This window comes from Achroia grisella, unplaced genomic scaffold (genome assembly GCF_030625045.1).
Source record: "Achroia grisella isolate CSIRO2021 unplaced genomic scaffold, CSIRO_AGI_Agris_v1 utg1062, whole genome shotgun sequence".
Classification (NCBI taxonomy): Eukaryota; Metazoa; Arthropoda; class Insecta; order Lepidoptera; family Pyralidae; genus Achroia; species Achroia grisella.
The window spans coordinates 3,296,114-3,584,471 of record NW_026712566.1 but is presented as its reverse complement, the minus strand read 5'-3'; the positions used below and the strand labels follow the sequence as shown (position 1 = coordinate 3,584,471).

At 33.5% G+C, this 288,358-nt stretch overlaps 2 protein-coding genes and 1 non-coding gene across 3 annotated transcripts; 1 reads left to right on the top strand and 2 right to left on the bottom strand.

Moving 5' to 3' along the window:
- Window positions 1–1,572: 1,572 nt before the first annotated feature.
- Window positions 1,573–1,644, bottom strand: Trnam-cau (transfer RNA methionine (anticodon CAU)). The gene has a single exon. It is a non-coding gene; the product is annotated as a tRNA-Met (tRNA).
- A 103,151-nt stretch (window positions 1,645–104,795) lies between these two features.
- On the top strand, window positions 104,796–108,553 carry LOC131855284 (proteasome subunit alpha type-3-like). The gene is made up of 5 exons (XM_059206539.1): window positions 104,796–104,964; window positions 105,171–105,377; window positions 106,401–106,649; window positions 107,530–107,642; window positions 108,349–108,553. The coding sequence occupies exons 1-5, from the start codon at window positions 104,944–104,946 to the stop codon at window positions 108,524–108,526; spliced, it is 768 nt and encodes a 255-aa protein (XP_059062522.1). The 5' UTR covers window positions 104,796–104,943; the 3' UTR covers window positions 108,527–108,553.
- Window positions 108,554–110,376: 1,823 nt separating this feature from the next.
- LOC131853481 (apoptosis-stimulating of p53 protein 2) lies at window positions 110,377–232,863 on the bottom strand. The gene is made up of 14 exons (XM_059204414.1): window positions 232,141–232,863; window positions 180,973–181,119; window positions 168,527–168,653; window positions 150,552–150,724; window positions 129,087–129,280; window positions 127,349–127,505; window positions 126,144–126,962; window positions 125,646–126,011; window positions 124,737–125,384; window positions 124,055–124,137; window positions 113,699–113,814; window positions 112,609–112,710; window positions 111,245–111,444; window positions 110,377–110,707 (listed from the first exon to the last, which is right to left on the bottom strand). The coding sequence occupies exons 1-14, from the start codon at window positions 232,861–232,863 to the stop codon at window positions 110,675–110,677; spliced, it is 3,888 nt and encodes a 1,295-aa protein (XP_059060397.1). The 3' UTR covers window positions 110,377–110,674.
- Between the last annotated feature and the right edge of the window lie 55,495 nt (window positions 232,864–288,358).

The following is a 288,358-nucleotide window of genomic DNA, read 5'->3' as shown; positions in this document are numbered from 1 at the left end:
GCTCTTTTAAATAAATATTGATATACTTATATTTAATTAACAACAAGGATTAGGCATGCGACAATCAACATAGAAAACGCTGCTTAATCTCTGTTCAATCAGTTAACATTGTCACCGCTATGAATTTTAAGTTAGATATTTTCTACAAAAACATTATTATCAGTAATATTATAAATACAAAAGTGGGTATCTTTGTCTGTATGTTGATTTTACACGACTAAATGGCTAAACTAATCTATGAAATTATGTGATCCTAATGAAATTTGAAAATAAGATATAGTTAAGGATGTAATTGATGTTAGGTAATTGAAAGATTATATATTATATAAAAAGTATATTTTAAATTATTTAATTAATTAAACCGAAATAGATATATAAATGTATCTATCTTTTCAGGATGTAAATATATATAGATTATCTTTTGTCTCAAAACATAAACAGGAAGAATAAAAGGATGTACATGTACATATGTATATAAATTAATAATAATAATATCTCAGCACAATTTACACAGCGCCATCTATTCCGAAGCTAAACAAAGATTGAGTTATGGGTAATAGACAACTGATATAAATACATGGATGCATTTTTTTTAATAAATACATATTATACATAGAAAACACCCAGACCGATACAAACAATCATACTCATGAATACAAATGTTCGTACCGTGCGAGGAATCGAACCCGCGACCATCGGATAGTAAAGCGGTGTGTTAAACCACTAGACCACCGAGGCTGTCAAATTAGGTGATATCATCTTTCATTTCATTTATCTTTCATCCCACACTCGTATTTAACTATTATAATTTATTTTTCTCCTACCTTTTGATCTATTTATAAACCATAGAATCTATTATCACATGTAATATTGTTATCTGTGATTATCACGCATTTCTATGAAAAAATTTAAAACTATGTTAATAATGCATTCTCCAATATCTTCTGAAATAGTTCACAATTTGGTACTGTAATTGCTAGTGAAATGCGTTATAATTTTACAATAATAGTATACTACCTTACTAAACTAAACAAAACTAACACTAAACATGTATATAATAATACTAATAATAATAGATATATATATAATAATAATAATAGAATAATAATATTACAACTCTTTGTTGTGCATAAAAAAATCTTTACAAAAAAAACACATACATACACAAATACATAAACGTGCAACAAAAGGCGGCCTTATCGCTTATAACAATCTCTTACAGACAGATTATTGTAATAAATGTTGTAACTGGCTAATCAGATATGTATTTTATATTCTAAATTTGTATTTGAATTTATAGTTCTTTTATATTACATTGCTTGTTTTTGAATTTTAATAACTTATTTATCATAAACATTCATTCTTTCTGTTTCTTCTCGATATCATTCCGAACTGATGGTAGATTTGACATATCATAAGAGTCTGTAATAGACCTACATGAATAAAGATATTTTGAATTTGAATTTGAATTTGAATTACATTCTTGTTTTTGATACTTCAATTCATTCTTTCTGTTTCTAATATGTTAGTCTATTATTAATATATTTTCAACAATAAAACAATAAAAAAATATAGCAGAGCGTGGTTTCGATCCACGGACCTCTGGGTTATGGGCCCAGCACGCTTCCACTGCGCCACTCTGCTCTGTTGCGAGCTTGCCAAAATTACAAAGCCAAGGGATGGAGTTTATAGACAAACATCACTATGAAGGATTTACGGGTTACCGTTATTATGTATTTATTTAAGACTAGCTGTACCCGCGACTTCGTCCGCATGAAATTTAAGTTTAGTGTTCTAAAATAAAAGTAGCCTAAGTTATTCCTTATTACATCAGCTACCCGCCAATAAAAGTCCCGTCAAAATCGATGCAGCCATTTCAGAGATTAGCCGGAACAAAAAGACAGACAGACAAAAATTGTGAAAATGTTATTTTGGTGTATGTACCGTATATGTATTCATATGGATGTAGTAAAAACGGTTATTTCAATATTACAAACAGACACTCCAATTTTATTTATATGTATAGATTGCATATTCATTACCTCTTTCCATATAGAACATACTGTTATGAAAATTTGCTACAATAACTAATTAAACTCGATAAAATTTTACCTAAACTATAAGAAATATATTATCAACGCGTTCTCTGAAATGGCTGGACCGATTTTGACGGGACTTTTCTTGGCAGGTAGCTGATGTAATAAGGAGTAACTTAGCCTACTTTTATTTTAGAAATATAAAGTTAAATTCCACGCGGACGAAGTCCCGGGGACAGCTAATTATTCAAATAAAATGTGGTAAGATATATATTTATTTAATAGGGCAGATGGTTATAGATTATTTAAAGCTTAGAATTAAGTGGTTAAACTAAAATTTGAATCAGAAAGTGTATTATGTTACTACATTAATACAGTGAGTATATGTAGTTTGCTGAGATGATTATCGAGTGAGTTTTAATAGTACCAACAAAGAAAGACGTGTGATGGTAGATGAATATATGTGACCATAAGTGACCATTACCCACTGCTCAAAAATAAAGAAATCGTCATAAGAATTAACGTTACATTTCTATATCATCAAGCACATTATACATATTATTACAGAATATAGTTATAATGAACTGTCATATCCACAGGCATGTAATACAGTATTATAGGGACGAAATAAATTTGAGCTGAAACTAAGGACAAAATCTCTCACGAAAAAGCAACCATTCTTGCTAAGTGCCAGAGCTATTGTAAGTAGTTTTGCGTGACTTGTTTGAATAGGTCGTCTTAGGTATTTTTACAAACGTGTGCGTAATATCTCTTTAAAAGATAATGCCAGTAATATGTTTGATTCATCTGAAAATTAGTCGTCTTTGTGATGTTTATGATAATGGTACTATTTTTATGCTACGTTTACATTCAGATAGATTCCCCTGCTATTATTGGTTTTTTCTCGAGCTGCCAGTTTGAATTTGGACGGGGGATCGATCGGAGAAGAATTTTCTTTCATGTCAACTGAATACAAAAAATGTATTGTAAATAGTACAGTAGCCAGTATAGAAATAGAAATAGAAATATAAATAATCTTTATTCAAATAAACTCATTACAAGCACTTTTGAATAGTCATATTTTGATTCTACCACTCATTCGGAATGCAGATTCATCACAAGAAGAACGAGCAAGAAACTTGTGTGTTGCTCTTTTTAATAGATGTTTTTTTTATATAAATAATTACAGTATAACAAGTAAGAGGCATGCGATAATCAACATAGAAATCGCTACACACTCATTATTAATGTAATCAGATAATATTGTCAGTGCTATGGATTTAAAGTTTTTCTATAAAAACATTATTATCGTTGAGGAATTCTTCAATTTTATAGTAAGCTTTTTTGCAAAGGAACTGTTTTATTTGACATTTAAATCTTTTTTCTGGCAGATTTATAACAGACTCTGGTATTTTATTGTAAAACCTTACGCAATTTCCATAAAACGAATTATTAACTTTAGCCAAACGACATTTAGGTAAAATCAGTTTGTTATTGTTACGTAAGCTTTTATTAGTGCAATCACTAACTCTTTTGAAACTGTCTATATGTTTCCTGGCATACATGTTATTTTCATAAATGTATTGAGAAGCAACGGTGAGGATATTTGATTCCTTAAAACACTCTCGCAATGACTCCCTGGAACCCATACCATAAATGGAGCGACAGTATATATAGTTCATCCCTGTCCGCAGTCATCTCGTTATTTACCATACCATCTTACACAGTCCATCCATCTCTTTTTCGGCCCTTACAACCATCCACATGCATTGTGCTAACATGTAACGAAATAAATAAAATCTTTGTATACATACAAATAGGCCATCATGAATAATTGTAAAACAACAGTATTGTTTAGTTTAATCAAAACCCCAAATAGCCCGATTTTCTCCACTAACCTCGTCTGAATAAACTTTGAAGTGAATTCAATTAATGGCGGGATCACAACAATAACAGTTTTCGGTAATTATGTTTGTATAATAAACTCGGTGGCGTGCTGCCTGGCTTAATTAGAGAATATAAATGTACAACTAATTTGGAGTCGAGGTTATTTTAGGTACAAATATAAGGTCTCTGGATAGTAATGTACAGGTAAAGACCTGTACATTACTATCCAGAGACCTTCGAGAGTTAGAGAGAGAGAGAGAGTTATTGATAGAAGAAATATAATTGTACGGATAATCTTTTCTTATATATAAATAAAATTGGAGTGTCTGAGTGACCGATTTTGACGGGACTCTTATTGGCAGCTCTAATAAGGAGTAATTTAGACTATTTTTATTTTAGAAAAATAAAGTTAAATTCCACGCGGACGGAGTCGCGTTTACAGCTAGTTAAAGGATATAAATATACGGACAATCTTTTTTTTATTTATAGATAAAAAAAGATTGTCCGTACATTTATATATAAAAGTAGCCTAAAGTTACTCCTTATTACATCAGCTACCTGCCAAAAAAAGTCCCGTCAAAATCGGTCCTGCCATTTCAGAGATTAGCCGAAACAAACAGACAGACAGACAAAACTAAAAAAATATATATTTTGGTGTATGTACCGTATTTATATTCATATGCATGTAGTAAAAAACGGTTATTTCAATATAACAAATAGGAGCAAAAATTTTATTTATATGTATAGATATAAAAAATTGTGAGTACCAATATTAATACTGCTTACCAATGTAACAAGTGACGTATGAACAATTTGTGCGCTCTAACATAAGTATGTCGGTATAGCCCTCAAAACTACAGGCTCTTGCTTTGTTCAAGCAAAGACGACGTAAAACGATAAAAAACATGTACCCTTGACGGGAACGCCAGACGGGACTCCAGACAATAGGGTATACTTAATACCCGTATCATATACATGTCACATTTCATTACATAATAGTTCTTATTCGTATTGATATAAAGACGGTATTACAATGTTCAGAGTATGTGATCTTATAATTAGCGGATGTTAAGTTAGAAGCTGTATGTTATACAGGATGTTTAAATTAAGGATGTATAGTACATATGAACCTATGTAATACTGATTCATATACTTAGTAATATTCTCTGGCCTAGATGGTCTAGTAGTTAAGCACACGGCAATACTTCCGATGGCCGCGGGTTCGTTCCTAGCATATTATAAATATTTGTATACATGAGTATAATAGTTTGTGTTTGTAATCTGGATGTTTTCTATATATAATATAAAAAAACTGTATATCTTATCTTATATATAGAATTCTCGTGTCACAATGTTAGTTACCATACTCCTCTGTAACGGATTGATTTTTATGAAATTTTATATGCATAGTCAGTAGGTCTGAGAATCGGTTACTATCTATTTTTCATTCCCCTAAGTGATAAGGGTTGTCCACCCCTAACATTATTTTTTTATTTATTGGGCACAATATTTTATTTATATTTTTTGTTATGTCATTAAAAAATACATACAACCCAAAATTTTCACTCTTCTATCACCAACCTCTATTTCTTTTATAGCGTTATTAATGTATATGGCACAACAACGTTTTTGTATATACTAGCTTTTGCCCGCGGCTTCGCTCGTGTTAATTTATCCTCTTAGGGGTGGAATTTATCAAAATTCTTTCTTAGGGGATGCCTACGTCATAGTAGCTTTATGCATACAAAGTCTCAGCCCGATCGGTTTAAAATTGACAAAGTTTCATACAAACTTTCATCCCCAATTTTATTCCCTTGGGGGTAGAATTAATCAAGATCCTTTTTTAGCAGATGCCTACGTCATAATAAGCAGATACATAACATCTATGTACCTGCATGCCAAATTTCAGCTCGATCCGTCCAGTGGTTTGGGCTGTGCGTTGATAGATCACTATGTCAGTCAGTCACCTTTGAGTTATTAGGATTAAATATATGCAAACAATAAGATTAAATCAGTCGTAGTGATAAGAGCAGACCAGTACAAGTACCATTCGTTCACGGGTATGACGGATGAGCCGGCCATCACTGCGCTCAACCATATTTTAGGGAGCACAATGACCCGGGCTAAATAATAAACTCTCAGTGCATCCAATAGCTATATAAATTAGGTATCTTAAACTTGTTCGTAATTCGGAGACCATGATTCCCAGGTGGGTAACTCCAGAATGTACTGGAAAAGCACTATCTCTCTTATGAATAAATAAAATGTCATTGGCCCCCAGGTCTGTACTACGTACATTCTTGCTACTATTCTACACTTGTATACTTATACATAAGGAGAGGTCTGTATATGAAGTACAAAATAGGGCATAAGATATATATGTAAGTGTTAATTAATAATAACATTGACCACGACGCCTCTGTCTACCCTGTCTGGTATTATAGTCTAATTCAAATTCAAATTCATGAATCATTTATTCATGTAGGACGTTTTAGCCTCTTGGATGCATGTAAAGGGAGGGGACGCCCTAAGAAAAGATGGATGGATTGTGTGAAAGATGATATGAATAAAAGAAGAGTATGTTTAGATATGACGACCGATAGAGAGCAGTGGAAGAGAATGATATACTGCGCCGACCACAAATAATCGGATAAAGGCAAGCAATGATGATGAATGCCAAGTGTTTACATTATAATTTATTTTTTTTCCCTACCGTCCAGTTCGGTATATAGGTCCAATTGAGAAGAACTGGCAAGAAACTCAATTTAATTACTTTTTTTTTTTTAATTTATTTACAATATATAGGTATTTGTATAGGTGTCTATGTCTAACATTAAATGAAATTCCCGTACATGAACAACTATTGCCATACACGCTCGTCATTCAAGTAATCGTTTTTATTGATTTGATATTCCTTTAGTAGCTAGATCAGTGTTGCCAAAATTAACAACGCGCTATCTAGTCCCAAGCTAAGCTAAACTTGTGTTTTAGATACTACACAACTGAAAATACTTAAATACATATTTTTGTAAATACATATCTAGTAACTACCTAGACCAATACAAAAAAATACTGTCTTATGAATACAAATATCTGTACTGTGCGAGGAATCGAACCCGCGACCATCAGAGAGTTAGACATTGTGTTAAACCCCTAGATCACCGAGTCCGTCAAATATATAAGCTCCCTAAGTATATATAAACTCAAGTACACCACTTATAAACTAAAACAGTCTCTAAATACATAGTACTTATGTTCTAAGTCCTAAGAGGGTAGGGTGCGCAACCAACCAATGGGGTGTTTAAGTGACATTTCATAACATGGCAACTATTTCTGTTGCATTTGCATGAGAGCGTCGTTGCTTTTTATGTCGACTTAGATAGATAAATTATTTATTCATCAAATACAGACACATAGCATATCACTATCTACATCGACTTAGATAGATAGATAGATGAATTCTTTTTTCATTAATTACAGACACATAGCATACCCACTATCTACATCGTGTTAGATAGATAGATAAATTATTTATTCATCAATTACAGACACATAGCATACCCACTATCTATATCGTCTTAGATAGATAGATAAATTATTTATTCACCAATTACAGATCTATCTATATCGACTTAGATAGATAGATACATTTTTTATTCATCAATTACAGATATGTATCTGTAATTGATGAATAAAGAATTTATTTATTTATTTATTTATTTATTCTTTTGCACACAAAAATGTATACATGGCGGACTTAATGCCTTATGGCATTCTCTACCAGTCAACCGTCGCGTTGATCAGAGATAATAAGGCGGTGCACTTTAATAATTAATTGAAAGAAAAAAAGAAAAACAAAAATTATAACAAATAGATACAGAAAAATAGTACATATATATACAGATGCAAATATATAAAAATACTAATATACCAATATAAAATATATAAGTTTATGGATTACATATAAATAAAATATAAATTTAAACTACATATAATAAATATTCATATAATCTCATGGAGTTTATATAATATCATATCTTGAATACTATTAAAGAAATTTGGAATAATGTTCACGCAAGGACCTCTTCAAGGTAAATTTGGTTTGACATCTTCTAAGGCCAACAGGAAGTGCATTCCAAAGGTTAATGGCAGAAATAGTGAAAGATTGAGATGAGAAATTAGAGCGATGAGAAGGAGTATAAAGCAGGAGATTAGATGAAGAGCGAAGATCACGAGAATGTGATGAACTTAGAAATTGAAATTTTTCTTTGAGGTACTGAGGAGCTAGTGGATCGTATAGAACATAAAAGAGTTGACAGAGAGTTCTAACACTCCTGCGCTGGCGAATAGGAAACCATTTCAGCTCAGCGCGGAAGTGTGAGTGTGAGATATGGTCATATTTACGTAGACCGAATATGAAACGTATGCAATTATTGAGTAAACGATCCATTTTATTTAAGAGGTCTTGGTTAAGATTTGAATAACACACATCTCCATAATCAATTATATAATACCAAAGACTGCACTAAAAGACGTTTAGTACCAACCGGAAGAAAGTTTTTAAACCTGTATAAGGACCGTAAGGCAGCTATGACTTTTCTACTGACCTCATTCACCTGTCGATTCCAATTAAGGTTGTTGTCCATGTAAAGGCCAAGATTTTTAACATGGCTGGTATATGGTATAACTGTGGTGTCAAATACTAATGTCCGTAAGTTGGTACTATCAATCCTATCTAACTGCCGCGAACTACCTAGTATAATTGCTTGACACTTAGTAGGATTGACCATTAACCCAAATCTATGCGACCACGCACAAATGACCCGGAGATCAGAGTTCAACTTATCGATGGCGTCATTAATGTCGCACACATACAACTTTGTGCATAAAGCTGCAGGTCATCAGCATACAAGTGGTAAGGGCATTGAAGAAGGATTGAAATCATGTTAATAAAAATGGAGAACAACAGGGGAGAAAGGATACAACTTGATACGCCAGCAGTGAGGTTAGACCAGAGAGATGTGCCTTGATCAGTACGTACCGCCTGCTGGCGACCACAAAGGTAAGAAAAGAACCATTTGTTAACTGCTGAGGAAACACCAAGGTGACTCAGGACGGACAGGATAATCTCATGGTCTGCAGTGGTAAAAGCATTAGAAAAATCTATTAAAAGAAGTACAGTTACATGAGAATTCTCCATACCATCCCTAATGTCATCAATAACTTTTATAAGTGCCGAAGTTGTACTGTGTCCAGGTCGAAACCCAGACTGAAAGTTACTGAGAAAATTATTTGAATAAACAAAACTTGAAAGTTGCTTGTGAACGACACCCTCTAAGACTTTCGACAGAAATGGTAAAATGGATATAGGACTACTTGAGAAGGAGACTTGGGATTCAATTTTGGGAAGAGGAAGTACAATGCTTTACGCCAAATATCGGGAAATTCAGAGGACTGTAAGGAAAAATTTAAAATATGAGTTAGAACAGGAAGGATATTGTGTAGAATAGAAGGATCATGGCTCTGCTAATTTCGTCATAACCAACTGCCTTAGATTTGATAGAAGACACTATCCTTTTTGTCTCCTCAACAGTTATTGGTGTAAAATCAAAAGGGGACAGTGATAGAATAGGCAAGGAAGACAAGTAATGTAATGTGTCAGCTTTAACAGCTGCATCAATGGTGATAGTTGATGAGAAATGATTTAAAGTATCGAGTGGAAGAGTACAGGAATGGAGACTAATGGTGGGTTTACCGCATCCCAAGGAGTTAAGAAATTTCCATATATCGGCCGAAGAAGATGCGAGGATATTGCTGTGAATGTAACGCCGTTTGGCAGCCCTTACCACTTGGTTGCAACGATTACGAGCAGCCTTAAAGAGGTGCCAGTTTTCCTCGCACCGATCCCCTCTATGCCTCCTGAAAGCTCGATCACGTCGGGCCATGGCTAAACCTCTGGAGTGATCAACTTGGGCAGGAGGCCGCTTCGCTCTCACACGACGTACCGGAGCATGGGCATCATACAGTTTCAGCAAAGCAGTGTAAAAAATAGAGATTTTATGATTCACTGTTGATGCCGAGAGCAAGTGTGACCAGTCAATCGCCGCAGCATCTTCATTAAGTTTTTCGATGTTTATCTTAGAAAAGTTGCGAAGGAGTAAGATTTGCACCTTCTTTCTCGGAGGATTGATGACTAATGAGGCATAGATGAGATCATGATGTGAGAAACCAGGCGCATTGATCTGACCGTGTTTATTAATGACAGCACCCGGGGTAGTCAGGATTATATCTAACCAGGTGTCGTCCGTATTCGTGTTGTGGTGCGTTGGGTTTAAAGGTAGTAAAATTAACAGACTCCACCAGAGATCGAAGTTTGCGTGATTCAGGAGTATCTTTAAGGAGATCAGTATTGATATCACCCATAATGACATGATGAGTGAATTCTGAGGTGACGGTTTCCAAGACAGACTCCTAGAAGTAGTTGATAGTAGGAGGACAGTAGACTACACCAAGAAGAATTTTGATGCCACTAACGTTGACCTCAAGAAAGAGGTACTCAGGAGAAGAGTAAGATGGAGGAGTGGTTTCAAATATTCAATTCCAGACAGGAAAATCGCCACGCCTCCACCGCCCTTATCGACACGGTCATTCCGAATAAGGATGTATCCAGGGATACTATAGGAACAGGAATTCAAATTGAAGGAAATTTCAGAAACGAGGATTGCGTGAACATAATCCAAAGAAAACGTATTCAGAAGCTCAGTGTGATGTGATGGGATACTTTGAGCATTTATATGGCATACATTGAAACATTTATTTTGTAGCCGTAATTCAGCATTCAGAATCGCGGAGCAACATTCTCAGAATCAGTGCAGGAGTAGTATGAAGAGTTTATGTCATGAGAAGAAACAAAAGAATCATCTTCAGACAAAGCCATGAGAATTAATATAATAAGCGTAAATATATAAAAAAATTAAATATATATATATATATATAATAATAAATAAATTATGATAAAAGAATATTATAATAACTAATGCAATGACAGTGCTTTACTACTGAATATTCTGCACAACCTGCCGGTTGACTTTCACACATACTGTTGAAAAGCAGACTAAGATAATAACAGTTAAACTATTTACATTAATGAGAACAAAATAAAATGTAAAACTTTAAAATACAATACTTAAAAGTTATAGGAAAGACATTAAAAAAATAAAAAAGAAGTGAAGAAAACTGGAAAATACAACCATTAATGAAATTTTAAATTAAAACAGTGAACAAAAATAGTTCAATTGACATAGTGACAACAAGCCTATAATTGACATTTGACGTTCACAAAGTTTCTGATTTGATATGACAGTTGACAGCACATTACAATTATGACATTCGAACAATTTATTAAATGTTTTGATTTGTGGTTAGTTTTAAAATTATTAAATTAATTAAACAAAATAGTGGGTGAATGAAAAATTAGAATAAAAATTACTTGTGGGTTAACATTTGACAAAAATAAAAAGAGTCAACCATCGTAAAATTGTGGTATTAAGGTATCACTGTTGAAAAGGAGTCATTTATAGGAACTATGAATATGAACTTGTTATGTACTACTTAAGACGAACTCCGCGCTTTGCTCTGACTGCTTTATTACTATCGGCCTGGCTCGTCGACACAGGAGTGTCCTTCGAAGCACCCCGAGTTGACGCTGCGCTGCCATATTCAGCGACCAAGTTTTCCAACTCCTTACTACTGGAAATACGCAAACGATTGCCACTAGGCATTTGCACTGTAATGATCCCATCCATCGTCCATACCTTGCGAATACCGAAATGCTTGCGTGCGGCAATAAATAAAGACTGCCTCCGTCTGGTCAGGAACTCCGCTAAGACATAGCATGACCCTTTGAGCATTGTTTTATTCTTCCATACAGCCGACTTACATGAAACATCACTAAACTTGATAAGAACAGGACGTGTTCGGTTGGCATTAACAGAGCCAAGACGATGACATTTTCGGATATCTGCGGCTTTAATGTCTGTCAGTTTTAAGTTTTTGTGTATAATGTCCAGAACTGTAGCAGTGACATTTTCTTCTGTATTCTCAGGCACACCATTCAGAAGCAATGATTTTCTACGGTGACGCATTTCAATTGCATCCACAGAATTTGTCAACTCTTCAATTTGCTATATATAATTTATATAAGAATTTATATAATATAATTTGCTGTATATAAGAATGTATACCTACTATCTATATCGACCTAAATAGATAAATAAATTATATAGTATACCTACTATCTCTATCGACTTAGATAGATAGATGAATTCTTTATTTATCAATTACAGATACATAGCATACCTACTATCTATATCGACCTAAATAGATAGCAGTCATAAGGTACAGAAAAATCTTACCTTACGTAACTTAGTTCCCAAAATTGATTGATTGAATCTAGACATAAAAAACTATATCAAATTTTATGTCAACTAGTGAAAAAGCCGTACAAATTTCAGTTCAATTAATGTGGCTATAACCTTAGTGATTTAAGAATTTTAAATCTTTCATAGAAATCACTCTGTCGATGTATGAAAACTTAATTAAAAATTAATTTAATTATAACAAAACCGCGACTGTGAGTCGCGGTTTGGCCGCCGGTGACTCAACAGGCTTCCGAACTGTACCTGAACTCTATTCAATGCCTGATGATGCCTCGTTCAGAGACGAAACACGTGTCGCAATATGGGTGTAGACTCAATAACGGTCGAAATTTGATCGCCATTAGAGAAGGTAAGGTAGTCATTAACGGTAGTCAAGTTTCCACACCGAATATTTGTGGTCTTACAGATGCTAACTGTAGCGGAATTAAACAAAATAATAAACAAAATAAAACTTGACAGGCAAATCCTAAACTACTTGAGTAATACAAAATACAACTTGACAGACAAATCCTAAACTACTTGAGTAATACAAAATACAACTTGACAGGCAAATCCTAAACTACTTGAGTAATACAAAATACAACTTGACAGGCAAATCCTAAACTACTTGAGTAATACAAAATAAAACTTGACAGGCAAATCCTAAACTACTTGAGTAATACAAAATACAACTTGACAGACAAATCCTAAACTACTTGAGTAATACAAAATACAACTTGACAGGTAGCTCCTAAACTACTTGAGTAATACAAAATACAACTTGACAGGCAAATCCTAAACTATAATACTTGAGTAATACAAAATAAAACTTGACACGCAACTACTAAACTACTTGAGTAATACAAAATACAACTTGACAGGCAAATCCTAAACTACTTGAGTAATACAAAATACAACTTGACAGGCAAATCCTAAACTACTTGAGTAATACAAAATACAACTTGACAGACAAATCCTAAACTACTTGAGTAATACAAAATACAACTTGACAGGTAGCTCCTAAACTACTTGAGTAATACAAAATACAGCTTGACAGGCAAATCTAAAACTACTTGAGTAATACAAAATACAACTTGACAGGCAAGTCATCTCGCCTATACGACGACCTCGGTGGTCTAGCGGTCAAGCACACCGCTTTACGACCGATGATCGCGGGTTCGATTCCTCGCACGGCACAAACATTTGTATTCATGAGTATGATTGCTTGTATCAGTCTGGGTGTTTTCTATGTATAATATGTATGTATTTACAAAAAAAAATATCTATGTATATGTATCAGTTATCTAGTACCCATAACACAAGCTCCAGCTAGCTTAACTTCGGTCTAGATGGCTCTGTGTGAATTGTCCTGAGATTATTATGATTAATATTATTATTATCCTCGATAAATGTAGACTACTCTTCTTACTACAAAACTCGGTGAAAGCATGACCAATATAAATCGCTCGTAAGACCTCCAATTCAGGTCTTATACTTCAATTTTGTCGGATCAACCGAAACGTTCTACGGTAAGCGGTCGGACTAAGTGAATTCTTTCAATTTCATTTAGCAAGAGATTTAATATAAATGAAAGTTCTTGCTTAGTTCAGATTTTACGGGGATAACTTTCTGCACGAGTATGTATGGAATTTATAATTGAATCTAATTCACTTCTCACGAAATATTGTAAAAATTAACTGAAAATCAGCGCTGGATGCCATGTTGCCAGCATTATGCACAGTTGTGATCCACATTGACATTTTGTAATGTGTGTAAACTGTTGTTGGTTTTTTTTATACTAAGATGGTGGCAAATAAGCATACGGCCCAACTGATAGTAAATGGTTAACGTAGCTTATGGATGCCTAAGACACCAGCGGTGTCATGTGCGTTGCAGGCCATTAAGAAACCAAATAAAGCTGCTTGTTGGTTGAAATAGGAGAGATATTTGACCTCAGTGGTCTAGTGGTTTAGCACACTGCAATTTCTGATGGTCGCGGGTTCGATCCCTCGCTTGGTACAAATGTCATATTTAGAGTATGACTGTTCATATCGGCATGGGTAAACGCAACTACTTATACTAGAAAGTAGATTTAAATTAAAACTCAGTATATGCAAACGTACTATATCTGACGATACTAACATCTGCTGTAGATAGATTTTGGGAATTTACATCAGTTTTGAAATTACGATCTTAGCAGTTATGAAGTTCCATTCAACCGTTTAATTGTGCAAAGGTAATAGAAAGACAAAACGGTGAATTTATAATATTAATACAAATTTGCAATTAACTCTAGTTGCAGATAATAAAGAAGAAGATATAAATACAGACATAGCTACTAAACGTAAATGTAGATAGCAACAATCGTGAATTTAATAAAATCCACAGACAAATAAAACAAAGTAGCACGGGGAGACACATCTATGCATTTATAATATAAATGTACAATTAAAACCTAGTTTCTAATAATAAAGAAAAAGATTATAAATATACAGATATAGCTACTAAACGAAAAGTAGAAAGTAGCAGTCGTGAATTTAATAAAATCCACAGACAAATAAAACAAAGTAGCACGGGGAGACAGACTATGCATTTATAATATAAATGTACAATTAAAACCTAGTTTCTAATAATAAAGAAAAAGATTATAAATATACAGCCATAGCTACTAAACATAAATGTAACGCAACAATCGTGAATTTAATAAAATCCACAGACAAATAAAACAAAGTAGCACGGGGAGACAGATTTGTGCACTTATAATATAAATGTGCAGTTAAACCCTAGTTTCTGATAATATAGAAAAAGATTATAAATATACAGACATAGCTACTAACGTAAATGTAGAAAGCAACAATCGTGAATTTAATAAAATCCACAGACAAATAAAACAAAGTAGTACGGGGAGACAGATCTATGCAATTATAATATAAATGTACAATTAAACCGTAGTATCTGATAATAAAGAAAAAGATTATAAATATACAGCCATAGCTACTAAACATAAATGTAACGCAACAATCGTGAATTTAATAAAATCCACAGACAAATAAAACAAAGTAGCACGGCGAGACAGATCTGTGTAATTATAATATAAATGTACAATTAAACCGTAGTATCTGATAATAAAGAAAAAGATTACAAATATACAGACATAGCTACTAAACGTAAATGTAGAAAGCAACAATCGTGAATTTAATAAAATCCACAGACAAATAAAACAAAGTAGCACGGGGAGACAGATCTGTGCACTTATAATATAAATGTACAATTAAACCGTAGTATCTGATAATAAAGAAAAAGATTACAAATATACAGACATAGCTACTAGTAAATGTAGAAAGCAACAATCGTGAATTTAATAAAATCCACAGACTAATAAAACAAAGTAGCACGGGGAGACAGATCTGTGCACTTATAATATAAATGTGCAGTTAAAGCCTAGTTTCTGATAATATAGAAAAAGATTATAAATATACAGACATAGCTACTAAACGTAAATGTAGAAAGCAACAATCGTGAATTTAATAAAATCCACAGACAAATAAAACAAAGTAGCACGGCGAGACAGATCTGTGTAATTATAATATAAATGTACAATTAAACCGTAGTATCTGATAATAAAGAAAAAGATTATAAATATACAGACATAGCTACTAAACATAAATGTAACGCAACAATCGTGAATTTAATAAAATCCACAGACAAATAAAACAAAGTAGTACGGGGAGACAGAGCTATGCAATTATAATATAAATGTACAATTAAACCGTAGTTTCTGATAATATAGAAAAAGATTATAAATATACAGATATAGCTACTAAACGAAAAGTAGAAAGTAGCAGTCGTGAATTTAATAAAATCCACAGACAAATAAAACAAAGTAGTACGGGGAGACAGATCTATGCAATTATAATATAAATGTACAATTAAACCGTAGTATCTGATAATAAAGAAAAAGATTATAAAAATACAGACATAGCTACTAAACGTAAATGTAGATAGCAACAATCGTGAATTTAATAAAATCCACAGACAAATAAAACAAAGTAGCACGGGGAGACAGATTTGTGCACTTATAATATAAATGTGCAGTTAAACCCTAGTTTCTGATAATATAGAAAAAGATTATAAATATACAGATATAGCTACTAAACGAAAAGTAGAAAGTAGCAGTCGTGAATTTAATAAAATCCACAGACAAATAAAACAAAGTAGCACGGGGCGAAATGCGAAAATATCCAATATTTACAATTTTGCTTTACAAAGGCAGCTTAACGAATACTAGTTTTCATTGCCGATATTGCTCTTGTTCAGTGAAATGAATGGATTATTCGTATTGTGCCCGTTTAAATGCAATAGCGAGGTACTAGTTCATCACATTTTCAGATGAAATTAATTTCAAGAGTGCACGTTAACAGCCAGCAACGTTGGATCCGCATGATCGAGTTTGGCAGCGTGTTGCATGCGCTTATTTGTTATATATTGCTTTTAATTTTTAATTCTTATTTATTTTTGTTGTTTTTACTTAATAATATTTTATCATAATAATAATCTCAATTCACATAGCGCCATCTAGACCCAAGTTAAGCTAGCTAAAGTTTGTGTTATGGGTACTATAACTTATACAAATAACAGATATATATTTTTCGTAAATACATACATATTATACATAGTAAACACCCAAACCGACACAAGAAATTATACTCATGAATGCATATGTTTGTGCCGTGCGGGGAATCGAACCCGCGACCATCGGAAGTAAAGCGGTGTGTTAAATCGATAGACCACCGAGGTCGTCAAATATTTATGTTTGAACATTTAGAGGACAGTTTTAAATTAACAGTTCAAAAATTTGGTATATTGTAAACAACATTAAGATTAGACTTCATTTAAACTCGAGGCTTCATTCGTTTTTCATTTGTTTTTCAATTTATATATTCACTAGCTGACCCGTGCATCTTCATTCACGTTCCAACTTCAACCACATTAATTCCCCTGCATCACATTTACTTGACATTTATTTCGCCCAATTTATATATCTTTTACAATTATAGCCATATATATGTTATTCTAATGTATAAGCTATATTACTGTAAAGCATCATCACAATCTGTTCAGTAGTTTTTGCGTGAAAGTATAACAAACATCCACCCATACTCACAAACATTGGCGTTTATAATATTATTTTTTAATTCTTATTTTTGTTGTTTTTACATATTTTATGTTTCATTAGATTTCTAGTAGAGGACAGTTTTAAATTAACAGTTCAAAAATTTGGTATATTGTAATCGACAGTTAATTTGCCGTTTCATTCCTATATTAATAATATTCTGAACAATTCACACAACGACATCTAGTCCCAAGCTAAGCAGAGCTTGTGTTATAACAACTGTTAAAAATAAATAATTAGATATATATTTTTTGTAACTACATACATAATCATTACATAGTATAAAACAAAGTTACGGTCGCTGTCTGTCAGTCCCTATGTATGCTTAAATCTTTAAAAACACGCAACGGATTTTGAAGCGCTTTTTTTAATAGATAGTGTGATTCAAGAGGAAGGTTTATATATATAATATACACCCGTGCGAAGCCGGGGTGAGTAGCTAGTATACATAGAAAACACCCAGATCGGTACAAACTTTCATACTGTTGAATATAAATGTTTGTACCGTGCGAGGGCTCAAACCCGCGATCGTTGGAAGTAAAACAGTATTAACCGCTTGACCACCTAGACCGTCTTTACAGGTATATAGAAGAAAACTACCATGCCGTTTAACCTCCATTTGAAGTCGGTAGCAAAAAACCCATAAAATTTACCTGAATCTACACTAAAAACCTTAACACGTAATACCAGCTGAATAAAACATATAAAGGTGTCGGTAAATCGACCTATTATTTATAACGGAACGAATTTTATAGCTAATACCACTTTTATATTAGCATTTAACCTTTTAAGCCTGACATAAATTCCACGTAATGCCATTGAGCCTTTTGTTTCTGCTGCAGTACTTTGTATGGGAATGGTACTTTCTTTTTATATCGGTCATATAAAGTTCATAGCAACTGTACGATATGCTTGTTCAGATATTTATTCACTAGCTTAGTCAGTGACGCAATGAGCGCCAAATCTAATCAAATCTCTACTGTACGACGTGGTTGTTCAGGTATTTAGTCACTAGCTCAGTCTGTGACTTCATCATAAGCATCAAATCTGAACTGTACAACTTAGCTGTTCAGATGTTTATTCACTAGCTCAGACCGTGATTTTATGAGCGCCAAATCTAATCAAATCTCTACTGTACGACGTGGTTGTTCAGGTATTTAGTCACTAGCTCAGTCTGTGACTTCATCATAAGCATCAAATCTGAACTCTGCAACTTAGCTGTTCAGATGTTTATTCACTAACTCAGTCTATGACTTCATCATAAGCATTAAATCTGAACTGTACAACATGGTTGTTTAGATATTTATTCCCTAGATCAGTCTGTGATTTTTATGAGCGTCAAATCTTGACTATAAACATGGCTGTTCAGATATTTATTCACCAGCTCTGTCTGTAACTTTATGAGCATCAAATCTAATAAAATTGCGACTGTACGACATGGTTGTTCAGATATTTCTTCACTAGCTCAGTTTGTGACTTCATAAGCATCAAATCTAATCACATCAACACTATGTAAGTCCATCTCACTGAGGTTATACTTACATTTCTTATGGATGACAATGGAATGGTAGACCTGCCTGCACTAACGGTTTACGCTGGCAGGGCGCCAGTGGAGGATGATAAGATGAGCATGAGGTCAGGTCAGCTAGCCCATCCAGACAAATTCACGAAGAATTTATCCCGATGGTTTCTAGTCAACCTGACATGGTATATTGCTAGCAATAAGGTTTTCTCGAGAGACTACAGCATGGGGGTTTTCAAGAAGGGTATATTAAGGTTTCTTAAGGGTCGGCAACGCGTATGTGACACCCCTGGTGTTTCAGGCGTCCATAGGCTACGGTAGCCGTTTACCATCAGATGGGCCGTATGCTTGTTTGCCACCTAAGTGGTATAAAAAAAAATAAGATCATCAGTCCACATTAATAACAATCCGCTTTCGCCGGTTATACTTTTATTAGCAACAGCTAAAGTAGCTATGTGTATCTTGAGATGATGGCTGATAATAGCTTGGTAGGGGGAAAGGGGAAAGTACTCAGAGATGAAGGCATGATCTTAATGCCTCGTGATGTACCATTTCAGGTTGACCTCCTCGCTGTTCTTCCTGGAAACCTAACTGGAAACTGGAATTGTATGGATTATCCAATGGTATTATTACTATTTTTAGCTTCTAGGCATAAATAGTGTTGGATTACAATCCAGTTATGTACCTATTGCACGCTTCTAAACAATTTTTTGTACTAATGATAATCTTTTTTGTATACCAATAAATAAATATATGACCACGATAGTATTATATATAAAATCATCTACATTTACCTCGCTTTTATCTCAGCCGTTGCTTATATCAAATACAATTTGCCTGGGAAGATACTGCTGGATATTCAGGAGCTTTCGAAGTGGGTAATGGAAAATATTCAAAGCCTTAATGATATCTGCAACCATTTCTAGATATTGCGAACAGATTTGAGCTGGATTAAGCTACTAGCTGTAGTAAAGTTTGATGAGAAAATGGTTACATTTTCTAACTAGATGTATTCCCCGGCGTACATCGTAATAACTAGCGTTTGCTTTTTAATTTATCCCCTTAGGGGTGGAATTTATCAAAATCCTTTCTCTGGGAATGCCTACGTTATAGTAGCTTTATGCATGCAAAGTCTCAGCCCGATCGGTTTAAAATTGACAAAGTTTCATACAAACTTTCATCCCCTATTTTATCCCCTTGGGGGTAGAATTAATCAAAATTCTTTCTCAGGGAATGCCTACGTCATAGTAGTTTTATGCATGCAAAGCCTCAGCCCGATCGGTTTAAAATTGACAAAGTTTCATACAAACTTTCATCCCCTATTTTATCCCCTTGGGGTTAGAATTAATCAAAATCCTTTCTTAGCGGATGCTTACGTCATAACATCTACCTGCATGCCAAATTTCAGCCCGATCCGTCCAGTGGTTTGGGCTGTGCGTTGATAGATCACTATGTCAGTCACCTTTGAGTTATATAAGTACTTTCTTTTTTCAATATACTTGACCGATGTCACCTACACATACCTATATTGTCATAGAATAATATAGGATTCATTTCACGGTGATCATCGTCGAAGAATGCAACTAGTATAGTAATAAAACGTGCGTGCATAGCAATAGTAGTTAATAAACATAAAATATAAATGAGCTGACTTTATCTATACATATAAATAAAATTGGAGTGTCTGTTTGTAATATTAAAATAACGGTTTTTTACTACATGCATATGAATATAAATACGATACATACACCAAAATAACATTTTTTTTCAATACACAGACAGATAAACTGTCTGTCTATCTGTCTGTTTGTTCCAGCTAATCTCTGAAATGGTTGGACCGATTTTGACAGGACTTTTTTTGGCAGGTAGATGTAATAAGGAGTAACTTAAGCTACTTTTATTTTAGAAAAATAATATTTAATTCCGCACGGACGAAGTCGCGAGTACAGCTAGTAATTAATATAAGTTACAATACAAGAGTTTCTTATCAGTTCTTCTTAATTGAATCTGAATATTGAACTGGTAGGTAGTGACAAAAATATTAATTACAAAAGACTTGATGTTAATAAGCTGCTAAAATTTCCTACACAAATAAATTATTTTTTAATTTGAATATGTAGAAATACGTTAATATAGATATACGTCTATCGTGGTATGGGCATGTAATGGGTAGGAATGAAGATCATATCTTAAGGACGGTGTTACATATGAATGTGGATGGTTATAAAGACAGAGAAAGACCGAAAAAGAGATGGATGGACTGTGTGAAAGATGATATGGTAAGAAAGAGAGTAAATAACGAGATGACTGCGAACAGAGATGAATGGAAGAGAAAACATATTACTCCGACCACAAATAAATGGGATAAGAAAGAAGCAGATGACAATTGCCAACATGACACAACTACATGAATAGTCAGCTCATCATGCCATCTCCCTCTATCATAGTTACTTACATTCTTACCTTCCAACCCTTATTGTACATCCCCTCTGTGACACGTGTTACCCTCCCTTACATTTCCATAGTCTGCAGGGTTGCTGTAGTTAACGAATCATGTGCAAATCTACTCACATTGTATAATTTGCAGTTACAATCTATGCATTCTAATGTTATGAAGTTTCTGTCTATATTATGCGTGTTTTTTAATGGGTAATAATGAATTGTTGCTCCCGTACGCGCTAAGATTTATGATGACAATCTGACAAAATCACCAGAAATTTGTCTTGATGGCTTCCAGGGGTTATTAGTCCTCATTACTATTAATCTCCTTCCCAGATTTCCCCTTCTTTTTACATTATTTTGATAAAACTTTACAGTAAAATAGCTTATGCATCAGAGTAACAAATAGATTTTTTTTGTTATTGAAATTTAACATTGGTGAAACCACAGCCACAGCGTGGCTTTATATTTGGTAATTTAAATGCCACATACCACCCACCATCTAATCGGAACACAGATTATGACGTATCTGATTGCGGACAAAATAAATAAAATTATGTAATATAACAATACATGCCAATCGAAGAAATAGCAGGTACAAAATGTAACATGTGCTGAAGCAAAATAACACAAACGAGTATATTGTTGGCAGGCTTAACATTACCAATTCTGGGAGCGTTCTCGACTGATTTTTGGTAAAGGGTAAATAATATATTACAATACCCCGAGTCCTTGAACGTGGAGAGCAGTGGTGCCAGATTGGGAGTTCTTTCCACTAAATTTGGGAGATTTTTTGCTATCGAATAAATTTCGGGAGAATGAATTTTGGATTGGAGAAAGATTAAAAATTTCATTTAGGCAAAACAGTAATGAAACATATACACAATAGTCTGGACAATGTTAGAGTACTAAAAAAACATAGTATTAGTATAGATGGGTATTGCTAATACAGACTTGCCTTATTGAAGAATTTTATATTTGGGTCCATTTATAGTGTGGGTTCCGGGGAGTCTTTAGGAGAGTGCTTTATGGAATCAAATATTCTCATCGTTGCTTCTCAATACATTTATGAAAATAACATGCCAACAGCCAGGAAGAATATAGACAATTTCAAAAGAGAAAAGCTTACGTAACAATAACAAACTGATTTTACCTAAATGTCGTTTAACAATAACAAAAAAGCTTCCAGAGTTTACAAATGCTTACTATAAAATCGGAAAATTCGTTAACGACAATAATGTTTTTATAGAAAAACTTAAAATCCATAGCACTGACAATATTATCTGATTACACTAATAATGAGTGCGTAGCGATTTCTATGTTGATTATCGCATGCCTCTTACTTGTTATACTGTAATTATTTATATAAAAAAAACATCTATTAAAAAGAGCAACACACAAGTTTCTTGCTCGTTCTTCTTGTGATGAATTTGCATTCCGAATTAGTGGTAGAATCAAAATATGACTATTCAAAAGTGCTTGTAATTTAATAAGTTCTTCTAAACACGAATTTTAGTAAATATTTAAATTGTAACATATATAAATTTTACATACCGATAAATTGGAGCACTTAAATAGTTGTCAATAGTATTTTTTTATATACCTCGATGATGATGAATAATCCTACTGATATGTTGATATGTTGTTATCTGTTTTCTACAAACAATTTCACTTATCATTATTGTACCGTTTTTTATGAAAAAACGCAGACAAATAAAAATTAGCTCACTTATAGTTTGCATAGACAAGGAGTGCAGAATGCAATTTTTTTTTTTAATTAGACTTAACCTATACAGTAAATTTATATAAAAAAAACAATTTCACATATTACCATGTACTTGACACGTATACGCGTAGAAATGAATGAGACTATAATCTAAAAAATTATAGTATTATTTTGACCATTAAGCGACCGCTAGTTGGGAGACCAAAATTGGGGGTAAAACATGACGATCATCTGGCAACACTGTTGGATAGTACAATGGCTGAAGTTGTTTAGCATTTTTATCAATGCAGTCACGCCCGTCCTAATGAAGTGGGCAGTTTGTCACGTAACGAGATATCGTTAGGAATCGCGATAAAGACCAAATATATTGCTTTCCGGCATAATAATCTTAAGTAGATATATTTCTTTGTGGTTTGTGAGCCGACATTGGTTTTCTAGGCATTCTAGTGGAAATAATTCAGTGAGATTAGTTTTCTCGACGACCTCGGTGGTATAGTCATAGTAGCACGCCACTTATTTTCGATGGTCGCGGGTTCGATTCCTCGCATAATGCAAATATTTGTATTCGGAGTTTGAAAATCGGATTTTAATGAAGTTTGACTTCTTGTTAGAATCTATTTGATTCTATCCGAAAGACTATTTATATCCAATAAAAGAATCTTGAAGGGGGTGAAATCACGAACGAATATTTGTATTGGGAAACAATCCTTCTCAAGTAGGGGATGAAAAAATAATCTTAAAAGGGAGTTTTTCAAGAAAGATACATCAAGGTTATTTAAGTGTCGGCAATGTGAATGTAACATTTTGTATTTTATACATCTGTGGGGTCGGTAATAATTGTAAAGTAAATAAAATAGACCCTCAACTCAAAATGTATATTAAGAAAAGTTACACATCGATACTAAAAAATCTTATATATAAAATTCTCGTGTCACAGTTTTCGTTCCCATACTCCTCCGAAACGGCTTGATCGATTCTCATGAAATTTTGTGAGCGTATTGAGTAGGTCTGAGAATCGGCCAACATCTATTTTTCATCCCCCTAAATGTTAGGGGTAGTCAACCCCTATTTTTTTTTTTTATTTTAAGGCAAAACAACGTTTGCCGGTGTGATGTGTGAGAATATTTTGTAAGTGAAATGTGGAACGTGTCTGTCTTGTTTATAAGCGGCCAGTTGTCATGAAAAGAGGTGATGATGTGAAATGATTATCATACAAATCCAGACTATGGTTACCACCAGATTGGCCGTATGCTTGTTAGCCACCATCCTAATATAAAAGAAAATCTAAATTAATTTTAAGCAGACGAATTTCATATGTTATATATTTCATATGCTCTTTTCAGAGCAATATTTTCCCAGATTAATTTCATTATAATACATATACCAGCAGGTGCATTGTGGGAACGGTAAATTTATGGTCCACGGATATTGCATATCGATGAACGCGATCTCAGGTCACGAAAGTGGCTGCAGCCAGGTGTGACTCGCACAATATGCACTGATAACACGAGAGATAAATGTGATTGTTACAGCATATGCTGTAAATAATATAAATGACGTAGTGGCGTAACTTGAGACAGTCATGTTCGCTATAAAGTTCAAACTTGTGGCGGCGTGGTGGGCCGGGTCAATGTGTTCCCGCTAATATGGTTGAGTGCAATGATTGGTGGCTATTACACTGCATAGATACTTTTCTTTTGTAAATACATAATATACATAGAAAACATTCAGACCGATATAAACAATCATACTCATGAATACAAATACGAGGAATCGAATCCACCACTATCAAATTCAAATTCAAATTCAAAATATATTTATTCATATAGGTCTATTACAGACTCTTATGATATATCAAATGTACCGTCAGTTCGGAATGATTTCGAGATGAGAAGAACTGACAAGAAACTCAGCTATTATACATGTTTACAATAATACAGATTAATTTTTAAATTCAAACTTGGGAGAATAGAGTGACCACCAGCATATGCTATTTCAAAAGCAAATAGTCTAATCAGTGTTCGCAATCCAAGCAGACCAGTCCCAGTCCAGTCCAGTCATCGAATGTAAGACAGTGTGCTAAATTTATAGACTACCGAACCATCCATATAAGTCTTGCTGGTTCTTATGGGCGGTGGTAATCGCATACCATCAGGTGACTGTAGGACTTCATCCCTACGTCGTCGAAATTCCACATATTCGCACCAAGCGATTCGCATCGTCATTTTTAATACGCACTGCCAAGGAGTCGAACACACTTCCAGCGTTCATGTTCCCGGAGAAATACAATCTTGGATTCTTCAATTCTATGGTGAATAGATATCTTCTGGGTAAGAGCGCTACATCCTAGGTTTAATTATAACTTCCCATCAGATGAGGTAAGACTAAGCGCAAACCCATTGATAATATAAAAAAAGGTGATCCGCAAGTTCATTTGTTCCCTACGCTATAAAAAAAGCATTATAAAGCTTTATCTGCAGAATGAAATATACTCATTAAACGCTAAACATCTGATACCTGTAATGCTCCGCGAAGTAATTGAGAATTGTTAATACAGTCTCGTAAATAAAGTTGCAAGCGCGCCGGGACATTTAATGTTTTATGCAGATACCAAGTGTTAATGGGCCACGATGAACACTGGGCATAAATTTGGGGCTTTTATCCCATTTTTGTTCCATTCCAGCGGGCAAATTGCTTTGGCCGTGTATGCCCGGTGACAGCAGAAACTTATGTTCGGGATTACTGTTTCAATGAGATTTGATTTACATACATACTTTTCGGTCTATGCGCAAAAGTTTTTTGCACGAATAGCTGTTGCCGACGAGTTAGTCTGCATGGTATTTAATGCTCTTTTTTTTTAATAAAATAAAATTAGGCTAAGGTATTATAATATTTATTTTATACTACGATAGCAGCAAACAATCATACGGTCCAGCTGATGGTAAACTGTCACCGTAGCCTATGGATATCTAACATATAGTATAACATAGCTAAAGTTATATATAGCGAGTGAAAGTCCCGTCAAAATCGGTTCAGTCGTTTCAGTTTTTAACAAGAACGAGCAGATAGATACTACTAACAAATACAATATTTCGATGTAGTACTGTATACACTTTCATACTATCATGTTTTGATCATTATTCATCTATTCATAGTACTGTATGCATTCAGTGAGAAGCTGTTAATTAGAGATTACAAACAGATAATTAGATTTTACTTATTTGTGATAAATTAAATTTAAGATAATTTAATAGAGCTTTGGATGATAATACATTGCACCCACTTGCGCTAAAGTTTATCACTGGCGGGGCATCATTGGAGGATGATAGCATAAGCTCATGCTCAACCTAACTTGACCTCATGATCAGATCAAGTTAACCCGTGGTAGCTAATTCACCAGGAATTTATCGCAATGGTTTCCAGGAGGAACCGCGTCAGTCATTATAGTACATTGCCAGCAATAGAGTTATTATTACTGTTCCGTATTCCGAACCTCCTTAGTCTAAGCAGTTTGTATCACCGGCCACATATAAAAACATGTGACCACTTAAATTTCAAAAAAAAGAATAATAAAACAATTGAAAATAAGAACTGGAATTAAAAGGACGCTCCGTATTTTTATCTATATATAACAAGATAATTAAGGAATTATTTAACACAATATAATTGTTTTTGATGAAAATATACACTGTAGAGTGCGTGGCCACTAAACAGTACTACACATCGGGACGTTCCTGAGCAAAGGTGAGTAAGTTTGGTGTTACATTGCTTACTTTGGGGTGTTCGGAGTGTGGAAGACGTTCCAGGTCGAAATCGTATTTTTACTTCCTTTTCCATTCATTATTTTCTTTTCAATAAATACAGTCCACTCTCTATTTTATATATTAATTTATAAGGATTCGTAATCCAACAATTACTAACAAACCCTTTCCCCCCAAAACAAATACTAGAACACACAAACAAAAGAACAAGAAGAAGACTGCAATTTCAATTAAAGCCATGTCAATTTCGAATTAATATAAAACCACACCATTTCGCCCCACGAATTTGTCGCCCAATCTGATCCTACATAACCTCCGCATTAGTTATAACTTGTGCCAGATCATTATCAAAGCTAATAGAGTGCCATAAATCTCTGGACATGAATTATTGGACTAATACTCCACAATGGTCGCCTAACGCCCAATACGATCGCGTGATTCTGACTTGACCGAATTGCTCAAAGAAAATCGCATCCAATTATTCCGTTTTATCGTGCTTTTCTGTTAATTGAGACATTTGCACTGAAATTACTGGCTATTATGACATGAATGAAAGGCCACGGTGCGATAAGCTTGTAGTTAAAGTCTGGGAGAAAATCATAAGTTTCAATGTGTGGTTTTGTTGAGTTAATGTCTTAGATTTATTACAGTATGTAGGAATACATTAGAGAAGGTATTATACATGTTCTGCATATAAGTATTTTAAATATAATATTTATTTAGTTTAATGAATGATAATGGAATGATGCACTGAAAATAATAAACTTTTTATGTTTCAAATAAAATTAAAAGGTATTAATTGATACAAAATAGTTTACTACTCACCCCTCAGAGTGTGAGTGAGTCTACCTTTCTGCTCCTATTCTATCAATCTGTATAGCCTTTATCAATAAAATATTGGAATAAAAAATCAAGACTGACGATATTATATAAGTTTAAGACTGTCCTCTACTAATAGAGTAATTATTAATTATATAAAAATTCGACAAAAATAAATTAAATAAATACTAAAAATTAATCCGGATAGTTACTTAGATTGTGGAATGAACTACCTGCCAAGGTTTACTCACGAGACTACAGCATGGGGTTTTTCAAGAAGTGTATATTAAGGATTCTTAAGGGCCGTAACGCGCACGTAACACCCCTGGTGTTTTTACATCCATAGGCTACGTTAAGCATTTACCATCAGATGCGACGTGTGCTTGTTTGCTACCATAGCAGTGTAAAGAAAACATCCTTATCAATGCTAACAGATATGAATGCGAGCGCATACACACACATGCACCGATCGCCACAGATGATCAGCCTGTTCGTTCCCGGCTCATTCCTGATTCTCCGTAGCTGCTCCAGGTAGGGCTCCATGGATTGGTCTGGTTCAAAGTAGAGACACTAGCGTCATGCTCCAGTTTCAGGTCCGGACTCCCACCACGACAATATTGTTTGTGGTGAATTTCGATTCGATCCCCGTTTGTATTAGACGGGGGATCGATAGATATCCGTAGTGCTGTTTATATACTAGCTACTAGCCCCGGCTTAGCACGGGTGTACATGTATTATATATATAAACCTTCCTCTTGAATCACTCTATCTACGAAAACAAAACTGCTTCAAAATCCGTTTCGTAGTTTTAAAGATTTAAGCATACATAGTGACTTTGTTTTATGCTATGTAATGAAGCAACGGTTACCACTTACCATCAGCCATCAACTAGTTTCTCAAAATTAATAAAAAAGAATCATAAAAAAGCTACGATTATTTAAAATTAAAGCTAAATGTCAAGTCCAACTGAACATGTTACTTTATTAACCTTTCCACTAACTCGTATGTATTTTAGTTCGTTTTCCTTTGTTTCGTAACAGACCGAAGTGAAGGGGCGATCTTTCAACGTTTATTTTCATTTGGTACTTGCCCCTTTTGCACCCTTGTCTTCCCTTGATACATCGTTGAAGGGTAAATGAAATATACGCCACTTCGCCTTTTTTATTAAAACAAAGGTTTTCGTTAAAAGATCGTTTTTTTTCTCAAATTGTCGAGACGGGGAAGAATAGTGGTGATCTATATTGTTAATTCGAGATCTTATAAAAAATGTTATGTTTAAATATATGCATATATATGTGAAGCAAAAACTTTGTAACCCATTGTACGAAAGTAGTGCGGACCGAGCGGCGGAATATGTAATTTCGCTCACTGATACTTTGTAGAGAGCAGTCCAGAATTCAATTTTTTTTAATCATGCATAGTAATTCATTATATACACTACTATGTATATGACACATATACCCATATATACTCTTTTCTTTATTGTTAAAGTCTATACTAAAATTGAGAATAGATTAATATTGTTGGTCTTTATTAATATTACTTATTTATCAAAGGTGACTGACGTAGTGATCTATCAACGCACAGCCAAAACCACTGGACGGATCGGGCTAAAATTTGGCGTGCAGGTAAATGTTATGACGTAGGCATCCGCTAAGAAAGGATTTTGATTAATTCTACCCCCAAAGGGATAAAATAGGGTATGAAAGTTTGTATGAAACTTTGTCAATTTTAAACCGCTGAGACTTTGTATCCATAAAGCTACTATGTCGTAGGCATCCCCTAAGAAAAAATTTTGATAAATTCCCCCCTAAGATAGAGATAAATTAACGCGAGCGAAGCCGCGGGCAAAAGCTAGTTTATTTATATAACTTTAATGCACACAGTACAAAAGTAACAGTACATTTGGCGGACTTAACAACATGCGGTATTTTCTACTAGTCAACCATAGGTCTTCCATAACCATAGTATGACCTATGGTTACGGCTTCCGTAACCATAGGTCATACCTATCAAGACCTATATTTAGTAAATACACGATATAAATTTAAAACTTTATTTTTTCTAGATTCTACAGTTCCGCAAATATTTCACTATACAAGTAGATTCAAGAAACTGAAATATCGCTCATTCACGTGATATCTGTGAAACAAAAATGGTAATTTTGCCACCTTGGAGTACTCAAATATGAATAGACATGCCGAATCTTGAAAACGTGTTAATCAACTACGCCAATACGAATTACAGCTGCAAGTATATACATTTTAACAATCTCATCCGGCAAATATTGTTTTGCTGGGTATTTTTGACATTGGATTTAGTGTCAAATCATAAAAAAAAATATAAAATTTGTCAAAAAAAAACACTTATAGGTATAAAAAATACATAACAAGTTATGAAAAACAAATGTTGAGTTTAAAATAGTTTTCTTTATAACTTCCGTAAAATGGTACATCACTTCGTGCAGTGTTAAAGATCAGTCGCATATAGTCAATATGCGACTTGATTGTTGTCTTGACTCTGATTATTAAAGTAAAATATACAAGTTATTCGATATCTCATTAAAAGCCCATCTCCAACATATATATATATATATGTAGATTATGAATATTTTCCCGAAATACCAATGCGGGACATCTAAAATAACATTCAAAATTGTTCAGGAAATGCCTTCAGCCAAAATTTTAAGCACATCCCAGCATCAGCGGATACAATTTAAGTCTCCCTAGAGATCCTATTATAACGGCGAGGTGTCGAGAACTAAGCAACCGTGTCTCCTCGAATGCCTCCAAACACAGCAATAAATTAGACAAATCCGATTTGCGCATGCAAAGGGAAGGAAACTCGTTACCCGTCGGGCAATAACTGTTTATTTCTATGACTAAGATAACGTAGAATCGATACGAACATCGTTTTACTTTCTATAGTCGCAGGTTCGGTTCTCGCACGGTACAAAAATTTGTAGGCTTTTATGTATTTTTTTATATGTACAATTTTATCTTCTATATACGGACGGTAGGGAAAAAATAAAATTATTATGTAAAAATTTGACGTTCATAAGCGGCTAAAATGTCCTACATGAATAAATGATTTAAAAATTTTAAATTTTTTAAATTTTATATAAAATTAGCTATTCGCCCCGGCTTCGCCCGGGTATACATATATTATACATATAAACCTTCCTCTTGAATCACTCTATCCATTAAGAAAACCGGTTCAAAATCCGTTGAGTAGTTTTAAAGATTTAAGCAAACATAGGGACAGACAGACAGCGACAGCGACTTTATTTTATACTATGTACAATTCTCGTGTTACAATGTTAGTTCCCATACTCTTCCAAAACGGCTTGACCATTTTTTATGAAATGTTATATGTTTATACAGTAGGTCTGAGAATTGGCTACTATCTATTTTTGATACCCCTAAGTGGGTTGCCCCCTTCTAATATATTTTTTATTTTGTAATGTATCATTAAAAATACATACAACCTTCAATTTTCACACTTCTATCATGAACCCTTACTATATATATAAACTATTTTTTTGTAGCGGTTTATATTGCAAAACTACGTTTGCTGGGACAGCTAGTATTTATATAAAAATGAACTTCGCCTCTCTTCTCGCCCGCTTGTTGTGCTCAACAGGATTCATAATTTATCTACTTTGAGTTTAACTACCTACCAACTGCTTTCTGTAAAGTTATACATGTATTATACATATAAACCTTCCTCTTGAATCGCTCTATCAAACCGCTTCAAAATTCATTGCGCAGTTTTAAAGATTTAAGCATACATAAGGACGGACAGCGACAGCGACTTTGTTTTATACTATGTATATATATTTATAAAAAAAATATCTAAATCTAAGTATTTACATCAGTTGTCTAGTAGTATCCATGACGTTATATAGCGTTGTGTGAATTATCTACGGGTATTATTATTATTGTATGTTTTATTTTCACAGCTTTTGTTGGTATTTTACACTTTGTGGCGTATACCACACTTCAGGGCTGAAACCAAGTAAGTGCAGTGTGTATGTGTGTTTATGTACAATATTATTTTATATATCTCCTTTTGATGGGGTGATGAACTTGTCATTGCGAGTAAATCTCAATAATCACTGACAACTATAAAAGAATTATTATTATTATTATTTATTTATAATTTTTATATAGATTAGTATGGATTTTATATATCTCCCTTTGATGGGGTGATGAACTTGTCATTGCGGATGAAAATCACCAATCACTGACAACTATAAAAGAATTATTATTATTATTTATTTATAATGTTTATATAGATTAGTATGGATTTTATATATCTTCCTTTGATGGGGTGATAAACTTGTCATTGCGGTTGAAAATCACCAAGCAATGACAACTATAAGATAATGATTATTATTATTACTATTACTTATAATGTTTATATAGATTAGTATGGGTTTTATATATCTCTCCTTTGATGGGGTGATAAACTTGTCATTTCCCGAGTAAAACTCAATAATCACTGACAACTATAAAAGAATGATTATTATTATTATTACTATTTATGTATAATGTTTATATGAATTATAATGGATTAACTGTTTGTGTGTCGTAACAATACTCTCTCCCCAATTATCTAATACATATATGGAGTTTATCCCCAAAAAAAAAAAGCGAATAAGAAACACTCAAGTTTCCCGACTATGCGGAACACGTACGTCAGGAGTGTGCCGATTTCTCTGTCACGTACCAGGGGAGGAACTTTTATTACTTCCTAGTACCGTAATTGTTATGGAGAAACGGAATCGTATATTAAAGATAGTGATACAACGGAAAGAGTTTCCTAAATGTTTTGACAGTATCGAAACAAAGACAAATGGATAAACAATATGTTTGTGTGTCTGTTAAGAAAGTGGAGACTTGCGTAGGACAAATGAGACTGCTCATTTGCCTTACCATACAGGTAAATTACTATGATGTATCGTACATATATAATAATAATAATCTCAGGACAATTCACACAGCGCCATCTAGACCCAAGTTAAGCTGGCTAAAGCTTGTTTTATGGAGAGAGTAATGGATAACTGATATATATTATATACAGATTTTTTTAACTTTAAACTAAAAGACGCCATACATATTATACATAGAAAACAAAATCCCAGACTGATACAAACAATCATATTCATGAATACAAATATTTTTGTGATGCGAGAAATCGAACCCTCGACCATCAGAATTAACACAGCGTACTAAACCGCTAGACCATTGTCTACTACTGATCACTGGCTGTCAATTTAGTTTATAATTGGTAAAAAGTTCATCAACGTATTATAACTAAGAAAATCTTTTTTTTTGGATAATGTATTACCACTTTTGGTAACACAGCAACTATTATCTCATGGTCCTATTAGCTGTGCCCGCGGTTTTACTCGCATTAAATTTATAGCATGTATTATTCTGATAATTATAAGCTATATCACTGTAGAGTTCTAACAAAATCCGTTTAATAGTTTTTGCGTGAAAGAGTAACATTCATCCATCCATACGCACACTTTCGCGTTTATAATATTAGTAAGAAGATTTATCTTAATATTTGAGTTTAATATTCTACAATTAAAGTTTACAGACTTTGTTGGTATAACTTGGATACATGTAATATTAACTCGCAATGTAACATGCTAATCTAAACTAGTTATAACACCAGTTAAAAAGGAAAATTGCTCAATCAAAAAACTTTAGTCTCGCGTGACTACACTGAAATTACGTAATGGTTAGGTTAGAGAGAGTTAATTCGTCAATTTAAAGTATTTCTATGTAGTTTTTTTATATATTAGTTAGCTGTACACGCGACTTTGTCCGCGTGGAATTTAACTTCATTTTTCTAAACTAAAAGACGCCTAAGTTACTCCTTATTATATAAAGTGCCAAAAAAGTGCCGTTAAAATCGGTCCAGTCATTTCAGAGATTAACCGGAACAAACAGACAGACCAACAAAAATGACAAAAGATGTTATTTTGGTATATGGACCGTATATATATATTCATATGCATGTAATAAAAAGCGGTTATTTCAATATTACAAAGAGACACTCAAATTTTATTTATATGTATAGATACATAGATCAATATTATTATTAAAAAAAAATCTATTGATTCCATATATGACTGTGAATCGCCACGTATGTGCGTAGCAAATCTATCATTTCTACAAGGCTGTAATCTGCTGAAGATAACCTCAACTACCATCTAAGCATTCGAGCCGTATCATCACGTACCAAATACAAAAAATAAATATATATATATATACCTAGTGAAGCTTTTAAGTAAGACTGAAGATCTTGTCACGTTTTTTTTATATTCACTTCAATTATCAACAATAATCAACATCACAACAGGCTCGCTCGACTACACCAATTTTCGCAGAGTTTCCGAAAACGTGCCAATTTTGCGTCCCAAAGTTCATTTTGAGGACACCGGGACTAGTAATTATAAAAAGGGACAGTCCCGTTTAAAATGGGACATCTGGTCACGTTAGGCATACCGGATTCCCTCTGTTACTAACAGAATTTCCGATCACATGTCGACGTTTCTTCTGATTCTACCCTGTTTATTTTGTACTGTATTTCAGAGCGTACTGCTAAATAATGTAGAACCAAATATACCTTATGTTCGTGAACGGGTGCTGCTTGTAGAGACTGGTCTGCTCTAGTAACTATAACTGATTTAATTTGTTGCTCAAGTAACTATTTATTTATCTCAACTTTGTTATATGGCTGAAGACAATTAACTTAAAAGAGTAACAAGCAAATTTCCTGCTCATTCTTCTGGTGATGAAGAATTTCTTTTTAATTAAGCAAGAAACATGTTTCATGCTTATTTTTCTTGTAATAAGTCTGCGTTACATATGCGAATAAAAAAACTAAGACTATTCAAAAATGCTCATATTAAATTTATTTAAAGAAAGATTGTTAGAGTGGTAGAATAATAACGTAACTATTCTATACTTCTTATATTATATTTATTCTAATAAAGGTTATATCTAATTTATATACGTTTTTAAATATTGATAAAATTTTCGATAAATTGCAAATACTATTGACTCGAAAAATATACAGATTTACGGTATTCAACTTTCAAAATCCAGGATTTAATCCCACTTTTTCTTTGATCTATTATATAATATTATCTTGTCAGTTTATATTATTATTAATGTATTCTAACCTCATGAAACATTAAGATCAGTTCAGCCATATATAACACACATTGATAATATTGGTTCTTATATGGACTTGCTAACTTACCCAAAACTACTCTCATTTCTTTTTAAATAGAATCTATTTCATGTAAAATTTCATTACGATCCGTCCAGAAATCTGTCTTAAAAAGGATAGATAGACATTCAAAATATTGTACAACAATCTTCTGTGTTCCAAAACAATAATTCTGCAAACAATACGAAATTTTCCATCGCGAATTTTTTAAAACAAAGCGACATCGCTTCAACTATAATAGAGGCGTAGCTGTAAAAAAAGGTTCAGTTCTCAGACAGAACAAAACTGAAAATTTTGAGACTCGCCGTCATTAACACGCGGCTGTAATGGTTTTATTTTCAGCTGTGGAGCCCCGTGAAAAATAGGTAAAAACGTTCTCCAGACGTCTTCGGGTGGTTTAGCGAAATATCGTCAAACTCGTATGCATGAAGATTGCATATAGCAGGCAGGTTGTTGACCTGGCTCTAGCATATAGTTTTATGTTTTGTATCTACTTGTATACTGTGGGCACTGTAGTATGGTGCGGGTAACAGTTACTAATTTTAGAAATAGAAATAGAAATAATCTTTATTCAATTAAACTTATTACAAGCACTTTTGAATAGTCATATTTTGATTCTACCACTCATTCGGAATGCAGATTCATCACAAGAAGAATGAGCAAGAAACTTGTGTGTTGCTCTTTTGAATAGATGTTTTTTTATATAATAATTACAGTATAACAAGTAAGAGGCATGCGATAATTAACATAGAAATCGCTACGCACTCATTATTAGTGTAATCAGATAATATTGTCAGTGCTATGGATAAACATTATTGTCGTTAACGAATTCTTCAATTTTATAGTAAGCTTTTTTGCAAATGAAGTATTTTATATGACATTTAAATCTTTTTCAGGGAGATTTATAACAGACTCTGGTATTTTTCTTGTGATGAGACAAAGCTTAGTATTTTAAGTTTTCTATTTTTTTTCTAGAAGTTTGTTTTATGAACTGTAACCAACCCTAAGGCCTCCGCTGAAAAACAGCGCTGTAACTTAGGCTGCAGCAATATGCTGAGTGGAGTCCTTTTTATCAAATATACTTCAGTAGTATATTGGTTTTTAATTGTTTTACTATGTTTTTGTGGCTGTGTGTATGTATATATATAATATATGTGTGTGTACATATATAGATAATGCTAATTTAATCTAATGTATGCTAATGTAAACAAAATTGCTAAATAAAATTATTATCATTATTTCAATTTCTAAATTCAGCACAGAAAGTAACCATTAAATAAAACCGTTTTAAAAATTCCATCTCAAAAGAATAACGTCATAAAATACTGTCATATTGTTTAAAAAGCCATTTCAGATATCATTTAAATTTGCCACGCAGCCGAATCTAATGATGGATCTCTAAATGTTTATTTTTTTCAATTTGTTTGAGGAAATTAAAGCTATGTTTGTTTTCTGTGAGCACTTAAGTATTTATTTTGAGCCTTATTGAGCAGCCTTCGTTTTATCTTGAGCTCCATCAGCTTTATCCAAGTATTTAAAAAGATGACATATCTTTATTTATGTAATTGTTTCGTATTTGTTACTATTTATAATTTGGTTTCATATATAAATTGTTTATAAACTTCTTTGTTATATAACATAACAAAGAAATTAAAAGCAGGTCTATTAAAGACACTTATAATCTATCAAATCTATCGCCAATTCGGAATGTTCTGGAACGTTCCAGAATTTGAGTCAAGGCAAAAGAAACTTTTAAGAGAGGTAATTAATAGAATACCTTTATTTACCATAAAATTATTCATGCAAAGAATGTTAGTAATGACATTTATCGTCAATACCAGTCTTTCCACATTACTTTCTTCCACACGTGATTAGAAGAACACTAGATTTAACGAAGGAAGATGCGCAGAATCTTGTGTAATTGTTTTTACTATTTTTGTGACATTTTTTCCAGCGCGAATACTCGTATTTGAATATTCTTCTAAAATTTTAATTTTGTATTATTCAGATATTATTTTCCATAGACACGTTCAAGATTTCTAAATTATTAACAAATCTGTAATTAATTAAAAATCTGTAATTAAATGTAATCTGACCATGGAACAAAGATTTGTTCCATGGTCAGATAACCGCCTTATGGCGTGACAATTATTTAATACAAAAACGTTCGAAAGCACGCTTTTTTGAAATACTACGCGAAAAAGTGCAGTCGTAAGCCACAAGTTCTTTCTCCTTCTCTTTTTTTACCTTTACCACAGATAACATAATATTACATACCTTTACATATACACTCTTTTCTCCGTGGAAGTCGATTTGTACGTGAAAAAGTGTTACGTGTAAAGACAGCTGTACTAGCTTGAAGTCAATAGGTATTACCTATATTATACTAGCTACTCGCCCCGGCTTCGCACGGGTGTACATGTATTATATATATAAGCCTTCCCCTAGAAACCCTCTATCTATTAAAAAACTGCTTCAAAATCCGTTGCGTAGTTTTAAAATCCGGCAGACGGCGACAGCGACTTTATTTTATACTATGTAATGATCCTCCCAAATTTAAATTCATAATGTATTATTGTAAACGTGTATTATTTGAAAAGAATAAACATGTATAACATTTATTTTTTCCATCGAAAAGAATACGAGGACTGAGTTTCTTGTCAACTAATCTTCTCATCTACAGCATGGAGTTTTTTAAGAAATCATTCCGAAATGACAGTAGATTTGACATATCAGAAGAGTTTGTAATGGACCTACATGAATAAAGATATTTTGAATATGGAACTAAATTATTCAATATGGTCAGTAACATGTAAAATTAAACCGTTCCTAAAAATATACTAGAACAATGAACCTAAAACTAAAAACCTTTAAAAAATATAATATAATAACTAAAATGTATTATTAAAAGGGGTCCCTTTAGGCAACGTTCCGAAGATACTGGCAGCGTTCCCCCTTTGAATAGCTATACTAATTCTTTGTCCGAGGTAGCTGCCAGCTCTTCGGTCTTTTGTAATGTCGACTAATCTTTTTGTTATTTCCTTAAAAAGCCTTATTATTTATAATATATATGTGCGTATAACATAGTGTCGTCTATTGGTTAGTTTTAAATAATAATATACACAGGACAATTCACACAGCGCCATCTAGACCCATGTTAAATTAGGTAACTGATACGAATAAATATATATTTTTTTCGTAAATACATACATATTATACTTAGAAAATACCCAGACAGATACAAGCAATCATACTCATAAATACAAATGTTTGTGCCGTGCTAGGAATCGAACCCGCGACCATCAGAAGTAAGGCGACGTGCTTAATCACGAGGCCATTAAGGCCAGTTTTTGTATATTAAAAGTACAATTATAAACGATAAAGCGATGAATAATATGATCGACAAGTAGTCTAGGACCTTGTCCCACCGTTTCGGCCTTATTAAAATTCTTCGGAAAACTTTAGCAAAGTTTATCTTAAGATATAAGGGGCGCATCTGAGAGCAAAAATGGAGGAAGAGCCCTTTCAAAATATAATTAAACGGATTCTGTAAATTTTTCTTGTTTCACTAAAGTTTTCTAATTATGTTTCCTGGATAAGAAATAATAATGAAATGTTGTTATTTTTTTTCTTCATCTGACATTTATTGAGGAAATATCCAACTCGATTAAAACTGGAATAGCAAGTTGTATTTCTATAAAACAGGCTCATTTTTTTGTGGAATTTATTAGTCTAATATTATGTATATGAAAATAATGTGAAGGTATATTGAAGATGTTTGCGTAAACTGTATGAATGTTATATTTATGATAACGAGAAGGATTCTTCTATTTTTATTTATTTACTAATATTATTTGTCTTAAATCATACTCATACTCATGAATATGTTTGTACCGTGCGAGGAATCGAACCCGAAGTAAAGCGATGTGCTAAACCGCTAAACTAACGAGGCTGTATGCTATCTGTCAGTTATGACTAATAAGATTAAAATAAAAACGTGCTGATTTTCTTGTCAGTTCTTTTAGAAAAACTGACAAGAAACTCAGCACGTATTTTAGTCTCGAAATCATTCCGAACTGACGGTACATTTGATATATCAGAAGAGTCTGTAATAGACCTACATTTAATTTGATGGTGGTGGATTCGATTCAAATATTTGTATTCAGGATTATGATTGTTTGTATCGGTCTGGGTGTTCTCTATGTATATTATGTATGTGTTTACAAAAAAAAGTATCTTTGTAGTCTAGTAGCCACAATACAAGCTCAGCTTAACTTGGGACTAGATGGCGCTGTGTGAATTGTCCAACGATAAAATTAATTAATTATTTAATTATTATTATTCTCTGCAGATAAACCTCTATAAGGCTGTTATTTATAGCATAGGGAACAATTGAGCTTTCGGATCATCTGATGGTATGTGATTACCGCCGCCGATGAGAACCAATAATACTTATCTTGACGGTTCGTGGTCTAGCGGTTTAGTACACTGCCTTACTTCCGATGGTCGTGGGTTTGATACCTCGTACGGTACAAACATTTGTATTCATGAGGATATTTTGAATTTGACGAAATACCTTTATTCGTCAGCAATATCATCGCAAGAGGGGTAACAAGGGTATCCGCAACCACGACGTGATGTGAACAGAAGAACGGAACTACGGAAGTTCCGTTCTTCTGTTCATGCTTATAAGGCAAATGTGGCACTTCTTTAACCGACTTTAAAAAAGGAGCATGTTCAATGTTGTATTTATTCTTTTATTATGTACATATGTTACAAATATTTGACTGTCTGCTTGTTTGCAATAGTAACTGGATAGTCAATTACATAAAAAATACGTAATTTCACTAAATTTTGTTGCAATTTCACATTAATGAAGTATTAATGCGAAATGACAACAAAATTTAGTGAACGTAATTGAGTATCCAATTCATCCACAGAAACAAAACACTAGCAATTTAATTTTGTGTACAAAATCAATATCAAATACAAATGTTCTTTAATCATTATAGGTATATTACAGACTCTTATGATATCTTAAATCTCATACTCACTTATTGCCACGTACAACCACATTATGGAATCACCAACGGTACTCATCAACCAATCAGCTACGGTATTACCGAACCGATATGGAAACCAAGAAAAGTTTTATTCCTTCTTAAAGGACTTTATTCCTTCTTAAAAGGCCCGCAACGCACTTGCAATTCAGCGGCGGTAATCACTTACCATCAGGTGAGTCGCAAGCTTGTTTGTATCTCAAATCTACCGTCAGTTCGGCTGCTTTCCAGCTAAGAACTGACAGTAACTCAAATAAGAAATAAACAAAATATACAGCATCGTTTTATATTCATAAGCATACACGTTACAGATAAAATGTGTCTTGAATATTAGAAGGGCCCTCCCCTCAGGTAATCGACTGATAAATGTCTCGGATATTTTACCGACTTCATTATGTGGATGCCGAACCGTAGTGTTGTGTATTTTTCTACAGGTATTTTCATCGAATTTTTTCCCGCGACTTATTTTACATTTTTACCTTATTTTCGTAATGAGAGAGGGTTGCGAGTGAAGGGTAAGAAATTGATATTTTTTGTGCCTCTCTCAAATATTTATGAAATACCCTCTTGATGCTCGAATTTTTCTTACACAAGCATCTTGCTAACTGATCGTGAGAAAGGAAATTGTAACGATGCAGAGAAACGTAATGTAATATTATTATAAATACGTACAAATACTATGAAAACACAATTTTGTATTATTATTGTCACCAAGATGTTTAAGAAGAAATTTGGGTTAAAAATCTCCAAGAATATTATCAAACAGTGTCATCTAAACAGATCATGTTTTGTGGGTACGAGACAACTGATAGAAATACTTACTTATTTTTTTGTAAATATATTAACCATATATATAGAAAGCACCCAGATCGATACAAACAATCATACTCATGGATACAAATGTTTGTACCGTGCGAGGAGTCGAACCTGCGACCGTTGGAAGTGAGGCGATGTTCTAAACGGCTTGACCACCGAGGCCGTCGTGGTAGTGATATTGAATTGTGTTTTATGTTTTACGCGTTTTGACAGTTTATTATGTTTTGACACAAAATCATGTCACATGTAGAATTGTGAAAGTTTGTTTAAAAGAGGACAAGCCAATATATCTTCTACTTAAATGCCTTCTTATGGTTCATGCATCCATTCTAACATTTGATTGGCAATAATATATTATGAGATCAAAGTGACCATTACGACTAAACGCCAATTTCATATGTAAGGACCTAATACTTATATATACATATAAATAAAATTGGACTGTCTGTTTGTAATATTGAAATAACCGTTTTTACTACATGCATATGAATATAAATACTGTACATACCACAAAATAACATTTTTCTAAAATTCTTGTCTGTCTGTGTCTGTTTATTCGGGCTAAGCTCTGAGACGGCTGAACCGATTTTGTCGGGACTTTTTTTGGCACATAGCTGATGTAATAAGGAGTAATTTGGGCTACCGTTATTTTAGAAAAATTCTTTTATTTTGTAAAAATAAAGTTAAATTCCATGCGGTCGAAGTTGCGGGAACAGCTAGTACATTAATAAGAAGGAATTACAATTATATTATTTTTAAAAGGTCTTTGATAAACATAAGGAAATAAAAAGCCTGTAAAAAGGAAAATGTCGTTTGGAAATGCTAATTCTAAATATACAGACATATAATATCAATATGATAATCGTCCTTAAATATTGGTTGACGGCCTCGGTGGTCTAGCGGTTAGTACACGTGTTTACTACCGATTGTCGGTTCAAATCCGCGCTCGGTACAAAATTTTTTTTTTGTGGATGATAATGAAGTGATACACCCGCTTGCGGTAACGGTTTACGCTGGGAGAGCACCATTGGAGGATGATAAGATGAGTATGAGATCAGGTCAGTTACCCCATCGTAACAAATTCACCAAGAATTTATCATGATGGTTTCCAGGGGGAGCCGCGTGGAGGTCAATCTGACATGGTACATTGCTAGCATTAAAATCATCAGTCCACATTACTAACAAACCCCTCTCGCCCCTACATTTGTATTAATGAATATGATGCTTTGTCTCTTTGTCTTGTTGTTTATGTATATCATGTATATATTATATCAGCTGTCTAGTACCCATAACACAACCTCAGCTTAGCTAGGGACTAGATGACACTGTATGAATCATCTAGGGATATTATTATTTTACTTTACATCACAGAAGACCGAAGAGCTGGCAGAGCTACCTTGGACAAAGAATTAGTCTAGCTATTCAAAGAGGGATCGCTGCCAGTATCTTCGGAACGTTGCCTAAAGGGCCCCTTTTAATAGTATATTTTAGTCATCATATTATACATTTTTCTTAAGCTTTTCAATTTTAGGTTCTTAGTTGTACAATTAGGTTATGTAAATATTAGTAATAAATCCTATTACAAGATAACTTTGAACTAAACTATTTTACTTATTCATTAAAAAGAACAAGAAAACTTCCCGATTAAAATAAATCAGTTCATAATTGCCAAATAAATGTATATGTGTACTACCTAACTCGTGCTTTTAACCCTAACTTTATCTATGTCACACTTCCCCGCTTTTGCTACACTTTGTAGCTCCGCTCCTATTAGTTTTAGCGTGATGTTATAAAGCCCATACCTTTCCTCTATAAATGGGCTATCTAACAATGAAACGACTTTCAAAATCGGTTCAGTAGATCTTTATTTTTTATTTTAATTTTTATTAACCACAGACACAAAGTCCGTCCTTGCTGAAGCCAAAACCTAGCCTCTCTCTCAGATCCCTCATATACTGTGACGCTTGCTTTTCTTCTATAGATGGATTTCCTATGCATCCTATTTTTAGAAGTTCTTGTGGAGGGATGGTTTCGATGATTTTGGCATTCAGAAACGAGTCATAGGGAGAGCTCCGTTAACCTTCCGTTCACCATCTCTCGATGAGTCACGCGGCCCCACCAGTTCCTGCGGTCTGCTGTTTACCTTTGCAGCTGATTTTGCCATCGCCTCCATAAAGTCCATAAGGTGTCTTCCGTGCTCGCCGTTCTCCATAATGAGTCTCAGATTTTCTGCAGACAGCCGCACTTTGATCTTCGCTTCTAAGTCCTGCCGGGCATTCGAAGAGGAGGTGCCAGACCGATTCGGTTTTATGGTATGTATGGTATTATCAGTAGATCTAGAAATTATCAATGCAACCTCACAAACTTTATCTCATTATTTATTTTTTAAGATTACCAACACAAGATACAGTAATAAAAAGCTGTCATGATTCTATACAATTCTAATGGTCTTATACTAAGTGTTCTTATATTTATATGTGACCACAGCATGCTTTGAGTTACAAGATTATATCGCTACTATTACTACTATTATAGATGTCTATATATTTACATTATAATATTAACTAGCAGACCCGACCACGTGTTGCTATAGCGAAGGTTCTAGAATAAAATAATATTGCGACTATAAATTGAGATGAAAGCTAACCAATCTTTCAAGTTGGATCAAATCGCACACAATGTGTCAGTAGTTTAGAAGTCCATCGCGAACAAATTACATGACACTTTAATTTTTATTTATAAATATATAGGTAGAGTAAAATAATATAGTGAAATTATGAATGTCCTCTTAGAAGTCTGTTGAAAAATCGATGCAATATACTCTGTGGCACGAACAATAATAGACTATTCGGGTCCATCAAAATCCGCACATCCCTAGCCGAAGCATGCCTTGAATTTTTATAGAAAATTCCCATTTTCTTCCCCAACAAAAAGGTGCGAAATTAGGAGAAGAATTAGCCTCCCCATTGGGGCGTGCTCAGAATTCGCTATGCAGCGGGGTGCAACCACCCCTTTGAAATATAATTTATTCTATTGATTTATATTCTGCAGTGGTATTTCTTCATTTGTTTGTTATACAAGTTTTAGTTTATGGATCTTGTTTTGTGCAGTTGAGTGCTATATTGCGTACATTCTTGTGAATGTATCCTCGGATTTCTTTAGCAGAATGGACTCTGCTGTATGGCAATAGCCACAGTAATAATCACTTTTTCTCTCCCAATGCAAAAAGAAAGGTGTTATAAGTTTTCTTGTCTATATATATATATATATATATATATATATATATATATATATATATATATATATATATATATATATATATGTATATGTAATTTATATAACCAATGTTAAGCCACCATCGAGTAATTGTGCACTTCCCGAAGGTTGACTAATAGAGTATGCCTATAGAGTAATTTGTCCGTAATTTATTGCTCAATAAAGTAATAATAATAATCTATATACATAAATAAAATTCTGTGTTTGTTTGTAATATTGAAATAACCGTTTTTAACTACATGCAAATGAAAAAAAATACGGTACATACACAAAAATATTTTTTTACAATTTTTGTCTGTTTGTCTGTATCGGCTAATCTTTGAAATTGTTAGACCAATTTTAATAGGACTTTTTTTTTGGCAGGTAGCTGATGTAATAAGGAGTATCTTAGGTTACTTTTATTTTAGAATAATAAAGTTAAATTTCAGGCGGACAAAGTCGCGGGAACAACTAGTAAATTAATAAAATCTGTGTTACAATATAGATCCTGAACGAACGGACAGAACTTGATACAGCTTTTTGTATGAATACTGACATGATCGTAATTAGAGAATTAAAAAAAAACTTACGCGATATAAATAAGCAAAATGTTACCTAAATGCCATCTACACAAAGACTGTAATTCATTCTATGGTAAATGCGTAGTATAATCAACTGCCAAAATCTAACTTTAAACTTAAAATCTGTTTTAATTTTAAAATCTGATAGAGTCTGTCAGATTTTAAATTTTATATTAAACAAATGTTGTATAGCCTATTATAGAGTAGACGAATTTACAGATGAGAATAAATCTAGTAAAAAATAAGTTTGCATGTGTACCTATAACTTTATAATTTATTTCTTTATTACTTTCTTCGTTTTAAAATTAAAAATATGATTAATAGCCGATTTTTGTACATATTGTCGCATTCGTTCTTATGTAAAATACGAGTACTATAACTACGATATGGTAATTTTAAGTAGCTATGACGTGGTCGAGTATCTTGAGTAGTCATGCTTATTTATAGGGACTGGTCTGTGTTGTTACAGCAGACCTAATATAACCTTCTTTAGTTACTCAACTAGTTGACCAATTTCAAGTTAGAAATGTAAAATTACAACAAATTTTTTTAAAACAGCAACACGAAAGTTTCTTGCTTGTTCTTCTTGTGATGAGCTAACTTTCCGAATGAGCAGTAGATTAAATGTGTAAGTTTATTTGAATAAAGAATTTGATATTTTACTAGCTGTTCCCGCAACTTTGTCCGTAAAATGAAAGATTTTTTCTAAAATAAAAGTAGCCTAAGTTACTCCTTATTACATCAGCCACTTGCCAAAAAAAGTCCCGTCAAAATCGGTCCAACCATTTCAGAGATTAGCCGGAACAAACAGACCGACGACAGACAGACAAAAATTGTACAAAATGTTATTTTGGTGTACGTACCGTATTTATAATCATATGCATGTAGTAAAAAACGGTTATTTCAATATTACAACCAGACACTCCAATTTTATTTATGTGTATAGATACTAGCTAGGGTCACGAAACAGCCTAACTATTTTATATACATACATCAGGTATATACAATAATAATGTAAAACGATCTTAACTCGCGTTTTTTTTTTTTTTATTTATTTTTTTTTTTATTTTTTTTATTTTTTTATTCTTACATTTATTTAGGGACTTTTATCATAATATGATCATGCCAGTCCCATCGTATCTTATTACTAATCTTATCATACCAACATCAAGCCGATTCAGTCCAATTTTTTCAAAAACAATTGCCTTTTAACAGCGTCTCGGACACACTCCATTATTATGTGATGCAGATCTTCTATAGTATTGCAAGTTTCGCAGTTGGGGGAATTCGATTTATGCATTAAAAGGCAAATGAATTTAATGGATAATGTCCGGAACGCAGCCTTAATGCTGTGACAATTAATTTCCTATTGTACTTAATGAATATGAAACCAGGGTACATGAGGAGGCTCACATTGTAAACTTTTATACCAAATACCCTTACTTTTTGACCTTTCATCAAAATAAGTTTTCCATTTATAATGACTAATGCGCTTATATTTTCTAAAAATAAAAAACTATATTTCAAAAATATATTGTAGAGAAAAAAATTAATAACGTCACAAAAATGGGAAAGGTTTAGCTTGTTTCTTTAGCTGAGCACACAGAATGTCTAATAAGAGGGGCTTACTACGAATAACATCTGGGTCCCAGTCCGCAAACACTTGCAGTAAACACCAGGCCGTGTACAGAAAAATGTTTTGTTCCACGATTTTGCTATGTTTTTCGTATGTTAGACGGTATTTTTTTTATTTAACCATCTTGGTGGTCTAGCTGTTTAGCACACGGTTTTGCTTACAAGTTTCGCAGGTTAGATTCCTCACAATACATTTGTATTCATGAGTGTGATTGTTTGTATCGGTTTGGATGTTAAGTACATTATGTATGTATGTACAAAAATATATATTATGTATTTATACAAATTGTCTAGTATCCATAACATAAACTTTTAGGTGACGTTGTGTAAATTGTCCCCAGATACATCATTAGATAAAATAAAAAATGTATTAGTTTAATTTTAGACACAATAATAATCTTAGATTGTAATACTATATAAGCCAAAGGTAAGGAATATATTAAATATATTTATATTACTATATAAAAAACTGAGTGAAAAATTTTAAAAAATATTTCTAACATGTATGAAGTTGAACCTGCGACCATTAGACCTCCGTTAGACCTCCAAGGCCATCAAAATTGATAGGTAGTGAGTTTATATATATATTAATTAATATTATAAACGTGAAAGTTTATGAGTATGGTGAGATGTGTTGTTGCGGGTAAGTGATACTATGTTGTTGGTGGAGGCGATGTATATTACAGATGATAATAAACTGACAATATGTAAATAGAAATATTGATCTTATATACTAAATAACAATAAGAAAATGTAAGGTGGGGTGACACAGTTTAGACACAGCAGTGCTTAGTAGACAATATTGAATTTGTCTTACTAGGCATTATTAAATGCAATTATTATTTTGATGTATCTAGGTGACTGTATCCCATATGTGTCACTCTTTCACGCAAAAACTACTGAACAGTTTTTGTTTTATTTTATAGCACAGGGGATACACGAGTTTGTGGTTCACCTATAAGTGATTACCGCCGCCCATGAGCACCCGCAACACCAGGGGAATTGCAAGTGCGTTGTCGGCCTTTTAAAAAGGAATAAGCTCTTTTCTTGAAGGTTTCAATATCGTATCGGTTCGGAAATACCATTGCTGGAAGGTGATTCCACAACGTGACTGACCGTTGCAAAAAGTTTCTAGAAAACGGCACTGTGGAACCCGCCATTCACCCAGATGATCAGGATGGTATTTTAGTTTCTGGCGGGTGGTGCAGTAGTGACATTCAGCAGCTGGTATTAATCCGAACAATTCCTTAGAAAACTCTCCGAGATATATGCGGTAGAAAATGCACAGAGATACAATGTTTCTCTCAGCTGCTGTACACTAATATACATCACAAGAACAAATAGTCTTTAAATATCATCCGAGTGAAACCGTGGACACAGCTAGTGTATATGTAACAAGTAGCAAAGTAGACTTTACTTTTCTATTTTTCATCCCGTCCAGTCAGTTTTACAACGCAATCACTCACAGCCATTCCGAATATCGTCCATATATCGATCATATCGAAAATAGGGGGAAAAATCGAGAATATATTTTACATTCGGTCAGGTGTCGTGGAGTCCTGAGGGAAATCTAACTTTCCCGGAGGCGCAGACAGCTATCGATTCTATTCAAATTTATGACAGCGAGAAACCGTTTGTTATATCAACAGCGAGTTGGGAATACCTACGGGAGATGATATAATATAATTTATATATTGCTTTTTATACATCACCTAGGTACTTAGGTGAAATGTATAAAAATTCAACGAAGTCATCTAAGTACGTAACCTGACCTCTTTCAGCCGCAAAACAGCGTTTGTTATATCAACAGCGAGTTGGGAATACCTACGGGAGATATAATATAATTTATATACTGGTAAATTTTTATACATTTGACCTAGGTACATTTTATACGAATTCATCTAGGTAATCTTATTTATTTTAGTCGCAAAACAGCGCTTGTTATATCAACAGCGAGTTGGGAATACCTACGGGAGATGATATAATATAATTTATATATTGCTTTTATACATTTTACTCAGGTACACTTTATACGAACTCATCTGAGTAGTTAACCTCATTTATTTCAGCCGCAAAACAGCGCTTGTTATATCAACAGCGAGTTGGAAATACCTACGGGAGATGATATAATATAATTTATATACTGGTAATTTTTTATACATTTGACCTGGGTACATTTTATACGAATTCATCTAGGTAATCTTATTTATTTTAGTCGCAAAACAGCGCTTGTTATATCAACAGCGAGTTGGGAATACCTACAGGAGATAATATAATACAATTTATATTATATTTTGCTTTTTATACATTTCACCTACTCTTCTTAGGTAAAATGTATAACACACACTATATGTGGTCCTTAACCAAAAATGACGGCCTCGATGGTCTAGTTGTTTAGCACACCGCCTGACTTTCAACGGTCGCGGGTTCGATTCCTCGCACGGCAAAAACATTTATATTCATGAGTAGGATTGTTTATATCGGTCTGGGTGTTTTCTATACATTTGTATTAGTTATTAAGTATCCATAACACAAACTTTAACTACCTTAACTTAGGTGTAGATGGCGCTGTGTGAATTATCATGAGATTATTATTATTATAATATGTGCACTACACTATACTCTATGATTTATATTGAATTAAAAATAGTTGCTTAAGAAGTTGTAAATTATGCTTAATATGTTATAATAAAACTATTAAATCGTATTCTAAAGAAATTTGAATTCTAAAATCCGACATTGCAAAACCAATAAAATATTAGCGCTGGAGGTAATATCAAAGCAATTCAACAAAAATCTTGGATTAAAACCTTGCGGTTGAAGTGGTTTTCTTTAAAACGTGGCCATAAACTGCAGCTATAGTTAATATAAGCCTTTTACTACTATAATCTTGTTATTGAAAATGCAGATTTTAATTACAACACTCGACTCGACCATTTTTTTTTTTGAGAAATAGAAATAGAAATAATCTTTATTCAAATAAACTTAATATAAGAACTTTTGAATAGTCAAGTTTTTTTATTCTACCGCTTATTCGGAATGCAGATTCATCACAAGAAGAATAAGGAAGAAACTTGTGTGTTGCTCTTTTAAATAAATATTGATTTACTTATATTTATATGCAGAGAAACATTACATCTCTGTGCATTTTCTACCGCATATATCTCGGAGAGTGTTCTAAGGAATTGTTCGGATTAATACCAGCCGCTGAATTTCACCATCCTCTACCCGCCAGAAACTAAAACACAATGTTGATCATCTGGATGAATGGCGGTCCTTCACCGTGCGTTTTTCCAGAAACTTTTTACCACGTACAACCACATTGTGGAAGCACTTTCCAGCAATGGTACTTCCGTACCGATACGATGTTGAAAGTTTCAAGAAAAGAGCCTATTCTTTGTTAAAAAGCCGGTAACGCACTTGCAATTCCTCTGGTGTTGCGGGTGCTCATGAGCGGCTCTAATCCTTTGCCATCAGGTGAGCCGCAAGGTCACTCTATTCATTATGTATAAAAAACAGTACATTTTTATTGAAATGAATTAATTTATGTGATTTTCTGTTCATCCCAAACGATGACTAGTATATATTAGAACTTGGAAAGCGTAATCTTAAATACAATTTATTTACCCTGCCCTTATGTAGAACCTTAAATGCTGATCATGCACCACTCTCAAGAGCACTCCGTCTGCTTAATGAGTTATATATATTTTTTCCACTTGACATATTTAATTGTACTGCCACAGAGTTTCACAGAGCTGTAACAAATTTTGTGGAGTCTCAGTATTAGTATATTTCTAGATTATTGATATTATTGTAATTTGTATAGTTGCTGTTTTTATTTTTTTTTCTTTTTTTTATGACCTTGTTGTTATCACTAGTATTATTATTAATATATGTATTGCATACGTTTTATTCCTTGGTGAGTGCATTGGTATTGTACTGTAATACTCACTGAGAGCATGTAATTTTATAAATAAATAAATAAATATTTACTGGTATATTTTAGTATGAAGTCTGAAATTTTGTACCGTGTTATTATATCCTAAAATTGAGCTAAAAATACAACGTGTGGTAGCAACAGCTCTATAAATTCTCATTCTCATACGTTCGAAACCCTATCAATGGGTGTCTGGCAGTGGCAGGTCGCTGTCGACTTCTCGCGAAATTCCCGCTCTTATTTTATTGCCTCCTGTCCAAGATTAAACCCTCGCGTTGCCTTTCGGGTTTTAATTCAAAGGGGCTCAGTGAGATATCTTTGTTTTATACAGCAATATTAAAGGGAATTTTTTTTTCTACAATATTCTTTTTATGAATATTCATAAAGTTGAAATTAGAATTAAAAATGATTGCGCTCAGATTATCTTGTCGGAATAAGTAACTTTTCAATGCTGTACATTTGTTCTTTATACAAATTACGTTTTTTATTTATATAGACTATTATTTAAAAGTGTTATTATCTCCGTCTACCGCTATAAAGTATAGATATGATGTATATTTTTTTTTTCGGACTACCCTAATGCTGTTGGCCGTAGCTGGCCTTTACAGCTTCACCGGACGTTATGGGGCGAGTGCAGATGGCACTCCAAACCCGCGGAAGGAGGACTTATAGAGCGGCTGAAGGCCAACTCCTGCTCGACGGATACGACTTTAGTCTGAGGGCACCACTAGGGGTTCGAACCTCGGCTCAGGCCGCCGTAATTTCGATCCCCGTTTGAATTGGACGGGGGATCTATCGGAGGGGGATATGAGGTATGTATGTATGTGTCTATTATTAATAATGCTGCTTGTGGGAACTGCGCACTGATTAGACTATTTACTTTTGACGAAATTGATACTCCCTAATTTTAATTTAAAAATGACTTTAGATTTTACATTTTATTTATATTTTAGTAATATTAACGGTGTAATTTTACAAGTTACTTATCATATTGTATTGTCCTATGCCAATGTAACGACATCAATCACTTATTTTTTTATAATAACAATAATAATAATAATAATAATAATCTCAGGACAATTCACACAGCGCCATCTAGACCCAAGTTAAGCTAGCTAAAGCTTGTGTTATGGGCACTAGATAACTGATACATAGATACTTTTTTTTCGTAAATAAATACATATTATACATAGAAAACACCTAGACAGACACAAAAATACATACTCATGAAAACAAAATGTTTGTGCCGTACGAGGAATCGAACCCGCGACCATCAGAAGTAAAGCGGTGTGCTACACCGCTAAACCACCGAGACCGTCAAATTATTATCATTATTATATGCATAATAAATACAGACAATATAAAAAATCCATTATAAACATTTCTCCTTAGTAGGTAAATAAAGAAAAAACAGCTCGTGACATAAACCAGCTAGATTTCTTCCAAGAAGTGAGAGGGAGTTACAATTCGCTGTATAAATTTTTAATATAAGTTACCCTCGCCAGGAAAGTTCGGGATCGCTGTAATTTTTTATTTGATCTTTGCCGTTACGGAAAAATGACTTGTCTACAAGTTTTCTCTTTTACTCCTCTGAGTTTTCGACGGCGCGCACAGAAATTGGTACTTAATCCAATGCTCACTTAAAAGTGTTGAGGATTTTTACAATAAATGACCTTCTGTATTTAGGATTATTTATTAATTAGGATATTTTTATTAATTATTAATTATTTCTACTATTCTTGTATTGTATGGCAAGAATAGTAGAAATAATTAAACATACATAAAAGAATTAATTATTAAAAACTTTCCAGCCATTTCGAGTTATAAATAACGGCCTGGTTTTGATGGTCGCTGGATCGATTCCTCACACAGTAATAATACGATTATTTGTATCGATTGTTGGTCTGGGTGATTCCTATCAATATTAAGTTATTTATTTACAAAGAATTATATTTAAATATTTATATATATAGTACATAAGTTATATCTATTGTCTAGTATCTTAACATAATCTCTGCTTAGTTTGGGACTAGATAGGAATTGTCCTGGGTTATTATTATTATAATGTTATGTCTAACCTGACTTTGTATAAATATAAAAAGATGATATTTCATTTAAAGGGATCGAAGCCGAAGAAAGTAATGCACAGTTTAAACTACTAGATTACTGAGGATCTCGAATTTATTCAACACCAGTGACGAATCTTGCCTTGCATCGGATGCATTACAAATTTTTGAATTTGTCGACTTGTTCAATACTATAGCACGCATGTATTATACATATAAACCTTCCTCTTGAATCACTCTATCTATTGCTAAAAACTGCATTAATATCCGTTGTGTAATTTAAAAGATATAAGGGAACAGACAGCGGCGATTACTTTTATATATTTATTTATTCTTTATTGCACTAACTAATGTACAATTGGCGAGCTTAATGCCATATGACATTCTCTACCAGCAAACCAGTGGGTAGAAACAGAAAGCGGTTGAAGGGCAGTAATGGGTAAAGGGATACTTGACTTGATTTGTCTACTTGACGACCTCGTAGTTTTAGGGTACAATGGGACTGACATGTACTTAGATGGTACAAAAGTCCCTAAATTTAAAAAGAAATTAAAAAAATAAAAAAAAATTGACGACCTCAGTGGTCTAGCGGTCTAGCACACTGCTTTACGTCCGATGGTCGCGGGTTCGATTCCTCGCACGGCACAACCATTTGTATTTATGAGTATGATTATTTGTCTCGGTCTGGATATCTTATATGTATAATATGTATGTATTTACGAAAAAAAATCCTATTGTATCAGTTATCTAGTACCCATAACACAAGCTTTAACTAGCTTATCTTGGGTCTATATGGCGCTGTGTGAATTGTCCTGAGGTTGTTATTATACTATTTGTATTTACCTAACTTAGGTATATATGTCAATAGTAATATGCTTACATAAATAAATAATATATACGTTCTTAAATACTTGCTATAACAGGTACTAACACTTAAAATACGCAATCAAAGGAATACACAATAGTGATAAATTGTGTAATAATCCAGCTAAAACTGCTTTGTCGTGTAATAGCATTTTAGGAATGGGACCTAGAATATATTATAATCTTCCAAGAGTATTAAAATCGATTGGTATAATCCATCGATTTAACACTGCTCTTAGAAATATACTGATTGGTAAAACTTACTACACGGTTGGTTATTTCCTGACTGATACATTGATGGACAGACAGTAGATTACTGTCTATTTGTATGGTGACGTAGTACAGTGATTTTATTTAATTAAACATATATAATAATTGTACATACAAATTGAAATTTTGCACATCTCTTACGAGGTTAATGTACGCATCTCAACAACATTGTTAACAGCTTATTGTTTACCTACATTTGGCAAATAAAGTATTATTATTATTTCTCACGCTTAAAAAAATTCTCATCTCCCCTCTTAAGGAGAGGAGATGCCAACTTACCCCCGGCAGAAGCACAGTCGGCCGGGGTTCAGGGCCCCAGGGAGAGAAACCGGCCTACAATGCGGCCAGAATCTAGGAGCACCGCTATCTGCATCTTTCCCGGATGTGAGCCGCCTCGGAATCCCAACCGTCTGAGATGTTGTTCCAGACTGGTTGGAATATTATTTATTATTATTTTTAATTTAACAAAAAAATATATATGTATACTTTATACTTCGTAAAGCTGCATAGGAGTCAGTACAAAGCATTGTTATAAAATTGTTTAACAAATAATGTTACCTATAACAATTTGTGTACAGTAAAATAATTCTAAACAGCTACTAAACTATGACATTATTGTACGGGGACAGTGGGGAAACTTCACTAAATAGTTCGTACACTCAAAGGTACTACAAAGTTGAGTAATTAAACAGTACTTAATGAAATTCCCCGTAAGTTCACGTTCGTAGTACACCAGTGCGACGTCGGGTCATAATATATTTACACACTGAATATGTAGTGTATTACATTGTTAATAACAATAATAATGTCTCAGGACAATTCACACAGTGCCATCTAGTCTCAAACTGAGCAGAGCTTGTATTATGGGTACTAGCAAAGTCTATTACTCACTAAACGATTACTTGAAAGACGAGCGTGCATGCCAATAGTTGTTCATGCACGGGATTTTCATTTAATGTTAGATATAATAATAATAATAATAATAATAATAATCTTAGGACAATTTACACAGCTATCTACTCTAGCTAAAGCTTGTGTTATGGGTACTAGATAACTGATACAAATACATAGATATTTTTTTTTTTGTAAATACATACATATTATATATAGAAAACACCCAGACCGATACAAACAATCATACTCATGAATACAAATGTTTGTGCCGTGCGAGGAATTCGCGACCATCGGTCGTAAAGCGGTGTACTAGACCGCTGGACCACCGAGGTCGTCAGATATTGACATACTAAACTATATGAATATACATTGTAAATAAACTGACTTTAAAAAAAAATGTAATAAAATATTCAATTGAGGTTCTTGCCAGTTCTTCTCAATTGAATCTATATACTGAACTGGGCGGTGGGGGAAAATTAAAATGATAATGTAAAAATTTTACGTTCACTAGCGGTTAATATGATTCATAACCGATCGTCGTGGAGATTTTTGGGGGAGGCCTATGTCCAGCAGTGGACGTCTTCCGGGCTGCGATGATGAAGCGGCCAATGTGTCCTACATGAATAAATGATTTTAAGTTTTGAATTTTTTGAATTCTAGATCTTCTTTTTCTGTAAGTGCTATCTTCTATTGGAGGTATGGCGATCTTTATTTTGTCCACAGTGGTCCTGAAAAGGAACCTAGTGATCGTCCTGAATCACTGCCTGAGGTTTTTAAAATTCAAAATATCTTTATTCATGTAGGTCTAATAGGTATATGTATAATAATACATGTACACCCGTGCGAAGCCGGGGCGAGTAGCTAGTTACATAGTATAAAACAAAGTCGCTGTCCCTGTCTGTCCGTCCCTATGTATGCTTAAATCTTTAAACTAAGCAAAGGATTCTGAAGCGGTTTTTTTAATAGATAGAGTGATTCAAGAGGAAGGTTTATATATATAATACATGTACACCCGTGCGAAGCCAGGGTGGGTAGCTGGTTAGTAATATAATTGTGACGCAATCCAATTTCTTGTCTGTGACACCTTATTTTTTATTATTCCCAAATTCACAACTCACTGCGGAAAAACAATACAGTAAGCACAATGTCATTGCGTATACATTCTGCAGCTGTTTCGTAATATTGTTAGAGTTTCGTACTTGTAGAATACAAGCATATAGGAATTGAGAATAACAAGCGAAAATGAAAATGGTCACAGATGAAATTGGAGATAAAATATTTACAAGGACACGCGGCTCGTCTTTGGTAATAAGTGTTTGTGAAAGGGTAGACACCACGTTGTTACAGTCAAGGGCATTGTGTTATATAACAGTCGTATAAACCGAAAAAATAACTTGATTTTAGCATTTGCAATTAATTTTTTTTTATACCACGATAAGGGCAAACAACCTACCCATCTGATGGTAATCAGTTACAGTAGCCTAATATGATTTCGATAACCCTATATTAATAGTGTTAGTAATAGTATGATTTTTGTATGCTTTAATATTCGATCCACAGGAATAGAAATAGAAATAGAAATATGGAACTAGAGAGCAAGTGTTATGGATATTTTTATTTTAATACTACGATACTGTTATTAGAATATATAAAATGCACCGTACGCATCACTGTGGGTATTTTTTTTAATTTTATTTCTTTATAATTGTTTTTTTTTTATCCATTTCGTATATAATGTTTTAGGATTATTATTTAAGATTATAGACGAAAATATACGAATCTGGAGGGTTCGTATTGGTTTTTACCATTTGCCGTGGAGACGTTGGGCCCATGGAGCCTGAAAGCCAAATTGTTTTTAACATATATTTCAGCGCGGCGCACTGAGGTTACTAGTGACCCGAGAGCTGGTAGCTATTTTGCCCAAAGGCTAAGTATGGCCATTCAAAGAGGCAACGCTGCCAGTATCTTGGGTACGCTGCCTCGATGTGCCGCGTTGGATTACAATAATTGTTTTTTGTAATTGTTTATATAGAAAATAGATATTGAGGAATTATGTATATTTGTATGACATTTATAATAAAAACTTTAAGATTATTAATATATAATTTTACTTTTTATTATTTATATACTTTTCTCTTGATATTATTATTTTTATTTTAATTGCATAATATCTGATTTATTAAGTTAATGTATACGTATTTTTTAATTGTAATATTTGCGCGTCCGTACTGAGGGCCCAACTGAAAATCAGCGCTGGAAACTATTTCCAGCATTATGCTGAGTTGTGGTCCACATTGACTCCGTTTTTTAATGTGTAAATTATTCTTGTATTTCTTATGTTATTACTGTAAAAACGAGTTAATAAAAATTATATTCTATTCTAAATAATCTTTATTCAAATAAACTTAATATAAGCACTTTTGAATAGTTCAGTTTTTTGATTCTACCGCTCATTCGGAATGCAGACTCATAACAAGAAGAATAGCAAGAAACTTGTGTGTTGCTCTTTTAAATAAATATTGATATACTTATATTTAATTAACAATAAGGATTAGGCATGCGACAATCAATATATATCATATGTTTCAAACGTCCATATATAATATGCTGGAACGCTTGTAACATCACCTGTCATGTGCGCGTTTTCAACCCTCAAGGAGCCATTATATCTTGAAAAACACCATGCTGTAGTCTCGCGAGAAGACCTCGGCAAGTAGTTCATTCCACAATCTAAGTGTACGGGAGGAAGCTCCTTTGAAACTGCACTGTCCGAGACTACTTAGGTTCCAGCGTGTGGGGATGAATTCTCTGTACATATCATTACATAGTACAAAACAAAGTCGCTATTGCTGTCTGTCCGTCTCTATGTATGCTTAAATCTTTAAAACTACGCAACGGATTTTGAAGATGTTTTAACAGATAGAGTGATTCAAGAGGAAGGTTTATATGTATAATACATATACACGTGATAGTCATAACTATCGCACAAGATCTGCTTACTACTCAAAAACATAGAACTGCGTCTTTCAGGGCTCTTTCAGATACTCCGCTACGTCTTGCTGGAATAATATTCCGCCTCCATTACGTAAAACCACAAAATATAGTTTTAGTAAATGTCTTAAGAACATCTTATTAATAGTCAAAAATTGTCTAACTAAATTAAATTACCTATCTGCACGAAAAATGGTGGCTTGATGTAGCGGATATATATTTTAGTAACTGTAGTATTTTTCTGTTCCTTAATATTAATTTTAAAATTGTAATTGTGTACGTGGCAGGTCTCGATAAAAATTTTGCTGTCAAACAATAATGACATCTGACAGATGTCAAAGGTCAAAAAACTGACATCGAGCTGTACGTGTTGTCACTAATGGCAGGCACAGAATACCAGCGCCGTGACAGTTAGCTGTCACGGCATATGCTGAGTGTCAGCCATGTTGCCAACCATATTTAGAAATAATATAAGATAAATTATTATTGTAATTGTTCTAAGTGTGTATGTATGTATGTATATATGTATATGTAAAAATGGTTGACAATAAATGTTTTTCTTTCTTTCTTTCTTTCTTTCTTTCTTTCTATACACCCTTGCGCAGCCGGAGCGAGTAGCTAGTATATAATACAATAAAAAACATATTATATTAAAAATACATATATAATACTTACATTAAAAAAATTGTTTTTATAATAAATAGTGAAAATTCTTTTATTTCTAGAAAGATCGTCTTCTACTAATCTCTGAAACCAATGGACCGATTTACACGGAACTTTCAATAGCAAATAGTTAATATTATACTTTTATTTTATTTATACAAATAAAAAAATCCACACAATCGAAATCGCTGTTAACAGCTAGTCTCAAATTACCTAGAGTAAGGATCTTCTATCAATAATTGATACCGTGCAAAACCAGGGCGGACAGGTAGTCTATACATATAAATAAAATTGGAGTGTCTGTTTGTAATATTGAAATCACCGTTTTTTACTACACGCATATGAATATAAATACGTTTTATAATTTTTGTCTGTCTGTCTGTCTGTTTGTTCCGGCTAATCTCTGAAATGGCTAGACCGATTGTGATGGAACTTTTTTTGGCAAGTAGTTGATAATAAAGAGTAACTTAGGCTACTTTTATTTTAGTAAAATAAAGGTAAATTCCATGCGGACGAAGTCGCGTGTACAGCTAGTTTAAATTAAAAAATAAAAACAAAAGCTGATTTCATGCATTAACTCAATGAGCACAAAGTAACCAAGCTCCTTCATAATTCCCTTTGAAGTAGGTATACGGTATACAGGTGTCTGTAAACATTTTTTTAAAAGCTCACATTTCAGACGGGTTCTCCAATTTTATAACTCGGAATATTATTTTTTTATAGAAACAAAAACGTTCAATTTAAAATGAGGTTGAATACTTTTTTATGATTACACAGGTTTGAAAAAAGAACAGAAAAAAAAATGAATTGTGATTACATAATTAGGTATGAATCATACCCCACACACCCCCGTCACCCCTAGAAATGGTCTTTTGAAGATTTTTCCACAGGATAAAAAAAGATCTAGTCCCGATTAGACCTCTATGGACTTCATGATTATACAGGTTTGAAAAAAGAACAGAAAAAAAATATAAATTCTTGTTTACATAATTAGGTATGATTAGAGTCATCGGTCGTCACCTCTCTGAGAGATTCTTTTGAAGATGTTTTCACAGAATAAAAAAGGTCTAGTCTCGATTAGACATGGACTCTTATGATTATACAGGTAAAAAAGAACAAAAAATGACATTAATAATGAGAGATGTTTACCCATAAGCACCCTCAAAGAGATGGTCTTTTGAAGATGTTTTCACAGAATAAAAAAGGTCTAGTCTCGATTAGACTCTATGGACTTTTGATTATACAGGTTTGAAAAAAGAACAGAAAAAAATGAATTCTTGATTACATAATTAGATATGAGTAAATCTGCCCCGTCACCCCTCAAAGAGATGGTCTTTTGAAGATGTTTTCACAGAATAAAAAAGGTCTAGTCTCGATTAGACCTATGGACTTTATGATTATACAGGTTTGAAAAAAGAACAGAAAAAAAAATATAAATTCTTGATTACATAATTAGGTATGAGTCATGCCCCACACATCCCCGTCACCCCTCTGAGAGATGGTCTTTTGAAGATTTTTCCACAGGATAAAAAAAGATCTAGTCCCGATTAGACCTCTATGGACTTTATGATTATACAGGTTTGAAAAAGGAACAGAAATAAGTATAAATTCTTGATTACATATTTAGATATGAGTTAGAGTCCACACACCCTCGTCACCCCTCTGAGAGACGTTCTTTTCAAGATTTTTCCACAGGATAAAAAAGGTCTAGTCTCGATTAGACCTCTATGGACTTTATCATTATACAGGTTTGAAAAAAGGACAGAAAAAAATGAATTCTTGATTACATAATTAGATATGAGTCATACCCATACACCCCCGTCACCCCTCAAAGAGATGGTCTCAGAAGATGTTTTCACAGAATAAAAAAGGTCTAGTCTCGATTAGACCTCTATGGACTTTATCTTTGAAAAAAGAACAGAAAAAAATGAATTCTTGATTACATAATTAGATATGAGTCATACCCATACACCCCCGTCACCCCTCAAAGAGATGGTCTTTTGAAATGTTTTCACAGGATAAAAAAGGTCTAGTCTCGATTAGACCTCTATGGACTTTATCATTATACAGGTTTGAAAAAAGGACAGAAAAAAATGAATTTATGATTACATAATTAGGTATGAGTCATACACCGCCGTCACCCCTCTAAGAGACGGTCTTTTGAGGATTTTTCCACAGGATAAAAAAGGTCTAGTCTCGATTAGACCTCTATGGACTCGATTTCTAAATTCATTCCTTAGTAGTCAATAAGTCTGGGGTTGTCTCACGAGACTACAGCATGGAGTTTTTTAAGAAGCTCTTGTCAGTTCTTCTTATCTTGAAATCATTCCAAACTGGCGGTAGATTTGACATATCATAAGAGGCTGCAATAGAACTACATGAATAAAAATATTTTGAATTTAAATTTGAATGGTTATATTAAGGTTTTTTAAGAGTAGGCACGTAACACCCCTGCTATTTCAGACGTTCATAGGCTACGGTAACCATTTACCATCCGATGAACCGTATGCTTGTTTGCCACCATAGTAGTATAAAAAAAGTCCGCGATGGTCTCGATGGTAACAATTTAAAAAAAAACAGAAGGACAAAACACGTAAGAGCATTTGGGAGCTTCACCTTGGCCAATATTGAAACCGCAAAAGCAATATATGTAATATTAGATTATATCGAGTACATATGTATAAAAACAATGGAAGTATCATCACAAATGGTAAATCCGAACTGCGCATATCTGGCAGTCGTACACAATAAGGTAAGCGGTCTCATTCCAAGAGCTTCGGTGTACGTGATAAGCGACAGCGATTCTTATATAATGTAATCATCGGCTGTATATTTATTTATTAATAGTTTCACCTGCGACTAAGCACGCGTGGAGTTTAACTTTATTTTTCTAAAATAAAAGTAGCTTAAGTTACTCCTTATTATATGAGCTACCTGCCAAAAAAAAGTTCCGTCATAATCGGTCCAACCATTTTAGAGATTAGAACAAACAGATTTTATAAAAAATATTATTTTGGTATATGTTTATTTATATTATTTATGTATTAGCATACAAAATTTCAAGATTACGAACAGACAGATTTTATTTATATGTATAGATTTTATGGATATATATTTCTTATATTATTCTGTTAAATTTCGCTACCATTACCATGTGTGAGGTTATATAACAAAAAGTGCGGAAACTTATATAACTACGCTACTGGAAGCGTTACGACCTTTATTTAGTGATCAAACTCCAATCATTATCTGATCTACACCCTTTTTGCGACCCATGTATCTCCTTTAAACGAGGCATCTTAAGGCTACTAAAGAGAAGAATTCAAAATCATTGATTCTTGTAGAACATTTTAGCATATATATTTTTACATTATATTTTTTTCCTATAGTCCAGTTGAGGCCAAGAACATTCAGAAACTCAATTGAATTACTTTTTTTCAAAATCATTATTTGATCTACAGTTTATTTGCAATGTATAGGTATTTATATAGGTGTCTGATGGTGGTGTAGAATTAGGATATAGTTTGGAAGCCTAGTATTGAATGTTCTGCGACCAGACTGCAACTATATTTGTTTATTGTCTGATCCTGATATTTATAAGGTATTTATATAGTGTCACATGGTGATTTGAAGAATAGAGTTATATAAAGTTTGGAAGCCTAGTATTGAATGTTCTGCGACCAGACTACAACTATATTTGATTATTGTCTGATCCTGATATTTATAAGATTCTCGTGTCACAATGATTTGAAGAATAGAGTTAGGATATAGTTTGGAAGCCTATTATTGAATGTTCTGCGACCAGACTGCAACTATATTTGTTTATTGTCTGATCCTGATGTTTATAAGATTCTCGTGTCACAATGATTTGAAGAATAGAGTTAGGATATAGTTTGGAAGCCTATTATTGAATGTTCTGCGACCAGACTACAACTATATTTGTTTATTGTCTGATCCTGATGTTTATAAGATTCTCGTGTCACAATGATTTGAAGAATAGAGTTAGGATATAGTTTGGAATCCTATTATTGAATGTTCTGCGACCAGACTGCAACTATATTTGTTTATTGTCTGATCCTGATGTTTATAAGATTCTCGTGTGACTATCATTTGAAGAATAGAGTTGGTATATAGTTTGGAAGCCTAGTATTGAATGTTCTGCGACCAGACTGCAACTATATTTGTTTATTGTCTGATCCTGATATTTATAAGATTCTCGTGTCACAATGATTTGAAGAATAGAGTTAGGATATAGTTTGGAATCCTATTATTGAATGTTCTGCGACCAGACTGCAACTCGTGACAATTTCAAAAGTCGATATTTTCTGTGTATAATTTGAAAGAAGTTAAAAGAGTTTGAATCGGCAAAAAGTAACTTTAAGTATGTTTTTTTACAATTTTAAAATGTTTTAAAGGACAAATGTCCGTAGTTCATTGGCACTGTAGATATGACAAAGATTTATTTACCTGTCTAGACAACAGCAAGTGTAATCAAATATAAATCAAATCTTTACATAGTATAAAATGAAGTAGCTTCCGCCGTTAATTCAGTTAGACCGTTAGATCTTACAAACTACGCAACGGATTTTAATGCAATTTTCATCAATAGATAGAGTGATTCAAGAGGAAGGTTAATATATATAATACATGTACAGCCATACCGTAAGAAGCCGAAGCGAGGAACGAGTGAAATCAGTGTCAAATAATTCAAATTACACGCTGGCACTCATAACAAATGCCGCACAAAAATACGACCGGCTGGCAAACACTGATATTAGTTTTCTGTGTAAGCAATTTTCGTAAGTGTCCCCTGTTATTCCAGAGTAATACTGCCCTTAGTCGACCCCATGGCTGGCCGACCCGATACCAAGTGTTACTTTATTGAAACGTAATAAAACCGAGCCAGTTATATAAGTAAACGCTAAATATAGCGTATAGTTTTAATATATAACCTCAATGATGGATCTGTTAAAGCATTACTTAATATTGTTCATATCAACAGTTTCGCTTTATTTAAGAAACAATTCGAAATTTAAAATAACTATTTTTTTAAACTTTAATTAAATTCAGTCTGTCAAAATTCAAAAAGGTTTTATTTGTAAGATTATAAAGATTTATCATTTCTTTATTTTTATACTACTAATATGAAGAGGAAAGTTATCACTTTTGTGATATCAAGTGTTACTTTATAACTAGGCGCTAAATATAGCGTTTAGTTTTAATATATGATCTCAGTGATGGATCTGTTGAAGCGTTACTAAATATTATGCATATCAACAGATCCGCTTTATTTTGTAAGAATTCGAAATTTGATATAACTGTTTTGATTAAACTTTAATTCAATTCAGTCTGTCAATATTCAAAAAGGTTTTATTTGTAAGATTATAAAGATATATCAGTTTTTTATTATTAAACTATTAATATGAAGTTTCAATTTTGTGATATCAAGTGTTAAAACTTAGCGCTAAATATAGCGTTTAGTTTTAATATATGAAGTGATGGATCTGTTGAAGTTATCAATATTATTCATATCAACAGTTCCGTTTTTTTAAGAAAGAATAAATTTAAAATAACTATTTTTTTTAAACTTTAATTCAATTCAGTCTGTCAATATTCAAAAAGGTTTTATTTGTAAGATTATAAAGATATATCAGTTTTTTATTATTAAATTACCTACTATTATGAAGATAAAAGTTATTATATATAAACTCAATAAATTCTTATCTGATTTAAAAAAAAACTACTATCAATCCGCTCCAGCTTCCTAATTTAAAAAAAAATGCTCTGTTGAAGAAGAAAATCGAATAAAAATATGTTCAATTATTCTTTAGATTTCACCTATATATATATATACATTATTAGCGAGTAATACGAGCTGTATTTTATATCCAAAATAATTGCACCAGCAATTACTCAGTATTTAGAGTAATTACTATCCCTTTTTAGTAATTTAAAAACAGCGTGGAACTGCAATTTGAGAAACGTCTCAAAATGTAAAAGGAAAATTCATATTTCTCATAGAAACCTCTTGGCAAAACACCCTACATTAAGTAAATGACTCCAAAAAATATAATCCAACATAAATAATGTACAGTCCAACAGGACAAATTCTGTATATTTTTAACCGACTTCAAATTATAAAATGTTCTTAAATTTAATATTTATATACTAGCTGTACCCGCGACTTCGTCGGCGTGGAATTTAACTTTCATTTTCTAAAATAAATGTAGCCTAAGTTACTCCTTATTACATCATTACCAAGAAAAGTCCCATCGAAATAGGTCCAGCCATTTCAGGGATTAGCCGGAACAAACTGACAGACAGAGACATAGATAAACAACTGATAAAAATGACGTTCATTTTGTTGCAAGTACGCGCACGATATTTATATTCATGGTGCTTTTTGTTTGCGCGGGAAAATAAAATAACAAAATGGTGCCTCTAACTGAAGATTAGGCTGTATGGTCTCGTACCTTTGCCTATCCACTTGTGGATAAAATATACCACTACTACTAATGGTGCCTCTAATACACAAATTGCTCTGTGATTGATTCTGTCATCGACACACTTTTTGGATTGTACCGATTGACTGTAAGTTAAAATATTGTAATATTTTACTTTTGGTTAGATTGTATATTATTTTTAAGTAAGTGGATGTTTAATTTATAACAAGAACACGCCTTATTTATAAATTTAAAGATAGTATATCTTCGAACTATTATAAGATGTCTGTGGAAAATAAAACAGAAAAAAAACTATTATTATTATAATTTTTTTTTTTCAGTAGTAGAAATAATTTTCTACTGCAGAAATACTGTTTTATTATTTATTTATTTATTTATTACAGTCAATATAATAATATAATAGGAGCGTGTAGTTCGGTACAGAACTGGATTGTAATCCAACATTATGTATGCCTAAGAGCTAAATTATATAGACGCATTCAATATACGCTAGATAATTAGATGAGGTTATATAATAAAAAGAAAACTAAATAGAAAATGATATATAACTATGTAATGCAATAAATTATCATGTTAACAGAATTTTATTTATATTAAAGAAAAGAAAATTGGTACAATGTTAAATATAATTTGTCACTTTACGGTGGAAATTTAATTGTCTCTGGAACTGGTCCAGTGTTGAATGGAAAATATCTATATTTCTATACGAGACAAGAATTTTGTGTAAGCGACACATTCGAACTATTGGATTATAATAAGAAGTATTATTTGAGTAAACCTGAAGATAGAAGGTGTTATAATTACGGTTGCGTGATCTAAATCTCGTATTAAAGTTTAATAGAGAAAGAAGAGTGGACGAGTCCAACTGATGATGAATAATTTTATGTAACAAGGTTAGGTCATTATTTTGTCGTCTTATATATAAAGGGTCCAGATTAAAGTATTTCAGACGTTCACTGATTTATTGTAAACTATTGTACGTATATATATTTAATATGGTATTACACGGAGGAGGAGGACATCAATTTACCAAAGAGAAACTTTCTCACAGTGCTCCAGTTTAAGAGTGAGATGTGGCAGTAAAATTACAAATAACGAAGGCTAATAAAGAAATAAAGAAAAACAATGTACTTGCCGAGAAGTATTTGTGTATTGTTATTTATATAGGTTTTATATAGGTATCTAGGTAGCGGATACCACTTTTCCTTAGGTGGTTAATCGGCTTGTTTCTAGTTACATAAAAAAATAAATGTAGGCAGTTATATAAATAGAGGCAACGGTTTAAAAAACATTCCACGCAGCTAAGGTTACGTTTCTTTGTGGTTGTATTATATTTTATGAACTAATTTCGTTGGGACAACATTCCTTGTACCTACGTCGGTAGCCCGGGGCGGTGTAGGCATTTTTTTCACAAAACCAAGGTCTGTTTTAATGAAAACTGCCGCATTGTGCCGCTGGGGGGCGTTTCAACTGATTGTGGAAATTTTTTCGTGGTTCGTATGAATATTTTTATACGTTTCTCGTTTAGTGATGTTATACAGAGGGGACTCTCGTCATTCCCTCGTGCCTCCCTTTCGTGATTATACTAACTCTTAGGAATGATAAATTTGTTTAACATTTTTTTTTGCTCAGAATTTTTTGCCTTAGCTTTTCTCTACATGGATTAAGATATTTTATGATGTTTAATTATTCTTTTTTTTATGTCATAAGAGACAAACGGACTTGCGACTCACCCACCCATGAACACCCAATACTACGGGAATTGCAAGTTTGTTTGTACCATATCATGTTGACCTCGACGCGGTTCCCCCTAGAAACCATCATGAAAAATTCCTAGTGATATTACAATGGGCTAACTGACCTGACCTCATGTTCATCCCTTCATTCTCCACTAGCGCCACGCCAGTGTAAACCGTTAGCGTAGACGAGTGCACCATTCCCTTATCTCCATTAAAAAAAATGTAAGTGGATTATCAAATTTAATTGTTCATATGTCAAAACAGATTCTTCTTAATATAGCACTAGCCGACCCACGCAACTTTGTCTGCATCGCACTTATTTGACATTTATCTTTATATCTCGCCAAATTTATATATTTTTAACCTATATGTTTTATTCTGATCTATATATGCTATATTATAGTGAAGTTTCAACGAAACCCATTCAGTAGATTATACGTAAAAAAGTAACCATCCATCCATACTCACAAACTTTCGCGTTTATAACATTAGCAAGATAATTTCACTCGCAATATGTCTTGGCTTAAATACCAATAGGAATCATTTTTAATATTATATGCATATTTACTAAAAGAAGAAAATTAGAAATGTCTGCCGGAAATCTGTATATTGCGCCGTTGTTATGCAGGTAATACTGAAATGTAGGGAACTTGCTTATAAGGCGAACTCTTTGTGAGACAAAGGTAGCTTATTGCAAATTCCAGGTTCACCTGCTATTAAATCTTCCAGTGCTGTTATCTTGGAATCTCGGCTTCTAGTATTATAGAGAAGAATTAAATTATTTCTTTTATATCTTTCCAAGTGTTTAATATTTTCAAGACTTGTGTACTTACATATAATAGCTTGGATATATAGTGGCTCAAGAACTCACTTAGCGCGACCCAGATTAGGTTCAAACAGAAGATCTTAACTTCGACCCCATTTCAAAGTTCCACCGATTTTTTGTGACGACCAAAAAAATCTGGTAAGTTTAGGAACCAACAATCTTTGGGGTGGAAGTTCACCAGATTTCTTTTGTGTCGACCAGATTCGAACTGACAATCTTTGGGGTGGAAGTTCACCAGATTTCTTTTGTGTCGACCAGATTCGAACCGACAATCTTTGGGGTGGAAGTTCACCAGATTTCTTTTGTGTCGACCAGATTCGAACCGACAATCTTTGGGGTGGAAGTTCACCAGATTTCTTTTGTGTCGACCAGATTCGAACCGACAATCTTTGGGATCGAAATTAAGATAGCGATCCTAAGTAAGTAATATTTGTTTTATTTAGTGACGACTCAAAAAGAGTCTTTCGAATTTATTTTTAGCTCGTTATCGGGGCTGCCAAACAGAAGAAACATGACTAATGTTTCTTAAAAATATGAATCAACGACAAAAATTTTAGGAGGCCAACAAATTAATATTCCGAAACTGCCTTTAATAGTTTAACCTGAACTTCCCCCGATATATTCATTCGTAAACTAACCATAGTATATGTTTTCAACAATATATATTACATATGAACCTCTCAATAACTATTACGGCATTATCCTCTAATTGTATCGATAACCAATAACGACGTGACCCATTCCGCTCTCTCCACAATATCGTTTTTCGATGAGAACGCAAAATTCACCGTACTTGGGCAAATCTTTTAGGGTTTAGAAAAATAATTGGATTGGCCACATTGAGAAGCAATTACGTGTAGAAGCAATTTGATGCTTCTCATCAATTGGTCCAAATTTCCCAGTATTAAATTCCTTACTTTGGATATAAATTCCCTACTTTTATTCCAGACTAGCTGACCCGCGCAATTTTGTCTGCGTTTCCTTTCCTCGCCTTTTACAATATTTTTCGTTGCAGCTCCGCTCCTATTGGTCGTAGCGTAATGTTATATAGCTTAAAGCGTTCCTCGACAAACGGACTACCCAACACAAAAATATTTTTTTAATTCAAACCAGTAGTTCCTGAGTTTAAACGCGCTACGTTCAAACAAACAAACAAACTCTTCAGGTTTATAATATTTTTTTTTTGTGTACATCTATTTACCCGAAAAGGGATACAACACAGTGGTGGGAAAAAGGATTGTTAGTGTTGGAAGTATAATGTAAATGTAGTCAAAAATAAATGGATTTTTACATTGAAACACGACTCTGAAGGTAACGTCACACGTTACAAAGCTAGGTTAGTTGCTAAGGGCTTTACTCAAAAATATGGTGTGGTGTAAATGTTAGATGCCCACATTATGGGGGAGTGTTGGAAGTACAATGCTGGCCATCGTAGAATTAGTTGTTTGTACATTTTTATAGAATATGTCACTTTGAATATCTCAGGAATTTTTGTAATGTCAACATGTAAATTTATCATATTAATATATTTTAATATTTAACCCACTGCTGCTTTCTCTTATTTCCAAAAAGTAGTGTCGACTGAAGACTGCGTTGCTAACAATGTACCTTGTACGGTTGACCTCCACGCGGTTCCCACTGGAAACCATCATGATAAATTCCTGGTGACTTTGTAATGATGGGCTCACTGGACTTACCTCATGCTCATCTTATCACTCTCCACTGGTGCCCGCTAGCGTATACAATCCATTATCATATTTGAAAAAAAACACCGAGTGGTAAATATATTTTGTATGTTTGTGCTGTTTAAATATTATTCAATATATACTTAATAATATATATTTATTATACATATAACATTACTTATATATATTACTAGCTGTCCCGGCAAACGTGGTTTTGCCTTAAAATAAAAAAAAAATATAGGGGTGGTCTACCCCTAACATTTAGGGGGATGAAAAATAGATGTTGGCCGATTCTCAAACCTACTCAATACGCTCAAAACTTTTACGAGAATCGGTCAAGCCGTTTCGGAGGAGTATGGGAACGAAAACTGTGACACGAGAATTTTATATATAAGATAATAAAAATTAATCTCAGACAATTCACACAGCGTCATCTAGACCCAAGCTAAGCTGCTAAAGCTTGTGTTATACTGGTTAACTGATACAAATACATAAATATATTTTTTCGTAAATACATACATATCATACATAGAAAACACCCAGACTGATACAAACAATCGTACTCATGAATACAAATGTTTGTGCTGTGAGAGGCGAACCCATGACCATCGGAAGTAAGGCGTTATTCTAAACCGCTAGACCACCAAGGCCTATAGGTATATAGGTATAGGTATATAGGTAGAAGCAATTTTGTAAGTCTTATCGATTGAGTCAAATTTCCCCAGTATTAAATCTCTCACTACTATGTACAATATGTACATACACTTCATAAATTGAGTTTATGGGTACATTTACGATTTTCCTTATCCACATTTAAATGTTACAGGTACTTTATTCTCCAACAAAAAGGATTCTGTATATCTTGTAATGGAGGGAGGCAGCGTTACAATCGATTTGAAACGTAAGTAAGCCACTTTGTTCACGTTTGTATTTTTACAAATCAAATTGAAATAGACATAATCTTTATTCGAATAAATTTAATATAAGCACTTTTGATAAATCATATATCTATTTTCTACCACTCATTCGTAAGCAGACTCATCATAGAAAGAATGAGAAAGAAACATGCGTGTTGCTCTTTTAAATAAATGTTCAGAATTAAAACTTTAATAGTATTGTATGAATACAAACAAATTAATGTTAATTATTTTTTATTTTATTTTATTTTTAACTTAATTATATGACTGTAAAATTATGTGAATACTAGCAGTGCTGAAAAACTGAAATATCATCCTGATCATCTGGATGAATGGCGGTCTTCCACAGTACGGTTTTCTAGAAACTTTTTGCCTCGCACAACCACATTATGGAATCACCTTCCAGCAATGGTATTTCCGAACCGATACGATATTGAAACCTTCAAGAAAAGAGCTTATTCCGTTTTAAAAGGCCGACAACGTACTTGCAATTCCCCTGGTGTTGCGGGTGCTCATGGGCGGCGGTAGTCGCTTGCCATCAGGTGAGCCGCATGCTCGTTTGTCCCCTGTGTTATAAAAAAAAAAAGTGCCCGCGATTTCACCCGCATAAAATTTATAGCCTATGTGTTATTCTGATACACAAACTATATTATTATAAAGTTTAATAAAAATTCGTTATGTAGTTTTTGCCTGAAAGAGTAACATCCATCTATCCAAACTCATAAACTTCCGCGTTTATAATATTAAGTAAGATTTATTTTTTCATACATATTTTTTTGTTATTATTATTATTATTATATACTACACAACTATTTTATATTTTTATTATTTTTTAATTTATGTGTGCCCATACTCACTAAGCACAACTGAAATTCAGTGCTGGAATCACCATGCTTCCAGCATTATGTTCAGTTGTGATCCATATTGATTCTGTGTCGTAATTTGTAAATTATTGTTTGCTTTTTATGTCAAGATTGTTATATGTGTACGAGTCAATAAATTCAATTCTATATATTAAATATGAATTGTGTTGCTATAATTTTTCTAATTTAGACTTTATAAAAAGTCGACTGCATGGCTCTCACCTACATCAGTATCACCTATTTCAGTTGTCTAACAATTTGTGTAAGTTGTCATTCGTTAGTATGATGAAATTATGCAGAGAAACTGGATCTCATCTTACCCCTCTGAAAGTGAATAGTCACAAATGCCACATGATAATGTAATGTCCGTGGTACTGTTCATATAGGCGACAATGCATCAGGTGGTCTACGTCAGCTTGTTTGCCATTACCATATGAAAATAATTTTATATCATATCAATAGAGTTATTTAATATATTTTTCTATATATACATTTATTACATTTTCCTAGCAGACACGGCCACGCGTTGCTGTGGCTAAGGTTCTTGAATAAAATAATAATGCGACTATAAATTGAGTTGTAATCTATCCTATATTTCAAGTTTGATCAAATTGCACACAATGTGCAAATCAAATTTGCAATCAGTTCAGTCGTTTAGGAGTCCATCGCGGAAAAAGAACGTGACACGTAATTTTTATATACAAAGATATATTTTAGGAAATTTTACGGTGTAATTTTACATAATTAATTAGTAAGATCATATTAAGTTATCCTATGCCAATTAATAGCCTTCACCAATAATATTACTAAATAAATATTGCTCATGATTCAATTATTAAAATCCGAAGTAATATATATACGTAAGTTACATTACATTGTCATAACTATATAAGCAAAAATGTATATTTTTGCTTATATACTAACTCTTGCTAGCTCTTGCTAGCTTTAAAACATCAGTAAAATATCATTTCCTTTCCCTTTAGTAGAACTACTTTTTCCTTTTTTTTGTAATCCCTTTCTTTCCTTCAAACTTTTCATGGATATGTGTATTATTAAATTTATGTATCTGTATGTAGGTATATACATATATATGTATATTTATATATTAGTTGTGTTGTTATTTGCACCACCTACACTTTTTATATACCTTCACCGTCTACCTAAAGGTTGCCTGTAAGAGTTTGCTTAGCGATAAGGCCGCCTGTACATATGATTGTATATATATATTTATATTAATCAATATTTTTCTGTTCTGGTGCAATAAACTGTATAAATAAAAGTCAATATACCTATAAATAAAGATATATCAACAAATATAATATTATAGATAAAGCATACCTATTATTTTTCTAATCATTACTAACAATACATATAATTTGACATCTCTCATGTCAAAAACAAATTACAAGATATCAAATTATCGAGAACTTTCCATCCAAATAAATGTACTTGCTCATAGCACTTTAGATTGAGTTGTTTTCCCAACGAAATATTTATATCAATTTGTCGAACGCAACTGTTCTACAAAATAAAGATTGACAGTTAGAAACGCGCCGACATCCTCCGCTGTAGACGGGTGACACGGACAGATATTGTTTTTGTAAATATCTCGCGGACATGATGAAGTTGCTCTCGGTACCAATCAAGCTGTATCGGAGCAACGAAATTAAGAAGTACGGACGATTCCGTACATTTTAACTTTATATAGCGGCTACTAATTGTGGAGTGATACATTTTATTTCAATATATGATTATTCAATTTTCTTATTATATAATAATAATAATAATAATAATCAGGACAATTCACACAGAGCCAGACCCAAGTTAAGCTAGCTAGAGCTTGTGTTATGGGTACTAGATGGCTGTGTGAATTGGTCTGAGATTAATTATATGTAATATTAATCTCAGACCAATTCATACAGCCATCTAGACCTTATAGAAGCTTATTATGTTAAATTACGTAACGGATTTTAATGCAGTTATCAATAGATAGATTGATTCAAGATGACGGTTAATATGTATCATATATTTACTCGTAAAGCCAGGGCGAGTAGCTGCTATTTAATAAATTCGACTCCCTGACATAATGCTGTAGGTAATTTAAAATGAAAGTAAGGCAGTGTACTTTTTTATAATTACGACTTTGATCTCTTTAAATATAATAGGTATCATCTTTATCCTCATCACCATCATCAGCATCGTCATCATGATCATCATCACCATCATCACCATCACCATCATCATCATCATCATCATCATTATCATCACAAATACAACAAAGTCGGATTAGTTACAACGTTTATAATAATAAAATAACCCAGGACAAATTACATAGAGGCAGTACTAACCCAAGCGGAGCTTGTGTTTTGGGTATTAAACATCTGAGACTGCTATTTCAACCTAGGACAATTCCCAGCTGTCATATAATCCCAAGCTGAACAGAGCGTGTTATGGGTACTAGAGAACTGATAGAAATAACTTCTGTGCATATTTTTATAAATATTTACATATTAGTATATATAGAAAACAGCGAGAATACAAACAAGTCTAATCATGAATACACATGTTGTATGAATCGAACAAACATTTGTATTCATGATTAGACTTGTTTGAATCGAATGCATGTAGGAATTAAACAAAAAGAAAAATCTCTATCTGAAACGGTTTTGAGTGTAAACTGTAAAGATACAGTGAGAATAATTTGTCGACATAACTATCGAGCGAGTTTCAATAGCAGCAACAAATAACGTATGAAGGTAGACGAATATGACTGCCCATAACTTACCATCCGCTGCTCTTCATTTCACCCGTGATCATGGCGGTTGTAAGACTTCCGTAATATCGGGAACTCCATAATAATAAGTAAAATGTTGTAAAAACCCGTGTCTTCTAAACTATAGTTTTTTATAGTACATTAAAGCATATATAGCAGTCTTTATTAGAGCAACAGAACGGTATCAATTTTTCAAAAATAATATTAAGATGGTGAAATGGTAAAATAGAGTATTTTAAAAACTGTTAATTACCTTATTCCTGTGTATATATTACTAAACGTGACAGTGTGCATATCCGTTTGTTTATAACATTTTAATTTTTAAGTTACTAAATGTAATATAAAATTATTATTATTTTCACTAAAAAAACAAACGAATTCTTGGATAACAAGAGATTAGCCGACTTTCGTTAAGTGTTTCTTTTTACACTTATTTCTAAAGGTTTGTATTATTATTACTTCTAATGGTCGAAATTCGGCCATATTTAAATTAAATTATAAGTTTGAACATTATTAAATTCTACTGTCGAAGACTTGATTTGATTAACACAGCAACAGTTGATTAGCACAGAAACAATCTTCGATTCGCCGATTTTTTTTTTGTATTATTTATCCTTATAGGAAAGGCAAAGAGTATAAGCCCATACAGCCGATTCGATGATTTCACAACTAACAATATTGAAATTATTTGACATTGACGTTTTGTTATCAGTCGTGTAATGTAATGATAATTTGTGTAATTTTTATTTTATAGATTTCATGCATTGTTATGAATAAATTAAAAATATATATATTGACGAAAAGTGTGCGAAATGTTATACTCTTGCGACACTGCTATTTTTGTAAAAAATGACTTTGTATTGTAGAAAGAAAGAAGAAAGAAATAAAATAAGTTTATTTGGTACACATAATAAAATAAAATTTTTCAATTTTAAATTATTTATATAGATTATTTTCGTACCAAATAGGTCTTCGCTCAGCATATGTCGTGACGGGGTGCCACGACGCTGGTATCGTGCAGATACCTTCATACATATAAATATAATAATAATAATATATATACATACATAAATCTAGGCGCTTTATCACGTTTTAAAATATCGATAAATAAATATTAAACAATAAAATAAATAATATGCATTTTTTTATTTCTCTAGTCCATTCTTGCGCCATCTACATCTACCACTTTCTGTATCCTCACCTCTACCCAAAGGTTGTCTGTAACAGATTGCTTACGCTATAAGACCTTTTGTGCCTTATAACTTATCTCTTTATGTTCTTTGTGATAAACTTCTGCTGTAATAAAGATTAAAAAAAAATAATAAAACTCACTCCACACTCGTCGAACACTGGCCACCATGAAATTGTATTCGAGGCTTCAGAAACTTAGGCATTAGCAGTAACTTTTTCCCCGACACACGCTTGGTTTACCACTAATGGAGAACAGTCTTACCAACTCCGCGACGGGAGTAAAAAAAATACATTGCCTTTCAATGAAATTTCCTGAAGACCAGACTCGTCCGCGCCGTGGAAGTTTTAGCGGAATGATCCCGGAATTAGTCGACCACGTTCGAGTGTGAGGAAGTTAGTAATTTTTATTTTTTTTATGTATTTGGAACATTAAACAAGTTGACGGTCCAGTGCTTTTCGAACTATTTTAATACTTTTGACCGCAGTTAGCCTTTACAGCTTCACCGAGCGAGTGCAGATGGCACTTGAAATCCGTGGAACGATTTATGAAGCAGCTGAAGGCCAACTCCCGCCTAACGGATACTACTTCAGTCTGAGAATACTGCTGGAGATTCAAACCTCATCTTAGATGTCTGGAATACCACATAAGTGGTATCACAGGCGTCAGGATATTATAATAATAATAATATCTCAGAACAATTCACACAGCGCCATCTCGTCCCAAGCTAAGCAGAGCTTGTGTTATGGGTACTAGACAACTGATATAAATACATGGATACATTTTTTTTTAAATAAATACATATTATACATAGAAAGATCCAGGCCAATACAAACAATCATACTCATGAATACAAATGTGTGTACCGTGCGAGGAATCGAACCCACGACCATCGGATAGTAAAGCGGTGTGCTAAACCACTAGACCACCGAGGCTGTCGGTCGGCTGTCTATCCTTAGTGATGTTCCGAGATATAGGCAATAGTTACTGCTCCCCTCCGATCGATATCCAATTCAAACGTGGATCGAAAGTACGACGGGCTGACCCGAAGTTCGAAATCCTAGCAGTGCCCGCAGACTAAAGTCGTATCCATCAGGCGGGAGTTGGCCTTCAGCCGTAAGTGCTTGGAGTGGCCATATGGACTGGCCTACCATTCGGTGAAGCTGTAAAGGCTGCTACGGCATTGGAATAGTTCGAAACAAAATGGTTGAGTGTAGACTTGATGCTTTCTTGTGTGGACTGGAAAACTAGTATGTTTTGGTGTTATATGGATGAGGTGAGGTGCAAAATGCTAATGGCCGTATGGTGACGTAGGCACCTTACAATGAAGCGGCCGTTAAAGGATCTAGCAGGTTAATAATATACTTCACGTTTTTCTACAGTTTCTAACCTAAAATACCAAATTATCTAAGCACTAATATCCGTAAATTCATACTCAACAGTCGATTTTATGATATGGTAACTCTTTTTAGAGTAATTAAAAAGAGTTATGATCATCATCTACCCACCTGGTGAGTAATTAAAAAGAGTTTGCGGCCGTTAATGGATCTAGCAGGTAAATAATATACTTCACGTTTTTCTACAGTTTCTAACATTGTAAAAATTCTTAAAAAAATATATTATAATTAGTTTATCAATTACTCATATATGGTTTCAATTTCACGAAGATGTCTTGAATAGGTACTGAGAAAAAAAAATCGTTAAGGGGTGTCATCCCCATTATTCCCTTACTATAGAAGTTAGGGCTGTGAAATTAACTGGCTGGCATTTATTGATGGCTATTTTATTCATTCATTTATTTTGGATATGTATCCATATTATATTAGTAAACAACTTATAAACTATTTTATTTATTCATTTATTCTTTTGCACACAAAATTGTATGCATGGCGGACTTAATGCCTGATGGCATTCTCTACCAGTCAACCGACGAGTTGATAAGATATAGGTAGTATGGCGGTGCAATTTTACAAGTATTAAATAGAATAATACAGTAAAAAAATATATAGGTGCATTGCATATATATATATATATATAAACGTACAAATATACTTCTAAAATTATATAATTACATAAATAACGAAATATATAAGCTTAATAATTATCATACAAATGAAATTTAATATAATATTAAACTATAATAAATATACAATATATATGATTTCATGACATATATCTTGACACAGTGGTTTGTGTGAATATTGCTACAAGAATTTCACACTACTAAACTAAACTATGTTAGTAAATTATAAATTTATTCATTCATTCATTCAATTCATATATTTATGTCTATTTCCACATCTAGAAGCACTGGGTCCGCAGCAGTGCAGTGATGTCCAGTGTCTCTGGAGCGGACAGCCCGACATATTTGATATGGTGTTTAGGAGGCTGTTTGCGCTCCCACGAATTCTGGGATTTCACCCGCCGATCTGATTGCGCTCACACATCAGTGATGCAGTTCTATTTCGTATTATGGCTTCAAAACCATAAATCCGCGCTGCTGCAAACATCTCTGATGCGCTACAGAACTGATGGAGGGAGATTTTAGATGAAAAACAATAAATAGAAGGTAAGAACACTTCATCAGGCGCGAGTGCAGTTTTCATATGCTTATCCCGCTAGATCCTTTGTCGGCATTACCACACGAACTAACTTTTATTACTCACTAGCTGTACCCGCGAGTTCGTCCGCGTGGAATTTAACTTTGTTTTTCTAAAAAAGTATCCTAAGTTACTCCTTATTACATCAGCTACCTGCCAAGAAAAGTCCCGTCAAAATCGGTTCAGCCGTTTCAGATATTAACCAGAACAAACAGACAGATAAAAATTGTAAAAAATGTTATTCTGGTGTATGTACCGAATTTATATTCATATGCATGTTGAATAATCTTATCCACGGATCCCCAAGGGTGTACTTTGATTAGGGTAGTTAAATAAATTAAACTACGGAAACCTTTCCACAGTGGTTGTTATATTATTTATATTAATAATTATTAAAAGACTATATGTGTTCCAAAAAAATCAAAATAGCGTGATGTAGAAATAAGTATAAAACTAAACAACGCCATCTAGTGGAACACTTAGGAACTAAAACAAACGTAATCTCGTTCGATTGTACACATGTAGTAAAAAACGGTTTTTTCAATATTACAAACAGACACTCCAATTTTATTTATATGTATGGATGAATAAATACAATTACAGGTTAGAAGCCAACCACTACAGTTCCCGAGATTGTCGGTAAACACTTGACATCTGGGTCCAAGTTAAACTTCAACAATCCATCCACAAGTTGGGGGTAAGTTAATCAAAGTTGGCGCAATCAACCACCCTGTATATATACACATGTGCTTGATTTTCGTCACTAATTATTAGTTTGATCGCTTTATATTGTTAATAGTCATGTTTATCAGGTACTAACTCCTTCCTGCGGCTTTGCATGCTTTTTTGAAACATAAAAAAGTCGTCTATTTTCGTCCACGTTATATAATGTTCATGTCAAATTTCATTAAGATGCATTCTGTTGTTTAGGCGTGAAAAGATATCAAACAGTTGACAAATTTTAGCATTTATAACATTAGTGGGCGGCCTCAGTGGTCCATCGGATTACCTCACCACCTTACTATGTTTTTGACTACGGATTCGATTCCTCGCATGGTATAAATATTGGTGAGTATGAGTGTGTGGATCGGTCTGCGTGTTTTATATGTATATTACGTATGTAATTAAAAAAAAAAACTGTATTTTTCTCTACTTAGCTTCAGCCTTTATATCAGAAATACATTCCAATTGTAAACTTTACAATTTCAATTTTAATAGTAATAATAATCTTGAACAATTCACAAACTGCTATCTAGTCTCAAGCTAAGCAAAGCTATTCTGTGTATATTATATAAAGCATACACAATATACATAAAAACACGCAGACTGATGCAAACAATCATACCCATAAATAAAAAGGTTTCCGCCATAAAATCGAACTCGCGACCATCGATGAAAACCAGTGTGTTAAACCATTAAACCACCGAGATAATCAATTACCACAACATATTTCAAGTATAAATCCTTTGTTATTCCAATTCTCGACTTAGTAATAATTCAGTTCAATTATTTTGTTATGTACAGCGAATCTATTCAAGTTGGTATCTTGCAATTCGACTTATCCCGTCACAATACATAGACAATGTGTAGACAAGGAAATCCAACTAACTCACTTATCACATTGTGTACACACTTAGATTATGTGACAGGTAAACGGGTAACTAGTTTACAAGTTGAAGTAGTTTCCTTAAGAGCAGAGGCTTGTGTGTATTAGGTGGGTTATATAATAATAATATCTCAGGACGAGTCACACGGGGTCTATATATGTAGTCCCAAGTTGAATAAAGCTTATGTTATGGGTACTAGACAACTGATATAAATACCTTCTTTTGTAAATACCTACATAATATACATAGAAAACACTCAGACCGATTTAAACAGTCATAGTTAGGAATACAAACGCTTGCACCGTGCTAGGAAGCGAACCCGCGACTATCGGAACTAAAACAGTGTGTTAAACAGTTGGACCACCGAGGCCGTCAAATAATATCTCAGGACAAGTCACACAGGGTCTATATATCTAGTCCCAAGTTGAATAAATCTTGTGTTATGGGTACTCAGAGACAACTGATATAAAGACTTTCTTTTGTAATACCTACATAATATACATAGAAAACACACAGACCAATTTAAACAGTCATAGTTAGGAATACAAACGCTTGCACCGTGCTAGGAAGCGAACCCGCGACTATCGGAACTAAAACAGTGTGTTAAACAGTTGGACCACCGAGGCCGTCAAATAATATCTCAGGACAAGTCACACAGGGTCTATATATCTAGTCCCAAGTTGAATAAATCTTGTGTTATGGGTACTAGACAACTGATATAAATATCTTCTTTTGTAAATACCTACATAATTTACATAGAAAATACACAGACCAATTTAAACAGTCATAGTTAGACAGACAAAATAAATGATTATTAGTAAGTGCTTACATTAAGTTTATTTGAATAAAGTTTATTTATATTTATATTACAGACAAGTCGTTTTATATGGGACTAGCTACTCGCCCCGGCTTCGCACAGGTGTACATGTATTATACATATACATACCTTCCTCTTGTATCATTCTATCTATTAAAAAAAAACCGCTTCAAAAGCCGTTGCGTAGTTTTAAAGATATAAGCATACATAGGGACGGACAGACAGCTACAGCGAATTTTTTTTATACTATGTAATGATTAACTAAATAACTTCTCTATCAAATGTTGCACACGTCAAGGTAATTCAAATTAAACTGAAGTGACACTTGATATATCGAGCATTTAAAATCAAGCGCTGAAAATAGCTGCTGAAATTTCTAAAGCACTCATAATAATAATAATAATAATCTCAGGACAATTCACACAGCGCCATCTAGACCCAAGTTAAGCTAGCTAAAGCTTGTGTTATGGGTACTAGACAACTGATACAAGTACATATTTTTTTTGTAAATACATACATATTATACATATTTTTCTATGTATAATATGTATGTATTTACGAAAATATCCAGATCAAACAATCATACTCATGAATACAAATGTTTGTGCCGTGCGAGGAATCGAACCCGCGACCATCGGACGTAAAGCGGTGTGCTATACCGCTAGACCACCGAGGTCGTCAAAACTCATGCATCATAAATTCCATTTATTAATCCCGATTCGCTTAAAAGTACCAAGTGCTTTATAAAAGAAACTTTCGTCTCCCACCTGAAAACTCATCTCGTCTGACTTTCATGTGAAGTGAGGGTAATATGTTAAAAATTGCGAGCTCGTAACGGTATTAAGTAATTTGAAGGGTTGAACTCAACCCCAAAATATCCATCCATCACGACCCGCTCAATTGACATCGCCGTCAACGCTTAACCCTAGTTGCTTATGGTAGAGTTTACATGGCGCTTACAATATTAAAAACAAGGAAAAAAATCCTAAATCTTAATATAATATTATAAACGCGAAAGTTTGTGTATATGAATGTTTGTTATTTGCAAAAACTACTGACTGGATTTTGTTGAAACTTTACAGTAATATAGCTTAAGTATCAGAATAACACATATGTTATATTTTTATTCAAATTTGATGCAGGTGAAACCACGGGCACGGCTAGGTTTAAATATAATTAAAAAATAAGATTGATGTATGATTGGTTATCGTTTACGTAAGAATGATGACAATTATATGTTCAGTAGTTTTTGCGTGAAAGAGTAACAAACATCTGTACTTACAAACTTTCCCGTTTGTAATGGCTACTCGCCCCGGCTTTCCGGTTGTACATGTATTATATATATATATACATTCATCTTGAATCGCTCTATCTATTAAAAAAATACGCTTCAAAATCAGTTGCGTAGTTTTAAATATTTAAGCATATATACATAGCGACGGACAGATAGCAACTTTGTTTTATACTATATATACATAGCGACGGACAGATTTATTACAATTGTTTACAATCCCCCTTGTTTTATACCCCCTCCCCCATGTTTAATGATTAAGATTGTTTTTTTAGACAATGACAATGGTTATATAAAAAAAGTGTAACTACCAATGACGAAAACATCTAGATTCTCCTACCCCCATGTCATCCAAAATAAGCAAACAAAGACCCCCCGTCCCTCCTAGTACTTACAATAATACTTAACATTATATTATTACCTGGACATATATTAGTTTTCTACAAATAAATTGAAATTAAATTAAATGATATTTATTCAGTAGAAGAAAAAAATAAAACACACATTAAACAAACAAAAAAAATAACAAACAGTGCTACAATATTTCAATTGACTGTTGTTGTCTGTTGCATGTCAGAAATGACTAAATGTGCGAACAATATAATAATATTCAAAATACCACATCCAATGTACCATTTTATGCAATAAAATTCCATTTCATTTCATTTCATTTGCCTAGATTGATTTTTGTACCTGCAAAAGGTATTTTTTAGGTGTTGTTTAAATTGATTGATTTGAGATCTTGAATAGGTGATGGTATGTTATTCCAGCAGTGAGTGGCGACGTATTTAAAACTTCCCCTAACTGCAGCTGTATTTTGCTTTGGAATTTTAAGTGTATTGACATTTAATCGTATCACGTATTGGTAACAGTTTTGCCTCAGGCTTAATTTATTTTATTAATTTGCATGCCTGTATGGTAAATATTGCTGATCAATAAATTTTATGTAACATCATATTAATTATAATACTGTACCAATATTTCGCAAATAAATTATTTCATTTCATTTCATTTCATTTCATTTCATTTCATAATGAGGCTGATTGGATTTCATTATACCGAACAGCAAATTCATCCCGTATTCAAAAAATCAACCTTAATATAAAACATTTATATATAAAACATTTATATAGAGCCATGTAAGCCCGCTGTTGATGAAGATTTATGAGCTCACGTGTACCACGCACTCGCACGTCAAACATGATGACTTCTGTCAATCAGTCTTAAAATTGTCGTTTACACTAACGCCTCGTGGTTCCACGTGATTGCTCTGTAATCTCGATATACGTAAAATTCGTCGACCTCGGTGGTCTAGCGGTCCAGCACACCGCTTTACGACCGATGGTCGTGGGTTCGATTCCTCACACGGCACAATTTGTATTCATGAGTTTTTATTGGTCTTTATTGTTTGTATTGGTCTGTGTGTTTTCTATGTATAATATGTCTATGTATTTACAAAAATATCTATGTATTTGTATCAGTTATCTAGTACCCATAACACAAGCTTCAGCTAGTTTAACTTAGGTCTAGATGGTGCTGTGTGAATTGTCCTGAGATTATTATTATTATTATTAGTAAAAATCGCGGGATTTTACCACGTTTTATATTTATTTGCAGAGTTCTCGATATTTCGGCAGTGTTTCAACCACCATGATCATCAGTTTACTCGCGATCATGATGGTTGCATTTTTAAAAAAATGGTTATTTCAATATTATAAACAGACACTCCAATTTTATTTATATCTATAGATTAAGGTAAAAATTATATTTGCACGCTGTTATTGACATCGAAAGCATCAAGCGTAAGTCTCGAGTTATATTCAACATAATAAGTGTCTGATAAAAATATATTATAGATATTTTGTGTACACATGATTGAACTACGTCTATAGATTGATCAATTATGCTTCAATCGCCACTGATATATATCTCTGTGTACATACATTTATTTGCGTAGTTACAAAATAAGACGTAAATATTACCAGAAATTATTTAATTCCTCCTAATATTTATATTTATATAATACTAGCTGTGTCCGCGGCTACACCTGCATGAAATTTATAGTCTATATGCTATTCTTTATAAGCTATGTTAAAGCGGTTCCCTAGGGATATGTATCCCGAGAGATATCTTCCTTCGACAAGACTGTCGTCACAGATCACGGGCATAGTAAGGAGTTACGAGCGTACCTGGCTTTCTGCTATGGCGTCTTGGTGCAGGAATCGATGATGGACGACGATGATGATCGATGAGCCGATCACATACACAACACGCGCGGCGGAAAGTAGTGTATATACACCCTGAACATTGCACACTATCTATATACACCTTGACAATTCAATAGTTTATTAAATCGTAGTGATTCAATTATTATAAAACGTAATTATGTGCAAGCGCCGTTTCTCAGACACGAGCGGGAAACGAACAAGAAAACGCCATCTTTCTTTCCAGCGATGGCGCGGGCGTACTCGGCTCCTTTCGGCCCTAGATCGTGAGTATGTCTGTCCTTGTCTATTACACGAGATGTGCATTTAAACTAGTTGTGGCGCAAACAAGCTATATTACTGTAAAGTTTCATCAAAATCGGTTCAGTAGTTCTGCATGAAATAGTAACAAACATTCATCCATGCTTACAAACATACGCGTTTATAACATTATTAGCTGAGTCACCAGGCACACAGGTTATATTATACACCTTCTCGTTAAATTTCAGTATGTAAAAAATAGAGACTTCAAAAATAAAAAAAGAAAACCAGAACAGCTATAGCTATATGTCAAAAAAAAAAAAAAGGAAAGGAAAAGAAAGGAGAAGGAAGGGAAAAAGAAAAAAGAGAGAAAAAAGGGGAAAGGGAAGTTGGTGCATACAAAAAGTGAACTGTGAAATTAAACAATATTATTGTAAAGTTTCATCAAAATCTGTTCAGTAGTTTTTGCGTGAAAGAGTAACAAACATCCATCCATACTCACAAACTTTCGCGTTTATAACATTAGATACTAGCTGCGCCTGCGATTTCACCCGCTTTAAATTTCAATAAAAAATATAGCCTATGTGTTATTCTGATGCATAATCTATATTATTATAAAGTTACATCAAAATCTGTTCAGTAGTTTTTGCGTGAAAGAGTAACAAACTTTCGCGTATATAATATTATTAAGATTACGTTGCTAGTATTTTAGGTATTCACTTACAGATATAAAAATAAATATCCCTTCCAGCAGGCTTTAGTTATGATAAAAGAAACAGCAGAAAAAAAAACCCACCTTTCAAACGTATCCGGATTGAATCTTTATCTCAATTTAAACGGGACGAGCATCGCGTCTATGGGGATCTGCTCAATAGTAGCAAATGAGGCACGTTCAGTCTGCAGTTTTAAGGAAATTTCTTAAAAGAAGCTCTATTCAACGTCTTTGGAAACTGCAGCCGGATTTACTTTTAATGAGTTCCCAGCAACTTGGGGTTTACTTTGTAAATGAATTGTGCGCCGGCTCACTAACCTTTATTTATTAATTTAAAATTCGATTCCACACCGACGTGGAATGAATGGAATGGAATATCCTGTATATTGAACGTACTTTGTTATATTTATACTGCTTATTAATCTTGAATAGAATGTAAAATTACAAACGAAATAATTCATTACAGTAACATACACAAAAAGTGAAGAAACAATTAAATTAAACATAGTAATAATTGAAACAAAAACGCACAGAGTAGTGCATAACAAAACACAGATAAATATCATAAAACTATCTGTCACTGTACAGATGAAAAAAAATTTTTTTAATCAGATTACTGAGATCCATGTTAGTAACAATGAACTTACTTTACGAGTATGTTAGTATATATACAATGTCATTATTTAAGAGCCTTCATAACAATTTGAGTCCAATAATGATTGACTATTTAATCTTACTAAAACTGTGATTTACATTATTACTTTATTTACTGTGAACATAATATTACATACAAATATTATAATCGCGAATTGTGAGTATGGATGGTTGGATGTATGAATGTTTCTTACTATTATCATACGTAAGTGGATATGCATCCAAAAGGTCAAATAAAAGCATGTGAAATTTTTATTATTACGACACAGTTAGTTAATAAGATTTTAGTGTAAGTAATATAGCCGTCTTAATATGGTCTATGATCAAGTGGACCATAAACTTGTTTACCATTCTACTTGAAAAAAATAAGCGTTACGTCGTAAAGGATATCTTTCTTTTTTTTACTTCTTAGAGTTTGTATATACATTGTTAATGTTTCAACAACCTTTCAGTCCTTTCCCTTCGTTCCTTTACGTGTTTTTTTAATTAAAATATAATTTGGACGATAAACTAGAAATTTGTTTAAATTACTTAGAAATGTATTAAAATTACTTAGAAATTTATTAAAATTACTTAGAAACTTATTAAAATTACTTAGAAACTTGTATTAAAATTACTTAGAAATTTCATTTCATAAATTTTCTAAGCAAATATGAGTAATTTATTCAAGTCCAATTTGACAATTTGTGATGAAAGCAGATAATTTTGATAATTTAGCGAGACTGCGGAGGCAATCTGCGTAGTACCTCAGGCTGAGAAGGGTTCACAGGGAGGTGCTTGTTTATTTAATAACGTTGCGACGCGCCGATAAGCGCCACTATTGTATGCGGACAAACCGATGAATATATAGACAGTATCTATATATATTATTAATATACATATAATTATGGAGTCGATGGTTTAGTGGTTTACTCCACGGGTTCGGGTTCGATTCCTCGCACGGTGCAAACATCATGATGGTTGTTTGTATCGGTCTAGGTGTTTTCTATGTATATCACGTGTGTATTTATATAAAATCTATGTATTTATATCAGTTATCTAGTACCCATAACACAAGTTCTGCTTACCTTGGGACTAGATGGCGTTGTGAATTTTCCAGGGGTTTTTTTATTATTATATTGTGAATTTAGTATATTGTTTATTTATACATATATATCGTTACTCCCATCTACCATTGGTGTAGACAGAGACTATATCGTGGAACGTCACATGCTTAGAGTCATACAAACCTCTTCTGTATGTGGTTTTTAGAACTAAAATATTAATAGTGTACAAGTTTGTCTATAAAGAATATCTTGGAATCGTGTTACTACCACGATTGTATCTTACATAGGTACTTACCCAACTATTGTAGATATATAAAACAAGATTTAATATAAAATATTGGCTATATGACGAAACTAAATTCTATACTATCACTTTTATTCATTAATTGCGAAATGTTTGGCATACACCAACAGTTTTTAAAAGTAGACTCTTATTAGTGTTTTTCTGATAACGTAATATAAAGTAACTTACGATAGGACTATCGTAAGTTACTTTATATTACGTTACTCACTACTGACGATAATTAAACTTATAGGTGTTAGGACTATATTTAATATGAAATATAGGCTGTTTGTTTCTATTCTCTAAATTCGAAATGGCTTACACCAATAGTTTGTGTAAGTAGACTTTTCCTGAGTGTTTTTATGGTAAATAGTATCGTAAGTTTCTTTATCGTAATGTACTCACTACTAACGATAGATTAACTTACCGGTGTGAGGACTGTAATGAATATAAAATGTAGACAGATTGATGCACGCAACTACATAAATTCTACACTGTTACTCCTATTCTCTATGTAAATGCGAAATGGCATACTCCAATAGTTTGTATTAATGAACTTCTCCTGAGTACTTTTATAGTAAGCTGTAAGTTACATTATCGTACCTTACTCACTACTAACGATAATTAAACTTATAACTGAGAGGGGTGAATCTTTGCATAGTATAAAATGAAGTCGTTTCTACTGTCTGTCCTCTTAGATCTTTTAAACTACGTATCGGATTTTAATACAGTTTTTAACAATAGATATTGATTCAAGAGGAGATTTTATATGTGTAATACATGTACACCTATTCGAAACCAGAGCTATTAGCTAATAAAAAATCTAGGCTGACTCAAATGAATTCTATACTGACATTCCAATTTTTTAAACGCGAAATGCTTGGCATACACCAATAGTTTGTATAAGTAGACTCTTCCTGCGTGTTTTATGGTAAACAGCTCTTTTTTTATCATAAGTTACATTATCGTACCTTACTCGCTACTAACGATAATTAAACTTATAGGTGAGAGGGGTGTATCTGTACATAGTATAAAAAGAACTTTGATCTTTTAAACTACGCAACGGATTTTAATGTAGTTTTTAGCAATTTATAGAATGATAAGAGGAAGTTTTAAATGTATGATATAAAATGTGGACTGTCTAAATCAACTGAGCTCTACACTGTCACCCCAATTCTCCAAATGCGAACTGCTTGGCAAACACTGATATTAGTTTCAGCAAAAGTACTTTTCTTGAGTGTTTTCTGCTATATATCATTTAGGTTTATACTGGCAATGTTGCTCTGAATGGCCGAAAGCTTGCATTTGCGGATGGAGTTTATTGTAAACTAATTTTGTTAATTGAAATTCATAATTGTGACATCTCTAAAGATTAAATATGGTAAACACTTTTCAATTATAGTTATTAATGTTTTAATAATATTGCAAAGTGATGTTCTCAAAGCATTGTTATGTTTTTCATTTGGATATAACGCTATATGGTTATTAATATTGATCATTCTTTTTGTAAACGATAGAGTTTATTTTGTAATGATTGATGTCGATTCTTAGTGTAAGGTTTTAGTATGTGTATATTAAGGTTTCGATGATTCTTTTTATAGTCTATTTTGGTCTTAGTGTATTTAGTTTACGTCTGCGTGGTAGCAATACCTACACTTACTTTATTACTATTATAAGCGTCTTATTTTCTATTCCAATTACATAAAAAACTATAAATATTACAGTCTTTTAACAGTTATTTGCTCATTTTACGCGCCTCAAAAAATACTCAGCATAAAAACGAGAAAATACATAAATATAATATAAAAAAAATTCAAATAACAGAAGTAACGCAAATCCGCGACGTCTCGCCGCCCAGCCTACCGGAAAATGGGCATCTTCAAAATTAATGGATATTTTATTGCGTTACCCGCTAAATTGAGCGTGAATGTCAAAAATCCCCTAAATACATTCTAAAAGCCTTCACAGACGTGTCCGTTTATGGATGTATAAAACGATCGGGAATTGACGGTAGAAAAAGATTTTTTCTTTTATCGTATCGCGCTATAGCGTACCTACCTGCCCGTTGGGGGTAATATCGTCTTTTGAATTATCTTTCAAATGTACCGGGCCGTGAAATTCGTGGGTATTATTTGAAATTGTGTGCTGGTAACATTTTTGTATTGATTGCGATAAATGTTTCTGTAAACTGAGAACGTTGTGGCGTAGTGATGTACTCGACTTGTACCCCATATATCGTTAGTTCAAAACTAGTCGTCACCAAATAAGATTTGCATTATTCGATATTGTACTGTCAAATTTAATTACAAATATTCTAGAACATACTTTTGTCTTGTATAGACATGTGTATTTCGAAATGTTAATACGTGAAGAAAAACCTTTGTACCCCTTTTTACGACGAAGGAGTATGAAATATCACACACTTGTACTTTATATAGTGAAGGAGTGCAGAATAGTAATTTTTTTTTTAATTTTTCATATAAAATACATTACACACACTACCATGTATTGGACACACACAGTAATAGAAGTAGTCTTTGACATTATAACCGTCATGTTGATCAAACTTAATATTTAACTAGCTTTTGCCCGCGGCTTCACTCGCGTTAATTTCTCCCTTTAGGGGTGGAATTTCAAAAGCATCATCAAAATGCTTACTTAGGGAACTTGCCTACGTTATAGTAGCTAATAGTTATACATGAAGTCTCAGCCCGATCCGTCCAGTGGTTTGGGCAAAATCCTTTCTTATCGGATGCGTTGATAGATCACTATGTCAGTCACCTTTGAGTTATATATATTTAGATTAATTTTGTGCTGTTGTAATTATTTATGTACGATACGAATTTCGACCATTGGACGACCACTAGTTATATTCAAAAAAGGAATCGAGAATTTAAAAAGAGAATGAAAGTGGAGGAATTTGGACTTATCAAAAACGAGGAGCCTCATTCAGACTGTCGGAAAGAAATGAATGGGGAAGTTTGGGCTCGCAACACATATGTAGATTATGCCTAATGGCGCCTCATTGTTCACAGTCCATGTGAAGTTTCTGTGTAAAATTTCATGTAGCCCCATATATGGGGAACAATTCGAAATTTAAAAATTGTATTATTAAAATTCATTAGGTATTTTAAAAGTATTTTTTAAATTTGAATATAGAATGTTACGCGTATTGTTTAGAAACTTTCTTTTTATGAATTTATACACACTTCTTCTAGAACGTTCCGCGACGTCACCAATAAAACATCTGATGTATACAATGACATCGTGTAATGAAAACGTGCAAAAAAGGAAGCTAGGATTTAAAAAGGACATGAAAGTGGAGGAATGTAGAATTATCAAAAACGAGGAGCCTCATTCGGACTGTCGGAAAGAAATGAATGGGGAAGTTTGTGCTCGCAACACATATGTATATTAAGCCTAATGCCGTCGTTGTTCACAGTCCATGTGAAGTTTCTGTGTAAAATTTCATGTAGCCCCATAAATGGGGAAAAATTCGAAATTTAAAAATTGTATTATTAAAATTCATTAGGTATTTTAAAAGTATTTTTTAAATTTGAAAATAGAACGTCACGCGTATTGTTTAGTTTCTTTTTATGAATTTATACACACTTCTTCTAGAACGTTCCGCGACGTCACCAATAAAACATCTGATGTATACAATGACATCGTGTAATGAAAACGTGCAAAAAAGGAAGCTAGGATTTAAAAAGGAAATGAAAGTGGAGGAATGTAGAATTATCAAAAATGAGGAGCCTCATTCAGACCGTTGGAGAGAAATGAACGGGGAAGTTTGGGCTCGCGACACATAGATTATATCTAATGCCCTCATTGTCCACAATCGATGCGAAGTTCCTATATAAAATTTCATGTAGCCCCATATATGGGGAACAATTCGAAATTTAAAAATTGTATTATTAAAATTCATTAGGTATTTTAAAAGTATTTTTTAAATTTGAAAATAGAACGTCACGCGTATTGTTTAGTTTCTTTTTATGAATTTATGAACTTCTTCTAGAACGTTCCGCGACGTCACCAATAAAACATCTGATGTATAAAACGATTTTATATATTTCTTTTTATGAATTTGTTATTATATTACAAATAAAACATCAATATTACAAACAGTAATGAAAACGTGCAAAAAAGGAAGCTAGGATTTAAAAAGGAAATGAAAGTGGAGGAATGTAGAATTATCAAAAATGAGGAGCCTCATTCAGACCGTTGGAGAGAAATGAACGGGGAAGTTTGGGCTCGCGACACATAGATTATATCTAATGCCCTCATTGTCCACAATCGATGCGAAGTTCCTGTATAAAATTTCATGTAGCCCCATTAAACGGGGAACGATTCGAAATTTATACAATTTATGAGTGGTTTTATGAAAATTCAACTCCGGTTATTAAGTGGGTTAGACGAAATAATTTTATTTACACTCTGTTTGATTGTATAGACAGATGTAATAATCACTCAATTTTAAAAATGTCAAATTATGAAAATTATCTTAATACAGAGCAACAGGCCAGTTTCTTATTTATATTACTTAGCTAAAACTGTATACCGAGATAAAGAGAAACGAGACTAAGATACTAGATTAAAAAATGTGACTATTAAGAAACGTTTAAATTTAAGTTCATGTAAATAAAGATTTCAGTTATTTATTTCTATTTTTATTTCATATATTCACTTAAGGATTGCATTCAATAATTTTACAATAAACAGTTGGTGGGTAGTTAAATTAACAGCAGAACAAATATGGACCCTGTTAGGCATACAATTAGAAGAGAAGAGAGGAGGATGAGTTTATTGTTATATAATCACTAGCTGACCCCGCAAATATTGTTTCTCCATAGAAATTAAAATCGCTATTAAAAAATAGTGATTAAGGGGTGAAAATTTAGGGTTGAAAGTATTTTATAATACCACATTCTAAAAAAATTAATGGAAAACAATTTTTCCAAAAAATAAAATAAAATAAGCATATACAACCACTATCACTTAGGGGTATGTAAAACATATAGTATACGATTCTCAGACCTCCTGAATATGTATATAAAAATTCATAAAAATCGGTCAAACCGAGTATGGTAACTAACATTGTGATACGATTATTTTATATATAAGATTTTGTATAAAAACAAAAACATCCTGTCTATTCCAGAAAAGGACTCAGCGTGAAGTTACATAGAATTACTAGTATCTATTCAAATACACTTTTCCAACTAGGCACCTCAAATTTGTAGATACTCCCGGCTCTGGTTTCGTGGCTGAAATTTGTGCCTGTGAATGCATTCTCCACTTCGCTCGAATAGATATGAAACAGGTCTGTTCAAGCAAGGTTTTATTGGAGTCGCATTTTGCTCTACTTTTTTATGACATAACAAACGAGCTTATGGCTCACCTGATGGTAAGCTATCACCCTCATCCATGAGTACTCGTATAGTATATGGGAAGAACAAGCTTGAAGAAAATAAGCTTCCCTTGAAGGTAAGTCATCACCGGCGCCCGTGAGCACCCGTAACACCAAAAGAATTGCAGGCGCGTTGCCGACCTTTTAAGAAAGTATAAGCTATCTAGCTATATTAATATCATAGACTAATGGCCAATTACGAGTTCGGCCGGATACTCTTGAAAACAATATATATATATATGTATATATTGTTTTCATCTGGCAATTAGTTGACAACTATGAACAAATGCAGTAAAGATTTCGTCCAAGTTACCTTGTAATTCCCAGTAGAACAATTGCCTCTAATATTGGTCTTGATTTTAAATTAGTCATCATTCCAATAACTTATTACTTTTTAGTTGACTTATTTTGTCAGTATACTTATAGAGTTAGTTTCCCCATAATAAAACCAGTTATGTCTCTCTTCGTCATGTTGGTATAAACATATCATAGTGAAATTTCATATGAAGATATATTGTATAACGAGGATGGACATAACTATCATTTACTTAAAAAAAAAGAAAACGTAGTCGCATTTAAGAGCTAGTATTAAAAATAAAATATACTAAAGAAAATAGTAATGCGGGCCGCAGTTGATTATACATGAACATAGAGTATATTTCATAGAGAAGTTGGCCTGCACCGCACTTGCATTTTGGACTATTTGCAAGTTGCCACTTGTTAGGTGATTTATGTCACTTCGATATAGTACAGGATTTATTGTACCATAGTATTTGTATCTTGTTTTGTAGCCGATAGAGATTCGAGACAGCGTGGTATGTACACATACTGACGACTACGGTAATTTAGCAGTTTACCTCCGATGGTCGCGGATTTTTGTAAATACATAGGTACATATTATAGAATAGAATAGAAAATCATTTATTCAAATAAAATTACTTTAAGCACTTTTGAATAGTCAAAAAGTTTGTTTTAATCTACCGCTTATTCGGAAAGCTGTCTCATCACAAGAAGAATAAGCAAGAAACTTGTGTGTTGCTCTTTTAAACAATCCTTGTAAGTTCACATTTTACAAGTCGAAACGTGTGAATACAAACTACCAACCAGCACTAATTTATTAGGGTCAAATACAAAAACACAATAAGATTAAATCAGTCGTAGTGATAAGAGCAGACTAGTTCCTACAAGCAGCACTCGTTCACGAGTATGACGGATGAGCCATACACATAGGATACACCCAGATCGATGCAAACATGAATACAAATGTTTACACCGTACGAGGAATCGAAGCCGCGACCATCGGAAATAAAGCGGTGTGCTGAACCCCTAGACCACCGAGGTCGTCAAGATGGTATCCATAGTGCTGTTTATGTATATGAGCGACGGATACCACTTACAATCAGGAGAGTTCAAATTTCAAATTCAAATTCAAAAATCATTTATTCATGTAGGACATTTTAGCCGTTTATGAACGTAAAATTTTTTAAATTATATTTTTTTCTCTATCGACCAGTTCAGTATACAGATCCAACTGAGAAGAACTGGCAAGAAACTCAATTGAATATATGATTTTTTAAAGTCAGTTTATTTAAAATGTATATTTATATAGGTGTCTATGTCTAACATTAAATGAAAATCCCGTGCATGAACAACTATTGCCATGCACGCTCGTCATTCAAGTAATCGTTTATAAATAGAGTTTGGTCAGTAAATATGATTTAACAGTCGTTATAAATTTATTTAAGGGTAATTTCAGTATATCCGGTATCTTATTGTAAATTTCTATACCTATTCCCATAAAAGACCTATTGACTTTTTCTAAACAATACTTGGGGACAGCAAGTTTGTCTTTAAATCTAATATTAATATTATGAATATTGCAGTTTTTTGTAAGTAGATAAAGATTTTTGTGAACATGTAGAATATTTAACTATATAAATTGAGAAGCAAAGGTGAGAATATTTGCCTCTTTTAAGCAAAGATAAGGCCGTCAATTATTTGGCATTTCAATCAAAATCTCCTTGTTTTGAAGTCGGTTAAGTACGTAGATAAGATATAATCGTGGTGTAACACGATATCACGATATTGTTTATCGACAAACTTGTACACTATTAATATTTAGTTGTAATAATCACGTTTCCTCTCGTGATGGTATCAGCAATTTGTTGACTCCGCGGGGCGTCACCCGACGTCGTTAATACACGTCCCGACGCCATAGAAATATTGCTACGTAAATAGAATAATGGTAGTGTTATATGAAAAACACAGGCATGAACTTAGTACTGGATCGGCGCGTTTAGCTGGAATAACGATGAAAATAAATGCATTCAAACATAATTTTGATCCTATAGCATCAGTATCATAGAACTATGATAAGCCAAATCACAATCTGTTCAGTTCTGCATGTCGTTTTAGCTAAGAAGAACTAAAAATAACTTTTTCAATAACATTATTTTGCTATATAAATTATTATTGCTATAAAAAAAATAGGGGTTGATGATAGAAGGGTGAAAATTTAGGATTGTATGTATTTTTGTATGTTGTATCATAAAAAAATAGAACCTAAAAATTTTGTCTAAAAAATAAAAAATAAAATTTAGGGATGGACTACCCCTAACATTTAGGGGGATGAAAAATAGATGTTGTCCGATTCTCAGACCTACTCAATACGCTCACAAAATTTCATGAGAATCGGTCAAGCCGTTTCGGAGGAGTATGGGAACGAAAACTGTGACACGAGAATTTTATATATAAGATTATAATTTTTTGTAATCATGTACAGGTCATTCAAAAAGAATGAGAGCTAAGTTTCTTGTAAGTTCTTCTTAGCTCGAAAGCACTTCAAACTGACGCTAGATTTATCATATAAGAGTCTATAATAGACCCACATGAATAAGGATATTTTCATTTTATCTCATAATAGATATTAAAGCTGAAGTTCAGGTAAATTCAGTAACTACGAGTGTATTAAATTAATGTCACTAAAACAGTATAATTCAATAAATAAAAGAAGACAAGAAATCATTATGTCTGCAGAAGAATCTTTTTATTTTCCCGCGCAAAACGTAATGCGCCACAGATACACAATATTTCACGGCGCACAGCCGCAGTAGGATGACGAGCGCGTCATAGCTGTATGCGATGTTAATACTAAGTATAAGTGTGAACGTACAGCCAACGTTTTTGTTACACAATATTGCACCGTATACTCTCTTTGCCTGTTTGTTCGTAATATCTTTATAATTTATCCCTTATAATAGTTTTATTTCTATAATTATGGGATACGTATTTATTAGTATCAGTGGATATTTCCGCAACTTCTTTGGTCTCTTAATTATAAAATTTTAGAATCTATCTGCTGGCTATTAGCTATATAGCTGGTTCTTAATTTGAAAGTCATTTCAATCCACTTTTATAAAAATTTAAGAGATTTGTTCACACAAAAGAACGTTTGTTCTTGCTAATCTCTAAAATGGCTGTACAAATTTTGCCAGAACTTTCATTTATTAACTTGGACCTTTTTTATTATTATACCAACACAGCTAAACAAAAAAATATTTTTGATGAGAGTAATTACAGAAAGACAAACAGAAAACCAAAAAAAAAATTTGACGAAAAAATCATAGGTATATACATTTTTAATTTCAAACTGACACTTCAATTTTATTTATTTGTATAGACTATGTAACATTATAACTACCAAGAAGTAATTCAAAAGCAGTTATGACGTTTTCTAGTATCTTTACTAGTTATGCGAGTTAAGCTAGTAATAATATAAAATGTTAAAAGAAGTTCGTCCATAAAATGGCTTCATTATGCAGGGGTCTCTTCTTTTGAAAAGCCATTACTTTGAAGTTAGTCGTAGTCGATGTGGAATAGAAATATAAAACTCAAATTGTCTACAAAGTTCACTAAGTAAAACTAAGTTGGTAAGGACAGAGGTGGGTTGATGGAAACACCGACGCTCTCCGAATAGTCAATGATGTTAACGCAACTTTGTAATGTTGGGATTATATTTCCACTCAGTGTTGCCGGTTGGCCAACTTGCTTTACCCCCCAATTGCGCAGAATCCGCTAAACTTGTGTTCTGAGGGAAAATTTCCACAAAAAAGATTTTGTCTCCACAACTATTCACGAGCATTACGTAGTATAAATACACTATCGTTAGTGCACGTATGCAATAGTTTCCACTTACTATTTGTATTTTTATTTATTGTACTTTCTTTTACAAATTAAAAATGTAAATTTTCAATAATATTATAAAAGAAGAACAAGTTTCTTACTAGAATAGAATAGAATAGAAAATCAGTTATTCAAATAAACTTACATTGAAGCACTTTTGAATAGTCATCACATTTTTTTTTAATCTACCGCTCATTTGGAAAGCTGTCTCATTACAAGAATAACAAGCAAGAAACTTGTGTGTTGCTCTTTTAAATAATTTATTCTTACTTACAATTTAAGTTTAACTAGTTCTTGTTGTGATGAGACAGCTTCATGAAGTAGCAGTAGATATAAGTTGGTATGACTTCAAAAGTGCCTAATTTAGATAAAAAGAATCTTCTATTCTATTCTATCAGGTGCTAATGTTATTTTATTACAAATTATATAGTAAACATGTCACTGGAATTACATGAAATAAAAAAAAGACATTTTACACTATCATAAAATTAATCTAATTTATTTTTAACAACCCAATATTGTGTGTTGTTCCTCATCACAAAAATATCCCAAATTTGATGGGATTCATCCAAACATGGCATCACTGCTTCGACGAGATGATGGAAGTTTCATTACAGAGATAGATATGAAAGTCTTGATAATATCATATTAGAGCTCTTATTACGCGACAACTATATAAGTTCGAAGTGATTATGGTAACTTTATTGACTGATTGTACCTGTGAATAATACTAATACAGTAAAATCTTATAAATCCGACTGTTGGTGACCGACCGCCGAACTCTGTTGATGTTTTTATTAATTTATTAATTAATTATAACTTTTTAATTAATAATTTTAATTAATTAATTAATTTATATTTTTGAAGAGTTCTTTTTTATATGTCATGTTATTTGATATACTTCAATTTATTGTATCATTCTATCATTGTCTTTCGTATAGTTTGCAACTATATTCTAATATATATTATTATCATACATACTACGTGTTTTAATCATTTAGACACCCATACAGTCCACCGATCTATTACACCGACCATAGTTTTAATCATTTAGACACCCATACAGTCCACCGATCTATTACACCGACCATATTGTAATGTAAGTTAGACACTATTGTCCGTATTTAGCCACTCATCTGGGCCGTTGTTCATGTACAGCCGAGACTAATAAAGTAGCCAGCCAAGCTCCTTCCAGAAGTGTAGAAACCTCTTGGTGTCTTCACAGTCTTGGCAGAGCGACCTCACCGTTCCAAGGATTTGTATTCCGTATTGGAACCATATATAAATCAGATTAAAAAAAAGTAAATACCGTATTGGCTTGAAAATAGTAAGCCATTTAGTTGATTAAAGTACTTATATAATATTAACAAGCTGACCAGCGCGACTTCGTCTGCATCACGCTTATCATTATATATCGCCCAAATCACATAATATCTTTTTAAATTATAGCCTATATGTTATTCTGATGTAAAACCTTTCATTCACTATTCTATTTTACCCACTTAAGGGTATAATTTTTACAAAATTTGATTGTCCTATTTATTCATATTTAATCAACAGCCTCAAAAATAAATTTCAAGCTTTTAGCTTCAAAAATTATGATTCTTCCATACAATCTTTCATCCCCACTTTCAACATTCAAAAGTAGCTTATGTCCTTTCTCAGGGTCCAGACTATCTGTGTACTAAATTTCATTTAACGTTAGACGTGAAAGCGAGACAGACAGACAGAGTTACCTTCGCATTTATAATATTAGTAAGGAGTAAGGATTAAAACTAATTCTCCATGTTTACTTAAAACATAAAAGAGAACCCTCGTGTAATAACATAAAAAATGTACTACTTAAAAGAATTAAATACACTTTCAGATAAAACTTATTTAGATTATTGCTATCCAAAGACACTGCAATATTAAAAGAGGACTCATTAAAAAATTTAATCATGTCAGCTCAGTGCGCAAACAAGCTCGAACTTTGCACTAAGCGAAGGCTAAACCACCAACTTCGTCCATTTTCCATTTGACATTCAGCGTTTAATTACACCCGCGAGCTTTGAATTTGTTTCAAAATTATCACTTCCTACCCTTTGTTCGCTTCAAAAGAAACCGAGGTGGACGGGAATTAAAGTAAAATATGAAGCGACCTAGTTTTGTCCCTATCTAATATTCCACAGTCGGTACCTACTCGTGCAGTTTCTAAAGAAATGGCCCGGAGACAATAAAATGACAACTCGACATGTCCCACTTCTTTCGTTTTTGTAAAATTAATTTCATACATTTAATACTTGAGTTTGAGCATCGAATTTGCATAATAATATTTATTATCTCACTCTTTATTGCACCAAACATCTAATACAAGAATTATAAAAAATATTAATACAAAAAATTTTATATTCATAAACGGGTAAAATGTCTTTCAAGAATAAATGATTTCTGATTTGAATTCGTATACTGACGAAGAGATTTTGATATGCAAATGGTGGCCTTATCGCAAGCAATCTTTTCTAAACAACCATTGGGTAGAGAAAAAGTGGTAGGTAGATATAAAGGCAGAATAATATTACAAATGATTATTAACATCGTAGGTTATTGGAAAAAAAAAATTGGGAAAAGAATAATATTTATACATGCAGTATTTTAAAAAATCGTTGCCTTGTCTTTATCCCATTATTTGCGATACCGCAGTTTGTCATTTTCTTCCGCCAATCCCTAACGGTCGTTATATTAGAGCTTACTCTCATTTTATACATATCATCTGTCAGAGAGTACATCTATCATTTCTTCGGTCAACCTCTGCCTTTACATTCGACTACTTTCGTATTAAAACCTTTCTTTAAATCACGATCCTCTCTCCGCATGACATGCCCCTACTAAGATAATCTGTTACTTCTAAATTTCTCTAACCTAATGGTTAAAAAAAATATTCGTGACAATTAGAAGACGTAGAGAAGAAAAGAAGATTGGAGACCATAGAAGAAAGACTGTATTGTGCTAGAAAATTGGTATGAAATTCACAGACCTATTCAGTCCCAAAGAAGAAAAGAAAATTGAAGACTATGAAGTAATGCGTGGACTGTCTGAAAATTGATATTAATGAAAGCCGAGTGAACACATGACGGTTAATAGGGATGAGTAAAATAAGAAGCATTGTGCTGCTGTAAACATAGATATAAAGGTAAAAAATGTAAAGAAAATTATAATGGTAAATGTCTATATTGACCAGGATAAACTCATAAATACCTAAAATAGTTTATTTTTAATTAATCGTCAAACTTATTTAAGGTATACAACATTACTCCATTATAAAGGCATAACTCTGGGGCAGACAAAGAAAAAACCTTAATTAGGATGTTAGGTTCACGAACAGGGTTGCCAATCGTACGAGATGCCTAGTAATAGTATCCAGGTAAAATAAATAAAAATTTGGACCAAAAATTTGTAGTAGTGTAGTTAGTTGTAGTACTACTACTAAATGTTTAGTCCAAATTTTAAGAACATCAACCGTAATAATTTTGAACAAGACTTACGTACTTATTTTTGCGGCCAAAGCGTTGTTTTGGAACATGAGTAAGTTATGTGATTAGTCCGCATCTCTCCAACGTCAAAATAATATATAAGTCATCGATGTCTCTTAGGTAGACTTTATGTAAAATCATCTTCGTTACATATGAAGATCTCTTTTCTTTCTTTCTTTCACCTGTTCTTGCTATGAAGCAACCTGACTTTATAATCTGTATTACTACTGGACTGCGAGATAATAATTTTCCTCCCAATACAAATTGCTATCAAATTATAGTTAAACCTATTATTAAATACGAGGTTAGCCCATATATTATCTATATATATATATAACTCAAAGGTGACTGACATTGTGATCTATCAACGCATAGCTCAAACCACTGGACGGATCGGGCTGAAATTTTTCATGCAGGTAGATGTTATAACTTAGGCATCCGCTAAGAAAGGATTTTGATTAATTCTACCCCCAAGCGGATAAAATAGTAGATGAAAGTTTGTATGAAACTTTGTCAATTTTAAACCGATCGGGCTGAGATTTTGCATGCATAAAGCTACTATGACGTAGCCATTCCCATAGAAAGGATTTGGATAAATTGCACCCCTAAGGGGATAAATTGACGCGAGCGAAGCCGCGGGCAGAAGCTAGTTATTGAATAAAAAGCAAACTAACATATGACAAAACTTTAATACAGAAACTACACAAAACTGATGAAAGAATTCAGTAAAAACGCACAGAGTAGCGCACCATAAAACACAGATAACTATGCTAAGCTATCTGCCACTGTAGAGATACCATAGATTAAAAATGAACGACACAATTTTAAACAAACAATATCTAAATGAGATGTTTAAGTTTCCTTTACGCAGCAAGTTTTTTAGGTTCTTCCAACCCTGCCCGCAAATAATAATCCCAGCGCGGCTCATTCTGTATGCGTAACAGGCACGCCCCAAAAATTTATCTTCGCATTTTTCAGACAACGCAATTACAGTAATATTTACTTAATGTCCGGACCCTGTCCACGGAAACATGTCAGCCACTGTTTTAATTCCCCAACGTAATACAGGTACATTATTAAAGTAATAAACTCGTGTACTGCTATATATGGGATGTCGTATGGGTTACCCTGCCGGATGGGGTTATTTACATTTCAGTTATTTAGTTGGGTTAATGAGGATATAGGTAAGTAAATAAAGTCTTTACTATTTAATCTGCACTGAGATCCTTCCTCCTATATTATTACTAGCTAACTCACGCAACTTCATCTGCGTTACACCTTTTTTTTTTAAATTATAACACAGGGGACAAACGAGCATACGGCTCACCTGATGGTAAGTGATTACCGCCGCCCATGAGCACCCGCAACACCAGGAGAATTGCAAGTACGTTGTCGGCCTTTTAAAAAGGAATAAGCTCTTTTCTTGAAGGTTTCAATATCGTATCGGTTCGGAAATATCACTGCTGGAAGGTGATTCCACAATGTGGTTGTGCGAGGCAAAAAGTTTCTAGAAAACCGCACTGTGGAGGACCGCCATTCATCCAGATGATTCTTGACTTGATTTATCAGTATACTTGACTTTTATCTGTATTTCACCCAATTTATATAAAGTCTTTTTGAATTATAGCCTTTGTGTTATTCTGATAAATAAGTTATATTATTGTAAAGTTTCATCAACATCCCTTCAGTAGTGTTTGCGTGAGTGTAACAAACATCTATACTTACAAACTTTATGATATTAATAAGATTAATAGATTAACACAGAAAAAAATACATATTTTATAATGTCTACTTTTAAATGACATAGTAGTATCTGAAATAGTAACAAACATCCATCTTTACTCACAATCTTTCGCGTCTTTATTAAATAGTATAAAACAGAGTCGCGGTCGCTGTCTGTCCGTCCCTATAAATCTTTAAAACTACGCAACGGATTTTGAAACGGTTTTTTTAATAGATGCTAGATAATACATGTACACCCGGGCAAAACCGGGGCGAATAGTTAGTTTATAATATTAGTAAGATTTATTTATACTTTTTTATCGTTTATAAAAAAGTATAAATAAATCTTGCATTTGTTTATTGACAAAGTATCGGAAAACGGAGGCACAGTTTAAACAAACAACGATTTTATTTACTTTTTTATGTATTTGCAATGGCAAACAAGCCACAGTACACATGATGTTAAAGTCTACACAAACGTTTAGTAAAAACGCGTCGTGTATATAAATAAAAAAGCCCTTTATTCTAACGCTTTACAATTTAGTTTAAAACCATATTAATTTAAATCCTCAGCAATAGTTGCTACGAAGGCGTAGGTCCTTAGGCTTCTTCATACATCCCTTTCCCGCGCTTTCCTCATCCAGTCCGCTCCAACTCATTACGTAAAAATTACCGTCCATAGTCTTTTAGGATATCCTTGTTTTCGTTTATGTTCCATTGGTATCTATAACTATAACTCATTTAGTCCTATTATTTTCCATTCTGCAATATCATTCTGCATCTTTATATAACAGTTCATTATTGTAACAGTGCTTCCAAATATTAAATAAATACAATTAATATGATAGTTCAACAAAAATTAAAATGTGTTCTTATACTTATCTGAATGGCTACCAGACTTATCTCTAACAACATATTTTATTTCAATAAATTAAACATACTAATTTTTGATCAGTCATAGTTTCCTTCTGCCTTAATTTTGAATGCAAATTCAGTCAAAGAATATATATTAACGTATGAAAATACTTAAATTTTCTTAAATTATGATCGAACGTCTAAAAATTGTATGTAGTTAGGGCATTTCAGTAACATGTTTAATAATACAAATAGCATACCTTTCCAAATTGCACACACTATCTATAACTCTAGGGGACATGAAAACAACGCCTTCGCAAGATCAGATTAACATGTCAAAAAATTTATGATCGTAGGTGTTTACATTTTTGTCAAACATAAAAATTGTATACCTACTTTTATTTAATGTTAAACAGTTCACGAATAAAATATAGTACATAAAAAAATCGATATATATTATATACATAAATAAAGAATTAATTGTTCAATCGAAATTGTTTCTTCTATAATCAATTGTTTTGTCACGTCCCTAATTTTTGGGGTAATTTTAATAAATTATGATTTTTAAGATCACCGCTTGGTTTTGTTTTTAAGTCAATGGGTGATAAAATTTAATAAAAAAATGTTTATTATGAAAATCGATTCTAAATTTTACTATATCAAAAATAGATTAATAATAATATATATTATAATAATCATTAATAAATGATTTTAATTTTTTTCTTTGGAAAAAATTAATAAAAAATGTTTCTGAAGAAAATAGATTTTAAATTATTGTTTCCATTATAGATTATTGCTTCACATCCCTACGACAGACGCTCTGGAGTGAAAAAAAATATTTGTTAAATAAATCGATTATAAATTATTCGATGTTTTCCATAATGGACTATTGTTTCACATCCCTATGGCAGACGAAAACAACGTTCCTCTGCAAGTATCAGATTGAACATGTCAAAGTTTATCTCTGTGATAAACAGTAAAATCAGAGTTACATTGAGTTTATTTTTCCTCTGATTTTTTATGTTATTGGAATGAAGCATTCTAATACTTGTCCAATGTGTGAACAGACGTTAATACAGCTACAAGAGCAGCATCAAAGTATATGATGGAATGATGACTTAATTACCAAATCTATAAAGTACTTCAGAGCGGACCACTAGTATCAATTAGTTGGTCGTAATGGGTTATAACAAACCAAATGCCAGTTATATATAGGTAATATTTATTAAAACCCTTATATCAAAGTTTCATACAAACTGCCGGGTCTCGTATTCAATTCTGTACACTGAGTTTTAAATATATTTTCTTTACAATATTTACATACGTTTTTAGCTACATTTTTCATTGCAACTCCGCTCCTACTGGATGTCCCCTCCGATCGATCCTCCGTCCAATTCAAACGGGGATCAAAATTATGATAGCCTGAGTCGAGGTTCGAACCCCTAGCCGTATTCGTCAGACGGGAGTCGACCTTCAGCCGCACCAAAAGTCCTTCCGCGGGTTTGGAGTGCCATCTGTACTCGCCCCCTATCGTCTGGTGACGCTGAAAAGGCCAACTACGGCCAACAACATTAAAGTAATCCGAAAAAAAAGGAACCTAATGGTTATAGCATGATGTTGTATAGCCTATACTTACCATTCCTCGGTAAATGATCTATCCAACAAGAAAATAATTTATCAGAATCGGTTCAGTAGATCCTAAAACCACCCTCTACATATATGTAGAGGGTGGTTTTAGGATTTTTATATAAATTAGCTAAAATACAATAGAATAGAATAGTGAACTATTCTATATTCATTCATACAATTCATAAATAAACAGACTGATTTACTTTGTCGTCCCCAATAAAGTGACTACTTCAGTAGCAATAGAGAACTTATGTAAAAAACGTACTTACCCGAAAAACCGTACTTGTATCTCAACAAATACTTACATTATCATCCCACATTTGTATTCTCAGGTTGGCTAAACATAAAATGCACGCTCGGATCAATAGCGAAACTCATTTTGTTTTATTCCACCGCTCCGAGCTCCTTGAAGGGCACACTAACCCTTTCAAGTGTGTTTACATTTCACTGGAAGCAGTGAGTAGATAGTGGAAACCGGTAATTAGGGGTAAAACGCTTTGGGTGTTATGGTACTCCGACTTGTGTGCTTGACTTGAAATGAGTCCTTTTTTGACGTACCTACCTACTCAGTGGTTTAGCAAAGCAGCATATAGCATTACTTCCGATGGTCGCGGGTTCTTTCTTGCACGATATCTTACTAATATAATAAATGTTATCTGTGCTAATATTATAAATGCGACGGCTTGTGAGTAGTGGATGTTAGTCACTCTTTCACGCAAAAACTACAAAACGTATTTTGATGAATTTATACTGCTACACAACATGATAGCACATAGGGTAATTTCATGCGAGTGAAACCGCGGGCACAGCTAGTAAACATATATATTTATGAGTTTCAGCCCTATGGATGTACGATTGTTTCCAGGAAAAATCGCGTGCAAGACGACTTGACATTGCATTGCTACCAATGAGGCCCCAATACTTACAATGTGCTTTCCAAATAAAAGCAGTATTAAAAAATAATAATAACTAACATATACTCATGATAAGATAATTCTACATACCTATGGTTTTTGCTTTGCATGATAGTAATTACACACACAAATATATTGTTATTGTATTTATTGTTATTATTTATCTAATGTTGTTGTATCAGTTGCATTTGTAAAAATGCATCATAACTTCGAGTTATAAATTAAAATAATAAAAAAAAAATACTTTGTGAACGCACTCTAAACCATTTATATTTGTTTAAAATTATTAGTATGTTTTCTTTTATTTTAAGTCATTCTCTGATTGGTGCAAAAGGAGCTGTCTATTCCATTCCATGACTATATGTAAGTCTATCTGATCGATGACTCTCTATAATACAAAAATAACATTGTACTTAATTTATAGATAAATGTAAATTTATAAAACATTTCTTAAAAAGGTATGCAATAATTGTTTTGAAATGTGTTCCAGTTTGCGAACATTCATTCTTCTCAAAACCTGGCGGTATTACAGTGTAACGGAACGCACTCGACAGTCGACATGACAGTATATTTTTCTACTCTGACAACAAGAACAAACTCATTCATATTTGCTTGTCATTGCTGCCGACTAATAATTTCCTTTATTTAATTTCTTAATGAGTGAATCCATTTAACTATATTACGATATATACTTAAATAAAATATTTTATTACACGAAGGATCATGAGTTCCATCGGAACAGGTGTAAGTTTCTTCACATAGGTTATGTAGCGTCTATAATTACTCGAATATACAGTGTTTCTACAGTAATTTTTGTTATAAACTAAAATATTTATGCATTTATATGATAATATATTTATAAGTAACTAAATAACTTGTTTATATGATCAACAGAAAAACAAATAGATATTGCTTATTCATCATTCAACAAACCATTAAAAAAATTTCAGTATGACCTCTCAGCGTCACAGTTTTCGCCTGATGGCCGTGTTTTTCAAGTGGAATATGCAGCTAAAGCGGTAGAAAATTCTGGAACAGTAATTGGCCTGAGAGGGAAGGATGGTGTGGTGTTTGCAGTTGAAAAACTGGTCACATCGAAGTTGTATGAGCCTGGTGCTAATAAGAGGATCTTTCATGTTGATGAGCATGTTGGCATGGTGAGTTGTGATATATTATTGTTCATAAAATGTTTTTTAAATGGACTTGTATACACCAGACATATAAATTCTCTTTACTAACATGCACTTTCCCCTAAGAAGTGATGTTTTTTTTGGTACATCTACCAGTAAAATTGGCAAATACTGACAGAACATTAGTAGAAGTTAAATAATTAAAAATTCAGTCTGCATTTACATTTAAACAAAGATAACTACTTTCAGACGCTTCTCTCTCACACATGCATTCACCTGCACTCACACAGTAACAATAAAACATGTAGGTTTATTTGTTACTAGCTGTACTTGCTACTTGGTCTGTATGAAATTTTATTTTATTATTCTAAAGTAAAAGTAGCCTGTTACTCCTTACTACATCAGCTATCTGCCAATAAAAGTCCCGACAAAATTGGTCCAGCCATTTCAGAGATTAAAACAACAGACAGACAGATAGAAGAAAAAAATTGTAAAAAATGTTATTTTGTACTTACATTCATATGCATGTAGTAAAAAACGGTTGTTTCTATATTACAAACAGACACTCCAATTTCATTTATATGTATAGATATTTTACTATTGTATAAATGCCATTGTATTTTTATACCAGTATTATGTACCAATGTTAATGTCACTTGATTTGATTTCTACAATACAGTCATAGCCTGGATGATGCTGTGTGAATTATCAATATATTTAATAATTATAGTTATTTTTATTCTCATTATTTTAATCATAATATTTAAAGTTACATTCTTAACATGTTAAAGACAGCATGCTTACCGGTGGGTCACTCTGCAACGAAAGTAAACTTACACATTGGGACCAGGTGATCACCCATGGACACTTTAATTGAGATAAATCTAGGGTTAAATAATCTCCACATCAAATTATTGTACACTAAAAACATATTTACAAAATAGTATATGTAATTAACAATAAAAAATTCTGGTCCCTGTGATAAATAAGATTTTTCAATGGGTCTTCAACATTGTAAAGATATCCTATAACATTGTTTTATCATTTCAGGCCGTAGCAGGACTTATTTCAGATGCTCGTCAAATCGTCGAAACAGCTCGTTCAGAAGCGTCAAACTACAGATCTCAGTATGGAGTGCCAGTGCCTCTGAAATACTTAAATGAACGTGTTTCCATGTACATGCATGCATATACACTATACAGCGCTGTCCGTCCATATGGCTGTTCCATGGTCATGGGTACTTGGACGGATTATGAAGGACCACAGATGTACATGTTGGATCCTAGTGGAGTTTCTTTTGTGAGTTTAATTTTTTTAATGCTTTTATTTATACATTTAATTCAGGCTACATGGCCCATATTATAAATACCTTATAGACTAACATACAAAGAAATAATAATATAATATGTAAATAAAAATCCTTATGGTCACGGAACTGACGACGGCAATCTGCCACGGTAGCGCCGACATACCACCCCCTTCGGTCAGTAGTCCTCCATAATGATGGTGGGCAGCATGTTGGTGGGGACCTAGACCACAAATGCTTTGAATCTCGCATTGTGACTCGATTCTAGCTGCATCACCCTAAATGTTAGGTTACTTTTGATCTGGTCCATTGGTTTTTGATGGTGGCAAACAAGCATATGGCTATCTGCCAGACACGAGGAGACATAAGGGATGTCATGTGCTCATTGCTGACACGTAAGAAACCTTAATATACCCTTCCTGAAAACCCCCATGCCATAGTCTCTATAGAAAATCTCAGCAGATAGTTAATTCTACAATCTAAGTAGGAAATAGAAGGAAGCCCTTCTGAAACAGTACTGTCCTAGACCACTTAGGTGCCAATTTGTGGGGATGAATTCCCTAGGGATGGTGAGTGGTGAAAAGGTAGCTTTTATTATATGTTATTTTTATATAGAAGAAAACAGGATTTCTTGTAAAATGATGTTTATACAATTACCAGGTTTTTTAATTCGCTAACTATGCTTTATAAAACAAAACAATTAATTCATAATCATAACTGATAAAAATTTTAGGCAAATCGTAGGCAAAATTTATTTTCTGTAAATTTCTCTCTAGAAAAAGACTGACTGTAGTTCAGTGACTGTCTTCAGAGTCCCATAATCGATTTAGCGGTTTTAATGTGAAAATGTAATAAGATTTTTACGTGTTTCAGTCATATTTTGGCTGCGCCGTCGGCAAAGCCAAGCAAGCTGCCAAGACTGAAATTGAGAAACTGAAATTGGGTGATCTCACCGTTAAAGAGTTGGTGAGGGAGGCAGCCAGAATGTAAGTAAATGAGCACAGATGTTTTTATGATTGATTATGGAATGCATCATGCAAGGGTGCATCATTAGAGTACAATAGGATGAGCATGAGGTCAGTTGGCACATTATGATAAATTCACTAGGAATTTATCAAAAGCCTATTCAAATTTAAATTTAAAAAATAATTTATCATGTAGGACATTTTAGCCGCTTATGAACGTCAAATTCTTTATATTATAATTTTTTTCCCTACCATCCAGTATTGCTGTATATTGTTCAGCCAATTGAAAAGACTGGCAAGTAACTCAATAGAATTACCTATTGATGCTATGAAAGAGTAATGAGGTTGCATTACTATTCTACCGCATCTCTGGCAGCATAACATCGTACAAGAGGTTTACAAACGCAACTAATCTTGAAGTTTTTAAATTAAGACCACTATCCGGATTTTAAGAACTTGCTAACACTAAAAAATTGTCAATTTAATATTAAAAATAACCTGTAAAATTGGACCCGCAAATAGAATTTCGATAAATTAAAAATTATAGGAGCTCCCTATAATTTTTAATTCATCGAAATTCTAAGTAATATAAAAACTTAAACAGTGCCATCTATTTGAATATTTGTGCAACATCTATGCGTGCACTGATTCTAATAAATTTAGTAAAACGACAACAGATGGCGCTATTTCGTATTATTTTAAACTACTCAATTTTCTCTTTTTTCAGCATCTATTTAGTACATGATGAATTAAAAGATAAACAATTCGAGTTGGAACTGTCCTGGGTGTCGGAGGCGACTAAAGGGCGTCACGAAATGGTGCCCAAGGAACTGGCGAAAGAAGCGGAGAACGTGGCTAAACAGGCCCTGGCCGATATCGAGGATTCTGATGAGGGAGACATGTGAACTTAGTTAATACATTTTTATTATAAATTGTATTTTATTTCACCCTGAGTCATACCACTTCTTCTTGTGATAATATGTTAATTTGAAATTACAAACAGATACTGTAATTTTATTTTTTATATATAATAACATCCATGAACAATTCACACAAAACACATCTAGTCCCAAGGTAAGCAGAGCTTGTGCTGTGGGTACTAGATAACGGATATATATATATATTTTGTAAAGACATGCTTATTGTAACGTGCGAGCAATCAAACTCATCTAAAGTAAAGCGAGGGAATACCATAGAGACTGACAATATGTACAACTAGACCATTTCGGAAAAGGTGTTTTTTCTAACTTAACTACCCTTCCCAACTTCCATTTGTTTCCACCCAAACCCTCAGATTGCAACTAAATTCCCTAATTTTAGGGAGAAAATCCCATATCTGGCATCACCGTTTATTGCAAGAGAAACAACATTTGATATTATTATTGGACATGAATTTCAATTTTTGTAATTTATATTGTAAAGCTTTAAATTGGGCTAAAAAGGACTTGTATCAAGAGCCGTAAAATATATTATTAAAAAAAACAATATTACACCACACCTTAAAAACTAAGTAACAGAAATATATCTATCTTGTTTTAATAAAGTTGTCATGCTCACGCATTGTAGGCTACATGTATTTCTGTTTGCCTGGTACTTGTCATTTAAATACTTTATAAAATAATGCGTTTTTAACTTAGTTTACGCGATGTATAATCATAATCAATCTACGTCAATATACGTCAACGGAACTGCGACAATCGTGGAAATATAGCTATTTATTTTATTTTAATCTACCCACGTATTGTGTACAGACCCTTGATATTTCTGTTCTCCTGGTACTGTGCATTGGAATAACTAATTTTAATATACAGAAACCATTGAAACTCAAATATATTTTTACTTTAGACGCCTAGTATTTCTGTAGACCTGGTATTGACAATTTGAATTTTGCTGTTCTGCAATCAATATAATATCAAGCGTGGGTGGCTACGTACACTTAGCAATAAAAACTTTAATATATCCAATTTTCAGGTTTCTTAAGGGTCGGCGAAATTATCTACCTACCTACCTACCACCTACCCTACTTGAAAACCTAAAAAGTGAACAATTAATCCAGAATAAATTGGAAACTCCTCTTCCAATTTGGATTCAATTTATATTTTTACACTATTACTGATATACGACATAGCTTGGAAGATCATATCCTCAGGACGGTGTTACATATGAATGTGTATGGTTATAAGGGTAGAGGAAGACCGAAAAAGAGATGGATGGACTGTGTGAAAGATGATATGGTGAGTAAGGGAGTAAATAACGGGATGACTGCGAACAGAGATGAATGGAAGAGAAAAACATTACGCCGACCCCAAATAAATGGGATAAGGAAGAAGCAGATGATGAGTGTAATACCTATACGACATAGCTTTTTTATAATTACTCATTATTAACCTAATAATAATAATAAGGTTGCCTGGGAGAGATATGTAGCTTTTTAGCGATAAGGCCGCCCATTTTTTGTTTATTATAGTTTTATCATTTTATTGGTTTTTTTTTATTATCATTATACATAATTGTATATGTAGCTCTATTTTCTGTGAGAGGAACAATAAGAAGTTTCTCAGTCATTTATTCTTAACGACGAAAAATAGACAAATAATGTAATATTTTGTTTAGGGACACAACAAAATTGTTTCCAAAATAGTCAAAAATACTACATGTACATGGTAAATTCCCTAAATTTATAGGGGTTAAATAACATGTAAGTAGATTAAATTTTAGGACTGTATGAAAGAAAAAACAAGGTATAGTTGTTGATTTATTTAATTTCGTATTGTCACTTTATGTATAATATCTCACAATATTTGCAGATATACTAAGAACAATATACAAATTTCATGACCAATATTTTATGACTCGCATATTTATAAAATTTACAATATAATCTCATTCGTTTTGCACTTATTTTTTTATATTTACAAAATATTTAAATTTGATAAAGTTGTATACAATATTTATAATATATATATATATATTTAGGTTAGCGATATAAATACATAAAAAACTAATAAGAACATTATGTACAGATTATGATCAGGTCATATATAAGCTTCAGTTTATTCCTGCTTGTCGGTTACTCTTGGATATAACTGGAACGAATAAAAAATACAACATTATTATATAGATATACCTTAGGTAATTTTACTACCTAATATTATAAACGCGAAACTTTGTAAATGGATATTAGTTACTCTTTCACGCAGAAACTACTGGACATTTGATGAAACTATATATAGCTTATGCATCATTTTATGCAGCATGCAATTTAACACAGTACAATATATTTATAAAAAACTATAGTCCCGGCAAACGTTGTTTTGCCATATAAATTAATAACGCTATAAAAAAATAGGGGTTGATGATAGAAGGGTGAAAATTTAGGATTGTATGTATTTTTGTATGTTGTATCATAAAAAAATAGAAACTAAAATTTTGTCTAAAAAATAAAAAAAAAAATTTAGGGTTGGACTACCCCTAACATTTAGGGGGATGAAAAATAGATCATGGCTGATTCTCAGACCTACTCAATACGCTCACAAAATGTCATGAGGATCGGTCAAGCCGTTTCGGAGGAGTATGGGAACGAAAACTGTGACACGAGAATTTTATATATAAGATAAACTTACCCCTAACAGGTTCCGGGGCACGTACCCCTGTCGCGCCCCCAGCCGACACCACCACCACTCTCGTTCACTGTCATCCCCCTTCCGGACCACGTTAAGCGCAGCCCCGCTAGTGAACGAGAGCTCGTCATTCCTCGCGGCAGTATATGAGAACACAGCATATACCAGGCCGTTGTTCATTATACCTAACTTCTCTTTCACACCTGTAAAATATTTATTTATTTTAAAGTTTATGAGTAAATCTATTTTTTTTTATTTATTACTCTTTATTACACCTTATAAAACATAAATACATAGTATGTAGGTGCAAAAGCCCATATCGCTTATCAAATCAAAATATCTTTATTCATGTAGGTCTGTTACAGACTCTTCATCATCATCATCATCATCATCGCAGCCCGGAGGACGTCCACTGCTGGACATAGGCCTCCCCCAAAGATCTCCACGACGATCGGTCCTGCGCTGCTCCGGAATGATATCGAAATGAGAAGAACTGACAAGAAGCTCATCTCGTATTCTTTTTAAAGGTTGTACATGTTTAAAATAATACAGATTTTACATTTTTAAATTCAAATTTGGGAGGATAGAGTGACTACCAGCATATACTATAGCTCAAGGGATTCTCTTACTAATATTATAAACGCGAAAGTGAGTGTGAATAGATAAATGTTTGTTACTTTCACGCAAAAACCACAGAACGGACTTTAATGAAACTTTACAGTAATGTAGTTTATATATCAGAATAACACATAGAATATGATTTGAAAAGATATGCAAATTGAGAGAAATAATAAGAGCAGACGAAGTTGAAATGCAAAATATTACATTCACTAAATACTACTTTTTATGTAAATACATACATAATATACATAGAAAATGCCTATATCGATATCAACAATCATACTCATGTATACAAATGTTTGAACCGTGCGCGGAATCGAACCCGAGACCATCGGAAGTAAAGCGGTGTGCTAAACCACTGGACCACCGTCGTCATATTCTGATTATTAATTTTTATTCTTATCAGTAATATATTGTTTATCAGTTATTCTCTCTTATTTGCTTATTAAGGCGAGAAGTTTTGAGATAGCTTCTTTCATAGTCATTTCAATAGATATGTTACACCCCTCCGATCGATCCCCCGCCCAATTCAAAAGGGGACCGATGTTACGATGGCCTAAGTGGAGGTTCGCCCCTAGCGATGCCCTCAGACTAAAGTCGTATCCATCAGGCGGGAGTTGGCCTTCAGCCGAAGTCATTGCGCGGGTTTGCAGTGCCATCTGCATTCGCCCCCTATCATCTGATGCTGTAAAGGGCAGCTGCGGCCAACAGCATTAAAGTAATCAGAAAAAAGATGTGTTACTTACTGTACAGATATTCCGAACAGCCGTCGAAGCCTTCCTCGTCCTCTTCGCACTTCTCGGCCGCGGTCTCTTGGTCAGACAGCGTCGTTGCGAATATACACGCACCTGTTGAGTGAAAACATCGTTAACATTCGCGGATACTACAAACGGAAAACACACAGACTAATAAAAACAACCATACTCATGAATACAAATATTTATATCATGCAAGGAATCGAACCTGCGACTATCGGAAGTGAAGCGGTATACTATACCCGCTAGTCCATGGAGACCGTTAAATTGATTTTAATGTATGAACTTTGTGTAATTATTACCTGCTTGTTGTCAGTAGTGCAGTTCATATATAGATTACGATTATTACTTTCCATCAGGTATTTCGTCAGGTTATATTTCATCTATATATAATCTAATACGTGAAATAAAAACTTTGTACACCTTTTGGGAAAGTTGCGCGGACGCAGGAGTATGAAATTTCGCTAACATATATTAATGCTACGTTTACATTCAGCCGCTTCCCCTACCACTCGCGCTGCTGGAAATATTGCCGGGTGACAATTGAGCGAGGGGGCTGAATGTAAAAACATGCTGCCACTCGCGCTGCCAGTCCTTTGACTAGCGCATGAAAAACCGACAATCGAGGGAGCGCCGGGCAGCGCGAGTGGCAGCGCCAATGGCATGGGAAGTGTTCACACTCTCGCGCTGCTCACTTCCGTGATCACTTTCCTGCCCACTCGGGCTGAGTGTAAATTGGGCATTATACATAGAAGGAGTGCAGAATGCTATTTTTTTCTAAATTATGTTAAAAATACATTAAATCGATTAAAAAAACATTGCACACATTACCATGTATTTGACAAATACATGTATATTATACTCATTTGTTTATGGTTAAAGTCTGTGGTCAAATTCACTACCAAAGACACTGCATTAATACTTTTTTGTTAATTGTTAGTCTGTGGTCAAATTGAGAATAGATTAATATTTTTTGTCTTTAATATTATTTGTCTATAGTGGTGAATGTTAAATTAATTATGGTCGAATTTGGACCACTAGTTTCATAAAAAAGAAAAACTACGACCATCTGTGAACTAACCATTATCGACGAGGAAGCGGACCATCGGCAAGTTGTTGCAGGAGGCGGCACAGTGTAGAGGCGTCCACCCGTCTGAGTCTTGAGCGTTCACATCACAGCCCAATTCCACCAGGAATCTGCGGAACGATTTATTATCATTACATAGTATAAAACAAAGTCGCTGTCGCTGTCTGTCCCATGTATAAGTATGCTTAAATCTATAAAACTACAACGGATTTTGAAACGTCTTTTTTAATAGATCGAGCGATTCAAGAGGAAGGTTTATATATATATATATATATAATACATGTACACCCAAAGCCGGGACGAGCGATAATAATGTTATCCTGAAAAAATCACACAGCGCCATCTAGTCCCAAGTTAAGCTAGCTACCTACATAACTGATACAAATACATAGTTATTTATTTTTTAAATATCTAAGTATGTATTTGTATCGAAAATGAATACATGAAAATGAATACAATGAAATGAAAATGAAAAAATTCACACGTCGCCATCTAGGCACAAGCTGAGCAGTATTTGCTTTATGGGTACTAAACAATTGATAGAAATATTTTAATAGATGTCTTTGTAAATACATACATAATATTACAATAATATAATAACCCTGAATAGACCTTACTGCGCAATCTAGTCCTAAGTTAACCAGCACTTAAGTAATGTACAAGACAACAGATATGAATTACTTAAATACATGTTTTTTGTAAATATACGCATAATAATAATAATAATATAATATCTCAGGACAATTCACACAACGCCATCTAGTCTCAAGCTAAGGTTATGAGTATTAGCGAACTGATATAAATAAATGGAAACATTTTTTTTTTGTAAATAAATACATATTATACATAGAAAACACCCAGACCGATACAAACAATCATACTCATGAATACAAATGTTTGTACCGTGCGAGGAATCGAACCCACGACCATCGGATAGTAAAGCGGTGTGCTAAACCACTAGACCACCGAGGCTGTCAAGGTTTGATATCAATAATTATTGAATATAAAAATATAAACACCCTAACCAATACAAATAATCATACTCATGAATACAATGTTTGCACCGCGCAAGGAATCGAACCCGCCATCATCAGAAGTAAAGTGGTGTGCTATTCCACTAGAGAGCTGTAGAATAAAAAAAACATGACTATTCAAAGATTAACAATAAGGTACATTACCTTAATAATTTATTACATACATTGACATGTCGTCATAGTGACGTTTTTACATTTTTTGACACTAATAGTTTTATTAGTGATTTTTATTTGACAAAAGATACAATGTATCTTTCTAAATCTTCTAAGAATAAAATAGCCACTTTAGTGGCTTATAATATTGACTTCATGAACAGTTTACATGGTAAACTTCAATATAAAAATTGTGACATAACAAATGATTCTATTAATTTTTGTTTAAATAGTGATATAAGTAATTTGACTGCAGATTTAAACTGCTAACAAAGACAAAGGGAAAGCAATTAGAATTGGTAATTGTTCATCAGAACATACAAAGTTTTCCCGGCAGTGAATTAATTATACAATTATTTTTGGAAAAATACAATATTGACATTATCTGTTTCACTGAACATTGGCTTAAAGAAAGCAATATGATGTTCAGTTTAAATAATTATAATGTTGTCAGCTGCTTCAATAGAAAGTCAGTTAACAGAGGTGGGTCTATGATAATTGCAAGAAATAATATTAAAGTAAAGGAACGTGCTGACATTGTTAGACTTTCTATTGAGTGTTGTACAGAAATCTCATGTATAGAACTAGATAATTATATACTTATATGTGTTTATAGGCCTCCTAATAGTGATTATAATGTATTTGAAGAGGTGTTGGGGGATATATTTAAAAAAGTATTTAATAGCAGTAAAAAAATCATTGTGTGTGGTGATTTTAACGTTGATATTCTTTGTGATACACCCACATGTACAAAAATTATTAGTTTATTTCAGTCTTTTAATTTGAGTAATGTCTTTCAGGAACCCACTCGTGTAACCGCTACGACTGCTACTTGTCTTGACAATGTTTTTTGTAACTGTGAGTATATTGAAAAATTAATAATAAATAAACTTCCTTCGGATCACTGTGGTCAAGTTGTTAAGTTTAGTAATCAGACTAAAAAAAATACCAATAATAAAAGATCAAAAAGACAAATAAATGCTTACAATATTAATAAATACAAAAGCACGGTTAAATATAAATTAGACTTAGAGTTACAATCTGTCAGTCTTAATAATCCTGATATTCTTTACACCAAGTTAATTAGTCTTTTGTCAAAAGAATACCAGAATATTTTCAAGAAAAGAGAATATTGTGTTAAGTCTAAATTTACAGAATGGGCAACAGTAGGAATACTTAAAAGTAGAAACATTTTCTTTGATTTATATGATCAAAAAAAATATAGATTTGATGACAAATTTACAACTTATGTGAGAAATTACTCTAAAATTTTCAAACAAGTTTGTATTGCAGCTAAATCTAATTTTATAAATAAACAAATTAATCAGTCCTCTCACAAAATTAAGACCATCTGGGGAATTATAAACAAAGAAACTGGACGGTCTGAAAAAGCCTGCAATCAATTCTCATTAAATTATGACAATAAGTTAATAACAGCAACAAAAGATATAGTTCATATTTTTCAAGATTTTTTTGCTAATATTCCGATTGATATTACATCTTCTCTAGACTCATCTCCAATTCGAGCAAAAACATTACTGGAGGCTAATGTCAGCCCTTGCTCTTTAACATTTAAATTTTCACATGTCAGCCCTTTTCATGTCATAAAAATATTCAAACAATTAAATTTAAAAAATACGGAAGATCTCTGGGACATGTCAGTTAAAGTAGTTAGTACATTCATAGATATTGTTGCTCCTTATCTAGCTACTATTTTCAATAAATGTGTTGATAATGGCGTGTTTCCTCAATTAATGAAATTTAGCAAATTAATTCCACTCTTTAAATCTGGAGATAGATTTGAGCTAGGCAACTATAGACCAATTTCTATTTTGCCAGTTCTAAGTAAAGTATTTGAAAAGATTATGTTTAACCAAATGTTAAAATACTTCAGGGATAACGGACTGCTTCACAGTCAGCAATATGGTTTCACTGCCGGCAAGTCTACTACTGATGCAGGTGTAGCGCTTATTACACATATATTCGAATCATGGGAAAACTCACAGGATGCTCTCGGCGTTTTTTGTGACTTGTCGAAGGCGTTTGATTGCGTAGATCATGAAACACTTTTGTACAAGCTCAAATATTATGGTATTAGAGATAATGACCTAAGTCTAATGAAAAGTTATCTAGAGGATAGGGTGCAAACTGTAGATATTGATGGTGTAAAGTCTAAGGGAACTAATATAAAAATGGGCGTTCCTCAAGGTTCAATATTAGGCCCATTTCTCTTTTTAATTTATATAAATGACCTTCCCTACATGGTAGAGAAAGTTGCAGATATTGAAAGAAAGAAAGAAAGAAAAAACATTTATTGTCAACCATTTTTACATATACATATATACATACATATATACACACTTAGGACAATTACAATAATAATTTATCTTATTTCTAAATATGGTTGACAACATGACTGACACTCAGCATATGCCGTGACAGCTAACTGTCACGGCGCTGGTATTCTGTGCCTGCCATTAGTGACAACACGTACAGCTCGATGTCAGTTTTTTGACCTTTGACATCTGTCAGATGTCATTATTGTTACTGACAGCAAAATTTTTACACGTGTTCGAGACCTGCCACGTACACAATTACAATTTTAAAATTAATATTAAGGAACAGAAAAATACTACAGTTACTAAAATACTACAAGCACAACAAGAAAAAAAAAAACACAACACAGAGGGATTATTCTCCGCTACATCAAGCCACCATCCACCGCCGTGCCCATCGTGCAGATCCAAAAGGTAATTTAATTTAATTAGACAATTTTTGACTATTAATAAGATGTTCTCTAAGACATTTACTAAAACTATATTTTGTGGTTTTAGCACGTAATGGAGGCGGAATATTATTCCAGCAAGACGTAGCGGAGTATCTGAAAGAGCCCCTGAAAGACACAGTTCTATGTTTTTGAGTAGTAAGCAGATGAGAGGAGGCCCTTGTGCGATAGTTATGACTATCACGAGACCACGACAACTTTTCAGCAAGATATGGAGGTTTATTTGTTTTAATGATTCCAAATAAGAGAGTGGCAAAGTGTAACTGTCTTCTAAAATTCATCTTCAACATATTTCCTTTGTTGAGATAAGGTGTGACATGTGCACGTGGAGGAACATGATAACAAAAACGTGCACAAGCATTCTGTACACGCTGTATTAAGCGCTCTGATCTTGCAAGAAGACAAGGTCCAAATGTTGCATCTGCATAATTCAACTTTGACAATACAAGAGACTCACACAACTTTATCCTCAATTCCACCGAAAGATATTGTCTAATTTGGTACAAAAGCTTAAGTCGATAAAAACTATTCCTGGTGGCCTCAATTATATGTTTCTCAAAATTCATGTTAGAATCAAAGAGAACTCCTAGATTCCTTGCCTCCGTTACTCTTTCAATAGATTTCCCATTTATAGAAACAGGCAATGTCATACGTTCTATAATACCATTCACCTGTTTCTTTGTACCAAGAATTATATATTTTGATTTGGTTGGATTAAGCACCAGGCAGTTCTTATTTGACCACAGACTAACTCTCTCTAGATCTTCATTTAATTTTCTAATACTGTCCAGTGTATTCTTCGGGTGACAATCAATATACAATTGCAGATCATCTGCGTAAAGATGATATTTGCAATGCTGCATGCAATCAATGATATCAGCACTGTACAGAATAAAAAGAATTGGACCAAGAATTGATCCTTGAGGCACTCCTCTGTGTACTGATCTAGGTGCTGAATAATTTCTTGTTCCACAATTTGATTGAATCTCCACTATCTGCATTCGTCCAGTGAGATAACTATGGAACCAGGAGACTGCGCAAGAGTCAAATCCATAGTATGACAGTTTTGACAGCAACAATGATGAATTTATTGTTTCGAAAGCACGAGAAAAATCTAGCAATGCCAAGACTGTCCCCCTACCCTGATCCTGCTCATTTATTGTATTGTCAATAACATCAAGTAAAGCGGTAGTGGTGCTGTGTGACTTACGGAAACCTGACTGAAATTTTGGGAGTATATTTTCTTTTTCTAAATAAGTAGTAAGTTGTCGACTTATAGCCCTTTCCAATAACTTGGAAATACAAGGGAGAATATTTATTGGACGAAGATCCTTATATTCAGTTGGATTTGAAGATTTCGGTATTGGTTTTATTAGAGAACACTTCCATAAGTCTGGGAAGATGCCTGAGGTAATTGATTTATTTACTATAGTAGTTATGACACTAAGTGTATATGGTAAAGTGAGCTTGATCATGTCAAGTGAAATAAGATCAGTACCCTGAGCATTGGAATTAAGTGTCCTAATAATATTTATGATATCCTGTTCTGAAACCGTGCTAAACTGAAATACAGATTTACTAAATCGGTTGAATTCATAATATGTAAGTTCAGACAATTCAACAGAATCTCTACCCGGTAAATTCAGGAAATGGCTGTTTAAGGCATCTGGGTTGTCAAATGACTCAGGAATACAGTCCCCATGCATTTTCTTTGGGAGAACAGATGTTTTAAGGTTGGACCATAACTTTTTAGGATTATGAATGTGATTGTTAATGTATTTGTTATAATAGGCAAATTTCTCTGAAACAATGGCTGCCTTTACTACGGCTTTCATGTCTTTATAAAAAAGTTTATGCATTTCTAATTTTGTTTTTTTATACCTTTTATGGCTGTTGTCTCTGATCTTCATCATTTGTTGCAGTGTGTCTGTCAACCATGGAGGAGATGGATGCTTAATTGTCAGTGTTTTCACTGGAGCATGGAGATCAAATAATCCAAGCATAAAATTATTGAAGGCTACAACCATTTCATTTACATCTAGCTAGTCCCTCTATATACTTCCAATCTATGCTGTTGCAATCTTTATTGAATTTTTCTATTATTATATTCTTTAGAGGTCTGTATGTAGTACAGTATGGTACCGGTTTAACTCTGTTTAAAGATAGCTCCGCTGATATCAATGCATGAGCACCCAATTCTGGTATATAATTAACTGTCACATTTTTAATTGTAGGAGTATCAGAACAAATTACGTCAATCAATGTTTCACTGTGGTCTGTGAAATGTGTTGGTTCATTTACATATTGATTAAGAGATGTGCACTGAAGAAAATTTTGAAAAAGCCTTACTTTGTTGTCATTGTTTAACAAATTTATATTAAAATCTCCCAACAGAAACAAATGGTCAAATCCAGTAAATGCAGTTATGGACTCTGTCAGTGCATCCAGAAAAAGATTGATGTCTTGCCATGGTGGACGGTATGCAGTGCCAATAATGACTGTGGCCGTATTTATTTTAAAACGAATCCACAACTGCTCGACATTCCCATCACCCGGGTGGGGACAAACCCTGGCACCTATGTTATTTCGTATATAAAATCCTACCCCCCACCACGTCCTCCTCGCACTGCGTCGGGTCGCGGGGCATGGCGCAAGCGATAATCTGGTACCAACGGCGCACGGGCCTCCTCCCCCTCCCTAATCCACGTCTCATTTATTGCCACAATGTCTATAGAATATCGGCCCATGGCGGCTACAAATTCGTCCTGTCGAGTACACAAAGAACCTGCATTGAAAAGTCCCAACTTAATATGACGCGATTTGAACTCTATTTTAAGTTTTGTAGCAATCTATATATACATTGTCTGATATCCATATAATATGTTGCACAAATGCTATGACTTGTTATAAAATGCAGGTAAATATATACTAGATACATTAGACATAACAACCACATGATGTCAATCAACACAGCCGCACATCTACTCCACCAATTGACTAAAAAAATTAACATTATATAAGCCAACATTCCATAGTAATAATTCAGTACACTAAAATATATGTTTTCCCACCCATTCTTCATTATATTACTATACATATTACTACACATACAAAGAATTGTCCATTCACTATATTTCATGGTGGTTATTCCTAACTGTTCTTCTACTAACAAATATAAGAGCCAATACATATTTCTACATTCCATGTACATACACATATAAACATTAATAAAATGAATCAAATTACAAGACCAATGTACACATACTACTAGTGCAAACAATTTATAACTATAGCTTAAACCAAAAAAATAAAGAGAATTTGCTAAATAAATGTTATACTGATATATACTTATCATTATTATTTGTACACAAATACAGGGATCACAGCACCCATTGCCTAACACTATAAAAATATTCCTACATTTGATAATTCTTTGATTAAAAATAATAAATATATTAAAATGCAACCTATACTTTATTATTAGGACTAACCACTTCACTGCCAAAAACCTTAATAATGTCTGTTTCAAGTTTTATTCTATGCGCTATACCGTCCTGGCTCCTGCGTGCAAAAATCTTTCCATTTCTTGTCCATATATACCTCCAGCCCTTTTCACGACCGGCTTCTCGGGACTTGTAGAACAGATTTCTATTGTATCGAGTAAGTCTTTCATTTATATAGACTCTATGTGCCTCTCTCGATACTTCCAGGTCTAGTGTCGTAATTCCTCGCCTTACTCGAGCGCTTTGGAGCAGTCGGTCCCGCAATGAGCGTCGGCCGAACGTAACAACTAGAGGGCGCGGGCGGCCGGACGCCTGCTCGCCCCCCGCCGCGCGGCGCCCCCCCACTCGGGACACGGATACTATGTCGCGCTCCTCCAGCGGCACACCCAGCTTGGCTGCTACCACCGATGCTATGTGATACGGATTTTCTCCCTGTAACTCCGGTATGTTCACTATCTCAACATCGTTTGAGAGTAACTCCTGGTCTCGTTCATTTAACTGGGATTGTAACGAATGTACCACTTCCTCTAGCTCAGCTGTGCGGCCCACACCAGCCTCCGAAACCTTTTGCTCTACTACGTCTAGCCTTCGCTCCATGTTGTCTATTCGAGTGTTACAGGCGGCGACCGAAGCTCTGTATTCTGCCATTTCCTGACGAAGAACCTTCATTTCTTCTCGCACACATTTCAGCTCACTTCTAAAATCTTTAATTTCCAGTGCCAGCTCTATTTTAAACTCCTCCGTGGTATTCAACGCCGTGCAATCCATCGATTCATCATCCGCCACATTCTGCCTCTCACGCTTGTCCATGGTATATGTGCTGCTCATACCCTTTACAGGTGTTTCGGATGAGTTATCTCTAGGCATGTTCATTGAGCACCCAGGACAAATCCAGCCAGGTCTAAGTTTAGCTAAGTTTGGAAGCCCCAAACAAGCTGCGTGGTAAATATTTTTACATTTAGTGCATACAGCACCATCTGCCGGTGAGAGGAACTTTCCACAAGCACCACAATTTACAACCATTCTTCTGTGTCAAATAAAATAGATCGCTACTTATTGGTGTTAACGCGTGTCAACAGATGGCACTGTTATCGATCGATACTTGTTGATGTGAACGGGTGTCAAAAGATGGCGCTGATAACTATTTACTTAGTATTGTAATGCACTGAATTTTTCAAATATACCGTCACCAACGAACTTCCAGATCGCCACTATCACAACGACTACTCTGCAATTACTGTATATTATTATTAGATAACACTAAATATTAAGTACTGGATCACTGCTATTAAAATAAACAAATTTTCACAACAATTATAACTATATTTTTATTTTTAACAAATAATTTGACGTAACGATGTACTGTACACCAAGACGTCCGTGACGTCACTCCGTCAGATATAGTGTTATTTGCGGATGATACTTCGTTAGTGTTTAAAATTGGTCGCCAATGTAATCAATTAGACGATGTAAATTATGCTATCTCTGCTATACTAAATTGGTTCACATGTAATGATCTATTATTGAACTCCAACAAAACTAAGTGCATTAAATTCACGCTGCCTAATGTAAAACAAGTAAATACGCAGCTATTGCTTAATGATGAAATAGTAAATTTTGTTAATGATACAGTTTTTTTAGGAATAACAGTGGACTCGAAGTTACAATGGGGGCCCCATATTTCAAAATTAGCCAGTAGACTTAGTTCTGCTGCTTATGCAATTAGAAGGATAAGGCAATTAACAGACGTGGCGACGGCAAAACTTGTATATTTTAGTTATTTCCATAGCATTATGTCATATGGCATACTGCTATGGGGTAAAGCTGCCGATATAAATACTATATTTATTTTACAAAAGAGAGCCATACGTTCTATTTATGGCATGGGTTCTAGAGAGTCATTACGTCAATGCTTTAAACAATCAAATATCCTCACCGTTGCCTCACAGTACATTTATGAAAATATTATGTATACAAGGAAAAACTTAGATAGTTTCAAGAAACTTAAAGACTGTACAAGTAGAAACTTACGCAATAAAAATAAGCTAATGTTACCTAAATGCCGTCTACACAAAGTTAGTAATTCATTTTATGGTAATTGCGTAAGATTCTATAATAAACTGCCAGAGTCTACTCTAAATCTTACAGAGAGGCAATTCAAATCTTATATTAAACAAATGTTATGTAAAAAAGCCTATTATAAGATAGATGAATTTATAGATGATAGCAATATATAGCAAGAATAAGTTTATTTGCGGACAACGTTATAATTTTAATTTTCATACTGCTTTCTTGATATATGATAGCGTAGCGGCTTTTGTATTGATTGCCGCATGCATCCTTATGTAAAGTGCGAATACTGTAACTACCATATAGTAATTTTTGTAGCTGTGACGTGGTCGTGTGGAATGAGTAGTCATGCTCACTAAAATGTCCAGACATGTGGCGGCGTGGTGGGCCGGGTCAATGGGCTCCCTAAAATATGGTCGAGCGCAGTGATGGCTGGCTCATCCGTCATACTCGTGAACGAGTGCTGCTTGTAGGGACTGGTCTGCTCTTATCACTACGACTGATTTAATCTTATTGCAAGATTATATTTGACCCAAAAAATTAGTGCTTGTTGGTAGTTTGTATTCACACGTTTCGACTTGTAAATGTAAACTTACAAGGATTATTTAAAAGAGCAACACACAAGTTTCTTGCTCGTTCTTCTTGTGATGAGACAGCTTTCCGAACGAGTGGTAGATAAAAAACAAATTGTTATGACTATTCAAAAGTGCTTAAATTAAGTTTATTTGAATAAATGATTTTCTATTCTATTCTATTATTTCTATTCTATTTAGTAGTATTAATAATGTAACAAATAGAAACTCACTTGACAATCTCAAAGTGTCCGGCACAGATTGCATTGTGCAGAGCTGTGATGCCTTCGTCGTTGGCCGCACTCGCGTTTTGAACCTGAAACCAGAATAGCAAATAATATAATAACGCATACCTACTTCATTAATTCCTGCATAATATTATAATAAATAACCCTGGACAATTAACACAGCGCCATCTAGGCCCACAGTAAGCGGAGTTTGTGTTATAGGTACTAGAGAACTGATACAAATACTTAGATTTTTTAAAATATATATAGATAACAGCCAGACCGATACAGACAATCATATGAATATAAACGTGTGCGCCGTGCGAGGAATCGATCCCGCGACCATCGGAAGTAAAGCGGTGTGCTAACCGCTAGACCACTGAGGCCGTCTTGAGAAAAGTTCTTAGCATTCCATGGATCGACCGAGCGGGTGCCGGGTCCATCGTGTGGCAGAGAAACTCCGAACAGGTAAAATAAAATAAAATGTAAGAAATGATCGTAGTACTCACAAATCGCTAAATAGTATTATTAGTGCATCCAATTCAGTTGCAGGAGAGGATTGCTATCAATTAGTGCTATTGCTAGTAATACCAAATCGATCACCAAGCTGTTCTTCAGACATTGTTAAACATTTAAATTTTATTAATTTTGCGTCACATTATTTCAGGATATCATATAAATAAATTACCTGTGTTGCTGTTTTCTTGACCAGTTCCAATTCTCCTTCTAAACTAGCATCCAATAGCAACGCGAGCGGATCAAAACTCACTCTTCTTGTCAAAGGTGCCTTGCCTCCTTGTTTCAAGTTGCCTTTCTTTGATCGCCTCAGTACATTCTCAGAGCCCTGAGAATCCTGACCGTTCAAATCGACCGAACTGATCTGTTCGGCTATATCTGCCACACTGTATTTACTTTCCTCTTGTCTATCACTTGTATTCGATATGTTGTTATTTAGTGCCCTATCAACTTCATCTTTAGGCTTCGCTTTATCCTTTAGGCCATTCTGCATTTCATTTGGTACGGAATCCAATGTCAAATGATCCATTTCAGGAAACAGGAATGCTGGTGGCATCTCAATGCGACGGTTGATGCTGACGCTGATACCGTTCTTAGCTGAATTCATGTTCCGAAGTTTAGGTTGTTGTTCGTTTAATGGTGGTTTTCTTATCGTTAGTGGGCGTGCTTTGATAATCATATCGTTGCCACCATTCGGTTCCTTCTGATTCTGCTGTGAATCACTATCATTCGACTCTGGTACAGGTATTGTTGGCATTGGTGTGATCTCTGAGTTTTGGTTGAAGCCTGCATCGTTATTTGCTGACTGTCGCGGTGGTGTCTGTAATAAAAATTTAAGTATTTTAATTATTTACAAATAATACAATTCTCATAAATTTCTTTCACATGGTTTATTCATTTATTTGGGTCTTAATCAACATCTCATTCCATTGGGGAGATCTTCATCCCTTTTTACAATATGTACATACGAATATAAACTAATTTCCCTTATCTTATTAATTGTTGTTGTAATTTACAAGATTTCTCATTCCACTACAAATAAATCCAAAATCTATAATGTATAGTTAAATGTGACACATACCTTTATGGCAGGTTTCGGAGGTAGTGCTGGCTTCGGCGACTTATCAGTACCGCTGACGTCAGGTGTGGACAACGGTGTACTGGCGCTTTGTGGCGGAGATAATATGATGCTTTGAGATGACGTATTCTGCCCACTGAAGTTATTCCCCGTACTAGTTGACAGTCCTGACGCCGTGTTTCTAACGATCTGGGGTTGGGAAGTCACCACGTTACTAGCTACATGATTTGAAGATGGTGCAGAAATGCTTTGGGTCTGAACGGTCTGTGGCTGGACCGGTTGGATCTTAGTGGATGATGTCTGATAGATGGGTGATGGTTTCGCACTCGAGACCTGAACCGCTGTGGGTGCTACACTTGATACAGGTTTCTGGAAGGAATGAATGATTGGTGATATTTACAGATGATATGAGAGTAGCAATGACATGATATAAGCTGAAATGACCTATTGTAACTTAAATGTGAGAAAGATGCACTAGAATTTAAAGTGAAAAGAACTTACCCCAAAGCCTATAGAACTGCTAGTTGTCGTTGTATTAGATCCAAAACTCGGAGAACTTCCTTTAATAGTATTACCCTGTTGACTCTTCCCCGCGCTGTTCTTCGAGCCTTCGTTGCTCTGACTATTTTGACTTAGCCTAGAATTTTGTGGATATGCATGATTCTCTTTCCCCTCCTGGTTACACCTACTGGAGGAGTCAGATTTCTGCAACTGATATGTATGTTCCTGTGGATCTGTGGTTTCCGTTTGACTTAGAGGTGTCGCGAGACTTTTGTTCACTACTGTGAGTGGCGTTGAATGTACAGTCATATGGTTTACGTTTATATTCGCTGCATTTTTATCTTCGTTGTTCTTGCTGTTATTCTCAGGCTTTAATTTACCATTTGTACTCTGTGGAAATTTGGTGTTATATGGCAACGTTTGATATTTCGGATCCGATTTACTTGCAGCAAACTCAGGTAAGAATTCTTGTTCGTTGATCTTCAATTCTTTACCAGTTTGGTTGCTGTTCGAACTGCTTGTACTATTTGGACTATATTGTGGTTTTGGATAATCAGAATATTTATTTACATGTTCGAACATGCCCTTTTGCTCGTAAGCATTGCTGATACCCTGTTGTACGTGGTTGATGTTGTCATGCTTAGGGTATTGATATTGGTCTCCTGGCTGTACATGAGGGTAACCATTGTAGAGTGGATTCATCATCTGTTTCTGCTGCAAGTAATGGGCTTCTTGTTGCGTCATGTGGGCTTGCATATTATCACATTGTGTAAGCTGTTTTAATGGCACGTTGTTTTGTATTACATTTTGCTTCATTGCCTGAAATAATAAAAATAATACTGTTACAAACACCCGGAGTTGAGATTTATTATTAGTATATTTTGCACAAGACAAAATACTTTGTGCTATCTATCTATATAGACAGATTGCTTCCATGCTGTTTTCCGGTTTGAAGACTACTTTATGGCCGGGATTTTTCTAGACGCCTAGACAACATTATAATTCTCAAATATAGCCATTCATAAACCACGATGTATTCTTGTAATGCTGTTCATATCTACAAACTATTCAAGCGCATTGCACCAGTAAGTATCAGTTCAGTATCAGTTACTTTGTTATTCATAGTTTAAAATGTAGTACACATGTCTACGTATAACTTTTAACTAACCTATATATATATCTTAAGTAAATGAACTTTGTGTTACCTGGAAATTTGCATTGTGGCTAACACTCTGAGCATGAGGCACATGGTTATAAGGCTCGACGGCGGCAACATTCCCTCGCGGCTGTTGGTTCTTTGGTTGACTATTCGCGCTGCCCGTGTAGTTTGAAAGCTGCTGCATAGGCGTTGGGTTATTCGTTCTAGAAGATTAAAGAGATGCCATGACAATATTTTGTTTCTAAAGATAAAATTGCAATTGAATATTGAATTGAATAGCCGATGTATGGATATTTACACTTAGATTGCATTACATCTAGACAATAAACATATATTTTAAAATAAATAAAATAAGTGCTTTTGTAAATATCACTTTTTATTCTATTGAATAATTAGCAGTTGATTAGATTTCATCATTTTAATTAAGATATTCTTCTCCATCTCAATTATATTCTAGAATTGTCCCAGAGTCAGGTTGATGTCGTCTTTCCAATGTATTAAATCTTTTGGAAATACCGTTAATAAAAACATAGCTGCATTCCGGAAAGCTTGATTTTGCATTAAGTTAATTATTGCAGTAGGTATCCCCAAATATACAAGTACTATATAGTCCTCCATAGCGTCAATACTTGAAATGGAAATATGCCTAGTATCCTGTTATATATAACATGGTATGTAAAAATATAGCAAGAACTGATTGTAAAAATCTATAATCTAAAATCGAATTTAGATTATCCCTGTAAATATCGGCCTATCGTTTTGTAATAAGGTGGATAAGGTTGTCGATCAGTTGATGATGATTTATGTCCGCACCGCGTCGTAATAATCTTTCTTGACAAAGTATTGGTCCTCAGATATTTCGTTGAGGAAGGAACTTTTTGACATTCGGTATTATTTTACTTTTAGTTGGATACACAGTTGTTGAAGAGGGCTGATCACAAAATGGATGGGTTAGATGCGTCTGAATTCACTGTGGGTGGATACGAGTTGGAAAACTTGGTTTGGCCCTTCTAGAAAATAGATTAAATTCCTCAGACAGTCAGTAGATTTTAATTTTAAATGGTCTATCTTGTGGAATGCCGGATCTAAAAAATCCGTGGCTATCTATGCCAAAGTCACCTAGTTCGTAGAATTAAAACTACTCCAAAATAGTAATTACTGTTATCTTCAGCGTCAAATTCAGATTTGAAGAAATTCACCTCTTTCTAGGAAAAATACATACATATACGAGTAAGTCCGATTTGCGATGTTAAGTGAAATCCCGTTACATGTATAAAATCATTAATAATACAAATGCTACATCAGACCCGGCTGCTATACCTAAATCTGTATCTCTACTACTATACCAAATTAACGATATGTAAAAGGCAGGTGCTACATTTATTGCAGCATACTAGGTCAAACAAATTTGGCAAATTTAATTTTAAAAAAAAATCTCGTTATTTGCGACTCGTGTACCTTTACTCCCTCCTGTTCAGGTAATGCTTGCTTGATTGAATAATTTTTGTTTAGTGACATTAATTTAATAGCATTTGCTGCAATCAGCACAGTAAACTGAACCTAAGCTTTATTATGTATAACGATCATATTTCAAAAGCATGTAACATTACCAACTAACAGTACATTTAATTTATCGTATCTGTAATAGATATATATGTTTTGAATGAAGTCATTTTTGATTTGTATTTGAAACAGTAGCTACGAGAGTTACACCAATTAGCTTGTTTCACGACATAAATAAATGCAGGTCAATAGCATCCTTCACCATGCTCATCATTAATTACCTTTGCTGCTGTTGCTGCTGTGGATGGCGGTGCGCGGTTGTTAGCTGTCGATTGAGTGCTCTTTTCCTCAACAGGCGTGCTTGTAACTCGGAGACCCGCCGGTCGATGCTTCTCATCTCCTCTTGCCGCGCCCCCAGCGCCGCCCGTTGTGCCGACAGCCTGCCGTTCTGTTGCTCGTTCAGTTTGTTGCGATACTGTAAATTGAGAATTATACTAAATTAGTACAAGCACCTTTACTTTTTCTAACTAAAGTAGTCTTTTATGTAATTCGAATGGCAGATAACCTGACGCTACTTGTAATGGTAAGTGGTAACCATCACCTATTGCACTACGAAGACCACTCCAAAGGACTAAGATCCCATAGGTATTATCTTGTAATTTAATTGCGTAATCGAATTCCGACTGTAATTGAATTTATATCCATATTGCGACACGTATTCCGCCTCTGAACGAGGCATCTTCAGGCAATGAAAAGATTTCGGATATATAATAGTTTGGAAGCCTAATGTTAACTGTTCGGCGAAAACTGCGCCAGATTCGCAACTACATTTTCGCATTAATTAATTTTAAAATTTTTAAAAGCATCAATTAATTTTATTTTAATAAAGGATTTTCTATTCTATTCTACTAGAGTAGCTGTTTAATGTTTAACAAAATATTTTCGTTCAAATGTATTTACAAAAAAATTAAAGAAAATATCTCTATTAGTTGTGTAGTTCTCATAGGAAAAGTTTTGCTTAGTTTATGACCAGGCGCTGTCTAAGACTATTTATTGTTACACCTTGGAATAAACACGCCTTTGTAAAAGTAATCATAGAAATTCATTCAGTTTTATTGAAGACATCAAATATAATTTAAATTTAAACCGTAATCAATATAATATGATTTAAAATAAAAAGTACTATAAATACAATGTAATTATCTAGCTATTTAATATCATGTTGTGATCCGTTGATTAAATAAGTAATAAAAGATCAAAACGTAACTTTTCAAAGTGTTCATCTACTGGATTAAAGATTAAATCGATTGGGATGCGAACTTCCATAGTAATTCTTCCAGAAAATTGCTATCTCGTTATCTTGGAAGTAACGTGGCAAAGTTCTTTAAAAGTATTCCGTCACCACAGTATATAATTCGAACATCGATAGATCAGTGTGCCAGGAAAGTTCGACACTAAATGTCTTAAGGAAATAGGAATTATAGATAATATTATCTAAACTGTGTTTACTTCCAATCCAATATTAAGGCCAAAAGAGAACAGGCAAATATAAAACTTAAAGACATACACTGGCTAATAGGCAGACAATCAGCTTTAAGCCTGGAAAATAAGGTTCTTATGTTCAAATTCATCTTAAGACCTTTATGGACATATGGTATAGAGCTATGGGGATCGGCAAGTCATTCCAATATCGAAATAATACAGCGTTACCAAAGTAAAGTGTTAAAGACCATAACCTTGGTACATAAAAAACCGGGAGGTGTATGACTACACAGAGATCACAACGGTGCACGAAGAGATAAAACGCTCCTGTAAGGCTCACAGGCAGAGACTTCAACACCATACCAACCCTTTAGCAACAACTCTCTTGGACTCTAGGAATTACGTATGCAGGCTGAAAAGGTCACGTCTGCCTACGATTTAAAAGAACAGATGTATATAAAAGAAGGACCACATTATTGGATGTGGTAACTCAAAGCGACAGATAACGAAAGCTATAAAATCTGATAAAAGCTAATTGGCTGATCGCAGATAGATAAGAAACAAAAAAACTTCCAAGCCAACCAATCCGTGGTAGATTTAGTAACATATCCTTTGCGTGAGTACCTTAGGCTCACCCATTTCAGTACATAGTAACTTGCTGAAGGGAGAATTAGGTAACTATACAGAATGAGTCCTCTAGGAGGGGAAGAGAGTTGTTTATTAGCTGAAGGTTGACATTAAACAGTGACTATACAAAATAAGTCCTTTAGATAGATAGATAGATAGATAAATTCTTTATTCACAATTACAGACACATAACATACACGAGATACAGAAACAACACGAATTAATAAAAGAAATGTAGGTGACTTTACGTGCCGCAAAAGTGAAAAGGCAACCAACTCAGCATAAAGCTACAGATAACTCTGCAGCGCTGATATTCTGTTGGCTCCTTACTTATACTATACTTATTACTAAGGAAATGACATAAATATTAAATTTCGAGCTCTTTATCAAAATATAAAGTGTGAATAAACTGTAAATAATGTGTTGAATTATATTATTAAACTACGTATACTACATAAATACTATAACAAGGATTACACATATATTGATATGGTGATGATCTTTAAGGGAAAGGAGATTAGTAATGTGGAATAATAACCCCATTGCTAGCAATGTACCATGTCAGGTTGATATCCACGTGGTTCCCCCTGAAAACCATCGTGATAAATTCCTAACCACCCTATCCAATCCTAACCACGATGGGCTAACTGAGCTGATCTCATGCTCATATTGTCTTACTCTACACCTGTAGAACCTGGCGGGACACCTGTCCCGCCAGGGTAAACCGTCAGCGCAAGCCAGAACATCATTCCATTATCATCCATAAAAAATGCGTCCTCTAAGAAGTTATCAGTTTTTTTTCGGACTTCTCTAATGTTGTTGGCCGCAGCTGGCCTTTACAGCTTCACCGTACGATAGAGGGCGAGTGCAGATGGCTCCAAACCAGCGGAAGGAAATTAATGTGTATATACCAAGAGTTCAATGAACTAGAGTCAAAAGAAATGAATTCCAAAATTAATAAAAAGTGAATTAACAAATTAATAAATAGTATATAATGTTATTTATTAAATATACTAAACTTTTAGCTTAGTACATTCTTTTAATAATCAGACATGATTGTCTAATTCTTTATATATATATACGTAAGAGTCATGACCCATTAAGAAAGAAATTCAAAAAGGCAAATATTCTCACCGTTGCTTCTCAATTTATATATTCAAATATCCTATATGTTCATAAAAATCTTGACTTATTTTCAAAAAACAGCAATATTCATAATATTAATACTAAATTTAAAGACTAACTTGCTATCCCCAAGTATCGTTTAGAAAAAGTCAATAGGTCTTTTATGGGAATAAGTATAAAAATTTACAATAAGATGCCAAAGGATATATTGGAATTACCCTTAAATAAATTCAAAACACTCATATTCATATTTACTGAGCAAGGCCTATTACTCACTAAACGATTACTTGAATGACGAGCGTGCATGGCAATAGTTTTCATGTTCGGGATTTTCATTTAATGTTAGACATAGACACCTATATAAATACCTATGCATTGTAAATAAACTGGCTTAAAAAAAAAGTAATTCAATTGAGTTTCTTGCCAGTTCTTCTCAATTGGATCTGTATACCGAACTGGACGGTAGGGAAAAAAATATAATGTAAAAACTTGACGTTCATAAGCGGCTAAAATGTCCTACATGAATAAATGATTTTTGAATTTGAATTTGAATTTGAACTTAGATATTTAAAGATTTATTACTAATATTATAAACGCGGAAGTTTGTGAGTATGAATGTATGTTTGTTATTCTTTCATTCAAACGACTCAATGGATCTTAATGAAACTTTACAATAATATAGCTTATACATCAGAATAACACAAGCTATATTATTCACTCGTGTGAAACCGCGGCCAAAGCTAGTAGATATATAATATAGTATAATATTTAGATACTTTTGCTGATATATTAACATACATCGCTTTACTTCATAACCGTTTGATGAACCGATAACAGATCAAAGACTCCTTCCAAGCGCCATCTTCGATTTCCTGCGCCAACAGACTCGCGAGAAAATAAGTGACATGTGCGAACAAAACGGGACCATTCAGGGTTCCGTATTACTTGCATCTTGCTTGTATATTTGACGACCTCGGTGGTCTAGCGGTTTAGCACACCGCTTTACGACCGATGGTCGCGGGTTCGGTTCCTCGCACGGCACAAACATTTGTATTCATAAGTATGATTGTTTGCATCGGTCTGGGTGTTTTCTATGTATAATATGTATGCAGAATTTGTTCTTTAAAGTTTTTAAAGTTTCTGAGATTAAACTTGTAAAGTATTTTACTATTGGATAGCCCACTTATTGTAGGGATGAATATCACATTCTGATAATAATCATATATATTCGGTGGTCTACCTTTATAGCGCCTTACACCGATCATCGCAGGTTACTTAGGATTTACTATTTACTAACTGACGCACCCAAAATCTTTTTAAATTATAGCCTATATATTCTGATATGTAAGCTATATTATTGTAAAGTTTTATCAAAATCCGTTGAGTAGTTTTTGCGTGAAAGAGTAACAAACACTCATCCATACTCAGAAAATTTCGTGTTTATAATAAGTCAGATTATTACTAGTTTAATGGCATCCACTGTTGATCTAAACATATAATATATATATATTACGTTTCTATTACTAGTAGAGGATCCCCAGATTCCCGAGCATCGTTATCCACTCACATGCGTAGAATCAAACTCTTTAAATGTCGGCCAAAAGCGTTGACATGGAAAAATTCATTCGCATGGAATTGATTAAGCCCAAGAATGGATTTGTAGTAAGATAAGTCGCAATGATATGATAGACGGTGAGAATATCTGAATGGGGATTACATTGTCAGGTTCTGACCCGACGAGCCGTGCCGACGATCGTTCGATTGTCGCATTTTTAAAGATAGCAACCGATGCGTCATCGGCACAGTCCGTTCGGATTAAACCTGAGATTGCGGGCCCAGGTTTGTACCCAGTGAGATACAATCGAAATGGTTCCGCTGACCATAGCCAAGAAATGCTGATCAAAACATTCAAACACATAAATCATAGATAGTGACTGAAATCGCTGCGATGAACTTTGGTTTGTGTGAAAATATTTGTCAAATAATATAGAAATGGTAAGAAATTTCAGAAAAGACATTATGTTTGTCTCAAATTGAAATAGATACACCACAAGTGATGAATATGAAATAGAATTATTTTAAGTAATAAATTTAATATAAGCACTTATATATTTATAATAGCTGTACACTCGACTTCGTCCGCGTGGAACATAACTTTATTTTGCTAAAATAAAGGTAGCCTAAGTTACTCCTTATTACATCAGCTATGCTAGCTAGCTAGCTAGCCAAAAAATGCCCCGTCAAAATCGGTCCAGCCATTTCAGAGAAATTAAACAAACATGACATAAAAAATTGCTTTAAAATCCGTTGCGTAGTTATTTATATTCATAGTTATTTAATATTATAAACAGACACTCCAAATTTTATTTATATGTATAGATACTTTGTTTTACACTATGTAGTGAAGAAAAAAATAAGCACTTGAATTTTATCAGTTTAATTAGTTGAATAGTCATATTTTTTTTATTCTAAAAAAAGTGTAACGTAGTCATCACTACATTCAAAATTGTGTTCTTTTGAATAGATGTAATTTTATATGTAACAATAGAAGTGATATGAAAAAAATCATTTAGATTTGCTGCTATATATCTACTGAACATCTCCATCAATAGTCATAACACCAGCTGTTTTTTTTAGGACTAGACAGAAAGCTGTCTCATCACAAGAATTACACTAACAACCCCGTTTCTCCCCTTTATACTTCAACTAAGTTTACATTTACAAGTCGAACACTGTGAATACAAACTACCAACAAACCTAATTTTTTGAATCAAATATAATCATTAAATAAACCGCTTCAAAATCCGTTGTTTAGTTTTAAAGATTTAAGCAAACATAGGGACGGACAGACAGCGACAGCGACTTTGTTTTATACTATTTAATGATGATAAATTTACACAAAACAGTAATGAGTTCTACATTTAACTTTCACTAAGTAATAACGTTTGGTTATTTTGATAATAACTAAAATAACTTGATATTTTTTCAGTGTTACAAATATTATACCTAAATATGGAAGGTAACTAAAGTTTTAAAGACAGAATCAATTGATAAAATTTTTATATTAAAATAAACTCAATCACATTTGAATAGTCATATTATTTTTATTCTACCGCTCATTCGGAACGCAGACTCATCACAAGAAGAATGAGCAAGAAACTTGTATGTTCTTTTGAATAGATGTTATTTTAAATAAATAATTGCACAATAACAAGTAAAAGGCAGATAAGGAACACAGAAACCGCTACGCACTCATTCCTAGCGTCTGTTAACAGAAATTCTTCTTATCTCCCCTTGTGGGATTGTCGAAGCTATGATCTGGTCGTGACAGACTCCGCTCTGAGATTACCTTTGTTGACATTCATAGTATCAACATAATCCGGTTTTAAATAAATCCATCCAAAGATCAATCTTTACGGTAGATCTTTAAACGGACCGGCAATCATTATCTTACAAAACAGATATATATATATATATATCTATATATATATAATACTACTAGCTGACCCGAAAAACGTTATTTTGGCATATTAATAAATATTGCTATTAAGATAATTGGGGTCGATAGAAGAATAAAAATTTAGAGTTGTATATATTTTTAATGCAACATAATAAAAAAATAATAATTTGTCCAAAAAATAACATTAGAGGTCGACAACCCTTATCACTTAAAAATAGATAGTAACAGATTCTCAGACCTACTAAATAGGTATATAACATTTCATAAAAATCAGTCAAGCCGTTGTGGAGGTGTATGGTAACAAACATTGTGACAAGAGAATGTTATATATATATATACAACATTAAAAATAAAAAATAAATATATTGGATGGTCTCTTTTCTCATTTCAGAGTATTTCAAAAAGATAACACACCGAGTATACGTATAAAGTTTCATCAAAATTGGCGAGACGAGTATTGAAACTGTCTATATCACTCAGTTGTTAACAATGGACTAGTTACACCATTGCTACAACGGAGAATAAGTCTACTTATGACTTATTCTCATCCTTCAAAAACGTAACAATCAGCGCAGGCCATTCCAATATCAATATATGATACATATACCACCACAAAAAAAAATTTGAAGTGGAGTCAACCAAATTCTTCCACTTACAAAAAAAATTTTGGTGTCAACAAAATTCGAACTCGCTACCTAACTACTAGGGGGTGTAACCATACATACCGGTGGGCAAGACGATAATAAAATGAAAGCCGCTCTTTTAATCTTTTTTTTTTATACGCAGGGGACAAACGAGCATGCGGCTCACCTGATGGTAAGTGAATATCGCCGCCCATGAGCACCCGCAATACCAGGGGAATTGCAAGTACGTTGTCGGCCTTTTAAAAAGGAATAAGCTCTTTTCTTGAAGGTTCCAATATCGTATCGGTTCGGAAATATCATTGCTGGAAGGTGATTCCACAATGTGGTTGTGCAATGCAAAAACTTTCTAGAAAACCGCACTGTGGAGGACCGCCATTCATCCAGATGATCAAAGGTCTTTTCAAGTTAATTTCAAAATGTTCAGGGAAAATTAGAGAAGCGAGATTAATTCAGGAGTACGCAGGGGACCTTTAAACAGATATCGCCGTATTGGGAACACCGAGCGTTTGCAAACGAGACGTCGTTACCGCCAGATGGGAGGCAATAAGCCCTTGTATGAAACATTGCGAGTAATAGTTTTAATATTACCAGAGCCAATGTTATTGTCACCATTACAGCCGCTTCGGTTGAAGAATAGAATAAAATAGAATAGAATTAAAAAAAAAATACATTGACGCACTTTTTATAATAATAATAATAATAATATCTCAGGACAGACACAGCGCCATCTAGTCCCAAGCTAAGCGGAGCTTGACAACTGATATAAATACATGAATACATTTTTTTTCTAAATAAATACATATTATACATAGAAAACGCCCAGACCGATACAAACAATCATACTCATGAGTACAAATGTTTGTACCGTGCGAGGAATCGAACCCACGACCATCGGATAGTAAAGCGGTGCTAAACCACTAGACTACCGGGGCTGTCAACTTTTGAATAGTCATCAACAATTTGTTTTAATCTACCGCTCACTCGGAAATCTATTTCATCACAATAGAAATGAGTAAGAAACTTGCGTGATGCTCTTTTAAATATATCAATACTAATATTATAAAGCTGCAGAGTTTGTTTGTTTGGACACGCTAATCTTAGCAACTACTGATTCGAATTGATTTTTTTTTTTTGTGTTGGATAGTCCATTTGTCGAGGAAGGCTTTGATAAACATTACGCTACGACCAATAGGAACGGAGCTGTAATGAAAAATATTGCAAAAGGTGGGGAAATACAACGCAGACGAAGTTGAGCTGGTCAGCTAGTATAAAATAAAGAACATAAAGGCGGTGAAATTACATGACATGAAGGTCTCGTTGGTCTTGCGGTTTAACATACAGCTTTACTCCCAATGGTCTCGAGTTCGAGTCTTCGCACAGTGCCAACATTTGTATTCATGACTATGAAGTATGATTGTTTGTTTGGTTGTGTCGGTCTGGGTGTTTTCTATATATATTATATAAGTATTTACAAAATAAAATATCTAAATATTTACATCAGTTACCTAGTACATACCCATATCACAAGCTCTGTTTACCGTGGGACTAGATAGCGTTGTATGATTTGTACTTAGATGTTTTTATTATATCAAAGAGAGAAATCTTTACTTACAAATTACACCTACACTAAACTCTACGTCACTCCACAATTAGTTCACCATCACTAAGCACTATTTGTTGATATCACTATAGTGTACTTATGGCCTCTATAACACTAAGGGCAGTGTGTCACACCTATAACACTAAGGCAGTAAGGGCAGTGTGTCACTAATAGAGATACATCTTGAATGTAGCGACTAGTACTAAATAATTAGTGTACGAATCAGAATGTTGGCAGTCGCCAAGTAGATTTAGGTTGATGACGTATTGTTATATACAGGGTGCTGTGTTATTTTGTTATGTGGAATCAGAGCGCAAATGATTGCAAGTGGCAATAAAGTACTACAAACTTGTATACTATCGTAAGAGAAAATATATCTTATATACAGGCTGTTGTATTAACTGCATGTTATTCTGGAAGAGGTTTCAGAAACCAATTAAAAATGGTAATAATATAGGTAATATACAAAATAATAATAATAATAATCTCAGGACAATTCACACAGCGCCATCTAGACCCAAGTTAAGCTAGCTACAGCTTGTGTTATGGGTACTAGATAACTGATACATATACATAGATATTTCTTTTTGTTAATACATACATATTATACATAGAAAACACCCAGACCGATACAAACAATCATACTCATGAATACAAATGTTTGTGCCGTGCGAGGAATCGAACCCGCGACCACCGGTCGTAAAGCGGTGTGCTTGACCACCGAGGTCGTCATACTAAAAATGTTTATACTACCGTAAGGAATATTATCAAAAGATTATCTTGGTTTTATTTTCAATAATCTATTTGGTATTTATTGACTTTTATGTAAAAAAAGATGAGCAAGTGTGGGCTAATCTTTGAAAGAGATCTCTTCCAGCTAACCTAAAACTATAACAGTGGAAGTAAGTAGCGGAAGAAAATTATTTATACTTAGTTATAAACCTTTCAATGTTTAAATTTTCGTGTTGAATATTAATATTATTAACCGAGTCTTAACACGAATAATTTTTAAAACGTCGATTGAGGTTATTTGCCTTTCTTTTTTGTCCTACTCTAATGGTGTTGGCTGCAGCTGGCCTTTACAGCTTTACCAGACGATAGGGGCAAGTGCAGATGGCACTCCAAACCCGCAGAAGGACTTATGGAGCGGCTGAAGGCCAACACCCGCCTGACGGATATGACTTTATCCTGAGCGCTAGGGGTTCGTACCTAGTTACATACCATCGTAATTTCGATCCCCGTTTGAATTGGACGGGCGATCGATACAATTATTCGTGTTTAGACCCGGGTATAAATAACCTAAATTTTCTAAAATAGAAATCTATGTTATTTGTGATCAACCCCTATTCCAATAGTTTTATTGCAATATTACTAATAATATACTGTATTGTATTCCAACGATATAATCCTAGTAACTTCGTCTGACGGGGGCTTAGAAAATTAGGTTAGATCGGGCAGGTAATCAATTACTTAGACAGATTAGCAGAGTCTAGTCTATGTGAACTAGATTTTAATAACCTGTATGGTGCATTTGAGATGTAAGAATAGAAGTTACGTCTATAAATTATGTCACACATTAAAGAGGAGAGGTCAACAAAATCCCTACGAGCCAATATTTTCTTCCATGCTAACTTAAATTCATAAAATAACTTAACTGTTATTCACGCTCCCGAACTAAGTTGTACATATGAAAATACTTAACCTAATCCGATTAAACTTAGCTTCCTTTAAATTCACACATCGTACGCAAACGCTGGTTTCATATCAAATTGTACCAGACGCTTAGAAATTTGTAAGAGGTTAACCTCAGAACAGTATGAAAAGTTCATGCTATACATTACGTTCTATCTCTGCTAAACTCCCACTGAGACAATTAGAGTTTTCCTTTACGTTTGAACTGTTTGAAGTGACGTACATTGCGGGGCGTGCATGAGTTGTTACGTTTTATAACCATTGTGATGAATACTTGCAAAAGTTAAATTCATATCAGTTGAAGTTCACAAACGACAGGAATATGTGATGAGATATTATGATTGACGTGCCTCGTTACCAAGTATTTTGTAAAAATGCTCTTAGCATTTTTAATGCTTTCCTTCAGCGATTTTGTTAATTATCCTCAACTAGTTTCTGCGTAACTTCGTCTGCAACACACTTGATATTTATCATTATAATTCACCCATACATAATACCTTATTAAATTATAGTCTTTTAATTATCACATTACAGCTGATATAAATCTGTATAAGTAACTTTGAGTAACCCTATTAGAGGTAAGAAGAATTCATACTTCTTGGCTCCACTGAAAATCAGCGCTGTAGTGATACACTGCAGCACCAGCTGAGTGGAGGCCCTTTATCTCATAGCGAAATTTTAGTTTTTAAGTTTCCATTTTTTTACTCTGTATTATGATGCTGAATAAATGATGATGATTATTATTATATTAATCATTATCTGCTTCTTCCTTATCCCATTTATTTGTGGTCGGCGTAATATGTTTTTCTCTTTCATTCATCCCTGTTCGCAGTCATCTCGTTATTTACTCCCTTTCTCACTATATCATCTTTCACACAGTCCATCCATCTTTTTTTCGGTCTTCCTCTGCCTTTATAACCATCCACATTCATATAACACCTTCCTTAGGATATGATCTTCAAGACTTCATATTAATGGTAATGATTAATATTATAGTGACAATGCTCTGCTTGTGGTTTCACCCGTGTGAAATTTATAGCGAGTTATTCTGATGTATAAGCTATATTACTGTAAAGTTTCATAAAAATCCGTTCAGTAGTTATTGAGTTAAAGAGTAACAAACATCCATCCATCTCCATAAAGGTATATAAGACGAAAGTTTGCGAGTATGATGCGTAGATAACCATACACACAAACTTCGACGTGTATAATATTAGTAAGATATTCATTATTATAATATAACTAATTGACTCTGCAAACATTGTTATGTCATATAAATTAAAGTACTAATATCGCATAAAATAGGGGTTGACGGGTAAAAAAGTGAAAATTTATGGTTGTATATATATATTTTATGATTCCAAATCATAACTGGGCGTTAGGGAAAAACTTTGACGTTCATAAGCGGCTAAAATGTCCAACATGAATAAATGATTATTGAACTTGAATTTGATTAAATATAAAAGAAATCTTTGTTTAAAAATAAATTGTGTAAATGAATTGAATTTGAATTTGATTAAATATAAAACAAACCTCTTGTTTAAAAATAAATTGTGTAAATGAAAAATCTTGATCTTGTTTTATCTAGGTGTATTGTTCAAAATCACACACTAATTATTTTTTACAGATTACATAAATTACTTTTTTCTTTTTTTCTTAATTCTCGTCCTGGCACATAACAATGACGAAAAAGGTTGAATATATATATGTATATTAATTAAACACTCTAATACTCAGAAGTAGGATATGTATTGAGATTTTTTTTTATTACTGCTTAATTAAATAGTTCTTATAACAAAGTTTGTTTAGAACATAAAAATAGAGCGCACAATCGAGTTCAATAACAGCTATGTTGCAATCTATTTGGATCGCAAACGGGCACGTATCTATGTGTATCTATAATGTATAATGTATACTTATATGAAAAACATATAAGCATACATATTATACTGTTTTAAATTTGATGCGGTCATTATTTATACGTATAGCTGTATCTGCGAGTTGTCCGCGTGGACTTAACTTTTGTTTTTGTTGTAACTGGCTAATCAGATATGTATTTTATATTCTAAATTTGTATTTGAATTTATAGTTCTTTTATATTACATTCTTGTTTTTGATACTTCAATTAATTCTTTCTGTTGTCAATATGTGAGGTCTCTATTATTAATATATTTTCTCCGTTTACCTAGTCTTCTTTCTTATTACTACAACAATTTTTCTAAAATAAAACTAGCCTAAGTCACTCCTTATTACATCAGATACCTGCCAAAAAAAGTCCCGTCAATATCGGTCCAGCCATTTCAGATTAGCCGGAACAAACAGACAGAGAAAAATTGTAAAAAATGTTATTTTGGTGTATGTACCGTATTTATATTCATATGCATGTAGTAAAAACGGTTATTTCAATATTACAAACAGACACTCCAATTTTATTTATATGTATATATGTATAATATGTACTTATAGTATGTGGCCATTAGTAGCCTGAATTAAATAAATAAATAAATAAAATGACGACGACTTTATATATATATATACCTACTTACAAAATAGGGGTTCAAAACATATCACTTTATTTGCCATTTTGCAGTCGTAAAACGGCGAGTAATGGTGATTTGTAATTATAGAGGTTAATTGTTGCTTCGTGAGGGTTCTTTAAGGGTTATTTATTTATGGTTAAATTAAAGTCAACCAATCATAACGAATAATATGTTTTTCTAACGAGGAAATATAAGAATACACACTATTGTTTTGCTTACAACAAACATGTCATTGTAAAAAAAACATATTTTATGGGAAAGATAAAACTTTAAATTTGTAGAATCAAATATTTTTCTTTAACAATTGAAGTTTTAATGTGTAGTTGCTACAGATTTTTATCTTATCTCTCTCAAGCCAATTGTATCCCAATTGCAGAATATTGATTTAGTAATAAAAATATAGAACTTCTTTATTTTAAGTTGGTTATAACCAACGCTCTCCAATAGAGTTATTATACATATATTAATATATTATATTATTTAAAAATTAATACAAAAAACTTTTTTAATTTTAGTCAGGTACAACCTGTCTCTCCATTAAAGAATATTTTGTAAAAAAAATACACACAGATACTCCTTTATTTCAAGTTGGTTAAAAATATGTTTACAAAAAGGTCTAAATGTAGGGTAATCTAATTCAGTAATAGCTGAAGAATTTTATTATTTGTTAATTTTGTAAAAAAAAAGCGACTGACAATATCATCTTTATTTGTAATAGGTTAAAAATATCTTTTACAAGAATTTGTAAATGTGGGGTCATCTCATTCAGTAATAGCTGACGAATTTTTACATTTGTTAATTTTGTAAAAAAAAGCGACTCATAATATCATCTTTATTTGTAATACATTAAAAATATCTTTACAAGAAGGTCTAAATGTAAAGTCATGTAATTCAGAAATAGTTGAAGAATTTTGTTATTTGTTAATTTTGTAAAAAAACAACTCACAATATCATCTATATATGCAATAGGTTAAACATATGTTTACAAAAAGTCATGTAGTTCAGTAATAGCTGAAGAATTTTATTATTTGTTAATTTTGTAAAAAAAAAGCGACTGACAATATCATCTTTATTTGTAATAGGTTAAAAATATGTTTACAAGGTCTGAAGGTAGGGTCATCTAATTCAGTAATAGCTAGCGAATTTTATTATTTGTAGGAATCACGACACGACCACCGTTTGCTATCGGACAGTGATAAGGGATGAATCCCTGACAGGGGACTGCCAGTCCGCTTGGAATAGTGTGCCAAGTTTGTAATACTGGAATTCTTAGGTTGTCCATCTTGTGCATTATTCACTAAGCAATTAACACGACGTTTTATAAGAGATGGCATCGCTCTTATAAGAATTGAACTATAATACAATAGAATAGAATAGATTAGAATAGAATATAAAAGCATTTATTCAAATAAACTTACATTGAAGCACTTTTGAATAGTCATAACATTTTTTTTTTTTTAATCTAGCGCTCATTCGGAATGCTGTCTCATCACAAGAAGAACAAGCAAGAAACTTGTGTGTTGCTCTTTTAAATAATTTATTCTTACTTACAATTTAAGTTTAAGTGTGTGAATACAAACCAACAATTAGCACTAATTCAATGAAATAATAAAATAGATCTATGTAATTGTTCTAAAAATGTAGAGCTTCCAACATTAAAATGAAACTTTTGTTTATTTATTTATTCTTTTGCGCAAAAATGTATTTGGGGGACTTAATGCCTGATGGTATTCTCTACCAGTAACCATCGAGTTGATTAGAGATAATAATGAATAAAATATACTAAATATATATTTAATAATTAATATTATAATTTTGTTGTATGTTGTCTATAGTTACAACAATTATTTAAGGTTTCTGTCAATTATGTCAGTTTTCGGAATGAGAGAAATTCTATTATACACAAAAAATTTAGATGTATTAGAAATACATCTCCTATATTATATCTGTGTATTACATTCATCATCATCATCATCATCGCAGCCCGGAAGACGTCCACTGCTGGACATAGGCCTCCCCCAAAGATCTCCTCGATGATCGGTCCTGCGCTGCTCGTATCCAATGCCTTCCAGCGATCTTGACCAGATCGTCGGTCCATCTTGCTGGAGGCCTTCCTACGCTGCGCTTCCGGCTCGTGGTCGCCTTTAGGACTTTACTGCCCCAACGGCCATCTGTCTTACGAGCTATGTGCCCTGCCCATTGCCACTTCAGAGTCGCAATTCTTCGGGCTATGTCGGTCACTATGGTTTTTCTGCGGATCTCCTCATTTCTGATTCGATCACGCAGAGTAACTCCGAGCATAGCCCTATTGCCCTCTGAGTGACTCTAGCTTGTTGATGGGGCCCATAGTTAGCGACCACGTCTCTGTTCCGTAAGTCATCACTGGCAACACACATTGGTCGTAAACCTTCGTCTTGAGACACTGCGGAAATTTGGACGAAAAGATATATCGGAACTTCCCGAACGCTGCCCATTCGAGTTGGATTCGACGATTGACCTCTTTCTCGAAATTGGTGTATTACATTAAACAATAATTAAATAAGTACACATATATACATATATATATATATACACATCTTATAGCTTGTGTTATGAGTACTATATAACTGATAGAAATACATAGATTTTTTTTTTATTTACATTGTTTTAAGCATCAATATTTTACAAAACCATTAAAGACTCTTAAGGTCATTTTTATCGTAACTAGCTGCGCCCAGGGTCCATAGTGCTCTTCATTACATAGTATAAAACAAAGTCGTTCTCGCTATCTGTCCCTATGTATGCTTAAATCTTTAAAACTACGCAACGGATTTTGAAGTGTTTTTTCAATAAATAGAGTGATTAAAGAGGAATTGCGCCTTTGGTCCATAGTGCTCTTCATTACATAGTATAAAACAAAGTCGTTCTCGCTATCTGTCCCTATGTATGCTTAAATCTTTAAAACTACGCAACGGATTTTGAAGTGTTTTTTCAATAAATAGAGTGATTAAAGAGGAATTGCGCCTTTGGTCCATAGTGCTCTTCATAATATAGTATAAAACAAAGTCGCTGTCGCTGTCCGTCCCTATGTATGCTTAAATCTTTAAAACTACGCAACGGATATATAATATATATATATATAGAGTGATTAAAGAGGAATTGCGCCTTTGGTCCATAGTGCTTCATAATATAGTATAAAACAAAGTCGTTCTCGCTATCTGTCCCTATGTATGCTTAAATCTTTAAAACTACGCAACGGATTTTGAAGTGTTTTTTCAATAAATAGAGTGATTAAAGAGGAATTGCGCCTTTGGTCCATAGTGCTTTCATTACATAGTATAAAACAAAGTCGTTCTCGCTATCTGTCCCTATGTATGCTTAAATCTTTAAAACTACGCAACGGATTTTGAAGTGTTTTTTCAATAAATAGAGTGATTAAAGAGGAATTGCGCCTTTGGTCCATAGTGCTTCATAATATAGTATAAAACAAAGTCGTTCTCGCTATCTGTCCCTATGTATGCTTAAATCTTTAAAACTACGCAACGGATTTTGAAGCGAATTTTTTTAATAGATAGAGTGATTCAAGAGCAACGTTTATATATATAATACATGTACACCCGTGCGAAACCATGGCAAGTATAATAATATTACATCAACCATAATTATAATATTACGGAATGCAAAATAAATAGATAATGATTTCTAACAGTCAGTATGCGAACAGAAATAGTTCTAATCGACATATAGTATGTACAAATGAATAACGTTAAGAGCATGCCTTTGTGGGCAATAGAGGCTCCGACTTGACCATCGAGCTTTGAAAGTCACTCGCACTTTCGACGTCCGAAATACAAGAGGCCGATTGTTCGTTATTTATAGAGTACTTAACTACGGCTCTACTAGAGCCACCTTTCCCGAGAAAACCCTGTGAGGAAGCTGAAGAATTGACGTGGTAATCCTGTTCAGGGTGTAATTAAGCTGAGAGTTCTGAGAGGTATTATTTGGTATTGTTTTTAGTATTAATGTTATATTTAATAATAATAATAATCTTAGGATTCAAATACAATTCACACTGCATCATCTAGACTGAAGTTAGGCTAGTTAACGCATGTGTTATGAGTACTAGATAACTGGTACAAATACATAGAAAAATTTTTTTTGGTAAATACATACATATTATACATATAAAACACCCAGACTGAGTATACTCAACAATAAAAATGCTTGTATCGTGCGTGGAATCGAACCCACGACTATCGGAATTAAGGAGGTGTCCTAAACCTTAGCTTAGCTTGGGACTGACAGATGGCGCTGTGTAAATTATCTAGGAATATTTTTATTGCTGCTGTCTCATTTTCTCAGATTTTGCTGTTTTTTTACGCTTTTACGCGTTATTATTACAGTAAACAAAATTTAAATTTAAATAATCATCAAAATTAATTAGGATTTTAATGATTCGTTTTAGTTGTCTGTTAATGAATTTAGCGATAAGGCCGCGTTTTCTAAAATAGGCATCTTTACAAAGTGTACGTTATATATACTTTTTTACGGCGCTATAAAATGTTTTATTATTATGATTCTTTTTGCTCATATCATTTTCGTTCACGATTGAAGTCGTTTTTTGTGAAATAAAATCTTGAATATATTCACTACTAGCATTTAACCGTGACTTTGTCTGCGTATTTATGACTGAACGAGCCTATGTTTTTAATTTTGTATGTTACATAACCTAATTGAGGATTAATAATGAGATGCCTCAAATAAACAATTAAGTTGTCTGAAATAATAGGACAGAATATTCTTCCCCAGAAAAGGAAAAAGAACTGTACTATACATATAATAAAATTGGAACAGAACTGATGTCTATACACAGCAGATATAAAACAAAACTCTTATACGGTGGTCATTGTTAGAGCAAGAGAAACCAGAAACCCCTAAAATATGGTCAGTTCAAGAGCGCAGTGCAATGGCTGGCTCATCCGTCATACTCGTGAACGAGTGCTGCTTGTAGGGACTGGGCTGCTCTTACCACTACGACTGATTTAATCATATTGTATATTTATATTTGACCCAAAAAAAATTGTGCTGGTTGGTAGTTTGTATTCACACGTTTCGACTTGTAAATGTAAACTTACAAGGATTATTTAAAAGAGCAACACACAAATTTCTTGCTCGTTCTTCTTGTGATGAGACAGCTTTCCGAACGAGTGGTAGATAAAAAACAAATTGTTATGACTATTCAAAAGTGTTTAAAAGTGTTTAAGTTTATTTGAATAAATGATTTTCTATTCTATTCTATTCAGATCTAATTTCAGAACATTTTATTTCATAATTGTTTGTATCAATAAAAGTAAATATAACGAGCGAAATGTGAACATGTCAAGTGTTGTAATATGTTTTCTACAACATCGACAATTAAGAATGCCTCTGACAACTCCATCCGGGATAAAAGTCGTTAAGATATGCCTTCATGTTTTGATTCTAAATAAAATATATACAAATCTTGACTGGAAGAAATCCCTCATTTGGGAGTCTCAAGTCCGCCATTGAACATTATTTCTTAAGACCATTGTATACTGTTACTTTAAATGTATTTACTGTACAATAAAATTTTACTATCAAGACAATAAATTTTCACCAATGTATTGTAGAAATTTAACTTAAAATATATTTTATTTTTTTTTACCAATAAATATCGTATTTTGTCGCAGCGAAAAAGGTATCTTATTCTATGCGAACCAATAGCGCTCAATGGAATGAAATGGATATAAAAGAAAAGTAGGGATTTGTTATTAATATTATTGTACCAAACCGCTTACTTAATATAAAATTTGCAACTGCATTAACAAACAAAATACAAATTTTGAAAAACCAACTTTCATTATAAAACCTCAAGGTACATTTTACAATTTCATAATTTTTATTTATCACAGTTTATTATTGAGCGTCTGAAATGTCAATTATATTCCTTCAAATTCTTCTACTTGGTTCCACTGTAGACGGTTTTTTTAAAAGAAAAATCAAGCCAACGAAAAGGGTACGGTCTCACTGAACGGAAAAAGCGCGAACTTCAAAGGAAAACGCAATAAAAACGGACCACTCAACAAAGGCAATTTACTTCAAAGAATCCCCACAGTTAAATACTTGACGTAACTTAGTCATATTACTTACCAAGTTGAGTGCGAAAATAAAATATACCAATTAGTTAAACCCGAAAATGATATTCTTTTTAATATTAGTCACTTTTCTTTACATTGTTACCGTTGTTTCATAACTCAAAATATCTTTATTTATGTAGGTCTATTACAGACTCTTATGATATGTCAAATCTACCGTCCGTTCGGAATTATTACAAGATGAAAAAAAAGCTAATTGGTTAGAGACCATCTGATAGAAACAGATGGACAAGACAATCTTACATATAGAAATTTTAGTAATACATTATAACAAAACAGTTTAACTTGTATGGCTGAATTTGTATTAATTGCAAAGATTATATTATGACAATATGCATAGAAAACTCCCAGATCGGTACCGGTGTTTGTACCGTGCGAGGAGTCGAACCCTCAACCATCGGATGTAAGGTGGTGTGCCTAAACCGTGAGACCGATGTTATTATAAGAGATAAAATAAACTTGGTTATTTTAGTACCGAAATATTTTCTGATATGGGCATTATTCATTCATTTATAGTTTAAGAGCTGTGCTCTTGTCGGTCGAGCTCCCGCCACCTTCCACGAACTTCTATCAGTCTTTTTAGCTGTTGATACGACATGACTCCAACTTTTTCTTTGACTTGCTTGATATAGCTGTGTCTTTGTCTTCCCCTTCCTCTTTTTCCATCAAATTTTATTTCGATAATATTATTAATAATCAAGTGCCCAAAATTTTTCTCCGCCTATTCTCAATAACATGAGCATTATACGGTTTCAATATTTTTCCCAATGTTTTATTGACTTAACATTCAGCAATATTACGATATGGGCCTTCTTAAATATACTATACTAGCTTTTGCCCGCGGCTTCGCTCGCGTTAATTTATCCCCTTAGGGGTGGAATTTATCAAAATCCTTTCTTAGGAGATGCCTACGTTATAGTAGCTTTATGCATGCAAAGTCTTCGCCCGATCAGTTTAAAACTGACACAGTTTCATACAAACTTTCATCCCCTATTTTATCCCCTTGGGGATAGAATTAATCAAAATCCTTTCTTAGCAGATGCCTACGTCATAACATCTAACTGCATGCCAAATTTCAGCCCGATCCGTCTAGTGGTTTGGGCTGTGCGTTGATAGATTACTATGTTAGTCACCTTTGAATTATATATATAGATAGTAAGATATAATCTGACAATTCGATACTAAATACCTTACAGAGTCCGAAATAAAATGACGTAGACATTATCAGGGGAACAACAGCCCTATTAAGTTCCAAAGTGCGGTTATTGTCCATAATTAATTATAAGACCACAACTGAGAAGTTTCAATCGTTTCTTTTGAGAGCGACCGTTGCTAACTGCGAAACCAGTGGTGTAATTAAGATGAACACTTTAATTTGTTCCGTTCTTTGTTAATGAGTATTAATGAGGTTTAGTTGCCATTAATAAGGGTATAATTGGAACCGTCCAATTAGACACATTCACTGTGAATTTTGAAGAGATTCGAGAAGATTTGGAAACCTGAAGTTTGTCGATTATTGCCAATGGTAACGGAAAATTGTTCTTTATGTACAATAGATCAAGAAGTTCACGGCTGTCTGACAGTCATCATTAACATCCAATTAGTGCTTTAGTGCTAAGCATGGGCATCTCCTCGTAAGAGAAGCATATACTTTATTATTTGACGGCCACAGTGCCGTTTTACTTCCGATAGTTGCAGTTTATACTGGTCTGGGTGTATGTATATTATGTATGTACAATAGTTATACATGTAATTATATCAGTTGTCTACCCATAACACAAATTCTGCTCGACTAGATGACGCTGTGTCAATTGTCCAGGGATAAAAGAAGTTACAACGTACACCCAAATTACTTACGGTTTTACACATTTACATTTACATACATATTTCTGAGTTCAATTTATGTTTGGAAAAGATTTCTTCTTTAATTTTAGAAACATACTTATCAGATACCAAAAGCTATTGGTCAAAAAGTAAACCATCTAAATTAATCTAGATTTCAATGTATATAATAGAATTCAAGTAAATTTTAACTATAATACCTACACTAGATACTTCTTTCATTTGAAGAACATTACAAGTGCTAAATTGAATACTTATTAGAAACTAAAGATCAAAAATAAACCCTTTCCGTGGATTCCCCGTCAAATTCAAACGAGAATCGAAATTACGATGGCTTGACGGCTCAAGCCACCGTAATTTCGATTCAAAGGTTCGAACCCCTGACGATGCCTTTAAACTAAAATCGTAATCGTCAGGCTGAATTTGGCCTTAAGCTGCTCCATAAGTCCTTTCACAAGTTTGAAGTGCCATCTGCACTCACCACCTATCATCCGGTGAGGCTGTAATAGCCATCTACGGCCAACAGTATTAGAGTAATCCGGAAAAAAACTAGTTTTCAATCTTATTAAGATTACTCACCATAAGCTCCCGGCGGAGTTTGTCCAGCTCATGAGCGGAGGGCGGCGCAGGCTGAGTGCGCCCTCTCCTCAACTCCTCGAGCTGCCGCGTCAGCTCTTCCACTTTGGCCACCGCCACAGACAGTTCTTTCTCCTTCTCATTGAATAGCGCTCGTATCGACTCTAGGTCACTTGCTGTGGACAAAATAAGATAATGTTAATACGGTAAATTATTGTCCTTGTGGTTTAAATATGCGAAGTTTCACGTTGAAGAATCCATTTGGATTCTTTTATACTTTTCTGTTTAGTATACATTATTATTTATTTATTTATATACACACTATCCTTACAGGCATATGCCCAATACAACAGTGCAACAATTAATATGTTTAATTAGGTATTAACTCTTGACGTTTTGACCACCTTGTGACTACAGCTAGTGTAAACTAGTCGAAAGATTTAGAGATCAAAGAGATGAACTTTAGTTTCACTATGTGGAAGCCGTGTCCATCGTGTGACAGAGAAATAAACTCCGAGATCCGATTAACCATTCTCATATTGAAAACGAAATTTTTCTGTTACCTGTTTGTTAACAATCTTAATTACATTGTGAATATTCAGTACAGAATCATAACATGGTCTTTCAATGTCAGCCTATCAGCAAACTGTAAATCACTTATCGATATATGCACAAAGTACCAAGAAATTCCGAAAAGAAAATTGTCATATTATTGTATCACGATAGTGGTAATCAAGCATACGGCTCCTCTGATGGTAAATTATTACTATAGCTTATGGACGCCTGAAACATAAGAGGTAAAGAAACTCTTTCTCTCTTCCCTTAGTCTCATTAATATGATGTGATAAAAGCAACCGAAGGACGCAGGCAATGAAATGGTAGAAATATATCTGATTTCCCGAAAAACTGACTACGAAAGGTGCTTTAGTAATGAATCAAACCCGTTTCATAATAAGAGGAAATAGTCTATCTTGTCTTATCTTAGAGGAATTTCAAGTTACAACTGAATAATTTAAACACGCTATGTGCTAAAACAAAATGGCATTTTACTGCACAGCTGCGCCCCGTTTGTAGATGGCTTTTCTGGTACAGAATAGAATAATATGGTTCTAATTATACAAAAGACTGGGCTTATGTCCGAGACGACGGGACGTTTTAGTTTTCCACAATTAAGGATAGACTATAAGTAAAAATTAATGAATTAGAGAGATGCTTGTTTGTTACAGCAGAGTTTTACACAGTTTTGTTTATTACAGCAGATCGCAGGGATAGAAGTGATATAAGACAAAATATATAAAAAGAACTCTAATATTTTAAATATGGATAAATGAATATAAAAACTGCCAGTGACTCTTATGGTAGGTCTAACATTATAAGGACACTAAATTTACTTAACAACTAATGGAAAATGACTCTAGAAATTTAGCATGTAATTTGGAGCTGCTGAGTATGTATTTTGTTGTTTAAATGTTCATTTTATTGCTTTTGTTTATGTTCTAAAATATTTTACTGTGGTTTTTCTATTAGTAGACTTTACCGCAAACGCTTAATTCGTTTCCAAAATTGTATTCCGTTTTAAAGATGTACCAAATATTGAAATTACCTAGGTAATTTACTTATTATTTTTAGGGTAAATGTATTGCTAAGCTAAAGACTATCATACATTGCTATAATTTCACTCTCTCTTGCATTTTATCTCTCAGGTATCTCTCACGTGAAAATACTTTAATAATGCCGGTTTATTATTGTAAGTATTAAAAGTTAGATCTATAGTTAATTCGCTATGTAGTTAAGAGTCTAGAAAAACTATTAAAAAACTCGTTTCTAACTCATTTGAAACGATAATGTACAAGATTGTAACAAGACAGACTAATACTTAAATATTAGATGAATGTTAGAGTCTGTTTATAAATAGAATGTACCTACATTTGAGTAGATTTGGTTCAGTATTATGCCTATCAGGAAGGCGCCTCGTATAACCTTAACATATTCCTTTATACCTCTGGCCGAAGTCAATTTCTTTGTCCCAATCAGCTAGTGGCCGTCAAATGTGGCTTTGGGTATCCTATTACGTGACTAGTTTTTGGAAATTCCAAACAAAATGTGCCTAGTCAAGGGAAAGTATTAATTAATAGATTGTCTAGGTATATTTTCTTTCTTGCTTAAAAAAGCAAGGAAAATATACTAATATTATAAATAATAGTAATAAGAAATTCAATTGAGTTTCTTACCAGTTCTTCCCAATTCAATCTGTCTACTAGTTCAGTAGGTAGGGAAAAAATGTAATATAAAAATTTTGAGGTTAAAGTGTCCTATATGAGTAAATGATTTTTGAATTTGAATTTGTAAATCTAGACAATCTTGTTTAACAAACACTAGTAGTTTTATCATTACAAAGAAATCAAGAATAAAGTAAGAAAACGTAATTTTAATAAATATCTGATGGCACTATATACGCACGCGTATCATATAAATTTAAACAAATAAAAAATTGATAAGATTAAGCAAGTTACATAGAATTCATTACAAGAATCCATGTAATATATAATTATCGTGTTATAGTGTTTGGTAATAAAACTCCTCCGAAACGGCTTGACCGATTCTTATGAAATATTGTGTGTATATTCAGTCGAGCCGAGAATATAACGTAAACTACTTTTAAGTAGTACTTAGTGGTAAGGGAGCGCACCAAAATATATTTTTCATTTTTTGTTTAATCTTTTTTATTCAATCAAAAGTTCATGTTCAGTCTATAATGAAATTTATTTGTTTTTGTGTGTGTCCAGAATGTACAGTCTAAGCAAAAACTAACAGAGTTTCCATCGGCATTGACCCTCTGAAATTGATTTAACTAGCTCTCCGTCTTCCCGTGCCTAATCTAATGTACGGAACCCTTTTTCTCTGATGCCCGCCTAAAAATGTTTGATTCATATCAGATTCCTGGAACTAAGAGTCGATTTTGAGGTTACATTCTTATTATTTCAACAAACAATTGTTCTTTATACTTCTCTGATTTCTATTCACTTAATGATTTAACAAATTAACGCACCCAGATCGTAATCTCAAAATACTTTTTTTTAAATCAATACGTTTTACGACTTTGGATGTCATTAAATCAAGGGGGCCAAGATGGCGATCTAATAGTTCTTTTTTTAAATACATTTTACTACACTAGATGTATGAAATTTGTTTGAATTTGTTGTGTATACTCGTGTGTAGAGAATATATCCCGATTTACTTAAATCTATTCAGATAAATAAATATTTATTCAACAAATTTAAATATACCACTTCTGAATCTGATAACATATACATACGTATATTTTTATTACACTGTATTTACTCCTAGAAATATTAAATTTATGTGAATATTTCCGTTTTTTTTTTTGTAAATGAATGAATATAAAAAAAATTGCGGTTTTCTACAAATAAACAGATATATATAATCATAAATACAAACATTAATACTATACGAGAATTGAATCTGATACCTTTGCAAAATCAATATGATATTCTCAACCGCTATACGTGCTCGTTAAACAGAATAAAAATATACATTCACGTATTCATTGCCGCTAACAACAGTGAAATGTGAACAAGTTTAATGAACAGAATGTCACTGGTGGCAGAGCACAACAATTTGTATTGCGAGCTCAAAGAAACATTCCACATTCATTGCTACGCTGCCAAAAGACACAGTAATAAGAATATAAGAACAGAAAGAAGTCAGAATTCATACGAATACATGAACGGCAAGAAGCAGGGCCCTCGTCCCCACTGGGCACACTGGGCACGTGCCTAGGGCCCCGCGATAGATTGGGGCCTCCTAGTCATGTCTAGTCCGTACTCCATTACCAAACGAAAACCGATAGCTACTCTACACTCGCCTGAAAATAAGTCTTAACAAATGCTTACCGAGTATAGTCAATTTGTCAATTTTCGATTTTGTTAATTTTTTTTTATAAATATCTTGTAAGAACTTGAACCCCTGATCATATAACGGCTTTTTAAAATTATTTTTGCCTGGTTTGTTTTGAAGGTAGGACATCCCCTTATGCATTTTTAAAGATTATCTCTAAACAGCCCTTTGGCTGTCAAAACTTTTTTTGACATGTTCAAAAATGACTGTCTGTTCTAACTGTTAGAATATATTAATCTCTATCTTTAAAGTAACTTACTCTGTACAACTTTTGTGTTCTCTGTTTATTTTTTTATCTATGATTCTTTTCTTTTAGGCAATAAAAGATGTCTTTTTGTTAAAATAAAGTACATAAGTATCTAATCATTTCATAATTATCAACACTAACAAAATACTGCTTTATTACAATGGTCATAGGGGCCCCGTTATCCTAATATGCCCAGGGCCTCTAATAGGTGAAAGACGGCCCTGGCAAGAAGTAAGAATTCATACGCGATGTCGCGTCCATAGCGCTTTCAAACGAGTTGAACAGGCTTCATTTTTATGTATTACAATTTTTTTGTTATATTATGTTTATGATACAATATAACGTTGTAGAATATTTTTAGATAGTAATGATTTTATTATATTACCTCTTAATATTAATTACGTCCGCATGGAATTAAAATAAATAATATTTAAAAAATAAAAGTAGTCAAGTTACTTATAAGATTAGCTATGTGCAAGTAAAAGTTCCGTTAAAAATGCTTCAGCGTTTCTGAGATTAGAAAAATAAATAGACTGTAATTTTTTTTATAATTTTTTTTTAATGTAATTACCGTATATGTTTTCATATATATTTATTTGAAAAACTTTTAATTTGATATTACAAACAGACACTTCAATTTTATTTATTTGTATGTAGATGTATTACCATGACTTAATACGTGTATAGAAATAGAAATAATCTTTATTCAATAAATTTTTTTAAAAAGAAAAAGTGTAATCCTTCTCATTTAAAATAAGTAATCATGTTGCTAAGTAAAAGCTGATATGTAACCTGCAACTGAATCAGATCGAGAATAAATTATATTTGCTGCTGTATATAATCCACTGAATATCTCCATCAGTAAATAATAATGTGTAATAAGCAGATCAAGGAAAAAGTTGGAGTCGTGTCGTATCAACAACTAAAGAGATTGATGGTGGATCGTGAAAAATGGCGAGAACTCCAGCGACAAGAGCGCTGCTCTTAAGTTATGAATGAATGAATAAAATATTTATTTATTTATTTACAAGTATTCACTTGTAAATAATAATAATAATAATTTCAGGACAATTCACACAGCGCCATCTAGACCCAAGTTAAGCTAGCTAGAGCTTGTGTTATGGGTACTAGATAACTGATACATATACATAGATTTTTTTTTAAATACATACATATTATACATAGAAAACACCCAGACCGATACAAACAATCATACTCATGAATACAAATGTTAGTGCCGTGCGAGGAATCGAACCCGCGACCATCGGTCGTAAAGCGGTGTGCTAGACCGCCAGACCACCGAGGTCGTCTGAATAAATAAATATATAATCTATAATATAATTTGATTAATAATTAATTAAATTGTAGGTGGCGTAACAAGAATTTTAAGAAACAGAACTATTGCCTGTTTTTCGTTGTTTTATTATATTTATATTGGAATATTTTTTCCAACATTCTTTTTCCTATACGTTAATACATATATTTAATAGTATATTTGAAAATATTAGCCTTTTTTCCAACCTGAATGAATCTTAAACACACATTTTTTTATTATTGAATTCGATAAAATTTATAATTAATAACCATGGACAATTAACACAGAGCAGAGCTTACAGTATGGGTACTACACAACTGATATAAATATCTACATACATTTTTATTTGTCAATACATAACATATAAAGAAAAAACCTAGACCGATACAGACAATCATACTCATAAATACAAATCTTCGCATCATGGGAATCGAACCCGCGACTATCGGAAGTTAACTTGTGTGTTAAACCGCTATACCATCGAGGTCGTCATATCGATCGATTATGAATCAATATATACATATAGTTAAACATAATTTAAAGTTGTCGGTAATATTGATTTTTCTGTCCGTATGCGTCACGGGGCGTGCCAACCGTGGGTTGGTACGGGTAAAGTCGATTTACATCTATTATGTACCAGCTTACAATGATTCCTTTATAGTTACCATACTTAGATACCAATTACATCAATATTCGATAGTTTATTTTCGTCCCGTTCGGGCGATATTACATTATCAAATATTGGATTAAAATTTTGGAATCTGAACTTGAGTTTCACTTATTTCAGTCACTAATATACTTTGTGAATAACATATATCTAGGTATATATGGCTATATATGTATAAGTAATAATAATAATAATAATATATTTATTTTTCTCCACAAAATCATACATATTATAGAGTGCTGCAAAGCCTTAGAGGCACGTAAAATTCTATGCAAAAATACAGATTTGTGGAGAACTGATGCCTGTACTAGGTATCCGAAGAACCTGTATCACGGGTCACCAGGTCCCCCCACTAAGTAGGTAAATTGAATACATCTTCTCAGTAACACATCTAATTGCAGACAAAGGACATTGACACACAGTACATCATTACATAGAACTATCTACAATATAAAGAACAAAACCGTTGTATTAATAATAAAAATTCGCGCAATGCAAGAACTGATACAAAAGCTTTAGATAAACACAAAAACATATGTTTGTACATAGAAAACACCATAGAAAATAGGCGTTTCGATTAAAGGCTAGTAAGGTATGACACGGTTCAGTACACCTAGTTACCGATAGTCGCAGATTCGATTCCGCGCACGGTGCGAACATTTGTATTAATGAGTATGATCGTTAGTATACCTGGGTCTTTTCTATGTGTATTAAATATCTATGTATAATATTTATATTAGCTGTCTAGTACCTATAACGCAAGCTCAGTTTAATTTATGACTAGATGGCGTTGTGTATTTTTTTATGAATGATAGTGGAATGGTGCACCCGCCTGCGCTAACACTTTACGTTGACGGGGCACCAGTGGAGGCTGATAAGATGACCATGAAGTCAGGTCAGTTAGCCCATCGTGACAAATTCACCAAGAATTTATCACGATGATGGAAATCCTCCCTCACCTCACCAATCACCCCTGGAAGGGCGCATGGCGGTCAACTTGACATTGCTAGCAAGTTATTAGTCCACATTACTAACAATCCCCCCCCTACAGGAAAATTCACCCCCCGTGCGAGTTGTTATTGTTATGGACGACCCCTAATTTAGTAATACGCCCACTATCGAAGTACTTATACATGTCTGTTCTATCAGGGTCCGATAAAATATTCTAATTATATCTACAAAGCGGTAAGTACATTATCGTACTCAAGTTTGAACTTGGAAATTTGGGTGTTATTAATTATTAATGACCTTTTAATTATTATTTTACAGCTGATATAAATCTGTATAAGTAACTTTGAGTAAGTAAATTAGACGTAAGAAGACTGGCTCCACTGAAAATCAGCGCTGTAGTGATACACTGCGGCACCAGCTGAGTGGAGGCCCTTTCAGCTCATAGCGAAATATTAGTTTATAAGTTTCCATAGTTTTACTCTGTACTATGATGCTGAATAAATGATGATGATTATTATTATATTAATCATTATCTGCTTCTTCATTATCCCATTTATTTGTGGTCGACGTAATATGTTTTTCTCTTCCATTCATCTCTGTTCGCAGTCATCTCGTTATTTACTCCCTTTCTCACTATATCATCTTTCACACAGTCCATCCATCTTTTTTTCGGTCTTCCTCTGCCTTTATAACCATCCACATTCATATAACACCTTCCTTAGGATATGATCTTCAAGACTTCATATTAATGGTAATGATTAATATTATAGTAACAATGCTCTGCCCGTGGTTTCACCCGCGTCCAATTTATAGCGTATTATTCTGATGTATAAGCTATATTACTGTAAAGTTGCAAAACGTTGTTTAGCCTTAAAATAAAAAATAAAAAATTAGGGGTGGACTACACCCCTAAATGTTAGGGACATTTAGGGGGATGAAAAATAGATGTTGGCCGATTCTCAGACCTACTCAATACGCTCACAAAATTTCATGAGAATCGGTCAAGCCGTTTCGGAGGAGTATGGGAACGAAAACTGTGACACGAGAATTTTATATATAAGATATTATGTTTATATATTTCAATATAATAGGTTTTTTTTTGCTCCTACCGCATTATTTTGGAGGAGTTTATTTTGTTATTGGTGCATATTGTAAGAACAGTGCTCAATTTTTTTTTTAATATACTTTGTATTTTAAACATGAGCATGAGTTCTCTTTTTGCTTTTTTTACATTATTTCGACATACTTATAAATATTCTCGAAACAAAATCAAACGTATTACTTTTTCAACTCCCCAATTTACAGAATAATCGAACCTAAACGAAATCTTCCCAATAACGTTGAGCCGCACCGAATGCGCTTATTTTATTATCTTTACGATGCTCATTCCAGGCTTTTGTTCCGAACAGATTTACTAAGTAATTGGATGTTTAGCCGACGCGAAGTAAAGGATATTTAGCCGGTTCGATATAAAATCGAATGCTTGAAATGTTTTAGGAACCGTTCACATTGAATGTATATACATTTTCTAAAAATAATCTACTCATCATCTAAAAAAAACGCAAGGCGGATGTACCTGACACAGGAATTGCTATGCTTACTAGATCAACCCAACACTATGTTATTGTAACCGAATAGTTTTTTAAAGAAATAAACCATTTTCACTTTTTTTTTTTTTCATTTCGGTACAACATTTTTACCAGCAATTTACATTTATAACAGGACAACTTTTACCTAAGACTTCATGTGTTTGAGATAAAAAGTCACCTATGTCTTTCTGAATAAAAAACTTCCAGTGGTCAAAGCGTATCAAAAAACACGTATTCTCGTATGTTTTTATTATATTTTAATTTAAATTTAATAAGGTTTTCTATGTGATTTTAATTGCAAACAAGATGACAGTCCACGGAATGGTAAGTGGTATTAAAATCCATTCAATAGTTTTTGCGTGAAAGTGTAACAAACATCTATCCATCGACACTCATAAACTTCGACCTTTTTAACATCATCATTATCATTACATAGTATAAAACAAAGTCGCTGTCGCTGTCTGTCCATCCCTATATATGCTTAAATCTTTAAAACTAATGGATTTTGAAGCGGTTTTTTAAATAGATAGTGTGATTCAAGATGAAGGTTTATAACAATAGATGTACACCCGTGCGAAGCCGGGGCGAGTAGCTAGTGACATAGTATAAAACAAAGTCGCCGTCCGTCCCTATGTATGCTTAAATCTTTAAAACTACGCAACGGATTTTGAAGCGGTTTTCTTAATAGATAGAGTGATTCAAGAGGAAGGTTTATATGTATAATACATGTACATCTGAGCGAAGCCGGACTAGTAGCTAGTTAATGATAAAACTTGAAAGTTCAATCTGATTTTTTATATTTTTTAGTCATCACAGTTTATTATTGAGCGTCTGAAATATGGTTAGTTAGGTAAGGCGAGTAGCTTAGTAATATTTAAGTATATTTCGGTTAAATTTCTATATGTAAACAGTACCTAAATCAAATAATATATGCAAATCCTGGCGTGTATACAATTGCGAGTGAATGATAAGCTATCTCGTATCTGTTATCCTTTGTTATCCAATTTAATGCGGCCGTTACTTACATTGGCTTTCTCCCACAGTACGCTCATATACTAGACTACAAAGTCTGACGGTTACTGTTATATCCTAATATAATTTTATTGTTAATTTATATAAGTAAAATATAATTAATTATTATTGAAAATCATGTATATATATATCTTATATATAAAACTCTCGTGTCACAGTTTTCGTTCCCATACTCCTCCGAAACGGCTTGACCGATTCTCATGAAATTTTGTGAGCGTATTGAGTAGGTCTGAGAATCGGCCAACATCTATTTTTCATCCCCCTAATTTTTTGGGTATTTCCACCCAAATTTTTTATTTTTATTTTTTAGACAAAATTTTTAGTTTCTAGGAGGAATCGAACCCGCGACCATCGGTCGTAAAGCGGTGTGCTTGACCGCTAGACCACCGAGGCCGTCAAATATAATGAATAAAACGCTAAACAGTTACACTTCAAGTGTTATTATGTTTGTAATTGACTAGATACGAAATATAATAATAATTCATCAAAAAATACAACACGAGTAAATAGAGTTATAGTTAATGGGAAACAGCCTCGGTGTTGTCTGAGAGATGGATGGAGTAACTGTGAAAATCCGATGATTGAATACGTATCTTTTTACGTAATTTATTCTCTGCACTACTTATGATTGCCTGGTAGAAAATACCGTTAAGTCCACCAAATAATAATATTCTCAGGACAATTCACACAGCGCCATCTAGTCACAATTTAAGCTAGCTAAAGCTTGTATTATGGCTTGTATAAGCTACCTATTAGGTAACTGATACAAGTGCATATATATTTTTTAGTGAATACATACATAATATACATAGAAAACAACCAGACCGATACAAACGATCATACTCAAGAATCCAATGTGTGTGGCATGCGAGGATCAAACCCGCAACCATTGGAAGTAAGGCGGTATGCTAAACCGCTAGACCACAACGTGTTGTTACTTTTTGTACTATGTGCATTAAAGTTATTTTATATATATAATTCTCGTGTCACAATGTTAGTTACCGTACTCCTCCCAAACGGCTTGATCGATTTTTATGAAATTTTAATTGCATATTCAGTAGGTACTATTTTTCATACCCCTAAGTGGTAAGGGATATCTACCCCTGAATATATTTTTTTTATTTTTTCGACATAATATTTTATTTTCTTTTTATTATTATTTAGGATTGAAAAATACATACAACCCTAAATTTTCACCCTTCTATCACCAACCCCTATTTTTTATAGCGTTATTAATTTATAGTAGTATAAAGCTAGTATAAATAAATAAATTATTTGTACCTACACCATACAGGCAAATTCTCACTACCGAAAACGAGATCGAGAATTTGGTCAGTGTAGAACTGTTGTAAATTTTAAACCAGAACGTGTATCTAAAACATTACTAGCAGGATACTACCGGGTTTGTTTGATTAGGAAGAGAAATACGAGCGGTGAAGTTAATATTAACATACGTCGACAAAGACTCTTATGATATGTCAAATCTACCGTCAGTTCGGAGTATTTTTGAGCTAAGATCAACTGATAAGATCAAACTCAGCTCTCAGCTCATTTTAGCTTTTTAAATAATCTTGTATATAATTAAAGAAATGCAGATTAATTTTTAAATTCAATAAGGATACTCTCCCTAAGTGACCACCAGCATATGTTATTTTTGTGTAAAGGAAATAATACTAATCGATAGTCATTATACGAAATAGAAATAGAATTAAACATTATTTAGATAAAACTTAATATAAGTACTTTTCAATAGTCACATTCTTTTATTCTACCACTCATTCTGAACTCAGACTCATCAATAGAAGAATGAGCAAGAAATTTGTGTTGCCGAGTAGCCCACAAGCTACACCCGTTTACGAGTATGACGTATAAGCCAGCTATCATTAGCCCTAATACTAATAATGACTTAAACATTATTACAGGCCGTAGTAATCATTGGCCCTAATACTAATAATGACTTAAACATTATTACAGGCCGTAGTAATCATTGACTCTAATACATTATTACAGGCCGTAGTAATCATTGACTCTAATACTAATAATGACTTAAACATTATTACTAGTAATGACTTAAACATTATTACAGGCCGTAGTAATCATTGGCCCTAATACTGGTAATGACTTAAACATTATTACAGGCCGTAGTAATCATTGACTCTAATACTAATAATGACTTAAACATTATTACAGGCCGTAGTAATCATTAGCCCTAATACTAATAATGACTTAAACATTATTACAGGCAGTAATAATAATTTTCAGCCATGTACTTTCTAAATAAAGTCCATATTCATTGCCGACGCAACGCTTTCATTTTCTGCGGCCAAAAAAATGAATATATACTGCGGTATACCGCGGCTAATATACATTCCTGAGAATAAACAATCCTTAATCCTGTCCCTGTGGAGATGACAGTAAAATCCGTTGGCCAATTTTATACTTGTGCGCCTCTAAAATATGGCTGCTGCCTTAAATTTTATGGTTTTATCCGGAATTATTTACTGAAATTATGTTGATACTACATTTCTGATAGCAGAAATAGAAATAGAAATAAACTATAAAGATTATTTAATTATTTTATTTAAAAAAAAAACTATGACTATTCATCAGTGTTTATATTAAATTTAACTAACTACGCAGCCTGGTTTCGCCCGGGTGTACATGTTATACATATAAACCTTCCTCTTGAATCACTCTATCTAAGCTATATTACTGTTAAGTTTCATCCAAAGTTTAGTTCAGTAATTTTTGCGTGAAAGTTTCGTATATATAATATTGCTAGCTACTCGCCCCGGCTTTGCCCGGGTGTACATGTATTATACATATAAACCTTCCTCTTGAATCACTCTATCTTAACTATTAAAAAAACCGCTTCAAAATCTGTTGCGTAGTTTTAAAGATTTAAGCATACATAGGGACGGACAGACAGCGACATAGACTTTGTTTTATCAACATTACAATTAATTTACACGGCGAAATTAATACGGTCAAACGCGCTTAAATTATGATATAAAAAAAAAAAAACAAACACTCCGTACTAGGAATCGGACACTCCGTATTAGGAATCGGTGACGTTCAACAACTAGGTCATGACGGCGGCTCAAGATCATCTAATTGCAGCGGGATGACATTGCACTTGCCTGAATGATAGTAATAACTAATACATCTATTTTGGGTGTGTAATTATTATATTAGTATGTTAGTATTATGATACGGCCTCGGTGGTGTAGCGGTTGAGCACACTGCTTAACCTCCGATAGTCGCGGGTTCGATTCCTCGCATGGTATAAACATTTCATTGTATTGGTTTGGGTGTTTTATATGTATATTATGTATGTATTTACAAAAAATATATATGTATCTAAATATTTATAACAGTTGTCTAGCACACATAGAATACAATAGAAAATCATTAATTCAAATAAAATTACATTGAAGCACTTTTGAATAGTCATTACATTTTTTTTATATATTACAAGCTCTGCTTAACTTGGGACTAGATGGCATTGTGTGAATTGCCCAGGGGTACTAATATAATCTATACATACAAATAAAATCGGAGTGTCTGTTTGTAATATTGGAATAACCGTTATTTACTACATGCATGCATATGAATACATATACATCAAAATAACATTTTTAAAAAATTTTGTCGGTCTGTCTGTCTGTTTGTTCCGGTTAATCTCTGAAATGGCTGGACCGATTTTAACGGGACTGTATTTGGCAGGTAGCTAATGTAATAAGGAGTAACTTAGGCTATTTTTATTTTAGAAAAAATAACGTTAATTTACACGCGTACGAAGTCGCTAGTAATAAATAATATAGAACGTTAGAGGAAATTTATAAATACTACGTGTAAAAACAATAAACTAAAATAACCTTATCTGTAAGAGATAATGTATAGCGAGAATACTTATTTTGGGAATAAGCGCTTATCGTACAAAAATTTCATATTTCTTCAAAATATCGCTGATTCGCCAAAGGGCCACCACGGAAAAAAAAACTGAAACAATTTTTTTTTCCAAAAATGATATCTAAATCCTTATAATTTTTATATTAAAAAAAAAAAGGCACCGATGATTCTAGAGCTAACTATAACCTATATTCTAAATATACCACTTATAGATTCGTGAAAAAAGTAAAAAGATCACAGAGAAAATTTTGATGAGTTCTCATGTAAAATTTACCGTTTGCGTCATTTGGTCCTCTGGCGTTTAATCAGTGAGTGTACCTACACATATTACACTATTTTGCTCATTATCTACATATCTCTTTTAAAAAAAAAATAATATTTTATTTGAATAATCTAATAACTTCTTTATATATATAACGCGCATAGCTGAATATTGAAAAACAACGTTCCGAGTGTGTCAATCCATCATCCGGACTGGAGAATAAAAATGCAAACCTCTAAAACATAAAAACCAACTTCCACACCAACATCATCCCTATTGTTTATACAATAAAGTCCATTAGCAGTCATTACGAGAGGTTTTAGAATGAAAATCTCGTGTGACAACGGCTTCTAATGGAAATGTCAGTACGTCCGATATCTCGATTCAGCGCTGCGCACTCGACTTTGAATCGAGGCTTATCGATACTGACCGCTAGGAATTACGTGGATTGTTCTAAATTTAAAATGTGCTTAAAGATTCTTATATTGCAATAAGGTCGAAATTCGTTGACAGATTTTTATATCGTAGCCAGGCTTGCGTGCACATATAAAAAAATATTTTTTGTATCCAACTAACTGTTCTAAATTCAAAACGTACTTAAAGATTCTTAATTTGCAATAAGGTCAAAATTCGTTTATAGATTTCTATATGATAGCCAGATTTGTGTGTCATAACTTTTGAATGAAACTGTTCTAAATTCAAATTGTGCTCGACGATTTTTAAATAGCAATAAGGTTGACATTCGTTGACAGCTTTTTATATCTTAGGTAGGCTTGCGTGTCACATATAAAAAAATATTTTTCGTATCCAACTGTTCTAAATTCAAAATGTGCTTAAAGATTAAGTAGCAATAAGGTTGACATTCGTTGACAGATTTTTATAACGTAGCCAGATTTGGTGTCAGTTATAACAAATATAACTTTTGTATGAAACTGTTCTAAATTCAAATTGTGCTCGAAGATTTTTAAATAGCAGTAAGATTAATATTCGTTGACAGATTTTTATATCGTAAAATATTTTTTGTATTCAACTGTTATAATTTCAAAGCGTGCTTAAAGATTCTTAAATTGCAATAACGTCGAAATTCGTTGATAGATTTTATATCGTAGCCAGACTTGCGTGTCATTTATAATAAAAATAACTTTTGTATGAAACTGTTCTAAATTCAAATTGTGCTCGAAGATTTTTAAATAGCAATAAGATCGAAATTAGGTCAACTAATTCCAATTTAAGATCAAAATATATAAACACATACAGAAGTTTGTAAGTGTGGATGGATGTTTGTACGTAAAAACTACTGTACGCAATTTAATGAAACTTTACAATAATATAGCTTATACATCACAATAACATATAGGCTTAAAATTTAATGCAGGTAAAACTGCTGCCACAGATAATCATGAATAATAAAATACTATATCTGTGTCATGCAATTAATAGTACAATAGGTACGTATTCCAAATCGATTATTGGCGGTACACAACCGTTTTCCAATTACTGTCAGTTGCACTAGAACGTTCTAGAACGTTCTATGTAACAGCTATTGAGTGCACGTAAATATTTACTAGCAATGTGTACAGTTCATTACAGGTTATGCCGGTTTGTATTGTCGATGGTTTAAATGTATTTTCCTTGAACTAAGCATTATAAAATGTTTTATTAGACTGCAAATTTTGTAGAAGAAATACAATTATGTTATAAATATATATTATATTATAATAAATTTGTTATTCATGAGTATGATTGTTTGTATCGGTATGGGTATTTTCTATGTATAATATGTATGTATTTACGAAAAAAAAAAAATTATCTATGTATTTGTATCAGTTGTCTAGCTCACAAGCTTTAGGTTTTAGATGGCGCCGCGCGTGTGCTCGCGGTTTCACCCGCGCGTAATTTATCGTCTGTGTACATCAGATTGCTGATGTATAATCTATATTACTGAAATTCACAAACTTTCGCGTTTATAATATTAGGAAGACTGGCAGTTTCCCGCGGATTATTTTGCTTTTTTTATGATATATAGTAGCATATGGATGTCCTTGTAATCCTCCTCGTGTTATTTTTTTGGAGTGGAAGCTGTGTTATACAATTTATTAGGTGATCCCCGCAACTTCGTCTATAATTATACTTTACACTAATATCTAACATTAGTATTAGCTAAATACATCAAAATAACACATAGGCCATAAATTTCAAGCAAGCGAAACCGCGGGCAAAGCTAGTAATAAAAAAGTTTTGGTTAATTTATTTCAAAAATTTTGTAGTAAATCGCTTTAGATTTTAATATAGCTAAATTACTGTTAATCGTGATTAATATTCTAATACAGCTAAGATTTAGTACAGGTACTTTATTTTCTTTTATTAAGGTACTACACTGTAGTAAGTTTAATTAAGTTTTTAAGCAGATCGCCCTTCCGTCAATAAATATTAAGGTTTATACCGCCCAATTGTGACAGTCGCCAGGTGACGTTCACTGCGTAGTATTCTATGAATTCTTAAATTTGTTACATAATATCCCCATAATTTCTAATTCGACGTTTAAAATTTGGCGGGATTGTCTGACATATGTTTGAATTTAGAACGTGAAAGAATGAACATGTGTTATTCGAATTGTTTTGATTTTCTAATTATAATGTCTTTAATTTAGCGTCATTCTCACCAATATGTTTGAATTTAGAATGCGAAAGTATTAAATATATACTACGTTTTGTTTTTGCAGATTTTAAACACTTTGTTAATTTATAATAATAATCATTGATGCGTTTTATTATTGCACAGAATACTATGCAATTATCATAATATATGTCACAGATTAATATATTTAAGAGTTAATGTATTTTTAAATTTGTTATTTAAAATTTGGCGGGATTGTCGGACATATGTTTGAATTTAGAACGGGAAAGAATGAACATGTAGATATGTTATTCGAATAGTTATGATTTAGAAATTTTCCAATTATTATATCTCTCATTTGGCGCCATTATCGCCAATAAATGAATTTGCCAATAAAATGAAGAAATTAAATGCGAAAGTGTTAAGTATATATTACGTTTTGTTTTCGCAATTTTTAAACATTTTGTTAATTTATAATAATAATCTTTCATGCGTTTTATTACAGCACAGACTATTATGCAATTATGATATATATCACAGACATAAATATAAACTAATTTATTTAAAGTATATTTAATTATTTAAAGGTTAATGTTTAACAAAGTTTATTTGTTTACTAGATCTTTCTATTAGAATCGTAATATAACACAATGAATACATTTTGTTCCTCATAATGCCACTATTTACATGCAATCCGCAATGCAGCATTCCCGCACAATAATTGAACAACCAATATTATGTTTGACATATTAAACGAGTCATTTTTAAAAACCTATTCCGGTATATGAAACACTTGTGTATAATAATAATATATCTGGACAATTAACACATCGCCATCTAGTCTCAAGCTAAGCAGAACTTGAATTATGAATACTAAACAACTAATACAAATATATATATGTTTTAATACATACATAATATACATAGAGAACACATAGACCGATACAAACAATCATACTTATTAGTACAAATATTGGTACTGAAAAAGGAATCGAACCTTCGACCATCGGAAGTAAAGCGGTGTGCTAAGTCGCTTGACCACCGAGGGCGTCATATATAGTGAAATATATGATATCTATAAAATATCGCCCAACAGTCCAACTGTTTGCCAAACCTTTTTTTTTAAAGATGGTAAATGTTTGGCTAAGTTTGTTCGTGTTGGCACGCATAGCAATATAAAAACTTTAACTTTTACTAAATTTAAGACAGTGTCGAGAAATGGTTCAGAGACCAAAACAATGATTTACAAATACTAAGTATTTTGGTACATAAATCAAAAAGGCGTAATAAATATCACAACTGCCTGATGTCCTGTGTTTTTTATACTACGATGGTGGCAAACTAGCATATGGCCCATCTGATGGTAAATGGCTACCCTAGCCTATATAGCAAATAATTACTATATACTATTTTGTTATCTACAAAAACTGCAACTGCTATGCAAATATAGAACTAATATTCATACTTACTTAGTGCGATATTCGCCTGCTTGTTTCTGTCAAGCTGACCGCGTAGCGCTCGTAGCCGCCGTAGCTTCAACTCCTGCGCCTCTACACGTTCGCGTAGGCGGCGTAGCCTCTCGCCTTCTACCGCCACCTATCGGCAAACATACGTAAATATTAGTTGTTTTATAAAAAAAATAAAAAAATAAAGGAAAATAACGTATACGGCCACAATAATACTAGGTAGTTGCCCGAGAATTTGAACCGAGACTTGCTCCCATGCCGTGTCCAGGGCCCCGCGATGGATTGGGGCCCCCTAGTCTAGTCTCTTTCCTACTCCATTACCAAATGATAACCGATAACTACTATCGCCTGAAAATCGGTCAGAACAAATTCTTACCGCTATGGTCAATTTGTTCGTTTTGTTTTATAAATATCTATATACCAAATAGTCTGACAGTCACAGAACTAAAAAGAGTAGAATAGAAAAAAAAAATGAAAATAAAGAGAACTGAGAGCAGAGAAAAAATTACAAATTCAGGTAACATTCCCCAAAATTTATTCGTAGCACTTTTCATATCAAGAGTTAAGTCATTCTAAAGTTTGATAGCCTGAACGGCGAAAGAATAGTGGCCAAAACCGGACAAATGAACTACAAATTTTATGATTGTGCAAACACAGTGATTGTTGTCCCCATGGAAATGAAATTTACTAATAATAGAGTCTGGAGAATTTGGATCGCATAGAATGAAATAAGGATGGCGTAAGTTATGTAAGTTGAACTTCTGCAAAATAACACTTAATTTGATGAATACCTTAAGGACTTTTGTTATGGGGAAATTCCACAGATGTGACAAAAGCTTTTACCATACAAAAAAAATGCGTTAGGGCCATTTGTGGAGCAGATCCATTAGAGTCATGTAGAGCACTTTTTAGAAAATTGAAGTTACTTTAGCTTTAATGTATATACTAGAGCCTGGAATTTTCGTTAAGAGTCATCAAGAATTGTATGCTACGGCGGATATCAATAGCAGGCATAAACCTAGAAATCCAACACGATGATTGTTGCCACCATGTAGATGTATACTATATGAAAAAAAAATGTTACGTAATGATGGCAAAAATATACAATCATCATCATCGCAGCCCGGAAGACGTCCACTGCTGGACATAGGCCTCCCCCAAAGATCTTCACGACGATCGGTCCTGCGCTGCTCGCATCCTATGCCTTCCAGCGATCTTGATCAGATCGTCGGTCCACCTTGCTGGAGGCCTTCCCACGCTGCGTCTTCCGGTCCGTGGTCGCCACTCGAGGACTTTACTGCCCCAACGACCATCTGTCCTACGAGCTATGTGCCCTGCCCATTGCCACTTCAGAGTCGCAATTCTTCGGGCTATGCCGGTCACTCTGGTTCTTCTGCGGATCTCCTCATTTCTGATTACCATTACATTTCTACCTATGAAGCCCTTTAAGTTAGCATTTAAGAAATGGTTAATAGATAAATGCTTTTACAATATGCAGGTGTATTTTCAACGATGATCGACTACTACAACATATCCTCAGCGCTGAATACAAGAAGCTCAACTTCAAACACGGATTATTTCCTATAAATGATATAAACTGTTATTATTACATTTAATTTTAATTCACTAATTTTAATTTTGGACATTCAACTATATAAATAATTATGACATTCGTTGTAAACATTTAACAAGTTATATTAACATGAATTTAAATTTGCATGCTCAAAATGTAGCTGGATATAGAACTGTAAATTAATTTGTAACAACAACGTAATCTATTCAAAGCAAATAATAATAATAATCTCAGGAAAATTCACACAGCGCCATCTAGACCCAAGTTAAGCTAGCTAAAGCTTGTGTTATGGGTACTAGACAACTGATACAAATACATAGATAATTTTTTTTCGTAAATACATACCTATTATACATAGAAAATACGCAGACCGATACAAACAATCATACTCATGGATACAAATGTTTGTGCCGTGTCAGGAATCGAACCCGCGACCATCGGACGTAAAACGGAGTGCTAGACCGCTAGACCACCGAGGTCGTCATATAAATAAATAAATAGGTAGGTAAGATTGTCGATAGGTTAATACAGGAACCTAATTTGATGAAATATACAGGAAAAAAGAATAGAACGCGAAAATTAAAAGCAATTCATATATTTACGCCAACCCCTTTCTATGGCGCAGTAGTTTTCCTACACGCCGCACGCGTGTTTTATGGGGGTCATGGGTCACTCAGGAGAGCTGTATAGTAGAATTTATGGCGACATTCTAAGAGTAAGTGGATTAAAAGAAAGTAATCATTTGATACACACTTTCTTTGATTTTCATTCATTGTTTTTTTTATTCTCATAACCAGACCAGATATTAAAAGAAATAAATATTCTAAAATAAAAGTAGCCTATGTTACTGCTATCTGCGAGTAAAAGTCCCGTGAAAATCAGTCCACCCATTTCAGAGATTAGCAAGAACATACAGAAAGACATGTTTTTTAATTATATATTGATGTAAGTACCGTACATACTTTCATATGCATTAAATGAAAAGCTGTTAATTTGAAATTACAAACAGACAACTAAATTTTATTTATATGTATTTGACGTAATTAATATTAACAGGTATGAGAATAAAATCATTACTATTTAAAATTTGAAAGTAAAACTAGTTTTGACTATAACTTAGTACCTAACCTGTTTACGTCAAAACATCTGTTCGGAAGACAGATTGCATCAAAAGGACGGACATTTTATATATTTTATAAATCACTAGTTGTCCCGGCAAACGATGTTTAGCCTTAAAATAAAAAAAAGAATTAGGGGTGGACTACCTCTAACATTTAGGGGGATGAAAAATAGATGTTGGCCGATTCTCAGACTTGCTCAATACGCTCACAAAATTTCATGAGAATCGGTCAAGCCGTTTCGGAGGAGTATGGGAACGAAAACTGTGACACGAGAATTTTATATATAAGATTTAAACAATGAAATCAAAAGCACGGATTAAAAATATTTTGCATGAATAAATAAATGTTTTTAGCTTATTCGCAATATAGTATTTATTCGCAATATGCACTTAAATTTATTAACAATATTTTTTGTACGTCTATTACTACATTCAACATAATAAAAATGGTGTTCTTGTGGTGTGCCGTACTCACTAACCTCCTAAGTAAATTTCTAAGTATTCATATTTCTATTTAGTCATAAGTAATGTTCAGTAAGATGCCAATTCTATTTAGCGAAATTATTTCATTGCAAAGTATATACTTAAGCATTTAAAGCGAAACCAACAACACAATAAAACTGAGCTGTTACCAGCTCAGTGAAACGCTGAGTGGAGGCAACTCCACGGCGCAACGAAAATTACTCAAGAAAATTAAATCTTAATAAAAGCTGAAGATCGGCAATTTTGTTTATTTTATGGGCGTGTTTATTGCGTGAGAAGAGTTTATTTCTTTTAGGGAAGCGATAAATATCGCATTAGGCTAACCGCCGGGCGTTTGTTGCCGGGCGGACTTTGAAATTTATTTGCAATAGCGGTTCAGAACGGCTTTTCCCATAGAGCATTTAAAATATCGTATACTTATAGAAAATCGAATCGAGTAAATTCATACCATTCTCTTTCTTTTACAGACAGAAACAGCAGGATAATCTTAGCAATATTTTTTTTGGCAATTCAGTTCGTGTAGACTGAAGTTAGGATAGCTAAAGCTTGTTTTAGGGGTATTAGATAACTAGTACAAATACATAGATATATTTTTTTAGTAAATACATACTTATTACACTTGGACAACATAAATACCGAGATCGATACAATAAAATTACGCTCATGAATACAAATGTTTGTGCCGCGCGAGGAATCGAACTCGCGAGCATCGGAAATAAAGCGATGTGCTATACCGCTAGACCATCGAGGCCGTCAAACTCTCTTCTACTTGATCGTTCTCTCACTGCTGAGGATCGCGACTCTATGTACACTATCTTGTCGACCAGCTTGTCGCAATCGGTTGTGTTCAGGCGCCTGGTGTGGTGCATCGCTGACAGTTATATTCAGCTGACTGGATCTGGTCTGACCATCGAATGGGGCTTCGGCCTTGAGGTCTTTTACCCTCTATCTTCCCTGTTACCACCAGTTTCTCTATATTAACGACATCCCACCGCGCAACGTGTCCAATTGTCGTTAGTCTAATTATATATAACTCAAAGGTCACTGACTTAGAGATCTATCAACGCACAGCCTAAACCACTGGACGGATCGGGCTGAAATTTGGCATGCAGGCAGATGTTATGACGTAGGCATCCGCTAAGAAAGGATTCTGATTAATTCTACCCCCAAAGGGATAAAATAGGGGATGAAAGATTGTATGAAATTTTGTCAATTTTAAACCGATCGGGCTGAGACTTTGCATGCATAAAGCTACTATGACTTAGGCATCCCCTAAGTAAGGATTTTGATAAATTCCACTCCTAAGGGGATAAAATAGGAGATGAAAGTTTTATGAAAGTACTGTAAATCCGCAAAAACTATACCTAATTAATAACAACACTTCTTAACGCGAGCGAAGCTGCGGGCAAAAGCTAGTAATATTATAAACGCGAGTTTCTGCGTTTGGATAGATGGACGGATGTTTAATCTTTCACGCAAAAACTTCTGAACAGATCTAGTAATTGGTAATAATAATTATGGCCAATTCACACAGCGCCATCGGTAGCTATGACCAGCAATTTACGATTGCTCGCTCAGTACAATTACAGTATTGGTATTAATAAGTGTTTGTATTGGTCTCAGTGTTTTATAATTATATAATTCATTTATCATTCATTATCATTAGATAATTCATTTATCATTACATATTTCATCTCTCTATCTATCTACATTATGTATGTATTTACGGTTTCAGAGGAGCTTCCTCCCTCGTACACTTAGATTGTTGAATGAACTTCCTGCCGAGGTTTTCTCACTAGACTACAGCATGGAGTGTTTCAAGAAGGGTATATTAAGGTTTCTTAAAGATCGGCAACGCGCACGTGATACCCCTGGTGTTTCAGGCGTCCATAGGCTACGGTAACCATTTACCATCAGATGGGCCTTATACTTGTTTGCCACCATAATAGTATAAAGAAAAATATATATATATTTATATTCGCTGTCTAGTACCCATAACAGAGCTGCATAGCTTGGGACTGGATGAATCTGTGTGAATTGTCCAATGGTTTATTATATTATAACTTTAATGCACATCATAAAGATCGCTCTTTACGGCGTTATCAACCAAACAACTATGTGTTGCAAAGAAAAAATATATATTACGACAGATACACATAAATTTGTATAATATATCTTATTATAATTACATAGTATAAAACAAAGTCGCTGTCGCTATCTATCCGTCCCTATGCATGCTTAAATCTTTAAAACTACGCAACAGATTTTGAAACGTTTTTTTTAATAGATAGAGTGATTCAAGAGGTTTATATATATAATACATGTACACCCGTGCGACGCCGGGGCGAGTCGCTAGTTAATATTATAAACACGAAAGTTTCTCAGTATGGATAGATGTTTGTTACTCTTTCACGGAAAAACTACTCAACGGATTTTAATGAAACTTTACAGTAATATAGCTTTTACATCAGAATAACATATAGGCTATAAATTTCATGCGGGTAAAATCGCGGGTATTGCTAGTAATATATAAATTACTTTAATTTCTACAGGCAACGCAACGGTATACAGCAGTTAAATATGCAGGAGCAAATTAATTGCAGGTCCCATAGCACTAAAGAAAGTAGTAAAATTTGATTACAGTTACCAAAATTCGAGAGTTTCGAGATCGCTTCAATGCTGATAGCCAATTATGACAAGAAAACAATCTGTAGTTGGGGAGACATTAATTTTGTTACACGAACCACGACTTTGTGCCTCAACGATAAGTCTGTAACTTGGTGTTCCCGTGGAAATTCATTAAAACCTTTTCTTTTGTGTCCCACTCGTTCGGAGGTATTTTTTACAGGGGCCTTTTGTAAATTTACCGTTCAAATTACTCCTTGCCTATGCTTGCACGCGTTAGGAGGGACAGTAATTATAAAATAGTCACTTTGAAGGAAAATGTTTTAACTAGAAACCTTCTTTTTTCTGTTATAAAGTAAGAAAAATAAATGTAAAGTCTTTTGGACAACAAATTAAACATTTCTTCTACAAAAATGATAAAGATGAAAAAAAAAAGAATTATAAAATAGTTACTTTGAAGAAAAATGTTTTAACTAGAACCTTCTTTTTTTGTAATTAAATAAAAATACTAAATGCAAGGACTTTTAGACAAGAAATTAAGCATTTCTTCTACAAAAATGATAAAGATAGTTAATCGGAAATGCTTTGAAGGAAAATGTTTTAACTAGAAACCTTATTTTTTGTAATAAAATAAGAAAAATGAAAGCAAGAACTTTTGAACAACAAATTAAACATTTTTTATAAAATAATGATGAAGATATCAAAGAGAGAGAAAAAAAAAATTGTTAGAAGATTGTGGAAGGTAGTGAGAGCTCCACCGACAAGAGTTCAGCTCTTAAATTATGAATGAATGATATGTATCTACAAAAATAGTGTTACGTAAAATAAGTACATAGAGAGAATCTATTTCAGTAGCAGATATTAGTTTCTCATAATCAGTTATGGTACAATAATAATAATATGCCTGGACATTCACACAGCGCCATCTAGTTCCACGCTAAGCAGAACTTGTGTTATGAGTACTAGACAAATTATACAAATTATATATATATATAAATACATATAGAAAACACCCAGATCGATTCAAACAATCATACTCATGAATACAAATGTTTGCACAATGCGAGGAATGAACTTGCAACCATTGGAAGTAAAGCGGTCTGCTTAACCGCTAGACCACCGAGGCCTTCCAAACAGTATAGTAAACAATTCATAATAATAGCGGCAATATATATAAACATAATATACTTATATATATCCACTGTTTGTTAGACCATCAAGTTAAACGAATGTCACATACTAGCCTTTACGCTTGGCTTTATTTAGGGTAGAGCATAAAAGACAAAAGATGGTAGGTAGGTAGAATAGTAGAAAAAAAATAAGTAATACATATTAAATATATATAAACATTATGTATACATCTCCGTTGTGTGTTGTTTTCTACAGTATTGTAACATTATTAATAGATAAAATAATGCACGCAGGTTTATTTTTATTCCGGACATTTTCCCGCAATCTTCTGATAATAAGTACAGGTAAATAAATAAGTAGCTTATTTTCATGTGATTTTCTTTCAGGAATCTTCCTGTAGCCTATATACATATTAGGTATTAACCACGACTTCGTCCGTGTGGAATTAGAATAAACAACATTTCTAAAATAGTAATCGTCTATCGTCGTATGGACATGTATTGCGTAGGAATGAAGATCATATCTTAAGGAAGGTGTTACATATGAATGTGGATGGTTATAATGGCAGAGGAAGACCGAAAAGGAGATGGATGGACTGTGTGAAAGATGATGCGGTGAGAAAGGAAGTAAATAACGAGATGACTGCGAACAGAGATGAATGGAAGAGAAAAACATATTACGCCGACCACAAATAAATGGGATAAGGGAGAAGCAGATGATGATTATGAATATTTCTAAAATAAAAGTAGCGTAAGTTACTCCTTACAACAGTAGCTATCTGTCAGTGAATGTCCCGTCATAATTGGTCCAGCCGTTTCTGAGATTAGTAAGATAAAACAGTAAGAAATTTTTTTTTTCAACATTTCTATTTCAGATACGGTTATATACTCATTTGTTTATTATTAAAGACTTTGATCAAATTGAGTTTAGATTAACATTATTTGTCTATAATATTACTGAATGTTAAATTAATTATGATCGAATTTCGTCCACTGCGCGACCACGAAATACGTCAGGAATAAAAAAAAAGACATTTGTCAAAATAATATTTTCATTCCAAAACCAACCATAATAACAAACACAAAGGGATCATAATTTTAATTACGCAGAATGCGAACTGGGCCGCCTCCAAAGTTAAATCGAGTGGAATTTTTCGTTGCGTCCGGAATCCCAATTTTAAAGTTAACAGACATTAGATTTATCGATATACAACTTTCTGTCGACAGCCTTCGGTTGGTTTTCCTATAAAGTTTAGAAGTTTAATTTTTTTTTGTTTATATACAGACGTGACATTATCGAAAGAAAAAGAAATAGAAATAATCTTCATTCAAATAAACTCATTACAAGCACTTTTGAGTAGTCATATTTTGATTCTACCACTCATTCGGAACCAGAATCATCAAAAGAAAAATGAGCAAGTAACATTATGTAATTAGCTATTACCTAAGTCTTTGTTTGTCTATTCTATTCTATTCTATTCTTTTATTACACATATTAATGATAAAATTATTTAAAAGAGCAACACGCAAGTTTCTTTCTTCTTCTTGTGATGAGACAGCTTTCCGAACGAGCTTAGATTAAAAAAATGTAATGACTATTCAAAAGTGCTTCAATGTAAGTTTATTTGAATAAATGATTTTCTATTCTTTACATAGTCTTTATGATGAAATTTACATATTTCCATATCAAATAGTAAAATTCTTCTATCAATTGTAACTAGGTGACAAACAGATGGACAGATATGGAGACTTACGCAGTTATAAATATTAATATTTAATTGCAAGTTCGGAGACATTTTATTAAACCGATTACAATAATTCTTTTCTTAATCGAATAATATTTTAATCCCATACATGCTGCTTGAATGTTCATCAGGGATAATGTAGGATTCTAATGGTACAAGATTTTTTCAAATCAGTTTCGTAGTTTCGAAGCCTGTTTTATGTAAACAAACAATAAAATTTTTCCTATTTATAATATCTGCCACATTGTCTGTATCTGTGCCATAGACAATGTGGCAGGCGGTGAGCTTACCGCTGGCGCTAATGGCAATATGATTTGTTACAGCTGTAACCATCACCGGAAGGTGAAGTCCTAATCTATTTAATGTATGCCAATTTTAAACTCCAGACTCTTCCGGTATAGCAGTAAATAAATTGGCCACGAAGTTCTAGTTCCAAAAAAACAGTGCAGTAAGACCCCGTTTATCGGTGGATACGTTCCAATAAGTTCCAGCGCTAAACGAAACTGCGTTACACGAGGCTGTTTTTCTTTCTTTTCTTCTGAATCACTACCATCAATATTTTTGTTTTCTTCTTGTTCAGTTAATGCCTTGAGCTCATTATTAGAAAGACTTGCTGTTGTTTCTTGAACTATTTCCTCGACATCTTTCCGTTATGTTCCGAATCCCCGGGTTGAATTAAAGGAGCGCTGAGGGAAGGGGATTTTTAATAATGGGGTCTAATGTCCCCATCGCTAGCAATTTACCATGTTAGTTCGACCTCCACGCGGATCTCCCTGGAAACCATCGTGACTAATTAGTTTAGGTACCGGTTAGTTAATCACGATGGGCAAACTGACCTGACCTCATCTTATCATGCTCCTCTGGTGCCTCGGCAGAGTAAACGTTAGCGCAGGCGGGCGCCAATTTATTACCATCCATAAAAAAAATAAAGGAACGAAATAGCGTTAAGTAGGGTTTTACTGTATTAGTGTTTACATATGGCCGTCACTGTACGGTTCAGATAAACCCCAATCAATAGATAGGATAGAAGGATACACGCGAGATCTGTACCAACAGAGCACAGCTGCGCATTGATGCTCTCTGCAAACAAACTGGCTGCGACGGCTTCTATCTTTAACACCATAATGGATGTATTTGTTTCTGTTATGATGGCCTCCATTTAGTTCTTCAGACAAGGAATTTCTTTTAAGGATTTTTTAAGGGAATGGTGTTTTTTTCTACGCTGTCGGACCTGGAGTACTCATCTTATCATTCTCCACTTGTACCAGCGTAAACAGTTAGCGCAGGCGGGTGCATTCTTCCATTAACATTAATTAAAAAACTAGCAGACTGTTCATGTTTGATTGGATCCAAACGTTTTATTTTAAAAACGCTTTTTTCCGAAAACTCATTTAAGAAGTTAAGAAAAAAAGTAGTAATAATCTATCAAATAAAAGAAGAATAGAATTATTCAAAAGAGCACCAAACAAGTTTTTTGCTCATTCTTCTTGTGCTGAATCTGCGTTCCGAATGAGTGGTAGAATAAAAAATATAACTATTCAAAGGTGCTTGTATTGAGTTTATTTGAATAAAGATTATTTCTATTTCTATAAACATTTCTTTTTAATTTGACGTAGTTATTATTCAGATTTCAGCAAGTATAGCCCCGAGTTACGACTAGATATAAATAGAAATACCTCTGAACGAGGCACGAATAAAAATTGAATAGTTAATAGACGACAGCGTGATTGCAAATGAATAGAGAAATGAAACTGTGTTCAATTTGTGTGAAAGGTAATAAAAGGAATGAGAAGAAATGTAAATTATTTCCTGCTATGCTTATTTGAACCAAATGTATGTATAATATACGAACACTGAAAAATACTTCTAAGATTGATAATAATATAACTAGCTTTTGCCTGCGGCTTCGCTCGCGTTAATTGATCCCCTTAGGGGTGGAATTTATCAAAATCCTTTCTTAGCGGATGCCTACGTCATAACATCTACCTGGATGCCAAATTTCAGCCCGATCCGTCCAGTGGTTTGGGCTGTGCGTTGATAGATCACTATGTCAGTCACGTTTGAGTTATATATATTTAGATATAATATCCTTAGACAATTCACACAGCGCCATCTAGTCCCAATTTACAAGCAGAGCTTGTGTTATGGGTACTAAACAACTGACATAAATACATAGATACTTTTTTTTTTGTAAATACATACATAATATACATAGTAAACATCCAGGTCGATACAAACAATCATACTCAATCATACAAATGTTGGTACCGTGCGAGGAATCGAACCCTCGACCACATCTTAATTTTATAATAAGACCATATTGTTGGCTTATTATAAAATTGAAGTGTTTTGGTAAAAATGTTTTTGTAGAAAATAATAACTAATTTAAAACCCACAGTACTGACAATATTATCCGATTGCATAAAGATTGAGTGAACTATACACCAATAATTGTAGAGATATTTATACCGATACTAGCAGACTCGGCCACGTGTTGCAGTGGTTATGGTTCTTGAATAAAACAATATTGCGACTATAAATTGAGATGTAAGCTATCCTATCTTTCAAATTGGATCAAACTGCACACAATGTGCAAATCAAATTTGCAGTCGGTTCAGTAGTTTAGGAGTCCATCGCGGACAAACAACGTGACACGTAATTTTTATATATAAAGATTATACGGAACCTATTTCCTTCGACTGTGATACTATTAATCTGTTTACTGTTTGCTTTCAGCAGTGCCACATTTATAACTACGTTGTATTAATAAATTAAAACCGCTTTCCTCTGGGAATTTCATTAGACTCTATTTGCTTCCATGTAAATCTTGTGATGCTGCGGATTAATATTCTACAGCACTTAATTTCAAGTTCTTTTTCAGTCGCGTTAAAGTTTTAATTTGTATATATTTTTTTAATTGGACAATTAATACAGTAAAGTATATATCTTATATATAAAATTCTCGTGTCACAGTTTTCGTTCCCATACTCCTCCGAAACGGCTTGACCGATTTTCATGAAATTTTGTGAGCGTATTGAGTAGGTCTGAGCCAACATCTATTTTTCATCCCCCTAAATTTTAGGGGTAGTCCAATCCTAATTTTTTTTTTATTTTAAGACAAAACAACGTTTTCCGGAACAACTAGTATATATATATATATATAAATACAGAAAGTTAGTAATTCATTTCATGCAAATTGCGTAAGGTTTTACTAATAATGGTTTTGTAGAAAAAATCTAACTTAAAATTCATAGCGCTGAAAATTTTGTCCGATTCCACAAAGATTGAGTGCGCAGCGGTTTTTATATTGCCATGCCTAATCCTTGTTAATGTATATTACTTAAAACAACTTTTATTTAAAAGAGCAACACACAAGTTTCTTGCTCATTAATTTATAATACAGTGGATATTAAGATACTTTTCTTATTGATGTTCTCTTTATCAAAGTAATCCTTATTGAAGTTGGTTGAAAAACATCAAATTATTTATCTTCGCTGGGAACTTTAGCTCGAGACTTGTACTAATGTATTTCTACGCTGTGAAACGTTAGACGAATAGCTTGGAGGCTGTCAAGAAACTTACCCGCATGGCTAGGAAGATGAATGGGCTCTCATTTGAGTTCTCTTCTCTCGTTCTACCATCAAAATTTGTTTAAAACATCTATATAAACATGTCAAGCAAAACCTCTATATAGAGGTATTATATATGTATTTTCTTAAGAAAATTACTCGATAGAAGTACGAAATCATAACAAAGTGTATATGTTCGTTTACCTGGTGTTGCCTGGCCTCTTGCTGCTTGAGGTACCTCAGCCGCTGCTCCTTCGCACAGAGCAGCTGGTGCTGTGTGTCGATTTGCTGCTGCTGTCGAAGTGCCATCGCGCGCAACTCTCCCAATGTCAGCTCCACCCCTTCCCCCAACTGTAGACAAAATAAAAAAACATTATTTGATGGCATAGATATGATGATCATCCTTATTATATAACTCGAATACGAAACAAGCTGTTGATTCGCTTGATATGCTCAAATGTAGCTGAATACGAAACTGTATTTATTTCTAAGAACAATGTCAAAATTCAAATTGAAATTCAAATTATCTTTATTCATGTAGGTCTATTACAGACTCTTATGTTATGTCAAATCTACCGTTAGTTCGGAATGATTCCGAGATGAGAAGAACTGACAAGAATCACACTCGTATTCTTTTCAAATAACTATTGTACGTGTTTACAATAATAGAGATTTATTTTTAAATTCAAATTTGGGAGAATAGAGTGACTACCAGCATATGCTGTATCAATTTTTTCAAAAGCAAATAGTTTAATCTGTGTTCATAACCCAAACAGATCAGTCCCTACAAGCAGCAATGTAACCAATTCAAACAAATAAATAAATAAATAGGAAATGACAATCGTTTTGTCTCCAAGAACATGAGCAGCATCGTAATTAATAAGCAATTGATATAAAGGTTTGAGTTTTTATCATAGTTGTTTAGCACTGTACACCTAGTCAGTCGTCGTTGTCTATAAATTGAGATAAGTTTTTAGGGTAGGCCAGATTCGAAGTCACGAACTACGATATCTAAAAGTTGGATACTAAACCCTTACGCCTCAGTGTTTTCTACATAGTATAGATACTTATTCTTTTTAGAAAAATAATAATGAATTCGTACAATTCACACAGCGCCATCTATTGTCAAGCTAAGCAGAGCTTTTGTTATGGGTATTAGTCAACTTATATGAATACTTAGATATATTTTTATAAATACATAGAATACACGTAGATCAATACAAACAATCCTACTTTAAAATACAAATGTTTGCACCATACGAGGAATCTAACCCGCGACTATTAGAAGCAAAGCTGTATACTAAACTGCTAGACCCCCGCGGCGATAATTAAAAAGATAGACAAAGTGTTGTTTTAAAATATTCGGAAACTGTTAAAAAATTATTACATCATTAATCTTCCTAATAGGATTTTAATGACACGAAAAAGCCGAAAAGCAACTCCAGTGAAACTTCATCGAAACATGAACACATGAACACAATGAAGCACCATCCACCGCATCTTTGGCGAGTGAAACTTTTCTGATTTTTCCTCAGACACATACAATTGAAACTTTGAGAGCACCACATCTAAGTTGAGATATATGACGTCTATATATTATAACTACAATTGTCAAGCGGATTTCTCGACGTGTCGCTTTTACGGCAAAGAATGGGGTAGTTAAATTTTATTTATATAGAACAGAAGAAACATAAATGAACTTGATTTAAATAAACTACAACCTCTTTTTATTAATCTGAATAACTTTTCTTTTGCTTTATCTATTTCTAAATTATTCTTCCATCTACTTCTACAACAATCTGTCTTATCGATTTTTACAGTTTTTTTACACAAAGAATGATTGCTTAACGTATTCTATGTTGATTGTCGCATGTCTCCTGCTTTTTAATGTGACTATACTAAAAACAACATTTATTTAAAAGAGCAACACCCAAGTTTCTTGCTTAATCTTCTTGTGATGATAACCTGCGTTCCGGACGGGACCGTTGAGGAATAAAAAAAATGACTATTTAAAAGTCCTTATATAAAGTTTATTTGAGCAAAGATTATTTCTATACTATTCTAGACAGCATTGCTCAGAACTATCCATAGCAAAAAAAAATGTCAAAACCTTCGTGTTCAATTTTTTTGATAACTATGGAATGGTGTCTCCACCTGTACCAAGGCATTACGCTGGCGGAGAAGGAGAAAATGGGCATGAGGTACAATTGGCCCATTGCAGCAAATTCACCAGGAATGATGGTTACCAGAGTCCAGCGCGTGGCGTCAACGTGACTTGGTACATCGCCAAAGATGGAGTTGCCTTGCCTCCCAGTACAAATAATTCTCAGAATGCATATAATATTTATATTTTGTGTAATATATGTAGATATTTATAATAATTGTATATGTGTTTATATAATATCTACGTATGTGTATATACGTATCTTTTATTTATGTTTTCTTTTATTTATTATTGTATATTTTATTATAATGATGACATAATTAGAACATTATTTAAATTGTTGAATTTTTAATGTTTTTTTTTTCAATATTTGGACATTTTAACATTATATTGTTAGTTGTAAATGTGTAACCTACTCACTAATAGCTATGCCTCATTGCTGTGTTGACTGGTAGAGATCTCTTTTAGAGATAAGTCCACATTGCTCACTCTGTATATATTTAACTACAGTATTTAAAAGTGAAATAAAGAATATAATAAAACAGTCGTTATAAAAACTATAACAGTACACGAAATCTGTCATTGGGCGGGGATTAGTGAATACAACTGGATACCATTGAAAATATGAGTGTCTCTCCGAGATAGCAGTAGGTCAGCCGCACGCTTCCATTCAGCCGCCCTCGCAGATCGTTTTAGTGCCACATTATAGGCGTTATTGTTTGAAATTGTCTTCGCCATTCACTTTTCTGCCCTTTTAATATAATTTATTACGGTATAGTCGAACATTTGTAATTTATCTACATTTTTCGGTACTTTCCATAGAGACGAAGTTTGACAAGTTTATGACAAATTTTAAAATTATTGTAATGTTCTATTTGACGGCTTCGGTGATCTAGTGGTTCAGCACACATCTTAAATTCGATGGTCGCGGGTTCGATTCCTCGCATAGTTCATTTATATTAATTAGTAAAATTATATTGGTCATAGTTTTTTTTTATGTATATAGGTAACGCCTATGTTACCGTTTCGGAGAGACATCTTGTTTCAAAGCATGTTGCTTCGCGATTGAGGCTTCCCGTTAATAAAAAAAATTTTTTACAAGTCTATTTTTTTTTTATTCCACAAAGGCAGTCTTTAGTGATTGATTAAAATTGCTTGGAATAACTATATATATATATATTAAACTTTATACCCTATCTACTCATCATCTGCTTCTTCCTTATCCCATTTATTTGGGGTCGGCGTAATATGTTTTTTGCTTCCATTCATCCCTGTTCGCAGTCATCGCGTTATTTACTTCCTTTCTTACCATATCATCTTTCACACAGTCCATCCATCTCTTTTTCGGTCTTCCTCTGCCCTTATAACCATCCACATTCATATGTAACACCTTTCTTAAAATATTATCCTCATTCCTACGCATTACATGTCCATACCATGATAGACGATTACTCTTCAACCTCTCTGACACCGGCGCCACTTTCATACTTCCTCTAATGTATTCATTCTTTATCTTATCCATTCTTGTCACACCACACATCCACCTGAACATTCTCATTTCAGTTGCATGCAGTCGTCTTTCATCCCTATTTATACCTTATCTACGGGTGTATATTAATAAGGTATAGATAAATTCAGATATATAACTAACCTAATGGATTGAATACCTCAAACCACAGTGATCCATTACGAAATATCTTAAATTCCTCCGTGTATTAACAATTATTCATATATATAGTATATATATATATATATATATATATTACTTACATATAAAATTCTCGTGTCATAGTGTTTGTAACAAAACTTCCCCTAAGCGGCTTGACCAATTCATATGAAATTTGTGTGTATATTCAGCAGACCTGAGATTAGGACGTAAACCATTTTTCCTGTCCCTAAATGACAATAGTCCACCCCTATTTTTTTTTATATATTTAATTTTAGTTTACTTCCAAACGTGTACAAAGTCGCAATCTCAACTAGTATGTTTAATATATGTAAATCTCATAAAGGGAGGCACACGTTTAATATATTATGGAATACAAATAACCAAAATTTAATAAGCCCAAAACTTATGAGTTAACATTTAAACGAAAATCACACATAATATTAATTTAATATTTCTATTAATATCTCAGGATAACTCACACAGCGCCTTCTAATCTTAAGCTCAGCAGCTTGTGTTATGGGTACTAGATAACTGATATAAATATATAGATACATTTTTTTGTAAATACTTTACTATATAGAAAACAAACAGACCGACACAAACAATCATACTCATGAATACAAATGTTTATACAATCATTCGAAGTAAGCCGGTGTGCTAAAACTAGACCATCGAGGCCGTCTAAATTTATCTGCTATTTTATACTACACCCCAACTTTATTATAAAGATAAAAAATAAGGGTCCAGAAAAGTCTAACGGCGTTCATCATTTCGCCACCTATAAGGGTGAGAAGTCCGGCCTGGTACGCCGCGCCGGCTGAAAAATGACCACCTAACTGACGGGCCCTCACGGCGGTCAGCGCAACCTATAAAAATGACTAGCTGGTCAAATAAATTGGACGTCCGGCTTTTGTGGTCCCTTACAATTCTTAAGGAACATGCACACTATACTGTAACGATACGATATTGAAACTGTAGATCAGAGGATCAAACTTTTTTGTGTCGTGTCAAATTTTTCGGTTTTGCGTAGACCCCCCATTCTTACCTGGTATTGATTTTTCGTAAATTTCTAACTGTAGTAAAGTTTAGTGTTAAAAATATAAAGTTAAAACAACAAGATGGCCGCTGTCGTAGACCCCTAGCAGATTGGAAACCCACATTTGGAATCACTGCCGTAGACTATTTGAAAATAACAATAACAGAAAGAAATCGAATAATTTTGTAAGTATTATATCATTTAGATGACTCTTGAAGGAATTAGTATATTATTAAACTTATACAAAAAACGAATCAATAGGTAGGTATTACTTAAATCTATACATAATATTAATATGCATGTTATTTATATTCATATGCATGTAGTAAAGAACGGTTATTCCAATATTACAAACAGATACTCCAATTCTATTTATATATGTAGATTTTCTGTAACTAGTACAAAAAATAAATTAAAATCAAGGTCAGACAGTGTAAGCGGTCTATATACTGACCCTAGTTATATACTATCGCTGAAATTACAGTTACATCACCCACTTGGATTTATATATTTCCCGACACTTGTTGATAGCGTCCCCTGAGAAGTATTGAAAGATAAATAGCATTACTGCCAGCCTATTGTGATGCTGATGTCGTTGACCCCGAGCCCTTGAAGGGTTTCAGTATGAGTTATGTCAGTGTTTAATGTTACTCAGTAATGTACATTTACTTTGAAACCGCTTTGGGTGCTTGAAACAAATGGAACGTGAAAGTATTCCATACAAATAATGTGTTAAATATAGACATAATGGTATGAATCATAGTCAAAAGGTTAAAATTATTTATTAATTTAGGACGCTTTTTGCTCATTCATGAACGTGATTATATTTTATAAACTAGCCTTTGCCTGCGACTTCACTCGCGTTAATTTATCCCCTTAGGGGTGGAATTTATTAAAATCCTTTCTTTGCGGATGCCTACGTCCGTCCAGTGGTTTGGCTAATTTAATAGCGAATCGGGCTGAAATTTGGCATGCAGGTAGGATGTTATGACGTAGGCATCCGCTAAGAAAGGATTTTGATTAAATCTACCCCAAGGGGATAAAATAGGGGATGAAAGTTTGTATGAAACTTTGTCAATTTTAAACCGATCGGGCTGAGACTTTGCATACATAAAACTACAATGATGTAGGCATCTCCTAAGAAAGGATTTTGATAAGTTTCACCCCTAAGGGGATAAATTAACGAAGCGAAGCCGCATGCATAATAAAGGCAGAATAAAGACAAAGCTAGTTGTCTTTATTCTTCCTGGCATACATAATATTTTCATAAATGTCTAGTCTGTCATATGATATACTAACAGCCATTTTCTTTTGATCAGACAATTCAAATCTATACTAGCATACTAATATAGTAATAAACGACGTACTTTAGAATATTATTCATACTACATATAAGGGTACACATAAAAATATTATATTATTTCAATATATTTATTATTGCTTATATATTATCACTATCCCAAATAAGAAACCCAGATAAGATCCAGCTGATAAAATAAACTTAACACTATATGAGAATACTAAGGTTGAGATAAAATATGCTTATTCCGATTCGCCTCAAAAAGGAACGATATTCTGTAATTATAGATCTGAGCGGAACTAAGGAACTCTGCCCTAATTGGTATAAAGGAAACTTTGTTTATTTGCCCTGTTTATACAGAGCTAATGGTAGAACAATAAGCCACTCCACTAATTGGCGTATCTTAATCACACACACAGCAAATTCAAATTCAAAATATCTTTATTCATGTAGGTCTATTACAGACTCTTATGACACCAAAATAAAATCAAAATATCTTTATTCATGTAGGTCTATTACAGACTATTTTGGTATGTCAAATCTACCGTCAGTTCGGATTGATTTTGAGATGAAAAGAACTGAGAAGAAACTCAGCTCGTATTCTTTTCAAATAAATGTTGTACATGTTTACAAATCTGTAGTGTAAACATGTACAACATTTATTTGAAAAGAAATAAACTAGTAAATAGAAATCTGGAATTTAATACTGAGCAATCCTTTAGCTATTATCCTTCTACTTCCTACCGATATTAAAGCGAAATACTTGGTATTAACAATAACAATATTCTTAGGACAATTCATACAGCGCCATCTAGACTCAAGTTAGCTAGATAAAACTTGTGTTATGGGTACTAGATAACTGATACAAATACATATTACACATTTAGGGTCGGCAACGCGCATGTGACACCCCTGGTGTTTCAGACGTCCATAAGCTACGGTAACCGTTTACCATCAGATGTATCGTATGCTAGTTTGCCACCTTCGTGGTATAAAAAAACAGATATTTTTTTTCCTAAATACACACATGTTATACATAGAAAACACCCAGACCGATATAAATAAACATAGTCATGAATATAAAGGGTTTGCACTGTGCGAGGAATCAAACCAGTACCTATCGGAAGTAAAGCGGAGTGTTAAACCGCTAGACCACCGAGGTCATCAAAATATCGGAATTTAATAGAGATAATCTTTATTCAAATGAACTTAATAGCTAGAAGCATGATGTTTCAATCGCAATAGGAATTAGTATCATCATCATTAGGAGCGAGGGGATATTGATACTTTTTTTTATAGAATTAAGAGGATTAGGGGAAAAATTCGCTGCAATATATAGCCCGGGTCCCTACCAACATGCTGCCCACCCACCATGAAGGAGGACTACTGTCCGAGGGTGGTGTATCGGCGCTATTGTGGCAGATTGCCATCGTTAGTGCCGTGACCATAGAGAGATAGAATTTAAAATTATATTTTACTAGCTATTGCACGCGGCTTCGCTCGCGTTACTTTATCCCCAAGGATATCCACCAGGAGGATGGAATTTATCAAAATTCTTTCTTAATGCCTATGTCATAGCAGATTTATGCATGCAAAGTCTCAGCCTGATCGGTTTCAAATTAACAAACTTTCATCTCCTATTTTATCCCCTTGGAGGTAGAATTAATCAAAATCCTTTCTTAGCGGATGCCTAAGCCAAATTTCAGCCCGATCCGTCCAGTGGTTTGGGCTGTGCATTGATAGATCAATGTAATATAATGTGATAGATTGATATATATATAATCAATGTTAAGCCACCACCAAGTATATTTGCAGTTCCCGTAAGTTGACTGGTAGAGAATGCCTATAGCATTAAGTCCGCCTCTTGTACCATAATTTAATCAATAAAGTTTAAATAAATATTACCTGCGACTTATTTAGTTATACATAAACGAGAAAAAGGAAAAGGCAGTGTATAGAAAGTAATTCTTTATACTCACGACGACAAGCAAAGGCAATATTTCACACGCTTGTTTCATTAATAATTTCCAGTATTAACTTCCCTGTGTTATAATTAAGTTCACAGTTGAAGGTTCACTTGGATCGATATGTTGGTATACAACCACAGAGTAATTATATCTAGTTAATATACATATATCAGTAAATTATATAGCAGAGTATATAATTTAAATTATGATATCACTTTGACTGTATGGAAAGTTTATTTATCACATAATGCTTTAGATTTTACACAATACTAGCTATACCTGCGACTTCGCGTGGAATTTACCTTTATTTTTCTAAAATAAAATTAGGCTAAAGGACTACAAATTATTTTGTTCGTCTTAATTTATTCTTAATTTATTTTCTAATACATTTACATCCTGCATCATCCCTTATCTTATCCCCATGGGGGTTGAATTTATCAAAATCCTATTTAAGCGAACATCTTCATCATAATAGCTCCAGTCTTTAATTTCAGTTCAATCAGTTGAAAATCTAAGAAGACTTATACAAACTTTCATCCCCTATTTTATCCCCTAAGGAGTGGATTTTATAAAAATCGTTTCTTAGCGGGTGCCTACGTCATAACATCTACCTGCATGCCAAATTTCAGCCCGATCCGTCCAGTGGTTTGGACTGTGCGTTGATAGATCACTATGTCAGTCAGTCACATTTGATTTATACATATTTAGATATAAATGTTTTAATGAATTTAATGAGACAAACTATTCCATGGATTCACCGTATTGTTGGACATCACGTTATCATGAGACGAACTACTCAATGCTATTCCATTCCGAATGATGAATGTGATGCCTCAATCCTATAATTTCACTGCCTTATCTTAAACTAGGTAGAGTAAGGTTTACTTTTTATCTACTGGTCTGGCCTATATATATATATATATATATATATATGTAACTATGACTGATTTATATTGTTACTCAAGTAATTATTTATTTATTTAAGTTAACTTTATTATTTTCAGTTTATATTCACACAAAATTCTTATAAATGAACAACATTTGTTTAAATGATAATAATGTTGTTGTAGAAATATCTTAAAATTCATAGTTCTTACAATATTATCTGATTGTACAAATAATGAGTGTGCAGCGTTTTCTATATTATATTGATTATCACATGCCTTAATGAATTTATTTAAAACAACAATTAATAAAAAACAGCAACACGCAAGTTTCTTGCGACGAGTCCGCGTTCTGAATGAGTGGTAGAATAAAAATATGACTATTCAAATGAGCGGTGGAATGAAAAAAGTTGACTATTCAGAAGTGCTTATATTATGTACATTCGAATAAAGATATATTACTATTTCTATATGTCACGTGTTTAAAAATATAGGTACAAACGAGGAATATATTGCGTTTTCAGTGTAGCCAGGAATAATGTTGGAAACACGGTGCAAAATTCATTTTATATTCCGTCTGTACAAGAAGTGTATACATACGTCACAGTCAAACAACTCTTCAACCGGCATACATTTCTGTTTTAGCTAAAAGACTTGACTTAAAAAGCAGTGAAAAGTATAATGGCACTGAGTGTTAGGGCTGGCGCAGTGTATTAACTTTTATTTGGATTCATTTAAATTTATTTATATACACTGTAATGTATAATAATAAATTTATTAGGCCACAAAAATGTGCAGGTCTTAAATAATAAATAAACAATTTGTTATTTTATGGGCCTGCGAACTGAACTAGGCTCGAAGCCTGTAATTCAGTAGACCAGAACTCACACGAACCTCGGTTATGCGGTTCTATATAGGTTTATACAATAAAATTATAATAACAGCTTAGGCTTACCTAACACGCACAGAGACTCAGAACATAACATGTATATATCATACTTATATGATATATACATGTAATGTTCTGAGTCTGGGTGTGTGTGTTATAAATTAAAAAAAAACTTGTAATTACAAATTAACAGTTTTTCACTAAATGTATATGAAAGTACATAAGTATGTGGCAAGAAGTTTCTGAAGATCCGCTGGGTGGAGGAAAACATATCATAATTATAAAATTGGCTATACATACATATAGTACTGGAATATGAAACTATCATAATAGTGTGGAAAACTTTAATTGGCCCTATTCTTAATAACATATCATAAGATCGGGTTTATTGATTGATGATTGTAAGATCCACTAATAATGATGACGACTTAGGCTTTGATGCTGGCTACCGCAAGGGAAACCCCAAGTAGCGCCCGTGACTTATGACACGGGTGTAGGTTTAAAAGGCCCTTTTAGAATGCATTAACACTCACAAGGCGCCGGGCGATGATGGAGTTACTGCTGAGCTTCTGAGGGCTAGGTAGACCTGTTCTACGAATCCTCCAGAAGCTATTCAACTCCGTCATCCTCGAGGGCAAAACGCCTCAAGCATGGCAAAGGGGTGTGGTGGTTCTATTCTTCAAGAAGGGAGACAAATCGCTTCTGAAGAATTTCAGACCCGTAACACTGCTGAGCCATGTTTATAAGTTGTTTTCGAGAGTCATCACGAATCGTCTCGCGCGCAGGTTTGACGAAGCCTCCCGAACAAGCCGGGTTTCGAAAAGGCTTCAGTACCATAGACCACATTCATACGCTGCGGCAGGTAATTCAGAAGACTACAACCTGCCACTTTGCGGCGTTTGTGGACTATGAAAAAGCCTTTGATTCGATCGAGACGTGGGCTGTGCTACAGTCTCTCCAGCGGTGCCAAATTGACTATCGATATATCGAAGCGTTGAAATGTTTTTATTAAAACGCCACTATGTCAGTTCGCCTCCACGACCAGAATTCGAAGCCTATCCAACTGCAGCGACAAGGCGATGTTATATCGCCAAAGCTGTTTACCGCTGCGTTGGAAGATGTCTTCAAGCTTCTGGACTGGAGCGGGCTGGGCATCAACATTAACGGCGAGTACATCAATCACCTTCGATTTGCCGACGATATCGTGGTCATGGCTGAGACCCTGGAAGACCTTAGCAAAATGCTCGAAGACCTCAGTAGAGTCTCACAAGGAGTAGGTCTTAAAATGAACATGGACAAGACGAAAATTATGTCAAACGTCCATGTCGTACCTGCTCCCGTAAAAATCGGAGATTCTACACTCGAAATTGTCGATCACTACGTATACTTAGGGCAAACTATCCAGCTAGGTAGATCCAATTTCGAGAAAGAGGTCAATCGTCGAATCCAACTCGGATGGGCAGCGTTCGGGAAGCTCCGATATATCTTTTCGTCCAAATTTCCGCAGTGTCTCAAGACGAAGGTTTACGACCAATGTGTGTTGCCAGTGATGACTTACGGAACAGAGACGTGGTCGCTAACTATGGGCCCCATCAATAAGCTCAGAGTCACTCAGAGGGCAATGGAGAGGGCTATACTCGGAGTTTCTCTGCGTGATCGAATCAGAAATGAGGAGATCCGCAGAAGAACCAGAGTGACCGACATAGCCCGAAGAATTGCGACTTTGAAGTGGCAATGGGCAGGGCACATAGCTCGTAGGACAGATGGCCGTTGGGGCAGTAAAGTCCTCGAGTGGCGACCACGGACCGGAAGACGCAGCGTGGGAAGGCCTCCAGCAAGGTGGACCGACGATCTGGTCAAGATCGCGGGAAGGCATTGGATGCGAGCAGCGCAGGACCGATCGTCGTGGAGATCTTTGGGGGAGGCCTATGTTCAGCAGTGGACGTCTTCCGGGCTGCGATGATGATGATGATGAACACTCACCTTCACTACTTAGTAGGTTGGTCTATAAATATTTCTAATACAATTTATTTTTAAAGTTAATTAAAGCGACACTTTAGTATCCAAAACAACCGGCACGCCCTGCTCGACTGAATGCCGCGGCTTCCCAACGAAAGAGGATTGTTCAACTACCGACCACCGTATTTATAAACCGAAGTCAGTGTAGTAGGTTGGTCTATAAACCGAATGGCGCTAACAATATTTGTAATAATCTAACATTTTTTAGTACTAAACACAAACTATCTTCTTTTAATATATTTTTAAAATATCAGATTTTTTCTATAATATTGATGTGAACTCTAACAATATGTTATTTTGTATTGTATCGCTATTCGTTTACAAAATAAATGAATAAAAAATCTATTTTGTTATGTACATGATTCTATATTTTTAGCCGGCCCGTCTGATGGTAACCATCACATGTATTTGAATACATAAACCGGATCATGAACACCATATCGCGGATGTAATATATGTAAACGGTTATGCCTTTCCATTTGGTGGCCAGTCGGTTTGTCTGCGTATATATACAAATAAATAAAATTAAAGTGTCTGTTTGTAATTTCAAATTAACTGCTTTTCAATAAACGCGTATGAACGTAGTTTTTTATGCAAATACTCTATTCGTATGGATTACATAGAGTACTTGCACAAAAAATGTTTTTTTTTTATCTGATTGTTCCTTCTAATCTCTGATATAACTGGACCTATTGTGACGGGACTTTCACACGCAGATAGCTAATATTATAAGAAGTACTACTTTTATTTTAGAGTTTTTATTCATTTTAATAAAAAATGTTAAATTCCATGCAGATAAAGTCGCGGTGTCTCTGGTTCCAAATATGTATAAAAAACAATTTAATTATAAGAATCTACTGCTTAATAAAACTGCACCAGATGGAGACAAACTTCTAGGAGCTCTATTATTAAAGAAGTGCAATGACTATTCATTGCACTTCTTTAATAATCTCCCGATACCTTCATGAAAGTCACGACCACTCTATTAAGAATGTACAACTAAAGAAGAACTACTACTTCTATTCTCGCAATATTCTGCGTTAGATAACGTAATAAGTCTAAATCCATCTTTATAAAAATAATATAGAATACCATACAACCATTGCCGTGAAACGTTACGTGTTTGTTCCATACAGTTAGAGACTAACAAATAAGTTCATGAGTCCAAGACTCGCCGCACCTACATACTACAATGTGATTCATTTGCTTGTGCGAAGTGGTGCAAGCGACAAAAGGCGAGCGTTTAATGAAAATTAAAGTCAAAAAGTATATATGTCCTCATGAATTTACTTTTTTATTTCAATATGAAACCCTATATAATAATAATAATAATCATCTTTATTTGTCACAAACAAAAACTAATACAATTGCTACCCATACAATAATAAAATATAAAAGTAATGAAGGAGACAAAACGGTCTATAACTCAGAAGGGACAGTGAGCCTGATAGCACGTTAAGTTCAAAACTACTACTAACAAAGTACACATAAAAATTGATGATAACTTAACAAGATTACAATCTAATAAAATTGGACAATACTAAACCTAATCTGAATATCTAAACATTATGCAGGATTATTTACAAAATTAAATAAAATCTAAAAATATATCATATGTATATATGGGGTTTATTATATATCCCAATAGTATTTCTTTTAGATTTAATGATAAGATAAGTGTCAGAAATTTAAATAGAAAATCTTTCTTCAAACATACCTAATATAATCGCATTTGTATAGTCATATTCTCTCTATTCAATCACTCATTCGGAACGTCAACTCATCACAAGAAGAATGAGCAAGAAACGCGTGTTACTATTGTGAATAAATTATGTTTCAAATAAATATACATTAACAAGTAGGAGGCATACGATAATTAATATAGATACGCTACGCACACATTTGTTGTGCATTGTTCCCCATTCGAAATCCGCACGAAACTGACATAACATGATAGTGAATTCCTAAAACAATCAATAAGAAGTCGTTCTAGAGATAAAGTGGTACAGTAGTCAGTTGTAAATACAGCCAGATGACATTCAGTAAAAAGAATGAAATTTAATCACTATTTATAGGTTTATAGCGTTTTTAATTTTATATAAATAAATAATTTCAACAATAAATTTAATATATTCATATATTTATATATACATATAAAACAGCTTTTATATGGATCTGAAAGTTGGGCTGTAAAGGGGACGGACGAAAGGCGTGTGCATGTGGCAGAAATATGAATGTTAAGATGGATGTGTCGGTTAACCAGGAGTGACAGAACAAGAAATATACGAGGAAATTTGAAAGTTGCGCCGGTTATAGACGAGGTCATAGATTGAGCTGGTATGGGCATGTTATGCGGAGGAACGAGGATCATGTCTTAAGGAAAGTGTATAATATGAACGTGGATGGATGGAAAGGGAGAGGACGCCCTAAAAAAAGATGGATGGATTGTGTGAAAGATGATATGAATAAAAGGAGAGTATGCTCAGATATGACGACCGATAGAGATCAGTGGAAGAGAATGACATACTGCGCCGACCACATATAATGGGACTTTATTCCATTTATCCCATTCAAGGCAAAGATATATAAAGCAGACAAACTCGCTGGTAAACGCCAGTATTATATTGTTGAGTATAAGTCATTTCTGATATATTCTCCAATTTGGGAACATTCAGGAATAGAACAAAGAAATAGAAAACCAATTAACTACCTACTTTATTACTTTGAAATACGACACAGAATAATAATGTAATATATTTTATTACAAAAGTCAAAGTTCAATAAAGAAATTATATACACCGGCTGTAATGAAAGAACCCTTTCAATTAAAAAGTTTCGACTATTTAAACACATCAAACAATTTTTACCGTCTTATAATCATACTGATATTATAATCTTGACTAATTGATATAGCTTGGAAGCCTCGTGTCGACTTAAGTCTAGTGGACACGTGTCGCAAAATGGGTGTAGAATCAATAAAAGTTTGGAATTTGATCAAAATTAGGGAAGGTCGTACTCAAGTTTCCGCACTAAATATTTGTGGTTTTACACATGCTAAATGTAGCGGAATTAAACAAAATAAAAGTAAATAATGCAATTGCAAAGTAATGCAATTAATCTTATAAGGAAAAGTCCAAGGTTGCTGAAGACCAAGCGGATGCCGTACTTCTTGGTTAAAAACCTCAATCCGTGGTTTAGGATGAGCACCAGGACCCTTTTCAGGATCGCCGTGGACAAAAATAAAGACCGTCATAATGATCCCCAGCCTCCGATAGAAGATGGCAACTAAAGAAGAATTTAAATCCATTCATCATCATCATCATCATCCAGTAATTGAAATGGACTTCCGCAAAATAACACCTAATTTATTATTCACGAGCCAACAAGAGTCGTCAGCACGTGACCACGGTTAGTGCAATTTAGTCGAAACGTCGAGAGAGATAAATAACTTTTTTATTTATTTACCCGAGTAGCCTGAACTACTCGGCCATAGTATAAATACCTGATAAATACGCTCACGGCACTGATGACGGCAATCTGCCACGATAGCCCCTTCGATCAGTAGTCCTCCTTCATGAAGATGTTCATCATGTGTGAGGACCCGAGCTACGAACACGTTTATTTGCCGTCAAATTATTCGTTTTCAAACACGTTTAAATATTAATAATGTGTATTAAACGCGAAAGTTTCAAAATAAGTTACACCTAATTGGATAAAATAGCTGTAAGAATTTTTATTCGAGTTTTTTTCCGCCGCCGCTCCTGTCTTAGGTCTGGAATACAGGCTTTGTTAGTGATAAGGGCGCGCTCACACATACATATTATGTTTTATTCATTGCTCTCTAGGAAGCGTTCATTGCCTTTGTTCTATCAACATACATGTACACGTGTAATTACTTGCAAATATTGTTTTTACCCATTTCATCGATTTCAAACTGCGCTTTCGTTACAATCTACGTAATTTCATTATATGAATTAGGTAGTCTTTCATATAACATAATAATAATATAAATGCGAAAATGGTTCTGTCTGTCTGTTTGTTTACTTGTTATCTTTTCCCGACGGCAGAAACGATTTAACGGATCTTAATGAGAAATAAAGACATAATCATCAGATATATAAGATTTTATCACTAGAATGAAAAGTTAGAAGGTAAGAAAGAATTAAAAGAAGAATTAAATAAAGAATAAAAGAAAGAAAAATATTTATTTAGTGCTTACAACAGAAAAAAAATAAACAAACATTAGTAAGAAACTAGAATGTTTTTTAACTTGTTATTTTATTTAATATTTCATGAATGATAAATGTAATGTAATTAATGCTCGTATTAATATGAAATATCTTGGATGAGATAGTCATCTATATTAATATTATATATGCGAAAATGTCCGTATGTCTATTCGTTACCATGTCACCATTAATAAAATCTGAATGTGTCCTAATGAAATTTTATATAAAGATAGATGGTAGCACGAGGATGAAAGAATACGCCGGAAATAGCTAGTTTTATAAATTAATTATTACAAGCCATTTATAACAGGGTTTTTTATTTTAATCTTTATTACAATTCGGAAATAGTTTCTATGTAACAAAGAGAAAATGAACTATTTCGTTATATTTTAAAATATGAGACGAAGCCGCTAATAACAGTTTTTAATTTTCTTTTCTTTTAATCGAATGTTCTAACAAAATCACGTAAATTTAAAACAATTAAATCTTAAATTACAAAAACTGCCCAATACTATTCCCTAGAATGTTATCTTAATCTTAATATAATATGATAAACGCGAAAGTTTGGAAGTACTGATGTTTGTTACTCTTTCACACAAAAACAATTCAACTTTTTTTTATGAAACTTTACAGTAATATAGCGTATGCATGATAATAATACATAGACTCTATTTTTTATTGACATTTATATGTATATTGAAAAAACGCGGGTGAAACCCCCGCGGTTTCACCCCCGCGGTTTCACAGTTAGTACTTATATATAAAAATGTTATTAAAGAATTTTAATTTCATCAACTGAAATAAGGAACTGTTCAGTATTATTAACATAAATAGTTGTTGTTAGTAGAATAAATCCATCAACATCTTGTTTTCAGCTCTACTGAAAGTCAGTTCTTTATAGGAAGCCAGTCACTGACCGTTAGCGAAGTAGCTTTTCAGTCGCTGCCACTTAAAGGTACGGCTTTTCATAAAATTAATTACTGCAAAACTACATTTTACGCTATAATTTTATGCACTTTTTATGCACTATAACTACCGTTATTAAAGACTCCATATATATATATATATATATATATATATATATATAAAAGTGACCGATTTTTGTAATGATTGCTTGATTGAAATTAGGATGTTTGATACTTTTCTCATTAAGTTAACTTACAGACAGACACACCATCGCACTTTTATATATATAAATATCTCTGTATGTGAACTTAATGAGAAAGTATCAAACATTCTAATTTCAATCAAGCAATCATTACAAAAATCGGTCACTTTTGAGTTGTTCATGAGTTATTACAAAGTCGACTTTACCTTGTTTATATATATAATATATATATAAAAAATAAAACAAAAAACTACATGAGTATCAGCACTATTCACGTCCATTTAATGCTAATTTAAAATTTATTGGATTATAAATCTTTGATAAACTATTATTATAGATTCATATAGTAAAACATATAACATAAAATGGTGCAGAAGCAACTCCTTTAATATAACCTGATTATTAAACGTAAAATCTCAAAGAAATGTAATATAGGTCAAAGGTTACTATTTTAATTCCAGAAAGCAGTATGGCATTTATAGCTGCAATATATCGCATTATAGCCGTATAAAGATTAAAGGGAATTTCACTAATAAAATTAGTTTGGACACGCGAGCCTGAAAACAAATGTAACTAAAGGTTTCATTAGAAGAGAATCACAAATAATAATAGAAGAAAATATTTCTTTTAGACAATCAAAAATACACGTGGCACTATGTTTACTGTTTCTTTAAATCTGGGGACATATTTGTTTAAGATCAAATCAAATATCATTTATTGTTAATGTAAAACATTTTAGCCAATTTTTTTTATATTAATATTTTTCCCTACCATCCAGTTCAGTATACAGACTCAACGGAGAAGAACTGGCAAGAAACTCAACTGTTTATTTACATTGTGTACGTATATAGGTGTCTACATGTAACATTAAATGAAAATTCCGTGCATGAACAACTATTGCCATGTATGGTGATGGAAACACCGATAACAAACCAAATTATTACGACGACGAAGACTAGATGTAGGTTTAGCTCTTTTAGGTTGTTTTTAAATATACTCAATGAATTAATTAATAGACTCAATGTAGTCATGAAAAGTTTTGTGTTTACCAGAACATCCACAGTCAGACATGTAGTCTGAAATATTGTTAATCCACACGTTTCAAATCAAATGCTGTCTTTCTGTTTGTACCGGCTAATCTCTGAAATAACTGGACCGATTTTGACAGAACTTTTTTTGGCAGATAGCTGATGTAATAAGGAGCAACTTAGCCTAAGTTACTCCTTTTATTTTAGAAAAAATAAAGTAATGTTGAATGCAAATTCCACGCAGACGAAGTCTCGGGTACAGCTAGTTCAACATAAAATTCGTGACATATATTCTATTTCTCTATATAATAATAATAATAATAATAATAAAACTCTTTATTGTGTACACATAAAATAATGAGAAAATACAGTAAATAGTAAAATAATAACAAAAGGCGGTCTTATCGCTAAATGCAATCTCTTACTGACAACCTAGAAGAGAGGACTTATGTACACAGAATAGGGTAGGTGGCACACATAAGACACTATTTATTATACTACTAGATATACATACTTACATTAGGGATAAATATATAAACCTACATATATACATACATATATACTACATATTGGAAGAAATGATATATATAACAAATCCTTGAGACAAAAACGGATGTGACACATGTGACAACGCAACAACTCAGTCACCATACGAACAGATCCTTTCGCACAGATGAATTCTGTTATAAATCACTAAAATGCCTATTTTAGTGCCCACGAGGATACCGAAAACGTCCCCTTGATAAATATTTCGCCCGATAGAACATTACGCGGGCATTCCCGAGTTTCGGCTTCCTCCACAGTTCTGACACAAAATTATAATGAATATTTATAACACCATATTACGTGTCGACGATACTAACTTCCACAATTAATTTTCTCGCTGTTCGCGCCGGGAAAATACGTAAAAACTCTTGTTTGTTCTAAGCATTTTGTAATTGCGTCTCATGTAGGATATATATGCATATTTATGAAAGTATTCAGTTGACATCTCCATGATGAAGGGCCGCAATTAGGCGGTAATCGTATTTGAAGCCAAATAATTTACCAAGACTTCGTAAAAATCATCTGCGTAGATACCTCAGTCTCACCTTCAACCAGAACGCATAGCTTGTTTGTAAGCTGTGTTTCAATTTTTACTTCTAAACTCTTTAGTACACATCATCACCATTACATAGTATAAAATAAAGTCGCTGTCGCTGTCCGTCCCTATGTATGCCTAAATCTTTAAAACTACGCAACGGATTTTAATGTATTTTTTAATAGATAGAATGATTCAAGAGGATGGTTTATATGTATAATACATGTACACCCGAGCGAAGCCGAGGCGAATAGCTAGTTATTAATATAATTAAATAGATTTACCATGAATAATTTTATGACAAAGAAAAGTATACCTCTCTGGATGTTTTACCTAGTTACGAATTGACTGAAGTAATATGGAGTAATTATTTACCAGAAAATTATTCGTGTTAAAATCTATAGAACTATATTAATAATATGTTTCGATTGTAGGGTCAGATTAGGCATTAAATTATAAGATAAGAAGCCTGACAAATTAGTTCTCTATAACTATATGACGCATATCTCATAAATATATAACGCATGTAGGGTATCACAGGTGTATCACATATGATAACGTGATGCCAGTTTATGTATGTAGATTACCATTAAGCGTAATATCAGTAATTATTTACCATTCAAATAATTATAGTAATTGTTTACCATTCAAATTACATTAAAAATATTATAGGAAATATATCTTTTTTGTAAATAACTCTGTTTATGTTACGAAATCTTCCGATACTCGTATGTATAGCTACTTGTACGTACTTCAAACTACATTTACAGTTCATGAACTAACTAGATTACCTCACGTCAGTTTGCTAATGTTTGATGGGGATGTTGATGAGGTAATCTTATAACGAATGCAAAGATTAAAGGAATGAACGATACTTACCTCATCTACCTGTATTTATACATTTTCCTTCATATACAATACTAGCCACTCGACTTCCCACGGATGTACATGTATTATATATATAAATCTTCCTCTTGAATCACTCTATCTATTAAAAAAAAATACTTCAAAATCCGTTGCGTAGTTTGAAAGATTTAAGCATACATATGGACAGACAGCGACTTTATTTTATACTATGTAATAATAATGATAATGCTGTAGGAAAGTTAAACTAATTATTATTTGAAATATATAACAATATTATGAAGAGGTAACGATTATGAGTCTGGATGTTCGTGGTAGTTGATATATGATTGTGAAAATTGTTTTATTGTCGAATTTATATATTATTAAATAAATTAATTTGATATGACTAGGTAAGCCCTGGGCAATATATTTAGTATTAATACATAAAAATATTATAACTATGATTATTACGATAGAAGGCCGAAAGGTCGTACATGAATAAATGAGCTTCAGTTTAAACACATTACAACGTCTTGTTGAGTCGGTTAGAAAGTAGAAAGCAATTTGTCACAATACCGAGCCGTGCCTCTCTAGTGGCTGCTCCCAGTTTTGTACGTTCACTATATTGTTACCCCGCCTTTGTTTATGCTACACGTTGAAACCCGAAGTATTGTTCAGTGTTGAATATTTCACTCAACGCGAATTTATATGACCCGAGAGTTATTTTGTTTTTCCATTAGCGAACTGCATAAAGATATTTTATATTTCTTTTTAATTTCTACATTTACAATTATGACAACGTCGTAGTTTAGTGGTTAATTATGATGAGTTTCAAACAAAAGGACGTGGGTTCAAATCTGGACGATACAAGAAAGGTGGTATGTGAATTTATGCTTCTGGATCACTTTCTAATATCTCTATTTGATTTCCTTTAAGGTGCAGTCGATCAGTTAAGCAAAGCTTTGCAGTACAGGAAAATAATGAGGCACTAAAAACAAAACAAATAGAAAGAGAAACAATATTTATTCCAATATGGATAGATTGTTTGAGAGATGATATGTATAAAAGAAGAATATAAAGGAAGATATTACAGAATACGGAAGTATGAAGCTAAAGTAGTCCGGAATGGCAACGGCAATATGAGGGTATGCATCATTGCCATTCTCAATGACATTCATTCCACATGACGCCGTGATTACAAAATGTTGTTTTCTGTACTGGCTAATCAGAATTATTATAAATTTGTATTTAAATTACAATCCTCGGTGATCTAGTGGTTTAGCACGCCGCTTTACTATCTGAAAGTCGTGGGTTCGATTCCTCGCACGGTACAAACATTTGTATTCATGAGTTGTTTGTATCGGTATGAGTGTTTTCTATGTATAATATTTACAAAAAAAAAAATGTATCCATGTATTTATATCAGTTGTCTAGTAAGCCAAGCTCTGCTTAGCTTGGGACTAGATGGCGCTATGTGAATTTTTCTGTAATATTATTTCTTTTATATTACCTTCTTGTTTGTACGTCAATATTTTGACAATCGTTTCCTGATATGTTCTGATTCCAGGACATTCTATTATTTTTTTTTACCTACATACGTATAAAATAAAACATCATCATAAAAAAGAACAATAATCGAATAAAACTCATACTTTTACAAATCAATTGATAATGAGTAGATATGTACGTGTATGTGAAAGAGAAATGTGGCATAAAGTAGCGTATAGATATATGATATTTTTATATTAAACCCATAGATTTTGCGAGAGAAATTGGATGGGACCAGAAAATAATAGCGCTACCAAATGGCCCGAAACATACTTGGCGTGCCTACGAGCGCGGAATATCGGCAATTTGTATTAATGTATATCATTTTAATAATATATTATTTAATAATATATTATTCTAAATGTCGCCTATAAATACACAGCAAAGTTTTGTTTTCGTCAGTTTTTTTCGCTCACATTTTCTTACATTATTCTTCTTCCTATAAATGTATATAACATTTATAAAAATCTGACAATGTATTTTTTTAATGTCGTTGAAATTTTAAACAACCTGACATGAATAGCACTGCGTTATTTATATATAATTATAATGTATGATTGTTTGTATCGGTTTGGGTATTTTCTAGGTATAATATGTAACTATTTACGAAAAAAATCTATGTATTTCTATAAGTTATCTAGTACCCATGACACAAGTTTTAGCTAGCTTAACTTGGGTCTAGACGGCGCTACGTAAATTGTCCTGAGATTATTATTATTATAATAACCTAGGCCAACACAGCGCCATCTAGTCCTAAACTAAATAGATCTTGTGTTATGGATACTGGATAACTGATAGAAATAGTTAAATACATTTTTTTTGTGAATAATATACCTATAAAACTCCCAAATCGATACAAACAATGACATTTATGAATACAAATGTTTGCACCTTGCGAGGAATCGTACCTGAACCATCGAAGTAAAGCGATACTGTACATACATACCATACCGTTAGACCCCTGTTAAAATTACATATCTAAAAATAAGATATATTTATAGATATAAAGAGATCTACTTTCCACTAATGCAATAAAATATTTACAAACTATACTTATAAATCAATAAAGACTGTCCTTTTAAGGTACCCAGCTGGTGACCTTCGCGAAATGGATTGAAAATCAATTTTCATTATTCATAAGTAACTGAGTTTCGCTACATTTTATTTCAATATATTTATAATAATAATATAATAAATAATAATAAATATAATACTACTTTTTAAACAAATATTATTGACATTGCAACATGCGTTATGACGGCCTCGGTGGTCGCGGGTTCGACTTCTCGCAAGGTGCAAACATTTGTATTCACGAGTATGATTGCTTGTATGGGTCTGGGTGTTTTCTATGTAAAATTTATTTACAAAAAAAATATGTAAGTATTTATGTATTGTATCATTTGTCTAGTACCCATAACACAAGCTCTGTTTAACTTGGGACTAGATGGTGTGTTAATGTTAATGTGTGTTAATTGTCCAGGCAAATTGCAGTAGGACAGCCGAAGCTACAGCACTAATTTTACAACGGAGACCCTAAGGTAAATAATAATATAAAACAAATAGTACAAAAATAATTATGAATCGACTAATACAAAACACAAACTACAACATACAAAATACAAAACAAATCTGAACATGATTATATGAACACGAGGTCAGTTAGGCCATTGTCAAAAATTCACCAAGAATTTTCAGTTTTCAGGGAGAACCACGTGGAGGTCAACCTGACATAGTACTTTGTTGGATCAGTCCACCAGTCAGTACATCAGTACATCAGTTCAGTACAGTACATCAGTCCACACTACTAACAAAACCTTTCCCCTTTCCATGAGGGATTGTCCCCTAAAAAAGAGGGCAACATATCATTGGTAATTTGATTTGTTATTAATGTCTACCATAGGACAGTCAGAAATTTAAAATAATATTCTATTTTTGCGTGTCTTTAGATATAATGTTATATGTGATCGATAAATTAGTCTCTAAGTAGAGAAAATATCTTGTAAATAAGGATTAAGAAAATTCTACCTTTTTTGAAACTCATTGAAAATTATTTGTAGGAAACTTTAGGCCGTAGTGACTTCAAAAAGATTCAATATTTATTTATTTATACTTCCGTTTCTTTCATTCAACCTTTGACGTTTGAAAATTAGTATGACGTTCTCTTCAATCAAGTTGATTCGTCAGCAAGTTCCATTTCTCAATAACTCACTTTACATTTGATTTTGATATATACATTATTTATGTATTTTGATGGCCGTGGTAGTTTAGCTGTTTAGTACACCATCTTAAATCCGTTATTTGCGGGTTCGATTCCTCGCACGATACACACATTTGTATTCCTGAGTATTGTATTGTTCTGGGTGATTTCTATTAAAATTTATTTAACTATTTTTAAGAGTAGTCTAATACACGTTTTGTAAAGGGAGGGGACGCCCTAAGAAAAGATGCATGGATTGTGTGAAAGATGATATGAATAAAAGAAGAGTATGTTCAGATATGACGACCGATAGAGAGCAGTGGAAGAGAATGACATACTGCGCCGACCACAAATAATGCGATAATTGGATAAAGGCAAGGCAATGATGAAGATGAATCTAGTACATGTTTCCTATGTGTTTGTAATTGTTGAATAAAGCATTTATCTATCTATCTACACTATTTAACTTGAGACTAGATGGCGTTGTGTAAATTGTCTACTTTTTATCTTGTCCTTCATCTTGACTATAAATGCCGCGTAATTTTCTAAACAAGTTGAATTGAAACTAGAGTTTATTAACTTTAACCGTGTAAAACAGGGGCAAGTTAGTAGTTTAGTCAATATATATTATAAATCAATATAATTGAAATATGTAACATTAAAATGAGAGATGTTATGATTAACATATTGATGGAGTATTCGTCCGATGACAGAAGTGAAAATCTTGCAGAAAATGAAAGTGGGACGAAGTGTCTCTTTGTTGAAGCATATTGGTGTCATAAAAAGGGACAACATGAAAACGGGTTTATAGCCCCATACAGATTCTGAGAATATACTGACCTCGAAAATATATATGTTGAGAACTCCTATAGTTTTTTTATGGAAAAAATATAATATATCAGGACAATTCACACAGCGCCATCTAGTCCCAAACTAAGCAGTGCTTGATACTGTACAAATAATATAATTATATAGATCCTATTGTAAATACATCCATAATACATATAGAAAACACTCAAAATACAAACAGTATAATGAATACGAATGTTTGTAATGTGCGAGGAATCGAACTCGCAACCATTGGAAGTAAGGCCGTGTGCTAAACCGCTAGACTGCCTATGTCAATATAGATAAAGGTACTTGATGACAGTCGTTGTTTTAAACTATTGATTGATCGACATGGACCCATCTAACCTAACTATGTAGGGGGAAAGGGGGTTGATATTCTGTTGGTTCCTATAAAAAAATTACGTATGTATTAAACTTCGAGCTCTTTATCAAAACAATAATAAATAAGGTACCTTTTTTTATCCGAGAACACTAATAATAATCTCAGTACAATTCACACAGCGCCATCTAGACCCAAGTTAAGCTAGCTAAAGCTTGTGTTCTGGGTACTAGACAACTAATATAAATACATGGATGCATTTTGTTTTGTAAATAAATACATATTAGACATGGAAAACACCCAGACCGATACAAACAATCATACTCATCAATACAAATGTTTGTACCGTGCGAGAAATCAAACCCGCGACCATCGGATAGTAAAGCGGTATGCTAAACAACTAGATCACCGAGGCTGTGAAATACCGATGTTTCAATACTCTCATATAGAGTCCACTTATTCTATCGCTTACAGTAACTATATAATCAAGTGACGTCATAAAGTCGCTAAAAGTTCGCACAGTATGACCACGAAACTCCACATAAAAGTAGAAACCGTGACCCCACTGCGGGCATTTCTTCGTGCGGAAATCTAAAGCTGACACTTTTCTGCACTTACTGCTACATGTACCTAACTTCCTGAGTAAAAGATTATTCGGCATAGATTAAGTATATAATCTGATATTATAGACTTAGCAGTTAACTTCAGATCGAAATGGACCTCGGCGATGTGCCTTATGAACCACTAGCTTTTGCCCACGGCTTCGCTCGCGTTAATTTATCCCCTTAGAATGGAATCGCGTTAATTTATCCCCGTGGAATTTATCAAAATCCTTTCTTAGGGAATGCCTACGTCATAGTAGCTTTATGCATGCAAAATCTCAGCCCGATAACTCAAACGTGACTGACGTAGTCATCTATCAACCCACAGCCCAAACCACTGGACGGATCGAGCTGAAATTTGGCTTGCCGGTAGATGTTATGACGTAGGCATCCGTTAAGAAAGGATTTTGATTAATTCTACCCCCAAGGGGATAATAGGGGATGAAAGTTTGAATGATACTTTGTCAATTTTAAACCGGGTTAAGACATTGCATGCATAAAGCTACTATGACGTAGGCATCCTCTAAGAAAGGATTTTGATAAATTCAGCCCCTAAGAGGATAAATTAACGCGAGCGAAGCCGCGGGCAAAAGTCGTATATAACCTTAATCGATACGTAAATGTGTGCGTGAAATTCACTCAATTACTCGTAAAAACCTTATCTTAGACGGAGTTATAGCGAATTGCTTACGAAAATAAGGGTAGAATTTTTGTCGGGCCCGTTATTTTCGTAGCATTTTCATAATTCCCATAGTTACACGAAAATGTATAATAGGATTTTAATAAATTCGAATTTATGATCAAATTGAATATATTTTCTGAAGAAGGTCGGGAATTAATTGAAGTACCCTATACCTACAAATGGTAACGGTAAACAGTAACTGTGTTATATAATATTGGAACTTTAATTATTAAATTTATATTCTGGCCAGATAGAAGACGTTGTGATTAGAATTTTAATAATAATAATAATAATCTCAGGACAACTTACACAGCGCCATCTAGACCCACGTTAAGCTAGCTAAAGCTTGTGTTATAGGTACTAGACAACTGATATAAGTACTTAAATATTTTTTTCTAAATACATACATAATATACATAGAAAACACCCAGACAGATACAAAGAATCATACTTCATACTCATGAATACAAATGTTGGCACCGTGCGAGGAATCGAACCCGCGACTACCGGGAGTAAATAGGTGTGATAAACCGCTATCTAAATTGTCCATTTACCCATTATATACATATTTTACTTTTGTATTTCACTATATTTATTACCACTGCGTATTAATCCCCTACATATAGATACGAACAACCCTATGAACATGATTCACTTTATTGTGTGATATCCGTGATAACAGTCACGCGTTGCCATTCTGAAGGACTGTCAACTGCAATCGACAAAAAAAATATTTTAGTACTGTACATACTTTCATATACATTTATTGAAAATATATGAATTTAACTTTACAAACAGTCACCCCAATTTTATTTATTTGTATAGATTATTTACTATCTACCCGCCCCTACTTCGGTTGAATTACAATCACTGAATATTTTGGCTTTTCACTACTATAATATGCACGTATTATATATATAAATTTCCGTCTTAAACTACTCTATATATTTTTGAAAACTGATATCTAAACGTACAGACAGCGACCGCGACTTTGTTTCATAATATGTAAAGATTATAAAACAATATATACAAATGAAACGCAAACGAACAACACTTCAATCGAGTGATTTCATAAAAGTACAAAAACATTTAATATACAATCAACACGCGCAATAACAAGACCCTGAACATAGAGGTATAAAACGTTGCCTTTCATGCCTAGGGCTGCCATCAATTCGTTATTAATAATGATAAATGTACCTTCATGACTGTTTTTAGTATATGTGGGAAAGAGAAGCATTATGTCGTCTCTTGCGCACTTTGCTGGCGTCTTGCAAGCATTAAAGCTTGTAACTATTTAACTTGGGACTAGATGGCGTTGTGTAAATTGTCTACTTTTTATCTTGTCCTTCATCTTGACTATAAATGCCGCGTAATTTTCTAAACAAGTTGAATTGAAACTAGAGTTTATTAACTTTAACCGTGTAAAACCGGGGCAAGTTAGTAGTTTAGTCAATATATATTATAAATCAATATAATTGAAATATGTAACATTAAAATGAGAGATGTTATGATTAACATATTGATGGAGTATTCGTCCGATGACAGAAGTGAAAATCTTGCAGAAAATGAAAGTGGGACGAAGTGTCTCTTTGTTGAAGCATATTGGTGTCATAAAAAGGGACAACATGAAAACGGGTTTATAGCCCCATACAGATTCTGAGAATATACTGACCTCGAAAATATATCCTATGTTGAGAACTCCTATAGTTTTTTTATGGAAAAAATATAATATATCAGGACAATTCACACAGCGCCATCTAGTCCCAAACTAAGCAGTGCTTGATACTGTACAAATAATATAATTATATAGATCCTATTGTAAATACATCCATAATACATATAGAAAACACTCAGACCGATACAAACAGTCATACTTATGAATACAAATGTTTGCACCGTGCGAGGAATCGAACTCGCGACCATTGGAAGTAAAGCGGTGTGCTAAACCGCTAGACTGCCTATGTCAATATAGATAAAGGTACTTGATGACAGTCGTTGTTTTAAACTATTGATTGATCGACATGGACCCATCTAACCTAACTATGTAGGGGGAAAGGGGTTGATATTCTGTTGGTTCCTATAAAAAAATTACGTATGTATTAAACTTCGAGCTCTTTATCAAAACAATAATAAATAAGGTACCTTTTTTTATCCGAGAACACTAATAATAATCTCAGTACAATTCACACAGCGCCATCTAGACCCAAGTTAAGCTAGCTAAAGCTTGTGTTCTGGGTACTAGACAACTAATATAAATACATGGATGCATTTTGTTTTGTAAATAAATACATATTAGACATGGAAAACACCCAGACCGATACAAACAATCATACTCATCAATACAAATGTTTGTACCGTGCGAGAAATCAAACCCGCGACCATCGGATAGTAAAGCGGTATGCTAAACAACTAGATCACCGAGGCTGTGAAATACCGATGTTTCAATACTCTCATATAGAGTCCACTTATTCTATTGCTTACAGTAACTACATAATCAAGTGACGTCATAAAGTCGCTAAAAGTTCGCACAGTATGACCACGAAACTCCACATAAAAGTAGAAACCGTGACCCCACTGCGGGCATTTCTTCGTGCGGAAATCTAAAGCTGACACTTTTCTGCACTTACTGCTACATGTACCTAACTTCCTGAGTAAAAGATTATTCGGCATAGATTAAGTATATAATCTGATATTATAGACTTAGCAGTTAACTTCAGATCGAAATGGACCTCGGCGATGTGCCTTATGAACCACTAGCTTTTGCCCACGGCTTCGCTCGCGTTAATTTATCCCCTTAGAATGGAATCGCGTTAATTTATCCCCGTGGAATTTATCAAAATCCTTTCTTAGGGAATGCCTACGTCATAGTAGCTTTATGCATGCAAAATCTCAGCCCGATAACTCAAAGGTGACTGACGTAGTGATCTATCAACCCACAGCCCAAACCACTGGACGGATCGGGCTGAAATTTGGCATGCAGGTAGATGTTATGACGTAGGCATCCCCTAAGAAAGGATTTTGATTAATTCTACCCCAAAGGGGATAAAATAGGGTATGAAACTATGTCAATTTTAAACCGATCGGGCTGAGACTTTGCATGCATAAAGCTACTATGACGTAGGCATCCTCTAAGAAAGGATTTTGATAAATTCAGCCCCTAAGAGGATAAATTAACGCGAGCGAAGCCGCGGGCAAAAGTCGTATATAACCTTAATCGATACGTAAATGTGTGCGTGAAATTCACTCAATTACTCGTAAAAACCTTATCTTAGACGGAGTTATAGCGAATTGCTTACGAAAATAAGGGTAGAATTTTTGTCGGGCCCGTTATTTTCGTAGCATTTTCATAATTCCCATAGTTACACGAAAATGTATAATAGGATTTTAATAAATTCGAATTTATGATCAAATTGAATATATTTTCTGAAGAAGGTCGGGAATTAATTGAAGTACCCTATACCTACAAATGGTAACGGTAAACAGTAACTGTGTTATATAATATTGGAACTTTAATTATTAAATTTATATTCTGGCCAGATAGAAGACGTTGTGATTAGAATTTTAATAATAATAATAATCTCAGGACAATTCACACTGCGCCATCTAGACCCAAGTTAAGCTAGCTAAAGCTTGTGTTATGGATACTAGACAACTGATATAAGTACTTAAATCCATTTTTGTCTAAATACATACATAATATACATAGAAAACACACAGACCGATACAAACAATAATACTTCAAACTCATGAATACAAATGTTAGCACCGTGGGAGGAATCGAACCCGCGACTACCGGGAGTAAATAGGTGTGATAAACCGCTATCTAAATTGTCCATTTACCCATTATATACATATTTTACTTTTGTATTTCACTATATTTATTACCACTGCGTATTAAACCCCTACATAAACCTACGAACAACCCTATGAACATGATTCACTTTATTGTGTGATATCCGTGATAACAGTCACGCGTTGCCATTCTGAAGGACTGTCAACTGCAATCGACAAAAAAAATATTTTAGTACTGTATACTTTATATACATTTATTGAAAATATATGAATTTAACTTTACAAACAGTCACCCCAATTTTATTTATTTGTATAGATTATTTACTATCTACCCGCCCCTACTTCGGTTGAATTACAATCACTGAATCTCTTAGTTTTTCACTACTATAATATGCAGGTATTATATATATAAATTTGCGTCCTAAACTACTCTATCTATTTTTGAAAACTGCTATCTAAACGTACAGACAGCGACCGCGACTTTGTTTCATAATATGTAAAGATTATAAAACAATATATACAAATGAAACGCAAACGAACAACACTTCAATCGAGTGATTTCATAAAAGTACAAAAACATTTAATATACAATCAACACGCGCAATAACAAGACCCTGAACATAGAGGTATAAAATGTTGCCTTTCATGCCTAGGGCTGCCATCAATTCGTTATTAATAATGATAAATGTACCTTCATGACTGTTTTTAGTATATGTGGGAAAGAGAAGCATTATGTCGTCTCTTGCGCACTTTGCTGGCGTCTTGCAAGCATTAAGCTCTGAACGGCCAGTGAGAACAGTGGTGTATGTCTAAGAGCCGTTTGTTCGTTATTAGTACAATATTCATCGTAAAATTAGGAAAAATTACGGTATCTTGATTGAAAAATCTAGAAGTAAGTTTACTGAGTGTATATAAAGATACAGTGAGTACAGTTGGTTTCAATAATAGCAACAAAGGACGTGTGAAGGTAGACGAATATGTCTGCCCATAATCTTATTTACCGTTTACCCGTTGCTCTTTAGGTTACTCGTAATCATGATGGTTTAAAGATCGAAATACCGGTAACTCAATAAAACATAAAACCCGGTATAACGACAGGACATTGGCAACTTTTTAATGTCCTTTCAACCCTAAAAACCCTTAACCTCAAAACCCTTTCAACCCCTTACAATCCTTTTTCGAGTGATTAAAATATTTATTTGGAAGTACCATTATTTTTAACGCTCGAAACTTCAAATTTAATATTTAGGTTGTTTATTAAATATAAATAAATATGGCATACAAAGTTTGTAAAAGTTTTACCCTTAACGGGGTAAAATAAAATTGGGAATGCAAATTTGTATGGAAATTCGCCACTTTTAAATTTAGAACGATATCATGCATGTCTTTTTTGTAAAACAATTAGCCTAAATAATTAAAAATGCTATTAAGATCATTTTTCCACGAGGACGAAGTCACGGGCGCTGTTAGTACTAGCACAAATGAATCCAAGAATAACTTATAATTTACCAAATTTGTTATCAGTTACTATTGTAGAATAGAATAAAATAGAAAATCCTTTATTCAAATAAACTTAATTTTAGCACTTTTGTATAGTCATCACAATTTTTATAATCTACCGCTCATTCGGAAAGCTATCTCATCACAAGAAGAATGAGTAATAAACTTGTGTGTTGCTGTTTTAAATAATTCTTGTAAGTTCACATTTTGTACTCGAAACGTGTGAATACAAACTACCATTTGGCACTAATTTATTAGGGTCAAATAAATTAGTGCCAAAACACAATAAGGTTAAATCTGTCGTAGTGATTAGAACAGACCAGTCAATACAATTACAATTGTAATATACGTACGTATATGTACGTGTATTACAGATATCAAGAAGTCAGTTGGCAGCCCTTGGTTTATAAAAGCACAGGTGAACAAAATTTATTGAGTGTGTCGCTGTGCTTTTGTTTTTATGAAAGCTTAATAGGGCAGTACTAAACAATTATTTGACTTATTTAAACTTTATATACCATATGTTTGATATTTTTAAATCAATACTTACGAAATTATTATATATCGATACTAGTTTTTATACCATCATAAAAAAAAATATATTTTTTATTTTTATAAATTAACTATAGAGCAAAAACCTTCTTAGTAGATTGTATAAAGAGAACATAAAACAAATTATATCTAAAAAATATTTTTTTTTTTATAAATCATCATATGTTGAGCAAAAGCCTAGTCGATAGATTTTATAACAAAGGCAAACAAATATTACAACTATATTTTTTCTTCTATAAAATCATAAAAATTATCTTGATTATTAAACTCAACGGAAAAATATTTATTATACATTTTATATATTTATTATTGCACTTTTAAAAATATAAAATTGAAATCAATATTAAAAATTTTGCTTCGCAAAGAAGGACTTGCCTCTATATGAGGTCTCTTCCAGGGAACCTAAAACAGCGTGACGAACAGGAAACAGAAAGTGGTCTGTGGATCTCAGAATGGCAAATAATAAATGTAAGAAAAGACAAAAGCAAAATAACTAATCAAAACTAAAACCAATGATATACCTATACGTGTATTGCAAATATAAACCTTTCTCTTGAATCACTCTATCTACAGCTGAAAAATGCATTAAAATCCGTTGCGTAATTTAAAATACATAAGCGAACAGACAACCGTGACTTTGCTTTATCTTATATATAAAATTCTCATGTCACAATGTTAATTACCATACTCCTTCGAAACGACTTGACCGATTTTCATGAATTTTACATGTATATTCAGTAGTTCTGAGAATCGGCTACTATCAATTTTTCATAACCTTAAATCATAAAAGTTTGGTACTCCTAACATTTTTTTATTTGCACAAATTTTTTATTTATTTTTTTTATAATCTTCTTCTTCATCCTCGCCTCTTCCCGTTACTCGGGGTCGGCTTTTCTAATCCTGGGGCGCCATACATTTCGCTGGTAAGCATCGTCACTAGACAGGCCCAACTCCTTCATGTCCCTATGGACATTTGTCAACCAGGTAGTTGGTGGCCTGCCTCGTCCTCTTTTTGTTGTAGCCATGAAAAGGCACTTTCTCACAATGTAGTTTTCAGATTTACGCAGTTTAAATTTATTTTTTTATAATGTGGCATAAATACATACAACCCTACATTTTCACCCGTCTATCACGAACTCCTATTTAATATCTATATGCTACGTACTACTCCTATTTTAATATATTTAATAGCGATTTTAATTTATATGGCAAAACAATGTTTGCGGGATTAGATAGTGCTGTAAAGAAGATACAGTACAGACTCTGACTTTATCTACATCTTAAATGTGGGATAAACAATAGAGGTTATTGCATGAAAATTGGAAAAGCATAGCCACAGCGTCTAAACGCGGTGCGAACGGCTCACAAAACCGTGCTTAATTAAAATTTTAATGGATTTCCTATCTTGGCAAGTATACACGCGTGCTGGAATAGGTCCATGAGAAATAATTACATAAAATATAGGATGTGGATCACGAGTCATCATAATAATTTTTAACCGGGACAATTCACATAGTATCACCACCAAACTGAGCAGAGCTTGTATTATGGGTGATAAACAACTTATAAACTTAAATGCACTCATTTGTAAATATATAGAAAATTCCCAGACTGATACCAACTTCTGAATACAAGTGTTTGTATCGTGCGAGGAATCGACTCTGCGAACATCGAAAGTAAAGCGGTGTGCTAAACCACTGGGCCAGCGAGGGCGTCAAGACCCATAGTTTATAATCTATTGCACTATTAGACACTTCTTTTTCGTTTAGCGTTAATTTTAACATTTGTAACTTTTGACCAATATTTTTATGATTTTGACGGCCTCGGTTTAGTGGTTTAGTACATACTTCTGACAGCCGCGGGTTCGACTCCTAATACTGTGCAATGGTATTTTAATTTTACCATCAACAGGACGACAATTTGTTTACCAACATTCCAAATACTTTAAAAAATCCGACTACTTACTCCTTTAGCTGAGCTGAGCTGAGCTTAGCACTTTCAAACATACAAACTGCTCTGATTTATAATATGTATATACATAAATATTAGTACTAGACACGGCCACGCGTTGTTGTGGCTAATGTCTTGAATAAAATAATATTGCGACTATAAATTGAGATGTAAGCTATCCTATCTTTCAAGTTGGATCAAATTACATACAAAGTGCATATCAAATTTGCAATCGCTTCAGTAGTTTAAGAGTCCATCACGGACAAACAACGTGACACGTAATCTAAATATATATAACTGAAAGGTGACTTACATAGTGATCTATCAACATAAAATCTATCAAGATAAAATAAGGGATGAAAGTTTGTATGAAACTTTGTCAATTTTAAACCGGCCGGGCTGAGACTTTGCATCCATGAAGCTACTATGACATAGGCATCCCCTAGGAAAGGATTTTGATAAATTCCACCCCTAAGGGTAAAAATTAACGCGAGCGAAGCCGCGGGCAAAAGCTAGTTTTTATATATAAAGACAGAGACAGAAAAGAGACAGGACGAGAAGTGCAGCTTGAACTTCTCGTCCTGTCTCAAAAATCCATCCCGTATTTATGTAAGTAGTAATCCATCTTCTATTATAAATTAATTAAGATATTGTATAGTTACGGTAACTATTGTCAAAGTTACTTTCTACGGTTTTGTTATTGGCACAGTAAAACTTTGGGCCCAAAATACGGGCAGGCACCTTTTGAATTCTGTCATTTGTGAGACAGGGTTCCCAATAAATACAAACTTGTTAATTTTTTTTATACCACGGTGATAGCTATCCAGCATACGGCGTATCTGATGGTAAACGGTTACCGTAGCCTATGGACATATGACACACATGTGACATATACGTTTCCGATATTTAGCCGATCCAAGAATTTGGTGATTTACCAGCATGGTTTCCAGGGAGAACTGTGTGGACCTGCGACCTGCGGACCTGCGTGGACGGTGTCAACCTGACATGGTACATGATAACGATGGGCTCATTAGTCTATATTACTAACAATCTCATTCCCTTTCTCATCCTATCTTCCTTTCCCTTTTCTTCTTTCCCTTTCGTATCCTAAACTCCACTGCCTAAACTGCAACCTACAATGATACAGCTTACAAAGCTAGGTAATGTACATAGCTAGGGATGTGATCGTTACTGCATATTAGTAATCCCCTTTAAATAATGTTTATTTCTTTATTAAAACTTCAATGCACAAATAAATAAATATATCTGCACATGGCAAACTTGACATCTTGAGACATTTTCTCTCAGTCAACCATTGGGCAAACAGATAATCTTTATATAGCACAAAAAGAAGTCGCTTGTATCTTTTATAATACGCAACGGATTTTAATGCAGTTTTCACCATTAGATAGAATGATTCAAGAGGAAGATTTATATGTATAATAGTAATATAATTAAAAATAGGGGTTGGTAGTAGAAGGGTGAATATTTAAGGATGTATATATTTTTAGTGCCATATAGGTAAAAAAAATGTCGAAAAAATTAAATAGTGTTTTTTGGAGTGAGCCACCCTTACCACCTAAGGGTATCTTAGGGGTATAAAATTTAGTTATAAACTTATTCTCAGGCACCTACTGAATATACATTTAAATTTCATCAAAATTGGTCAAGCCATTTCGGAGTATAAACACGAAACCTGTGACGAGACGAGAATTTTATATATTATATAGATACATACATGTATAGTATAGTATATAGAACTAGCCGAGAAATTCGAAGATCTGTAATACATCCGTGTGAAGCCGGGACACCCGTCGGCTTCGCTAGTTGTCGATAAAATTTCACCAGCCCTATAAATCTATGTTGCGGGCAGGTGAGTCGTAACTTTGATTCTTGTTGGTTTAGGATTAGGAGCCTTGTTCAATTTATATCAGAAACATTAATTTCAATCAACGGCCGCCAGTTCGTTATGTTTGTTATTAATTAATACACAGCGTGTTTATATTTTGTTTTATTAATTTCGTTTGATGGCAATTTAAATTATACCAATACAATAGTCAAAATATGGAGTTTTATAAATATTTTGTTTATACTAATTTATTATTTACTTCCTATAAATGTATTCGGGTGAGGTTAATTTGGGTTCGATTCCTCGTTCGATTCAAATATTTGTATTCATGAGTATGAATGTTTGGATCGGTCTGAATGCTTTATATATATAATATACTATGTTTTAAAGAAAATGTATCTAATCTAAAAATAAGGTAAAAAATATACAATTTTATTTTATTTTTATTGGGGAATTTGGGCTATTGTCAGGTGCTAAGACCTGTAACACTGCGATCTGTACAGATCCATTGTGCTCGTCCTTTTTCAAAGTTCGCTACCTAGACCCGTGAGGTACAAGACTTGAATAAATAAAAATGAATAATTTACAATTCTATTCTATTTTGAGAGTAAATAATAACAAATTACACTATATATAGATTAATTATTATACACTCTTTGGATAATCTTATATACTTGTATTTATTTTTGTACCAAAATTGAATGTTTTTCCTGTACAGTTTTTAGAATTGGCATACTTTTTATTATCACTTTTGCACTGTTACAGTTTATACGTATATTAAAGTAATTACAATTTTTATCTGTTGTTTCAATAATCCACTTATACATATTATAATCTAAAAAAAGTAATTCAATTTAGTTTCCATTGCCAGTTCTTCTCAATTGGATGTATATATTGAACTGGGCGGTGGGAAAAAAAATTAAATTATAATGTAAAAAATTTGACGTTCATAAGCGGCCAATATGTCCTGAATAAATGAATTTTGCATTTGAATTTAATAAATAATCGAATATATATTCTTTCGCCCACAATAATGTTATTACCTTGTGACATTACTCCTGGTGTGCGAGAATATATCAAAGAGGATTTCCTTCAAGATATATTCTTAAACGAGTGAGTATGGTAGAGTTTTTAATTAATATACTCGGCTTGCGGCATTGATAAGACTCATAAAGGTCGAGATTAAAACACAAGATACATGTAGATATGTTACGGTTGTAAGTTATCTCTCATATACGGCACGAAACTGTATGATTCACGACTGTAATCCCAGGCAGAGTAGTTAGAGCCGTTATTAAATAACAGTTGCTCACATTTTAAAAGAAAGAAAATATGTATTGTCCATTTGCATTGTTCTACTCATATTTATATAAATAATAACTAAAAATGTGACAGCCCCGGTGGTCTAGTGGTTCAGCACAATACCTTACTTCGGATGGTCGCGGGTTCGATTCCTCGCCCGGTACAAACATTTTTATTCATGAGTATCATTGTATCTGTCTGGGTGTTTTCTATGTATAGTATTTACGAAAAAATATATATCTATGTATTTGTATTAGTTATTTAGTACCCATAACACAAGCTCTAGCTAGTTTAACTTGGGCGATGTGTGAATTATCCTGAAATTATTAGTAGTATTAGTTGTGTTAGTTTTTATTTGAGACAAATAAAGATGATTATTATTATTATAAAAATGATTGTTTTGTCATTTGCTTAAAAAAATATGCCGAGCTGTAATTCATATTCTCAATTTTAAATATTATTCATAACATATAACAAAAACGTAATTGGTATTCATGAAATACTGCGACAGGAGACCATATAAAAGGAATATTATCAAATCAACAAGGGACAAAACGGCTCCACATAAATGTACTAATTAAAGTAACTTTGTAAATTTCGTTTTCTACTAACTCTCTAGGGATGGTAAACACCGCTAATAAACGCAATTAATTTGAGAGAAGGAATGGATATTCGCGTAGCTACGACACACTGAAATGAAAGGAATTCGAGTGCTGGAGTAACTAATGAGACGATTTATTTATTTATTCATAAGATATCAATTAAACTTTTATAGAGTACTAGCTGTCCCGGCAAACGTTGTTTTGCCATATAAATTAATAACGCTATAAAAAAATAGGGGTTGATGATAGAAGGGTGAAAATTTAGGATTGTATGTATTTTTGTATGTTGTATCATAAAAAAATAGAAACTAAAAATATTGTCTAAAAAATAAAAAAAAAAAAAAAAATTAGGGACGGACCTCTAACATTTAGGGGGATGCAAAATAAATGTTGGCCGATTTTCAGTCCTACTCAATACGCTCACAAAATTTCATGAGACTCGGTCAAGCCGTTTCGGAGGAGTATGGGAACGAAAACTGTGACACGAGAATTTTATATATCAGATGTTGAATGATACATATGAAGGTAATGTCAGTCCATCGCGTTGGTGATCGACCGTTCGATCGACCGTTTTCCCTAAGTGTACCATTAGCCGCTCCATACAACTGAGTGAGAATTATTATACTTTTGTAAAATTAAGTTTATCTATATATATATATATACAAAAATGAATTGCTGTTCGTTAGTCTCGCTAAAACGGCTGAACTGATTTAGTTAATTTTAGTCTTGAAATATGGAAGTCCAGGGAAGGTTTAAACGGGTATAAAATATTAAGACATGTAAAACCAACAATTTTATTTTCCCATATAAACGGCTGATACCTGTCAAACAGGTGCGTTCGGAAATTTATTGCGTAACTAAACTTCAAAAAACCTTGGAATATGTCAAAGGTTTTTTTTTAATTCAAATTTTGAGATGGAACGTAGTTCGCGGGGCCAGCTAGTAAAAATATAATAAAATAATATGCTAATCGTACATATATTTATTTCGTAGTTATTTTACTATCTATTTAGTTTCAACGACTGCATTTATAAAGCAGCGTGAAATCTGAAATAGCGCTTCAACGCCTGGACGAGATGCATCCGCAATGTAGCAGATAATACCCTTTGCGGATTAGAACTATAAGTAAGACTGCATGTAAATCTTATTGAGAATATTTCCGAGCAAATCTTTTTATAACTTAACACATATATGTTACGAACAGTGATATGCAGTACAATTATATACATATTGTTATTTATATGCAGAATAATAAATTAATGATTCTGAATGAGAAAAAAAAGATTACTCAAAGGTGCTTATTTATTGAGTTTATTTGAGTCCAAATATAAAATATTTTTCTAGAGCATTCCTGCGCCATCTACCACTTTCTATCTTCTCTCCTCTACCCAAAGGTTGTCTGGAAGAGATTGCTTACGCAATAAGACCGCCTTTTGTGCTTTATTAATTATTATGTACTTACGTTCTTTGTAACAAAATTTGATATATGATAAGAGTCTCTCAAATAATGATTTTAAATAAATAATCTTAATTTTTAAATCATTACTCTATGAGAGTCTCTTATCATATATCAAATTTAATGACATAAAATATAATAAAAATTATAAAATATATATTATAGAATAAAAATTAATTCTATTTTTTCCATTACTGATATATACGGAGATTATTAGATCTACTTTAGCAAACTAAAGGACCTTGTGTTTGCATTTTTTTATACTCGATGGTGTGTGAATCGTATTATATATTTATACCTAATAGATGCATATCTACTTAACGTCATTTTTTCATTTAACACCACATTTCTATAGAAACCCCGCTCCCAACTGGAGAGATGTAGACTTTCACAAAAACAACTTCCTACGAAATAAATAGGCTATTTACCTAAAACTCTTTTATGAAACGCAAACCTCAAAACGTCAGGTCAAATGGTCAGTGGGCTTCAGAAACAATCGCTCAAGTTTTCCAACGAAACGAGAGCCGACGAAAGAAATGGAAAAGAAACTTTTAATTGAAAAACAAAATGCTTTTGACAAAGACTTCGCCCGCTTTTTTTTTTGCCTGAATTTCCTCAAACTCTTCAACGCGCAATTGTACGGCGTCGAAATTAAATATCAATTTTCAAATCCTTTAATTAATATTAAAATGTCTTTTTGCTGGGGTCGTGCTATACCATGAAATTTTGTTTTGGAATATTCCAAGAAAATCGCAGTTACTAATTGCAAAGTCGAAATTTTAATAATTTTTATACATATAGTATACTAGCTTTTGCCCGTGGCTTCTCTCGCGTTAATTTATCCCATTAGGGGTGGAATTTATCAAAATACTTTCTTAGGGAATGCCTACGTCGCAGTAGCTTTATGCATGCAAAGTCTCAGCCCGATCGGTTTAAAATTGACAAAGTTTCATACCAACTTTCATCCCCTATTTTATTGCCTTGGGGGTAGAATTAATCAAAATCCTTTCTTAGCGGATGCCTACATTATAACATCTACCTGCATGCCAAATTTCAGCCCGATCCGTCCAGTGGTTTGGGCTGTGCGTTGATAGATCACTATGTCTCAAACTCAAACTCAAAGGTGACTGAGTTATATATATATATATACTAGCTGTCCCGGTAAACGTTGTTTTGCCTTAAAATAAAAAAAAATATTTAGGGGTGGACTACCCCTAACATTTAGGGGGATGAAAAATAGATGTTGGCCGATTCTCAGACCTACTCAATACGCTCACTTCATGAGAATCGGTCAAGCCGATTCGGAGGAGTATGGGAACGAAAACTGTGACACGAGAATTTTATATATAAGATATATATAGATTTCTGCCTACTTATATATGAAAAAAATTAACAATACCTCATTACTTCTAGTAATAAATAGGATGGTCGCGGGTTCGATTCCTCGTACAAACATTGAATTCATGAGTATGATTGTTTGTATGGGTCTGGGTGATTGATTGTGTGTATCTATTTATTTATATCAGTTGTCCTATAACACGAGCTCTGCTTAGTAAACTACTAAGACTAAATAGCGTTGTGTGTATTGCCCAAAGATATTACAATTTCATCTTTACACTGACTTCTATTACATTCTGCTTTAGTAAACGTTTTAAAGCAATTTCTCTTCTCCTATTTATTTCTAGAGAATACTAGACTTTGACGACCTCGGTGGTCTAGCGGTCTAGCACACCGCTTTACGTCCGATGGTCGCGGGTTCGATTCCTCGCACGGCACAAACATTTGTATTCATGAGTATGATTGTTTGTATCGGTCTGCGTGTTTTCTATGTATATTATGTATGTATTTAAAAAAATTATCTATGTATATGTACTAGTTACTTAGTACCCATAACACAGGCTTTAGCTAGCTTAACTTGGGTCTAGTAATCTAGATGGCGCTGTGTGAATTGTCCTGAGATTATTATTATTATTATAATATTACTAGAAGAATTTCCTCTCCACTAATACATTAGAGCAGTTATATAGTTGTAACTACTATATTCAGAATACTGTTGACATTTTATTCTATGACACTTTTAACTATACTTTTTCAAATAAAACATTAAAAACAAAAACATAGTTCAACATTTGGCTTAATTGGGACCACACGACACTACAGCGTCTAATTAAAAAACTTTAAACCCTCAAAGACCACTATTTGGGATATCACAAAGCATCAAGACCAAATAACGAACAGACATTTTTTACGCGTACGCGGAAGTGTATTATAGGGTCACGACTAGGCTATCCAATTCTTATATTTAATTTTTCGGGATAAAAAAGTCAATAAATAATATATTCATCTAAGTAAAACAGAAATATTAGAAAATAGAAAAAAATTGTGTCTGGAAAAAGTCCTTATTATTTTTAATACAACTACTCACATTCTCCTATATCGCTTCTTCAAGTAGGTTGTACTTAGTATGTTCTACGGACCATGCGACAAGTAATATGGTGTGAACTCTCAAAAATTATAACAAGAGATATAATGATAATTATCATCTTTTTCTATGATAATTATTATTACATTAATGAACTGTTTATACGTTATTGATTAATGAACTGTTACAATTTCTGCTTATAAGAAAATGTGTTAATCAGACAAAAATGTTACAACAAGGTGTTAATCAGAGGGGGCAGTGAGTCTACCCGGGAGGGTAGGTATAACATAATAGCAGGGATGCTATTCTGTTATAGCCTTTATCGGTAAATTGAATTTTATTGCAATAAAATTCCACGACGACGAATTTAACTTCAAAACTGTCCTCTGCGGTTTCAGAGGAGCTTCCTCTCGCGTACACTTAGATTATGGAAAAACTAAGGTTTTCTCGAGAGACTACAGCATGGGGTTTTTCAATAAGGATATATTAACGTTTCTTGAAGGTCAGCAACGCGCACTTGACACCCCTGGTGTTTCAGACGTCTATATTCCGTAACCGTTTAACATCAGACGGGTCGTATACTTATTTACCATCAGCGTAGTTATACTACGCAAACTAATTATACATAAAAAAATAACAATATAATTTCATAAATTAATATGTATATACATCTAAAATTGGAGTAATTGGCATCCCGCCTGTCCCACAGACTTAGATCTGAAATCGGGAAATCCTAATTAAAACAACAACAGTTGGTAACCCTACTCCTGACCTACAAACAAGCACTGCCAACCGTGGCCCGCTTTCTTTTCAGCTATGAACGAGTTGACTCGTATAGTCAACTCATTTCCCCGGTCCCGTAAATAGGGGTAGTAATAAACATTTTAAAAATGCTTCACTACCCCAGGCGTCAGTTTCATTCAAGGCACGGCTTTATTTGGTTTGCAAATTTAAACGACTCGCCTTTTAAATAGGACAGCTTTTTTGTATCGTAATCTAAATATATATAACTCAAAGGTGACTGACATAATGATCTATCAACGCACAGCCCAGATGGACTGATCGGACTGAAATTTGGCATGCAGGTAGATGTTATGACGTAGGCATCCGCTAAGAAAGGATTTTCATTAATTCAACCCCCAAGGGGATAAAATAGGGGATGAAATTATGTATGAAACTTTGTCAATTTTAAACCGATCGGGCTGAGACTTTACATGCATAAAGCTACTGCGACGTAGGCATTCCCTAAGAAAGTATTTTGATAAATTCCACCCCTAAGGGGATCAATTAACGCGAGCGAAGCCGCGGGCAAAAGTTAGTCATATAATAAATATATAATAATAATAATAGTAGGACAATTCAAACAGCGCCATCTAGACCCAAGTTAAGCTAGCTAAAGCTTGTGTTATGGGTAACACACTGCTGTGTTAACATACCGCCTTACTTCAGATGGTCGCGGATTCGATTCCTCGCACAGTACAAATATTTGTATTCATGAGTGTATGATTGTTCGTATTAGTCTGGGTATTTCTTTGTATAATATGTATGTATTTAAACAAAACAACGTTTGCCGGTTTTATTTTGATAAATTTGTACGAATACAAGAACTTCCATCATTTCCAAGGCAGGAAGTAAAAGTGAGAAGCGTCGCTAGGCGTTAAATTGTTCAAAATTCAGAAGCGCCAACTTGTTACGGAGGACAATACCGTAAAATCACGCCGCGCCGTCTACGTCGAGTCCGCAATTCTAGTGAAAAAGTTGTTCACGCTACAGTGCCGTTGTCGCTTGCAGCAATGCTAACAAAACTTAATTTACTAACTAAATTAGAATAGAATAGAATAGTAAAGAAAATCTTTTATTTCAATAAACTTAGTTTAAGCACTTTTGAATAGTCATAGTTATCATTCTTTTAATCTACCACTCATTCCGAAAGCTGTCTCATCACAAGAAGAACGAGAAAGAAACTTGCGTGTTGATCTTTTAAACAATCATTGTAATTTTACATTTCTAATTCGAGACGTGTGAATACAAACCACCAACTAGCACTAATTTATTATTTATTTAAATTCTCAAAGTAACTCTCGTCTCCTTTTAAAATTTATAACCTAGCTACTCGGCCCGACTTCATATGGGTGTACATGTATTATATATATAAACCTTCTTCTTGAAGCACTCTATCTATTTAAAAAAACCGCTTCGAAATCCGTTGCGTAGTTTTAAAGATTTAAGCATACATAGGGACAGACAGCGACAGCGACTTTGTTTTGTACTATGTAATTGATATCGTAATTATTTATATGCTAACAAAACTTAATTTATTAACTAATTTCTCAAAAATAACTCTATTATCACAGTTTTTTCTGTGTATGTGTACAATAAAGAATAAAATACATTATTTTACAAGAAAAATAGATATTTTTTAATTAACTCTTTGTTAATTAAAAAATATCTATTTTTCTTATTTTAATTGATTGAAATTTTTATTTTATGTTTATTTCTAATTATAGAAAGAAAGAAAGAAAATTGCGTAATAAAAATAATTTAAAATAGGTTAATATTAATTTCATAGTACCAAATAGGGCTCCGCTCAGCATATGTCATGATGGGGTGCCACGACGCTGGTATTCTGCTGGTATTATCTACATTGTAACTTAAGAAATAGAAATAGAAATAGAAATAATCTTTATTCAAATAAACTTAATATAAGCATTTTTGAATAGTCAAGTTTTTTTATTCTACCGCTTATTCGGAATGTAGATTCATCACAAAAAGAATAATGAAGAAACTTGTGTGTTGCTCTTTTAAATAAATATTGAATTACTTATATTTAATTAAAAATAAGGATTAGGCATGTAATTATATATATACATTTTATTTGATCTTTTTTTCGTTTGTTTGTTTTCTATATTATAACATTTTTGAAAGCACTGAATAATCTTTTTTTTCTTTTTTTAAATGGAGAATAACTTTATATAAGACGACCTCGGTGGTATAGCGGTCTAGCACACCGCTTTACATCCCATGGTCGCGGGTTCGATTCCTCGCACGGCACAAACATTTGTATTCATGAGTATGATTGTTTGTATCGGTCTGGGTGTTTTCTATGTATAATATGTGTGTATTTACGAAAAAAAAAAAAATCTATGTACTTGTATCAGTTATCTAGTACCCATAACACAAGCTTTAGATAGCTTAACTTGGGTCTAGATGGCGCTGTGTGAATTGTCCTGAGATTATTATTATTATATAAAGTAGCAACCGTCGTCTGTACTTCATTACAATGTCAATCTGTGTCTATGCCATTCCTGTGGACTATCATTACTCTATAGTCTATAGCCTGTGTTATTCTTGCGGACTCTATACCCTGTAATTTCTCTGTCATATCTTCATCCTTCACAGAACACAGGTTATCATACACGGATACTATAAAATAAAAAAAAAATCATTTATTCATGTAGGACATTTTAGTATATTATTTCTTGTATGTATTTTTTCCCCGCCGTCCAGTTCTATTGTAACAAAGTTATGCTCGTTTTAATGACAAGCTTTAGAAACATAATATCCTATGTTGATCTAATAAAAAAATGGTGTATAGGTATGTACTCACTTCATTATGAGATGGCAATAAACGTAAATCCGCTTACCTGAAACAAAATAACAATTCATAAATTTCTGAGAATAAATAGAAATTAAAAATATATATCACTACATTGTATAAAACAAAGTCGCTGTCGCTGTCTGTCCGTTTCTATGTATGCTTAATCTTTAAAGTAAAAAACAAATGATTTTAAAGTTAAATTTAATTTTGTACCTACATTCTTAGTAACTAAACCTACAACTAAAATAGGTGTTACACAGAGTGATTCAAGAGGAAGGTTTATATATATAATACATGTACACCCGTGCGAAGCCGGTGTAGGTAGTATATAATAAACTAGAAATTAATAATAACCTATAAGGCAAATCAAATAGACTAATTTCCTGATAATGTTCAGCATTTGAAAGCAAATTTGCTTAAGTACATACAATATAACGAGGGCCGGAAACAATTAAACTTCATTTATTGTAGGTCATTCGACTGCGTCGATATATTCGAATAGCAACTTCCTGTACATTTCACGCGTTTTATTAGAATCTCGTTTTATTATAATAATTCCGTATGGTCTATTTTATGTAGGACTAGCTGTACACGCGACTTCGTCCGCGTGGAATTTAACTTTATTTTTCTAAAATATAAGTAGCCTAAGTTACTCCTTATTACATCAGCTACCTGCCAAAAAAAAGTCCCGTCAAAATCGGTCCAGCCATTTCAGAGATTAGCCGGACCGAACAGATAGACAGACAAAAATTGTAAAAAATGATATGTTTGGTATGTAATATCTGTATTCATAGGCATGTAGTAAAACGGTTATTTCAATATTACAAACAGACACTACAATTTTATTTATATGTATAGATATATTATATGATATTTTATAACCGACCTAACTTACAGATATGTACAACCATTTCCCATGAATATCCCATCAATAATAATAATATATATGCCTGGACAATTCACGCAGCGCCATCTAGTCCTAAGCTAGGCAGAAGCTCTGCTTATATGATATTATGGGACAACTGATGTAAATGCAAAGAATGAACATAAATATTTGCTGGTGCAAAATGATAACCTGTAACTATTAAAAGTACTAGCAGCATGTTAAACCGCTGGATCATCGAATAAATAATAATTATAATCTCAGGACAATTCACACAGCGCCATCTAAACCCAAGTTAAGCTAGCTAAAGCTTGTGTTATGGGTACTAGATAACTGATACATATACATAGATATATATTTTTTATAAATACATACATATTATACATAGAAAACACCCAAACTGATACCAACAATCATACTCATGAATACAAATATTTGTGCCGTGCGAGGAAACAAATCCGCGACCTTCGGATGTAAAGCGGTGTGCTAGACCGCTAGACCATCGAGGTCGTCAAATCTATGGTATCCATGATCCGTTGTATAATCCATGGTTTAGAAAATTCAGACATATAGACAAAAATATCACGTTAAAGTTATACTTTCTATTTTCAGCGTTAAAATTACTACTATATTCATAACTAGCAAACGACTAGAATAAAATGAATACAGTATAAATGTTTAAAAAATACGCAATCTAAAATGTCCTGCATTCGATTCCTAAGTCACAGTTACGCCAATATTAAATATGGGCACTGCAAAATGGAATAGCAATGAGACCACAGAGGACCTTCGACGAGGAATCGATTGGCAATGGGCTTTATTGGAAACCACAATGATATCACGTTTCGGATATTAAATGCGGGAACAGCATTCCAAAAACGATGTGCTCGGTTGCGGGGTATTCCTGTTTTGTACTTTAAGATAATATATGTGTATCTCATCTCATCTCACTAATAATATAAATGCGAAAGTAACTCCGTCTGTCTGTCGCTTACACGCCAAAACTAGTGAACGGATATAAATGAAATTTGGTACACAGATAGTATAGATCCTGAGAAAGGACGTAGGCTACTTTTTGAAGTGAAAAAAGGGTTGTAAGGGGTTGAAAAGGGAGATGAAGGATTGTATGGAAGTATCGTTATTTTTAAAACTAGATTTTGAAACTTATTTTTAGGCTGTTCATTAAATATGTATGACTAAGTTTGTAAAATTGTTACCCTTAAAGACGGTAAAAAATAGGGGATGAAAGTTTGTATAAAAAATCGTCATCTTTGAAGCTATAACGAGGAATCGTTTATTTGCCTTTGGATTAGATTATTAAATATTTTTTCTATATTTGGTCAAGGTCACTACAACACGCGGTATGGGTAGGTGTCCTCATTTTAGAAGCTTGAAACTTATTTTTTGAGCTGTTGATTGAATATAAATAAACGACACTTTTTTCTTTAACTGTTTTGGGTTAGAATATGAAATCTTTTTTGGCCGAGGTGACTATTTCACACGGACGAAGTCGCGGGCACAGCTAGTTCTATTATAATACAGCAATATCCTGTTATGCCCTACCTAAACCTAAACCTAACAACCCGAAAAAAAATAGGACTTGCTGATTAAATATAAGCAGGGAAAAAATTATATAATTTTAGAAGGAAAATATATTTGTTGAGAAAAAGCAGGATCCACTCGTAAATTGCTAGGAACGACTTCTAAAAATATGCGTGGATGAACAAAATATACAACAATAGAGAACTCACGATTCAGTTGAACGAAAGTTCAACGAGGTAAGCCAACTTTTGAATGAGAAACCATTATGACATGCTTCTTATATTAGCTGAAATTGTTTGTATATCTTACCTCAACGATTACTCATATAGTACATACTATACTCATACAGTAGTTTCTAAAGCACTAGCTGTGGCCGCGGTTTCACACGCATGACATTTATAACACACTAGCTTTTGTACACGGCTTCGCTCGCATTAATTTATCCCCTTAGGTGTGGAATTTATCAAAATCCTTTCTTAGGGGATGCCTACGTCATAGTAGATTTATGCATGCAAAGTCTCAGCCCGATCGGTTTAAAATTGACAAAGTTTCATATAAACTTTCATTCCCTTTTTTTCCCCTTGAGGGTAGAATTAATCAAAATCCTTTACAGATGCCTACGTCATAATATCTACCTCCATGCCAAATATCAGCCCGATCCGCCCAGTGGTTTGGGCTATGCGTTGATATCACTATGTCAGTCACCTTTGAGTTATATATATATATATAGGTTCATATTGGTTTATAAACTTCATGAGCTAATTTATATTGCTTAATAATAATGTAATAGTCCTGAATTATTATTCTTTATCATTTTAGGACAATTCACACAACTCCATCTAGTCCCAAGCTAAGCAGAGAATGTGTTATGGATACTAGACAACTGATATAAATATATACATAGGTACTTTTTATGTAAATACATATGTAATATACATGTAAAACACCCAAACCGATAGAAATATTCACATTCATGAATACAAATATACCACGTCAGTTTGATCTCCACCTGGAAACCATCGTGTTAAATTTGTCACAATGGGCTAACTGACCTGCCCTCATGCTCGTCTTATCATTGTCCTGGTATCTCGCCAGCGTAAACCGTTATCCATTATAATCCATAAAAAAATAACCGTTGCGTTGTACATTGAGTAATTTAAAAAAATAAGAAAAAAAACGTAACTTTTATATAATTAAAGTTTCTTCAAAAACTTAGAATTATACATCTCAAAATAAAATTGGAATAAATGATAATCGTTTTATAGATTTACTAGCCACTCGCCCGGCACGGATGTTCATGTATTATATATATAAACCTTCCACTTCAATCACTCTACTTATTAAAAAAAACCGCTTCAAAATCCGTTGCGTAGTTTTAAAGATTTAAGTATACATAGGGACGGACAGACAGCGACCGCTACTTGTTTTATACTATATAATGATTTTTCGAGAACAATGATAATTGTATTTAATTATGGGAAGTCTGCAAGTGTGCTGTGAGAGAATTGTAGAGAAACGGTCTGTTTCGATATCACTACTTGTCCATTGAACAGTAATGAGGGGGGAGTGCTTTACCAGTGGGTTCCTCATTAGCATACAAATTGAAACGCCGTCGAGACGTTCCTACAGGCCTGATAATGAACCAAATTCCGTATACAATTGAGTTATCACGGCCGACGTGGGTGTTCAGATGTAGAATGGTTAAAGAAGTGGATGGCAATAATTTATTAATACATTTGAATTAGAAAAAATTTAATCAATAAAAGATTGTGAGGAACTTGTATGACGTATTATAATTGGTTGCAGTTTTTTTTGAGGCAGAAGATATAAATTTAGACATGTGATATTGATGAAAAAGAAAATATTGCACACGGCAATGTTGTTTCAAATAAATTACCCTGTATATATGAGGTACTTACTGTTAATTTTTTCGCTTTAGAGACATATAGCAGCATAGCCGTAAAATCTTACAAATAAAAGATAAAATACAACTTATGGACTATATGAAACTATACAGGCTATTTCTGGTCCACAATTCTTCGGTTATCTTTAATAATAATTTAAATCAATTTAATTTTAAGCACATTTATAAGACCTTTATTATTTTACCCCCAATTTATAGACTCAAGATACCTAACCAACCATTGTTTCGAATTCTCAAATTTTAATGTGACATTACTGAAGTTCCTGTATTTTTAAAGCGACGGTGTCTCTTTGGTGTTAAGGCTTTGAGAAAACATTGCCGAAACATTTCGTACCTAAGTATAAATTTATTATAAGGCAATAAGACATCGTGGTTACTTCTTATTTGAATTGTAAATGTATTTCGATAACTTTTAGGCTGTGCCTGTAATCTGTAATCTTTGTCTTATGAACATTAAAATTATATATCTATGTAATACTGGATATAATATTGATGACTTGGGTAAATAAAATTCATTTTAGTTTATAAAAAAAAGTACATTATTCACCCTCGAGGATATAGCTGAAAATCAGTGTTTTGCTCCTTGAGAGATTCTCCACACTGAGCTATGTACCAGTTTTGTATTGCTGTAGCACACACATGCAGGTTTACCCTTATTGAATTATATTATAAGTTCTTGTCATGTGATGTTATAATTAAGCCTATATGTGTGTACTAAGATACAAATAAAAACTATTATCTATCTATAAGTTTTTATTAGGAAAAATAGAACTGTATACTAATTTCTCTGTAAAGTAACCCATATAAATAGCACCGTTATACTAGCGGTAGTAAATAATTACTTCTAGTGGACTGGTAAATCTATACCATCATTCAGAAAATACTTTACGCTGTAAGTTAAATACTGGCTAAACGTTTTCAATTTTAAACTTCGGTAAAACTCCCCATCGTATGACCAGACGATGAATATTTCAGCAATGCAGACCCAAGTCAATTTAGAAAAGTTTCATTCTTAAAATAGTCCAAATCGATTCCGCGGCCTCATATATATTAAGTAGCGTGCTTTATGATTGCGTTCCGAGGTCATCAGATTATAATTGAAAATATGTATGCAAAGAAAATCAACGGCAATATATATACATTATTTTAAAATAATAATAAAAAACACGGATATTCTTTATACAAGTTAGGATTTATATCATTATCATCATCATCATCGCAGCCCGGAAGACGTTCACTGCTGGACATAGGCCTCCCCCAAAGATCTCCACGATTTTATATAGGATATATTAGGATTTATATAGCAAACAATAAATAATTACATACATAAACTTTCAGAAAAATACAATCATTGTAACCCAACGCGGCACATCGAGGCAGCGCACTCAAGATACTGGCAGCTTTGCCTTTTTGAATGGCTATACTTAGCCTCTGGGCTACCAGCTCTCGGATCACAAATAACTTCGATGAGCCGCGCTAAAATACTTGTCAAAAACAATTTAGCTTCCGGGCTCCATGGGCCCAACGTCTCCTATGCAACGTCTAATATGTAAATTAAATGTTACTATTCTAAAACTTACCTCAGCATCCTTAACTGCTATAGCACTATCAGTCTTTCCCGTTTGGTCAGTATTTAAAAATCCATCTGTCATCTGACTCCCGTCTACCACAATTTCTTTACTATTTTTCCTAGAATGATTTATAAGATCAGGTTTCTCTGTAGTCATTAAATTACTTGCATTTTCGTTGCTACAGTTCTCACCTCCAGATTTTTTGTCATCGTCCCTGCGTGTTTTATCATTGGACGATTTCATTTTGAAACAAGATACCGATTTCTTTTCTTCCTTCTTAGCTCTGTTTCGGCTAATTCTATCATTTATATCACATTTTGCTTCATCCTTCTTATTAGTCTTGCTATGTTCAGACTTCAGTCGTTTTTTCTTGCCATTCCATTTTGAATCTACTGTTTTAGAATTATTGCTATCATCACTTGTACCCACGCTATCTGAACAGACGGGATTTACTAATATTTTCGTTGATTTAGCTTTTCTTTCGATTTTTCGTAAATTCAACAGACTACCAGATGGATTAACATAAGATGGTGAGGAGTTTAAAGATGAGCTGTCTTTGGTGTCTTCACTAGGCCGTCGGATTGGTTTAGGTCTAACTTTCAAGGACTTTGCAGCCTCTGTATTTTGCCTTATCTTGGTATTAGTGCCGAGTGGTCCCATTGTGACTGGAGGTCCACCTTTGAATAACAACGCTGTCTCCGTAGGTTGGCACACACAAGCTAACATTTTCATATAGTCATTAATTACTTATCACTATTATCACTTACATATTTTTGGTGTATTGATATTATTTATTACTCTAGAAATGAACTGCCACTGTGTCAATTATTCTAGAAACTTACTAGAAACCTTTGAGTTTATAATAAACATAAGAAAATTGCATATCTGAAGTACGTAAATTATTTATTTACTTTAATGCACAAATATATAAATTTACATATAACGAACTTAACACCTAAGGGCGTTCTCTATCAGTTAACCATAAGGCATATTGGCATGGGTAATTTTCCTGTATCTAAATATTTAATCCATGTATGTATATGTGTATATATTTATTTATGTGTCGTATGTAAATATGTATGTCTAATAATATGTATTATTTTAAAGTTACTACGTAAATGTTTATATACTATAATGCGCCGCTTACTAACTTCTCTGTTTGCCTTATGGTTGACTGGTAGAGAACGCCCTTAGGTGTTAAGTTCGCCATATGTACATTTATATACTGTATTTGTGCATTAAAGTTTAAATAAATAATAAATAACTAAAAATATTGAGAAATTAGTAAGTGGCTTATTATAGTTTACAAAAATACCTACGTGGTAACTTTACGTCATAATTTATGCAATACTAGTGGTGGTGCCACCTGCGTGAATATCTAATGATATTACTGTGAAGTTTCATCAAAATCCGTTCAGTAGTTTTTGCATGAAAGAGTAACAAACATCCATCCATACTCACAAACTTTCGCGTTAAAGATATCGCACTTATAACATGAAATGAATATTTAAGTAAATATGACACGGCGATTTGAAGACAAAAGCAAGATGGCGCTAAAAGACAACATTTGTATTATTATTAGATGTTATGAAGACACATGCTCAAGCATTGTCACATGTAATGTTGCCATATTTTATGGCGAGAAAGCCGCATTGCCGTGATGTTTAATACAATTCGTACTTCATAAACTCTTAAATATAGACTAAAATGTTCTTTCCCAGCTCACACTCTAGATTCGAGCTTAGGTATAAACTGGACACTGTTTGTTACTGTTTCACGCAAAAACTAAACGGATTTTGATAAAACTAGATTAGGTTATAAATTTCATGCGGATGAAACCGCGGGCACAGCTATTATATAAATATATTCATTAATAATAATAATAATAATCTCAGGAGCTTAGGTATAAACTGGATGACCTAAAATATCATATCTTATTAATATTATAAACGCGGAAGTTTGGGAGTATGGATGGCTGTTTGTTACTGTTTCACGCAAAAAAAATACTAAACGGATCGGAAACGGAAATAGAAAATCATTTGTTCAAATAAACTTAATTTAAGCACATTTGAATAGTCATAACATTTTTTATCTACTTCTTTTATCTTATTTTAATGTTAGTATAGTTAAAATTAATTATTATTAAAATTTACCGCGAGTCACGCCGCGGGCACAGCTAATTATTCCATAATAATGAGGTACTGTCATAAAATCAGGGACGTAAATATTCCTAACTTGATTTATATGTTGTATGCGGGATTTTATAAACAAGTATAAGTTATATTGAGTAAGTTCAAGAGACAAAATAAGCCAAAACTTACCGCAAACATTTCTCCCAGAGCTCTTTCGGAGGAAAAACTTGAGAGCTTAACTTTATCACAGCCCGTGTTATATCATAGGTAGATATATAAATACTACTTATCCTATTTATAGCATTGGTTCTAATAATATATAAATATATAACATTCTTCTACTATGTAGTAAGTACCTTTTTTATACTCGGAATGTATTGCATTTGTTTCAACTCCGTCGGTCAGTAATAAACGGGTGTCAATATAAAACGGTCATTTTAATTAATATAAATATATATATATAGCACTATATGCTAATTAATATATAGTGCTATATAATTCTAAAGTAAGTAGAGTTTGCATTATGCTCTATATAGAGCATACTAGACGAGCGATACACTTAAATGAATTAAAAATAAATAAATAATTTTCTAAAACATATATATAGTATAGTATAGTATAGTATAGTGTAGTATTATAGTATATTAGTAGTATATAGTATATTAGTATGTTTATATATTTGCATATATACATATTTTTTCTGTATTTATCTATATTTGTTTTTCTTTATATATTAATTATTAAAGTGCACCGCCTTATCATCTCTGATCAACGCGATGATTGACTGGTAGAGAATGCTATCAGGCATTAAGTCCGCCATACATTATTGTGTGCAAAAGAATAAATAAATAAATAAATAAATTATAATATATTGTACATAGAGCGGAGAATAGGAATGATGAAATTTTCATCCCGATTTCCCCTATAAACCATAACTGTACCATCCCGTTTGTATATACTAGATTGCTATTTCATTATCATCTACCAAAAAAGTACAATACATATACTGGACGGTTATAAATTGAATCGAATCCGGGACCATCCGAAAGTGAGATACGAGTACACGACTGACCAAAACACCGACGTCAATTTTCCTCGACTAAATACAAATAAGTGTTCAGCATTTGCTACAAATGGGTCAGAATGCTGACTCAAACGTTGAAACGACACTTTGGTAAATATAGATCTATGATTCCATCCAACTGACAACTGATACTTAAAGACTGCCATTACGTTGACATGATTCTAAGAATTAATATAATTAAACGGGATTTAACACGAATAATTTTATGGTAAATAAAAGTATTTACCTCTCATGACGTTTCACGTTACGGTCACGAGCTGACTTTATTTACCATGCGTGTTTTTTTTTAATTTTATTTTTAAATACAATTTTCCACAGACATTTTCGTCCATGCCTTTTTTAATTTACTTTAATATTATTATATTTATTTAATTTTCACTTTTGTACAACTCCAGCCGAGATGTTACAATTTGCCTAACAGTGGCACCGAGGCAGACCTTATCCGTCTGGCCCAGAACCACCGCTGGCCGGCCGGGTGAGTTGACAATATGCAGTGTCACCTATCTTTATTAGGAGCCAGTTACATTTACCAATATGCATACACAATTATATAAATCTTACACTACTACTAATTTCACAGTTTTCATTACATTGTGTTGTATTGTTACATTATGAATTCTTATATTGCATATACAATTATACCATATACCATACGTGTTAAAACCCGTTTAAAAACTATACTAATGAAGAGAATGCGAAAATGTAAAAATAATTATGCTTCTAATAAATTTAAACGACTTTCCTCTAAGCAACTAATAATTGAAATAGAATGTTCTAGTATTCCAAATTAGACATTTTAAAAGGGGTCATCTAAAAATACAATTATTTTAAGTGACAAATTGTCACACCGTGTGACAAGCGGTAGGAAGGAGGAATCGTACATTTTAGTTGTTTTTTGTAAAGTTTTTTAATACTTGTTAATATGTACTTAGAACAATACTTACTTAAAAAAGCAACACGCAAGTTTCATGCTCGTTCTTGTGATGAGTATGCGTTTCGAATGAGTTGTAGAATAAAAAAATATTAGTTTTTAATAATGATAAATTATGAATGATAGTTTTTGGTAAATACCAAATTCGAACCCACGACCTTTTGGCTTTTAAGACGATTAATAAACCTTTAAGACATAACACTTTCTCAATGATATTAGGCTACTGTAATGATTATTATTAGAACTGATATGGGGTAACCCTATAGAGGCGGCGTGTGAAGTGACAAGGGAGCATGCTTCCTTCCACTTCCGAGCTTGCTTCCGTTGCTCAAGTACTGCCATAAATAGTCTTATGTGACGTACATTATTAGACGGCAATGTATGTGATATATACCAAATACGTATGTGAATATATGTTTAACTTATACACCTAGTTTTGATGTTACATAACCCTGACTTATTAATGCATTTTTTTTTATAAATTAATGTGGAAAATTTCTTCATTAAATGATATATGATAATTTGGTTATTTCTATAGAAACATTGTATCTTGTTAAGTCAGACCAAATAGCTCATAACAGCAATAGTTTTTTGGTACTCTATTACGCCTTGGAATAATGTAATTTTTAAACAGTGAAAGTGCTTCTCAAATGAATGCAGTGCAGTTGCTACTTATTTTAATATATATTACTAGGTTTTTCCCGCGGCTACGCTCGCGTTAATTTATCCGGGGTGGAATCAAAATCGTCCAGTCATAGTAGCTTTATTCATGCAAAGTCTCAGGGTTTAAAATTGACAAAGTTTCATATAAATTTTCATCCCCTATTTTATCTCCTTGGGGGTAGAATTAATGAAAATCAGTGCCTACGTCATAACATCTACCTGCATGACAAATATCAGTTATATATTAAATATATATATTTAGATTATATTCTAAACTTTCGTGTTCAGGTCACATTATTAATATATTACAGTTAAACGGAATAGAGCGTGGAGTAGTTACTTGAGTTAGCTCGTGACTACGGCTAGTGCAGCCTCGAAACGTCGATAGAGGTAAATACCTTTATTTAGCATAAAATTATTCGTGTTAAAATCCGTTTAACTATTATATATTAATGAAGTGCAGTTCCCAAGCTGGTGTACCTACTTCGATACACATTTCATCGTCAGTCCACTCCTGGACATAGGCGTTACAACACACAAGTTTCTTGCTCGTTCTTCTTGTGATGAGACAGCTTTCCGAACGAGTGGTAGATAAAAAACAAATTGTTATGACTATTCAAAAGTGCTTAAATTAAATTTATTTGAATAAATGATTTTCTATTCTATTATCAATGACAAGTCCTCATTTGCGTTAAAGTTTATGTAAGCTAAATTCATCAATATTCCCACGCAGTTATAAAGAAAGAATAAGATAATTATTTATTTATACCAGAATGTCCTAATTAATTATGTTCAAAATATACTACCCACACATTGTGGAATATTTTTTCTACAAAATATCTGAACAATAAAATGTAACTTTATTTGTGGTAATAAGAAATAGGGAGTTATATTGTTTTGTACTCAAATTTTTACATATATTTTTTTAACGTCTCCCTCATCTAGCGGTTCAGGATATCACTTTACTACCAATAGTTGCGGATTCGATTCCTCGTATGGTGCACATATTTCTACCGTAACTATTATTGTTTTTGTCGGTTTCGATGTTTTCAATGTATATAAGGTACTTAAGTATTTACAAAAAAAAATGTAGCAGTTATCTCTAATAGTACCAACAACACAAGCTCCGTTTAACCAGGGACTAGATACCGCTGTGTGAGTTGTCCAGGTTTCATAAAATTGTCCGTTTGACTGTTTGTGTGTTAAATTTTGACGCATTAAAGTCTGAAGGTATTAGAATATTTTGTTAAATATGTCTTAACATATAATAGACTAATGAAAGCAAAGTAAGATACCACTAAAATATATAACGGAGAGAATATTGTAAATGTTTTAATTAATTTTGTTTTACTTAAAGTTACTACGCCATATACAATTTTAATAATTAATTAAATAATCAATTTCATTCCCTATCTTATTGAAATTAGTTCAATATCACCAGTATTCCATTTGACTAGCTTTGTGTACCCATTACTAAATCTGTATAAAATAATCTATACATATAAATAAAATTGGAGTGTCTGTTTGTAATATTGAAATAAACATATGAATATAAATACATATGGTACATACACCAAAATAACATTTTTTACAATTTTTGTCTATCTGTCTGTCTGTCTGTTTGTTCTGTTTCTTCTTCCGTTTTTTTCTACGTGCATATGAATATAAATACGGTACATACATCTAACTGAAATGGTTTGTCTGTTTGTTCTGGCTACCTGATTTTGACGGGACTTTTTTTGGTAGGTAGCTAATGTAATAAGGAGTAACTTAGGCTACTTTTATTTTAGAAAAATAAAGTTAAATTGTACGCGGACGAAACGCGGTAAAAGATATGTAATTAATAATTTTAATGGTATCACACAAATATATAATCTGAAAAACTATTCATCTGATATGTTCAAAATAAATCATCATTATCTGCTACTTCCTTATTTATTTGGGGTCGGCGTAATATGTTTTTCGCTTCCATTCATCCCTGTTCGCAGTCATCGCGTTATTTACTTCCTTTCTTACCATATCATCTCTCACACAGTCCATCCATCTCTTTTTCGGCCTTCCTTTGCCCTTATAACCATCCACATTCATATGCTAAAAATAAATACTAAGTAATAATCACGTTAAACATCTGTATGTATAAAATTCAAAATATAAAATCATTTATTCATGTATGAGATTTTATTCGCTTGTGAACTTCAAATTTTTTATATTTTAAAATTTTCCCTACCGCCCATTTCAATATATAGATTGAATTGAGAAGAACTGGCAAGACACTCAATTGATTTTTTTTAAAGCAAGTTTTTTTACCATGTATATTTATATAGGTGTCTATGTCTAACATTGAATGAAAATCCCGTGCATGAACAACTATTGCCATGCACATATGTGTATTTATGTGTATAGATGTTGGCAGGTAATTATTAATAAACATGAACTATATCTTGCGAACAAACTATAGTGCAGTTCGGCGAGCTATTTAGTGTAATATCCGCCTAGATGTATGTATGTATGTGTATTATTATATTTATTATATATATAAGGTACCCGCAGAATACCAGCATCGTGGCACCCCGTCACGACATATGCTGAGCGGAGACCTATTGGGTACTATGAATTAAATATAAATAACTTAAAATTAAAAAATTATTTTAAGTATTGCTATGTACCAAATAAACAATTTTCTTTCTTTCTTTTCTAACAAACTTACCTATCTTTCATAAATAAACAAAATCACATTAAAAATGTCATATAAACATATTACGTTGAAAATATTGTGAAATAAAAGACTCGGAAGACGGTCATTAGAGGCGTTATTATACAACTGGAGGCTGGGGCGGAAAATTAAGAAAAACGCTCGCACACAATGCTCAGTGAGACTGTAGTCACAACAGGCTGCCAGCGTGGGTTTCTAAACCAACCTTAATCAGGTTAACTCTTTAATTGACGACCTCGGTGGTCTAGCGGTTTACCACACCGCTTTACGTCCGATGGTCGCGGGTTCGATTCCTCGCACGGCACAAACATTTGTATTCGTGAGTACAATTGTTTGTATCGGTCTGGGTGTTTTCTATGTATAATATGTATGTATTTACAAAAAAAATATCTATGTATTTGTATCAGTTATCTAGTACCCGTAACACAAGCTTTAGCTAGCTTAACTTGGGACTAGATAGCGCTGTGTAAATTGTCCTGTAAAAAAAAAAATTGTTAGTTATCGAGATAAAAAGCCTCGCAATCATACCGGACTATCTCGCAAGTGAACGTATCTTTTTTTATAACAATCTGTTGTGAGTTATAAAATATATTTGAAGGCCTTGGTGGTCAAGCGGTTTAGCACACCGCCTTACTTCCGATGGTCACGGGTTCGATTTTTCGCATAGCACAAACATTTGTATTCATTGCCGGCTTGACCGATTTTTATAAAACTTTTTATGCATATTCAGTAGGTCTGAGAATCGGCTAATATATATTTTTCATACCTGTAAGTGATAAGGGTTGTCCCTAATATTTTTTAATATTTTGGACATTTTTTTTATTTTTAAATGTTACATTAAAAAATACATACAACCCAAAATTTTCATCCTTCTATCACCCACTCCTATTTTTACAAGCTATTTTAATTTATATGGCAAAACAAAATTTGTTTTATATATATCAAAGGAATATACCATATAATTACATTTATTATGCAAATACATACAATTTTTTTTTTACAATTTCGCATTTATGTTTTGCTAACGTGTGAGAAAGTGCTAATATATTATACTAATATTTGGAACTAACGACCATTGATTATATTTTAATGGATGATAATGTTATTGTGCACCCTTCTGTACTATGTATACGATGGTGGGGTACCAGTGATTGATGATATAATAAGCTTGAATTTTGGTCCTTCAGAGCCGGATTATCCACACGAATCACGTGGAGGTCGATCGATACTAGCAATAGGGCAATAAGTCCTATTACCTACAATCCTCAAATTCCCCTACGACTTTTCGGATCTACCACTATTTTTTTTAATTGGGCTACTGTCAGATACTAAGTCCTGTAACACTGCGACCTGTATAGATCTATTGTGCTCGCCCTCGTTCAAAGTTAGCTCCTTCGCTACCTAGATCCATGAGGGGCAACAACTGAAGGATATTCTTAAAAGCAATGGTTTTTATCACCTCCGGTTATAGTGTATACTTTCCAAAGGAGATATTACGTTTATGCATGAGAGGGCTACAACCACATAGGATGTGTAGTGGCGTTTCCTCTTCTGCTTGGCAAAATCTGCAAATTTATGTTACGCTAAGGCCTAACATCTCCATGTGCTTATTCAGTTTGCAGTGTCCAGTGAGGGCCCTAGTTGCGATGCATATATTTATTTATTTATTTATATAACTTCAACGCACAACATACCAAGGTAAAAGTACATATGGCGGACTTAACACCTTATGGCATTTTTTACGAGTCAACCACAGGTTATTTTTACTATTATATATATTGTTTTTACTATATATCCAACCACTAAGTTACGACGCTAACAAAATTCTTATTTACCATATGTACTGCTATTCATCTGCGTACTTTGAAATCGCACGAAGCAAAACTCTCCCAAATCCAATTTCCAAGAATATTACTTATGTATGCCAGAATGCGGTGTAAGCTGTGAACGAGGCAAATACTTATTTCCCTGGCAACAAGAAATCAGTGCGCATAACGCATCTCATAATGCGAGGTAGGACGCAAACCAGCGTCGAAGAGGCACAAAATTTAATCCCGTACCACCCTCGACTCGTACCATTGAGTTTGCGTCCACACCACCCTCGCTAGAGAGGGTAAAAAACCGGAAAAGTACTATTTCGACCCGAACACTGACGATTCCGTACTTTTATAAGTCAACATTAAAAGCATTTATAGTCATTTATTTATTTTTCCGTTTTTATTATATTTCTATATCAGTTGTAAACACGAATTCTGCGTTAGTAAACTAGAGCAGAATCGCAATCGATGGCGAACTCTAGGGGAGGCCTATGCTGGACAGCAAGAAAACTTTCAAGTACCGCTGTCAAGTATTATGTAAGAAAGATTGTTAAATAAAAGCTATTATTATTAATCACGAATTTTATTTTAAGTTTCTTACTTTTTCAGTACACATGAGAACTTCTTGAAGCGTTCTTGAGACGTTAAAAAAATACCACATAAGCCAGTCAAACCGTTATCGAGTAATCATCTATTATTATTTTATCTAAATGTCGTTTGGCTAAAGTTAGTAATTTGTTTTATAGCAATTGCGTAAGGTTTTACAATAAAATACCAAAGTCTGTTATAAATCTGCCTGAAAAAAGATTTAAATGTCATATTAAACACTTCCTTTGCAAAAAAGTTTACTATAAAATTGAAGAATTCATTTTCATCATGTTTTTTGTTAATTTTGTATATAATAAGACTTGGCAAAGATAACTAATTTCGAAAACTTAGCAAAGAAAACAGACTATTCATCGAAATTAAATATATATAAGAAAGTAGTTAATTTAAACAGATGCATTTGACCCTTGCCATGTTTTAACAGTTAATTCTCTAACGTTAGGTAACTAACCCGACTTTGTTTTATATCTATTCGTACGGAACCCTAAGAATGGTTTTCTTCAATCCGCCTACTTCACCTGGCCAGTCAGGGAACTGATTAATAAATATGATAATGTGAACCTTGATAAGATTGCCTCTAAACCGCTTTAAATTAGGCACAATTTCAAAACGCACGTTTCTATATATCTTATGTTAGATATATCAACTCTATGTACTAGTAAAAGTATGGACTATAATAAAATAACAACTATATAACATTAATTAACTGTCTCTAACACAATTCACTTTAGTAATTAAAATACAACCAGCACATCCTGTGCTCAAAGACCGAATGCCGCGGCCTACAAAAATTGCCGCGGCCCCTTTTATACAGAGAAGATATGAGTAGGGGTTATTTTAATATAAAATATCAGATTTTTCGAAATATATCGATGTGAACCCTAACACTTATTAGCAACTAACTACACGCCCCGGCTTCGCACGGATGTACATATATTCACATACAGTGATTCCAGAAGAAAGCTTACGCTTTCTTCTAGAATTACTCTATCTATTGCTAAACAATATAATAAAATCCGTTGTATAGTTTAAAAAATCTAAGCGAAAAGACAACGAAAGTGACTTCATTTTGTACTGTTTCTACTTTGAAATTCGACACAATAATTATTGTTATGAATAAATAAATAAACTAAACTAATAAAGACTTAGCTTTTGTACACTCATCAATAAACTGGATTAATTGAATACGATATTTTTGCAAATTGAACTCTATTTAAAAACATGATAGGTCTAATTGACCTTGTGACCCGTATCATATGTATTCAGGTACCACTATACCACAAATTTGTACTCTAGCACTAAATTAACATATCAGAAACTTAAATTGGCATACTATAATTTTTGGTACCGACAAGATTCGATCTCGCGACCTTTACGATTTAAATCATGATGCCATCCACTGGGCTAAGAATCTGATATTGAACATTCCAGAAAACTTTCATAAAAATTGAGTACATTTTCTTGTTATCATTTTATAAGGCCGGCGGGAGATCTTTTTTTAAAAGCAATTACCAACTGAACACTAATTGCGCGAGTTCGACTCCGCTCGGCCGATTTAATCAATATTCACGCAGATCTATCTTAACATAATTATAGTAGAATTAGCGTTGCGCCCGGATTCGCCCGGAAAATGACATAGAAATAATTTTTATTCAAATAAACTCAATTACAAGCACTTTTAAGAATAAAAATATGACTATACAAAAGTGCTTATACTTTTGAATAGTCATATTTTTTTATTCTACCACTAATTCGGAAAGCAGATTCATCAGAAGAAGAACCAGCAAAAACTTGGGTGTTGCTCTTTTAAAAATGATTAATAATAATAATCTATACATATAAATAAAATTGGAGTGCCTTTTCGTAATATTGAAATAACCGTTTTTTCCTACATGCATATGAATATAAATACGGTACATACACCAAAATAACATTCTTTACAATTTTTGTCTGTCTGTCTGTTTGTTCTGGCTAATGCCTGAAATGGCTGGACCGATTTTGACGGGACTTTATTTGGCAAGTAGCTAATGTAATAAGGAGTAACTTAGGCTACTTTTATTTTAGAAAAATAAAGTAAAATTCCACGCGGACGAAGTCGCGGGAACAGCTAGTAATAAATATGTTTATTTCGGCATCAATAGCCCATTTGCACAAGTTTTTTTCTAGTTTTAATGTTAGTATGGTTACAAATTATTAGACCACTGCCTAAAAGTCATATTATGTATGTATATGTTTGTATGTATATATATTTACTGGAAACAGTGTGTCTAAGTATTTATATTCAGTTGTCTAATATCCATAATACAAGCTTAAAACAGAAAGCGTTGTATCTAAGTATTTACATCAGTTTTTTTAGGCATGATAATGGAATGGTGCACCCGCCTGCGCTAACGGTTTACGCTGGCGGGGCACCAGTGGAGGATGATAAAATTAACATGAGGTCAGGTCAGTTAGCTCATCGTGACAAATTCACCAGGAATTTATCAGGATGGTTTCCAGGGAGAACCGCGTGGAGGTCAACCTGATATGGTACATTGCTAGTAATGGGGTTAACAGACCATTTTACTCATCCCCTTCCCTTCCTATTTATATCAGTTGTCCAGTACCATAACAAGACATGCGAATTGCCCAGTGATATAATTATATCTTCGACAAAGACACGAAAAATATAGAGACAAAGTGAAGGTCATGACAGGTCGACCATAAATTACTGTGACGTCATAAGGGCACACCGGCCTCGTAATTAAATCTCGACGTAATTGAGCAGGATCGATGTCCCGCCAGCATCCATATTTCATTCACACGTGTCACGTGCTCTCCTACAGATTATTGTCTCTGAAGCTTTATTATTATAAAACAAAGTTCTGCTATTGATAGTCGTGGCATAGTTGTTAACTCCCCTAGTTTAAAACTCGAAGGTCATGCGTTCGAATCTGGTTTGGATGAGATTTAATAAAAACAATAAATATTACAAACAAAAATTTACTATGTCGTTTTTTGATGTCGAATTTGCGGTCCAAGTGTGAGCAAGAGGTTAGTATACCTCTCGCTCACATAACCTATCACACATAATGTTATACCCTTGACTCTATTAACGATATGTACCAGTGGAGGATGATAAGATGAACATGAGGACAGGTCAGATAGCCAATCGTGACAGATTCACCAGAAACTTATCACGATGGTTTCCAAGGAAACCGCATCATCAACCCGATATGGTACATTGCTAGTATGCTTGCTAGCGATGTACCATCTCAGATTCACATTCCCAAAAATTCCTTCAATGAGGAGAGGATTTTTAGTAATAAGAGTAAAAATCAATGAAAATAGATGTTTTAACAGACGTCTCTTATTGCAGAGCGCAGTGACAGAAGTATAATAAAATAAAAATTATACAAAGAACATTATATTTTGAATATGGATAAAAGAAAACTGCCAGTGACTCTCATTGTAGGTGTAACACTCCCCCGCAATGAGAACACTCTGTATAAGTAAAATGATATCAAAACTTAAAACTGTACACAATAAAACTAAACACTATACACTAAAGCCTAACACCAATAATATATACATAGATCACTAACAAATTCCTATATACAATACCTAACCTAAGACAATATACAGATAGCTAACCTAAACCTAATGAGTGGGCCCATAACCAGTAAAAATTAATGAAAATAGATGTTCTAAAAGACGTCTTTTATTGCAGAGCGCAGTGACAGAAGTATAATAAAAAAAAACTTATATAAAGAACATCATATTTTGAATATGGATAAAATAATTAAAAACTGCCAGTGACTCTCATTGTAGGTCTAACAATAAGGAATAGTATTGCCTATTCAAATTCAAAAATCATTTATTCATGTGGGACATTTTAGCCGCTTATGAACGTCAAATTTTTACATTCTAATTTTATTTTTTTTCCCTACCGTCCAGTTCCGTATATAGATCCAATTGAGAAGAACTGGCAAGAAACTCAATTGAGTTACTTTTTTAAAGCCAGTTTATTTACAATGTATATTTATATAGGTGTCTATGTCTAACATTAAATGAAAATTCAGTGCATGAACAACTATTGCCATGCACACTCGTCATTCAAGTAATCGTTTAGTGAGTAATAGGCTTTGCTCAGTAAATATGATTTAACAGATGTTTTTAATTTATTTAAGGGTAATTCCAACATTACCTTTGGTATTTTATTGTAAATTTTTATACCTATTCCCATAAAAGACCTATTAACTTTTTCTAAACGATACTTGGGGACAGCAAGTTTGTCTTTAAATCTAGTATTAATATTATGAATATTGCTGTTTTTTGGAAACTATTAATAGTTTATTATTACTAATAGCTAAAAATGTACCATGTCGGCTGACCTCCATGCAGTTCCCCCTGGAAACTATCGTGATATATTCCCGGTAGCTTTACCACGATGGGCTAATTGACCTGACCTAGTGATCATTTTATCATCCTCAACTGGCGCCCCACCAGCGTATACCGTAGGCAGTAACACCGTTCCATTACCGTCCTATAAAAAAACAAACCTCTTCCCCGCATACCTACCCTTGTTTAGTGCCATGTCACGTCAGCGTGTCAGCCATGTTTTAATTTCAATGTCACGACAACATACCGATCAATATAACCAGGGTTACACTACATGATATACAACTTACTAACAATTTGACGACGTGGGCAGCCTAGTGGTTTAGCACACCGCTTCACTTCTATGGGACCATTTTTTTCGGACAATTCTAATGCTGTTAGCCATAGCTAACCTTTACAGCTTCACCAGACGAAGTGTGGTGGACGAGAGCAGATGGCACTCTAAACCCGCGGAAGGACTTATGGAGCGGCTGGAGGCCAACTAGCGATTTTAGTCTGATACCGCTAGGGATTAGAACGTAGGCTCAGCCCTGCACCGCTCGAAACTCGGTTCAGGCCGTCATAATTTCGATCGCCGTTTGAATTGAACGGGGTCGATCGAAGGGGGTCTGAAGGACCGTGTGAAAGTCGATCTAATAGAATACATCGCGTATTTTTCACAATGGGATAACTGACCTACCTTGAGACTTACCTAGTTGTTCTATTATACTCGACTAGTGCTACACCAGAGTTTTTTTTTTATAACACAGGGGACAAACGAGCAGACGGCTCACCTGATGGTAAGTGATTACCGCCGCCCATGAGCACCCGCAACACCAGGGGAATTGCAAGGACGTTGTCCAGCGTACACCAGCGTATACCGTTAGAGCAAATCGAAGCTCCAGGTTAAAAATAAGAATAATTATTACTTAAAGTTAGCAATTTCTTGTAATTATAAACGTGAAAGTTTGTGAGTATGGATGGATGAGTAGATGGATGTTTGTTACTCTTTCCCGCAAAATCTACTAAACGGAATTTGATGAAACTTTACAGGAATATAGCTAATACATCAGAATAACACATAGGCTATAATTTAAATAGATATAAATGTCAAGTAAGCATAATACAGACGAAGTTGAGCGAGTCTACAAATAGTAATGTAATAAAAATATCCCAGGGCGATTCACACAACGCCGTCTAGTCCCAAGCTACGCAGAACTTATGTTTTGGGTACTAGACTACTGATAAATATACATAGATAGATTTTGTAAATACATAAATCAGACCGGTACAAACAATCATACCGTGCGATCAATCGAACCCGCGACCATGGAAAGTGAAGCCATGTGCTAAACGGCTAGACGGCTGAGACCATCAACGATCAAACTCACTTTAATATGAACACTGGCAAAATATCAATAAGAACATACATAAGAACTGTACTGGTTTCATCTATATGATTTATTTGCGAAGGAACTTTATCAATATAATTATATCATTAATTATCCACACTCCGCTCGTAAGGGAAGAAATTGCGAGAAACTTAGTAGGTAATAAAATTTTATTATTTATAATTACACAATTTCAAAGTTACGCAGTTGTAATGAGTTACAATACAAAACATTCATACAAACGACTTATAAATTGTTGTTACATATGTTTAAATTAATGTTTTATTACTTTACCAGCTACTCGCCTCGGCTTCGCACTGGGTGTACATGTATTGTACACATAAACCTACCCCTAAAAAAAAACGCTATCTATAAAAAAAAACCGCTTCAAAATCCGTTGCGTAGATTTAAAGATTTAAGCATATATACTTTGTTTTATACTATGTAATAATGATAGTGATGTATTATTTTCGGAATATTTTATCAGAACCAATCTACAGATTGTTTCGACACTATTAATTTATAAATTTCTAGAAAACAGTTTAAATAGCAATTATTTGTCTTTACAGTAAATTTATTTTTATATGTAACTAGCTACTTGCCCTGGCTTCAAACGGATGTACATATATTATATATGTACCTTCCTCATGAATCACTCTATCTACTAAAAAAACCGCTTTAAAATCCATCGCGTAGTTTTAAAGATTTAAGCATACATAGGGACGGACAGAGACAGCGACTTTGTTTTATACTATGTAATGATGATGTAAATATGTAAGTTTGTAACTGATTAAGAAGCCAACACGGAGCTAAGATAGTAACTATTGTGATCCTAAGATACTAAATAAATAAAGAGAAAAAGAATGTCTTACTACCTACTGGCCCCGGCTTCGCACGGGTGTATTATACATATAACCCTACCTCTTGAATCTATTGTTAAAAACTGCATTAAAATCCGTTGCATAGTTTAAAAGTTCTAAGCGAACAGAAGCAACTTTATAAAGATGTATTTTATTAGATGACCTCAGCGGTCTAGCGGTCTAGCACTCCTTCCTACCAATGCTCACGAGTTCAATTCCTGTTGAACGAACATTTGTATTCATTAGTACGTTTGTTTGAATTGGTCTGGGTCTTGCTTAACCAGTTGTTGTGTATTGAATGTTTTTTCTATTTTATTATTTCATTGAATTAGTGCTAATCGGTAGTTTGTATTCACATACTTAAACTATAATTGTAAGTAAGAATAAATTATTTAAAAGAGCAACACACAAGTTTCTTGCTTGTTCTTCTTGTGATGAGACAGCATTCCGAATGAGCGGTAAATTAAAAAAAAAATGTTATGACTATTCAAAAGTGCTTCAATGTAAGTTTATTTGAATAAATGATTTTCTATTCTATTCTATTCTATTCTTACAAAATATGAGCTAAGTAACAGTTGTCTGGTACCCATAACACTAGCTCTGAGATTACTGGCGTTCCGAATTGTCCAGGGTTATTTTTTATACTATATTGGTGGCAATCCACCACATGACCCAGATGGGTAACCATTTACCATCAGATGATGGTAAATGGTTACCGTAAATTGATATTACATCATTGTACTAAGCTGCTCTATCACCAAAGTCCCATATGATATCGGAATTCACTCAGCAAGATTCATTAATGGCCCTAAGGATAACTTTCGCTTGAATTGTTCAAATAATTGCTTTACTGGTCCCGTAAATTGATTTACACGAGTTTAAAACTGTGCCCATCTTATCAGATTATTGGGGTTAATGGCCTGGAGATTATAGTCGTATAAGAATGAATTATTTATCGGCACATCTAGCGAGCACTTTATTGAATACTAGCTGATCTCGCACGCTCCGTTCCGCCTCAGAATAAATTTCTGAACGCACCCCGTTTGACAGTTTGTATGGAAAAATAAATTTTTTTAGTGTTCTCCATGCAATTTCTTCATATTTTATCACCGTTTAAGCCTTCCCTGGACTTTAATGAATATTTCAAGACTAAAATCAGCCAAATCGGTTCAGCCGTTCTCGAGTTTTAGCGAGACTAACGAATAGCAATTCATTTTTATATATATATAGATTTGCACGGCACTGAAGGAATATCGGTGAACTATCATTTTTATGGGCGAGCTCAAATGATCTGCGAGCTGAAATAGGCTTGATGCTGTTCATAGAAACGTATTTAATATAAAAAAATTCTTATATAGACCGAAAATAAAACAAAAATATATTAATGAATTGGCGGCCTCGGTGGTCTAGCGGTTTAGACATCGCTTTCTTCGCGGGTTCGATTCCACGCACTGTACAAACTTTTTTACGATTTCGACTTTGTACGAAGTTAAGCTTATTAAACTTTATACCATTTCATCAGAGATTATACTCAAATGATTCTTTAATAACAGGAAAGTCGAATAAATTACAGTTTTTTTTTAATATATATATTTTTCAATAAATAAAATTGAAGTGTCTGTTTTTAATTTCAAATTAACAGCTTTTTACTAAAAGCATATGAACTGAATATCATATGAGTGAATAGAAAGGAAATTGGTACCATAATACCGAATACAAAGGAAATTGATACCATAATACCGTCCAATGCACTGAAGTTAAGCCACCTATAAAATAATCAGGCTTCTAAATTATAAATGGAGATAGATTCGAGGGATTGAGGGATTCTTTGATTCGTTATTGGATATTAATTTGCCCAATTTTAGCTTCTAGTGTTCAGTCTGTAAATTATATATGGCTGAAATATCTAAATATATATAACTCAAAGGTGACTGACGTAGTGATCTATCAACACACAGCCCAAACCACTGGATGGATCGGGCTGAAATTTGGAATGCAGGTAAATGTTATGACGTAAGCATCTGCTAAGAAAGGATTTTGATTAATTCTCTCCATCATCCATCCCCTATTTTAACCCCCAAGGGAATAAAATAAGGGATGAAAGTTTGTATGAAACTTTGTCAATTTTAAACCGATCGGGCTGAGTCTTTGCATGCATAAAGCTACTATGACGTAGGCATCCCCTAAGAAAGGATTTTGATAAATTTCACCCCTAATGGGAAAAATTAACGCGAGCGAAGCCGCGGGCAAAAGCTAGTTATACTATATATATACTAGCTAACCCAGGAAAAGACGTTTCACTATATAAATTAATATCTATATACAAAATTTTGTTAAAAAAAGTAATAAAAATCCTCAAGACTATATATATATATTATTTATCCAATTTCATAAATAATAAATTCAATAATTATTAAATGTTAAAAAATCTAATGATAAAATCGCGATTTCCGTTCGCGCAGTATCAGTTGACAACCCTACATGTGTTTCAGGAGGGGTCAGGACTCTACCTGTTGGATGCGATGCCGTTAATTTAATGCCCTCGTTCTTCAAGTTGACAGTGTTCTACTTCTCACCTTCTGATGAAAATATATTTAAGGGAATGAACACGCACTATTGTCTGAGAGAATAAACAAGTTCACGATATGATTTACAATAAGATACCATAGAGTATACTGGAATTACCTTTAAATAAATTTAAAATATCTGGTAAGTCTTATTTATTTATCAAAGCTCACTAAATGGTTAATTAAATAACCAATGTATGTATTAATGGCAGTAGTTTTTTATGCACGGGATTTACATTTAATGCAAGATACAATCCCCTACATAAGTGCACAGCGTAAATAAACTGCTGTTAAAAAAAGAAACTCAGTTGAGTTTCTCATCAGTTCTTCTTAATTGAATCTTTATACTGAACTGGATAGTAGGGAAAAATATTAATACAAAAAAGTTGACGTTTTTGAGCTGCTAAAATGTTCTAAAAAATCATGAAATAAATGATTTTTTTAGGGTTGATTTGGTGGTATTGAATGTTGCATACATACATGAACAGTATCACGAATATCACGTCATCACGTTAGTCTTCGATTTATTTTTTTATAATATTCATAGAAGACTTATTGCTAATATTATATCACTTTCAATATTGTTTTCTTTCTTATATATTCATATTGCTATGAAATACGATGATACACTAAGACGTTAGTATATGAGATGCAATATCAATCATGCTTTTTTGTCATATCAAGATGACAAAAAAGCAGTTTGTAACATACATATAATAATAATAATACACCTGGACAATCACACAGCGCCATCTAGTCTGAAGCTAGGCAGAGCTTGTGTTATGGGTACTAGACGATTGATAGATATACTTAAGTACTTTTAATTCGTAGATTACGTATGTATCTACGAAAAAAATTACTTAAGTATATATATAGATACATACATAATATACACAGAAAACACCCAGACCGATAATAACAATCATATTCATTAACACAAATATTTGTACCGTGCGAGAAATAGAACTTGCGACCATCGCAATTAAAGCATAGTGCTAAACCACTGAACCACCGAGGCCGTCAATATACGCATATGCATACATTATGTAGATTTATATGACTATGCTATTCGGTTAAAATAATAACAGGAATTAAATTATCCATACGTAATTTTATATCTGATAAATATTCATGTGGCGGTAATTCTATGAAGATGAATGGGTAATCCTCTCCCCCATATGTTTTGTTTTAAACATTCAATTACGAGGTATTTGATTTTGAGTGCCTTATAAATATTATTTCAATATTTCAGACTCTCACTAACTGAGCTTACTACTCCAACTGGTAGTCACTTCAGTCAGCGAAAGTCTGAACGGGATAAGTCAAGGTAAAGAAAAATGTCTCCATTGCCAATTTGTTTACATAACATCTTCGAGGTATTTAAAATTGATTACCCTATTATTATATCTATAATTCACTTTCACTGACTGAACTGACTCCTCCAACTAGTGGTAACTTCAGTCAGCAAAAGTCTGAACGGGAAAAGTCATGGTAAAGAAAAAAGTCTCCATTGCCATTTTGTTTAGATAATATCTTCGAAATATTTCGATTTGAAGTGCCTGATAAATATTATTTCAATATTTCAGACTCTCACTGACTGAGCTTACTACTCCAACTGGTAGTCACTTCAGTCAGCGAAAGTCTGAACGGGATAAGTCATGACAAAGAAAAGTCTCCATTTCCTATTTGTTTAGATAACATCCTCGAAGTATATGATTTTGACTCTTCGAAGTATTTGATTTTAAGTGCCTTATAATTATTTCTAAACTACAGACTTTCATTGACTGAAGTGTCTACTTCAACTGGTCACTTCAGTCAGTGAACGTCTGAACGGGATAAGTCATGGCAAAGAAAAAAGTTTCCATTTGCAATTTGTTTAGGTAACACTTTTATAGAAAACTTCGTAATATAGTTCTATTCACACATTTCAGATCATTTAATTACTATATACAAACGGAGAATTGAATTTAGTACCATTATTAAGCAAAACAATTTTCCCCACTGGGGGAAAGATGATTCTTAGTAATGTGGACTACTAACACCATTACTAGCAATCTACTATATCAGGGTGATCAGGGTACTATATCGGCAACCCGATTCCCTCTATAAATTTTCGTGATAAATTCCTGGTGAATTTGCCACTATGGGCTAACTGACTTGACCTCATCTCATCTTATCATCCTCCATTGGTGTCCAGCCAGCGTGAACATTCCAATATCATCCATTAAAAAAAATACCTACTTCAAAAATACACATAGCAGAATAAAAAGTTTTCAATTTACACTAAAGAAGCAATCGGCAAAGTAAATATTTAGTGACTTAATCATTAAAATGTCAAACGTTTAAGAAATCAATTTGAGATTTCAAACATGCATCTCTTTCTTTCGTGAGTCGTCGTGAGTTGTTTACCTAGAACAGGGTAGGCGAACCAATGGCACGCGTGCCATTGACGGCTCGCGACACAATATTTTGGGCACGTTATCGATCATAAAACTGGTTGAAGAAGCTGGCTCATGGTATTTTAACAATATTTTCACCTACCTATGCCTGCGAGTCATTATTTTCAGAGATGAATAATATTAAAAACTCGGTTAGAAACCGTTTGACAGATGAATCCAGTTCAGCATGCATTTTGCTAAAAGTAACATTGTACAAGCTTGACATAAATTATTTGTCATCTAACCTGCAGCAACAGAAGTCATACTAATTTTACAGTAATTTCATTTATGCGTGTAATGAAAACAATCCAAAATGTAGCTCTTTTGTTTATTTTATATCATAGAGAGTTTTGATACTATTTATTATTATTATATTCCAAATAATCTGATAGTCAAAATTATTTGATGGCACGTAGATGCATAAAGGTTCGCCTACCCTTACCTAGAACAAGTAGCGAGAAATGGTATGGCGTTACGTTATCTCTTTTAAAACTATAAAGTTTAATAATAAGGTTGGACTTTGCAGAATATATAATATCACCCATGGAATGTCTTGCCTCTTCTTATTGGAGTTCTCCAGAGATGTTGGCGGCCTCTGCGGTATAGTGGTTTAGCGCACCGCGTTACATCCGATAGTCGTGGGTACGATTCACAAGAAGCAAAATTTTGTATTGAAGAGTATGATTTTTGTTATATGATTATTAATATTTCTAAAAAATGATATTCAAGTTATTTCTGTTAGATGTCTAGTGCCCATAAAGCAAGCACGGCTCAGTAATAGAAATAGAAATAATCTTTATTCAAATAAACTCATTACAAGCACTTTTGAATAGTCAAATTTTGGTTCTACCACTCAATCGGAACGCAGATTCATCCACCTCTTGTGAATGAGCAAGAAACTTGTATGTTGCTCTTTTAAATAGATGTTTTTTTATATAAATAATTACAGTATATGAAGAAGAAGCATGCGATAATCAACATAGAAACCGCTACGCACTCATTCTCAGTGCAGTCAGCTTAGTTCGAACTAGATGGCAAAATTGTCCTAGGTTATTATTATATAAGACCCCCAAGACGAATGGTTAGAACTAATAATCGAATCTCTCACTAATAAGGGTACTTGATAAGAATTTAATTGGCATGGTAATGATTTTCAAAGTTACCACACGCTATAGCACCAATTGCAGAAACGAGCACAACCAGATACCGTGGTAATATCGTATTAAAGTCTTCGTTTATCTTACTGATTGCAATTTATGGTCCTATCAACAGGCCAGTTTCTAATGGATTATTGCCTTCGACGTTATACAATGAAATGTCTTAATTCTATCTAGAATATATACCGTTAATAAAATATTGTATTAATTTAATAGTCATAAATTTTAGATTTTAAAGTCTAATTGTTTTTTAATAATAATATAATAAATACTAGCTACCCACTCCGGATTCGCACGGGTGTATTATACATATAAACGTTCCTCTTGAATCACTCTATCTATTAAAAAAAACCGCTTCAAAATCCGTTGCGTAGTTTTAAAGATTTAAGCATATATAGGGACGGACAGACAGCGACAGCGACTTTGTTTTATACTATGTAGTGATAAATCTAAAATTTTAGATTTTAAAGTCTAATACTTTTTTTTCGAACTATTCAAATACAGTTTTAAAAAAATCATCATAAGAATATATTATCATATCATATACGAATAGTTCACCGGACCATAGAGGACAAGTGCAGATGGCACTCCAAACCTGTGGAAGGACTTGTGTAGCGGCTGAAGACCAAATCCTAACGGACAGATACGACTTTCGTCAGGACTTATGAAGAAGGCTGAAATCTACCTTCTGCCTGACGGATACTACTCTTATCTGAACCCTCTAGGGGTTCTAAAAGGCTCAGACCAACTTTGACGGGGGATCACTCGGACGGGTGATAACTTTTTGTATAAAAATGGAGTCTAGTTTTGGACCTCACCAGCTGTTGAGTATCTTGCTCGTTCTTTTCAAAAGAATTAGCTAGCCAGTATGGGTAGTGATAAAATATGATATGTATAAGCGAAAAAGTCCAATTCGATTTAATGATTTTGATTTCATTATGCTATAGACTACAAATTAGAAGTAACAGAAGGCGCTCGGCCATAAATATGGAGATAAAGCTAAGAGACAATACTTGACAATTCACAGAGAATAAACGCCTATATAAATCTTGTCAGATTATACTGCAATGAGCATTTATAATGGATTAAGTGGCCCAAAGCGATTCGCGTTAATAGAGCTTGCAAACCAAGCAACGTTGGCATCAGCTAATTTGAAATTTGTTTCAATTGCTTAAAAATACTTAAAATAATATCTCATCTTTGATGAAACTTTACAGTAATATAGCTTATGCATCAGAATAAACATAGGTTATAAACATGGGCACAGATAGTTATTAATAAATGAATGATTACTTTTTTGATAACCGTCGTTTACCCCAGTTTATAGAAAATAAGAAAATGACTACTGCAAAAACGGTCGGAACAAGAAGGAGAAAAAATTCCATATGACATTGTTAACTACCGATATGGTGGTGAACGCAACAAGTGCCATGTAGTGTGGTGGTGCATTTTCGACATTTCCTTTTATTATAAAATGCATATTTTATATAAAACGTGGTACTGCCATTACGTTACTATGCTGCCATACCATGTTGGAATCTACCGCTATCTCTTAGATTAATTTTTGGTTTGATACCATATTTTTCGCCTCCGGAGAGTCAGTTAGACATATAAATAGACACTAAATTGCTCTAGGTTTCGCCCACATTTGAACGCTCAATTACTTTTGTTTCAATTGTTTTTGATATTCTATATTTTATCCGTCCTATTTTTCTTACAATAAATAAATTTTCTACACGTTATAAAACAGTAACATGGTAAATTTTTAGCTATGAGTTTACTATTGTCTATTACTAACAATCTCTAGTTTCCAGGATTATCACGTCATGGAAAAGACAGAAAGACAGTTAAAGATTTGCTATCTTTTGCTAATAATTTACTAAATTAGTGTTTTATAACCAGATAATCCCGGGCGCAAGAGATAATTAGTAACGGGCTATAGTTGCTTATAAACCCCTTAACCCCTAGAAGCCATAGCAGTGAATTCCTAGTGACTGGGTCACTATGGCTAAGTGAGCTAATCTTATGCTCATCTTATCATCGTCCTCTGATACCCGTATATATTCCGTTACCTCAGACCGAGTAAATCCATTGCTAGCAATTTATCAGGTTAGATCCCTCCAAGACACCATCGCGCTAAATTCCTAGTGAATTCGTCACGACCGGGCTGACTGACCTGACTTAATGCTCATCTTATTATTCTCCTCTGGTGACCGCCAGCGTATACCGTTACCTCAAAACGAGTAAACCCATTGTTAACAATTTACCATGTTAGATCCCTCTGGAAGTCATCGCGCTGAATTCCTAGTGAATTCGTCACAATGGTCTGACAGATCTAATTTAATGCTCGTCCTATCATCCTCCTCTAGTGACCGCCAACATATACCGTTACCTCAGACCGAGTAAACCCATTGCTAGCAAGTTATCAGGTTAGGTCTCTCCAAGACACAGTCGTGCTAAATTCCTAGTGAATTCGTCACGATAGTCTGACAGATCTAACTTAATGCTCATCCTATCATCCTCCTCTAGTGACCGCCAACGTATACCGTTAGTTCAGGACGATGAACCATTCCATTAAAAAAAAAGTGACCATACCTACAGTCATGCGAAGTCACGGCGGTTTGTACTGTGATGTTTCGTAGCTAGTGTTTTATAAAGATCAATACTGAAACATTCGGAACCTGTGAAATATGTAACCACGTAAATATTCCTCGGCCCCACCCTACGATCATTCGGCTCGGCGCGATACAAAAATATACGTGTATTCAGAGTTTCAGACGCCGTAATTCAATACCGTTATCGCTTGTCTGTCTGCCAATGTGTATGTAACGCCTTTGAAACATTATTCTTTGTTGACAAAAATCAGAAGCAGATCGCTACAAATCAAACGTCAATAGCAAATTGAAAGAAAAACTATTTTTAATATACTTTTTTACGTACAGGAAATAGCGAACGGCCCACCTGATGGTAAGTGGTAATTTTTTTTAATGAATGATAATGGTATATTTCTGCCCTTTGTAGATGGTCTGCTCCAGCCATCAGCTATTTCAACTGACGATGTACTAACTGAGCTATCAAAACTTCTATCTGCCTATCATCCTCTAGTACCTGCCAGCGTATACCGCTAGAATAGGCCGATGCACCATTCCATTTATTAAAAAGAGGCAATCAGGCCTTTGCAGTTAAATGCTGTCTAGAGCTTGAATTGTTAGCTCTATATCGATTGGACGGTGATATAGCATGATAATGAAATTACAGGGTACTGAGGCATTGTCAAGGCCCCCCTTGTAAGGGATCCTCGTGTACGATGACGTGACGTGCGTGTTTTTTTAATATATCATGATGCAATGATGCACCCGCCTGCACTAATTGTATTAGCTAGCGGGGCACCAGTGGAGTATGACAAGTTGAGCATAAAGTCAGGTTAGTAGCCAATCATTGACGATGGTTTTCGCGTGGAGGTCCACCTGCAGTGGTACATTTCTAATAATGATGCTACTATTTTTCATTACTAACAATCTCTACCACTCTGGTAAGTGACAACTGTCGCCTATGTATGTACATATAGTCTGTCGCGTATACAGTTCGGCAAGCCAGTCAGTTGAGAACTCATAAGAAACTAGACTGGTACATTATTTATATTCTTACACGAATAATTTTATGGCAAATAAAGGTAATTAGTGTAACTAGTGCAACCTAGTCGAAACGTCGAGAGAGGTAATTATATATAACCTACATCTTCTTCTTCTAAATATATATAACTCAAAGGTGACTGACGTAGTGATCTATCAACGCACAGCCCAAATCACTAGACGGATCGGGTTGAAATTTGGCAGACAGATAGATGTTATGACGTAGGCATCCGCTAAGAAAGGATTTTGATTAATTCTACCCCCAAGGGGTTGAAATAGGGGATGAAAGTTTATATGAAACTTTGTCAATTTTAAACCGATCGGGCTGAGACTTTGCATGCATAAAGCTACTATGACGTAGGCATCCCCTAAGAAAGGATTTTGATAAATTCCCCACCTCAGGGGATAAATTAACGTAAGCGAAGCCGCGGGCAAAAGCTAGTTTCTCATAAAATTATTTGTGTTAAGACCCGGTTAGTAATATAAATAATGTATATTAAACACAAAAGTTTAAAAGTAACTATAGACTGGTAGATTTTTATGTTTTTAAAATGTTTGTTTTAGTCAATACAATTTATTTGTTACAATATATTTTACATATACATATATTGCAGTTACTTTACAATAGTTGCTTCAACTACAGCAAAACGGGAATGTATAAAACATTTCTCAACTAACTTTGCATTTACTATTCTCAAAGCATTCCTACAAGTTTCGTCTAGATTCTGAAAGTACATTTCACTTCATATCCACTGAAAAATGTTCATATATGTGGCCATTACAGATGTTTCTGCCGTCGTAGCTATGCTTTGATGATCAGGTGCCCCTAATTTGAGTAAATTAAATATTTTATGACAATTTATGAGAGCATTGTACAAAGGAATACCAATCTCAATTGTATTTACATCTCCGTAGCTAGTTACAATATACTGGTGGATTTTGAGTTAAAAATATAGCTTAAAATGTTCAGTTTAAACATAACATTCTAAGCTATATTTTAGTCGTTTTGTAATTTTATTGTTATTTATTTATACCGATACCGCATTTAAGACAATTATTATTATCGCTAAAAAAACATGTAATTAAATTAATAAATACAGAATTGAATATTTGTAAGACGTGTATGACTGTAATATTTCTTCTGTAATTGGTATAGATCGGTGTTTCCCAATTAATGGTACGCGTATCCCCAGGGATACGTGAAGTTGCATCGAGGAGTACGTACGCACGTACTCCTTGATGCTTGATACAATTACTGATAGCCCCAATGCTATAACATATAGAAACATATACACACACTCACAAACTTTCACATTTATAATTTTAATGTGATTCCTACAATAAGGGGTACGCACGGTTTGAGGCCTTTTTTGAAGTGGGACGCAGCAAAATCTATTTGGGAACCACTGGTATAGATGACACCTGATGGTAAGTGATAAACGCTTATAGGGTGTGACACCCGTTACATCCCTATATCATTATATATGGCCTGGCTAAAAATTTTACTTATAAATAAATCAATTTAACAAATTGTTTGACCAACATTTTGCGATATACGACCTCGGTGGTCTAGGGGTTTAGCACACCACCTTACCTCCGGTCGCGGGTTCGATTCCTCGCACGGTACCAACATTCATAAGTATGATTAAAAAAAATATATCTACGTATTTATATCAGTTGTGTAGAAACCATAACATAAGCTCTGCTTAGTTTGGGACTACATGGCGCTGTGTGAATTGTCCTTACAAAAAATGTGTACACGAGGCACCAAATTAGAGTTCAACAGAGAAAATATGTCCAATATAAAATAGCTTTGTATCCAACAATTCAAGGCCACGCAGTCGCTTCCCTTTGGCAATATAACTCCCATCTTTTTGACATACCCCCGTTGGGAGGCGCGGAATCTATCCATTGGATTTACATAAAAGGTTGGACGCATTCGCTTCATATATTTACGTTGACAAACACCGCATGAACTATGCCCGAAACACGAATGTACACTCCGGTATGTAAATTCAATTTTATCTGTTAAACATGTAAGTGCAAGTATTCTTTATGCCACAGAAAGGAAATTGTGTTTTGAAACGCAAATCTGTCGACGCGAGTGAACTTACCAAAGGATATACTGGAAACACCCTTAAATAAATTCAAAACATCTGTTAAATCATATTTACTGTATATATAATAATATTTTTTTTTGTGGATGATAATGGAATGGTGCACCCGCCAGCGCTAACGGTTTACACTGGCGGGGCACCAGTGGAGGATAATAAGATGAGCATGAGGTCAGGTCAGTTAGCCCATCGTGACAAATTCACCAAGAATTTAACACGATGGTTTCCAGGGGGAACCGCGTGGAGGTCAATAATATATATTTATTTTTCCTAATCATAAATGATTTTCGATTTTATTTTTATTGTATTACGGATTATTTTTTTATTTAAAAATCGTTTATTTCTGTATGTAACAAATTGTGAAGGTCAAATAAAGTTAGACCACACAAAAGTCGAAACAATTTCTCTCGACTCGACAGGTTTTTGATGAGTAGGTAAGTTATATTTTACGTTCATATTATACGGAATATGCCCATAAATTCGTTCGTATGTATTACCACAAGTAAGAGAACGTAGTACAGGAAAATCTGAGACCAAATGTGAGATATAGTCACTTCTAATAACATTTTTAATACGCCATCTATATTACTAATTGCGTAACAATAATAAGAACCCAGAACAATTAACATAACGCCATCTAGTCGAAACTAAGTAATTATTGTTTCAATACGCCATTTATATTACTAACTAGCTTTTGCCCGCGGCTTCGCTCGCGTTAATTTATCCCTTTCTTAGGGGATGCCTACGTCATAGAAGCTTTATGCATGCAAAGTCTCAGCCCGATCGGTTTAAAATTGACAAAGTTTCATACAAACTTTCATCCCCTATTTTATCTCCTTGGGGGTAGAATTAATCAAAATGCTTTCTTAGCGGATGCCTACGTCATAACATCTACCTGCATGCCAAATTTCAGCCCGATCCGTCCAGTGGTTTGGGCTGTGCGTTGATAAATCACTATGTCAGTCACCTTGGAGTTATATATATTTAGATTGCGTAATAATAATAATAAACCAGAACAATTCATACAGCGCCATCTAGTCCCAAACTAAGCAGAGCTTGTGTTATGAATACTAGACAACTGTTAAAAATACTCAAATATATTTTTTTTAAATACAAAATATAGATAACACCCAGACCGATACAAACAATCATATGTATGAATATAAAGTTTGCATCGCGCTAGGAATCGAATCCAAGACCATCGCCAGTAAAGCAGTGTGCTAAACCGCTAGACCACTGAGGTTAAAAAAATTTTTTAATGTTTTATTAATCCAACATATGTTATAATATTTGTGTGTATTCTTGTTTAGTTTTAGAATAGAATAGAATAGAAAATCATTTATTCAAATAAACTTACATTGAAGCACTTTTGAATAGTCAATACATTTTTTTTAATCTACCGCTCGTTCGGAAAGCTGTCTCATCACAAGAAGAACGAGCAAGAAACTTGCGTGTTTCTCTTTTAAATAATTTATTATTACTTTACATTTTTAAATTTAAGTGTGTGAATACAAACCACCAATTAGCACTAATTCAATTAAATACTCAAATAGAAAAAATATATTCAATATTTTTTATAAAAAAATATATTAAATATTATAACCAGTTGGTTATAATATTTTATTTATAACCAACTGGTTAAACAATTAATAAGAGGAAATCAGTCATAGTGATTTAAGTTAATTGTCTTGTAATTTACTAAATGCTCAAGATACGTCGTATCGCTTAAAAGGGATTTAAATACGGTATGAAGTCAAGTGTTAACATATGGTCGCATAGAAATGAATATACCTCTCTGTTTGAGATTATAAAAAACAGATTATTTTTGTTCACAATTCGACTGCTCAGAGGAAGTTCTTAATTCGTCTGGGTTTTTGTATGTATTGTAATTTGACCACGATGGTCTGTTTTAGCACACTGCTTTAGTTCGGATGGTCGCGGATTTGATTCTCGATCGAAATTGATATTTGTATTCACGGATATGATTTTGTGTATTGATCTGAGACTAACAACGATTATAATATTTTTTTTTAAATATCTTTATTTGCTATAAAATTTCGTGTTAATAATATAAATAATTTATATTAAACACGAAAGTTTAAAAATATCTAATAATTTATTTTAAAAGAGCCACACGCAAGTTTTATTTGTCATTCTACTTGCGACGAGTCTGCTTTAGAATTAATATCAGAATACAAAAATATAATATTCACTCAAAATTGCTAACATTAAATTTATTTTAATAAATATTATTTTTATTTCTAATGAATATTAATTCCGAGTTTCAGTCTCAGGCCATTAATTACCCATATTTACCACTAGCTACTCGCCCCGGCTATGCCCGGGTGTACATTTATTATACATATAAACGTTCCTCTAGAATCACTCTGTCTATTAAAAAAAACGCTTCAAAATTCTTTGCGTTGTTTTAAATATTTAAGCATACATAGGGACGGACAGACAACTACAGCGACTTTGGTTTATACTATGTAATAAATGATGATGATATCAGTGATTATAACTTGGTACAAAAAATATAATCAGCAATTATATAATAATATAATAATACTATAATCTCAAGACAATTCACACAGCGCCATCTAGACCCAAGTTAAGCTAGCTAAAGCTTGCGTTATGGGTACTAGATAATACATATACATAGATATTTTTTTTGTAAATACATATTATACATAGAAAATACCTAGACCGATACAAACAATCATACTCATGAATACAAATGTTTGTGCCATGCGAGGAATTGAACCCACGACCATCGGTCGTAAAGCAGTGTGCTAGACCGCTAGACCACCGAGGTCGTAAATCGTAATCGTTATGACTGCTAATGTATTTAATGGTAAGATGGTAGACAGTGAAGTGACATAGTACATAATTTTGTTTTTATAGTTTTGATTATAGAATGCAAGAAAACTTTAAATATATTAATATCAACAGTCTATATTAAGAGTTTCCCAACAGTAATACATGCTTCCAACATTCTCTTTCCACAACCGTGTACTCTCTACTTTATTCATTTACCTACTATTTTTGTCGTTTTTTTTTTATATCTCTAAACGTTGTATAATTATAATTTATTTAGTGCAGTATAAGCATCATAATTTGTTTAACTTATATCAATTTTCGGTTGGGGGCCTGGTGATCTGTATTACAGGTTATGCCTATCTCAGACACCAGCTCCTCACAGCAAATCGATTCAAATAATAAATTTAAGTATTTTACTATAAAGAACTATTTTACTACATGTATTGTTGCCATCATGTTTGTGAGGAGAAATAAATAAATCATATTATTATTATTATACTGTTCTAATATCATAAATACGAAACTGTTTGTATGTTCGTTTGTTTCCTTTTCACAGGTAAAAGGATGCTGTAACTGAATTAATGAAATTTGATGAGAAGTTAAATTGTGTTACGACTACATTAGCTTTTATCTCGAAAAATAAAAAGAAAACAAAGTCACAGCATATTTGCTGTAAATGATAAAATTCAAGGCTTCTATATTCTGGTCATCCATCTCACTGTAGCCTACCGAAATTTCGTCTTATTAAATAAGATAATAATTATGTACTTGATAATTCTAAGAAACCTTAATTAGATAACGCGAAGGTTGTAATCTAATAAATAAAGATTGATTAAGTATTAGACTGACGTATGAAAAACGGGCAGAGAACTTATTTCTTTGAATCTTATTTCAGGCGTGGGATATATACCTTTACTAGCTACTCGCCCCGGGTGTACATGTATCTATCTAAATATATAATTCAAATGTGACTGACGTAATCGTGATCTATCAATGCACAGCCCAAACCACTGGACGGATCGGGCTAAAATTTGGCATGCAGGTAGATATTATGACGTAGGCATCCGATAAGAAAGGATTTTGATTAATTCTACCCCCAAAGGGATAAAATAGGGGATGAAAGTTTGTATGAAACTTTGTCAATTTTAAACCGATCGGGCTGAGACTGTGCAGGCATAAAGCTACTATGACGTAGGCATCCCCTAAGAAAGAATTTTGATAAATTCCACCCCTAAGGGGATAAATTAACGCGAGCGAAGCCGCGGGCAAAAGCTAGTTATATATATAAACCTTCCTCTAGAATCACTCTATATGTTAAAAAACCGCTTCAAAATCCGTTGCGTAGTTTTTAAGATTTAAGCATACATAGGAATGGACAAACAGCGACTTCTATTTAATACTATGTAATTATTTACTGGTTAATTATATTATATCAGGGTTATATATCTATAAATGGTATAATTATATATCAGGGTTCGACGACCTCGGTGGTCCAGCGGTCTAGTACACCGCTTTACGACCGATGGTCGCGGGTTCGATTCCTCGCACGGTACAAACATTTGTATTCATGAGTATGATTGTTTGTATCGGTCTGGGTGTTTTCTATATATAATATGTATGTATTTACAAAAAAAAAATATCTATGTATTTGTATCAGTTATCTAGTACCCATAACACAAGCTTTAGCTAGCTTAACTTGGGTCTAGATGGCGCTGTGTGAATTGTCCTGAGATTATTATTATTATTATTATATAATTTACTAGCGAACCGTCCCTACTCCGCACAAATATAGAAATGAACACTCGATCTCAGAATAAATTACTCTTGCGGACTCCAGTACACTCTGGGCAGGCATATTCCAGCTCTTTTGTGGTGACGGCTATTCGATTGTGGAACTCTTTACCTCACGAAATACGTGCCAGTTCTAGTATTGAAATATTCAAATGCCGATTAAAAGCGTATTATCATTCACAATGCTGACGTATTTTTATATTTATATATTTAGGTATATATTATAATTTACATTTTAACTTATGTCTTATAATTTATTTGTGTACCATTTAAGTATGTCTATTTATACTTATAGTTAATATCATTAAAACAATATTTTAATATCTCCTCTTTTCGTACACGTATGTATGACTATTCTATTTAATACACGATCCTATAACATTTTCTAGGTTTGCTGGAAGAAATCTCTTTTTAGAGATAAGCTCGCCCTTGTACATTACATTTATTCTGTATAATTTTTTTATTATGTGTGTGTGTACAATAAAGAATAAAGAATAAATACATACATAGATACATTGAAGAAATTACGACGGACTGAGGTTCGACTCCTAGCTATGTCCTCAGACTAAAGCCGTATCCAGGAGTTGGCCTTCAACTCCATAAGTCCTTCCGCGGGTGTGGGTGCCATCTGCACTCTCCCCCTATCGTTCTGTGAAGCTTTAGCATCCAACAGCATTAGAATAGTTAAAAAAAATCTTAAGCAAGCTACTTGCTCCTAAAAAGCAAGTTGAAATATGTATGTGAGACTGAGTTACTCACTAAGACAAATCTGTGTGATCAACGTCGGTATAATTACAATACATAAACTTTGTAAATTTTAATTAATTTACTTGCATAACTTACTTAAAATGTCACATGAATGTAATTTAGAGTTAGAGCTTGAAAAGTATTTCAATTATTATTTATATTATCAACCGGGTTTTAACACGATTAATTTTATTGCATATTAGCTGTACTCGCGACTTCATTTAATTTTCTAAAATAAAAATAGTCTAAGTTACTCCTTATCAGCTACCTGCTAAAAAAAGTCCCATCAAAATCGGTCCAGCCATTTCAGAGATTAGCCGGAACAAACAGACAGACAGACAAAAATGTTATTTTGATATATGTACCATATTTATATTCATATACATGTAGTAAAAAACGGTTCTTTCAATATTACAAACAGACACTCCAATTTTATTGATATGTATAGATATATAGATAAAGGTATTTACTTCTTTCGATGTTTCGAAAATAACTATTTAAGTTATTTCCAAATAAAAAAAAAATTGGAAATATTATGACACTGCATGCTGTCTGTCTATCACTCTATGCTCTATGCTGGTGCTCACTATATTCTCCCAAATCTGTATTATTGTAAACATATACAACATTTATATGAAAAAAATACAAGCTGAGTTTCTTGTTAGTTCTCATCTCGAAATAATTCCGAACTGACGGTAGATTTGACATATCGTAAGAGTCTGTAATCGACCTACATGAATGAAGATATTTTGAATTTTATAAAACAATCCAAGTTTGTGAATTTGTGATTCCAACTGGACCATAAACGGCTGATATTTGCAATTCAGCTATTTACAGTCCTGCCTATTAGAATTCGTAAAATGTTAATTTCCCACTGAAATATCCTTTGGAAACCCAAATAATTTATTATTTGGGCTCCTTTTTGGTTTATCTCATCAATATTTAATCGTTTGCTAATTCACAATTGGACGTGGTGATTAATTAATCGCTGATGTAAGATTTTAATGGTTTTGTTTTTAAATTTGTTTAAATATGATACGAGTGTTGGGTGCCCTTCTGCAAGATGGACCGACTACATCACGAAGGTGGCCGGGAGTGGATGGATGCGGAAGGCGGAAGAGCGCACATGGTGGAAGTCTTTAGGAAAGGCCTATATCCAACAGTGGATAGACACAGGCTGATGATGATGATGATGATGATGGTGGTGGTGGTGATGATGATGATGATGATGTTGTTGATGATGATGATGATGTTGATGATGATGATGATACAATATCTCAGAACCATTCAGTGTCAGCTGGTCCTAAGCTAAGCAGAACTTGTGTTATGGGTACTAGACAATTCAAACATTTAGTTTTTTTTTGTAAATACATACATAATACATTGTTTATGGGAGAAATGGGGATTATTAGTAATTCCCATTGTTAACAATGTACCATGTTAGGTTGACCCCCACGCGGTTCCCTTTGGAAACCATCGTGATAATTTCCTAGTAAATTTGCCACAATGGGCTAACTGACTTGACCTCATGCTCATCTTATCATCCTCCACTGGTGCCCCGCCAGCGTAGACCACTAGCGCAGGCGGGTGCATTCCTTTATCATCCATAAAAAAAATACATTGTTTGTATCTGTCTGGGTGTTTTTTATGTATATTATGTATGTATTGACAACAAAAAATTTAAGTATTTATATCAGTTGTCTAGTACCCATAACACAAGTTCTGCTTACCGTGGGACCAGATGACACTGTGTTAATTGTTCAGTGTTATTTATAGCGCTTTGTGAATTATTATTATTATATTTAAGTTGAAGCGCCAAGAGTGATTGAGTTCAAACATGCAAACAATCAGAATAATGAAGAATTATGTTTTAAAAATCCAATTAACTTTACAATGGATACCCGAATTATGTATTTCAGGATAAAGAAAGAAAATTTCTGAACAGTTAATTATGTAAGTATATAGTGATTGTTTATATAAAAAACGTCTGCCCTCGGGCATCAGAAATATCGTCCTGAAAAGGTACGCGAATTATTAATTCAAGTAGGCCTACTGACGTGTGCTAATAGTCAGCCGGAATATTTGTTTTATACATGAAGGCTTATTTTTAGACATTTGTGGGACCACTGTGACCTAGCGATTACGACCCAGTACTTCCGTCATAAGATTACGAGTCTGAATGTGTCAAATAAAATATCTGTCTATTTATATTCCTAACTGATACACCAGTTATGGAAACACCGATAAAAATTTCTTATTAATATATTTTAAATGCAATAGTTCGTGAGTATGGATGGTTGTTTGTTACTCTTTCACGCAACAACTACTGAATGGATTTTAATGAAACTTTACAGTAATATAGTTTATACTGAGAATAAGATATAGGCTATAAATTTCAATAGCGGACACAGCTAGTTTTAATATATATCCGAAATGTGAATGTCCGTAAATTCGGTTATCCACCACATATGACAGTCGTGACGACGTTGAGCATATTACTATAAATAGACTTATAAATTTATCTTTATAAACTGCAATACATATAATATATCTATATATATAAATTCTGATACAGCTATTCAATTAATACAATTTATTAGTTCAGTTATTTAAATATTAAGCCACAATTTTTTGCAAAATCAAATAGCGACTTATAAAGAATGCCCTACGACATAAAGTTAGTGTGTATTACTCTTATATATACAATAATATATAGACGATACACATACGACGCAACTAATGCCCTAAAAATCGTTATCTCGTTAATTGTATTTATTCGTCGAAATTATTTTCGTTATTACTTATATTCAAGAACAGAGATCTTCATTAATATCACGAGTGTCTGTCTATTCTGAACAATACGATATAATTATCGGACATACGAGTGTAGTCATTTGTATCCAATCATATCGATCCATTATTACTTACCTGCATTAATTATTAACATTAATTACATAATTTTTACATTTATTACGATCAATTAACTAAATGTTACAATATTACAAAAATATAAAATTTCATACATCCAATATCATTGATTTAATGAAAACAACGAAACTCGTACTATGAAAAGTATGAGTTTCGTTAAAAAATACAACTCAAAGATTTCCAGCTGTTAACTCACACGTTCATTACTAAGGCCGTATTACACTAACTTCAGAACACGACATCGCGTGGCAGCGGTTATCACAAAGCGACGCGACCACCCCGTGCCGAGGGTGAATGAGTACTGAATATTACTACCGCTCGCAAGACAAGGGTAGCCGGCGCTCCCCCCAACGAAACCCCAACACAAATGCATATACTGAGCGAAAAAAATTTTTAACGGAATGCGAGACCCGTTTAAGAAGGCTACACGTCCTGGCCTTTCATATGGTAACAGTGAATGTTTTGGTCGCTTTGAATGAATAGTTTAAAGTTATTTGTGTGCATTTCTGTTTCCTTAGTTATTGTAGGTGGCAACGATTTTTTAATTCGTTATGTTATACACATATCTTCTTTTTTACTATATACATTATTGTGGTTCTATATTACTATGTGCCAAATATTTATAGAAAAACTTTAAATCCATAGCACTGACAATATTATCTTATTACACTAATAATGAGTGCGTAGCGATTTCTATGTTGATTATCGCATGCCTCTTACTTGTTATACTGTAATTATTTATATAATAAAATCTATTAAAAAGAGCAACACACAAGTTTCTTGCTCATTATTCTTGTGATGAATCTGCATTCCGAATGAGTGGTAGAATCAAAATATGACTATTCAAAAGTGCTTGTAATGAGTTTGTTTGAATAAAGATTATTTCTATTTGTAATAATAAAATTAAACATAAGCATGTACCAAAAGGATATGTGATAATATAAGATTCCTGTACCTATATTTTCATCATTTCATATCATTATTTAATACAATTTAAAAAAAGAAGAACTCTAATATTGTACGTGTGTTGTGTCTTTTTTGTATGAATAATTAAAAGATATTTGTAGGGATTACAGTTTACTAAATTCAATAATGAGACAATGATTCGTATGTTCTATTAATTTAATTTTTATTTTAATGCTTTTATGTTTGTCGATTAATTTTATTTAAAAAAATAAACGTTTTTAAATTAAATTACTTGATTTAATTCAGTTGAAACGAAATAATAAAAAAAACTATTTGTATGAATGTTTAAAATTTCGAATTTGACAATGTTTTTTAAACTTGTTTTAATACTTTTATTTTTGTAGAGACTAAACAAAAGAAATTTATTGTATGCAAATATAAAAGAATAAAAAATCAAAATAATCTGTGCTTTAGTTAATTTATTTGTGTTTATTTCATTCAATTGAAAGTAAACATTTTCTTGTTAATAAGTTTTTGCAAAATTAGATATTAATTTGTTTTGCATAGATACTATATTTGTTTGCCAACGTTATAAGCCTTTTGAATCTCCAAAGGCCAGTTTAACAAGCATAATGATTATTCCTAATTGCCAATATATTATGCTGGTGAATATGATTTAGTTCCGAACATGTAACCTTCCGAAACTGGGGCAGAAACTATAAGGGCAGGGGTGTAAAACAAAAACATTAGACGAAATAGTTTCCGAGTTGTCTTTAATTAAACGGTTGGAATTTGAGAAACGCAGCCTTATCCTTGGTGCCAAGGCGATCTTTAATTAAGCTTTGCATTACTCTAATTAACTGACTAACTATATTAATTAATATGCCTAAATAACTAAGTTTGTATTGTTTTTAGTATGGTTGCATTTACTTGCGAATAATATAGTTATGTGCAATTTATATTCAAATTTGTGAGGTATATGATATTTTTCGAACTTCTGTCAATTACTTTTTTTTTTAATAATAATAATAATAATCATCTCAGGACAATTCACACAGAGCCATCTAGACCCAAGTTAAGCTAGCTAGAGCTTGTGTTATGGGTACTAGACAACTGATACATATACATAGATTTTTTTTTTTTGTAAATACATATATATTATACATAGAAAACACCACCAAACAATCATACTCATGAATACAAATGTTTGTGCCGTGCGAGGAATCGAACCCGCGACCATCGGTCGTAAAGCGGTGTGCTTGACCGCTAGAGCACCGAGGTCGTCAAACTTACCTACCATCATGACTGTAATCCCCGATAGGGTAGTCAGAGGTATACATAACTCATAGGATCACTAGTTGAACTGGGAGCGTATAACCGTCTCTCGAAATGATTTTTGATTTCATATCGGTGTTTTAGTCAGGACTACTTTAATGAAACAAAATATAACGACTTAATAATATATTGAATTAATCATTACATAGTATAAAATAAAGTCGCTGTCGCTGTCTGACCGTCCCTATGTATGCTTAAATCTTTAAAACTACGCAACGGATTTTGAAGCGGTTTTTTTAATAGATAGAGTGATTCAAGAGGAAGGTATATATATCTACCCCCGTGCGAAGCCGGGATGGATAGCTAGTTATGGTATAATTTTCCATATTTTCTATGGAGTGTTGCATGTTCTTTAATTTTTATACATTTAGTGAGATACTGTAAGTATAAATTGATGCACAAATTAATAATATAATATAATAAACCAAATGACACTATTATTATATGACAATATTATTCTGAATTTTGGGCTCGATTGTTTATTAGTCACACCCTCGTACTTCCGATGGTCGCGGGTTCGTTTCCTCGCACGGTACAAACATGTTCATTCATCAATACGTTTGTTTGTATCTGGGTGTTTTCTATGAAAATTATGTATAGAATTATAGAAATAAATGTATGTGTTTATATCAGTTGTTTAGTACACATAATATAAGCTAAGCTGATTCTCCTCCTAATCCTGAGTCCTGAATCGTTATTGTTATTACCATAGTTGTTCTAGGGGTGCAAGTTCGGTATATCTTCAGTCACCCCGTACCGACCTCCATAGTTAGAAACTTGGTGAGATTGGTTATTTCCATTGCAGTATACTCTCGGACTCAAATATTTACTTTAAACTGGAAGCGTTTGACTGTGCCTCTGCATCCAGTAAACCAAATTAGGGCGCCCGCATCAACACCACTATTTCGCATCAATTAGTGACCAAGTTCTAGCCATTAATGGCAGACAGTGTTTAGAATAATTCAAACAAGCAGGTACTTAGGTAGGTTATATTTGAAATTAGAATTGAAAATTAATTAATAATATGATATATAGATTATATATGAATATATTGATTATCGTTTTAATAATAATAACAATGTTTTGTAGATAAACTTAAAATTCATAGCGCTAACAATATTATCTGATCTAAGAAAGAGTGCGTAGCATTTCTATCTTGATTATCGCATGCCTCTTACTTGTTATTGCGTAGTTATTTATATTAAAAAAAATCTATTCAAAAGAGCAAGTTTCTTGCTCATTCTTTTTGTGATAATTCTGCATTCTGAATGAATGGTAGTTTAAGCAATATGACTATTTAAAAGTGCTTGTATTGAGTTTATTTGAATAAAGATTATGTCTATTTCTTTTAATACGTGAAGCAAAAACTTTGAACACCTTTTTATGAAAATTGTGCGGACTACGAAGTTTTGCACATTTTCGCAATTGGAGTTTATATAGAGAAGTGCAGAATGCTAATGTATTTTTAAATTAAATAAACTTTAAATCAACAAAAAAAAACATTACAAAAACTTTTTTGACACAAACACACATAAAAGTGTAGTTTCTGACAATAGAAACTTAATAATAATGAAACTTATAATTTAAATTAATTATGATCGAATTTCGACTTCGGTAGTCACTAGTAATAGTTAATAAGTAAGCAGTTTATGTGGGGGACGGCATTGTTCAGCAGTGGACGTCTTCTGGGCTGAAATGATGATGAAGCAGTTTATGATGAGACGAGGATGAAGTGTGGTGAATTCACTCATTTGAGATTCTAGTGCACAAAAGGCCTTTCATAAGAATAAGTGAGTATGTTTATCACTTTTTAAGACATCAGTAACTTAACTAATGACGATGATAATTATTTATTTGACCATTGCTAACTGAAATGAATATAAAATTGTTATTTTTTTTTATAATACAGGGGACAAACGAGCATGCGTCTCACCCGATAGTAAGTAATTACTGCCGCCCATGAGCACCCGCAACACCAGGGGATTGCAAGTACATTGTCGGCCTTTTAAAAAGATATCTTTTCTTGAGGTTTCAATATAGCATCGTTTCGAAAATACCATTACTGGAAGGTGATTCCACAATGTGGTAGTGCGAGGCAAAAAGTTTCTAGAAAACCGCATTGTGGAGGACCGCCATTCATCCAGATGATCAGGATGGTATTTTAGCTTAACATAAATACGCGACTATAAGTCGCAATATACGTTACAAATTAAGGTATATAGAAAACAGTCGCTTACAAATCGCACGTTTATTACTGGCCTTACATGATAGTTGAATTGAAATAACGTCGACTTTACAGTATTATTTTCTAAAGTGAATATTGCGAGCGCAGATCTTCAGCGATCCAACTGACAGTCACGAATGAAATATGGACACTTTACAGGCAGAGTTTAATAATATCTGATTTTACTGCAATCTAAATCTACAGATAATATAGGAATAATGAAAATAAAATTAAGAATAATTTATTTTTCAGCGATCCTACTGACAGACATACTGCGCCGACCACAAATAATGGGATAAAGGCAAGGCAATGAATGAGTTTCATATATATACGAAGATATATATGTAAAAAATACTGTGTATACAAAAATAACCTTGCCAACATTATTTACGGAAAACTGAATTCAAATAGGGTTAAATTGAATTTGGGGAAAATATCCAAAATAAACTGTATGTGCTTCATATTTTAGTAAAATACTATAAAGTATGAAGTACTAGCTGTACGGCGCAACTTCTTCTGCTTCACGCTTTCCTGACATTTATATATTATATCATATAATTTGCGCCCAATTTACATAATAACTTATTAAATTATAGGCTACGTGTTAATCTGATATATAAACTACTAGCTGTCCCGGCAAACGTTGTTTTGCCTTAAAATAAAAAATAAAAAATTGGGGTGGACTACCCCTAACATTTATGATGAAAAATAGATGTTGGCCGATTCTCAGACTTACTCAATACGCTCACAAAATTTCATGAGAATCGGTCAAGCCATTTCGGAGGAGTATGGGAACGAAAACTGTGACACGAGAATTTTATATATAAGATATTACTGTGAAGTTTCATCAAAATCCGTTCCGTAGTTTTTGTGTAAAAGATTAACAAACATCCATCCATACTCATAAACTTTCGTGTTTATAATATTAGTAAGATTTCACATGAATTTTGTTATTTTTTTTTACATGCCCCTCGTCAACTTTGCTCTGGCGTGTCTTAAAGGGAGGTATCCAGTAATACTCCGATTGGCTGATCCATTATTCATGTTGCCTAATAGAAAAAGTAACCTGCGGAAATAAATCTAATTCAACATAAGTTAAAACTGTATAAAACAAATAAGAGAATAAACAAAACTCTATTATTGTAATTAAATTTGAAACAATAGTATCATACTTTTTGATACATTACTATTTGTTCTTAAAATCAATTCTAAAGTGTTTTTTTTAATATTGTTACGTATGGTGATAGTGATTTTTTGGAGAATAATAAAAATCCAGGAGAATTCCAGGAGAGAGTTATACACTCGCTAAGCAGAGATTTCATTATGGGTACTAGACAACTGATAGAAATACTTACATTCACTCCTATACTACTTATACATATACAACTATTCAAAAGTGCTTAAATTTATTTGAATAAAGAATTTTATATTCTATTCTATTATACATAGAAACCACCTAGAGCATTTTTTTTATGGGTGATAATGGAATGTTGCACCCGCCTGCGCTAACGGTTTATGGTGGGGCACCAGTGGCGGATGATAAGATGAGCATGAGGTCAGGTCTATTAGGCCATCGTGACAAATTCACCAAGAATTTATCACGATAGTTTCCAGGGGGAACCGCGTGGAGGTCAACAGTCCACATTATTAAGAATCCCCTTTCCCCCACCTAGACCATTACATACAATCATACTCACACTTACAAATGTTTATCGTTCGAGAAATCGAACACACGACCTCTTGGAATTGGAAGTAAAACATCTATTAAAAAGAGCAACACACAAGTTTCTTGCTCATTCTTCTTGTGATGAATCTGCATTCCGAATGAGTGGTAGAATCAAAATATGATTCAAAAGTGCTTGTAATGAGTTTATTTGAATAAAGATTATTTCTATTCTATTTCTATTCTAAAATGGGTAAATTTTTACACCACCGGGGCCGTCAATAAAAGATAGTAGAATAAGAAAAATAATCAAATCAGTAAGGTAAGGCTGAGGGCTGAGTGAGAATGAATACATTAGACCTCACCAATTTAAAGTTGGCCCACTTTGTACAGACCCTGAATGGGAGCCGAGAACGACAAGAACTCGTCTCGATCGTAAATCAGACGCCTCTTAAAGCCTACACAAATCAAAATAAAACCTTATCACCTGGCAGCGATGTCTCAGATTCGTTTACACAATATTACACTTTGTATCTTTTGCGGTTGCAAGAATGTGCTATTGAGAAAAGGGTGCTCCCAGATAAGACTTTTATCGGTGCATAAAGTGTGTTATTATGAAGCCAAAGACACTATTTTGTAGTGAAAGAATAGAAACTAGGTGGCGATTGAGTACACAGGATATTTGCTTCTCTCTTTTTTTATACAACAAAGGTGATAGATAAGCATACGGCCCGTCTAATAGTAAATGGATAACAGAGTGGTTTTTTCTATATAATAGGAACGCCAACAAGGTCACCAAGGGTGGTCACCTACGTGAGTATTTTTTTTGGGATTACTCTAATGCTGTTGTCCGCAGCTGACGATGAACATGACCTTGTTCGTCAGATGTGTTCCAAGGGTGGTCACCCAAGTAAGTTTTTCCAGCTTCACCGGACGATAGGGTATGAATGAAGATTGCACTCCAAAGCCGCAGGACTTATGGAGCGGCAGAAGGTCACCTCCCGCCATGACGATACGACGATAGTCAGAGGGCAGCGCTAGGAGTTTGATTTGGAATCGAAGGATTTTGATTAATTCTACCCCCAAGGGGATCACATGCGGTATGAAAGTTTATATGAAACTTTGTCAATTTTAAACCGATCGGGCTGAGACTTTGCATGTACAAAGCTACTATGACGTAGGTATCTCCTAAGAAAGGATTTCGATAAATTCCACCCCTAAGGGGATAAATTAGTAAAGTAGCAAAAGCTAGTAACATATATAAGTAAATGGGTAAACATTTGTCTAATTAGAAAATGCGAATATTGCTGCGCATTTATTTTCTCAAATACTTTTTTTCTCAATAAAGAAAATATTCACACTCATCACTCAAGACTTGTTATTTTCTAAAACATATTTGTTACACTAAAAAAAATTAACTTGTTAGTTGTGACGAATGAATTAAAATTATGTTAGTATATACACTCCGTTGGGGCAGTCAAGTCCTCGAGTGGCGATTCGGACCGGAAGACGCAGCGTGGGACGGCCTCCAGCAAGGTGGACTGGTCAAGATCGCTGGAAGGCTTATGATGCGAGCAGCACAGGACCGATCGTCGTGGAGATCCTTGAGGGAGGCCTTTATTCAGCAGTGGACGTCTTCCGGGCTGAGATGATGGTGATGATACACTCATTACTCAAACTTAAATATGTTATTTAAATTATAATTGTTATAGTAAAAAACATAACTTGTTATTTGTGTAATGAATTAAAATTATGTTAGTATGTATATTACCAATGCTTCATGGATAGACTGTTGCTTACCTGAAAAAAAAAACATTGATATTAATTAAATGTATAACAAAGAGAAATATATGTTAAATTTATTTGCATACATATCATAAAATTCACGTGTCACAATGTTAGTTACCATACTCCTCCGAAACGGCTTGCCCGAGTTCTATAAAATTTTATATGCATATTCAATAGATCTGAGAAATGGACTACTATATATTTTTCATAACTCTAAATGACAATTGTCCATTCTTAACATTTTTTTTTAATATTTTGGACAAAATTTTGGACAATATTTTTATAATGTGGCATTAAAATATATTCAACCCTAAAATTTCATCTTTCTATAACCTACCCCTATTTTATAATAGCGGTTTTAATTTATATGGCAAAACGTTTGCGGAGTCACCTAGTATACTGGTATATATATAGAATAAAACAATGCAATGTTATGACTTTTTTTTTTATTTAATAATAATGTTTATTTAATTTAGGATAATACAATAAATTCAGGACAATACTTTCAAGATAATTTCAGTATTTCTATGTAGTCCTGGCTTCTGAAGCATTAGCCGTATGACAGAAGCCACTTCCTTCCTAATACATGAACTTTACTTATACATTATGAACTAAAAAAAATAATATTCAAATCTTTTTGTATATGTAAAGGAGAGAAAAGTCTGTTCGTAACATATCTTATGTCATATAAAAATTTCATATGCAACAGGATTTGATAATCAACATCGCAAGCAATGTTTACACGCATGTCATATGATTTGTCGGCGTCAAAGAGGATCTCTCGGGATTATGTATGGAGGAGCCGGGAGGGCCGGATTGTTCTAATGACCTACAAACATACAACTCTTAACTATAGGGAAGACAGGTAAAGTTTGTAAAAAGTCATTAACAGCCTCATTAGTCGAGCTGTCTAGCACACCTCCTCACTTCCAATGGTCGCGGGTTCGAGTTTGTAAAAAGTCTTTAACAGCCTCATTAGTCGAGCTGTCTAGCACACCTCCTCACTTCCAATGGTCGCGGGTTCGAGTTTGTAAAAAGTCATTAACAGCCTCATTAGTCGAGCTGTCTAGCACACCTCCTCACATCCAATGGTCGCGGGTTCGAGTTTGTAAAAAGTCATTAACAGCCTCATTAGTCGAGCTGTCTAGCACACCTCCTCACATCCAATGGTCGCGGGTTCGAGTTTGTAAAAAGTCATTAACAGCCTCATTAGTCGAGCTGTCTAGCACACCTCCTCACATCCAATGGTCGCGGGTTCGAGTTTGTAAAAAGTCATTAACAGCCTCATTAGTCGAGCTGTCTAGCACACCTCCTCACATCCAATGGTCGCGGGTTCGAGTTTGTAAAAAGTCATTAACAGCCTCATTAGTCGAGCTGTCTAGCACACCTCCTCACTTCCAATGGTCGCGGGTTCGAGTTTGTAAAAAGTCATTAACAGCCTCATTAGTCGAGCTGTCTAGCACACCTCCTCACATCCAATGGTCGCGGGTTCGATTCCTCGCGCAGTACAAACATTTGTGTCAGGCTGGGTATTTACTCCCTTTCTTACCATATCGTCTTTTTCGGCCTTCTTCTGCCTTTACGGTTAGTTCACATTCATATGTAACATTTTCCTTAAAATATTATCTTGATTACTACTCATTGCGTGCACAAAATAAATTTAAATTAATTATAGTCGTATGTCGACCACAAGGCGACCACTAGTCGACTATTACGTCATCAAAGTTCAACATGTTGTAAAATAACAGCTAGAAATTGTCTGTAATAATATCTCATATTTCTTGGTCCTCTGCTTGTTTCCAAGCAAAGGCCTTCTCTAACCTATATCTATATCTATATCGTTCTACCGAATTTCAAACATAACCGTAATAAATTCATTCACAACAAATTATAAATTATATTTACCATAAAGTAATTTAAATTATATTAATTTGATTTATTATTATATTAATATATATTTAATTATATTAACTCAAATTACCTATGTGGAAAATTTAATTTTATTTATTTAAATAATTATATTAATTTAAATTACTTATATGTAAATTATGACCGTATGTCGACCACAATGTTGGTCGCATTGTGGTCGACCATAATTAGTCGATATTAGTCGATATTATTACGTCATCAAAGTTCAACATGTTGTAACATAACAGCTAGAAATTGTGCGTAATAGTTGCGAATGTATGTTTTTGTGGCGGAACGTTCGCACATTAGCAATGCCCCGCCTAAAACACCCGAATGTTTCTTGTCCATTTTTTGCCTCCACCCCATTTGTAAAAACGTAATGCCGGGCAGGGCAGGCAAAAAATGTTTACCTAAGTCAAGGAAAGCGTTTGTGAAAGGTGATGCTTTATTTTTGAAATTAATCGATGTTGTTAACGCCACGGATTTTTTTATATTGTGGCAAATAAGGTAACAGTAAAGTAACACTAACACTAGCAAGGTGGACCGACGATCTGGTCAAAATCGCTGGAAGGCATTGGATGCGAGCAGCGCAGGACCGTCGTGGAGATCTTTGGGGGAGGCCTTTGTTCAGAAGTGGACGTCTTCCGGGCTGAGATGATGATGATGATGATGAAAGTAACACTACCATTTCTATTGTACTGTAGGTATATTTCTATGTTTATAATGACAATTTTACCGTCCATTTCATTGAAAATAGTACCCTATGTCTATGTATATAGATGTTGAATTTCTACTACAGGTTTTAATACTGACATTACAGTTTCCCAGTATGTTAACGAATTAGTAGTACTGCGGTCAACATATATATATTATATGGTCATAGATATATGATTACAATATCCGTAGTGTAGTGCTGTTAACGTATACTAGTGGTTCGCCCCTTGCAGTGGTCGGTGAAATTCGGTTATAATTAATTTAAATATATTGTAATTAGTGATTTATAATTACATTCATTGTGTGAAATGATTTTTTTTATAGATTGAAATTTTTTTTATGCATATATAAAAAAATATTAGGATTCTCCACTTCTTCTCTATATAAACTGTAAGTGTGGAAAATTTCATCCCCATCCGTCCACGCATTGTTCATAAGACGGGTACCCTTTTTTTGAAAGTTTTTACTTTATGTATCAATATATAGAAAGTTGGTTGGTCGCCATTTCAATAATATACATTCACATGCACGTAACCTTTTAATACACTATAAATGATAAAACGATTTTTTTTAATTGTTGCAATGTTTTAAGTTATTTTATTTTTTTGTTTTGTATCTTTTATTGTACAATATCTGTATGCGCAGTTTCAGCAGCGTAAAATTTATAGCCTATATGGTATTCCGATAAGCTATGTTACTGCAAAGTTTCATCAAAATCCGTCCAGTGGTTTTTGCGTGAAAGAATAACACATACATCCATCCATACTCACAAACTTTCGCGTTAATAATATTAAGATGTTCAGTTCAAATTATATATATGTTTTATTTTTTATTTCTGAACGCATTTTTATTGTAATTGAGTGTCATATGTTTAAACATATTAATATAAAAAAACGTAATTTAGAGTTAATAAATGAAAATGACACATAACGCAGACAGCTCTTAAGAATTTTAAGAACACTGCAAATATTTTTAAATTTAGAACGCATTAATGTTTTTATTTCTTCACGTTGCACTGAACTATAGACCGTAACGTATGGTGCATAAGATTGCATTTCATCGTGTTTCAAATGAAGATGTAGCAGGATCGTTAGCGTAGTGAATGGGCACGGTAAATAAAAAAAAATACATTAATTAAAAAAGGTTATGTTGAAAAAAGTATGTTTAACATTTCAGTACTTAGTTCAATATGTTGTTTTTCTATTCTATTAATATTTCAGTACTTAGTTAAATATGTTGTGATAGTTCAACATGTTTTAATATTTAGATTTGATGTTTAGATTCAAGTGAAGAAATAGTTCTTTTGAGTATATCTAATTGAGTTTGAATGATTTATAATTACTCTAATGTTATGAGCTCGAAAGTGAGTTTGTTTGTTACGCTTTTATGCCTTAACTATCATGTAATTTTAGTATATACTTATATAAATTATATATACGTATAGCGTTTGTTGAGGAGAAGGACGTAAATATGTACTTTTTATCCTGATCAATTTAAAAAAGAAAAAGTAAAAAAAAAACTGACAAAGCCGCCGTCAGAAGTAGTATGCTACTAATATTAGAAATGCGAAAGTTTGTATGTTTGTTACTCAATTATGCTTAAACAGATCAGAACATGCTTACACGGACAGTCAATTATAGATGTAATATCGTCGTTTCAGTGATTAGTATGAACAAACAGACAGACAAACAATTTTTTTTTTAAATTGATAAATTTATACCAGTAATATAAAAATACTTTCATATACATTTAGTGAAGAGCTGTTCAATTGAAATTTATAAACAGAATCTTTTTTTTTTATAATATAAATTTAATTAGAAAATAGCAAATTCGGAACGGATTTTTAGTTGTATTGTATTATCTTTATATATAAAAGTTATGTGTCACGTTGTTTGTCCGCGATGAACTCCTAAACTACTGAACCGATTTCAAATTTGATTTTACATTGTGTGCAATTCGATCCAACTCGAAAAATAGCATAGCTTATATGTCAAGTTATAGTCGTAATATTATTTTATTCAAGAACTTTAGCCACAGCAACGCGTGGCCAGGTCTGCTTTTATTATAGTAAATCAATAACATTATAAAAAATTTAGTTAGAATCGAGCAAAGTCGGAATGCATCGTTAGTTTAAATTTAAGGATTGTAAGGAATGTTAAGAATTATGGTGTCTCGCTCTTATCAGGACTTATGGTAAACAGACGGGACCACTTACTGCCGTCGATAACACACCACTCAACCATAAAACGGGTTGACTGTCGCCGACTGTGCCTACCCCCTGTTGATATTCTTACATGTTTTCAAGTACCAAAACTTCGTAACTAAAAATAGTCTAAATAGATATGCAAATTAAAAAAAAAATATAGACCGATTTTCACATACATATATATAGATATGCAAAATTTAAAAAAAATAATAAAAAAACATAGACCGATTTTCACATACATATATATAGATATGCAAAATTTTAAAAAAATAATAAAAAAACATAGACCGATTTTCACATACATATATATATGTGAAATTCGGTCCAGTCGTTTCGGAGAATAGTATGAACAAACAGACAGACAAAAAAGATTTTTTTTTTAATTTATTAATTTAAACTAGATATATTGGATTTGTGATATAAGTATCGTATATACTATACTTTCATATTAATTTAATGAAAATCTGTTCAATTGAAATTACACACAGAAACCTCAACTTTTATAATATATTATGTAAATTTAGTCAGAACCGAGTAAAGTCGGAACGGATTGTTAGTTGTATTGTATTATCTTTATATATAAAATTACGTGTCACGTTATTTGTCTGCGATGAACTCCTAAACTACTGAACCGATTGCAAATTTCATTTGGACATTGTGTGCAATTTGATCCAACTTGTAAGATAGGATAGCTTACATCTCAATTTATAGTCACGATATTATTTTATTCAAGAACCAATTTGTTTTTTTTACAATTTTTTTTTTTTTTGTACTACTATGGTGGCAATAAGCTACGCCTGAAACACCAGGGGTATCACGCGTTGCCGACCCTTAAGAAACTTTAATATATAATTTTCTGCCATGTTAAGGGAATAAAGTGGTCTCGCAGCGAGCAGTTGTGTAATAAAATAAATTAAATGAACACTTTATATAAGACACATCAAAACATTGCGAAAGGAAACGGTCTTTAGAGAAATTAAGTAGAAATATAGCAGATTTGAATCGTAGCAGAAAATCTAAAGCGTCTCTTGAGATGTACTCGCTTAACCATTAAATTAATTGTTAGATGTATACATGTAGGTATTAGAAGGTCTACTGAAATGTCGTATTTGTTATTATTAATAATAATATTGTTATCCTAGATACAGTGGTCAGAGGCTTAATAAATTTTTTTATGCTACCACAATAGCTAAACAAGAATACGGCCCATCTTTTGGTAAACGGTTACCATAGCCTAAAGTCGCCTGAAACACCAGGTGCATCACGTGCGCGTTGCATACCATTAAGAAACCTTAATATACCCTTCTTGAAAAACCCCATGCTGTAGTCTCGTGGGAAAACCTCGGCAGGAAGTTCATTCCACAATCTAAGTGTACGCGGGAGGAAACTCCTCTGAAACCGCACTGTTCGGGACCACTTAGGTTCCAGTGTGTGGGGATGAATTCCCTGTCGATGGCGAGCGGTGCGGTGGTAAAAGGCTGTCGGCATCATGTCGAACAATTGCTCAGAACACAGTCCGTTGTATAATATGGTCCACTCACAGTCGTTTATAACCACTCAACCATAAAACGGCTGAACTGTCGCCGACTGTACCTACCCCCTGTTGATATTCTTACAAGTTTCAATTACCAAAACTTCATAACTAAAATAGTCTAAATAGATAAGCAAATTAAAAAAAACACCATTTGAATAGTGTAATAATTAACTTCCAAATAGGAGAACGCTTGAACCCCAATAAAAAAAAAGTGTGATCTACGGCTACTGTTAGTACCTGAGTTTGAGATTGCTCATAGTTTAGACTAAAAAACAAGCAAATCTACAAAAACCCAAGGCAACTAAAGCCTTCAATTTATCATTAAGTTAGCCCGGTCGGTGAGTCCTACTTTCTCCTTCCTATATTATTTCTATCAGTACAAACTCTTCTGCTAGATTCTCTCAGGCCGGTGGCAATACCACAAATTTCTACTGCAGTAGTTCAATTGAGTTTAAAAGTCAAGTAATTCATTTGAGTTTCTTGCCAGTTCTTCTCAATTGGATCTATATACCGAACTGGACGGTAGGGAAAAAAAATAAAATTAGAATGTAAAAATTTGACGTTCATAAGCGGCTAAAATGTCCTACATGAATAAATGATTTTTGAATTTGAATTTGCAGTTTGAAATCATAATATGCCTTCTTGGAGAAACGCAAAAATCTTCCACCCATAGCATTCCATACAAACATATACATATCCATAATCTCGAAGATTCCATAGAACATTCTACCACAATAATAAGCTATAAGATATAAAAAAAACCGGGACACGACACGGTTGTTGGGGCCCATCGTAGTCAGTGGAATTTTAATACCATCATACATTCGTATGGTTGACAGCCAGTCGTGGAATTTCACGCCTTCTAATTTATACTTCCTCGTTTTGACCATAGACAAGCTTTACGCTTTGCCGACGGGCATAGAGAATAGAGCTATTTGCTTATTTAAGTCGGCCATTGTTAGCAAAGACGATATGAAGATTAAATATTGAAAGTGTGGTTTTCGGCTATGTTTTTGTGTTTTAATGACATACTTTTTTAATTATAGTAGTATCTAAACTTAATATTATACGTATAATGTGAAAGTGAGTTTGTTTTTATTGTTTACACACATAAACTTATTGTAAACTAGCTGTTCCCGCGACTTCGTCCGTGTGAAATTTAACTTTATTGTTCTAAAATAAAAGTAGCCTAAGTTACTCCTTATTACATAAGCTACCTTCCAATAGAAGTCCCGTCAAAATCGGTCCAAACATTTCAAAGATTAACTGGAACAAACAGACAGACAGACAGACAGACAAATTTTTTAAAAGTAGTTTCTTGATGTATATTTTCATATGCATGTAGTAAAAAACGGTTATTTCAATACGGTTATACAAACACACTCCAATTTTATTTATATGTATAGATATACATGTATTTGTCTATATATTTTTAAGTCTTTTCTTAAAAGTATATTAAAAATAAGATATACACTATCTAACTATTACGATGAATTTTGATATAGAGATAGATGGAAACCCTGGAGACAATTATAAGCTACTTTTGCTTGGGAAAAACTTATATGAAAAAAGCTAATATTAATATAAATAATTATATTTGTTAAACGAATTGTAATCAGATTTTGACATTCGTAAAACTGCAATGAGTTCTGTAATACAACGCTGCACTAGCAGGCTTCTGTCAGATTTGAATGGACACGGAGAGAAACACGAACGGCGAAGGCGAGTGTTGATATACGTCGACAAAGGGCCTCTTAAACCTACACCCGGGTTACAAGTCCCGAAAACTGCTCGGAATTTCGCTCTCTGCCCCACGATGGACCCGTCTTCCGCACGGTGATATTATGCAATGCTAAGAAGTTCATTCCTTTAGCCTAATGTTTTACCTACAGTATTCCAATAAAAAAAAATTGTGAGCATTAATTCCGCCATCTGTATCATAAACTACAGTATTCCAGTAAAAAAAATCTGTAAGCATTAATTCCGCCATCTGTATCATATTTTACTTGATCAATAAAGTTATTTAAATTATCTGTAAATAGCTATGTAAATCTTGAAATGCATTATTTTTTCTATTAAAACGCACAAAATATTAACAGGGATAAACTGGAGGGGCTGCTATTAATCCAATGTCGGGGGCGGACACAAACGAAAAGTAGAACGAGACGGAACGGCCAGTAGTAAATTTGATTTACCAAATACAATAAACATTTCTATTAGATTTATTTAATCGAATTAGGTGTTATTTTGCGGAAGTCCATTTTACTACTCGATGGATTTATATTATTTTGTTCAATTCCGCTATAATTAACATGTGTGAGACTACGAATATTCGGTGTTTACTCATCGGCGATCATTCTGTCGCGGTTTGGTCGCCGATGAGTCAACACTAGGCTTCCGAGCTGTACCCGAACTCTAATTAACGCCTGATAATGCCTCGTTTAGAGGCGAAACACGTGTCGCGATATGGGTGTAGACTCAACAACGGTCGGAATTTGATCGTCACTGGAGATGGTCGTAGCGCTGGTCAGGTCTCCACACCGAATATTCGTAGTCTCACACATGTTAATTGTATAGGAATTAAATCCATCGAGTATTTCTATTAGAACTTAGCTAGGATTCCTAATTTAAAAAAAAATCAAATTATACTGATTTATTCGAGTCTGCTGTCACGACAAAGAATTTTTTATATAAAAATAATTATTTAAAAATATTTACGCAATAAACACGGAGTTATTCCTGCAACGAGCACTTTAATATTAGATCAAAATATGGAATTATGTAAATAGATAGGGAAGGAAAACCACGGGTTCGTACATGCAAGATATTGCTTTAAATGAAATTAATATGTTGTCGTAGAAACAGCTATTTTTTCTTCGACTGCAGGAAGAATTTCCTGCTAGAGGTTAGCAAACATTATGACGATTTTAATTTTTATTTGATTTCTTCTTCAACTCCTCTCAAAACGGACGGACAACAGTTCAAACCAGAAACTCGTTCTCATGTAGACTATATTCTATATTCTTTAACCATGTGCGACAGCTGCCTGTTCTTCGGCCCAGTGTGATAACCTGCAAACCACCGATGTTTTGGAAAATTCAATATTATCGAGTATAATATTGAATTACCATTTACCATCAGATGGGCCGTGTGCTTGATTGCCACGATCAATTATTAATATAATATATATGTGTATATTTGAATTCAGCGTAGTAGGGGGCTAGGCTATTTAGCTTAGGCTAGGATTCTCTCAGATCAAATTTCACTCAATAAGTTTATTCTTGTGTTGACTAGATTTAGATTCATGACCTCCTGGGTATAAATAAGGATACAATACCACCAGGCCACGACGCTTTGAAAAAATAATAAAAACAAATTATATTAGTTGTAGCCATTCCACCTTGATGTAATTATGTGCTGCGAATTCGGCCAAGCGTTTGCTTTATGAGCAAAAAGCGGGATAATAAAATACGGCCCGACTGTCGACGGATGTTTCTGATATTAAGGTGTAAATGCTAATGGTCTCCATTATACTGAGACTGCTATATTTCGATTAAAATAAAAATATATTTACAATTGTAATCCTCGTGGAATTAACATACACGTTTTTCGACTGTTGAAAAAGAAATAAATTATTTATTGGCACCGGAGTAGTATAACAGCAAATTGAAAGTAATAATATAAATTAGCGGCCCACTATTATATTGTACAATAACAAAAGTTTATCAAATCAGCATTTCTTTATTTATGTCTGTCTCTTACAGCCTTTCGAGCCAAGAAGAACTGATAACAAACTCAGCTCTTATTATTATCAATTATATCAACTCTATGTAGTGGAAAAATATGTATTATAATTAAATAACAACTATATAGTATTAATTTAACTATGTCTCTAACACAATTCACTTTAGCATTTAAAATCGAACCAGCACATCGTGTGCTCAAAGACCGAATGCCGTGGCTTTTTTTTTTCGGTCTACTCTAATGCTGTTGGCCGCAGATGGCCTTTACAGCTTCACCGGACGTTAGGCGGCGAGTGCAGATGGCACTCCAAACCTGCGGAAGGACTTATGGAGCGGCTGAAGGCCAACTACTGCCTGACGGATACGACTTTAGTCTGAGGGCACCACTAGGGGTTCGAACCTCGGCTCAGGCCGTCTTAATATCGATCCCCGTTTGAATTGGACGGGGGATCGATCAGAGGGGCAGCCGGGGGCGCCGTGTAGAGCGCCCGGGCCCGCGCAGGCGCCCGGTTGAATGAGCGATATTGTGTGTTTGAGGTCGTCGTCTTCACCGGCGAGGACGGTGTCGTGTGTGTGTGTAAAAGTGTGGTCAGGGGGGCCTTCCCTCCCTTTTACACAGAGAAGATATGAGTGGGGGTTATACGCAACTAGTTTAACGATACCGAGTAATAATGAAACTACCTTCTTTTAATATTTTTAAAATATCTGATTTTCAACAATATCGATGTGAACCTTCACATTATTTTCAAAGCTTGTACATATTTACAAAAAATCGATTTACTATTTAACTCAGTTAGGGAAAATAGAGTGACCACCAACATATGCTATTGCTCTTTTGTCGAAAGCATATAGTCTAATTATCGGCCGTAAGTAGTTTCTCATAGACCCGATTTTAGACCTACCAGTACTGATCCGATATTGTCCCTAATTAGGGGCTGATGTAGGCCGTTTAAAACCTTAACGTAAAAGAAATAATGTTCAAAATATGTTGCAAATCTCGTCCTAAAAGAGCCATCGAATTGTATGAGTTTCCTTCTACGTGAAGTAAGTATAAAATTTATACTATATTATTCTATTCTATATTCGACTCACGTTCGACGTATTAAAGTTACAATTTATTTATACTGTTCCAGTAAGCATGTAAGTACGTCGCATTCGCCGCAACACATCGAATGCAGTTTGTTTCATCTACACGTGTTTGACGATTGATTAGGGGTGATCTATATTAGAAAAACATCGATATCTATATCGATAATGATAATAACAACCCATGACAAGTCATATAGCATCATAAAATTCAATGCTAAGCAAAGCTTGTGTTATGGGTACTAAATAATTGATACCAATGAATGACATCACAGAAGACCGAAGAGCTGGCAGCTACCTTGGACAAAGAATTAGTCTAGCTATTCAAAGAGGGAACGCTGCCAGTATCTTTTAATAATATATTTTAGTC

Coding starts and splice junctions, on each gene's coding strand:
- LOC131855284 (XM_059206539.1), top strand. CDS start 104,944: ATGAGTTCCATCGGAACAGGT. Junction 104,965..105,170: donor TGAGTTCCATCGGAACAGGT/GTAAGTTTCTTC, acceptor AAAAAATTTCAG/TATGACCTCTCAGCGTCACA. Junction 107,643..108,348: donor GTGAGGGAGGCAGCCAGAAT/GTAAGTAAATGA, acceptor CTCTTTTTTCAG/CATCTATTTAGTACATGATG.
- LOC131853481 (XM_059204414.1), bottom strand. CDS start 232,863: ATGAAAATGTTAGCTTGTGTGTGCCAACCTACGGAGACAGCGTTGTTA. Junction 113,815..124,054: donor GGACACTTTGAGATTGTCAA/GTGAGTTTCTAT, acceptor ATCGTTCCGCAG/ATTCCTGGTGGAATTGGGCT. Junction 111,445..112,608: donor CTGTTCGGAATATCTGTACA/GTAAGTAACACA, acceptor AATATTTTACAG/GTGTGAAAGAGAAGTTAGGT.